The following is a 288,358-nucleotide window of genomic DNA, read 5'->3' as shown; positions in this document are numbered from 1 at the left end:
CAAAAAGGGTTGTCAGTTCACAGATAAATTTTCAAGTGCTTATGCCATGAAGCTGGCTGGCATTATTAACATCAAAGAGAACGAGAATATTATGTACAAAGTAGATGACCCAGCAGGTTAGAGCTGTGACAAAATTTAATAGCAGGAAGTAAAACTTCAGGCATTTAAAGAGGAAAAACAAGTATTCCTGTAGCAGTTACTGTTGTGGGTTCATAAACTGAAAACAGCGGGAGGAGGAGAAAGAGCAGGCTGTGGTGATAGGTTGTGGGATGGCCATGGCTTAGTGACCTCATAAAACCATGTGTGGGGTCAAGGATATATAACTGAGGATGTGGTTAGAATCTGTCTGGAGGACCAGGCAGTGTCCTGGTGACTCAATTTGAGTTGTCACTAGTCAGTACTGGTTTAGTCATGTTGTAAGAGCAGCCAGATACCTGTCAATCTACCTACACTTGGAAAAAAAACTATGTGAAAGGTCTCACATATGTCTCCTTTCTGGCCTGACTGTAGCAACTCATGCTAAAAGCCTACTATTTCAGTTTGAAATGAGCTACCCTGTCAAAGGGTTGCATGGACCCAGAGCTCCATTGCCTCTTGTGGAAGAGACAAAGGGCCTTCTGCATCAGCTCCTTGTCTCCATTCCTTGCTGATCACCTCACAGGGCCTGCCAAGGTGATGATAAGTGATGTCATCCTGGATCTTAACCAACCCATTCTCTGCTTTTTCATGGTGGTTATAGGAATTCACATGGTGTCTGTTTTTAACTTCAGTAGCTAGTAAGGAGGTGAAATTCCAAGGTTTGTATCTGACAAGTCCCCTGGAAGAAGGGACTGCCCTATAAGAGAGTGGTGCCAAATTCAAACCATTTTGGATTTAATTTTTTTTCTCTAATGATAAATTTGAAATGGGTTTCACACCACTTCCACAGGCAGGCAGGATTATTGCTGTATAGAATGTGAAAAAAGTGTGTTTGAGATCATTCAGTTCTTCTGAGCATTCTCTCTGCACAGTAAGATTGTAATCTGTTATTTCTTACACCAAATTTAATGAACAGTGTTGAAGCACTGTTCATAACTGTTATTTTTCTGCAGAAATAAACAGCCCTACGAACCCTTTATTACAACTAATAATAATTTGATTTTTTTTGCTATTAATTATAGGTTAATACATTAATAATAATATTTTATTGTACTTTTGGATGTAGTTGTATCTTAAACAGTTGCTAGAACAAATCCTCTAGATTTCCTGCCTGCAAAAGTCTTGACTGTGGGTGAAGCCTTGCTAACAGCGCTATAGATGATTATAGCACTTTCATTTTGTTTCTTTTTCAGTACTGTTAGTCCACGTCTCCAGACCTTCATAAAATTATTTTGCTTCTCAAAACCACAAAAGCTGTCTGAAGACTAAACATTTCTAAGGTCTGTGCTTTACGCTTTGAACAATTTTCATGCGTTTTTTACAAACTGCCTCTGACTGCGTTTTTTAGGCTTCTAACTGGAAGTCTCGTCCTAGCTCTATATCATCTTAACAGTTTATGATCTCATAGTTCAGTGAACTTCTGTGTTGTCTTGATTTTACTTCCAAGCCTTGAATTCTGATCTGAGGCTGTTTCCTCTGCTCTGGCTCTTCTAATTGCCCTTGTATCTAATCCCCATTATATTCTACTTGGGAACTCCACAAGCCTACCAAGACTCTACCTCTATCACTGGAAACTCAGCTTTGTTACTGTTTCACAAAGGATGTTGAGCCAGGTTCACTTGCTCAAAGATTTCTTAGCAGCATCTATAGCTGCTAACATACACTGTCTGTAATTGTGAAAGTTACTTTGGGAAAACGCCAACGGAAGGAGAGAAAGAAAGTGTGAAAAGAAAAGGCTGAGAGGCTTTCCTCTGGGCCAGCCAGGAGAAGAAGTGATGGGTGTCCCTGTACATACTCTTTGTCAGGATCTGTACAAACTGATTCTTGCTGTTCTTGCTTATGGTGCTGTTAGTACTGATGGGAGCATGCTTTGGTGAGGGGTAGCGCTAGTCTTGGTTGTAAAGCTCTGTGCATGTATATTATTGGCTCCCATGACATAAACCAATAGCTACAAGCAAGGATAGGAAAAAGAGGAGAAGGAAGGAGGAATTTGGGGGTCCTGGTGGATGACAGGTTGGCCATGAGCCAGCAGTGTGCCCTGGTGGCTAAGAGAGCCAGTGGGATCTGGGATGCATCAAAAGGAGCGTGGCCAGCAGGTCAAAAGAGGTGGTGCTACCCCTTTACTCCGCCCTGGTCAGGCCCCACCTGGAGTATTGTGTCCAGTTCTGGGCTCCCTGGTATAAAAAAGACAGGGATCTGGAGAGAGTCCAGAGGAGGGCTACAAAGACTATTAAAGGACTGGAGCATCTCCCCTATGAGGAAAGGCTGAGTGAGCTGGGACTGTTCAGTCTTGAGAAAAGAAGACTGAGAAGGGACCTTATTAATGTTTAAAAATATCTGAAGTGTGGGACACAGGGGGAAATGGGCAGCCTCTTCTCAGTGGTCTGTGGGGACAGGACAAGGGGCAATGGCCTCACGTTGGAGTACAGGAAGTTCCACACCAACAGGCTGAAGAACTTTTTCACAGTGAGGGTGACAGAGCCCTGGCACAGGCTGCCCAGGGGGGTGTGAGGTCTCCTTCTCTGGAGAGATTCAAGACCCATCTGGACGCTGCCCTGTCCTAAGGAACCTGCTTTGGCAGGGGGGTTGGACCTGATGATCTTTGGAGGTCCCTCCGAACCCCTACAATTCTGTGATTCTGTGGTTTTCATACCAGTGTAAAAAAGAGAATCTGCTGTGATGACACTAACAGGGTTTGTAGATGCAAGGCCATGAGAATGACAACATGAGAGCAATAGTATCAAAGCAACAAAGGAAAAACACAGCCCCAGTGGCTCTGGAAAATGATGCCTTGGCAATCTGAGTGAGAGGGTACAGAACTGGCAGCGAAAGGCAGGTGGGGAGTTGTGGCTACAAGGCACCCCGGCAATGTGAACGGTACTGAGCAGCGTTATGAAGTCCAAGAGTTTCCTTTATTTTTTTACTTCTTATATAAAAATATATTTCCAGTTACATATTTTACAAGATGCAGTTCAAATTTCTTTAATAGACCCTGATAATTGCCTTGCTCTTCCTCTCTTAACCGCAGAGTGCTAAACAAATCTTGAACCTCTGACAGGCAGTATTAAAGAATAGAGTCGGAAGCGGGAGGGGAAGATGGGTTGTTTTCTGTTCTTGACGTGCTCTGAAAAGTTAATTAAGAGATAAATGAAGAAAATGGCTGTGAAGGCAGGAGGAGAGCTTGTATTCCCTTCTACTAGCATCAACTAAGTCTAACAGATCCCATTCACACCAGAATGATTGATTTTCTAATAAGGAAAGCCAGAAGGTAGCCTGTTTTTATGTTTCCCATCTTTCTTTGAATATTTTGCCTGGGGCCTCAAGAGAGGAACTGGCTTTTATTTAAATGAAATCTAAGTAATCTTAGATAGCTCAAAAAGGACAAGGCAAAGTGTGGGCTCTGCATGGATTCTTGATCTCCAAGGAGAAAAAAAATAATCATCTGTATCATTTATAGGCTGGCTGTTAGGGCTCATTTCATGCCAAAACCTCTTTTTTGCAAGTAAGGGTCCTTCCCCTTCAAACCTTGCCACTCTTTATTCAGTAGCTTTGAGAATGTCCTGACACTTTTTGGCACCTGGCCTGTATATTTATCCCATGGGGGAAAGAGCTCTGGTGAGACAGTACTGACAGGCTCGTGAGAATATCCAGAAAAAATCCTGAGTCAACACACAGGATTATGGTGGTTTAGCCCTGACTGGAGGCCAGGCACCCACCAAAATCAGTCCATTACTCCCCTTCTTAGTTGGACAGGGGAGAAAATATATATTAAGAGGCTCAGGAGTCAAAATAAGGACAGGGAGAGATCACTCTGTCAGCAATGACATGGGCAAAACAGACTCAACACAAAGTGAAGAAGAGAGAAACTATCTAATTTATTACACTACACTACAAAGAACAGTGAAAACCGGAGTTGAGAGCACGACCAGATCTTAAAACAAACGCAACCAGATTTTAAAACACTTTCCCCCCACCGCTCCCTTCTTAGCAGACTTTAGTCAGAATTTTGCTCCCTTCTTCCCTCCCGTTCACAGCACAGGGAGGGCAGGGACTGGGGAAGATGGGGTTCTCAGTAGCACCTTCCCCCCACCCCTCCATTCTAAGCAGACTTCCCTTTGGCCACGATTTTGCTCCCTTCTTCCCCCTGCTCACAGTACAGAGGGGCAGGGACTGGGATAAAATGGGGTTCTTGGTTACTTCTTCATGAGCTGTTTTCCTTTTCCAGATCTTAAAAGACCTCTACCGACCCCCGACCTCCTGGCTCCCTTCTTAGCAGACTTCACTCTAGCCATGATTTCACTCCCTTCTTCCCCCTGCTCGCAGCACAGCGGGGCAGGGACTGGGAGATGGGGGCTTCGGTCAGTCCCTTGCAAGCTGGTTTTCTTCTCAGCCTGGGGGAGGGGGGAGGGCATTCATTCCACACCCTCCCCTTGCTGCACCATGGGGTCTCACCCATGGGACACAGTCCTCCACGAACTTCTCCAACGTGAGTCCTTTCCCACAGGGCTTTATCTCTTTATCACTATGTCTCTCAGTCCCAGCCCTCCATGGTGTTATATGCCTCTCCCAGCAAACCTGTTCCAATGCAAAACTCTCTCTCGCTCATCTCTGTGCCTCTGATTCTCCTCCTGGCTGCAAGAGCCGGTGGGGGCTTATCCCAATGTAGGATCACAGTATCTTCTCTATGTCTCTACCTGCTCCATCCAGCATGGAGCCCCTCCATGGGCTGCAGGTGGGGTCTTGGCCTTTTCCATGGGTTTCTCCATGGGCTGCAGGGGCACCCTTCTCTCTGGCACTTGAGGTGCCTCCTCGCCCACCCTTTCCCGGCCTTGGTGTCCACACAGCTTGTTACATCTTCTCACTCCCTTCTCTGGTGGCAAAAATGCAGCTGCTTCCAAGTTTTTTTCTCCTATATGTGATTCTCAGAGGCGCTATGAATCCATCTCTGATTGGCTCAGCCCTGGTCAGAGCGACTTTGGCCTTGAATTGCCCGATGTTTACACTTTTGGGGGCCAGCAGAGCATTCCAGCAGCCATTTTCGGCAGCCCCCGGTCTCTCTCTCAGCACCCAGCTACACAAAACTGCCACAAGGATGAAATCTGTACTCATGAACTTAAGGACATCAGAAATGATCAGGTGCGATGATCCTGTCATGCAGGCTGTATTGGTGTTTTGAGTTTGCATGGCAAGGTTTTGGGAGTGGGAGGGATACAGGGGTGGCTTCTGTGAGAAGCTGCTAGAGGCTTCCCCCAGGTCTGAGCCAATATCAGCTGGCTCCAAGACAGACCCGCCGCTGGCCAAGGCCAAGCAATCAGCAACCGTGGTTGAGCCCAGGAAGATGGGAAGGGTGAGGAAAGATGTTTCGACTTTTTTTTTGTTTCTTCATTATCTTATTCTGATTGGCTTGGTAATTAATTAGATGGATTTTTTCCAAGTTGAGTCTGTTCTGCCCACAGTGGTAATTAGTGAGTGATGTCTCCCTGTCCTTATCTTGACCCGTGACCCTTTCTTTCCCCTGTCTAGCTGATGAGGGGAGTGCTAGAGTGGTTTTGGGGGGCATCTGCCTTCCAGTCAGGGTCAACCTACCACAATTTGTAAATGCAACATCTTTCTCACCAGGAGGAGGACAGAGAGCACCCTGGGAACATCCTGATCTACTAGTTGGTTGAGCTTCCAAGGTAAATATAAATGGTAAAACAAATTAAAAGGAAAGATATCCAGGAATAAAAGGTCAGTCTAGAATCCTAAGTCATGATTTCCCTTTGAGGGTGGTACATCTGGCATTACCAGCAGGCCTTGTGTCACACACAAAGACATAGCCAACAAGACTGTGCAAAGTTAGTGTCAGAAGAGGTGACAGTATGCAAATGCACCTGGTTCTCAAATCTTCCTGGGTAAAGTTGCCTCCCTTCCCACCATTAATGCTGAATTCCATCAAAATTCAGCAGGAGGGAAGGACAGAGGTGACGTGTTTACTTGTGCTCTGCCACTTAGTATAGCTGCAGTACACTGGGCTAACAAGATCGCATTGCTAGCAAAGCAGATATGTGTTTTCATAACATTTTGTGTAGCTGGGCAGAGAGAGGAAGGTAGGCTGACCCAGGAGGCTGAAGATGACATTCCAGAACGTGAGAAGATTATATTTACCACTGCTGTGTCCCGTGTGCAATAAGCATTCATAATGTTGGCCAGTCTCCTGAGGATGTTTAAATTAGATCACTTTGGTTATATCACCCAAAACTTGTCTTAGAGAAACCTCCATCCAGACATCAGTTACGTTGATGAGCCCAGTGCTGTATCTCTCCTCCTAAATCCCACAATGATGTATGTGTGACCAATAGCCTAAATGATGGATGGCCTCCATGACAACAGAGCGCCACGGATTTACTGATGTCACAGTGATACATGTTACATGTGTGGCCTAGTGAGCATCCAAAGGTCATTGCTTTTTCTCTTGGGGCTCCAAAATAGGCAAGATATTTCTCTTAGGCCAAGGAGGGCATTGCTCTTATTGAAGGGCCCAGGAATATAGCCTTGATCAGCTTAAAAATATTGTCTGGTCTGAATGCAAAGGTAACATTGTGAAATTCAACACCCTGTGATATATATGTAACTTGAAGGGACATGATCTAGTAGTCCCTGTGGCCTGGTTATGAAAATTATGTGCCTCTCAATTGGTCCTAACAGTCATTGAAGCAGGCTCACAATTGCCTAACAGTAGGCAAGCTATGGTCACTTTAGGTGCAGCTTGGAGATTATTTGAAAATTCTATCTGGGAGACCAAAAGTACAGAAATCACCTGGCAGTGGGCAAGATTTCACAGAACCACAGAATCGTAGGGGTTGGAAAGGAGCTCCAGAGATCATCGGGTCCAACCCCCCCTTGCCAAAGTAGGTTCCCTAGGACAGGTGGCACAGGGAGGTGTCCAGACGGGTCTTGAATATCTCCAGAGAAGGAGACTCCACACCCCTCCTGGGCAGCCTGTGCCAGGGCTCTGTCACCCTCACTGGGAAAAAGTTCTTCTGCATATTGGTGTGGAACTTCCTGTGCTCCAACCTGAGGCCATTGCCCCTTGTTTTGTCTCCAGAGACCCCTGTGTCCCACACTTGAGATATTTATAAACATTAGTAAGATCCCTTCTCAGTCTTCTTTTCTCAAGGCTGAACAGCCCCAGTTCATTCAGCCTTTCCTCGTAGGGGAGATGCTCCAGGCCTTTAATCATTTATATCATTTCAGCTGATACAAGTTAACATAGTAAGGATTGGTGTTGGAGGACCCATCTTAGTACTGGATCTTAATTAGATAAGTGTGGCAGCAGGTTTTGGTTGAGCTGGTTTATGGGGCACAAAGCCATTATGCAGCTTCACATCAAGAGGAAAACTGCAGAGATGAAAAAGAAGTGCAGTAGCAGTGAATGCAATCATAACTTTTTTACAAAAGCTGAGTCATTGCCAGTATCATTTAATAAAAAATAATAATAATAAAAAAAAGACCGAGCATGACACATTTTTTTCATTAGCTCCATGGATGGATTGAAAATTCACAGAAGTGAGAGAACAGCAGCCATGTCTCCTGCTGCAAAACACTGAGGCAGATGTAGAACAGTCTAGCCTTGGCAATGCACGTGAAGGAAAGCCAACAGCACTCTCATGTTTGGTTCTGGCTCTGAGGAGTGTCTGACAGTGAGAGGATTGTGATTTTAATTTCTTGTCTAAAACTGAACTTCTACAAAGAAGCTCACATTCATCAAAAGTAGAGTGTGAAAAATTAACAGGAAGAAAATGAAGAGCTAGTGAAATCCCAGCTGCGAAGAGTTTTTGGTGTACTGTAATATTTGTCTTTTCTGCAGGATGCAGAAGGCTGCAGAGGAGCCCCATAATTCCTCCCTTTTACCACTCCATACCAATCACTCTGTTGAGGCTTGTGTATTTAAACTAGTGTAGTTATACCATCTGAAAAAAATCATGGACTCTTGTTTCGGTAGAGGTGGGTTTGGTTTTTTGTTTTGGTTTGGTTTTGGTTTTGGTTGGGTTGGTTTTTTTTTCCCCCTGGACCCGGAACACAAGCAAAAGTCAGTTTCTAGATACAGCTCTGCCAATGAAAGAAGATACAACCCCTGGATGCACATTATCCCATCCTGCTGGAGGTTACTGACTTGCTAGACCTGTTATTCCTAATTAACAGTTCTGATTTACCACTTTGGCTTCACTGGAGCCCAAACTCTATGCCTGTCAAAGCTGAGATTCATTTAATCAGGAGATCTGAGCAATCAATATCATAGTTATCTGATTTACCACTGTAGGCAGTTTCTTCGCCTTTCTCTGGTAATCAGAGATTCAGAGGTGCCTTTTTATTGTTTGTTTGTTTGGTTGGTTTTTTGGGGGTGTGAGTGTTTGTTTTTGGTTTTTATTTTGTTTTGTTGTGTGTGTTGACATTACCCTGGTTGGGTTTGAACAACTCCTAAGATTTGAGCTTATACATCTTCAGTTATAGCCCTTGTTGCATAGCTTGATGAATGAGATAGTCCTCTCTTGCTGTGGACTTGTTGATTCACACACTTAATTTTGAGGCTGTTAAATGTATGTGTGGAAACCTGAGTGAGCCACAGCTTTCCCAGTCCCTTCCACCCCCGGGAAACTCTTCCCATCCCCAATCAGGCCTGGCCATTAGCTTTCTGGATCTCACCAAAGGTTTTCAGGCTTTCTGGTGGAGGTATAAAATCCTAGCTCCCAGCTCTCTGCTGTCTGTGCCCTTCTTCTCCGCCACCCCCTGCAACCTCAAGAAACTTCTCGCCATTTAACTTGCTTCATAACTTTGCCAAGGAGCACAGCAAAAGCTGAGAATACAGAAATAAAATAAATACCATCTGTTAATGAAAAATGAGCATAAACAGCGACAATCTAAATAGGCAACTGAAATAACAGGGAACCCCCTTATTATTCACTACCTTATTTCACATTTTAACAGACAGAAGCAGATGCATCCATTTTATATATATATATATATATATATAGATCCATAGCTATTTGGCAGGCTTTACATTAAACAGCTGAGGCACGCATTTGTGTTAGTGACAACAAGGTTTGGGCCTGTGGACCTGCGAAGCAATGCATACATGTGCTTCCCTGTTTGCTATAGGTAAAATCAGTCAGGTAATCTTTGACCAAAGATTTAAAATGTCTAAGACAATCAGGCTGAGCTTGCCTGAGAAGAATTAAGGCGTTGTTCCGCTGTCAGGTTGGGCAATGGTTTCTGACAAGGAGTAGTCAACACCTCTAGAGCTAGATGTGGGAAAGGAAAACATCTGTGGCCTAAAAATGCTTGCATAATTCAGGCTGTAAGAGGTACTGTCACTTCCCAGTGGACCAGCTGATCTTCGTTCGTAGCCAAGTCTTCGGCTGTAGGAAGAGAAGGAGGTTGATGTTTAAACATGCTTGTGGGAAAAGGTATGTGGCCTATTTTTAGTGTATGTCTTGGCTTATTTGTACTTGGCTCCCTAGTAGATCTTGGATACTGAAGGGATTCAACAGGGAAACTCCTATCATTGTTAAAGATTTCCTCTGAGATCTGGTGCATGGCCTTACGGTCACCACCAGGCCTTATTGTCCTCAATGGAACTCACCTAGAACCACCCACCCAGCCCCCCAGGACCCAATTTGGCTCAGCCATGCCCCATCCCAGCTCTAGAAATGCCATGGGAGTGCCCGTGCTCAGTTCCATAGCTGTGCTTCTTCCAGGCTAGAAGAAGTTAACCCCAGCTTAACATTCCACAAAAGTGTCAGGAATTGTTGTTGGTCCCATTGTTGGCCCTATTATTGGCCCCAGTTCTGCCAACAGCACTCATCCCTGGGGTCTCCACAGTACCCTGCTCCAACACCCCAAGGAAGCAGCCAGTCAGAGTTGATTTTGGAATTTACAATGTTTATTATTTTTTGTACACAGATAAAATAACCATATTTGCCAATCTCAGATAGAAGGTCTGGAGAACTTTTTCCAAACCAAGTGTGTGTGTTGTGTGTTGCCTGTACTGACTTCTTGCCATTTCACCTGCTCTGCATCCTGAGTTTGAGTCCCATGTTTTTTCCTCTTTATGTAGGAGGGTCTTTTCCTTCAACCATTGTGTTCTGTGTCCTCTGTCACATCTCTTGGTCATGGCACTATCCTCTTCCTGCAGTTGCATTCAGTAACTGCTTCTCTGCTAGGGAGGACTGCAGGAGCTACTAAACATAAGATAGAGTGGACTTTGTTGGGGGTTAAGTGGCATCTGGGGCATGAGATTCATCCATAGTTTAGGACACCTAAATTTAGGGTTTCACTCTTAGGGATCTAGAAATGAGCTGTTTCTGAGACTCATTGGTCAATATAAGTCTCCAGTGAGAAAAAGGGGCACTGCAAAACCAGCTCCTCTTGGGTCACCAACATTTAGAAACATGCTTTCAGATACCTACTCTCTGAAGCTCAATTGCAGGCAGATAGATGGATTTGGTTGCCTGCAGATGGACAGTTTTGGAGAAGCCAAAGTCTGCCAGACATTTGTACAAGGTACAAGGCAGCCTGGTCTAGTGAAAGATGTCCCTGCTCATGTCTGAGGGTTGGACTAGATGGTATTTAAAGGTCCTTTCCAACCCAAACCATCCTGTTATTCTATCATTCTATGGGGTTAACAGACACAGTGCAGGACTTGGGGGTTGACCCACATGCTGGAAGGCCAGGCAGGGTGCCATATGGTGTCTCAAATACATTGAGTGCCTTTGCTTTGTCAGAATTTTCTCCTTAATCAGCATTGTCACTGGCTTCTAAGGAGTGATTCAGTTCACTTTTCATCAGCTGAATATCTCTCTTTGCTCCTTGGACAGGATTAACAAGATCTCCATTGATTGGAACAGGAATTCAGATGCATCTATTTGGATTCCTACATTTAATCTGTGAGTTGAATCATGCCCTTCATCTCTTCATCAGTTTAACAGTGACAGACTATAAATCTTTATCTTAGCTGGAGATCTAAAAACAAACAAGCAAGTGACTATTCAATCCAAAACACCTTAAAACAGCAAACTTTCCACTTCAAGAAGTTAAAATATCTTATGTTTTTTAAATGCAAGTCAATATTCTCATAGACTTCTGATGACTTTATACATACAAGAGGCTGAACACTTTGGAAAAAATAGTATATACATTAAAATTTTTTATGACTTTGTAAGAGCTGACACCATAGCTGTGTGCAAACGTTCCCTGGTATTTGCAAAATAAAGCCCTAATCTCATTGTCAATGTCAATTACAATGTAGGCACCTTTTAGACCCTTAATGCAAATAAGGAATGCTTCCATAAATAATGATGTGCAGTCCCTCCTTCAAGGTCCTGACAACCCTGATACTCCATCAAGGTAATACAATACAGCTGTTGTAAGAGCAACCTTAGGAATTTCATCCTTTGTCTGTCCCATACTTTGACAAGCTCTCTTGCTGTAGCAAACACATTGTTTATTTCCTTGTTAAGACATCGACAGAGATGTGTTTTTGCATTTCAGTGCCTGTAATTCCATTAATGGTAAGAGAGATTGGAATCTGCAGCAACAGAGGCTATATCCTCAGGCTTTCATCTCTCATCTCTACCAGAGAATTGCACTCTGTTTATCTCGTACAGAAATTTCATCCTGGTCTTTTTCTGTAAATTCTGTGTAAATCAGTAACTAACAAGAGGCTTTTTTCTCTGAGATATCATCAAAATACTTCTGAGAAAAAAGGCGAGAGCACCTCTCCTGTGAAGACAGGTGAAGAGAGTTGGGGTTGTTCAGCTAGGAGAAGAGAAGGCTCCGAGGAGACCTTACTGTGGCTGCTGCCTTCCTGAAAGGTGCCTGTAAGAAATCTTGGGAAGAACTGTTTATGAGGGCATGGAGCACTAGGACGAGGAGTCAGCGTTTTAAACACGAAAAAGGGAATTTTGGGTTAGATATTAGGAAAAAGTTCTTCAATATGAGGGTGGTGGGTCACTGGAACAAGTTGTCCATAGTAGTAGTGGAGGCCCCATCCGTGGAGGTATTCAAGGTCAGGCTTGATGGAGTGACCTGATCTAGTGAAGATGTCCTTGCTTATTGCAGGGGGGTTGGACTGGATGACCTCTAAAGGTCCCTTCCAACCTTACACATTCTACGATTCTATGATTCTCTGTTTACCAATTGTGGAATATCAACAGCAGGTCGTGATTACTAAATGTCTCTCCGTAGCCCTCAGAACATTTACTACATATGAGATAAAGAGAAGAAAAATATGTGATTGTCTCCTTGATAGATGTGAGCTTTGATGATCCCACTTTACCTGGGTATGCTTAAATGTGCTTTATGCTGCAAACTGTAGGAACTTATAAAGCTGTGAAGAGAAGAAACCTCTGTTAAAAAAGAAAAAACGTATTTTATCTCTGTGCATTTCCACAAAGGTTTTGAAACTTGCAACACAGCCTAAAGCCAGGCCTGTACCCAAGCATAGGCACTGACGTTTGAGTCTGCTTTTCAAAGGCAAGTTCTACATACACAGGCTTGAAGTCTGTGGCTTTTAAGTAAATGTACCCTCCTCTCTTACGAAGTTGGAGAGAGTTACAAAAGTGGGATTTTAAAAAATTGACCACAATCTCTCTTTTCAGGTCTATAATCTATGAATGAAATTTCTCAGGAAATATTGCCGGGCAACTCTTCATGTAGGTTTTATTCCACTGAGAGAGATTAGAGAAAATGAGAAACTGAAATAGGACTGCAGTTAAGCAGGGCTGGCCATTTGTCACTGCAGTGGGACTAGGAGAGCGGAGGGAATGACACTGAGCCTGAAACACTGGAGAATGTCTTCAGAGTGAAATTAGCAGCAGCGTATTTGAGGGAAACGGATTTTCTTCCTTTATTCAATGTTTTTGTGCCAGAAATTGGAAAGTGCAATGACCTAATTATTTCTTTATTGTACTGGCATGGCTTCAAGTGACTGCCATTTCATACTGATTGAAGACTATAGTTGCTAACTATGTTGCTGTAGGAATTGCACACGCTTTTTCACTTTGATTTGAAAGTGTTATATTCAACGAAAATAGTCGCTCTGTGTTATGAGTCGCAGCTCAGAAGTTTGTCCCACTGGTTTTCCATTATACCACAGCAGTGAGATCCAGGTGAAAAAAAGAAAGAACGAAACTTTGGGAGAAAACTATTTTCTAGTCCTAACTCTAAGACTCAAAAATTGGAAGATCTTTTTGAAGAGCTGTCTCTCTATGTATCTTCAAAAGGAAATAACTCTCCCATCATTTCTCAGTGAAGCCCTTTAGAGTTCACAGTGTTTTTAATTGGCAGGAATGACCTAGATGCAGTCCAGAGATTCAGTGATGGTGAATATGAGCAACAAAAGTGTTCATCCTTACAGGTCAAAGGCTGAAGTAAAACTCCTATCATAATTTCACTTTTTTAATTATGTGCTAGGAACATTACAGTCTCTGAGACTTCCTTAAAGAACTCATTCAGCTGTGAAGTAAAATGTGATAGTTTATCGACCTGTCATTTTATCAAACTGCCCACGCATTGTTAAAAAGACCGGTGGGGATGGTAGAACTTGCATTGTACATTTGTTTGCTACATAGATCCAAACCCCTCTGTTCCTCTGCTATATCAGAATTCACATATGTGTTTAATTAATGCTAGGTTTTAGTGATATTCATTATAATTTACTGTGTCATTATGGCTTATTATAGATGCTCAATCTGAAAGGAGATGACAATTTTGTGCCTGGAAGAGATGGCATTTTTTAATTTTGCAGGTGATTAAAAAGTATAGGCCAAATTCTGTCCCTGGATTTTACTGAATTCTTCAGAGACAGGGTCTAGCCTTAGTTTGCAATAGACTTGTGCAAGGCTGCAAAGAAAGCTCATTTGCACAGTGCTGAAAGGACGATGTTCTACAGGGTATATAAAACAGCTCAGTTTGTCTTTAACTGCTAGCGAGCTTGTGTAGGTTCAAGCTAATTACTTTTTGGCACAGAGAGACCTGAAGTCTCAGTTACTTGTTCTGAGCTGTCACTTATAAATTAACTGTCAGAAACCCCCCAAACTTGTGTGAGTTGAGAGGCTTGTTTCTTCAGGCAAAGGTAGCATATAAGCTTTATATATCAACTTACAAAATACATAGGTTTTGCTACTTGAACTGTTGGTAAGACCATCATTTGTCTTGATTCAAGTGAATTTTACCCACTTAGAGTTTTTTTAAAGCTGAGGCAATTAGCTGCCCTTAGCCTAGGCACCTAGTGAAAAAACTCCACAGGTATGTATCTCCCACAAGTGTTGCAAATAGCTTAACTGAGACAATATAAAATCTTGTGTTTGGAGAAACAGCTCTCCTATTGACATGAGAACGCTTACGATTAGAGCTTATGTGAGTAGTATTTGAGTTTTAAGGACTTGTAATGTTTTTCAATATGTTTCTGAACCACGTATTCTATGTTAGGAAGTGCCTGACTGCAAATGCAGAGTAGACCCACATCATGTTTTACTTGAATCTTCGTATGAAATGGTTTATGTTGTGTCCCAGGATGCCATAAATCAAAAGTATTTAATTTTGTAGTCTATTTTTGGTTTCTCTTGTTGATTTCTGCCCAAATGCTAATCTCTGAATCTGTATGTAGACTAGGAAGGAAAGTTTGAGAACTAAGTGGCTGGAACTGGTTTCAGAAGTCTGATCAGAGTCAAGTTTAGAAAAATATTGGCCTGTCATACCATGTACTTGTAAGATTTCTCCTTTAATATCTCTCTGAAACCTGTCCATGCTTTATTGCAAACAGAGGTATTGAGCTGTCTGTGGAAAATACTTTTCTTTAGCAAATTTTAATTTTATATATTCCTCTGCTTTTTGGGTTTGTTTTTTGTTTGTTTTGGGCTTTTTAGTATGTCTTCAGGGGTTTTCTGAACTGGTCAGTAACTATGAAAATATTCCTGTGTCTTATATAAAACACACAAATGTCTCATGACTCACTATTAATTGGAATACAGCCAAATGAATTATTAGTGGCAGTTGTTCATTTGATGACTAATGTCTCAAACTTCAGAAATTATGGGAGAGCGCCAGTAGTCATTAAAGCTATAAAAGGCATTTCACAGGGCTATATATGTAGCCCTACAGTACAGCATTTAGTCTTTCCTGCTTTAGTCCAGTTTCCACTTTTATCTGCAAGGAAAAAAAAAAAAGTGAAGCAATTTCTTTATTTTGTTCTTTATTTTTCCAGGGCTCTTCTACTTGACCTGCTGTCAGTATTTATGCAACTGCTAGTCAAGTTTCTCTATAAAGACAAAAACATTTTGCAGCAAACTGAAACCAAACATGAATGGAGCTTTTCTCCTTAACTTTTCTTTCTCCCCCCACTCCAGGTTCTGTGTGTGACTGCCAGCAACTACTGCAAAACTCTAATTTGTCAAAAACTTGATCCACATGAGCAGCATGTGTCACGCAGGAAAAAAGTCTAGTTATGAGATTTAGACCTTGTTTAGCTAAGGCTCATATGCTCTTCTCAGCTTTTGTGCCTCTAATCTAGACCTCAGCTTCCCATGGTTGGGATGACCATCAGTTTGGATTTTCCTAGTTCTTTCCTGTAGTTATAGGAAATGTAGACAGCTATTGTGCAACCTGCCCAAGGTGATCCTGCTCTGGCTGAGGGGTTGGACTAGATGATCTCCAGAGGTCCCTTTCAACCCTGATCATTCTGTAGGTCGGTAATGCTTAGGGAGGTAAAGCTGGGTGAGGTGAATCCCTCAGACTGGGAAAATAAGAATAACTTATTTCAGAGCTTTCTTAGTATATGGCTTATTTTTTTTTCTTGTGCAGAGAAACATCCATATTACAGTCATATTTGCTGCCAGAAATAGTTAATAGTGATACAGGTATTTTTGGGAAGGTATGACTAGCAAACATAAATAGGCTTTTCTGGAAGTAAATGAAAACAAATACTTGCTCTTTTGCATGAGCTTTGTCTCTCTCATTGTCTTTCTTGTTTCATTCACTTCTTTACTTTCATAATGTCTAGCAAATACACTGTAAGATTTTGAATAACAGTGTTGTCTTCAGGTAAGAATATCCAGGTAGAGACCATCCTGAGTAGAGACCTCAGTGTCTGAACCATCCTTTCCTTATGCTTTTCGTGAGGGATAGAAAAAGAGTAAGTTTCTTTTCTAAGGGGAATTGATGAAGTTGGTGGTAAAATCTAGTCTGCCTAACTTAGAGATCAACCTGGTTCTTAAAATCTAGGCAAGTGGTGGGGCAGTGCCTTTGAAGTAAATGCCTTAGGTTGTCACGTAATCAATGACACCTTATTTAGGTGGGTGACATTCTCCTCTCCAATTCTTTGAAGGCATTTCCCATTTTCCACTACTTATACAGAAGAGGTTGGAATTAGTTTTAAGAGACTAGGAAGGAATTCACTATGCCAAATGAATATCTAAGATAGTCATCCTAAAACCCTTTATTATCCATGGACAGCGATATGTTGAGGGTGCAATTCTCAGCTTCACTGAGACATCTAAAAAGGGTCAGATGAACAGGGCCCTGAATGCCTTCATTATTCTACATGAAAAAAGGAGTCACAGGGATTAGTTCAGGTGCAGACATACATACTGTAAGGCTATAGCATCTGAGGCTAAGCTATACTCTCACCTTGGTTATCAAAGAATTACATTCATGACAGAGGCCCCATTTAGGGGACAAGTTGTGTCTGCCCACTTGAGACTTTCAGCAGATCACATCACGTGGCTTCTCTGATGTCTGCAAATGGAGAAGCTTCCGATGTAGCCTTTCCCTTAGTTTGTATAGTTACAGGATCTGGCCTATTTGCTAAGATGCCTGACTTCACAGAAATTGTAACCAATTTTAAGACAGACCTGTGTTTAGGAATACCTAGAGGTAAACAACTGCAGGTATCTCAAGTTAGGTAAGTAGAATCCCATACAGACTGGTCATGCAAGACTGCTTCCCCAGAAAACCAGATTGAAATGGGTCAGGAATTGAAAATAATTGTTTCTCCTTACATTAGTCCAAATGAGCACTTAAAAATATTGGACTTAACTCTACAGCAACACAAAGTGCATTTACTGTGTGAGGGGAATACACATTTGGAAACTTCAATTAGACTTCGTTGAAGGGTATCAAGGGTGCAGTGTGAATTTAAGCCCTAATATTGCAACTGGGCTTTCATCTCCACTTCAGCAGCACAGAATTAAGTCAGTAGTGAAAGGGAGGTTATCAATTAGCATGTATAATAAATGACTCTTGGACTTAATTACCTGCAGCGTTATCCTTGTTCTAAGAGATGTGTTAGCAGTGCACTTACAGTACATGCTCGTGTCCAAAACAGACTATTCAACTTCTCCAAAATACATTGAATCTGAGGATAAAATACCTTTGTGACACTTTTTCACAGCTCAGAAAACATAGTATAAAAAAATACACTTAGCTTTCACCAATATGGGCTTTTCACTTAGATTTCACCAGTCTGAGTGATGCCACATGACCAGCAATGTCAAGGCACCTCTTTGAACAGAAATGGAACATGCTGCATTTGTCATGCTCCTGACTAGGCACGACCAAATTTAGCTGTGACTAACAAACCCCCATGGTTGTTAAAAACACTTTGTAATTAAAAAGGCAGGTTCTCCTTTGTTAATTTCTTCCAGCATAGTTATTAATACTCATCCATTTTTCAATTCCTTCCTGGGAATAAAAGAGCAGTTTAAACAAAACTAGCTCCTTTATATTTCTCCATTCCTTTGTCTTTATTCTGATCTGGCAACAAGTTCACTTGGAGGTTAAAGCAGTCTAATCACTTTAACTATAAGTTTTAACAGGAAGGAGGGGTTGGATGCTATGATTTTTTTGGTGATAAAGCTGACTAAAGAAGTTCCTACCTCCTCTCAGACACAGTTACACATGCTTACCTTCTGCAGGCAAGACAGTTTCCCTTTCTGAATCTCTTCCAGCTAGCTCATATATATGTGTGTGTGTGTGTCTGTGTCTGAAGAGGATGAAGAAAGTGAGAAAATTATTCAAAAATGTGGTTTTTTTTAAAAAACCCTCACTAATTGTATGTTAATAAGGAATGTGTATGTTTAGATCAACAAGAGCACCAGGCAATTAAAAATCACATATATTCAATGAAACAAAAACCAAAATAAGAACCAAACCTATACTACCCATAAAGCCCATAAAACCTGTAAAAGCTTGGTATACTTCTGCTTTTTATTAGCTAGGTGAGCCCTGGGTTTTATTCATTTTGTTTTTAAAGAAGGCATCAAAGATTTTTCCCAGTATAAAAAGCTATCATTCCTTCCATGTACTCACGACAGCTGTGGAAGATGTGAGTTACATCTCTTCAGTGCCTCTGTATCTTCCTGTTTGATACTGAGATTCAGATGCTCTTTAGATAGATGCTTGCAGAGAATTTGCTGGGATTAGCAACCCAGTAGGGCTGAGTTACATTTATTAGTTAATTAAAAAAAAAGTGTGTGGTCTTTTGGGAACAGTTAGTTTCATTTGTGCTGCTGGATATGCAACACATCAGTGAGGGTCACATACAACTTGCTGGCATTTGATTGCAAGGCTTTTCTTAATGTACATCCATCTTCTCTGACTGAAGGTCCCCTCTGGTTTCGTTGGCTGTCTAGTTGATGTACTTGACCATAAAGTTTGCTATAAAGAATCCAAGAATCACAGAAGGGTAGAGGTTGGTAGGGACTTCTGGGAATGATCCAGTCCAAGCCTCTGCCAGAGCAGGATCACCTTGAGCTGGCTGCACAGGACAGCATCCAGGTGGGTTTTGAATATCTCCAGAGAGCGAGATCTCTCCTGTGTCTGTGCTCTGTCACCCTTACAGTAAAGAAGTTCTTCCTCATGCTTAGGTGGAACTTCCTATGTTCAAGTCTGTGCCCATTGCTTCTTGTCCTGTCACTGGGCATCACTCAAAAAAGACTGATTCCATCCTCCTGGCATCCACCCCTCAAGTATCTGTAAGCACTGATAAGATCCACCCTCAGTCTTCTCTTCTCTAGGCTAAAAAGTTCAAGTTTCTCTTCATAAAAGAGATCTTCTAGTCCCCTAATCATCTTCTTAGACCTTTTTTTGGTACCTTATCCAGTGGCTCCCTGTCCTTCTTGAACTGTGGAGGCCAGAATTGCATGCAGTATTCCAGATGAGGCCTTACCAGGGCAGAGCAGAGAGGGAAGAGAACCCCCCTTGACCTGCTGGCAACACTTTTCTTGATAAACCCCAGGATGCCATTGGCTTTCTTGGACAAAAGAACACACTTTTTACCTCACAATGCCTAATTTTCAGCTTCAATGTTCCTCAGCACCTTCAAAGTAACTTCAGTAGTAGTAGAGTTCAGCTTGCTTTTAGTTTAGCAAGGATGTTGCAGTGGGTGGGCAGTCCTTTGAACTGGGCCTGGACAGCAGGACACATGCAATAGCTTTTCTGCACACAGACATTTGCTTTGTCTATGGTTGGATGTTCCCGATCATTTCCATTCTTGAGACAGCTTTTCAGGAAGCTTCTGTTATGAACAAAATGCCAGCATTTATTTCTTCTAGATGAGGTGTTTGATTAGAAAAATCTCGTGTAATGGGAAGAACAGTTTCTTTCTCTAGGAGAGCGGTGTCCTTACTGCCTTTCCCCTCCCCTTCCCCCCCCTAGTGTGAATAGAATTACAATGCTCAATTGTTTTTATTCAAGCTACGTACCTGGCCCAACAGGTTAAATTAATTTGAATTATGCAGCAAGAAAGATATAGAGACAATGGTTCAGATCTGCAGCCACTGTAGACCATGGTGGCACCAAGGCTTCGTGGCTGCAAGACTTGGCTTAACCAGAATCCTCTCACTTTGGTGGAGGCACACTTTGAGTTTCATCTTCCATCCGTGGTACTGTGCTACATGAGCTTCCCAAACTCATATAGACCTTCTGAAGAAAGATAAAACTTATCAGTTCATCTTTCTTTGTTTACAATGCAGGAAATTTATGTTCCCTGCCTTCTTTTAATAAATTTTGAGAATCCATCTTTGTCAATGGTCACTAGAAAAGCCTATACAACATATAACTTCCTTCACTGCCTGCCGTTGTTCAGCTCCCAGCCAAACTGAGAATATCAGATTGTATTTCAATTTAGTTTTAAATAAAAAAGTGGAAAATTAAAGTGCTTTGGTTAATACATAAATTAGCTAACTGGGTCTACAGTCACAGGAACCTGAAGCAGGACATGATTCCATAAACTTCCTGCCCTTGTTTTGTTGATAAATTTTAATCATAGCCCAAAAGGGCTGTGTCCAGTAATGAAGAGAAATGCCAACTCCAGTCTTATTCAGCTCCTGTAATGTCTTTTAAGCTAACAAGAGGCCGTACACATCCCTCTGAGTCTTAAATTCTTGCCATCATAGAGGAATATTTTTCAGTAGAAATCAGCCTTAATACAAGTATTTTGCATTCTAATCAGCATGATCAGTGTTCCTCCCCACCTAGCTGTGTAGCAGAATATCTGCTTGGTAGGAAAAAGCTATTAAGTGGTTAAGAATAGCTTAGTTCTTGTGCTGTTATGACTCACATGTTTTTCATGTGCTCTCTAACTTTCCTGGAGTCAGTAGATTGATTTGCCGAAGTGCTGCATTTGGCAAATTTCATTTAAGCAATTTCAGGTTGAAGTGGCTGGAAGTTTTACTCAAATCAAGACTGCTCTCCCTGACTTACTGTTCTGACTTAAAAATAGTGAGCACCCACCATGCTTAGTTATGGCATGGATAAGGTCTGGGCACAGGCAGTGCTGTCTCTATCTGTCTATAGTATTGCTCTTTGACAAAGAATTAGAGAAAACCAGTTTGGTATGTAATTTCATATTTTTGCCAATCAAATTAATTCAGTATCACAACATAAATGAGTCTAATTTTCTTGTCTCTACAACGCACCTATATTTTGACCAAATTAAACTTGTAGTATCAAGAACTAGAGCTATAGGCCAGTGGTGCATAATAGTGGCTGAATCACACGAGGTATGTAGTTGTCTATTACAAAGGGTGCATTGATTTGTCTTCGTTAAGGAATAGAAACCAACCACAACAGACTACACTCAAGCATTTACTTGTCTATCTTCCAATTAACATCTCTGGGTCCTTTCATCAATTAAGAGAGAGTTGTTAACTTCTTCCGTTAAAATTGCTGAAGTCTTTTAATTTTGTCCTCTTTTTTTGTTAGTGGTAATTTTCAGAAGCTTCCATGTCTAGAAACTCCCTTTGAGGAGCCAGCGGAGCATTCCTATGGGCTTATGCAAGTGTTGTTCTACAGAATCAGACAGGTGAGAAGTGAATATGAGTCAAATATATCTTTGCTGCCTTAAGGATGTGAGGGGAGAGGGACAAGCAAAAGTGATCAGGCATTTTTGAGTTCGGGAACATTTTAAAAGGGCCCATGTTTTAAGCAGCTGTATATGAAATGATACTAGATGAGTGAAAAGGCTTGGGGCTGCAAGTGGAATTTGGCAGGCAAGCAGCAATTGCTGAAAAGAAGCATCTATGCTTGTTGTGCGGGGAATTGGTTTCATTTGACCAAGCTATAAGCCTTGTCAAATTATGAACTGTAGCTGTAAAATACGCAGCTTTTAAAATGTACACCACACACATATGCATGGCAAAGTAAGTTAGCTACATAATGATAAATCTAGTCAGGTAAATTGCTGCAATTCAGGGAAGGCTTCTTGAAAAAGGTGTCTAGCAAGCCTCATCAGGCGCTAAATGACTGCTTGTGCAAAAAAGGGTTCCTGCTGACTTAGTAAGAGACATTATGCTGCACTTATACCTCCCAGGGATGCATTACTGGCTGGCCATTGTCAGGGACAAGACGATGGACAAAGGAGGACTTTGGTCCGGTTCTGTGTAGCAATTCCTATATTTCTAAGAACCTAAATTTTATGTGAAACTGCCAAGCCAGTACTCTAACCTGGGGTTGCCTAGGCAAAGCTCACTGCAGTAGGAAATGCAGATCACACTTGGTGTGTCTGCTTTCGTTAGATTAGGCTGCCAGCATTGTGCCACGCCGTACGGAAGCCAGCGGACCAAGACCACTGCTAATTTTCATACACCAGTCAGTACAAAGGGACTTTCTGCTTTGCAGGTCAAATTCCCAGCTGAAGGTTCAAGGATGCTCTTTTATGTCTCTCTATTCTGAGTCTGTGGAAGGAGCTGCCCTTACAGCTAGTCAGTATTGCTGCTGCCTACCACTGTGCATCAGCTTCCACATCAATTTTGTAGCCATTTTGATATAATTTTGCAAATTTCATCAGGAGCAACAGGCTGGGCTATATTCATAAAGCACGATCAACTTTTGTTTGAAAAGGATAATGGTCTAGGTCAGATGAAAGAAACAAAAGTCTGTAGGAACATGGTCTTGTCATCAAAGGTATTTCAGAGGTCAGTTCCAATTTAAATTATATCTTAATATCACAAATTCCTATAAATTTAATCTGGGAAAAGCAAGCTTGCATTAATTATTTTTGTGGCACTCAGCTCCTTCTGCTATTGTTTCTTACTTAAAATAACTCCTTAAGTGCAGCCTGCTCTGTCTTACATACGCTTTTTCTTCAACATCCTTTACTTGCCATCATACCGGGTTCAAGTTCTAGCCAAAACATCTGCAGAAAGTTCATACCCCTGAGAGCAGTAACCTCAATATTTACTTAGTTATGCACTCATACTAAACATCCCCAGCTAATACAAAAGACAATTAGTTTGCTGATTCACGGACTCTTTCTTAGGTTTCAGCTAGCAGCAATAAAAAATAAGGTTAAATGTGCCTCTGAAAAGGCAGTCTAGGTTACAATAAAGCTCCGAGCTGAATTATAGATGGCTATTGATGATTAGCTGCTTGGTTCAGCGCTGGTGCAAGCTTCTTATCTGGGGAGCTGTTGAGTTTATTACAGAGAGTTCTCAAAGCCCATTAAGGAGAGCTGCCCCAGGGAGCCCCGCAGGCACCCTGCACCTGTGGTGTTACGCAGAGTTTTGCCTGAACTCAAATGTCTACCACAAAAAAAAAGAGAAAATAACAGCACAGGAAAGATGGTTGTGGGTGGAAGGTACCTAAAAGCTCTTCAGGTAAGAATGGGCAGCAAGGCTCCTACCCTGTTTAGAAAGCTGCCCATTAAAAAAACCCCAAAACTTTGAAGAATTAGTCATTGGAGCCACTCTGTATTTCAGATCTGCAAAGCAAGCGGGGGCACCATGCCATATTTCCCTCTCCCTGGGAACTTGTTTCAGGAGGCTGATTCCCAAAGAGCTGTCAGCCAGCCGTGCTTCTTAGAAGTGATGCTGAAGTGTTCACTCGGGAAAGGAGGTAGGAGGCATTCAAATCACTGTCTCAGGCTGCCAAGACCGCAGCCAAAGCTGCACATTTTTAAAAGTGTAATGTGGCAGAACATATAATAGCTGTAGTGCAGCAGTGCAGATGGTGTTAGGAATGCAACACATTAGTGGACTTTGCCTGGGACATGGTTGGTGATACCAGCAGGAGCTGCCTCCTGCAGTGGGAGAGCAAAAAGGGGAGAGCTCCAGAGCCTTCTTTCAGGGGGACGGAGCAGGAAAACAAGACTGGCCCTGAGCATGGGAAAGTAAGTCAAAGAAAGAGAAGATAAGCTTCCCCAGGTACCTTGGGTTCTGGAGAAGGAGCAGGTGACTCTTGCTTTTGACTTTTCACAGCGCTATTAGCTATTTAAGGACCCATGCCCAGAAACTCTGAGCCATCAGAGGGCAAAAGAAGAGACTTGGTATGGTGCCCACTCTTAACTCTGTCATTACAAAATTCAACTGATTGGAACCACTGCTGACACAAAGAAGAAAACAGGGTGATTAGGCAGCCATGTCACTACTCTTTTTTGAAATTTGTATTAACAAAGCAGCTAGAGACAAGAGGCATTTCAGTGACATTGCATGGTACACCTATACAGAACAAAGATGTGATTCCTCTCCTCACATCCTGCAATCTTAATATCCCCAGACAAAAGACCTTAAAGAAACAACAAAAATGTTAAGATGTGTTAGAAGTAGCTGGCTGAGCATCTCCCCAGGACCTGCTTGTGGCGAGGGAGTGTTGTGGTTTGTACAGTGGGGTACTGGTGGAGGACGGGGGCTGCAGGGGTGGCTGCTGCAAGAAGCAGCCAGAAGCTCTCTGCAGGCCCCAGAGAGCAAACACCAGCCGGCTCAAGGCCGGAGTCATTGCTGATCAAAGCCAAGCCCATCAGCAACAGTTACAGCACCTCTGGGAATCACATTTGGGAGAAAAAAAACACCAGCAGCTGCTTTTTGCCCCCAGAGAAGGAAGTGAGAAGATGTGAGAAAATGTGCACGCACCAAGGTCAGTGAAGAGGTGGAGGGAGGAGGTGCTCCAGATGCCAGAGAGAGAGATGTCCCTGCAGCCTGTGGAGAAACCCGTGGTGGAGCAGGTTGTCCCCTTGCAGCCCATGGAAGAAGACGGGGAGTGGAGATTCCATCTGCAACTCATGGAGGGGCCCCATGCTGGAGTAGATGGAGACATATGGAAAATGCTGTGACCTGCATTGGAGCAAGCTCCTAGCAGGATCTGCAGCCTGAGAAGAGAGAGGCCCACACTGGGGCAGCATTCCTGGGAGGACTTGTGACTCTGTGTGGGATCAGGCTGGAGCAGTCAGGGCCTGAGAGACTGAGAAGCATTCTATGATTCTATGACTCCACCCCAATAAAGTGACTCACGCTGGGGCAGCTGGTGAAGAGCTGAAGCCCCATGGGAAAGGACTCATGTTGGAGAAGTTTGGGGAGGACTGTGTCCTGTGGATGGGATCCCACCGTGCAGCAGGGGAAGGGTGTGAGGAACGCCCTCCCACCCCGCCTGGCTAAGAAGGAAAACAACTTGCGAGGAACTGACCGAAACCCCCGTCCCCATCTCCCCTTGTGACACCTGGGTGGGGAGGAAGGGAGAGAAATCATAATAAAGTTGAGTCCACAAAGAAGAGAGGGGTGAGGGGAGGTGTTTTCTGGTTTGGTTTCACTTCTCATTATTCTACTGTTTTCATGTATGTGTGTAGTGTAATGTAATAAATTAGATGGTTTTTTAACTCCATGTTGAGTCTGTTTTGCCCGTGACACTGATTGCGGGATGATCTCTCCTTGTCCTTATCTCGACTCCTAAGCCTCTCAGTATACATTTTCTCCCCTGTCCAGCTGAAAAGGGGACCGATAGAGCAACTTTGGTGGCCATCTGGATCCCAGCCAGGATCAAACCAGTACAGGGAGGGAGGAGGAAGAGGGAGCCGCAGAGGAGGAAGGCACACATGGACTTTTCCTGACACAGCAGCCTTGTTGAACTGATATGTGGATGGGGTGAGGCAGCGAAGTCACAAGTTTAGGAAGAAAATCCTTGTGGTGATGTTCTGGCTGGATGTCAACAGCATAAGGTGACACTTGTCATTCCTGGAGCAAAAGCTGTTGCACTGTCTGAGACATGGGATTGTAACGCTGGGAGCAAGTTGGCAGAACAGCCAGGACATGTACAAGGGCATCCTAGGTAGTCTGTGTCAACTCTGAGGAGCAGAAAGCCAGGTTACAAATAATGACAACACACTGTCGCTGGGGCTGGGCAGTCAATTGTAGCCATAAGTGTTTGTTTAAAAAAAAAAGAAGGAAAAAAAAAAAAAAGACAATTCCCTGCACTGCCCTAGGATTTAGAGCTTGTCAAAGGTGTCAGTCTGACAGTCCTGGAGCCTGAAGTCCTCTCATTATCCCCAGAGCAGGTGCAGCACGGGAGGCAGCTGGACAGGTTTTTCAGCACGGATCTGACAAGCCTGCCTTTAGCAGTAAGATGCCAGTTTTCTGTGACAGATAAATTGTTGATCTCCTGATAGAGTCTGCAATTTCTGGTGGTAGGAGCAGTGGGGTTCAGAGAGCTATTGTGCTCTCATTGAGAGCTGAGCTGATGCAAACCATCCGCTTTTGGATAACTTGAGTGAGAAGTCAGTCGGGAGTAGGACATTACAGTCAAAACCCATTACAGTGTAATTTAAACCAGGACCTCATGGACAAAAATTAGAGCCCCACTTCAGCATTTTCTGTCCAAAGTTCCGTGTCTTAGATTTCAGACCCTGGAATCATTCAGTATCTTACAAATTTCTCTCTTGCATCCTGTTATCCTCCTTGACCTGGCTCAGTAATTAGAGGTGTGAAGATTTTAGGAAAAAATGGTGAGAGAGGTATGAGCCAGTTTTGATGTAAAATTGGCAAATTATACATCAGACAGATGCTTCAGCCAACCATACATACTTCCAGTTGGAAGCTGTTTTTCACTGGATGTTCATCATGTGCTCAATGTGCAAGCACCTCAACCTCTTGGGACCTGCTGTTCCTGATAGCCTAGAAGGCAGGCTGGAGGTAGGCTGGATGAACAATCCTGCAAACTCAGAAGGAATCAGATCTTCCATTTTCTGGTTCCTGAAGAAGTGTCCTAACCACTTGGCAATCATGGAAGAGGCAAGGACAACTGCTGCTGTATGTTCTGAGCTGTTTTAGGTAGATAAAGACAGCTTCCATACTTGGCAAGAGCCTCTTCTTTCTGACTCAGGTCTGAGGATGCCTAGTCTTGATGTCATAATTTTCTCTATCTCTAATCTCTATCCTTAGACTCTCTATCCCCGTGGATGGAGCAGGTTTTATAGGTTATTAAACCACAGGTTTCTTCTAAACTAAGGGTTAGTTTAACCAAAACTGCAGCAGACAACTTGGAGAGCTCTGGTCAAGAAACGAACCCTCATGACTTAGACATGTGTGATAGGTAGGCACCTAAAGTTTTTCTTAATTTTTATTCATGTCTTGAATAATTTTTTCCATCTCCCCCTCAGCCTTTAAGTCCTTGTTAGCAGAGTCCAGGATTAGCTATTGTTTAGCGTGGAGCTTTATTTCCTTTGTTATTCTTATCAGGCAAACCGGCTTGTAAACCCTTTGGGCTCCTTTAATGCTTGGAATCATGCTGGTTGTGTTCAGGAGCTTCACTGGTTTGTATCCAGTTCTTGAAGTGCTATCAATATTTTTGAGGGTAGTGGTGTACCTTTCAGACTTGCATTTCGGTGTTCTGCACTGCCACTGCAAGATGTCACCATTTTCCAGTGTCTGTTAAAAATGAAACAGATGGTTTCAGAAAGCTCCTCACCTGCTTCTTTTTCAGACACAGGTTATCTCTCCTTATCCAACAGCAAGTGTGAACTTTGTCACCCTTTTTTGATGTCTGTAGTAACATTCTCCATCAGCATCAAATACGGTGGATACATCTTGCCTGATTTAAAATATAGAATGAATATATATACTGGATATTTTTATAATGTTACTTTCCACTTTGCCATCTGCATCTACTTTACCTGAAGAGAGGCTTGTTTTCTTCAGAGTGTATTTGGAGTAGCTTTTAATGTCTTTCTAAGTATTGATTGTTTGCTGTCTTTATGCATACTTTTCAGCATTCTTGTTCCTCCACTCTTTAAGCATGCAATATTTATACATTGATTTGTTTCAAATTTGTATTCAGTGGCAATGCTTAATCCTTTTTTTAAAGGAATGGACTTTTTGTCCATAAGATTTATGCAAACTTTTAGAGCATTCTAGAAACACATTTGAAACTAGTCAGCTGTGCAAACAGTTGGTTAATTTTTTAGAAATGGTGTTTTTAAAGGCATAAGTGTACACATCATCTATGGGTGCCATGTCTGTTTGTACAACACAAATGTAATCAGATCATGCTACCTAGGCAACAGTTAATTTTTAGGTCATCTTGTACTGGTGATTGGCTTGTAGAGTACTGCATCCCCTGGAAACAGGAGTTCATTGTTTTCTAGGAGAAAAAGCTCTCTGCTTTGAACAGCAGCTATTTACTGTCAAATGTGCACATGTCTTTTTTGAGCAATTGCTGTAAAGTCATTTAAAAATGTGGAATGCCTTTAAGCAATAGTGCTTAAAATTTGATGACATGGACCATTCAATTACCTGAACAAGTTACTCATCCAAGAAGGGGTCATAACTTCAGAAGCAGATGATCAGCCCTCCAGAGTGGGAAGACAGGTAATATATCAGTTCAGAATTGCTTGTTTTGTGAGACAATCAGTCCATTTGATCTATATACACCCGAAGGGAGACCCGTGGCTTCAGGAACAAGTCTGTCATGCTTGGACTGGCAACTTCAAGGCACGTGCTTCTCTTCCCTCCTCTGTGAAATTGCAGCATTGCCAGGTGTGACTAGGAGATGAGCTCAAGACTCTGGAATGATTTGGCTGGAAATCATAGCTTGGATTTAATGGACAATCAGTCTGGTCCTGCCTGGAAATTCTTCTATTGCTAAGGAGGGAGGAAATAGATGAGCAGTACAGCTTCACGTTCTGCAAACCTCGGACATTACAGCTTGGAGGCTCCTGGCCAGCTGCTAATACCTTTCTTGCTCTCTTCAGTCTGAGTTAACATCTACCCAAACTGCTGGTGTAGTCACAGAGACTGTGTCAAGCCCGTAGAGGAACATTAGTATTGTCCAGGGTGGTGTAGTCCCCTTCTGATGTTCTGCACACAGTGACTGGGAAAATCACCCTCCACCTCCCTCTGGTCAGAAGGGAGGCATTAGTTCAGATTTCATTGCCATTTATTCGTCTTTGAGAGAGGAAGGTGCCGCTTTGCATATTAATGGGTTGAAATTATACATCCATTTTCAGCATTAAACAGGGCAAACAGGCAGGAGATATTTATAGTAAGTTCCCAACCTTACAGTAAGTTTTTATATTTGAAACACTTGGGTAACATAACCACTCAGCTTTTTAAGTGGTTGCCATAGGAGGAAAGAGAAACATTTACATGCAGCGAAGGAGAGCTAAAGCAAGCCCTGCTAGGTACTGTTCTGCATTATCTCAGGCATTTGTGTCAATGGGGAATTGGGCATGGCAGGCATCCAAGTGCTCAGCTTTTTACTACCAGTGATGTTCCCTCTAATGTTTTTCTCTTTGAGTGAAATTCATCAGATGTAAAGCCCAAAGACATCTTACACTGCTCTGATCATCCTCCATTAGTGTTGATCCACACGTGTTTTAATACAGGTGACCCCAAATGATCAAAATTCACACATCACACTCCCATAAGTGATATTGAGTTAGAGGCCAGAACTTTTAAAGGGGGGGGAGGGGGAAGTAAATAATAAAAAGCTTTTTTATTTCCTCCTCTTTTATGAGCTGTTATTCTAGATGAGTCACTATCATAAGGATTCCTTTGTGGAAGTTAGCTCAGACATTTTACATTGTCTTTCAACTTCCCTTCCCTTCCCACATTCCCATCCCTCTACCCTCTTTTTATCTTCCTCTCTTCCCCTTTTCTGTTTATAATCTTCTGTCCTCTCTTGTGTTTTTAAATTATTTTAATCAATGCTGAAAGTCCCAGAAATAATATGATCCTGGACTTGAACTAAAAATCTGTATCACAAGTGTGCTAGTAAAAGCCAAAGTGATAGCAATGCTGGACAGGGTGTGCAGGCTGCTCTTTAGTTGACTCATGGAACATGTTTTTGGAGGAATGATGCTTCTTTTTCTCTCTTTCTGGGCAAGGGAAGCTCTGGCTAAGTGTCCTGCTCCATTTTATCTGTCTCAGCCTTCTACATATTGAATAGAAAGATTCTGAATTATCCTTGTATCTGGCTTCAGCTCTTTAAAGGAGAAAGGATAATTTTTTTTGCATGTGTGTAAGGCATGGCATGTATGCAAGACAATTTTCTGGCTTTCTGTGGGCCATGGCTTGAAAATATGATTAAATCTGATCTATACATATATTATCAATAATCACAAAAGATCTTTGAATATTTAACACGACCTGTGAAAAAGTTGTTTTACTTCTTCTGGAGGACAAGTGAAGAAGAGTTCTGGAGGAACTGACTTGTCTAAGCTTAGGGCTATAGAGTCACCTTATGCCACTCAGTCTCTAGAGTCTGTTTCAGAAAAAAAACAGTCTTCAGTAAGCTTGTATCATGCCTGTTTACTCTGTCTAGGTGCCTGGGATGTTCTTGGGCATCCCTGAGTAGCACCAGACCTTTACGGGGCCCCCCTGCCTGGCCACCTGAAATTGCTCAGCTGATGTGTGTCTGGTCTGGAGGAAATTAATCCCTCTTCACACACAGCATAAGGAGATGTCTATGGAGTCATTCTAAGCACAGGCATCTCATGCATCTCTGATGCCCTAAAGTATCTGAGACATCTGCACTGGGCTGACAGAACTGATGTGAGGCTCATGCCTTGAGGTCATGGTGTGGACTTGTGGCTGGATGTAGGGTGGGATGCCTATGGACCAGAGCATGGGCAAATTAACTGATTTCTGACATATTGTTTAGATTTCCACGGCGTATACTGGGAATTAAGACACCCTGCTCACAAGTTTGCACCTTGAACTATTTTACTCTGTGAACAGAGTCCTCCTTCGGTTGTTATAAGGTGCAACATGTACAATTCAAAAGGCATACTGATATTTCATCCAGTGGTATTTGTACTACCAGGTGTTACTCATCTGCACAAACAAAGGTGAGATGTTCTCCTTCATGTAAGAAAAAATCAAAGGCAATGATTGCATATACAATAGGATGTTTTTGGCTCAGTTCCCAGATTATTACTTTTTTGTCTTTGTATGTCTCAGCTTTTTTTTTTTTTTTGGTTCAGTGATGTATTTCAGAATTTGTACTGCACTTCCTAAATTCCCAAATGTATTATTAGAAAAGCACACCAAATTATGGGTTTTCAATGGCAAGATACATATCTGCCTCTTTGCATATGCATTTTATGTAAAAGGTTGAGCATGCTTCTAATTTGCTCACTACTGTGTGACCTTTGTATTACGGTTTTGCTACGAGAGATTCGGAAATTGTTTCAGACCACTGGATCATGTCTGAAGGAACAAAACAGCAAGTATATTGTTGCCTTTTATTAAGGCTAATACATGCTAATAAATGCTAATGCCATTTGCTGAAGTACCAAATAGTGTTATCAGACTCCAGTATAAGAATCAGTGGATTAGTCTCAGGTAGGCGAGAGATGGATAAACCACTAAGCACGAAGATCACAGATGAAATGGGAAAATGGAAAAACTCAGGGCAGAAAGGGTGCATTTTAAACCACTGAAGTCAGATTGCTTTTTGTTGCTGTGGGTCTCTGTACAGATCTCCCCTTTTCCTCCACAGGGTTCATGTTTCCATAGGTCCTGGGCTTCTGCCAGCCCCATGGGGGTACATTTGGCACCCACTGGTATCTGAAATAATGGTAGATGTTGTGTGTGGACAACTGACCTGAGCAGGTGAAAGTTTGAGGTTTTGCTGTTTGCTGAGATCATTAGAGCATGTTTGGCCTGGCTCTGCTGCTTTTCCTCAGCAGATAGAGGTCTGGTGTCTTTCCCACACTGCCTGAACACCCCCTCATGCTATAGCAGGATTCCTGTGCTCCAGGGACTCCTAAGATACCACATTTAGGCAAATTTAAGTTCTTCTAGTATCGCAGAAGGCAGAGATACTGTGTGACTCCAAGTGTGGCTCTGAAGGTCACTATATTTCATGTAAGAAACATCCACCAGTCTTCCCAGCGTACATACAGGGAGATTTTACTCCGCTTTGTAATGATAAACTAGGCACCTCCCTTGACTCAAGTGGGATCCCAGAAGTTGAGCATACCTGTGGAAAAAAAAGCAAAAGAGTGAAGGGATGCTCACAGCTTGAAGTCAGTCAGCCACGAAAAAATATTGCAAAGGGTAGGAAAAAATTAATGCCAAGGATAGACTTGTTACAGATCCTCGTTAGCTGAGGAATTTCTCTGGGGGCTAGCAGCAATTTCTACCATATTTTTAGATGAACAGCAGAACTGCGAGGTTGTTTTTGCATGTTCTTCTTGTTGAGGCAGACAACCGGTTATCACGAGGACGCACATTTGTTATGCCCCAGGTGAGATGTGAGTGATGCAGAAACGTCATTCTTTCTTTCCACTACAATTCGGGGACCTGCCCCAGCGGGCTGCGATAGCAGCTCCCCATCCACAAACAGAGAGCCACGAGATGAGGCTGTTGTGAGAAAGATTGGTTAATTGGATTAATTGTACAGTAGCACAGACTCTCAGGAATAGAGGCGGGGAACCAGAAATCCCCGAACAGGCAAGAATTATTCTTAAAATTGTCACTCCAGCAGAGAAGAGAGCTCAATTACCACTGCAAGGTTTGGTTTTTTCTACACCCAGAAATTAAGTTTTTCTAGAGACTTGATGTCTTGGATGAACCATTTTAAATCTGAGCCCTGCCCACGCCACGCAGCTCTTGAAAGCATCTTTCTGGTGTCCAAGGCTGCCACCGCGACTGCAGAGAGCTCTTACAGGGCAACCACCACAAACGCGGCAAACGCTGGACGTGAGGACCTTTAAACTCTAAACAAAGGAGCTACCACTGCCTTTATTCCTCCCTTTCTTATTTGTAAAGCATTTGGAAGAAGACAGTTGCTGTAAGCATTTTTTTGCCCAGCCCTTTCTCAGTCTTGTTGCTACTTTTCTGTCCACTTTTAACCAGAGTACGGTAACAGCACAATTGACAAGCGATAGGATATTTTCTGCTCCTTAAAATCAGAGGCTTGCTGTGCCCTGCTAGTTTTGCTACCCATTAGCCAGAGGGAAATCTGATGTTTTCGCTTGTCTGGTACATTGAAAAACGCCCCATCCAAGGAATTAGAGAAAGAAAATAGTGACTGAACATACAAAATAGACAGTGAGATGACAGCTGGATGATGGCAATAATATGTAATCTCGAGAATGAATTTTGTTCATTAAGCCTGCAGGGATCCCACACTCAGCTTCTGTAAAACAAGGTCTTTAAAAATTGCACATAAAGACTAAAATGGCCGTAATACTTCCTTTTGTAAGTGATGAAGCAATCACTTAAAAACATGAACCACAGCTCTGCAACGTGACTTGGGTCTGTGTGTGGTGGACCCAAAGATACAAAATCCTTTCAAAAATGATTGTCATTGCGAAGATCTGGAGTAAAGCTAGGAGAGTGAGAGAAGTTGTATCTTTCTTTAAATAACATAAAGAAGCAGCTGCATTTTGGCATCTGTTGCTATTAGCTGCATTTTGCATGCCATCCTTATTTTAAAATCCTGCTTTTTTTTTTTTTTTTTTTTTTTTTTTTTTTTTCTTTTAATGAGTTTCCATTCCTGAAGTGAAACTCTGGACCCACTGAAATCTGCAGAGGTCTTGTCTTTATTTGTCTGTTGGCCAGTAGTCACATTTGGGTCACCTCAGCCAACCCCAAAAAACTCCTGTGCTTTTTTCGTACACCCAAGCCAATTTCTTACCACATAAACCTTCCTCCTTCCTCTGTCTTGATGAAAAAACAGCCTTCTCAATCTTCCATCTTTGTCACCAGTGGCACGGCAATAGGTGTAAGCAGATGCTCAGGAAGCACAATAACATTGGTAACAGATATTAGCTCTATTATTGGCACTGCTAGCAGTTGTGTATTGTGGGTTTATGTGTCCTTTGGAGTATGCTGGAACTAAATAACCATGTTTGCAAGCAGAGACAAATGACTTGATCAACCCATACATTCACTTCCTCTTTCATATTTAAATGACTTTTGCAGATTTTTCAATAAATAATAGAAAAGCACTGAGTAAAACAGTCACTTTCGAGGTTGCTGGGGCATCATTTTATTCCTATAGGGCTTTTTTTTTTTTTTTTGTACAAATCAACAAGAGCTAGTTACAAAACAACCCCAGTTATTTTTTTCATCCATGCCTGCAGAAGTTAGGATCTTTTTTTTGTAAATGTGTGTAGTAAGGAAAGCCAGGCTTCAAAGACAATGGGTAGCTGTATTTACTACATAGAGCCCTGTTAGTAAATAGACTGGGAGAAGGAAAAACAAGTTAAATGGTATGGGCAAAAATCAGTTGAGCCTGTGTAAACTCATCAATTAAACCTTGGAGAGTCTGGGGCAGTCTGCATGGGAGCTGTGACCTCTGCTGATACTGACTGAGCCCGGGCTTTTCTAATTAATGCAACTCTCCAGGGACCACTGAATTGATGATGAGCTTTGTGCAGGTACCTGATCGCCATTGTAAATAGAAGCCCAGAAATTCAGATCGCAGGTGCTTCACTATGTGCTGCTGAGATGTATTCTCTCTCTGCATGCAAGACGTGGAGTCCTACAGAAGAGTTGCCCCGGCACTGCTCTGAAAATTCAGCCCACACAAGTCAGCTTCTTTTTCATTCTCATCATTCAGCCTTACCACGGCTGAGTGTGACCTTCCATATCTATGATTTGCTTTAAGCGATAAATTGAATGCTCCATGAGAGTATATTTTCTCATAATTTCCAATAGTATTTAAATACACCAGAGGTTTTTTGCCTTGTGTGCTTTTTTGCAGGAGGTTGTTGCATATTGACGCTTTTGCCTCAACAGAGGAGAGGAATGTCTTATTAAAATTGATGGTTTCTACTACATGACCTTTTCAAAAAGCACTTTACATTTTACTTAAGATTCCTAAGCAGTTGAAAGTCGACGATTCACATTACATTTCTGTCCCGTTTAATTTCCTCACTCTTCTTCTGTCTTGAAACAATTAGAGACCAGACAGGATTTACTCTAGCTTTGAGACTACTCCTTAATGGAATGCAAACAGGACCTTCTCGGGAACACCATTATATCCTTGGAGATGGAGATACAACTGATCAGTAACTAAATAATAAATCTAGGCTGCCTCTCCACTGAGAAGGTTAGAAACAGCAGGGCATGAGCCTAGGCACTGGGATGTGCCTGTGATACTGGGGAGTTGTTACAACAGAACGGATACTGTTCAGACAGACCTTGACAGGCTTGAGAGGTGTGCCCAAGCAAACAGCATGAAGTTTAACAACTTGCCAAGTGCAAGGTCCTGGATGTGGACAGGGGCATTCTCAAGCACAACTACAGGTGGGCAGAGAATGGATTCAAACCAGCCCTGAGGGGAAGGACTTGGGGAGGTTGGTGAACAAGCAGCTCAATGTGATCTGGCAATGCTTGTTTGCAGCCCAGAAAGACAGCCATAGCCTGGGATGCATCAAAAGAAGCACCACCAGCAAGTCGAGGGATGTGATTCTGCCCCTCAATTCTGCTCTCATGAGGCCACATCTGGAGTACCATGTCCAGCTCTGGTGCCCCAACATAAGGAGGACATGGACAGGGCAACAAAGCTGGTGAAGGGTCTGGAGCACAAATCCTATCAGGAATGGAGGTTTTTAGTCTTAAGAAAAGGAGGCTGAGGGGAGACCTTAACACTCTCCACAACTACCTGCAAGGAGGGTGTAGAGAGGCGGGGGTTGATCTCCTCTCTCAGGTAACAAGCAGTAGAACAAGAGGAAATGGTTTCAAATTGCATCAGGGGAGATTTAGGTTAGATATCAGGAAGAATTTCTTTACTCAAAGGGTATTCAAATACTGGAACAGGCTGCCCAGGGAACCAGTGGAGTCACCATCCCTGGAAGTATTTAAAAGGCGTGTAGATGTTGTGCTTGAGGACATGGTCTAGAGGCCGACTAGGCAGGGTTAGGCTGTGGTTGGACTTGATGATCTTGAAGGTCTCTTCCAACCCAAGTGATTCTATGATTCTATGACTTGTTGGAGCAGGTTCAGAGAAGGACCACAAAGATGAAAGGCCTGGGGCACCTCTCCTATAAGGACAGGCTGAGTTGCACTCATTCAGCATAGAGAAGGCTCTGAGAAGACCTTAGAGCAGCCTTCCAGTACCTGAAGGGTCCTACAGGAAAGCTGGAGAGGGGCTGTTTACAAGGGCATGGCGAGGCAGGACAAGTGGTAATGGTCTTAACTTGAAGGAGGGGAGGTTTAGATAAGATATTAGGAAGAATGTTTTTACTGTGAGGATGGTGAGGCCCTGGCACAGGTTGCCCAGAGAAGCTGTGTCTGTCCCCTCCCTGGCAGTGTTGAAGGGCAGTTTGGATGGGGCCTTGGGCACCCTGGGCTAGTGGCAGGGAGGTGGAACTACATGATTGTTGATGCCCCCTCCAGCTCAAACCATTCTGTGATTCTATTATCTCAGCATTTAAAATAAGTTTTCTGCCAGTGGAAAGGATGATGGCAGAGCACTTCAGAACCACTTTTGAATATATTGACCTTGACCTAGATATCTCTTGATGGCAGCATAAGACTGGTGGTTACTGTCATATCTCAATTAGGGCTGGTTGACTGAGAGCTTCTAAGCATGAAGGTGAGCAATTGTGGGCTACAAGACAGGTGCACGTGCATTTACAAGGCTGGCCCCCTGTTTGTGTATAAATCAAGAAATATGTAGTTGGATGTCCTGAGAATTTGTATAAGCTACTTGTGTCCATCTGATACTGAAAGCAACTAGCAACTGGTCCCTACAAAAACCCCTGAAAAAAACAAGGAAGAAATATTTGTATCGACCTCTCCAGTTAGAAGAATAATTATGTATCCTTTTCCACACTCTATAATGCATAGTTGTATACCAACCATGCAAGCAAGGGAAATGGCTTTTTAATAAAATAACTGATTTTGAAATTGAAGAGCAGGTGAATACACTTTAGTTTTTCAAAATAAATTAGTCATTTAAGTGTTCTTCTCAATAAAAAGGGACTGATATTTATTTAATAGGATTTTATTTCTAGTGTTGCTAAATCTTTTACTGCTACATTACAGTAAGAGGAAGCCAAGTGATTATTGATGTATGCTCTGATTAATCATTTTCCTCTTTTTCCGGGTCTGTGTCAGCTCCTATTTTAATTACAGAAGGTGGAAAAATAAGTATAATTTAAACTGTTACTTAGTATAACATAAGTGGAGGGTGTAGAAAACCATACAAAATCAGGCAAACAAGCAGAGACAAAATGATCAATGATTTCTTCAAAAATGGCCATTGATTTAATAATTTGGGGCTGAATTAGGTGTATTTTGGAAAGACCAATTAGCTGATGGCTAGGAGGAGATAACTGTGCATGGAGTGTCCTTGCTGAGTGCATAAAGACAGTGGTATCTAAAGGTTAAAAACGGATGTATGAGAACCTGCCAGGACACAATTCAGGACTGAACATGCATGAGGTCAAGTGTGAAAACTGTTCCCTGCTTATTCTGGTTTTTATCTCCAAGCAGAGAGGAAATCAATAATCCCACATAGTGCACACTTCTGAATAAGAACTAAGCACCCCATTCTGGTGCTTCTGCCCATTCACAGAAGCTCCATGCATTACTAACAACAACCCCCCCCAACAACAACAACAACAACAACAAAAAAACCCACCAAAAAAACAACAACAAAAAGGAAGGATCTTTTGTCTGCGTTGCTACAAATTAGGAACAGTATTTTACTTCTTTCCCTTGGTGCTGCTTTAAATACAGGTTAGTTCGTGGGCACTGCACACCTGAGACGACAGAGACGGTAACATTGAGCTATTTAGGTATAAAATGAAAATACATCCCATGAACTGCCTTGACTTCTGCAGACTCTGCAAGCAAAGCTGAAACATCCAAAAATGGAAGTATTTGCCCTAATTCACAGAGCAGCATCTTACCATTCTCCCCTCTTTCCTTCTCTCTCTAAACAGAGGTGATTGCCTATGGGAGCTGAGGCAGGGACTCACAGACCCCATTCCATCAGTCAGTTCCTTTCAGTGCAGATGATTTTCTTTTCTCCGTTAGCAAACATTGATTTTCTTAGTTTTGTTTCTTTGGAGCTTTACTCTCCAAGGCTCCACTTGCTCTCATTGTGCTGCTGCACATCATCAATAACAGGAATAAAAACTCTGACAATAATTTGGGCTACTTACCTGCTGCTTTTGAGCCAGCAGAGAAAACACAAAAGCACAAAAGGAAGCAGAAGGAAGATGGTCTGCTGGTTAATCCCTTCATAAAACCCTCCTCGACTGCAATGCCAGCAGCAAAACCTGACAGTGGTAAGACTGCAGCTGAGCAGAGACCTCTGCCTAATGCTGGGACCAGCAGCATCACTTCGGTTCGCTGGTCTCTCATGTGTCTCCATCTGATTTATCCATCCCTTGCAAAGTCTTCTAGGTAGGGACCATCATTTCAACTGCTGTGTCACAGGGAAACACCGCACTGTTCATGCTGTTTGACCCTGACCTGGATCAAAGAGGATTATTTACTTATTTCTGATATGTAAGTAACGAGTGACCGCTGAAGCATAGGCTCAGGGCAAATGCAACAGGTAAACCTCTGCTCTAGACATTGAAAAAGTGTTAATGAATACCCACAGATTTCTGGGGAGCCTTTGTTAATGAAAGCCAGGATGTTTTAATCCTACATTGTTACGTGGTCTCCTGGGCAGCAGGGATCACAGAATCACAGAACTTTAGGAGTTGGAAGGGACTTTGAAAGATCACCTAGTCCAAATCCTCTGCCAGAGCAGGATCACCTAGTCTAAATCACAGAGGAATGCATCCAGGTGGGGTTTGAATGTCTCCAGAGGAGACTCCACAACCTCTCTGGGCAGCCTGTGCCAGGGCTCTGTCACCCTCACAGTGAAAAAGTTCCTCCTTACATTCCCATGGAGCTTCCTGTGCTCCAGCTTGCACCCGTTGTCCCTTGTCCTGTTGCTGGCCATCACTGAGAAAATCCCTTGGGTGCTCACCCTGCCCCACCAGTAGCCCTGCCACTCCTCCCAGCCTGCGGTACCACTTCCCGAATGAGATTTCAACCTGCAGGATTTATTTTCCAGAGACCCACCTCTGCTGCTTCCTTTTTGACAGCTTTGGCCTGACTTAACCCCTGTCCCTTACTTCAGCCACCGGGCTGCGGCCTACAGGCTTGTCACGCCTGCGTTCCTCGCAGCAGCGAGGCATAAAATGTGTGTTATTTGCAAGGGGCCCGTGGTCACCGCTGAGCGGTACAGAGATGCTGACGTGCCTGTGCTAACACTCTGGCTCAGCAACGTGGTGCCTGCAGGCAGAACATAAACTGCTTGAACTCCTTATTTTTAGTTGATGTAGCTCAGGATTTAGCTACCACTAACTGCCCTCTTCCACAGCTTAAAAATACTTGTCTAATTTCCATCCTCAGCGTATTCACGGCCACTTTCCACCCACCGGTGCTTGCAGGAGCAGTGCTCATTAGTCTGAATAGCAGCTGTTTCACAGGCTGCAGCACCGGAGGCCTGGTAGGAAGCCCCAACAGTTTGGTAGACTTGTGGGCATCCTAAATCCATTTTTCAAGGAATTCTTCAAGGATGGGGGAAACAGCGTGGTGAGAGAGCTGCATGGAAGCCAGATTCCCAGCTGGGGAGAGAGTGGGGGGTGGAATGCTAGCAACAGTAGAAAAGGTTTCTGGATGAAAACCTATAAAACCTGTAAATGCACTATTATATGGGATTTTTACATGGAGTAGGATAAGGTTAGCTGCACTTGTGAGTGGAAGCCAAATTTTCCTTGGCCATTATCCTGTCTCCCACACCTGATGCAAGGCGGCTTCCAAGGGAAGAAAGAAACTCACTAGAAGAAAGGGGAGTCTTCATATGGAGATTTATCTACACTAACTTAAATTTTATTAAACAAAAGGAAAAGAAGATGATTGCTTTAGCTTGCGTGCAAGAATGCTTAACTCAGCATGTAACACTTTGCCAGTGTCAACATCTTGTCCCAAGAGAGCCTCTGTGACAGCTCCTGGAACTGCAAGAAGTGAAGAAATGATTTGTGGCTTTGTATCTGTGAACTGGTTGTGCTCATTTATGGTGCTCTTGAGAGGCGGTGAGAGGTCGGCAGCTCTGCTACCAGCCAGCTTCTACATCAGAACACAACCTTCACCCCAGTGCTGTGCCCCCTTCTTCTGACCAGGGGCACTTGAGAAACTTAAGAACCTCAAGATGGTTAGCAACACTCCCATGGAGGCTGGTTACCAGCTCTCTTTTCTCAGGGTGCTCATCCATTCTCAGCTGATGAAAATAGCACTTTTCAGTGCGTGGCCAGAGCACAAGTTTCAGCTTCTGTCGGGGTATTTTCTTCCACTTCACATGTGGCTAAAACAAATGGGCAAAGGCTTCCCTAGCACAAACAATGTTGAAGCTAGTAGCTTTTTTAATCTGAATTGTTTGCCCCAGACTAGGGTTACTGCCTTGTCCAGGTATCTCCAAAATGTGGTGTGAGATGTCGATGTTCAGTTGCAATTTCCTATTGCCACTCCAAGAGAAGTACTGGAGCTGCTGCTGCTCCTTCCAAACTAACACAGGCATGGAGATGCCTCCACAGACATGACTTCTGCTTTCACTTCCAGTTTTTAAGTGTCCTGAATTTCTGCTTATAGAACCCAGTTTTGCCTGTGTTTGCCTGACTAGCAGGCATTGTTCAACAGTTTTTCTACCTAAGGCTAGTGAACCTGCTTGCTCTCTCTGAGGAAAAGCAGAAAATTGTTTCCATAGTTTTCATATCATGAGCTTTCCAAACCACATCAAGAAACTGTTTTGAGGATTTACATTTTTTTTTATACTATATTTGTATAAAGTGCAAACATTTGCCGTTAGTTTTGGTTTTAAAGACTGTGTTCTCAGAGTTCACTGATGACTTTCAGATAGTTGGGAACGTGTTATGCCTCTGGCAGATATCCTGGGAAATTTATGAGTGCAACAAGCCTCCAGTTCTTCAGGGGTCTTTGAACAAACTTACATGTCAGCATAACGAGAATGGAGAGCAAGCTGCTGTTGGTAGTCAGGGACCTTATAAAACTGCCCAGGGACAGGAGGTTCTGGAAATGAATAACCTCTGTTATTTAAGTTCTGCTTTTAAAATGTAGATTAAAATAGTGGCCCGTACATGTGAAACCAGATCAAAAAAAATGAGAAGAACTCTGGAAATAGATTTAGATGTATGGATCATTTATCAGCTTGAGCCAGGTAAATAAGCTGATAAATAGTTTTACTTAAGTGCATGCAGCAAAACTGGGAAGTGTTGCTGCTGAAGGCTGACTCCTGCTGTTTCAGATCCAATGCCAGGACCCAGGACTTCATCTTTGAGGAATGGGCCACTTCAACTGGAAGTCTAATCTTAAGTACAGGAAAGATTGTATGCACAGATGCAAAGCAGTTTTCTTTCTGGAGTTCAGGTGCTGATTAAGCTGTCATGTTTCACATTGCTGCATGTCACTGAAGGACACCGTACAGGATGGCTCATGTTGCTTATGAATAGTTTGCATGTGGCTGGATTTACACACTGGAGTCATACTTCCATGTTGGATCCCATGATGAAAGTCTACCCTTGGGCTGTTGCTTAATGGGTAAGGCAACATGGTAGTTGAAAGCGGGTCTTCTGTAGAAGTGGACAGGGGCAAGGTGTCTGAGGGGCTGGGAGTGTCACCACACATTTTGATAGAGCAGGAACGCTTCTGGCATTTGGGAAAAACAGACAAGCTCTCCTGCAGTATCTGAAACCTAGTTCCTGGAAGGATCCTAAGTCACAGGGTGCCGAGAGGCAGCTGCAGAAGTCCTAGTGCCTGACACAGGCAAGCAGAACGTGGGTTTCGCTGGGGATCTTGGTTAAGAGCACAGGAGATCTGCAAGGCTGCCTCACGCAGGCATCTTTGACCAAGTACCTTCCCCACTGCTTGGGTGCACAACGGCAATGTTGAGCTGGGCACGTCCCTACAACAGCATTTTCAAAAATACTCAGTTCCTGCTGGAGTTGAGGCTCTCCATGTCCACAAAGGTGTGGCCCCAGGCTTTTCTTCACAAGACTTTAAAGATTCTGGGCCTTAAAGTCCTTCAGGCAAAGATTGCCTCTTTCTACATATTTTTTGAGCATCAAGGAGACCTGAGCTTAGCTGGAGCCGTCAAACAGAAAGCATTATTTTCATGTTGCTCCCAGGTAAATATAGAAAAAAAATACAAGTCTTGGTGAGCAGGGCTTTCTCTGAAAACAAGGAGATGCTGAAATAATTATTTGGAGACTGAAAGTCTTGGCTCTGCAAAGTCAGAGTAATTTAAAAGTAAACCTACTTTAAAGTTTGCTTTCACTGGACTTTTTCATCATTTGTCCCAGAACAGGTGGTCGGGGCTTTGTTTGGTGGCTCATATTGCATCTATGTTTACATGTCCTGCAGCACCCCACATCAGTAGGAAGCAGCACTGTGAAATAATAAAATTGAAATTAAAATCTGCTTTTATGTTGTATTGGTTTTTTGTCTATTGTTGCTAACGGAGATTCCCAGGAGAAGAGTAGCAATTAAAAAACTGCTGGCGTGACTTCAGGTCATTTTTGATTATTTTTGACACTAGGAACGAAATGCTAATTGCAAGCCAGTGTGGCAAAGGCTCACCACTACTCAGGAGCTCCTGCCAGAGAAGCTTCAGACATATTATCCCCATGATCACACACTTTGCTGCTTCTGGGAAACATCGCACCCAAGAGAATGTAATCAGTGAAGGGGTGCCCCAGACAAGCAAGTGTGTCAAAGGAGAGCAGGATTTGGACACTAATGCCACAGGAAGGATTCAACCCAGAGGGAATCAACTGCATGTGCTTGGATAAGCTCTAGGACGCGCCAGGTATGAAGAGATTTGGGAAGAATGAATGAGGGTCCATTTGTGTTGGCAGCAGCCTGGAGGGAGATACTGTATCTAATGGACAGAAAACGCTTGAGACCTTCACAGCCCAACCAAATGCAAGGGGAAACTCATTGCTGCTCCTCTGCTAGGCCAACGATGAGCCATTGGCACACACAAATCACCAAACTGGCTTCATGTCAAGGCTTCTAAAACTTGCAGAGCGAGGTGAATCAAGAGAAGGAGAATCATGGTTATGAAATCGGGAGGCCACACGTTCAGCCCCTGAATAGACCCTCTCAAAGGTCCCCGGGCACTGTGCAGGGTTTTTTTTAGGCCTTTTGTTTTATTTTTAGACCAGACAGATTTCTGCTAGCTTGACCTGTTCTTTATTCCATCTCATCAAAGTAAAAAGGCAAAAAGCTTTCCCAGGATGTGCCGCACAATGTGAGAGCTATTGTTCACCACAGTATAAGTACAACTAAGAGTAGCAGAGAAGGCTTCTGCTTTATGTAATGCCTTATACTTTGTGTAATATTTCAATATATATAAATTTTACTTACATTAAACATTATTGTAATATAATGGAAAATAGAAAACAAATACTGCCAGTGGGACTGTGCTGATCAATACTGATGCATCTCCCTTGTATTGCTTAATATCCCAGCAGAAAAAAAAAAAAAAAAAAAAAAAAAAAAAAAAAAAACCAAAAAGAAAAAAGGCATGAATACTAGTAAAGGATGTATTTTTTTTCCATTCAAGAATTTTAAAGTTTTTCTTGTAGCTGTTGTTACAGACCCAGCCATAAAACCAGAAGATTGGCTGCACTGAGCCAAGCTAAGGATCCAATATCCTGTCTTTGGCAGCGAGTGCTAACAGATGCTTGGAGAAAGAATGTAAGAGCTAGCGAATTTATAAAGTGATCTTTCCCCTGGTATGCAGGCACTGCTTCCAGCAATAGCCATTTAAGGGTTTCCAGCGCCAGCCGTGGCACCCAGACCATCATGTTTAATGAGGGACTCCTCTTGCTGGGCTGTCACCGGGTTCTTGTAATTAGGTCCCCGGTAATTCTGTGCCAGCTGGAGCTGGGCAGAGTCCAGACAGCTCCCAAAAAGGGCTCTGAGGAGCAGTCTGGGGGGCAGACCTCCCGCCTGCACCCCTCCTGTGGAAGGCAGACCTGCCACACATCTGCTTCCCTGGGTGGCAGGCTGCTGTGTGTGCTGAGCGCCCAGCCACCAGCACGGCCGTCCTCAAGCACACTCTGGAACAGGTGCTCTGGTCTGTGATGTTGTTCCTCAGGATGAAGGAAGAGAAAAAAAGAAAAAGAAATACAAAATACAAGAATTTCCAGGAGCCCCCCCCCCCCCCAGTACCTTTTACTGCTGGAAAGCTGTAATTTTGCATGTGTTTCAGAAAAAAGAGAAAAAAGCCTACATACACTTCCCTATGGGTGACTAAAATAGTTTTCCAGGAACTGAGCATCCTTCTTTATGAATGTGTTAAATGACTGAATGACTGCTGATTCCCTTAAGTCTCAGATGTTACTTTCTAGAGTACATTTGATGGACCTGATTCCTTTTTCTTCCTTTCTTCCCTTTGTGCTGAGACCTGCTAATGTCCTTCCTGTATCCCCATGTGAGAGGCCTTGAGTAACCACTCAAGCATCAGGTACCTGCACGGGGCAGGTCTGGTACAAATGGGATCAGACTTCTGGCAGAGTGTGCTTGGACTGTGCACCTGCCTTGGTTCCCAGGAAACATAACAACCCCCAAAACCAGAAAAAAGAACCAAACCTGAACAATTTACAGATCTTCTTATTCTGGAGACATTGATGAGCTGTACTTCACCTAAATGGCCTGTGGTCAAACCCTTAGAAAGCACTGCTGGGCCCAGCTTCCTCCCAGGTCTCATGTCAGGGCTCCTTGAGGCTGCCTGTCACTGAGATGTCCTCCTTTATGATGAATTTTTCCTCCATTTGGGACAGGGCAGTGATGTAATTCTGCTTCGCATGGTGTGGGGTTTGTGACCTTGACTGGGGATACCACTGAAACTGTGGACAGCGCTGAAGTAAATAAGCAAAGCCAAGCTTAGCTACCAGGGAGTTAGAAGCCTTAGGGTGCTGCTTTACAGTGAAAAATACATGTGTATCCTCACGGATGGGCCCAGCCCTTACACACTGTGTTTTCGGGAATGTCTGGTCTAAGTTCAAAAACGAAACAACCTGTTTGCTTCAAGGCAGACACAGGTGTTGAGGCCTTACTGGTCCCTCACATCCCAGGCCTCAAAACAACTGGCTGGCTGTGTCAACCTAAAGAAGCCCACAGCATTCCAACAGCAACAGGGATCACTTTAGGGAAGGGCAAGGTTGGTGTCTGAGATGTCTCAGCCACCCTTGGTGAGTTGCTCTGCTGGGTGATGACTTGCCACAGAAGCCTTGAGGGTTTTCTAGCACCCAAGAGCAGAAAGTTCAGAAACCTGTTTTCACAGAATCACAGAATGATCGGGGTTGGAAGGGACCTCTGGAGATCATCTAGTCCACCCCCCCTGCCAAAGCAGGATCACTTGGAGCAGGCTGCACAGGGTAACATCCAGGCTGGTTTTGCTTATCTCCAGAGAGGGAGACTTCGCAACCTCTCTGGTCAGCATATCGCCCTCACAGTAAAGTTCCTCCTCATGTTTAGCTGGAACTTCCTATATTCAAATTTATGCCTGTTGCCTCTTGTCCTGTCACTGGGCACCACTCAAAAAAGACTATCCCCATCCTCCTGACACCCATGCCTCAAGTATTTGTAAGCATTGATAAGATCCTCCCTTAGTTTTCTCTCCTCTAGGCAAAAAAGTCCCAAATTCCAAGTCTATCTTCATAAGAGAGATGTTCTAGTCCTCTAATCATCTTCTTAGCCCTCTTTTATACCCTCCCCAGTAGCTCCCTGTCTTTCTTGAATCGGGGAGGCCAGAACTGCACACAATATTCCAGATGAAGCCTCACCAGTGCAGAGCAGAGAGGGAGGAGAACCTCCCTTGACCTACTAGCCACACTTTTCTTGATAAACCCCAGGATGCCATTGTTTTTCTTGTCCATGAGGGCACACTGCTGGCTCATGGTCAACCTGTTATCCACCAGGACTCCTAGGTCTTTTCCCACAGAGCTGCTTTGCTGCAGGTGTGCCCTTAACCTGTGCCTGGGGTTCTTCCTCCCCAAGTGCAGGACCCAACAGGATTCACCTGTGGGAACGTGCTTAGCATCATCCATGAACAGTTGCAAAAAGGCAAATTATGGAAATGTTAAGAGTTTGGAAGATCCTTCTTTTGCTCCCACTGTCAGGGCTGAGCAGGAAAAGCTTCAGTCAGGTGTTTCTGAGGGAGAGTGCTTTTACTGTTAAGGCTCACATCTGAAATGTAGCAGGGTGTCATGGTTCTGGCTCTTGGCTTCACTAATGCCCTTGGCTTTGGAGCAGCCAAGATACCATGCTACACCAAAATCTACAAAAGGAAATGTTTTTCCTTTGTGCTCTAAAGAATTCATTCTCCCTCTGACTATTAATTTTGCAATGCTACACTCGCTGGCAGGTGTTAGTAAAGATAATTTTTGTGCCAATTAAAGCTCTAACTTGGCACGGAGATCATATAGCTTTGCAAGTTGCTTTTCTCCTGCCCGGAGAACATATGTTTCCCTACTATTTCCGCGTGCCAGCTTTGAGGACAGCCCCATGCTAAACAGTGGCACAACCTGTCTTCCTGAACTCCTCTGTATCACTTTGAGCAGAAGCTACCAGAGACGCATCTGAGACAACCGTTGTCCCTGACTACCCAGCCTTGCAGTGGTGAACCCACCTCCCTCCACTGTGAGTGACAGTGTCCCCAGTGTGGTCCCATGTCCTTTGCAAATAGCACCTACCCCCCCCCACCCCTGCACCCCTTGCTACTGTAACTATCCTTGCACTGGGCACCCTCTTCACGGCTGCGCACACCATTCCCTCCATGCCCCGGCGCCTTGCGGCCTAGCCCCATGCCAGCTCACTAGCAGCCAGCGGGGACGGCAGGCCAGCCAGTGCCTGCGAAGGGCTGCCTACTCACTTCCTCAGACGCAGAACACTGACATCCGCAGGGAAGCTCGGGAAAGATTTCCTGAGAACTGATTCTGTGCACCTTACCTTCTGCCCTCCCTGCTGGCCAGTGCACAGACTTAGCAGGACTTGCAGCTGTTGCAGGGCCCTCCCAAGGCGCGATGCTCAGCAAAACACGTCATCTTTCCCTCCTTCCTCCTTCCTCCCGTGCCTTTGCTGCCCTGATCCTCTACCCACTGCACGGATCTAACTTCGCATCAGCCTGCTTGTATTTATCAACTGTGTGATCACAGAAGTTGGGAGTATTTCCTCTGCATCTGCTCCCTGCTCCCCCAGCTGTATGTTGGGGAAAAAAATGGAAAATCTTAGGATCATTGAATGGTCAGGGCTGGAAGGGACCTCAAAGATCATCTAGTTCAACCCCCCTGCCATGGTAGGGTCACCTCTCACTAGACCAGGCTGCACAAGGCCCCATTCAACCTGGCCTTCAACACCAATAGGGAGGGGGCAGCCCCAGCACTGCTCTGTGCTAGTGTCTCACCACCCTCATAGTGAAGGATTTTTTCCTAATATCTAATCTAACTCTATCCCCTTCCAATTTAAAACCGTTACCCCTTGACCTTGCCCTTCTAAAAAGTCCCAACCTCCTGTAGGCCCCTTCAGGTACTGGAAGGCACCTATAAGGTCTCCCCAGAGACTTGTCTTCTCCAGGCTGATCAACCCCAACTCTCTCAGCCTGTCTCCACAGGAGAGGTGCTCCAGCCCCTCTGATCATCTTCGTGACCCTCCTTTGGACCCATTCCAACAGTTCCGTGTCCTCCTTATGTTGGGGACTCCAGAACTGGACACAGTACTCCAGGTGGGTTCTCACCAGAGCAGAGTAGAGGGGCAGAGTCACCTCCCTCGACCTGCTGGCCACACTCCTTTTGATGCAGCCCAGGATACAATTGGCCTTCTGAGCTACGAGCCCGCATTGTCACCTCATGTTGAACTTCTCATCCACCAGCACCCAAGTCCTTCTCTGCAGGGCTGCTCTCTAGCACATCATCTCCCAGCCTGTACTGATGCTGAGGATTGCCCTGATCCAGGTGCAGGACCTTCCACTTGTTCTTGTTGACCCTCATGAAGAGTGATGGAAGGTTTTTGCTCCGATTTGGGCTCCAGAAGACATTTTCTGCCTGTAGTTATCCCACTGCACACAGGAAAAAGTATCGCTCACCCCTTTTCTTAGCACCCAGAAGCTGAGCCGTGCAGGAGGCATTTAGCTGTGATGCTATGTGCAACAGGCAGTCACAACAGCAACCAGCACAGCAGCAGCACCATGCCTGCTCACAGGTTGTGTGCCAGTTCCCAGACATCACCCAGCAGTGAACCTGCAGCATGTTTCAGGTGCAGATGTGCACTGAAGATTATAAATGAGATTCATACGTGATTCAAATCAACTAATCCCTTGGTGAGACAGCTCACCTGGCAAGTATCATAGTATGGCATAAAGTCTTGTGGTTCGCCTTTGCTGAACCCTTGAGGGGGAAGCCCAAAATAACTTGCATAACCAGCAATGTTAAGCAAAGCTGTGGGCATGTAGCTGAGCATGGGTCAACTACCACCAGAAAAATCACTGGACACATCTGGGTACGGTACAGATGTGTGCAGCCAGTCTGAAGTGGAAATAAGCCACCTTAATGTAAAGTGCCCATTAAGAAGGGACACCATCAGCTCACTGCAGAGGAAGGGAAACTTCCTGCTGCTTTCAGTGGGCGTTGTGCAGCATCCTGTGCTTTTTTCTCCTTTCTCTTACTGTAAAAATTGTTTTGAAAATATAACCCCAAGCATTCCCCACTTTTCATGCTAAAGCACAGAAAGCAAGCTGCACTTTCCAAGTATTTCTCAGTATGACTAACAGTCCACCAACAAATATCATCTGTGATGGCATTTCCCAGCTCTCTGTGGCTTGAAAGTGAACGTATGTGGATGTTTACAGTCAGGCACAGAAAACCCAGAAATGAAAAGCAGGCATCATAAAAATCAGGTGCCACAGGTCACATAATTTCTGTGGCCAGTAAATAAAGCATGCATTTATTCTGTGGCATAACGTTTCTGACATCCTTAACTATTTATTTCTTCAACTGTAGGTGCCAGATCCTGTAAATGGTGCAACTCCTGAATTTTCCTGGGAACTGCAATGCAAATATCAGCTGCACTCCAGCTGACATGCAAATACCGCTGTCATTTGAGATGGAGAAAATGAAACATTGTGGCTAATTCGATCTTCTAACACAACTTCTGTGCACATCACATCCAAGCAGGAATGCAGATGCCATTAGTTTCGCAAAATGTCACGCTTCCCCAGACAAAGTAAAGGAGGTTGGATTTTTATTTGGGTAAGTAGTACAAGGTTAATGAAAGGCCCCTTGTTATGTAACGATGCTGGAAATTTCTTGTCACTGTGGTATCTAAATAGTCTACAAAGAAAAAAAAATAGATTAAATTTCCATGGCAGAGGTGACCAAACGCACTAATCTTGTGCACAGGAAGGCAATCTGAAGTGCTGCCAGCCCTCTAGTGTTAAAAGACAGTTTAAATTTTGCTGTGGTTCTGCGTGCAACACCTCGCCAGGAGGCTCAGCGATTGGAGATGGTGGGAACAGCCTGTCTTTGGCACTTCTGACTGTCAGGCTCGGGGGGAATGTCATCTTTGATTATGGCTGTGGATGGCCGCTGTAGGTAGATTGGCTCAGAAAAACCAACCCTGTGGGTCTGACCTTTTCCTACTGAAAGCCACTGATGTACCTGAAAGGAGAAAGGCTTCGTGAAAGCAGTCCAAACCCAAGCTCGCTGTTTCTGCGTGAAAGTGAAGTAAGAGAGAGACATGGGTGCCCTCAGCTCCCAGGGCATCTCCAGAAGCTGTATGGCCACATGGCACAGGGTGAGACCCTCTGCAGGAGTACCATGGCATCTACAGGACATACCCTGAGCCCTGGGTGGTGTTTCTATGGGTCTGGTAAATAAATAATCATCATATTCTTTATGTGTTTTGTTCAGCTCAGTCACCTGGCATAAGGCAAGGGTTGTGTTGCACCACCCATAGCGTTGGCAGTAAGAGGATGTTCTGCATGCTCTGTGGCATGTTGGGGGACTTGTGGGGATACACAGGCTCCAGAGCAGCTCACACCGTCTCTGAGGGCTGCACACGGCCATATCCTGCACAGTTTCATCTGAAATGTCTCCTGGGGGGTCAATTCCTGGTGTGAATTACCCCAAACTGCTCAGCAATGTCTTGGGGCAACATGGTTGGAGTGGCAACGGCAGAGCCAGGGCTGTGCTTGCTCCAGGAAGCACCAGGTTCCTCAGGGCGGACAGTAAGAGCCATTCCTGAGGCAGCTTTTATTTAGCACCTCAGCTGCTCCCAGACATCGTAAGAAAGGCCTCCTCTATGCAAAGGAGTTACAACCATATAATTAAAAGTGCAGTTTTAAAACCAATTAAGACGGGTGATATGTAGACCCGTGGGAACACTCTTGCTATTAGAATAAAACCAAGGTTATTTGGGTTTTAACACGGATCAATAGGAAAAAATCTTTAAACTGAAATAAGTATTTCCACAGGTATTCAAACTGATTTAGAGAAATCAATTTGCAAGAACAGGTTAAATTTAAGCTGCTGCAACATCCCCATGTAGATAAGCCCTTACAGGTGCATGCTGAATTGACACGTGCATATAAAGCTGAAACACATCTATAGGCCAAGGTCAGAGAAATGTTCTTGCTGTTGCTGATCCAATTAAGATGAAGGTTTTAACACCTGGATTTTTAAACCTGGAGTATTTTACAGAGTTCAGAAAAAGACCACTGTACTTTCTGGTAGGAGAAGAGCTGGAGCCAGCTAGGCGCAACCGTGTTTGAGGCCTTCCTCGCAGCAGCTACAACAGTTCACCAGATCATGTCCTCAGGAGCATTCACAGCACAGGAGTGGATAGATTGCATGCTTAAGATCATTAATTTGAAAGTTTTGGCAGGAAAGTTAGGTGAACCTTGCTGCACCTGTCAGCTGCTCTTGCTGCCCAAGCACTGCAGGGATGGAAATGTCCCTCTCCCGGCGACGCAGCTGGAGGGGCCCTGTGTCTGTTCAGCCTCCACTGACCTCAGCAGAATTTTAAGTCCCCTCCTTAGCAGGTGCAGTGGAAAGAAGCAGGCTTTGCTATGGAGGACAGAAGCATGGGCACTGCCAGCATTTGCATCTACCAGCTTTGATGAGGAGGTGGAGTGGTTGTCTCCAACAGCAGGGCAGCTGGGGCCAGCAGTGCCTAGAGGGGCACTGCACACCTCACCACCGCGTGTCTGTTCACACCGGAGGTTTTGACAGGAAGCTGAGGAGGAACTGGAGAAAGTGATTTGTTTTTTCCCTTGGTAACCAGTTTTTTAAATATTTGAAGTGTTTGGGAGGAAGACCCGCGGTGATGTGAGCAAACCAGTGTTTTGACTGAATCAATTTCAGAAAACCAGAATACAGAGCATGGGGGAGGATGTGGAATCCAGCTTCTCTACCAACTGACTCAAGGACAAACTCTCTTTTACCTTTGGGGGAAGGCAGGGCGGGGGGTAAACACTCACAACCAACCTCACCAAAGTGTTTCCCATCATGCAGTTAGAACTTGACTGCTCAAGTCTCTTGGACCCATTGATGACTATCTGGTATTAACCAATTTCTTTTTCAACCTTAGCTAAAGTTTTTCTGAAAGCAAGCAGTGCCCATTGAGACACTGGAGGCTTGTGTCACTGGTGGCTGGTGGCTGCAGGTTGAATTCAGAAAGAAGGCTCATGTCAACAGCTCTTCAGGCTGGTGGGTAGTGTTTAGCCTTTTCTAGCTGTAATTAGACATTTTCTGCCTTTCCAGTAAGCTACCCGTTTATGAAACACACTTTTGTAGGTGCCCAAGCTGAATTTCCCAGTGCAGGTATGCAAGTCAGGTAAAAGTATGAAACCAGTAAGGACACTGATAGAGTAAGTATCTGAGACAGGAACTTGTGGAAAATAAAATGCCACTGCCTGTACTCTTTGCTCACTGATGGGTTAATAACTTGGTGCTTAGAGGTTCTTCATTGAGAACAATGGGCAACAGCTGCTAATGGGGTCTGACACTAGCCCCTTGGGATGAAGAGGAAGGTTAATTGAATTCTAGTGAGGCTCCCTTTGTGTTGCAGAGCAATTGAACAAACCAGGGCTGCCAACTTCCCAGCATCAGTCTATGCATTGTGGCAAGTTCATCTGCAGTGTGACTAAACTGCCTTCAATAGAAGGAATGCATCTAGCCTCCTAAAACTAAATTCAAGGACACTGAGATAATCCTACTGGTAATTTTGACTGACAACTCAGGCCAGTGTTTGTTTTTACTGGTGGAAATGTTGGAGGAGAAGGAGTGCACGTTTCTTGGATGGGAGGTTTAGCACACATCTTGCTTGCTGGGGCTCCAAATGTACTGTTACAGCAGTGTGAACTCTTCTCCTGCTTCAGCTATTCACAGACATCCTTAGCTGTGGGCAGGGTGTGAAACAAAGGAGAGAACAAAAAAGATTATTTTCACAAAGTCATTCACTTGCTTTTGGCATCTAACTCTTCTTTGGCTTCTCCAAAGCTGTGACAGTCATCTTGAGGTGCAGACAATACTGAACACAATGCTATTTTGAAGATGTTTGAGCCTTATTGGTCCTCAGGAGTTAAAACAACAAGATATTTTCAGCTTGCCAAATAAAAGTGTACTTTATGTTTTTAGCTCTTAATTCTGTTGGGTATCTTCTAGTAGCAAACAGTTTCAGGTTACTAACTTCTTCCTTATGGAAGTGATAGTCTGAAATCTGAGCTGACTTTGTAATGATACTGAGATACATCTTTGCTGTGTGTTCTCAGACTTCCCACGAGCTGTTTTTTATTCAAGCACTGACAACACTCACTACACTTTCTGCCCATCCAAGCCAGGAAGAATTTTACAGCTTGTTTCCCATGGAACACATCTCCTTTAGTGGATGAAAGAGATCAAAGTCTACATACTGTCTTTTTTTTCGTTTGTATAGGATAACTCTATATTTAATTCCAGGAGGCAAAAGCACTGTGGGTAGTAATATTCCCTTGGTGATTTTTTTGTTTACCTTTGTCTAGGGTCTGATCTTGTTTGAACATTTCTCTCAGGCTGTCTGGACTGACTCTGACTTCCTGATGCACTGTTTCCTCTTTGTGTCTCTCCATTGCTCCTGCAGGCTCTGTGGAATTCCATCACTCTTCAACTCTCCTCTCTGCTTCTTCACCTTCATGTGCAAATGTGCATCAGCTGCTCTGCTGCAGAGTGGGTTATCCCTTTAGTTATGTCGGGGGTGTCTTACTAAGGAGGCCTTCACCTTCATCTAGTTGCCTAGTGCTCTAATATCTATTATTTTCATACCTTTGTAACTCCATTTCACTCCCTGTGAAAAGTCCTTTCCCTGAAAATACCTCCTGCAGAAGTAAAAAGGGGGAATAAACAGATGAGGACTACTTTCTCAGAGACAGCTTGTCAGTTAAAGGAGATGGCTCAGGGATCTCCAGTGGAACATCTTGGAAGGCTCTGTAATGAAACCATTACAAAGTTTCCACCACATATTTCCTCTTGACACACCCACGTGTTCGGGCACTCATTCATGTCCAGGCTCTAAAGCAAACAAAGAAAGTGGGTTAAGCAAAAATAAATACCAAACAGTCCTATTTAGTCCTGTGTTTTTGAAAGAGACCCCTCTGTGGCAGTACTGATGAGGTCAGCTGCTGGACTTCTCACCAAAAAACCAGAAGGCCCTCCAATCAGAAGAATCTGAAAGCATCTCTTCAAAGAAGCCTGTGCAAACCCCACACGGAGCCACGGCGCAGCATCGCCACAGAGGAGCCAGGTACAGCGAACCCAGTTAGAAGGAAAACCAGAGGGAGGAATATTGCTTATAGCAACTCACTTTTATTGACAGAGTACTGTAAGGCAAGGAAAAAATGTTTGCCAGATCTTTTAAAAAGAAGGTTTGCAGCAAGAATGATTCAGAAAGACCTGCAGTTCAATATATTATTGAACTTTCAGCGATACTCTCTTTTATAAATCCAATATTTATCTTTTTGTCATATATACAAAAGCTCAACTTAAGCACAAAACAGAACACAAAGTAATGGATTTGCAGATGAAGTTCTGTTGATGGTTTATAATCTAGTAAACAAGAGAATGCCCACGTTCTGTTACTACAGAGCTACAGTTCACTAGATTTAAAATTAAATATCCCCCAAACCAGGTAAAGAAACCACGAAATACAGATGTGTTCTGTAAGACTATTTTAGAAAAAAAAATAAATCTAAGCCATATTCAACCATACACAGGGAACAAAACACTGACAGGTGCCAAGAAAACCGTCTGTTATGGCCAAAACTAATTTTGCATTTATGGTGAAGGCATCTTTGAAAACAATGCCATATTCTGACCACTCTATGTGAATATTTTGGCCAGGAAACATCACACAGCACTGGCTTTCATCTGCTTTTAAAAGAATGCATTTTTAAGTGGTGATGCACATTAAGTGTGAGCCTCTTGCAAGATCTCACATCAGGCCATGTTAGAGCAACCTAACATTTCCATAGGAAACAATGGTAACAGAAAGGTCCCAGCTATGCTTTAAAACCCAGGCAGGGGCCGGGCAACAAAATCTGCAACCTCTTACTTCCTCCTTGAGGGAAGGGCACATTTTTACCCCACAATTTTTTTGACAGCCTTCAATCCAGAAACTTAACAAACTCAGCTGCACACCGTGGCTTTTCTTTCCTACCTCCATCTCTGTATAGCATTGGCCTTTCACTGGAGAAAACGCTTATGAAAGGGATAGCTGCTTCTTCACCAGGGGTAAGGGAGCACTATTTGGTGCTTCCTAAAATAAAAGAAGGCTAACAGGTCAAAATACAATCCATCAGGGGAAAAGGGACAAAGGTACTCACCCACAGTACTGTGTCATGCCCTAGCTTTGCAGGGCTGTAGCATGAACAGTAGTGACATGGGTAAGTAAAGTTCACTTCTACTTATACAGGCAAAATTGATCTGTATTTTAAAAGCCATACAGTGCTACTCTGGAAATAGAACCCCCAACATGCTGATTTTTATCACACACACAAGAAGAAAGTTATCTTAGGACCACGGAAGGAAACGGGACCCCATTTACAGGGGAATGACAACACTACACATATATGTAACCAGTATATTCTGAAAATGAAGCTTAAACCATGTTTTCCACATGGAGGTCTTTTGCTAGATGCTTAAATGCACAGTTTTCATGTCTTTTATTTTTTTTCTTCCCTGTTTTCTCTATGAAAATCAAGCTCTTTGCATAATTAACCGAAACCCAGAGATATTTACACTTTAAAAGCCAATCCTTCACCTTCTGATTTTAAAATGAGCTATCCTGTATCTTGCATATTTTAAAAAAAGGTCCAGAAAAAGCTTAGGATTGTAATTCAGAGTCTGTACTTTGTAAAAATACTTCCCTTGAACATGAAGTCAGTGCTGACCTCTTCAGGTCATTTGTGAATAATAAAATCTTTCTAAAGAGACGTTACTAAATAGGAACTGAGGGAGAACACAAGAAGGAAGAAATACATTGCCCCTGTATTGTAAAGTGTTGCCACTTTAAAGTACGGCATAGGTTGAAGAGAAACCACACAGGAGTGTATATCAAAATACATTTTCAATAGATAGCTACAGAACATATGAAATCTCGACGCTCTGTCTGCTAAAGGCAATGCTATTGTATACAGGTTCCTTAAAGTACAGTTAGTACCTACAGGGGTGAATTCTAACATATAAGAGTGTGCTACGCTTTGTATGGCAGAAGGATAAGCATTTGAAAACATTTATGACATTGATTTTAAAGAAATAGTACGTCACACAGCGTCTTCAATTCTAACCACTGAAAATTAGATTGTACTTGAAGTGGTCGCTGCTGCAGCATGATTTAAATTTTCTCAGATATCAAGAAGGTCCTCTCCACTCTCATCACTCTCCACTGTTAATTGTCTTGTCCACCATTTCTTGACTTCTGATCCACAAGAAGCAGCATCAGACATGGGGTTCATTTTGCATACAACAGATTTCATAGTTGAACGTCCACCAAAGCGGAGGTTGACTGAAGACACTGAATGGCTTATTGGCTTGGGGGCTAGGAAATTAAACAGAAAGCTCTGTATTAGCATAGCTCTGATTCTTGAAGGTTTTTGCTTAGAATTCAGTTGTACAGAACGAGCAGGACCTGGGTAGCATTAATCTGATTTAGTTCTGAAAGAGTGAGGCTCTGTTCTAATGGCTGTTTGGGTTGTTTTCCCAGCTCCAGCTGTTCATGGAGCTCCCACTGATCTGCTGGTGGAGCAGTTTGGCAGAGCAGTGCCTCATGTCCTGCTGCTGGTACAGCTGATGCAATAAGTCTCTTCTTACCTGGCTAATGGCAACCTGAATGGTTTAGGCAGGACTTACATAAGCTGACCTGCTGGCAAAATGGTGCAAGTGGTAAGAGCCAGAAAAATGGAGGGAAAAACACATGTAGAGTTGGCAGCTACACCTAGAAAGTGATATTTAACTGTGGCCTAGGGGTGGAAGCCAGTACAAGGCGCTGGTACAGCTTGAGGAAAGCACTAAAACATATATGTAAGTGTATGAAAACCACAGTTGATCTTAACAATGCTATCCATGATCTTAAATCCATGTCTTTCCTGGACGGGGCAGAGTTGTACTGTGAGCTGTGATCTGTACTGTGCATGAAGGTGACCCTCCTTTTTAGAGACTGCCTGCCAAGGAACATTCAAGAGTGACATGGTCAAACTCAGTGCTAAGAAAGGAAACCCTGAACTTACTCTCACTAGAAAAACCTGACCTGTTGGCTACAATAGTACAGTTCCTCTTCAGCATGCTCCCTCTGCTACTCTTCCTCTCTGTTCTGACAAAGCACTGATCTTTGCTGCTCAGTGACATTAAAGTAGAAAACATGGATTGAAAGCTCCCTATTAAGCTGTTCTGTTCCTTGGACAATACTCTGGTCACAAAAGTAGGGCTAATGGTACTCATGGCATGACTATCTCTTGTACTTCCACCTAGGTATAATTAGGGTCTGAGTAGCAGCCTTTGAAGGCAGCACTCTGACTCAGAACAGGACTGCCTGATGACAGCTGAAAACAGGTTGATGTGCAGACACCTAACCTGCTTGTCAGAAGCATGGCAGGCAGCAGAGGTCAATATGCACTTTAAGAGAGCCTACTTCAGGTGGTGGAGAGTGCTCTTGAAATAAAGATTTCATAAGGCCTCAAGCTGCACTGATGCACCTCTCCCACCCTCCTATGAGACACATTCCAGCCTTCCTTTTCTAGTGGACTGCAGATACAGGAATAACTTGAGGATGTTTCCTGTTTGTGAGAAAATAAATGGGAAACTGACTGTATCCAGGACAACTCCTGGGTAAAGTGAAGATGTAACAATGTATCATTATGATGTAAAGTATAAAACATACACCTGGTATGCTTAGGTAAGACAAAGCACTCAGCAGTTATTACTGTTGTTAGGAAAAACTTTGTTCAGTTTCACTGTGGTTTATATGATAAAAGAGAACATGATGATGCACAAGAAACTATCCAAACATACAGGAGAGCACAGCCCCCAGTCCAAAAAGCCTAAGTAATTACATGGAAAAGTTAAAAAACCCAACAAACTGCACAGGGCAATGCTGGAGCCTGTCTTCCAAACTTTCAGAATTGGGAGGAAGGGAGAGATTGCTGTGTTTCAGCATGCACGGGGGTAGGGAAACCCTGACGTTGGTGCAGGCAGCAGGCAGGAGGTAGAACTGTGAATCATGAAGCCTCTCATGGCCTTGTTACTGTCTGACAGTGATGTGGCACGTGGGGACTATAATGAGACACATTTTTCACCTACCTGATGGCAAACGCCACTGTCCAAATTTCCGCTGGGGTTTCCCAGCATCTGCAGAGTCCTGTCGGTAGCCACCTCTGTCAGAAAGGGTTGGGCTAAGGAGCTGCTGCTGGCTACTCGTCTGAACAGAGGAAAAAGAATCAGTCATAGCTCCCCATTGCGTGGGGATAATCCTAAGAATGGTTGTCTTTCTGTTCCATTCTATTCTATTCTATTCTATTCTATTCTATTCTATTCTATTCTATTCTATTCTATTCTATTCTATTCTATTCTATATTCTAAATCTATTCTATTCCCAAGCTTTATAGATGGATACAAACAATTTGTTAGGGCAGCATGACAGCATGGTTTCTACTCTTTACTGCCCCAGATAAGTACTACAAATAGGTGAAAAACAATAAAGGATCATTTGGGCTCAATTCCCTTACACAGTCCCACTGAAGGGTACAAAATTGTTCTCAGCCTTCTACAGTGGAATCCTTGTGTTGTGCCATCTTCATTCCCTCCTGAGGAAGAGCCCAGGACTCCTCCTCACAGGACCCAGCATGCCCAGTATTATCACTCTCAGTGTAAAAGCTGCTTCAGAATTCTTGACCAGGGAAACTTCATGTCCTTGAGCCCGTACACGGCTCATGCTAGAGCTGAGAGTTGGTGGTGCCAGAGTTGCATGGCTAAATTTGCCCTTTACAGTGCTAGCAAAGCAGCTAACTAAGCTGGAGAATTACTGCCTTAGACCATCTTCCTTTACATCCGAAGGCAAATGCTGAAGCAAAACACGATACTGCAATCAACTTTTCCAGTTAAAAATGATGTTTAAAAAAAGAACAGAAAACACATATGGAAGTTTTCTGAATTGGTTCTGGGTAGGTGATAGTCTTCTGGTTAACATACCTCTGGCTGTGCACTGTTATCCTGATTAACAGCGTTCATATCTTCACTTGGCTGCGTGGTCTCAATGCTGGGAGGATTTAGAAAGCGGCTCAACTCCTGCTGCTGACTCTCTCTCAGGCTGTGGATAATGCTGCACGACTGCTGTTGCTTCTATCAAGGTATAATATGTCACAACATAAATGTTCTCACTGGTGTGGCACAGTGTTTGAATTTTTTTTTAAAGCCTTCTAAATATTTAACCAAGCAGTGAGCGCCAGATGTGGATACCAAATACATCTATCAGATGGTCACTACTTAAAGATAGTGACTTCCAGCATGTGGCTAACTTCTATGTAGGAAGCAGAGGATGAAAATCACAAAAATTTTTGAATTTATGAGTTGAAAGTTCTTGCAAAGAGAAAGAAACTGGGAAATTCGTAGAGATTCACTAGGAATTACATGAAGGCAATGAAAAATAATCTGATTTCTGTCATGGACTTTAGACTAGGCTTTCAAGAAGCCTGAATAAAACAGTAGTGGAAACCTTGGGACTGAGTATGGATTTACAGCACAAACGGAAAACCAAAGCCACTACCATTACAATCTTACAATCTAATTTGCTTTTAAAATTAAAAGAAATAGCCCTTAGGAAGGGTTTCGCTTTCCTGGGTAGTTTTCACATGCTCTCTCTAGAGAGACTTAGAGACTAACAAGAGAATTTGAAAATATATACTAACTTCCATAACCACATTCAGTTTATGAAAGGTTCATATAATGTGAAACGATCTGAACCATATTATTAGAGAGAAATGAATAGCATATTTACTTTAACATAGTGTAATTCAATATCATAATGAAATGAACAACAGTGTTGAACAACCCCAGAATTCAGAGCTGGGATTAAATTTACTGCCATTATTACAGAGATGAGATCAAAATGAAACTATCTATCTGAATATGCCTTGAACACTGATGTTTCAGCTGGAATGTATACTATGTTCAAACTGTCCTGCAATGTTTTTTTACAAATTTGCAAACAGAAAAAGCCAGATCCCATCATCACGGGTCTCTAGGGAAAACTTCTACACACAAGAATTAAGATTTTATAAAAATAAAAAATAAATGCAGCAGAAGGATCCAGCCCTACAGTAAATGAAAAATTAGTCATCAAGGCAACCAGGCTGCAATGTTTTATGTAAAGGAAGAGTTGTTTTGGAAGAAAAGAGGAGAATAACTGCAAAATGCAATTCAAATTTCCTGAAAATTTTTAATATAGATTTCATCTGAGACAAACTTTGATCAGCATACGCTCTTGCTATCCTGAGCAAAGGTAAAAAGGTTTCTAACGATCAGAAGCACTGTGTAAACAGAATACAGAAGCACTGGCTAAATCTGTGCTAGTAAATTAAACAGACAGGGATTTCCTGCAGTGCTGAAGCCAAGGATTCACAGGATCTGGTTAATCTCTCTACCACACAAGACAGCTTCAACCACAGCCTACTGGAAGCATTCTCCACCCTGACCCATGCCTAGATGGCAGCGATGCTCCTACAGCAGTGGTCTGGGAGAGGATGAGTATGCACGTTAGGTCTGTGCTGAGGAACAAGCTAATGAGTATGGGTTACTCCATCCCAGCCCTGAGCCAGAGCCTTGGTGCTGCTGAATTTACTAGCACAGACACGGCTGCAGTGTGCCACGGTTCACACACCCAATTCGCGAGGACGCTTTGCTCATTCGGAGTCACTCGAACGGCTCGCTCAGATCATGTATCCTGATATGGATTCCATATCTGCTGGTGACTGCTCGTGGCATCTTTTGCCAGCAGAGGCAAGGAAATGATACAAGTACATTCTGTGAGGAATGATGAAACCCACGAGGTTTCATCAAATTACATTGTTTTTTCTTTATTCTTCTGACTTTGGTCTCTGCACACACATCTTCCTGCTGTATTGAAAAGACAGATAAATTTTTGGCAAGCAGACAGGGTTTGCCTTCAAAAGATGCTTATTTTTGTAGTGCTTTCATCTAAGCTGTAACATACTTTTTTTTTTTTTATTGCTGAGCTAGCAACTGCTACATCTTCACATAAATATTATTGTGACTGCAGAGTAAATGAAGCAAAGGGGCAGCACTGTTGAGCAGTACAATTGCTGCAACCATTTAGATCCTGGTTTAGCTTGACTTACTGCTCTGATGCGCTTTAAGCACTTCTTCAGCCACATGCGTATGGTCTGCTTGGCCACCTCTTCTTCTATGGTGTATTCCAGTTGCTCCCTAGCAAGCAGCTCTTCCAGTTGAAGACTTTTTCTGATATCAACAGACCTATATGAAAGCATGCTGGGAGAAACAAAGTTTTGGCTGTGGGTTTTTTTGCTGGTGACCTTATTTTAACTTAGAAGATGAAACTTCACACTTAAGACCCTAGTGCAAAAATGTGTAATTCAGGTGTATGCAATAAATTTGCCTTTAAAGTTGAAAAATGGTGAGTTGATTTGAGAAGAGACTTGTGGTCCTCAAAACAAATGAACATCTTATCACCTACCTCTAGCTATCCAATACAGGGAAGCTGCTGAAGTGTAAGCAACTAGGGCATTTGTGGGGAGTTGGGGTGTCCCCCCTCCCTGCAAGTGCTTATGCTTGCATAATGTTCTTATTTCTATTTTATTTCTCATCAGAATCACTGTCATGTCACTGTAGGAGTGAGGACAACATTTCATTGCTTGGGATACAAGAACAACACAACTGCTGACTGTGACAACCTGTCACTGATGAAAATGTTAAAATTATTTAGACCTGATTCTCTAGGACCTGTGTTTTCCATCTCTTAATACCTTTTCAGTAAAAAAGGGAAATCTTAATTTTTATATTACATTTTAAAAGGCAGTGCCTGTGTGGCTGCAAGTCTTGCCTTTTACCCAAGCTGCATGAGTACCTGTCAGCTTGGAGAGAAATAGAAATACTCATTCTACAAATTCAGAGAAAATCTCAGAGTACCTGAGCACGTCATGGAAGGTGACATCACCACCATTATGGAGCCGTTCCATTTCGTAGCACATGTGCTTGAACAGCAGCTTGTCTTTGTCAAGATCCACCTCCAGCCTGCCCCGCAGAAGCCTCAGCAGAAATTTGACTCTGAAGGTAGGGATCACTCCCTGGGTAAAATTGCATAATAGATGGTAAATTATTACTGTGACTTAACAACCACCTCAGATATTCAAGTTGATAAGTGAGAGAAATGCTATTTCTCCAAAGGTTCTGTGTCAAATCCTGGCCTATTTAAGTCACTGTGAATACACTACTGAAGAATCTGCACCTGCAGCCAGCTCTTCAGCACATTCATGGGAGTCTCTGCTGTTATATGACTGATATATACAATGAGGATCTGTGCTGATAATTTTGGCAGAAAAGCTCAAAATTGCTTGGGGGTTTAGTTTCCCCATTTGCATTAATCTTTAATGAGAATTATATGCCCAAAGAGCTGCCTTTGAAAAACTGAAATTAAACCACAATTCAAACATTCCCAGTCAAGCCTGTACCTGGCTGTAAATCTGTCCCCCCTTTCTCTGTGCACCTTTGGGCAGGAGAACGTTGGGAGTTTTAAAAGGTCTTTTGCTCTAAGAGTCAACCTGGCACAAGCTGCACTTGTGACAACAATTTTGATCTGCTGTTAAAAAATTAGGGCTGAACGTATCTCCCTCTGAAACTGTGGTGTCCATACTCTTTAAACATTTTGTTCTGCTAAATGAACCTGACTGGAAGTATTTTTGCCGTAATGGGCTGTTCCACATCAGAGGGAGATACTGTCAGTTCTGAGCATGATGGATACAGAACAGTACAGACTGTGGCTTCCACCTCCAGCACCGTTGTGTGCCAGCTACAAGCAGCTAACTTCTTCCATCATAATGTTGTTCATATTCAAATCTCAGTAATGTCACGAGTCATTCAGATGATGATGCCAGATGTGGGCATCTGAACAGCTCAGTCTTCCAGATGCTCTTCTCATCTCAGAATCAGAGAATGGGTGAGGTTGCAAGAGACCTGTGCAGGTCACCTTATTTGAACCCCTCTGCTTAAGCAGGGCCTCCTAAAGCCAGTTACCCAGGACCATGTCCAGATGGCTTCAGAGTATCTCCAAGAATAGAGACTCCACAACCTCTGGGCAACGTGTGTCAGTGCTTGGTCACCCTCACAGTGAAAAAAATTCCTGATGTTCAGAGGGAACCTCCTGTGTGTCAGGTTGTGCCCAGTGCCTCTGGTCCTGGCACTGGGCACTGCTGAGCAGAGCCTGACCCCCTCCTCTGCACCCTCCCTTCAGGTATATCGCTAAGATCCACCCTGAGCCTCCTCTTCTTCAGGCTGAGGAGACCCAGCTCTCTCAGCCTCTCCTCACAGGAGACATGCTTCAGTCCCTTCATCATACTCTCTTCAGTATGTCTATGTCTCTGTTATACAGAGCTGGACCCAGGACTCCAGGTATGGCCCCACCAGTGCAGAGTAGAGAGAAAGGATCCTATCCCTTGGCCTGCTGGCATTACTTTGCCTAATACAGTCCAGGACACCATTAGCCCTCTTCAACCCAAGGGCACATTGCTGGCTTATGTTCAGCTTGGGTGCCCAGAAGGACCCCTGGGTCCTTTCCTGCTAAGCTGCTTTTCAGCCAATTAGCCCCCCAGCGTGTACTGGTGCCTGGGGTTGTTCTTCCCAGGTGCAGAATTTTGCACTTTCCCTTGCTGAACTACATGAGGTTCCTGTCACCCCGTTTCTCCATACTGTTAAGGTCCCTCTGGATAGCAGCAGGACCCTCTGCTCCATCAGCCACTCCTCCCTGTCTGGTGGTGTCTGCAAACTTGCTGAGGGTGTGCTCTGACCCATCATCCAGATCATTAATGAAGATGTTGAACAGGACTGGACCCAATATTGATCCTTGGGGTGCACCACTAGTTACTGATCTCATTGATCATTGACCTCTGGGCCAGACCATTCTGCCAGTGTTCAGTCCACCTCATCGTCTTCTCTTCCAGCCCATACTTCATCAGCTTCTTTACGAGGATCTTATGGGAGACAGTGCTGAAATCTCAGCAAAGCCCTTCTGAAGATCAGGTACACAAATGGATGTGAGTTTGCAGATTTCCAAGGGAACAACTCTGAGGGAGCCGGGAGGAAAGATGCTATTGCACTGATGCTATGAAGATCTACATTTTAAAAAAACCCTGGTATTATAAGTATTAAAGAATACAGGTTAGTATTTGAAGTGCCACAAAGAAGTTAGATCATGCTCACTGAACTTTCACGACCTGAACAGTAACAGCTCAGCTCGTTTTGTCACACTTCATTCTCCCCAGGTGTTTTTAAAGGAAAAATGTAAATGTACTGTATTTCTGTGTTTATTACGAAGTTTCTTACCTCTCTTTTGTCATCAACCATGTTCCATATAATTTGAAAATGCCTCAGATCGTTGTAACTTAAAAGTTGGTCTTCTTCAGTTGAATAAAACAATGAGAAATTCTCCACAATGATAGCTGAAAAACACAAAACCAAAATACACTGTGAAGAGAGTCTGTAGGTATGTTCTAACAGGTCAATCTCTATAAGCAACAATGAATTGCAGCGGAATATACCTTCTGTTGTGCAAACTTCACACTAATAAATGTGCTCAGCTGTATATTCAGACAAGGATTTTTGATAGGTAACGAACTGTCATGCTACATCAATATTCACTGTCCTCACTTTTCAAAAGCTCTATCTTAAATGCTGGTGAGATGCCTAATCTAATGTCTAAAATGAATTAGGAGAATTCCAACAATGTTAGAAAAATGTTAATAATATTACTTAGGGTAACTACATATACAACACATTGCTGTGTTCAAAGAAACCCTATCATTCCCAAGCCTCCTGAGTCTTAGCATACACCATGCCAGAGATGTATCAAAAAATCCTATGTATGTAAGGCAACAGTGAATCACAGAACCACAGAATGAGAGGGGTTGGAAGGGACCTCTGGAGATCATCTAGTCCAACCCCCAAACGAAGGTACATAGGTAACCTCATAACCTGAATATCCCAACAGAACCAAATCTAAAATATTCCTTGCCAAAACAAGCCTTTTTACTATTAAAGTCTATTTTCACTTACCAACAAGCAAATTTAGCATGATGTATGCAATGATGACATAAAATGAACAGAAATACATAAGAGCACCAGCATAGTTTCCACAGTCTGTTTTCCAGTAGGTGCTGTTATCTGGCGTACAAAATGGCGGCTGAACCTTCACAACAAAAGAAGACACAGTCAATCAATCAGGGAAAGAGATTCTTAATTTCTCAATCAATACCATACTTAGGACTATAAATTTTTAAAGCTTCACAATTTGGAAACAATGCTGTGGGCATCGTTGTGGGCGGGTTTTCCTTGTTCCTTTAGCAGTTAGAAATCAGAACTCAGAGAGGTATGATGGAAGAGGCCTAGCCAGGGATCTCATTACCACACAGGAGGCACATTGTACCTTATGCCAATGGGTTTTCAAAATGCTTCCCTACCCATTAAATAAAAAAAGGAAGGGAATAATGGCTTTCTTTGCAAAGGAACTCACAGACAGAAATTTACTTAGGTGAAATAAAATGATTTAAGGACAAATTCTGATGTCATGAAGACTACCACTCACATGGAATGAGCCAAAGGGCAGGCGCTAAGGACAAGGCTAATCTGAAAAGTCACCTTGCCACAGTCAAAGCAGAGGTAACAGGGGAAAGGTGAGTTCCTACACTTCTGGTTTTAAAACCATCTTTTAAGTTATGTAGTAGCCTACGCTGTGTGTGTGTGACAAGCTGCAATTTGTGTATCATATTCTGAGATTTAGCGAACGTTGCACCTCTTGACAAGAAAAAGGCAATCACAACATTCCTTGTACTAAGCCAAGATACTGGAAACACTCTGAGATGCAAGGGTGTCTCCTGTTTCTTGTCCACTTGATCTTTGGCAGTATAGTATTTACCATGCAGTCATGCATAATTTTGTTCCAGTCTTCTCCAGTAACTATTCTGAAGAGTACAGTAATAGCCTTGCCAGCTGATGAAAAATTTGCATGTCTGTTTTAAACAAAAAGAGAGATATCAGTTATTTCACATCCCAGAAAAAATAGCAGGAAATAATGCAACCCATTTCCATCATTTACCATTTCACTACTTTAAACTGCAAAAAGTTAGAGTATTATTTGAATGAGCTCACTGAATTATTTACTCCATGACTTAAGATAGAACAACTTATGTTTAGCTCAGACACAGGTCTGACTATTTTGGCTCACTTTATCAAAGAGCAAAAGCAGACTTGGGGACAAACCTGGTGTAGTGGAGGATGTCCCTGCCTGTGGCAGGGGGACTGAAACTAGATGGTCTTTGAGGTGCCCTCCAACCCAAACCAGTCTGTGATTCTATGACTCTATGAAATCCTACCTCCTGTCTCTCCATTTTCTTCCTGAAGGCTGATGGTGCTTATTGATTAGGAAATCTCCAGTTAACTTCCAGTTCACAGAACTGTACCCTTTCTATATCAGCCTGGTATAGGGATCCTGTTCCTGTGTGATGCTGATAAGGTGCAGCAGGTACCCTGTGTTTCAGCAGCTTGTGGCTAGCGTGGCACTGCCTTGAAGCACATTCCAGTTGGCATAATGAAGAGCAATTCTCACTCTTCTCTGGGCTGGATTGTGTGTCATTTGGTTTAATGCACAAAGGCAGGAAAGATGGCTCAGTGCCTCCAATCAGAAATTCTGTTTAGAACTCTTCAGCTAGAGCTGGGGACTTGTCTGGTTTTTACCAGGGAAAGACTTCTCTCTAGCAAAATGTGATTTTTTGTGGGCTGTTTAAGGAACATCCCCACAAGTTAGTACTTACTGTACCTGTTAATGTTCTCTCCATATTTCACCGTACCAAATAAAACCACTCCAGCAAAAGCATAACAAAGAAGCAGTAAGAACATTCCCACTATGATGAAGAAACTCTTGTACATGCTGACAACCACAGTCAGGAGTAGCATTTTGAGAGTCACCTGGAAGGACAGAGGAAAAGCAACTCATGATGCCATTCAGGAAAGCAGAGATAAAAGGGAAAAGAGAGATGCTGCACTTGCCATTTTCACAGCAAATTGAGCCCAATGAAATGGTACATTATCAATCTGATTGGAATCGAACATTTTATGTCCTCCTCTGAAATGTAGAGTGCTTGTTACCTGTTAAAAGGATGAGCATATCCACCTAATTTACAAGGCCAAGATGTTGCTCCTCAAAGAGTATATATAGGATAATACAGTGTAGGATGCAGCAATAATACTGCATAAGTTTCACTATAATATTACAGGATCAGTGTACCCAGAAGTATCAAACAGCATTGCATGAACAGTGGAGCAGTACACTATTTGGGCCCATTTGAAACTGATGCTGTGAGGTGGAAAACACAGATACTGCAGCCTACCTAAAGAAATGGGTTGATGGATAGCACCTGGTTTAGCATAGGATGGGAATAGCTGGACTTGATGATCTTCAAAGGTCTCTTCCAACCTTGTGATTCTGTGATAGGGAAGATTTCCTTAAGCTCAGCACAGCTTGCTTAAACTTTCTCATTCAAGTTGGCCAAGTTATTCTTAAGAAGAGAGAATAACTTTGGAAATTACACAGGCATTATGCCTAACTAGTAGATACTATTTTCCCATGCATGCATATTGTTCATTTTACTCTTGATAAAGTTATTACCAACAGTGCCCTAACACCCTTAACCTCTTTGGATGCTATGGAAATTTGGGATTTGGGGGTCTTGGTCAACAGCAAGTTACACATGGGCCAGCAGTGTGCCCAGGAAGCCAGTAGGTTGGTCCAGGGAGGCAATTGTCCTACTCTGCACTGCACTGGTGCAGTCTCAGCTCGAGTCCTGTGTGCAGTTTTGGGTACCACAGTACAAGAGGGACATAAAACTATTGGAGAGTGTCCAGAGGAGGGCAACAAGGATGGTGAAGGATCTGGAGAGGAAGTCTTATGAGGAGAGGCTGAAGTCTCTTGGTTTGTTCAGCCTGGAGAAGAGGAGACTGAGGGAAGACCTCATTGTGATCTATGGCTTCCTGACGAGGGGGAGTGAAGGGGCAGGCACTGATCTCCTTTTTGGTGACCATTGATAGAATCCAACGGGATGGCATGAAGCTGCGACAGGGGAGCCTTAGGCTGGATATTAGGAAGAGGTTCTTTACTGAGAGGGTGGTTGGGCATTGGAACAGGATCCCCAGGGAAAGGGTCACAGCACTGAGCTTGGCTGAGTTCAAGAAGTGTCTGGACGATGCGTTCAGTCCCATGCTTTGACTTGGCTGGCCCTGTGTGGAGCCAGGAGGTGGACCTGACGGTCCTTATGGGTCTCCCTTCCAACTCAGTATGGATGATTTTATTCTGTGATTCTATGGGACTGAGGGTATCACTTTTCTTTAGAATCATGCCAAACTAATAACTTGTGCTGACTTTTAGCCATCACATTGTATAACAACAGCTAAATTAGTGATGCAGCTTCTAACATGAAAGCACAAACAAGTGGGTTAAAATCTTGAAGAAACATTAGAATCAGTCAGAAAGCTTTGAAGGCAATCACTTGGCCTGGCTGCATAGGAGAAGCAAAGATTTTTCATTTGGCTTCCAAGGATCTACAGGTTCTGTGTAGTTTGATTGAAAGAAAACTTTTTATCTTTAAACCCCCGACTTACTGTTCTTAACCCCAGCAACCCAAAATAGCAACCTTTTTATTACATTTACTTTAATATACCAGGCTTCACAGAAAAAGTTCTACAGCAAGAGAATGTAGAGTGTCACCACTCGTTAAACAAATGTGTTTGTTCTTTGCCTCTGCTTGTTCTGCCAGCCTACTCTCAATTACACCACAGCAAATCCAAACAGAAAAGAAACGTAAACTTTGGAAGTTACTTGCTTTGTCACCACCTCAGTGCTTCCAGATGAATATCTTGACCCAATATTTTTTATTGAACATAAAGCCTTTACTGTGATAAGACATACATTGTACAGACCTGAGACACAGACCTGACTCTGGAGGAAGAAACTGTTATAAGAGAGCACTGTCATAACAAGTGCATCAACCACCACCACGTTAGTTAGAGAAATGTTAGTTAGAGAAAATGAATGGCATGCACATCATGTCACACTGAAATGGCAAGGACTGAAAGTAGCACAATGTATATTCAGAGTTTTGGAGAGCATTTTTCAAATCTCTGTGGTATTGCAGTTGCACTTTTTTTCCCCCTTCCAAAAATGCAGTTTTTCCAGTATCCATAGTACCTAAAATCCTGACATTTTAAAGACAGCATGTAAAACTGGAGAGCACTGCTTGAAGGTTCCTTTTTTTTTTGGCATATAAAATGGAGCCTTGCAGAACATGCACTAGAGATGCACAGGAACTAGTCCTTTAACCTATACACGAGTGCTGCAACAGTTGTAGTTCCAAATTTATACTTACATGCTTCCCACAAATTGAGAAAAACCTGAAGACAATTACGCATGCCCCCATCATGTATGTGTAGGCATTCTGAAACGGAAACATGGAAGACTTAATACATCATCCCCCAGGGATCTCATGGGAAGATCAGGCCAATCGGTCTTTTAATTATGTAGGGCAGTTGGCACATGAATCAAGAGCGATCATGAACCAGTAGCACCAATATTCCAGTAACAGCGGAGCAGTAAGAAACAAACCGAAGATGCTCTACCACTTCAAAACCACTTACCCAACCTCCACATACATCAACCCAAATCCCTGTAAATCCTCTAATAGCTGGGCTTTAATTATGTCCAGCAGGCCCAGGCTACTTGTCTTATGCAGCTGCTGACTTACAGAAACTCCCCAGGCTTTCCAAGCTACTCAACAGCAGGGAGTACCTGTGGATGTCAGTGCAAAATGAGTAGCCACACAAGGCAGGCTTTCCTCCAAACATAGTCTGGGGCAGACAAGAGAGAACCCCCCAGATGTTTTAGGGTGGTGACTTCCACAATTCATGATTGGTGACAAGTGTCAGCTTCCCCTTCTTCCCTCCTAAGTAAGGGAACCAGGGGTGTAGCCAACTTTTAAAAATAAACCCAGTGAGGTGGAGAGGGAGCTGATTTTCTCCTCTCTCCTCCACGCCTTTTTGGATTAAAAAAGGCCTCTTAATCAAAACCAGTGGTCCAGTGGGACAGATTGTACTGTTCAGCAATTTTGAACCTATGCCTTCTTCCACTTCTCTTTTCCTGTCTGGATTTTGTGCATTACCTCTTTCTTCCTTGCTGCTCATGAGACTGCTGTTGGCAAGAGCTCTCAGTCTTTTCAGGCTCCTTCCTTTCCTCACTCACATCCCTTCCAAAGACTTCATATTTTCATCACATCTGCAGACTCAATCTCATATCAGACAACTTTTGTAATCCATTGCTACCCAGGACACGGATTCCTTCCTAGCATCAATCTTAATATGCCTAAGCAGCATTTCAGCCTTATTAAACTCTCAGTTATTTCAGTTTAATCATTGAAGTTGTGTTTTCAAAATCTTACCAGTAAGGCAAAATGAAGTATCACCCATATAACTCCCAGAGACGTCACCAAGAGATCGTATCGATTTCTTCTGCTTTGCCAGAAGCCGGAAGGTGACATGGCAATAATCTTCATTGTGACCTATGGATAAGACCAATTTCTCAGTTGTACTGAATAATGGTCATTTCTTACTGTAAAAACCTCTAAAATGTTTGATTTGACTCATATGAATGTTTTCAAACAACCCAGGGCAGATTTCGTGTCAGCTAACCGTTCCCATGTGGACAAGTTAGGTGGCTAGAATAAATGGATCACAAAAGCTTTCCTTAGACTGAGGAAAGCTGGTGCTTGTGGAAGACCACAGATGACTGAGACGAGGGGATGAACACTTCTGGAAGTCTCCTTCAAGTATTGAAGTGCCAACTGACCACCTCAGACTGAATGTTTAATGTCTACATTGAATGTGGGCTTAAGATTTCTAACAGCTAAACAAGTTATGAAGTTAAAAATTACTGTATCAATAATATGTAGCTAAATGAGATAGGAGTACCCTATCTAGCTGTCCACAGGCAGGCTAAAATCACACAAGCACACTTGAACTCAAGAATATAATTGCATTCTGTAGATCCCTTATTTCAAATTAATTAAAAAGCATGCCTGTATTGCAAATATTTCTCGCTTTAAGGAATAATCTGTACTCAGCACCATCTGCACTCAGCAGCATACAAGAGAAGAAAGCTAAGAACAGTGCAGGCAGTTCATTTTGCATTGTTTCTGGTTAAAAAGGGCAAAGTGCTTGGCATTTCGAATACAGATACTAGAAGCGCAGGTAGGAAGCTTAAGAATAGATACTGATAAGAAACAGTCACAACAGCTAGCAGATAACAAGGTAGGGTGATGGAGAGGGAACACGGGAGAGCTTCTGGTACACAAGCCATATTAAACCTCAAAGCACGCAAAGTGTTATTATATAAAGGCTGTAACTGTCAGGCACTCGTGACAGGATTTCTTCCACCCCACCTTGCAACACTGCCATTTACTAGTACTCTCCACGTTTCTGAAACCTAAACTGTATTTAAAAGGGAGTGAGGTAAAAGTCTGATTTTCCAGTTCATTTTTTGCAATATAATGCTTTCTGAAGCCTGACTACTAAACAAAGAATATGGTCTCTGAACTTCTAATCATCACTCAAAGTACCTGTGGGTATTTTGCCTCACCTCTGCTCAGTCACCTGAGATGCCCTAGAATATTTGAGACAGATGGGGCTTGCAGGGATGACACAAGACCTGCAAACATCCCTGCCCTTCTGTAGCACCTAGTGGAGGTAAGGGGAGATCATCTAGGGTACCCAAAAAAGCTTCTGACACCTTCAATTACTTAGGCAAGTGAATCTCACCCTACATCTCCCTAGATCACAGTGACATCTTAAACACCTACCTCTCAAGCAGACTTTAAATACGCAAGTTCAGATGTCTTTCATCTTGAACTGAACACCACACTTTGCAAATAAAAAAACCCCACATCTCCCTTTATTCTGTAATCATCAGAGTGGTAACAAAAGTGAGATTTCTGAATTCTTCCTGTTCTTCCATCCCACCTCTACTGAGGTAAGCAGGAAAGGTTTAGGAGATCAGGAGTCCTTTGACCAGACATAGGGCCATTAGCTTTGGTCATCCTCATGGACTGTGTCTGCTAGTGATAGCAGACCATGTACACAGCAGACTCTGTAACCAGACTCTGCTGCATTAGGGAAGATCCTGGGCAGGAAGCTGCTTGTTCTGTCCATAAATCGTGCGTGCTCACAGTGTGATAGCTTGCCTGTTGAGACAGTCAACAAATTTTTCTTGGCTCTGACAAAGTTCCTTTGGAATTCTAGAAGTGTATTTGTTTCCCTTGGCAATATGAGAGAATAAAGTATTTCTAAAGACATAGTTACTAGGTAAATTAAAACCTGTCTGTGTATGATACAAATCAAACTTTTCTGTGTTTGCTCAGTCTCTCAAGAGATATTGATTTCTCCTGGGTAGGGAAAAAAAGAAGCCACAACACGGACATACTCCAGCTACAGCTGCTACAAGGTATTCACTTCATGTTTTATTCATTGCTGCTGGCAAAACCTATCACTGGAACATAGGAGCTGTCATATTGGATTAGAGCAGTGGGAAACGGAGCCTACTATCCTGTTTCTGATAGTGGCCAGTATCAGCTGTTCAGAAGGGATGGAAAATACTCAACCACAAACTTTATAAAAGAATTATGTACTAACCTAAACACAAAGGAGTATCTTCTTTAACCTCATAAATGTGTGCTTTGTTACACTATGGAGATATCCATATACATTAAAAAAAAAAGCACCTTTTAAAATGTGTTTAAGTCCTTATGTCAATTTTATGAAAACAAACTAATTTTACTTTGCATAGTGAATTGTGGTGATGATTTTCTCCCTTACAGAGAACCACTGCAACAAAGAATCCAGGGCTGTACAACAAAAGATAGGTAATAGTAGACTTTGACATAGCTTATCAAAAAGTATTAAAATGAAGTATGATAATAATAATAAAACCTGAAGCCAAACAAAACTGAGAGAAGATTGATGATGTCACAACTACAGAATGGTGGGGATTAATGCATCCTGTTCTCAAGAACCAGGCAAAATAGAAATGAATCAAGCAGAACTTCCGTGATACAACACAGACCTGCTGTTGTATAGAGTGAATTTAATCTGAGATGTTCTGCAAGAAAAGAGTTCATGGGGTTCAGTGGGTTCACTAAAACACAAGTTGAAATGCTCAGATTTGAATATATTTATAGAAGGACACAAAGCTGAAGGTGGTGGAGAAGTATGCCTACAACAAACTTAAAGTTTACTCCTAAAATAAATGTTAAAAGATAAGTGACATGGAGAGGCCCAAATGTACCTGGTAAGAAATAAAAACTGTCATGAAGAATGAGACATCCCTAAAACCAAACCACCACCACCCCCCGCCCAGCCCCAAAAAACCCCATACTCTTCTTAATCTTAAGAATTCATGAAATATTTTTACCTCAAGGACAAAAATGAAGGTGAAAACAACAGACATTGTTGCTAAAGGCACAGTCACTGGGTCTGCAGCATCCCACTGAAATGCAAACAAAATGTGCTCATAGAAGAGTAGCTGTTAAACAGAACTAAATGTCTACTCATTGCTTTAACTTTTCTTGCAGGTTTTGTTAATGAATAGATTTAGTTTTAAAACATATTCAGACAGGAATGCCATCTCAATGTATTCTTCACGCACAGATCTACAGCTTAACTGGAAATTTAAAATAGTGGAACAGACTGCAAAAAAAAAGGCAGAGATTGACTCAGATCCACAAACTGCAATTAATCTACAGTGATCTGTGCCAACTGAGATTGCTGTATCTAGAAATCAGGCTTCCCTACATTCATCACAGTAATGGCTCAACTGATTGTTAATTAGGGCAACACATGCTGTACTATTGTAATGAAACACTTGAAAGAAACACAATTACCTTAACTGATAACAACACAGACTGGGCCAGAACGAGTACAGCAATAGTCCTCTTAAAAAATGGATGCTGAGTGATATCATACATTTTAGCTCTAAAGCCATCGTTATCTGAAAAGAAAGAGTTGGAGAAGGAGAGTTAAAATACACAGTGGTATTTTTTCCCCCTATTTCTTGAACATATTTTCTGTGTTCATTAGTGGGAAAATAATCCTTTACCAGTTTCAAAATACATTTCTAATTTTCTGCTACAATTTTCCATATCAAATAGGGCTTCTGAACATATAATTTCAAATGCTGAACACCAGTGTTGCATGAAGGCTTTCGTACTTGTAGGGCAAGTGCATCATTCAACTGCTGTCAGGTTAATACATTCCATTCATATCATTAACGGCCAAACGCAAATATTTTTCATTTAGAAATTCGTTTTTTCATTAAGGCTTATCCTAAAATCATCGAAGCACAACCTTTTTTGGGTTGATTTTAATAGCCTTATGCAGAGATCTGTAGTTGGAGCCTGTTTCCACATTAACTTATGCACAACCTCCTAGTGGCCTCACGATTACAATTTTAATTTGAATCGCAGACTCCTGGGGAATTATGAACACTGGGGCTCAACATGAATAAAATCAAAATATCTTTGATACCCGGCCGAGGTGGGAGATGAAGAGGTTGTGCTATCTTCAGTCTGCTTTTCAGATCTTCCCATCGTCTCTGATCTACAGTCAGCAAAGCTGTCCCCTTAACAAACGAAGAGAAGCGTATAAAGCTTTTGTCATATAAAAGCTAGAACATTTAATGCTGTAAACATGAAAACAACATTCTCTTTGGTGCCTGAAATAAAGTTACATATGCAACTCCTCTTAAATAACACACTGTTTGGGTAAAAGGAGTCTGAAGTATCCGCTGTTACTCTGGAGGATTTCTGGATGCATTAGCTGTGAGTTTCTGGGACTCGACTCAGCAGGCACAGTTGTTGCTCTTTGTAGCAGCCGCCCGGTGCGGACGGCGGAACGCTGCAGGAGGCCCTTCCATTTGACTGAACATCCTTTGCCAGGAAGCACTGCTTTAAAAGAGTGGTCGATTCTGTCTGGACTTTGCTGCAGAAAATCCCTGCAGCTCGTCGGTGCCGCTGTAGTTTCTCCGGGAACGACCCCTCCAGGAGACCGCTGCTGCTCTCCACAGCCCTTCTGCTTGGGGTGTAATTGAAATAAAGTAATAGTACGCTGTGAATCTACAAGAGCTCTCCACAGAGGAAGCACAAGGAGAGGTGGAGATACACCCTCGAAGCGGGAGGTGGTACGTGGCAATGTGTGTAAGCGTTTCCATGAGACAGGAGGAAACAAGCAAACCCCAAACAGAATTCAATGTTGTTTAAAATGACCTTCAAAACAAAATGAGGTCCTCATCACTTCAGAGAACTGTAAAATCTCATGGAAGGAATCTGGAGTTACAAAAACAAGGGAGACCTTTTCAAGGTAAATGTCACAAGACTGTCTCCTAGAGACTTGGCTGCTCCCCCGGTCAGCACAGAGCCACAATGAGGGCTGGTGTCATCTTTGAGGGTCACCTCGGCATTGGCTTGTGCAGATGCTGGAACTGCAGCTGGCTGTGCGACTGATAAGGTCAGAAATCCTCCCTCTCAGTGGAGATAATCTCTTTACAGAGCTATGTCCCCTAACACACCCTGGGAGGAGGAGGTGCCTTCCAACACACTGTGGAAGAAGCGACGGTTGCCTAATACTTGTGTCAGGTCCAGAACGGTGGGAGCTAGGAGGGAAAACACTGTCTAGGAGATTAACAGCACTTAGAAAGATTGGGTTTACTGCCACAAAAGCATAGAAAAAGTCATACTGGTAGGATCCAACTCCTCTAGTACCTGTTTGTTCAATGACAAAAGTCAAAAGTAGATTCCTGTAGGTGTACCAAAGCAACCTAGAGCAGAAAGTGGCTCTTGATGATTCTCCACTGCCCACAGATCTGCCCCGGAATTCATGGCAGGCACAATAAGACCACATGCAAAACTAAAGGGGAAACACAGCACTTCCTCACTCCTCAACATCACACACACCACACTTTCAGAGAGTAAACGAAAGATGTTTCATCAGCCATGATCAACAGCCATTTAAGAGCGACATTTCTTCTCACCTACACTTGTGCCTACGAATGGGCTTTTGAGGAAAACGATCTGTGTAGAAAGTGTAAAGGGGAATGAAGAAACAATTTACATGATGGAAATCCCAGGTAACATCCCAATAGAGTTTCATAAGGTACATGACAGAAACATACATAGCTAAATAGATCATGGTTATGGAAGAAACAGGATAACAGTTTTAACATTTCAAAACATCTTTTAATTACCCATAATGTAAATAAAATGGCTTAGGGGATTTTTTTTTTCTTTTTCCCCCAAGACTTGCTGAAAAGTATTTTGTATTCATCAGTGGAAAGTTAACATATTTGAAGGGTAAGTAATATTACACAGCCGAACAGGAAGGGGCAAAAGTATCTATAAAAACTCCAGTGAAATTATCACACTAGAGAAATTTCAGCTTTGCTGATTCAGTAGTCAAAACTTATTGAATAAGAAAATAAACAAATAGCACCTTGCTACTTGTTTTTCAGAACTGATGTATTTTAACAAGAACAACTGTACTTCATTTCACCAAAATTACACCAGTGTCACACAAATATATGAATGCCTTCTGAACAGCAGAGGTTTTAGCCTATTTATTTGGCTCACAACCTCTTTGATTTTTTTCCACAATGCCTTGCTTGCCCACATTGGACACAAAGTAGCATGCTGCTCAGCTCCCTTCCAAAAGGAGTCAAGTGGTTTCTTTTAAAGGCAAACTCAAGGGCTGTGTATGCTACAGAGTTCAGGTTAAGGCCACAGTAGGGTCATGGCCAGCATCCAGTTTGTCTCCAGCTCTAGCACACCAGGTTGTCTTGTATCTCCCAGCCCCAGAGTGCACAATCATCCTTTCCCTCCTGTGCCAGGAGTGATAAAAATATCACTCTAGCTAGCTGCAACATAGATGTCTCATTATTTTTGGACTTTGAACTGAAAGATGAAAAAAAAAAATTAATAATTATGTCTTGGTGCCACGGGGGCTCCACAGGAGAAAGGAAAGTCAGATTGAGGGCTGTGCATGCAGTGTGCATGCGGCAGTCCCACCCAGAGGATGGTATCTTTAACAGCTCTACACACGAGCTGCTCTGTAACAATTCACCTGGGGACAGGTTTTCTACTTTCCAGGGTAATCTCCAAAGCTCCTGTGAGCTGCATTTTTTTTTTCTTTGAACACCAGGCACTTTTTTTTTGAGTGATAGGCAATTAATTTTAGAATGTACTGTGCTGTTTTCTAGGAAAAAGCCACACAGCTTTACTTCAGATCTGAAATACCCCAATTGTAGGGCTTTAATGAGACACCTTGGTTGTAACCAGCGCAAGTATAACAAACACATCTTTTTACCTGCCACTGCACGTACGCCTACGTGAAACTGAAACAGCAGAATGCAGAGCATCTGTATATACATTGTGATTTAGGTTCAATCTCCATCTGGCAACAAGGCTGCATTGTAAATAAACACAGTCAGCTTTGAAAGAGTGTGTGATGGGTGATTGCCATCATCCCAGGCTCGAGTTCTGTAGCTAACATGGACCGGGTGTATCTGAAGCCATACTTGCAGGCTTGCAAAATGTAAGATTGGTGAGGCAGTCTTAAAGGCAGTCTTACCAGGTAACACAGACATTGTCATATCATTGTCAGGTTTCTTACAGAGCCACTGTTACATGTAATCACCTGCTTGTTTTCATTGTTTCATTACTTGTTTCATTTGACTTCATTTCAGTACCTTGTTTTCATTGAAGTTAGCGATGACAACTCCAACGAAGAGGGTCAGCCCAATCATGCAGCCAAGGAATACAAAAACATGAATGTAGATTCCGTGGATCTGAATAGCCAAAAATCAGATTAGCAGTGAAAACAAATCAAAGTGTTTGTTGTAGAATTCAAAGACTCTGATGTGTTTCCTTACCGGCCCAACGCGATGAATAATAACATCTCTGACTTCCACCCAGCCTTTTAATGAAAGAACTTCAAATAGTGCCAGCATTGCATTCCCCACGTTGTCAAAATTAAAATTCCGAGGATTTGCCCTAAAATGCAGCACACAAACAAGTGTAACTTCAGCAATAAATTTGCTCTATTTGTTACCTTGATTCTTCATAGCCTAGCTAACATTTAAATACCTTGTAAAGTTGGTGTGAAAGCCTCTGATATATAATTCAAAGGTCTGTCTCAAGAACAGGAAAACAACAGCAACGAATTTTGATCCCTATGTATGTTTTATTTTCTTGTTCAGAATCAAATGCACAGTAATAAAGCTTGTAACTTTGCTGCATTTTCTTGCTTTTGTCAATGAAATAAGCAAAATGTGGCATTCCAGAAAAAACGGATCTGATGTCATCAGCCAGATTCTAAAATAAATTTACCTGAAGGAGACCAGCTTCAAACCCACATAAATGACACAGGTGCCAAAGTCAGTGAGATTGTTTAAAAAATGCTGTTCCTTATTTAATTATCATCAGGAACTGATAAAGTGAAACTTACTGAGAGGATATAAAATTTCTTGGCTTTCCTATACCACATCCTTTGACCTTCTGTATCAGCTGAAATTCAAGATGATGTTTCCAGCTGAAAATTAAAAGCTCCCTCTTTGGGCTACTGCTCTGTCTCTGCAGTCTGGGACAGATAATCCAAGGAGCCTGATTAATTTTCAACAATTTATAAGGCAAATAGTTGCATTCCAGAAGAATTATTAAGTGTTTGGTGCTTCTGAAAAACCCAACCATTCAGTGAAAAAGAGGGTTCTCAGATGTAGGTATTTCTTTTAAACACGGTCCTTATACTGACATTTGGCTTTTGAAAATCTGGCCTGACATAATCAACAGGTGGTAGAAATGTCCTTGAGGTAAAACATTCTTCTGCAATAGCAAAACATTCCCCAAAGTTTACAGTTATGCTGATTAAGATGGTTTTTGCTTATTTCTGGATCAAGCTGAAGAGGATTGAATTTGCTTACTTGAGGAAGAATTTATCTGAAGCATACAGAAACAAAGACTTCTGCAGATGTCAGAGTTTCACTGACTGCTCAAATCACAGCATATTATTTCATTAGTGTAAGATGGCTCTGAATCTAACCACTGCTGGTACATTTTTTATCCACGCACCCAGCCAATTAAAATAATTGTGGCTGTTAAGCTGATTTTGCAAAATGCCAACCAACTTAAAAATGTAAACAATTAAAAAGAGGATTTTTTTGCCTGTTCAGGTGTTGGAAATATTAAATGGACTTTAACAGAATACTAATCACAAACATAACATTAGCTCTTAAATATTTTTTACTGCAGTATTGCACCAGAGAGACCACAATGATTCCCTACACTGGAAACAGAAAGAAGCTGCTAGCTGGCATGGCTGATGGGCAGAAAAGAGAAAAGCTGGTTTTAGGCATGACTTGCTCATTTTTTTTGTTGGTAGCTGTAGACAGGTTGATTTCAATTTCTTCCGATCTTTTTCTATGTATTCAAAAATTCTGTTGATGTATAGCTCTTCATAACAGTACTAAAGAACAATCAAGTGATAATCTTGGTTCAAGTCAATAATTCCCACTGTAATAATAATAACAACATCTAATTCCTACCTTGGTTCAGTACCTACAGGTATTTTTTTTCCTTTCTGCTTTAAGCATAGAACAGCTGGTTAAGTTTCACATATCTGGCTTTGTAATAAACACACCAGAACCTTTACCCTTAATATCATTTGACTGACTTACAATAAAACCCCTCCATCATTTCTATCATTTTCTACATGAAAAGCCGAGGTTCTGAAGAAAGTCAGGCCAATGTGCAGCAACTCACCAGACTCGTGGCACCCAAAATCCAGGTTTTTTCTCTCCGGGTCTTAACTTCAAATTGAGATTTTTGGAAACACTTACATTTATTCTGAAGATGCCATGACAGTCTTCCTAAAGTGAAATAAACCAGAGCCTGGAGTTAAATAATGCCCTGTGAGAGATGTCAAAACGCCAGTACAGACAGCACGCTTGCTAAGAAGGGGAAGCAATGTAAATGGAAACGAAGGGTTATTGACAGGTCTGGGATTAACAGTCATGGATCTCTACGCAAATGGAAGATGCATTTTGGGAAGGATTCTAAGAACCATTCTCCATCCAGGACAGAGAGTGCTTTTCATTTTGCAACACTATCGACCATAGAATGGCTTAGGTTAGAAGAGACCTCGAAGACCATCTAGTTCCAGCCCCCCTGCTATGGGCAGGGACACCCTCCCCTAGACCAGGTTGCTCAAAGCCCCATCTAGCCTTCCACCTCTTTCCTAAAGATCATTGCTCTCTTGAGGTGATGATGATATTTCACCAAATGAAGTAAGAAACGTGTAACTTTCTCCATTTAATGTACAGAGCACTCCCAGCACCTCGGACCTCTATCAGCCTGACCTGGTTTTTAGCTGCTGACCTAGGAGTGTAAAGGTGTCATCTTCTGTGGTTAATGTCATGTGATGTCCAGTCCTTTGCAGATAATATGTCATGAATTTCACAGCTTTTTCAGTCAGTCCCCAAATACTTGGGCTTGATTTATTATTTTAAATGAAAATCAATCCATCCCCTCATTCACTCACTCCTTTACCATCTTTGTCCCTCCATCACCCTGCTTCTAAACAAAAAAGTGCCCAAGATCTCCCATCTCTCATATGATAGCTCTGATTGCCCCACTCGCTTTCCCCAGCAGGCAGAAATGGCACAGCATACTGTTATTTTGTAGCAGAAAAGCAGTTCTTACCCTAGAGATGATGTGAGGATCATTGCACTTAGCCAGTTTTCCAGCAAACAGCTGCACTCCAAAGCTTGCGAAAACAAGCATTAATGTCAGCAAAAGAATAGAAACCTGTAAAGATGAAGTTAGACTTGTCAAGCTCTCTTCCTGCAGACTTGAAAAAAGGGGTCAGATCCTTCCACCAACTGCAGGGAGGATTGTTTTGCTGCAGAAACCCGGGGATACGGCTTTCATGACAGACATCTTACTTTAGGTTCAGATCCAGTAACCAGGTGCTGATTATTATTAGTGTTATTATTACTAACATAGCACCTAAGAATTGCAGATAAGGATCAAAGCTTTCCTGCACTCAGTGCACCACCTGGATAAACCCTCTATGGATAAGAATTGCCATTTCCTTTAAAGACAACTCATCAATGACTTAAATATGTGCTGCTTCTGTTTTGCTGAATCAGGCTTTACTAATTCATCTCAGCAAGTCACTGTTAGATATTTAATTCCAGGATAGCTACAATAAAGATATGCATGAGCAAATGATGATGTAAATACCTTGAATAGAATACAGTATCTGTGAAATGCCAAGTAGCTCTATACTTCTTGTCCTTGCTCTGCTATTGTCTGCAAATATTTTGCAGGTTAACTTTTTCTAACAACCTGACCTAACGCAGCATTCTGCTGAGGAGTAAAATGTTAGTTGTTTAGGCTGGCAAATATCACAGTAGGGGCCCACGACAGTAGATCAGGTTCTGATCAAGCAATCATTGACTCCATTATTGTTGTTATTACTGTAAGTGCAAAATCATGATCATGATAATGACAACAGCGTGATAACAATGAGATCCAGATCTGTGAAGACTGTATTATCTCTCAAAAAATCTGGAGGTAGAGACCTTCAGCTCGGAAACCCAGTTCTTGCAGAGCTGCCGTTCCCCTACTTCTCGTTTTCCTTCCCCAGCTAGAACTGTGAATAACAGGTAGATTTTATTTCAGTAGCCCTCCTATGTAATTATGGCCAAGTATATGCTGAATGAGTTACATAATAATAAAAGTATTATTACAGCAGCTTTATTCAGAATAAATTTAAATGAGTTACTTATATTCCTAATTTTCAGTCTGTTCTGTGGTCATCTGCAGTGACAGCTACCATGAAAAGTTAGTACACAACGAAGGATAAAACATGAGAAAACATAAACATTATGGAAAAATGGTATCTTATCACTCTCACATCTTCTTTTTTAACAACAAAATAGCTGGCACGTACCAAAAAGATCTCCTTAAAGCCACTAAAGAGCTCTCGCACCACTTTCCTCATCTGAGGGACCAGTTTGAAAATTCGAAGAGGTCGGAGGCAGCGGAGCACCATTAGGAGCTGAGCCCCGGACTTGGCAGGGACGTTCTGTGGCATCCAGCACAGGAATATCAAGCTCACCTTGAGGAGAGAGGGCAGGAAAAGGCAAAGAAGAATTAGGCCCACAATGTCTTACTTGACACAGACACAGCACAGAAGATCAATAAAACACTTCTCTTCCTTAAAATTAAAGGGAAGATTAAGGCAAAAGAAAAATAAAAAAAGCCTAATTTAGAAAAAGGACTTGGGTCTCCTGTGCCCTGGCTGACTGTCCTAACTAATAGGCATCAGCCTCAGCTTCTGTCTTCCCCTTTGACTCAAAACCTATTTTATTCTTTCCAGCAGATGGAACAGTTCCAAACGAAGGAATCAAATTGTCTGATTCAGAGCAGGGACATGAAATACATTCCTGGAACAGGCAGCATCACGTCTCTCCCCCCTTCTCATTTCAAGCAGACATTCTACCCTGAAACAGAGATATCCACACCAGGGAAGTCCGAGAACAGTTTCTCTGCCAGGTTTTCCCACCAGTTTATTGCAGACAAAAGTAGTTTTGTCACTGTGTGGTTTTATCACATGGATATTACGCATTTTAAAGTGTTTTTAAGCAGCATAGTTGTGTCTTGTAGCCTGAACCCTCTCTGACAGATGGTTATTGATTATGAAGTCTGTTAATTACTCATTATTTTAAAAAAAGCATTTATAATAGGGGGACAGAGGTGAGAGTGTTACAAAGTGTCACTAAGCGTGCAAAAAATAGAGGATCAAGCTGATATCACCAATATGATTTAAAAGATTATACAATTTGTTAAAAACAAGTGGTAGAAGACAGCTGACCAAAACAAAAAGATTTGCCAGTGCTTCCAACTTGCTTTCATATTCTTCTAAGACCACCAAAGGCTCACTTGGCATAGCCAAGCTACACTACCTTAATTTTCTTTTGGATGAGCAGAGGGATTCAGAGAGATTACAAGAAATCTGCACACATACTGGTTATGCATACTAGGGGAGGAATTCTGTATAACTGTGCATATTTTTATTTATGCTAACAAAGGAACCTTTGATACAAATTGATCGTGACAAATTTTATGCAGCACATCTGTCTGGTGGATTAATCTCTGAAAGATTTAATCTAAATCCATCAAAGCCATTTTTCCTTAGTAATTTCTTCAGTTAGAAAGTATTTCATACTGCATTATACTGAGCACTGTTTCTGACACATTCTGTGGGGTTTATTGTCATATGTGAAGAGGAAACGGACCCCTTCTCTCATGTTTGAATGGAATAGGGGAAGTTTCTGGGGACAAAGGCAACAGTAGAACAGTTTTGGGTTTTTTTCTTTTCCCAGACAACCACTACTGATAGTTATGGAATATAGAAAGATGCTGCTTTGCTTTCTTTCTGCTATAGCAATGCCAGCAACAAGGATGTGCCCTTCTGTCAAAGGGTAGAAGCTTTTCAAATGCCTTCTGTAAAGCAGCAGAGCTGTCTGGAGGAGAGGAAGCAATGAATGGCTAAGAAATAGATAAAATAAAGATTCCCCTGCATAAAAATGTTCAACTAAGGTCAGAGATCTCAGCTTACTCTGGAACGAAATCAGATCTGATACTTCAAACATATCAGCAAATAGACAATTTAAAAGGGACACACAATAGCCCTACATTAAATTGCCAGGTGGTTATCACATGTCAGTGTAATTTTAGATGTATGAAAAGGTATTTGTACACATACCTGACAGGACTGTACATGAAAACACTGGTGTCTGTACACAAATTGCACTACTGAATTTGCAGCAGGGTGCAGAGCCAAACTTTTTAACACTGCTAAACATTTATATACCCAAAGATACCAAAATTAAGAACACTATAGAACCCTTCATGAACATAGAAACTTACAAGATATATAAATATGTCCATAACTCCTCCAAAGTCCCTAATGACAGCTGTTGGTGTAAAAAATAAGCCATCTGCCATAATCTTCAGATTAAGCTCAATGCTCATGAATATTACAAAAACATATTCAGCAATCTGAAAACCAAAGCAGAGAACAGTCACCATTTAGAAACAGGCAGTGGAGAAAACCAAGGTGTCTGTGCCTCATTAAATGACTCAGTGACAGTACCTGGAGTGTCGGAGCATGCATAACTCTTCTAAAGGGGGATTCGAACATCATGGAGATGCAGGAGCATATAGTAACAATGATCATGACCCAGTCCAGGTAAGTAACCAAGCCCAGCAAGTCACTGCAAGCAATACATAAGGATTAACCATCGTAGAAATATCAAGAGTGGTGTGTCACTTGTGCTGCGTCTACACCACAGTTAAGTCCTTTCCTATGAAAAACAAATTAAAGCTGAGGAGTGGCAGAGATTTCAGCATTTCAGAAATGCATAGTAAAACTAGGAAAGTTACATGCAAGTGAGGAAGACAAATATGATTTAAAAGAAAAAAAAATATATATCTATCCTCTTCCTATTCATCCTCCTCCCCAAACTCTATGGAAAGAAAAACCTTTTTTTTGGGGGGAAAGAAAAAGAACTGTACATGTGCATGCACACATATACCCATACATGCATGTGTGTGCTCATACACTTATGCTGCAGGCTTATGCGACCAAGCAAAGTTACTTTTGCAGTGCTTACTAAAGCTGATGGTATTTGGTATTTTTCACAGCTCCAGTAACAGGATCTGTTTTAGAACTATAAAAAGAAGAAAAGATACAGTCATTTACATTTTATTTTAGTCAGCATTATAATTATACTATGCATCCATCAACTCAAAGTAATTTATATCGAAAATCAAGGCTACATTTTATCTTGGCTTAATTTTAAATGCCTGTGTAAGTTTCACTTAATTTTAGTTTTATTATCAACAAGGCGAGTATCACTGTAATTCATGGCCTACCTGTAATTCTCTAATGATCTATCAAACTGGTACTTTTTGGGGCCTTGCTTTTGTAAATAAGGACTTAATTTTGTATTTTGCTGGGGCAGGGGGGAGGTTGGAGCAGATAACCTGAAGTCAAACTTCATGTTCCAAAGTGCTTCCTCTGGAGTTCTTTCTTTTTACTTCAAAACCTCCTGGACCATATCTTCAGTTAACACACATAAAAAATTCTTCCACAAGCCCTATTTGTTTTATTACTTCTTCAATCATTTCCTGATGAACATTTCTAGATTCTCCATACCTGAATTTTCCTATGAAATTGCTGTGCTTCACCTACCATATCCAAACACCCATTAAGCAGCCAGAGAGAGTGAGAACCACTCTGTAAGTAATATGGACATGTCTAGGTGACACAAGTTCTTGCCTGAGTGATTACTTAGGCTTTTTATGCAAAGCAGAATGGCTTCATCAGGAGAAACTAAAAGAATCCTATCCAAGAAGCCTCTCTTGCACCAGTGGTTAGAGGCACCTTTTTACCTATTTTTCAAATCCTTGTAGCAAATCACGCTGAGACAGGATCTGCACTGAGGTAGTCTATATCCCATATGAGTGCTGTAGCCACTGGGATGTGAAATTGCCATCACTTCCTCGCTGAGCTTCAAGTGAAAAATGGACTGACCTCACCTGAGGCATTACCACCAGAAGAGATTTCACGGCTGTGAATCACAAGAGCGCAAGACGCGTGCAAAGAGAACAAGAAGCGTCTTCCACAGGCCAGGTTCACCCACATACACCAGGCAGTATACAGAATACACTGTGCTTGATACGTTCCCACTTAACCCATTGACTTGTGTGTCTTCTTAAGCTCATAGCACTTCCTCACATCATATATTGTGGTATTCCTCAGCCATTTTTACCAGAATAAAATATGTACCCTATCAGCCTGAAAAAGATCTGCAGAACATGTTACGTGGTGAGCTGGGTGGGACAATGAGTAGGTAGAATTCAAATAAATGAAAAAAACAAAAAGACTGTTTAACAAAATCAGTTTACTATTCTAATTGCAAACATTTTAATTAAACTGTTGATAATATAAGTATCCTGTCACCCTTGGGCAGTCCACAATGCTAAGAGGACAGACATGCATTTGACAAGTAGATGGGAATGCATGTTTGTGTGTTTTGTTTTGCTGGTTTAATTTGTAACTGCTTCATGGACCACTGAACTGCAATCAAGTTAGCAGTTGCATAGAAAAGTAGGCACCTCACTTCTCCATAGATGGCAGAACACTTAAGTATGGGTATTTAACCTTCCTGTTCTGCATAGAAGTAATTTGTTGAAGGGCACACAACAAATCAATAGTAAAGCAGGTGCTGAAACTAGGTCTTCCAAGTGCCAGGCTCACAACCTTGAGCTGTCTTCTGTCTTACGCTGTCTGTTGGTAAAGTGACATGCATCAACCTTCTAAAATTAGGGTGCCAGCCATAGACACAGGTTTAAAAGCACAGCTGTAAGATGATTTTATATCAAGTTGCTTGTACATAGGTCTGTATCTGCCACGCTTGCATATACCTACAGTTTGGTTACTGAGTCTTACTGGTTTTTACCTGATCTCAGCTTTTCTCCTTTTGTGTCCCACAGCTGAACACCTCCCCACCTTGATCTGGGTCTCCAATTCTGGGCTAAGAAGCCATCGGGTGAGCACAATGGTGTTCATTTCTTCTCACCTGTTTCTATTCTCTGAGTAACTGTTGGTACATAAGGGCTACAAAGATGATTAAAGGACTGGAGCATCTCCCCTACGAGGAAAAGCTGAATGAACTGGGGCTGTTCAGCTTTGAGTAAAGAAGGCTGAGAGGGGATCTTATTAATGTTTATAAATATCTCATGTGTGGGGTACAGGGGGAAATGGCCAGCCTCTTTTCAGTGGTCTGTGGGGACAGGACAAGGGGCAATGGCCTCAAGTCAGAACATAGGAAGTTCCATACCAATATGCTGAAGAACTTTTTCCAAGTGAGGGTGACAGAGCCCTGGCACAGGCTACCCAGGGGGTTGTGAAGTCTCCTTCTCTGGAGATATTCAAGAACTGTAAGACCTGTCTGGATGCCTACCTGTACGATCTGTCCTAGGGAACTTGCTTTGGCAGGGGGGTTGGACCTGATGATCTCTGGAGGTCCCTTCCAACTCCTATGATTCTGTGATTCTGTGATAAAAACTTCCTACCTTCCACTGAGGAATAATAGGACAGGGATAGCAAGCTGATTCCCCAAAATCTAAAAGTGGGGGTATAGAATGTTACCCTCTCATTTCACGCTTGCAGTTTCCCCACGGTCTCGTCCCATCTCAGCACTGCAAACTGCTCAAACATGTCTGCCCTTACGCAGCAGTCTAAGGCTTGTTTTCCTCCCAGGGCGAGACTCCCATGGGCAACTGACTGAGAACAAGAGAGCATCTCATGTAGCCACGACCTTACAGGCAGTTTCCCTTTCGAAACTGAAGTGAGCCCCAGATTCCTGTGGACGTGGAGACCAATGCTTGCCTGACCCAGCTGTTGACATGGGATGAACTTACGCGTTGAAGCGAGCTCGTACCACCACTCGGCAGAAGTTCCTGAACCTGTGCTCACGGCCAACTATGAACAGCGGTTTATCGAAATAGGGGTGATTCTCTCGCAGCTCCTCCTCTTGCACTTTCCTTTCCAAACACAGAGATAATTGATTAAGCCACATGCCTTATGCCTGGAAAAAAACCCATCCCTTAAACTTCATTCTTTTTTTTTTTTTTACCATGGCTCTCAGTACCTTTTACTTCATACTGAGAGTACCTAAGACAGAAAAGTGTGCACTCGAGACTTTTGATTTGTAAATACCTCTTCATTTCGGCTTGTTCTTTTTTTTCTTGGATCATCTTTATCTCACTGTCTTCTCTCTGCGCATTTCTGTATCTCACTGTGTTGGAGTGCTAGAAGCAAAACGATTCCTTTTAAATGAGGTGTGTGGATTGCTGTTTTTTAACATGTCAGATGAAAGCAAGATATGGTGTTTTACATAGGAAGATTCAAATGAAAAATCTTTCCAAATGCACTGCACATTGACTCAGTCACGCATGCTGTACAGTATTTTCTATCTACAGCACAAGGCTGCTTATTTTCATCAAGGTTAATTTCAGTTTTAATTTCATGCACAAAGTCCCATCCAATGCAACTTTTAACTTTAAAATCAAAGGTTCTGTAAGCTCAGCCAGTCTCTCTGAGTGTGAATGAATACCATCAAAGCTCCTAAGGGCAAAGAGTGGGCAAGAAAAGGCTTTAGACAGCCTTTCACTTTCTCAAGCCTGCCTCATGTAGCAAGTTGTGCAGAACAGTTAGTGACTACGGAGGACAGGGAGAGAGGAGAGGGAGAGAGAATGGTGGCCGGAGCTCAGCCAGTAGAGGGTACAATCAGTATTACTATTGAGTTAAGTGACTCTTCAGAGCACTCCTGGAGGGGTAATGCTGGGTGTTACCCTTACTACTGGGCACAAACAAAGCTGTATTTTCTTTAAAACATTAGTAACCTACAGTTTCTTTCTACCACAGGGCAGAAAAATTCCTGAATTACTTCTTATGCAGCTGTTTTAAAGTACGAAGCACATGTAGAAAATGACTATCACAGTTTGAAAATGGAGAGACTAATATTGCCCCCTGAATTTTCAGAGTCAGAGATCAACAAAATATCACTATGGATTTGCAGACGTGGAGATGCATTTAACTGCATGAAACTACAGCACAGTGAAATCCATGATTACTCTTCTCCCTTTTAGTCTTTGTCCTTTCCTCTTGTGTTTGAAAAACACTGTTAAACTTCTGCTGGAAATTTTGAAGTGCTCTTTCACCAGCCTGGGTGATTCGTGTAATTCCAGAGTAAGGCTTTTTGTGGTGTCCTGAGTAGCAACTGTCATTTTCCTAATGTAGTATCAGTGAACTTATCTCAGCAAGTGCTGCAAAACCAGCAAGTCTATCACTGGAATAATCACGCCGATTATTTTGCGCATAGTTCTAAAGCAATTTCACTACTTGTTTTATGACTTACAGGTAGACATTAGCCTTACACAAGCATTTATTAGATAGTACATACATTTAGTTCTTATATTCTCAAATTGAAACCCTCATTTCTATGAGGACTTACATCTTGAGTCAAGGTTTCAAGAGATTTTCCTCTGCTGATTCTCTGGCTGTTGGAACCATGTCTCAGTGACCTGAAACAATCATAATCAATTTAACGATGTATCTCCAGATGAAATTTTGACCTTTATAGGATGGCCATTACAAAGCACTGCTCTCTAGCCACCCAATATCTCAAATCCTTATCATTTTTCTCTCGCTCACATCAAAAGCTTATATGTTCTTCAATTGTTTTCAATCCAGCCTAACATAAGCTAATTTCTTCCCTTCTGATCTTTAAATTGATAGCTTTGTAGTCGGTGAAGGAAATGGCATTTGAAATAAAAAGGCATTTTTTCCATTTATACAGTACAATGAATTTCATTATGGTTACAATGAAGAAAGTAGAATTCAGTTCTTTGTGCAAGTAAGTAATTCCAGTTTTTCACTTTAGGTATTGCTCAAATTTAATTCTTTCCATCACTTTTATTTTAAGAGTATTTTTAAACCATCCTTGCTGTCCATGTTTACCTGCGTTCTTGTCGTATATGATGCTGGACACTAAGTATTGACCTTTCCTTTGCAGGCTGCCCCTCAAAGGATCCACTCAGCATGCGTTGCCTGGTGCAGGCCCTACAAAGGAAGATAATGACGATGACACAGGGTTTTCAGTAAAAATGATAATTTCTGAGATAACACATTCAGAAAAGCCAGCCTGACTTTCTGGGAGGCAAGTGCGCAGCTTAACAGACAGTAACAATAAAACAAAAACGGATGTTACATGAAAACATGTTTTGAAGTCAATGGTCCCCACTCTGCAACATAACCAGTCATCTGACGAAGCTTCTCCATGCTTTAGCAAGGGCCATCTTTGAGATTTTTTCAGTTTTGTGTATAATTTATGGTCCCTCAAGTCTTCAAGAAGTGTGAAAATGGTCAAGCAATGCAGTAATCATGGGTAAAACCAGTTTGTCAGCAATGAAGAAGGGAACCACTCAAGTATAGCTGTCACTTTAGGACAACTGTCTTTCAGGGCTGTATTTTGCAAAATACTGATGCACATACTCAAGACTTACAGCATATCCTTGAGTATTCTTCTATACAGATATGTAGACCATACATGGCTTTAGACGAAAAGCTGCATGTTGCTGATATCCTGTAACATGAAATATCTGCTCTCTGGGAATGTACTGAACTTGCAGCATCTGGTTCTGTGGGGTTTTTCCACTTGTTTTCTCATTTGTTTCGTTTTGCTTTTGCTGAATTTTGGCAAATGCATTTTACACATTTTGGCAGAAATGAGTATTTGCTGGAATTTCAAGATTGGAAAAATAGTTTATCTTTCCAGGAATGCTGCAATTTTAAGTTTACACAAGGCACAACTTATTGCTCATTTTGTATTATGCAATCACTCAGAGAAATGCAAGACCCAGCTGGTAATATTTCATACTTTTTAATGAACAGAATCTCCATATTTTTTAGAACATTACTGGAGTAACCACTCCTTTCTCCTGTCTACTGTAAGGCTGAGATAAATGCTATGCTTGACAGCATGGGATGATCATGCTTCCTGACAAAAGGTGTCCCAGGTATATTCTTTCCCCACTGCGACTTCGTTTTTCACTCTTCTCCACTATTACTCCTTCTTGTTGGATCTGAAAACAGAGACAGGAGTAGGGATCCAAAGTGAGACCTGGAAATAAAATGAGAAGCTTAGAATGCTTGCCAGTGTCATCCCTGCCAATCACACCAGCGTGCTAGAAAAATGCATTGTGCTGCACTTGTTGTAGAAGGCATTAGGTTACACTACACTGAACTGAAGCATCGTGCCATTTAAGAAAAGCACTGTGTGTCTTGTAAAACACAGCTCACCTTAGCCAGACCATGAGCATTTTAATACCAAGGGATTTTCAGCATAATATTGTGCAGGACGGTACTACATAACACTGTCAGAAGAAAACAGAGATATTGCTTGAATCCCTGTGCAATTTTCTTGGTGGAAAAAATATTCTAGAAATAGATTCTCCCCCACTCCATTAAAATGACACTCTATTTTTTTCACAGCCGAGACAATGGACAGTTCTGGGGTCCAACTTCTCTATAAAGGCTTCCTGCTGTGACAAAAGGGGTAACTTATTTTATTTTTTCCCTGTAAATATAAATTATTATGCTCTGCTTGTAACAGTTAGAAATTATTTTCTTGACATCAAAAAATGACTTGCACATAAACTTTCCATGTCATTATACAGAGCTTACTTGAAAACCAAGTTCCATAAACTCTTAGTGTCCATAATAAAAGAGAACATTAAATGCTTGAACAATAAATTCTTTACCTGGCCAATGAACAAGATGGCTTATTTGATTATTAATGGAGTAATAAAATATACTTACTCATATACTATATGGAATGGGCATGCATAAAGTGTAACACCAGTGGAAAGACTGTTAGGATTATCTATGATCTCTGCCTAAGTCAGATCCCTAATTCTGTACTTGCAATTTATACCCATTGCCTCATTTTGAGTAACTCTGGCAGCCCTGCAGCTCCTACTGAAGTTAACAGGGAAATAATGAAAAGCCAGTTGTATAGCACCGAGATCAGAAATTTTTATCAAGTAAGTGCAAAGAAACCTTTTGTATTTTCAGAGCAAAAGGTGCTGTGCTAAAAAGGCTGTGGCTACTCTTGCAAGCCTCTCTCCCAGCATTCTCCACTTGATGGGAATTATTGCCTTAATCTTCCTCGTATCAACTCCTAGTAAAAGGCACACTTTGTTATTCTTTTGACTCAGGATCTGGATGTTTTTCACCTGTTTAGAGACTTAGAGTTGGGGATCTTTGGGGACATTTCAAAAAGAAGACAGGTGCCAGGAACCTTCCAGAATTGCATAGCTGTCAATTTCAAAGTCCACAATAGGGTTAGTTTTCTTATTGTAGACAGCTTCACTTAGGTGCTACTCTCACGTAATCCACATGTCCAGGCTTCCCTCACAATCAGTGGAGATGTAGAATTCAATTACATTCGTTGTACAGAGGTGGCCAGTGCCACCTGCCATGGCCTGGAGCATTTTGCCTTGCTTCCAGCTGCTGCTCCAGCAGGGTACAGGTCCCCTACAAATTTCTGTATTACCCACCATCCTCAGGCATCTCAGACATTACTAGATGTCCATTATGTGGAGAACTTCATTGAATACTTGGTCAACTAATTTAATTAATGATGTCTGGAAACTGTTCAAGTAATCTTAACGTGGGTATCTAAAGACAAAGCAGTCAGCTAAAGATCTCATTGGGCTCCATGGCCTCTGTAGACTAAACCTCTGTCAACTAGATGATAGAGGTCATCACTTAGCTTACAGGCAGATCTGGTAGTCTGGAGGTGAATCCCACACTTGGGACAATTACTGTGCCAAAGTGTTAAAATTTTAGTCCTAGGTGGTTTGGAAAATGGAGTAAAAAAAATGTTTGACTTGATACATCTTCAAGTAACTGTAGCAGGTCAGAATCTTTTGAATTTTGAATAATGCCATGAAAATTAGCTTTTTTAAAGCTAAAATTGTCCTTTCTATCTTTCTATACCTCCTCTATGAAATATTAGATGGGTTCATGTTCACTTGTGTAGGAGTGAGGAGGTATGAAACAAGAAACACATCAAGCTTCTGGACTTTGTACTGTGCAGAACTCTGAACATAGTTCAGCAGCTGAAAACTAAATGCTTCAAATTTGCCTTGATAAGCACAAATGCAATAAAATATCCTGAAAAAAGAAAATGGGATTTGCTAGGTTATCAGAAAGCCAGGCTAAGGTGAAGACCATACAGAAAAATACGATATTGGGATAGCACATAGTTTTCATTACCTGCAAACAATTACACGGTTCGAACTTTTGAAGTCCTCTAAACTATTTCACTTACTGCAATCCCTGAAAAATAAGTAGTGAACAGAGTGTTTAAGTAGCATTCTTGGATCTAATGTAAATTGTTTAATGATTTGATCAATACTTAAAAATACTATACCTGAGGTCTCTTGCAGAGGGTGTGCATGTGGCTCAAGCTTAGACTTTTTAGGGAGGCGTCCCCTTCCACAACAAGTGTTTACTCATCTTCTTCCATTCGAGTATAACACTGATTTGTTGGGTTTCTGTATTGTTTTAATGAGTGAATACTTTAGCAATAACTGCAGCAACTCCACATATTACTATGTACTTTTGTTCCTGTTCTCCCTGAAACATGCTTGCACTGAGATCTTCGCAGCGTGCTTCACCTCAGTAGAACACTCAACTATCAGCCTCATCCAGCACTGCTTTCACCATGACTCTCCATCCCTAACGAGTCTTTCTGTGCTCTCATTACACTTCCATCTAACTTGGAATATATGGTCAAATGTAACAAAATAAGATTCATGGTGACTTCTGGGCTGATGCTTGTCTAACTTCTTTTTCCATACCTGCAGTGTTTGAGACTCCACAGCCTACTAACTCTCCTTCACAATAATGCTTTACAGTGATATATAGCACGGTGGTCACTTGACACAAAACCTGTAAACCAGAGTAACTTCTTACTAACGGATATGTGCATTCCAGTATTTCTTTCTGGTTATCTTTGCAGGAGGCAGGTGAAATCCAGTAGCTTCATATGCTTGTGGAGATTTAAGAAGGTGTGGATTTTGCTCCTGATAACAACAATCATCAACTGAGCTTGACTATAATACCTGTGCTCAGAAATGCATGGTTATCAAAACCTCACATTTATGAAGAAAGAAATCAAACTCTTAGGAGAGAAAACATGAAATATATACAGAGAAACTTGTAAATTATTTAGAACTGATAGTTACTCAAAGCAGGCAAATTTCTAATAAAGGAGTACAAAGTCATGCCTTCAATTGAATTGTGGAATCAGAATCATTTAGTTTGGAAAAGACCTTTAAGATCGTCAAGTCCAACTGTTAACCTAACACTGCTGTATTCACCACTAAACCATGTCCCTAGAGCACCCCATCTACATGTCTTTTAAATACCTCCAGGGATGGTGACGAAATCACATCCCTGGGCAGCCTGTTCCAGCACTTGATAAACCTGTTGTTGAAGGAATTTTTCCTAATACCAAATCTAAGCCTTCCCTGGCACAATTTGAAACCCTTTCCTCTCATCCTATGACTTGTTACTTGGGAGAAGAGACCAACATCCACCTCACTACAACCTCTTTGGTGTCCTCTCAGCTTCCTCTTCTCCAGACTAAAGACCCTAAGTTGTCCCAGCCACTCCTCATATGACTTATTTTCTAGACTTGCCTGCTTTCTACACCAGCTTCATTACTCTTTAGACATGCTCCAGCAACTCAAGTCTTTCTTGTCAGAGGGGCCCAAAAATGTATATAGTACTTGAGATATGGCCTCACCAGCGTTGAGTACAATTACTTCCCTACTCCTGCTGGCCATACTATTCCTGATACAAGCCAGGATGCTGTTGGTTTTCCGGGTCACTTGGGCACACTGCTGGCTCATATTCAGCTGGTTGTTGACCAATTCCCCCCCAGTCCCTTTCCGAAAGGCAGCTTTCCAGCTTTCTCTTCCCCAAGCCTGTAGCAATGCATGAGGTTGCTGTGACCTGGCCTTGAGCCTTTTTGAACCTCATACCATTGGTCTCGGCTCATCAATCCAGCCTGTCCACGTCCCTCTGTAGAACCTTCCTACCCTCCGGCAGATCAACACTCCCACCCAACTCGGTGTCATCTGCAAACTTACTGAGGGTGTACTCCATCCCCTTGTCCAGAAAAGAGAACTGGGTCCAGTACTGAGCCCAGCTGCCAAATGGATTTAACTCTATTCACCACCACTCTTTGGGCCCAGACATCCAGACAGTTTTTAGCCCAGCGAATCATGTATCTGTCCCATCCATTGCTAAATTCCAGGTAGACAACGTTCACAGCCTTTCCACTAAGTAGGTCTCCTTGTCATAGGAGGAGATCAGGTTAGTCAAGCAGGACATAAGCCTTACATAAAACCATGCTGACCAGACCTCATCACCTGGTTTTCCTCTGTGTGCCATAAGATGACACTCAACGTGATCTGCTTCAAAACCTTCCCCCGCACCAAGGTCAGACTGAGAGGTCTGTAGTTCCCTGCATCCTCCTGACCTTTCCTGTAGATGAACTTGGTAACTTTCAGTTAACTGGGACTGTTCTGATTAGCCAGGACTGCTGATAAATGATGGAAAAAGGATTGCTGAGCACTTCTGCCAGCTCTGTCAGTAATCCTGGGTGGAACTCATCCAGCCTCATAGACTTTGTGTGTCCATTTCCCCTCAGATTATGTGACCTCCATTGTGTCTTTCAGTTCAAGGCAGCAGTTCTGCTGCTGCCCCTCCTTACCTCTCCAAGAATCAAAAACTGTAATTGCCTGATCACTATGCCCAAGATGGCTTCCAGCCACCACATCACCCACAAGTCCTTCTCTATTTGCAAACAACTGGTCCAGTGGGGTGCCTTCCCTAGTTGCTCACTCACCAGTGGTGTCAGGAAATTATCTTCCACACACTCCAGGAACCTCATAAGACTGTTTCCTCTCTGCTGTCATGCATTTCCAGCAGACATCCGGGAAGCTGAAGTCCTGCTTACAGAATATTTCATCTACCTCTTCATCCTAGGTGGTCTGTAGCAAACTGCCATAATGGTATCTGCCTTCTTGGCCTTTACTCCCATAAACACTGAAACCTTTCGTCACCGAGATGAAACAACTGGCTATGTGAACAAGCAAAAAAAAAAGCCAGTATGAAACATTGAACAGTACAGCATTAAACCAGAAGAACCACGATTAACTTGGGGATTGAGTCAACAGAAGCTTCAGGAAGTTGGACAAGGAAATTTGCAGCATTTCACACCTGGTGCAGAGTAGCTTCATGCATCATTGCAGGCTGTGGAATGTCTGGCTGAGGACAAAGATCTGGGAGTGGCATTGTGCACTGGGCTTGCATGGGAGGAGTTACCGGGCTGGTAACAGGATTAAAATGTTCTTGACATCAATAAGGCAAGCTGATTATTATATTAAGGAGAAAAGTAGCCAGCAGATTGAGGGAAGTTATTATCACTCCTCTACTCAGAGCTGGAGAGGCTGCACCTGGGACACACATTTGTGTACTTCAAAAGGGATGCTGAAACACCAGGAGCAGGTACAAGCAGTCAGTAGCTTCCATGTGACCTCCAGGGAGACTTGAGAGCTGTTTTTTTTACTTTGGTGAAGAGGAGGTTAAAGCATGGAGCTAAACTCTTGTTACTGTGAGATGAGAGAGCAGTGAGCAATGGCCAGAAACTGTAGCTTGAAGGGTTCATAGTGGGCATGAGGAAAACCTTTTCTCAAGGGTAGGGCAATGCCGTGCAGGTGAAAGATGCAAAAAAGCTGATTTAACCCAGGATTAGCAATAGTCCTACTTGAAGTGGGCAGCTGGACAGCATGGCTTCCAAAGTTCCTGTCTGACCAATATGCCTATGTTCCTATGATTAAAAATAAAACAACAAAAATGGTTGCTCATTCTCTTATGAGAAGTGGTTTATCAGTGTTCAGAGAGAATTTATTCAGAGATTAACTTTATAACTTTTCTAGAAGCACAGAGGAGCTCATTTCTTGCTTACTGTAATATTCAGGAAAGAAACCCCACTGTATTCTGCAGAAATACTTGTGTAAACACAGTCTGACTTCTCCTTTAGCATATTAGCAAATCAGTAAAACTGGATAGTTAATTCAAACATTTTTTTCCCCCAAGATGCATTCATGGCAGTCTCAGTTTCGAACATAAGATAAATGCACTTCAGTCAATTAGCTGTTTATGAAAGGGAAAGTTCCACTTAAGCATGAACTATATTATTCCCTCAGGACCAGTAAATGCACTAGAGAAATCTTGTCTAAACCAGTGGAAATCCTATTGCAGGCCTCTAGCATCAGGTTATGGTTTGACTATAGCAACAGCTGTAATGAAAAGCAAATAAAAAGCTGCCCATTTAAAAATGTTAGTTTCCCATACTGTCAAAATATGTATTTTATAATATAATCATTTTTGTGATTTTGGTGAGTTTGATTTATTTTTTTACCAGCAGACCGGAGCACTTATAAGTCTTTCCTTGTATGTTAAAAAATACTGGTATAAACCCTTATGTGAGGGTGACTGAGCACTTGTGCAGGTTGTCCAGAGTTGTTGTGGAGTCTCCACCCTTGAAGATACTCAAAAACTGTCTTTGGGCAACTGGCTTTGGGTGACCCTGTTTGAGCAGAGAGGCTGGACCAGGTGACCTCCAGAGTTCCCTTCCAACCTCAACTGTTCTCTGAAGAATGGTCTAATAGAAACCAGAACCATATTCTGCACTACTGATACTTCGATTATATTTTGGACTACATGAGACTACTTTTAATTTGCTCAGTCTCTCCATCATTCTGTGCTACTTACAACTTACCCTTGGCACTGGAGTGAATGGACTGGTTTATACACAACATTTTGACAGGACCTTCTCCACCCTCTCTACTTCAGAAAGCCAGGAGGACTAACAAAGGATGAGACACCCATTCTTAGAAAATGATCCCACAAGGAATGAGGGTCAGGTGAAACAGAGACATAAAATATGCTCTTAAGAAGAAAAGCAGTGCTCAAAGTGAGATAGAAAGAGAGAAAAGTGGAAAACACTGAAAATATGCAGGAGGAATTAAATTTGCTAGAAGTGGTTATAACTGCTAAAGGAAAGGCACCATCATTTTCAGAAAGAAATGGAGCTGTTTGCAATCCAGAAGCACTACTGAATGTGATTGTGTTTTGAAAAAGTTATTCTACCTATCTGTAACTCAATTTTATCTTGTTTCATTTTCCTTGGAAGGGTGAACTCCCCACCTCAGAATGGATTTATGTGAAGAGTTGAGCCTCTCTGTGCTCTGCAAATCACTGCTCAAAGTACCCAGGATAGTAGTTGCTACATCTACTTCCTTGACTCTGTTCTTAGAACCAAGTGCACCAAGACCTCAAGGGCTTGAGGTGAATGTTGGTTTCTAAGCAAGGATCTTCAGAAAACATGTAAGTTCTCCTGGAGCACAGTAAGAAAGTTGCAGGAAAGTTAAGAGACCTGAGACCTCAGTTTTGTTGCATGATGCAACATTAGATGAGCAGGTGAGACACCTAGGATTGAATGTCTGAACTGTGTCTCTGTGTGGTTGAAGGCTATTTATGCCCATCTTCCTCCTTTTGGGGAAGAAGATGTCAAGTTGCAGTTCAGTATATAAAGGGAAAAACAAGATTTGGAGAGAGGAAGATGCACAAGAGACATAAAGGTACCTGTGTGTAATGCATATTCCTTCTGTGCAGTTGGTTATGTTGAAACATTGAGAATTTGATTAGAATATAGTTTGACAGGGTTTAAAAAGTAGGGAGGAAAAGGTAAGAGGTGAACTTAAGCTAAGACAGACTTAAAATTCTCTTTTCAGTACAGCAATTTGATCAAGTTGAAGTTGCCCAGAGGCAGCTTTACTTGTCTAAGGCATTGCTTTAGATAAGTGCCCCTTAATTCAGGTAGACAAAAATTAAAAAGATGTTTAAGGAATCTTTTCAGAAGGGACATTCTGAGTTATCTCTTGTTGTTCTTGGCAGAAATGCCATTTCTTCTTTTGTCAGATACTCTGAATAGCTGAGACTCAGCTACTTCTATTAAAGAGTAGACAGCATTTACAAATAGAGTAAGAATACAAATGTCTTGCTTGAGACTCATGTCTGAGTTTGAGTTTTCCTGTGTTCCCTGGGCTGAAACCAAAGTTTCGGCTGTAAATTTCAGCCTTTCTTATCACTTCTTTCCCTGTGTGTAAAACTCCCCTGAAACACTGGCAGTGCTCAGAAACAGCAGGCTCAGCACTGGCAATGGTCTCTATCAGCATGCCCATCAATTGTACTATGAGCACAATTTTCTTATGTATTGGAGATGTCACAGTCCAGAGCTTATTTAAAAATGATGAGGCAGTAATAAGGAACAATAAACAGGATTTGTTCCTTTTTCTCAGGAGAACGGGACTGCCTCTTTGTAAAATGATGCATCCTGAGAAAGCATTAGAGGCTACATGGTATTGCATTTTTCTTACTTGACAGAAGTTCCCTTCTTTTCTCTCTGTTCCTTCAAAGTTCATCACTGATGACCCAAAAAATAGATGTAAACACACCATAAGGGTAGATTAAAACAAAGTAATAGACTAATAAATGAAAACTTTCTTCTTCCACCTTTGAAAATTTTCTTCAGAGGAATTCACAGGTGAAAAGCTGAGAAGTCCTTCAGGATACAAAACTTTGGCAGAAGCCATGCTCTGAAGGACCAAGTGGAAATCAGCAGGATTGAAATTGGAATGACTGAATTCTGATTTTGCCTGAGAATTTAGTGAAAAAACAGTATTTTGCTTGGATTCTCCTCCCACTCTGATTCAGACTTCTGAAAATGAGAAAGCTCCGAGTTAATAAAATCAATCAGAATTCTGAATTTCAATTTGCAAAACTCTTTTTTTTTTTCTTCTGTGGAAGGAAGGATGGAGCCCCTACAGATGTTACAGGTTTGTAAAATTTTTTAAATACAAACCAGTATTCTCTTTGTCTGCATGTATCCTCTGTGGCATAGCATAAGAAACATGCCCAATAAACTGACACTCACATAACCCCAGAGGTGTCAATAACATTTCACAGTTGTAATATGACAGAATTTCATCACAAATGTTTTACTGTCACTAAGCCTGTATGTCACACAATATTTTTAAAGGTTTTTTCTTAGGACAGAGAGACTTCTATGTATCTATTTATTCTGTTTATAACAGTAATGCCTGTACAATCAAGGTACATTCACATAAGTGAAAGAAATGCTTACAAATAGAGCCCTGAGTTTTGTTAGAACACTTATGGTCTTGTAGCTGTGTTTCTCAATAATATTTTGGCAAAGAGCATTCAGTTGAATTACTAATTGTTCTTGTTTTCATTACCATGGATTTAAAGACAGATAAAGTTGAGCATTAATTTCTACAGTTCTCCATGTGCTGTATTCTTATTGAGTACTAAAAAGAACAGAAGAGCTCCAATATTTCTAAAAGAGCATGTAATTACCAGGCACTTTTCAAGAAAGTTCACAATTCAGAAATCACACTGAATTTCCTGTGCACTATTCCTCACAAAACATCACTATATTTAATCCCATCCCACAACTGTACTTCTCAGATCAGTTACTCCAGCGTGCACTGCTTATTTACCTGGGACCAGTCATTCTGGAGATGCATCTGCTTTGGTAAGAATGGAAGTATAAAAATAAAGAATGATCTATAAATTGTTGGCATTGCTACTGTACCTTATTATCAATGGTAGTCATTCTAATGCAAAACAAATAATGGCATAAAAAGCTGCAGTATGGTGATACCTGTATGACAGCATTACACACGGGTCTTGGAGACTTAGGAGTGAATTATTTACTTACAGTGTTGTGTCTGTACTTGATAGGGAGTACTGACATGAGTGATCATTATTAAAACCTTCTGGAAAACCTTCTTCAGAAGTTACAGTTCTGAAATCTTGACAGTACATTTCCTTCTTGTAACATGATTACCTGCAGCCTACGCTTTCTGCTGTCCAACCCCTGTGAAAGTTTATGTGCATATACATGCAGGAGCTAGGCTGGAATTCTTCAGACAAAATCGCACCGCTTACTGAGAGACACTTCTTTCTGTTAATTTAGTAGGAAGATGTGAAAAGAGCTGAAAAATGATTTTTCTGCATGACACAGAACTCAAATACATATTGAAGAACAATCTCTCTCTTGTTGATGTTGAAGCATATCGTATATAGAGAAAAAAGAGCAATTTATCTTCGATAGTGAAGGCAACAGAGGTACTATACAAAAGGATACAGTAGGACAAGTACTGTACATACAGTAAAATCAATGATAAACAAAGTTATGAGAAATCAGATGCCAGTCAAAACAGTATCAAATCACTGCTGAGCCTTACCTTAGGATTTTATTGATTGCTGTCTCTTTTTCCAGAAGGTTTCTTGCTCTGATACTGAAAACTGATTTACGGAGCTACAAAATTAAGAAAAAGACAGTGTACCTTTTAATTGACATAAAATACAGCATGTGTATCTAACAGAGCAATGAAACATTATGATGCTGAGTGTATGTAGAATTAAACACATAATCTTCTCTTTCATAAAGCTGTTTTTTCACAGTTTGTGGCATGGGTGTCCTTTTCCAGGAAAAGGGTGGTGGAAAAGATCAAAATGGTCTCACAGAGTTAATTCCTTGAGCAGTATGAAAGATCCTGCCTTACCTTGCAGATTTCATTCTCCCTATCCCAATTCTTACCTACTTCTGGGTGCAAGACCGTTTTGTTGACTAGCACTAATATTCCCTTTATCACAGATTTCTTTTCCAGTTGACCAACTCACACCCTTGACTTGATCTTTGCTGCTCCTCCTCCACTTTGGATTTTGACTAGGCTGGATCACACTCTGAAGCTGCCTTGACTATACAGATGAGCCACCTAACAGATCTTAAGTGTCTCATTTCAGTGAGTTAGATGACATGAAGTAGGTCTCCTGTTTCTCCTGAAACCAGGCCTGTCTGCTTGTTCTTACCCTTGCCACCTTCACTATCTCTTTTTTCCTTCCTTTCCCACCTCCTTGATGTAGTGAAAAAAAAATATGGTGAGCAAAATCATAAAGTCATAGAATGGTTAGGGCTGGACTGGACATAATATTCTAGGTGCGGTCTCATCAGGGCAGAGTAGAGGGGGAGAAGGACCTCTCTTGACCTACAGAATCACAAGGTTGGAAAAGACCTTTAAGATCATTAAGTCCAACCGTTCCTGTCCTATGCTAAGCCATATCCCTAAGTACCTCATCTACCCTTCTTTTAAGCACATCCAGGGATGGTGACTCAACCACCTCCCTGGGCAGCCTGCTTCAGGCCACACTCCTTCTCCTTCAAACCAAGATGCCATTGGCCTTCCTGGCCACGAGGGCACATTGCTGGCTCATGGTCATCCTGCTCTCCACCAGGTCCCCCCAGTCCCTCTCACCTACGCTGCTCTTCAACAGGCCAGTCCCCAACCTATACTGGTACCAGGGGTTGTTCTTCCCCAGGTGCAAGACCCTCCACTTGCCCCAGTTAAATCTCATCAAACTTCTCCTCAGCTCTCCAGCCTGTCCAGTCTTGCTGAATGGCAGCACAGCCCTCTGGTGTGTCAGCCACCCCTCTCAGTTTTGTGTTGTGAGCAAACTTGCTGACTGTGCACTCTATTCCCTTATCCAGGTCATCAATTAATATATTGAATAGTACAGGTCCCAGTACCAACCCCTGAGGGACTCCACTAGATACAGGCCTCCAGCCAGACTCTGTCCCATTGATACAACTTACTGGCTTCTTCCCTTCAACCAGCTCTCAATTCACCTCACTACCAGACCACACTTCCTCAGTTTAGCCACGAGGATGCCGTGGGAAATGGTGTCAAATGCTTTCCTGAGGTCAGGGTAGACCACATTTACTGCCCTACCATCATCTATCCACCTGGTTATATCCTCATAAAAGGCTATTAGACTAGTCAGACATGACTTACCCTTGGTAAAACCATGTTGACTGCTCCTAACAGCCCTCTTAACCTTGATGTGCCTAGAGACAGCACCAAGGATAAGTTGGTGGTGAGGCTGACCGGTCTGTAGTTACCTGGGTCCTCCTTCTTGCCCCTTTTGAATACTGGAGTAACATTTGATTACCTCCAGTCCTCAGGCACCTCTCCAGTTTCCCAGGATTTAGCAAAGATGATGGATAATGGCCTAGCAATGACTTCTGCCAGTTCCTTCAGCACCCTCAGTTGCATCTCATCATCAGTACCCATAGATTTATGGATGTCCAGATGGCTTCATTCATCCCTGACCAAATCCTTATCAACCAAGGCATTTATCCTGACAGACTTGTCATTTATCCTGATGATGAGCACCTCCCTGGCAACTTTTTCCAGTGCCTCACCACCCCCGTGAACAAGATTTTTTTTCCTAATACCTAATCTAAATCTATCATCTTCCAATTTAAAAAATTGTGCTCATGTTCTGAATAGTGTTTTAGGAATATTCTTGTGAACAAGTCTTCCTGGACATTAAATGAAAGGATGGAGATATGAGAAAAAACAAGCACTTAATTCTGAAGCAAGTAGTAACAAACATCACAAATCAAGGAGTAAATCACCGCTGAAGGATTCACCTGAGGAATTACACCTGTGTCAAACAGAAATTCATCTCTGGCACTTTGTGAGACTTAATTCTGTCAACTGTTTGAAGATCATTATCTTGAAGCAAATGGTTCAGAGACTTGTGAGCTCCTAGCAATAGTTGCCCTGCATTTGATTATCAGAAATGGAATCTTTTAAGTATGTGGTTTTAAAACTATTTGTTATAAATATCAGATTTGTTCAATTGACCTGTGACTGACCTAGGCATAGAAATAATAGATTTCTAAAATGCTACCTCAAATCCAGAGTCACGACACGAAGAATTTTGGTAGAACTTCTCCCAAGACTCAGACTGCTTTTGGTTCACAGCAGTATGTCTTTGGAGGAAAACAGAAGCCTAGAGAATACCTTAAAACTCCTTAATTATACTGGCTGTCCTTAATGAAATGGTTACTGCTTTTTAAGCCACGCCTACCACAGCAAGCTACAAACTCCTTCCTAACAGCTGCTTTTTCAAGGGTGGCCTCTCCAACTTTTCTCAAGTCCTAAGCTGTCTCTGTAGATCCTGTGGAAATAAGAATATAAACAAGTTGAAAATACCACTATTTTGAGATTCAGTGGGTTCCTTAAAAAACCCTGCAACTTGAAAACTCAAATAAAGTATGCAACACTTCAGAATGTACTTTGGAAAATAAACTACTAGAATTTCAGGTAAGACTGAAAAAGGAGTAATGGAATTGTTATGTTTTTGAATATAAACCAAAAAATTGTTCCATTACATGAATATGGTTAAGGTGAAAAATAAACTGAAAGGCCCAGCATGAGACATACTATTATGTTAAATATTGTGTAGGGATAAATTCTTCATATATTGAAATATATTTGTGTAGGTTTTAACTCATTTGCAGTACCTCAATGCAGGTTTAGTGAATTTATCAGCATGGTACCTTCTTACGGATTTAGCCATGACTGGCAATGGTGAAAGCAGTGGCAACTATTTCCCTTATTCTTTCTTCTAATGTCAGTAAAATTAGTATCAGTGGAATGTGAGATAACCGATATTTTTCCCTTATCAGGATTGCAGAAAGAAACCTCCAAACCACAGGAGCATCCATCCTTTTGCAAGGTGTTAGCTAGTAATTTTTTTAGGGCTCAACTAGGAACATCAAACTTAGGGGAATAACAAAAGTGACAAAGTAGCTGTTCTGTTTCAGTTGTTTTTCCCTGTTATAAATAATTGATTTAGAAGATCAGGAAAAGATCAGGAAGATTAATCATCAGGAAAGAAAAGGTGCTGCCTACTAATGTCTCATGTCCATTTCTTTCTGATAACAGTTTTTTGCTTATTAACATCTTAGAAACTGAAAAGATTTCATCAAATGTAAGCATTGATTTCCTTCCAAATTGCCAGAAAAATATAATTCCCCCCACCCCTCTATCCCAAGCTGTCTATGTTTCTCTTCTGTTTTTCTCCAAAGCAAGACATACTGCTGTGAATCAAAAGCAATCTGAGTCTTGGGAGAAGTTTTACCAAATAGGTGTCAAAACACCTTGGCATTAAGCATGTGACCCAAGCAGGGAAATTCACCCTGATCATCAGCAGGGGAACGTGCCCTGGCAGAGCAGGAATGAGGAGTGAACTTTTCAAAGCCTTCACAGGGAGGCTGCATGCTTGTCCTGCTACACTTAGCGCTTCCCCAAGCCAAGTGTTAGACCATCTAGTGCCAGCAAGGAAGAGGAGCACCTCAAAAAAAAGCTGCTAGCAGGTCTAAGGTAAGGGTGTCTAAGCCACCTGGCACATTCCTCTACCAGGGCCTGCTGAACCCTCACTCTAGGTAGCATAGCAAGACTTAGAAAGAAGGAGGCAGCAGCACAGGTTTTGCATGAAAGCATACTGCTAAATCCCTTGCATGCCTCAGCTGGAACTATCTTCATCCCCTGTTTTAGGTGCTTTCAGTGAACGCCCTTCTTGTCTGTTGGAGATTTGCAAGGACAGCACCACACTCTGGTATTTGGCCATAGCACAGCCAGAGGTGGGACGTCCCCAGAGCCAGAGAGGTGAAGTGAAGCAGCAAGAAGGAGCCTATGTCTGGAGCCACTGAGATGGGGGAGAAAAGACTAGGTTCTAGTTCCTACTCCTGAAACTGCTCATTAATTTTATTCAGTGATGCTTAAACAAATAAACAAAGAAATCCTGGGAATGGGGAAAAGGACTAGAATACAGGGTGTTACACCAGATTATTTGTCCAAAGAGTGCATTTACAGAATCACAGAACTGTAGGGGTGGGAAGGGACCTCCAGAGATCGAGTCCAACCCCCTGCTGAAGCAGGTTCCCTAGGACAGGTTGCACAGGTACTTTTCTAGCATTTCTTTGCAGGAGGACTAGCTGTGAAACTTTTACTTGAGGCAGTACCTCTTTGGTCGCTGACCATGATCTAAGCATGGACTGGGGCTTAGGTGAAGTTCTGAAGGTTTATAACCTTCCTGTCTGCCTCTGCGAAGTGATAGAATTAAGATTGGAGCCAGGTATCCATTTCTTTAATGCAGAAATACATCAACATGCACAAGATCCTATATGTGGGTGCCTAGGGATCTCAGTGGTCCAGAATGGAACCGATAATCCAACCCAGGCACTTCCAAGGATTGCGGTTTTTGAAGTTGATGGTCCTCATTCCTCTTTAGGACTCTGGAGTCCCTGCTTCAGCAGAATCTTGGTGAATTTATCTTAAATTTGAAATATCCAGACAAAGAAATACTACTACATATTTATAGATATGCACAATTACCTGGTTCTTATATTTAAAGAAGTTAGGAATCAGTCAAATAGCAACAAGTATATGCCAAAATGCCTGTTGAAGACAATTGAACACCACTATAAACTTTTAAAATGTGTTCTTATTTCTATATTAGCTAAATAAACCAAAGTGCTTCCCATTTAATTTTTGAAATTTCATAGCACACTGGGCAAATGCAGTGGAACTGTGCAAACAGAGAATGGGGGTGATGATCAGTATTTTGTTTAATAATGTCTAGGATGCCGCATGCTGCTGTAGAAGGAGGCTGGCAATTAAAACTTGTGATACCTGCCGAGTTCTTGAATGTTGCAGAGGAAATTATTAGCAATGTTAATGCACAAAAGACATTACTTGAATAGATGATGCGGAATTAAACAAGTACAGTATACTCCACTGAGGTTATTTTAGGGTATATCTGTTTAGCCTGCTGGGTTTTTTATTACAGCTTGTGATGTACTGTGAGGACACCCTCAGTGTATCTTTATTAGCCATTATTTATTTATTTACTACTTCGTGCAGCCTAGAAGTACACTCAGTGCAGAAATAATAGTGCCATACAGCTTTCTGCTATAGAGCATCACTTTTTAGCATAAGAGCCCATCCTGAAATCACCTAACAGTATCTGATTACTCTTAAATATGTCTCCAACAACACATTTTAGACAACTCCTGCAGGTTACTTTAACCTGTAAGGAACGGCTCTTGTCAGGACAGCAAATTACTGATAACATTTCCTGGATGAAAAGGTTTCAGACAGAACGGATGTGCTCGTGCAAAACCCTGAATAAAGCTCATGTCCTGGTTCTCTCGTTCCTTTGGGTTTATAAACACAGACGTGCCCGTGGCCACGGAATTTGGGAATCCACAGGTAGTGCTTTACCCACAAGTGCTGGCACCCTTCACTGCTGCTGTTGGCAGGACAGACTTCAGGCACATGAAAGGACTCAGTCTAGTCAGTGTGAACTCATTCGGAATGCTACATCCCATGAAATCCCATTTATCCAAAATGACGAGGACAAAGCAATAAACCACTGTAACCCTCGTAAAAAGCAGCTAAATCACAGAACATTGTTGCTCTGCAAGTGCCACCCGCTGCTTTGAAAAGGTACTGCAGACTTTTTAAATGACAATACTTTTTTAGTAGTGTATTTAAAAAAATCCAAGCGTTCTACCCTGGAAAAGAATATTTTTTGGCATTAGATTAAAGGCAGAGCAACACTGGACTCTAGGTTTGGTAGACAAAAGCTAATGACTGTGGATAGGTCCTACAGCCCAGGTGTGGTGGCAAAACACTGCTGATTTCAGGGGGATCTGTGCCAGTTTCTAACAGCTACGACACGGCTCAGTGGTTTCAAGTTTTGAGAAATGCTATTTATTGTCAAGATTTTGATATGTTTTGCTAGCAACATGTTTGCAGTGCACAAACCCCAGCAAGCACTGCAAAAAGCAATTGTTTTCAACCTGAATTTGACAGAGAATTGCATGTTATCAACAGGTAAAAACTCTGGTGGTGTAGTGTATTATTTTTGAATCGCACCACTGAGGAGCTGGCAGAAGAGACAAGCGTTGGTGGGTGTTCTACAACACCAGGCAAGACAAGGTCATAAGTAAATTATGAGATATAAATGTCTGAAAAGTTTGGGTGACAATGGAAAAATAAAAGTGCATGGGATATATTTTTCTAATATAATTTCTTAAGTGTTATATGGAAACCAGGAATTTTAGCTTAGTGCTGTTGATGATAGCAATCTTTTACAGGCAACTGCAGGACCATATGGGAATAGTCTTCTGTATCATGCCAGAAATTCCAAGCAAGGAAAAAAAGAAAAATCATCCAAAGCTTCTGTTTCAGATTGGAATCTGTTGGATGCCAACTGATGGTTTATGTAGACTTGCAGAACGAACAGATTGTTAGGTATTATATTGTTACTTAAACATGTACAGCTTCTAGGGAAAATATGAAGAGTCAGTACAGTAAGCAATAGATCAGAGGGATTTTTAAGAAACAGTGTGGAAATATTTGGGCAGAATCTGTTCAAAGCTTGGGCATTCCATTAAATACCGGATATTTTTTGCCCACAGGAGTTTTCCTGTGCAGCCTCTCAAATGCAAACATTATTATTTGTTCAAGAAGGTTCTGCCTATGCAGCTTTGTCTTGAAGAGATTGAACTCTGTCAAAATGAAGGTGACAGAAGCATGAAGGGCAATGAAAAGCCAGACTGCAAGTTATGGGTAGGTACCTAACAAAACATTCAAAAGAATTTAAGCAGGTTAAGTGACTAAATCCTACAGACCTCAGTGGGGAATTTCGTAAATTCTTTTGCTTAATGCCTACAGAATCATAAAGGATGCAATTACAAGGGACCTCTAGAGATCACCTAATCCATCTCCCTCTCTCAAAGCAGAACTATTTTAATATGGAATTTGAAAATCCAGCCCTTGTTGAGGTTGTCCTGTATAAGAAACAGGCTTGCTAAACAGTCAAGCAAGTAGTCTAGCATTAGATAAGTGCCACAAGGAGTCAAAGGTTGTCCCTTTTGATCAGATATCTAGAATGAGAAGTGGGCATAATCTCCTTAACTCTTGTGAGTCACTGACCTGAAATAGCCTTAATTCCTTTTGTAGCCCTTGATTGCTGCCTGTCTCTTAAAGAAAGTCATCTTCTTCTAATTAGCTGACTACTGGCCTGAAAAAAATCTACGTGTCTTTTCATAACTGAGCTTTTTATCAATGAAGTCTGAGAATGTGGACAAGGCTAATACTAGCATACTCTTAAAACGCCCAAAGACTTAAAGAGGATGTTACTAGCCCCTCTCAGACACATGGGTGAAAAGCTCTAGAAAGGGAAAGTAGAAAGCTAATGCCAGAAAGAAGCACTGAATTAGGACACTTTTTCAAAATGGTGAAGTATCTAGTCCCCTGCCTCCTTTCTCTCAGAAGGTAACTGAAACTCCTAGGCAGAATTTTTAACATACTATGCAGAGGCAAGAGTGACAAAGTAATTTAAAATCATCAGAAGCCAGAGACAGACCTTAACAAGAACAGAATCTTGGTACTATTGCAGTTCTGTCTCCTCTGCTCTGAAGGCAAACATGGTCAGAATTGTTAAACATTACCAGCTGAAATGTGTATGTGGTACAACACTTAATGAGAAAGTGTCTTTTTCTGTAAACTGAGTATGCAAAGGGACATAGGGACATTGTTAAGGGGCATTGCTACATATCCATTTTATCTAAATATAAATAAAATATTCAGAAAATGCAAAATATGCAAAAAGGTCTCCTGATTTCATTTTCAGAAATCCTGAAACACTTCACTGTATTTGCATATATTAGCTTCATTAGAAAGATCTGATGAGAACAGACATAGGACAAAAATAATCTTGGAAAATCAAGACTAATGAGCAAGAAAATGCTGGATTCATAAACCATTGGCATTCCAGAAGGTAGATTGTTTTAATGACTTTTCTGAATGTTATAGCTACATAGATTTTGGCAATATCCTGTGAATGACATAAATAGGTGAGACTGAAGCACTTGGCTGTGCTTAATTAACAAGCAGTATATAGAAACTGAAATTGTAGAACAGAGCTCTACTCAGATACTCAGTAGCAGGAGATTAAGATCAAGCTTGAGCAATTTTTGTTGATACTTATGCACAGATTTCTGCAAGATTTACTTCAAAAAGAATGCAGTATTTATTAGTGTTTAAAAATAAATAATCTTTTCTACTTGGAATTCATGTGCAATTACACTTCATTTGCTTCTGCTGTATTCAAAATCACTGTGATAAAATTATTCTTTGAAATTACTCAAAGAAACATGAGGAACACTACAGAATGTTATTGTACTTTTTGTGCTGAGATTCTTCTTTCCACAACAGAATGCCCAAAATAAAGTTCAGAAGAGGTCGATTTACTTGGGACAGAAGTTTATTAGGATAAGAAGCAGAAATTCTGGAAATGACAATTTGTGAATAAATATTCTACCCTTGATTCTTTCCTCAGAAGGAAAAAATACAAATAAAGTTTAGTAGTACATCTTCACACCTGATGATTTTCTGAACACCTGGGGCACTAAGTCTTCAATATTAGAATCTAAGCTGAAATGCTATTTCTGCAAGGAAAAGTCCTTTCAGAATAGTCTTGGAATATACTTGGTTCTTTGTGCAAGAAACAGACTAGTTAATGAAAGGAGCTGAGCACAGATCAGAAAGAGACACACTGGAACAAACTGTGAGGTTAAACAACATCTCTCAGCAACTCACAAATGGACTATCTATGATGTTAACTAAGCTTGCATTAAAAGTTGTGGGCCATCTTGTGTATTCAGTTTCTGAGTGAAACTGTAAATAGATAAAATCTTCAACCTTCAGTGAGGTGTCAATATATAATGATTTCTACATAAAGGAAGTAATGAGGTCCTTTTAGAATGAGCCTTATAATTGGGTTGATGCCTGTGTTCCATCCCATCTTACTTTAATGGGTACCAGCAGGATTGTATCTGGAAATTAAGGCAAGTAAAAAAAGTGGGTGCAAAGCTCAGCAGCACACCTGGAAGGCAACACAGGTCATCATGAACATATCACCCTGATGCTCTCACTCCCCAAAGAACACAGAATCCAGTGTGAGGTCTGCTGCTTAGTATTGATAGTCACCCATGGTAATGGCTCTGGCTACCTCTGAGATCATCTCTCACTTTCTGACAATGATCTGCCATCATGCAGGTAGATTCTGCTTTAAGTAGGAAATCAATGGGAGAAGTGTATGGCATGGGAAGTTGAGCTTTCACAGGAGCTTGACCTTAATGATGGATATTGCTCCCACAGGAAGAAGGAATGGCTACTAATTTCACTGCTTGCAGAGCTAAAACCAAAACTCATGTGAAAGGAAACAGGATGATAAAGAGGACACAAAAGAGAAAATACTTGCTACAATCCAACTAACCTTACAAATGCAGAAATAAGGGAGGTGGCTTGTTTATATTCTTTCAGTTAAATTGTGTGTTGTGTGTGTCTCAGAAAAGCGCTCTGAGGTGCTTCTGTGCTTCTCTGATTCTAGTCTTGAAGTTATGAAGCCAGGATCAACTCAGGTACATTTTACTGGACAGTTGATTTGTCATAAATGTTACAGGTCATTCAGTTCTTTGTCCCCTGAAGCTTGCTGTGACTATCCCTCAGCTGTTGTGAGAGTCACCACAGGAAGATGTCCTTATTTTCTGTCAATTTGTTTTCTTCTCATCCACCAACTCACACACAAATTATGTTTCCACATTCCATCAGGTTCCCCTGTCCAAAAATTTACTGAAATATTGGTTAACTAAGGAAATTCCCAGCATACTGTGAATATTTTTCATACAAATGTGGGAGTGTAAAAGAACACTTCCCTCTCTGTTTCTAAAACTCCCCTTCTCCCACATCTAAAATGTTCACTAAATACCATAACTCACTCTTAATTTTTTCAACCCTTTCCTCAGATACTTTCCCCATGAATTTTATAATGCCACCATCTCCTTATACTCGCACTTCTGAGTAGTCTTACTTCTTTCACCTGAAAGTGTCTCTTTGTGGTACTTTTTACTACAACAAACATGTACTGTCCTGGTTTCTCTAATTAGACCAAAAACTCCTCAACTCATGGCCTGCAGACCACACTAGGATAGACTAGCTCAACATGCAGTAGAGGTCGTCTTTGGCAAGATGAATGGATTTGAGAAAATTTGCACAGCCAGAGGTCAATCAGAGGGCAAAATGTGATTATCCTGCAACTCCAGCAGTGTTAGTTTCAGAGAATCCCAGTTTTACACTCAAAGTTACAGACAATCGTAAACAACTCAACCAAAGCATTTGGCTAAGCTGTCTATCAAGCAGCTGCCATTGAGACAGCCTAGGTGGTGCTGGCACTGGATGTAGAAGAATGACCATGACAGTCTGTCTCCACACACTCTCTCAGACCCCACAGATTGAGAGAGAACTCTTAAGGGATGTGTGAAAGATAAAGTGCATTTAGTTATCTAGAAGTAATATGGTTAGTTAATTACTTTGATAATAGTTTAGAAATTTGGAAAAGTCAGAAAAACTTCTGGAACTCACAGACTTCACTACAAAAAAGTACAGGAGAAAAATCTGTTTACCAAAGATGTTCTTTTGATTTGTCATTGTTATGGTAATATATACAAATAAAAATTTTTTCAATTATTTTGAGAAGGTAAAATACCTTAAAAAAAGAAAGGATGTAATGAAAATTGACTCCCCTTTTACAACTTAAATGTCTTTTCAGGAAGTGGGTAATTGTAATACTGAAAATACTTAACTTGTTATATAAGAAAACAAAAGCTGATTTGCTTAATCAATAATAAAAAAATATTCTGAACATAAAACCAACACCATATTTATAGTGGCAGATTATTAGAGAAAGCAATAAAAGAATGCACTTGAAGTGGAAAGAAGGGCACGTACGTATTAAGTAATGCCTATCACTTCAGGAAATGTGGAACAACAGAAATACTGACACAAGTCCAGTAGAAACTGGAGGAACTACCCACAGTTTAGTCAGAATAAAGAAAGGACAGAGTGCAATCTGCCAGCAGATTCTCACCTTCTGATTCTACCCCATTTCTTTCATTAACTACAATGCAAAAAAGATGTGAAAAGTTTCTGAAGCCATCACACTGCTATCAGGAACAGTGGGAATCCATCCTGCTAGGTAGTGGGATTAGTAAAATATTTGGCCAGGTTTCTTTTTTTACAAAGAAAAGTAAAGTATGCATGTAAGGTTTATATTTAAGTGCAACCAGTCATTTCAGGCTTGTTTTAAGGTTAAGATATTTTAAAGATTTGTTCATACAAAAGTGAGGTTGCCTTGGCAACTGTAACTATAGAAAGCCAGAGTAATTACTTTCACCAAATCCTTCCTAGTGCTTTTCCCTTCTTAATAGGAATGTGTAAATACCTTGTTTTAAGCCACATTTATCAGAAATATTATTCACCACTGATTCTACCCTTGAGGCATAGGAATCCAAAAGTACGTGCTTAAAGTGGCCTGAACAGTGCAAAACCGATTTGCAAACACTTACTTTAATTCACACATGAAAGTCTGAGCATGTATATTTGCTCTTGGAGAAGAGTGAAATTCTGTAAAGAATGCAGCATTCTGTTTCCATATTGCAAGATCTCATTGAATAAACTGTGCCGTGTAGCCACCTGCCTTCAAGCACAGTAACGATTCACCTCTGTGAACAGCAGGCAGAAGGAATGAAGATTGCAATTTAATACACCTAAACTATGTTAATGTAAACAGATCTACTGAATCACTGCACAGCTCTTCATTGCCTACTGTGGACCTATCTGTGTGGCTGCGACAAGTTTAAGGTCTCTGTTGTTCTCTTCATTACATGGCAGGAATACACTCTGATTTCCCTGGCACAGTGTTTGGGATCACTCATTAGCGATAAGTGGCACAGTTCTGCTGACCCCTAGGCCTCTCATTTAATAACTTATCCAATTTTTGTGCTGTGCTTGTTAGAGTAGATGATGCCCATTTCAGCTTGACTCCTTCTTGTGGCCTTTCTTGTCTGATAAGTAACATTTTACCACAGACCTCCTCTCAGGCCATGCCCTTTAGCTTTGGCTTACTGATGCTGTAAAATACATTGTCCACAGGAATGGGTTCTTGCACTGAAACAGGGATGCAAATTAACAGTAGTTCGTAAATTCTTTCTTTTCCTTCGTTATCAGAAGAGTACTGTACTCCCCAGCTCTGCTTCCTGCCTGTGCAAATACTGTCCTGAGTTGTAGTTGCAAACTGCACACTAGGAAAGCCAGAGTTACTCTGTGTAACTACAGTATCTACTTTCTTTTCCTTGTCTGTGATTCTGTAGCTTAAAATGTATTTACAAACAGAATACGAGCACCCTGTAATGAATACTTAAAGGACTTCTCTTTTGTCTGTTAAAATGTCACTTATAAGCTATACAATATTACAAGTGCTCAAGAAGGGATAGGGAGGTAGATGCCTCTTGAAAGCTGTGAAACCAGTTTCTTCCATGGTGCACATGATTTTTTTTCTGCTCCTGTACTTTTGCAAGGTGCCAGAGGTGACATACATTTACTTATGCTGCTGCATCATCATCATCATCCCAAACAATCCCCATATTTTTCAAATCCAACTATGCCAGCCAGTCCAGCTGGGAGATTTGTGGCATTTAGCACAATGGATATCAAATATATGTGTTCAGCATCTGTCTTCTAGTAGTTCCCAGGCCTACGAAGAGGTTAATATCCTCTAAATAACTAGAATAATTCTTAAATTTTTACTCATCTCCAGTGATTACACAGAGACCTTGCTTCAGCGAAGAGCATTTTCAACTTTGTTACTGCATCAAGGCACTCAAATATCCAATGTGACACTAACAAACTTTAATTTTCCACTAGATTCTTAGCGATTTAACAGCAACACTACTCAAAAACCCACCTTCATATGTGTTGAATAAAATTATCTAGCAAATTTTGAATTTTTAAGTCAAAGGAGACAGGAAAATTTAAACCAAATGAGGATCTGCTGTGATGTCTGTTTTAGACTAAATTAAATGTCGCATTTTTGCCTGCGTTAAATCACCCTAGCTTGTGTTTGCTTTTATGTGCTGTGACAGACTGAGTAATTTGAAGTCTTTCCTCACAATATTCAGAGACAGACTTATACTGCCCTATATTCTTGATTTACCTTTTGATCAATGTATTTGTTTTCTTCAATTGCTGATCTTTTAGAATGGTCACATGAGGAAGAAGATGCTGAAGGAAGCCTTCGCAGCAGACAGCTGGTGTCTTGTTGCTGGCGATCAATGAACTGCTTCATAAAACTTTCCCTTAAGAACAAATAGAAGATATTGGTGGATTAGAACCCCAGGAAGAGTTAATACTTGGTTTTCTTTATGACATGTCACAACCCATTAGTGCTAAGATGGGTAAACTCCAAGAAAAAGTTGTACTGCCATACTAAAAGCAAAACATCTATGGCTGCTTCCTGAGGTTCCTGTTTTTTCCTGCCCAGCATTACTCCATTCAGCTAAGATGATACAAACAGGTCAAACCAGTTGCTTTAGCTCCCTTGTGAGTTTAACTGAAAGAAATACAACCTCAGGAGAGCCAAAACAATGACAGCCAGCTTTCACACCATCCTCTCTTGTGTGCTTGGTGGGGATACTGACATGGGCATGGCAAGAGGACCGGTTTGGCCAGCCTGTTTCCTTCTGTACATACCAGGGCAGACTGGATTTCTGTGAACTGTTTTTGGGGACCACACCAAGACTAATCAGAATGGTACATGGTAACTGATGATCTTGTGGCCAGCTGAGGGTCTGATCCTTTTTTTGAATTTGCCAGGAAAATGGTAGCTGTGCAGATACAAAGAGGGGACAAGGTCATTGCAGTACTGGACAGCCTGAGTTATCCTCTCTAATGATTTGCTGCCAGCTGACCTTATCTTTAAAAAGCCAGATCAGAATTGATTAGACCGCTAAGTGGTCTATGAAAGCCAAGAATTTAAAATCCAAATGAGAGTGGAAAACACCACCACACTTACTTGTGGGGGTTCTGATCAATCTACTTGCTTTCATGAGTACCTTATGAGGCGTGGTAGGATTTTTTTTCTTCTTTCTTCTCAAAAGTAAAAATAAGGTAAACCCAAAGTGTCCCATCCTTTCGGCACCAATGTTAATGCTGTTTTGTTTCTGATTGTCAGAACTATCTGACTAATCCTCAATCAAAACAGTTAAATACTTTGGGTCCAACGTGGCACCAGATAAGTTTACAGCACGCTAGCACAAGAAATATTTCAATACCTTATTTTTGGAACTGTGAAGTCTGAAGGAAGCTTGGAGATTTTCACCATTTGTGGCCGGTTTGGAAATTTTTCAAAGATGCGTAGGCGCAACGGAAGCTTCTCCTTGGTATCTGCATTTGCTTCACTTTGCTTTAGCTGAAAATAAGGAAATAATTAAAAAAAAAATGTCAGAAAGGAATATCCCAGGCTTTTTTTTCAGAATCTAAATAATACTGGCAATCATTTAAAGAAACAGAAGATGGCAGCAAAGAACTACAGAGGGTAAATGTGATACTCATGAGTTTATTGGTCTGCTTGTGCTAGAAGCTGACAAATAACCTAACAATACCATGCCTTTAATTGGAAGTCATAAAATGGGAGGATTGCTAATAATTTTAATTTTAAAATATGAAGCATATTGGTGTCCTATTCAGTATGCTTATTTCTATGTTTTCTTCACAGATCCCTTACACTTTATCAAGCAAATAAATATCCATGATCTTTTCTTATTAGACACATCTTTCTGTATATGCTGATGCCTCTTCCATATCCAAATAGAACCCAGCATTTTAAACCAGAGCAATTTTAAAGGAATCCAGCTCTCAGAACACAAAAGTAACAGGAAAAATACATTTGGATGCATATTATAAGTAATAACAAAGGACTCAAAAGAGTCCACCTACATCAGCAATTCTGATACTAAGCTGCCACAAACCACAGGAAAAACGTTGCATTTATAAGTATCCACAAACATGGATATTCCAGGGAATATTACATATCTAAGTAGAAAAGGCAGACACATCTATCTATGCAGACAGATGGTGGCTAAATCTAATGGTAGAAGATAGAAAAGATATGATACAGAGATATGGTTCCTGAATTCTGATAACCTTATGGAGTAATTCAATTGTGCCACTGCAACAAAATACCAGGTCAAAAAGAATAAGTGAAATAATTTTTTACTTTTTTTTAAAACAGTATGCGTTTCAGTAAGCATACATCTAACCAAGGTTATTTCAATTCTCCTTCTCCCACCTGCTTGTGAGCACAGGCTTAGAAGCTTACATTTTACAACAGATTTTCACCATCACCACCTGCAGGGAATAGATTTTTACTAGGGGCGATTGCCCAGGAAGTGGGATGGAGGTTTTCATTTCCACCGCCTAGCGAAACGCGTTGCTCCCACAGCATGCCAGAGAACAACTGCTCAGCTGCACGGTCATGCTATCAGCAACATCACTGCTTCCAGCCATAGGACAGCTTAAACTGAAAATCAGTATTTATTTGGCTGGACCTAAGTTGCCAAGTGGATCGAAAACTGTTTTTGAAGACCTGCACACAAAGACTAATGGTTAACGGTGACGCACTGAGTCAGAATAGAAGGGGGGTATATATCTGTGTCATGGATTGGATACATCTGTGTCATGGATTGGATATATCTGTGTTATGTCCAGTCCTGTTTAATTGCTCTATTAATGATCCTTAAAAGGATGAAATTATGACATTAATGAAATTCATTTGATATTGAAATCTGAAGAGTTGCAAATACCAGAGCAGAGAAAGAAAAGGACAGATTTAGAAACATGGAGCAGGAAATAACAGGCTGAAAAAATTCTAGAGCAAGAATAAGAGGAGAAGCTAAACAACAACTTGTACTTCAATACAGCATCGTAAGGCCAGTCTGGGCACCAACTACGTTATCAGCCGAAGGCTACGCTCACAAATGATTTCTGTTGGTTAGACATTACATAGCTTTAGAAAATGGCACAGAAGTCCACAGCTCCTGTCTGCACTGCTTTGAAGAGACCAAACGGGTATGAATTCACTTCTAAATACAATTTTATCAGTCTCACACTGACAAGCCACGATACTGCAGAAGAGAGCCAGGAAAACCAGGGCAGAGCTACAGAAACTGACTGGGGCAAGGGAGAAAAGGGAGAGAAAGCCAATATTTATACTACATCTACCATAAGTGATGATAACCTAAGGGGAGATGATGTAAATTTATGTAAGAAATATCTCAAAACAAATTCTTTCAAGAATATAATAGAGTACCCCAAATATAGGAATGACAGGATGAAATTAAGAAAGGGAATTCTTAAGCTGAGGATAAAGATTACTATTCTTACAGGGAAATCTCTGAGTGTTCAGAGACGTCTCCAGAGGGAAGTGCCTTATCATTTCACATTCAGACTAGACAGAACCCTTGAAACGCCAGAGTACTGCAGAAAGAAATCTCTCACTGACAGAAAATTAATTGGAAAATCTAACAGGGCTTTTCTGCAATGCTGTGCTGTTGAAAAGCTCGGGGAATGGGGAATTCTTAGAGGGGAAAAAACGTTTCCAGTTTCTGCTGGTTTGGTTTTTAACAAGAAACCTTTGCTTAAATAAGGAGATTCTGGCTTGGACAAACAATGTTTCTTACAGGTATAAACTCCTGCTTGCAGAAGTCAGTCCATACAGAACAGAGAGCATATGATGTTCATATGAACAGTCTCTACAGAACAGAGAGTGGTGTTGTCTGAAGCCTCAGTGCAGAGCAGAGCAGGGAGAGCTTGGGAACAGGAAGCTGCGTAGTTCAAAAGGTAAGCACGGGGACAGCAGTATCCCTTGTTTAAACAGGAGAATGATTCAAGATAGGCTTTAAAATAACCTAAAGGCAAAGCAGTGCTACAGAGTATCTCCAATTACTCATGCTGTGATAATATTACATATTGGGGAGCACAAGGCATTTAGCTTCACCGAGTTCTTCGCTATGCACTTAGGGTGTAATTGCTGCTCCACATGACATACATCCTAATTCATATTGTGGCTTAAAACCTTTACATTTCAACTTTCTTTATCACGTAACAAACACTTGTATTTTTAAGGGTACAAGATGTTGAAATGTAGCAATGAAAATGCACAGAGTTTTGAGTAACAGTTAAACGGCAAATAAAACATCCGAAATTTTTATCCACTATTTTTCATTTTATTTATTATTATTACTACTATTGGCAAGGAAATGCACACTACTCAGATGTGGTCTGTGTGGGCCTGAATCTTCAACTCCAAAAACCCTATGGGGAGCAGTTCACCAACATTTTGTCAGCCTGGCCTGGCTGAATTCTCCTGTGGCTGCTAGCATGGTTCCTGTAAAGCTGCAGAAACAAATTATGACTATTTGCACTACCTCCATGGTGCTTGAGTCTATGGGGCAGATTTAATGGCATGATACATATAGTACAACTGTCTGCTCTGAATGTAGATCAGGAGAACAAAAAATACATAAATGGTGAGGACTGGCAGAGGGGAAATCTTTATTTGGGATTCCAGTGGTATCTTGAATAATACATTCAGATACAGGTTCCTGAAATCAAAGCTCTCCCCGGTCTGTTCACATAATTGTTTTAGATCAATACAAAAGGCAGCTGTGAGAAAGACAGGCTTACTGGCGAAGAAAGCATATCTGTGGGTCTTTTTACCTCCTGGAAAGGCATTATGTCCACGTCTCCATCTTTTTTGGAGCAGTTTGAAGTGAATCCCACAGTCATCAGCACTTGCTGTTTGCTGCTTTGGTTTATGAGTTGTGTTGGTAAGCAAAACAGATTCTTCTCGGAGGGAAACCCCCCCACCCACCAAGTGCCACTTCGGATATACACAAATACACTCCAGACACCAAGAGTGACTTAAGGGTAAGGTCCTTAGGGTGGCTTCAAACCCATATGTGATGGAGCATGTAGCCCAGCATGAGACCAAATCTCCTCTGAACCAAACTCCTCTGAACTACACGTACTGTAAATGCGGCTGCAGCAGCAACTGCTCCATTGCACTGATTTGCATCCATGGCGCAGTGGAGGCATTAACGCGGTATGACCTCATTCATACTACTTAATACAGCTGCAGCTGTAAATTGCTTTGTGAGTTCAAGGTTCCCTTACAAAAAGGTGATTGTTAAAACCAGCTTTTGCACAGTCAAGATCTGGGCCCTTAAAACTGAAGCGAACTTCTAAGTGGTTGTCCTAAATACACACGGTAGCATGAATGGTGCTGAAATTAGACGACTGGGGTAGAGGCAGGGAGCATAAAGGAGACAGCAGGTAATGACTAGTGAGAACAAGGAGCAGGGTTAGCTTTTTAACACAGACATGCCCTGGCTGTGGTCAGACAATTGTGCTGGGAAGGTCTGAAAAGCAATCACTGACCCACTGGAGGTAACAGCCGTCCTGACAGGAAGCTGGCATCTGGCATGTAGCCCACACTGGTCCCATCAGGCGAACAGAGCCACACCACAAGACTATTGACAAACCATCCCATCTCTATCACTACTAAAGATTTCTCATCTTTGCTTCAGAAAATGCTGACATTTGAAAAATAATTTAAAAAAATAATTCTGTATTTCAATACCTGAGCCACACAGTTCCGTGTAGAACCTGAAGAGGAGAGTAAGGCAATAAATGGTGTTTCTTAATTCTTTGATCTTAAAACACTGCAGTACTATAGTTACCCAGATATTACTGCAAGTGTGATGAGGGTGAGTTCTTTTAGAGTGCATGCTGCAATTTCTTTGATAGCTGCTGAAAAAGCATTAAAGCACTGGAGTGAGACAAGCAACAGGAGCCAACTAGGAGAGCTGCAATCCCACAGCCTCTTCCTGCAGAAGAGGGACCACGTCACCAGAAGAGACATGCCATGGTCTTCAGGTGAGAGCAGGGCATTGTCGCTCCTGCCCTCCAGCCTGTCCCCCCTCCAGCTGAAGCAAGATGTGAGAAGTGTCTGCACACGCAGTGGTCTCATTATCAACTCAGGTGGGAGATGACAGCCTGGAACGTGGAAGCGTTCCGGGGTCTGGTAATATGAACAAGATCACTTGCATGGTTCAAAGGGCTAACTAAAGTGAGTATCTCTTAATATCACCGATTTGCATTTAGAGACAGAAACATCCTCGAAAGTAATGTTCTTGGCAAAGCAAACCCAAAGCTCCAATTAAACACAGTTATGGAGTTTCTAAGAGACTGGCACACCAGTGACACATGCCAAAGGAGAAGCAGAGCTAACCGAAGCCAAAGACCCTTCTGAACTCTTTGTTTTATTCCCTATTCATTTACTTCTGATCATGGAGGAAGTGTCAGTAATGTGCAAAATGTAAAGCACGTGAGATGCAGTTTCCATATGGCCTGTGAGGAAAGAGTATCTGAAATTCACATAAACACTCGAAATGTTTCAATGAAATTAAACGATAACGAAAAATTTACTGCAATGCTCTAGCACTTTTATTTTAGTTGTCACTTTTCATAACAGGCTGAGATCAATCATGTTCAAAATTAAAAGCTCTGCCACTGATGTACACACAGTTTATTTAGCAACTGGCCAGATGCCCAGAATAATTTCATGGTGACTGAAAAGTTCAAACCTTTTAAGAAAGTTCAGGGGGGTCTCACTACAGGATGGTTTTAAATTAATATTGTTTGGTACATTAATGGTGCACTGCTATATATAAACATTTTTCACTGCAAACCTCCTTTAGGGGCTGTATTTGAAGAATGAAGTGACTATACAATATCTGTGTTACACTCTTAGCAGGATCTGCTAAGTGTTCCAATACCAAACACTCTGAGCACAGAAGTGCATGAGGATGAAGGACACTACAAACTGATACTAGCACCCACTCAACCATTTTCCAGAATTTTTTACTATTCCAAATTCTCAGATTTACCCTCACCTTTGACTTGTCAAAAGGAGTGTTGAATGAAAACCAAGTAGTTAGCATTAAATTACATGAAAATGAAACAATTAAAAACCAGAAAGGCAGGTCAAATGAGTCACTTTTTTCCTTTCTGTTACTATTCTGAAATTATACAGACCTGGCAAATTTTTGAACCTAAAGAGCTATACTAAAAGAAGATATGCATATTGGTAAGTTTTCCCTGCCCACACTTAACTTTGGAATCAATTTGTACCAACATTTCTCTACCTGCATTTGGTTTAAAGTTCAACGCAATTCACCTGTTCAGTTACTATTTTTTACACTTGCAATTCCATTAATATTGAAGAAAAAGCTCGATTTCATTTGATGAAACTGAACCATGAAGAAAAGGAAGGCAAAAAGCAAACTAGAAATTAAGGTTAAAAAACCTGTCAAATTGAACCTGGGTAAAAGTAACATTTGTGGTTCTAAAAACCAGTATTTATGATGTGTAGATCTTATTAGTATGTCTGTAGAGCTATATAAAAGACTGCCAAGGGCCTAAATCCTTGCCCAAGGTCATATGTTACCCGTTGGCTTCAACCATAGTTCATAACCCTTGGCCCTTGATTCCTCTAGGGCCTGCATGGTGGCCCTAGGACATCATTATGTGTTATTTTTTGACAGTTTTTGCAATTCTTCAAGCCATCTGAAACAACTATGAGAGCTTTTATGTGCAGTTCCCCTCAGCAGCACTTCTGCAGGGTGACATTTGAGTTGTGTGTTGCCTACTTTGAGAGGGGGAAGAGCTTGTGAGTTCAGCTGAAGGTGGTACAGCGTCTCAGGCCTGTGCCCCTTGCAGTCCAACCTGGTCAGACATTGTCAGTGCCTTCTTTGAAAGTAGCCTCTCAATTAAGATATATCCTGAACTACACCAAAGTATTGTCTGGGGGAAAGTATCTAGAGGTAGAGGAGAGAGCCAGCAGCGAGCAGCATGCAGAGAGAAGGGGTTAGTGCTTCAGCTTGCTCTCTTCTCTTTTACTTAGCTGCCTAGATGTACCAGTTGTGAATTCTGCCCTTTGGGCTCACCTAAGCAAATGGGGACATTGCAAGCAATAAAAAATTCCCCCATGTAGGGACTGTAAAACAGAGTCTAAATTGATTCTGTGCTGCCTTGGGGAATTTTCAGTGAAATGTACCAAAAAATATGATTACAGTGATGCTGGCATTCATAGTAGAGACTGCACTGGTAATAATAGAAGGTTAAAATAAACTGGAAAAGTTCCTGGCAGGTGAAGGAACACAATTATACATATATTTTTCATAGTCATGAGATTTGGTTTTCTTTATAAACCACTTCTCCGTGTCACAGGGTTTTATATGCTGTGTGTACTATGATTTGGTGCCGTGACTGCTATTTCCCAATTGTTCATTTAAATAACTTTTTCTTCAATTTTGCATGACGTCTTCCAAATTAATAAGATACTGCGTAAGGTTTCACAAATGTGGGTTTTTTAATAACTTCCTTCCAGTAATTGTAGCTGCTATCAGCTCTTCAGGAACAAATGCTGCTGACAAGATGTGATTGCAATTCAAATGGTAGAAAACTCCTCTAGCAAAATTTGGCTAAGATTTAGTCCATTTATCTAATAAAGGACAGGAATCCAGCGTGTCAGAGAGTTTCCCTTTCACTAACTGAGATAAATAAGATGAATTTTTCAGAGCTATTACTTCATTCTGTCTACAGATTCAGGCAAACACTGCTACACTGATTGCACTATAGCCATATTTCCAAATCTTTTTCCACTGTGCAGTGGTAAGAATTAGACCATTTTAAAACCCATCAGATCTGAGATTCTGCAGAGTCAGTATCTGTAATCAGGGCCCTGGCAATGTGTTTACCAGACCAGATTCAACCTTCTTGCCTTAAGACTCAGGTACCTAACAGAGTTAATTAAATTATGGTTGTCTTAGTCTCTGTAGCCAAAAGTAATGAAGAGGCACTTGTAGAGATCAGCTCAGATCTTGGGCTGGCTGTATCTTTCAGACATGCTTATTGTTTTCCATTGATTAGTAGGGAACTTTAATCCAGTAGGTTTTTTAAATCAGACGTGTGATTCCCAGTGTTAGGCAGGATGAATCCAGGCCACACCATCTATGACAGTATTCATCACAGTCAGTTATAGCTGTCCAAATGTAGAATACATCGTATAATCATCTAGGCTCTTCTTATATTTAACTGAGAAAGGTATCTCTAGATAGATTGACTCATCCCATACTAACATATAAGTGAGACAAGCAAGATGGAATATCACTTTAGGGTAACAGCTTGACTAAACACAGAGACGGTACGTCTATAGTAGTAAGGTACTGGAATATGGAATCAGGTTGTCCATTGTGCCATTTTCAAACAGATAGCTTAAAATAGCTAATGGAAATGAAACATAAATCTAATGCTAGCATGTGTAACTACTCTTTTAATAGCTTTTTCACATACAAATGAAGTTTCATAGTTTACATGTTCATTATTTTTCTCTTGGGATAAGTAGCAGAAATATTTTTGTTTCCATACAAAGGTTACTGAGTCACAAAAGAATACCCAATATAATAAAAAAATGCATTACATGCTCCATTTCATCAGAGGAAACTGCTTGAGACTCCACTTAAACTAGACATCATTACTTGCTATGAATTGTGTATCTGATGAACAATAAGCAACTAAAATATTTTCAAGCGAACAAAGCCACAAGATGCATGAATTCTGCCCTTGTGCAAACACTGTCATTCAATATTGACTAGGTACAACGTGTTCACCTTCTGTCTCAGGATAAAATTCGTTACAACCTGAATGGGTGCTTCTGCACAGGAAGCAAAGGGAGTTCCATTGCAGGACTATTCAGAGGCTCGTAATGTTTGCTTACCCATTCCAGACCCTACATAAAGGATGATTCTTGGAAGTAGCTTCATTAACAGTGCTTACCTACATGTAGCTGAGACACACAACTTCATCTGCCCCACTGGGTTAGCTGAAAAACAGAGCCAGTCTGGGAAATGATAATTGTGGACAGACTTTCAAAGGTTCTCACCACAGGCAGCTCACGTTTACTCAAAAAAGAGCTGAAGACATTGAGAGAACCAGGCTGTGATTGATGGAGGAAGTCATCATCTTCCCTTCCTATCAGGATACAGACAGTGAGATGTATATAAATGCTGAAGAGCAGTGAGGTCACAGGGGATAAAGGACTCACTCAATCCATGGAGACTCTCTGTCTCCCTGGCTCTGTTTAATAAAGACATACAACTTTAACTATGTTTCTTCTAATACCAAAGTATAGGAAGACCGGAATTTGACCCATACATGCAAAGCCTTTATTCCATGGCTGCTCTGTGCATTGCCCAAGGCGTTACACAGGACAGATCACCACTAAACTGGTATGGATAGAGGGATATCTAACTTGACTTACTGCACAGTTTCACCTGTATGGTAGCAAACATACCTGTGCTATAGGAACCTAATTCCAGATTCTGAAGCCAACCTATGCTCCCTATGAATTTGTGAGTTCCGCTTGAGATGGAAGCAGTTAGGTGTATATATTTGTCACAAATCTTGATACTTGTCTCAGAGCATGATGCAGGTGCTTGTAAAGCTGGTTGCATGTTGTTTCTGTGGGTTGCATTTGTATGCTTTCATTTTAGGTGTGCTGCAGTACCTATGGACATTCTGGTAAAGGGATATACTGCGGGCACAGATCAATGTATCTTCTAACTTATAAAGGATCTTTACGAAGACAAAAAGGATAATCTACTCCTGATCACTGTACCCAGGACAAGAATACTTCATCTGCAACATGGAATGCAATTCAGCTTAGACGCCAGATAAATCTTCCTAAACCCCCCTGAGTTTCAAATGTGATAATGAATGCATTATTCTTGGTCTTACAAGTAAGGACAAGGTAAGCAAACCTCAACCCCAGTGCACAGCAATTTTTTTTTCTTTTTTTTTTTCTTGTCTGATTAGATGTATTCAGCTAAATATATATGAAGCTGTACACTTCACCTGAACTCCATGTAATTGACTTGTTTGGGATTGGAAAATTGGAGAGGGTCTGTGGAGGGGCAACAGAGATCCTCTCTATAACATAGTTCCAGAGAATATTGAGGCACATTCTTCACAAGGAGACTTGGTCACAGGACTAGAGGCACAGAGCACCACTTGCTTCATGAAAAAAAATCTGTCTAGATAGAACAAAGCAATTATTCACTATAAAGACCATAACTGGAATGAGTTCCACAGAGAAGTTGTAGAATTTTTATCACTGGAGATATTCAAGACTTGGCCTTATAGGACTCTGGGTAACCTCATCTAATGGCTTGCTTTCAATAGCAGCTTGAAACAGATGGTGTCCAGAAGTCCCTGGACTTTTCTGTGGTTGTACGATTCAGTGGAAGCTATGAACTGCAAGGTGGCAGATATCTGTGCCCTTCACTTTCACTGGTGTGTATATGCATCCATCATCTCCTGATAACTTGTACTTTTGTTCAAACCATTACTGGGCTCTGTCAGACTCTGGGAGAAGGTAATTAATATGTTAGATTTGAGTAAGTATTTGCAACCGACAGTGTTTCTACAATCGGATATCCTTTAACACTGAGAATTTCTTTTTTTTTGAGAAGAAAACTCCTGTTTGTAGCTGAGGCTGAGGCTAGAATCCAGTATGTGTCTTCGAACAGGACAGACCTTGCCTTTGCACAAAGCTGCCCCTTGCCATTCCGTGGTTGGTTTCATTGTTTGCATCCTGAGGCAGTAAATCTGATTTGATGCAGATGGCCCAAGTTTTAGATCCATTACAGTTTTACAGTATTTCTTCAGTATAGAAACTCACACAAAACATTAATTTAGTCAGACAATATGCAGAGGCTAACCTATATGAGGGGTATTGGTTTCTGGTATTAGGTACTAGGAGGACACAGAGGCTGATCCAGATTATTTCAGAAACCTTCTTGGCTGGAGTAGATGAAAAAAAAGGCAGTTTGGTGTTACTGGCTGCCCTTTCTCCCACAGAAGTTTGCTGATGAAATTTTAGCCAGGGCTAGATTTCTGGCGCTGTTGTGTCCTTTCACAAGAGATGGGGATGGTTCTCTTTGTGTTCTTGTGGGGATGGATTGCTTCTTTAAAGGGGGGAGATATGGGTAAGAATTCTCCCTTCATTCTGAAATAGTGCTCTCACTTGTTGGATATTGTGCAGGAAAACTGTGTAGGCTTCCCCATGCTCTGTCATGTTTTATAAAGAGGCCCTGATCCATTATTGAGGAACTATAAAGAGAAGTCCTCGAAGTAGAGAGTGACTTCCACTCAGGTACCTAAAAATCTCAGTAAAAACATAATCAATTCACCCTTCCAAGCAGCTAGCTGTTTGGTTTTTTTTTAAATCACTGAACAAGGAATTAGATCTCATGCAAAAGCCACAGGCTCCTATGGGCCTAAGACACAGCTCAGAAAAGGCAACACAGACCTGCGTGACACAGAAAGACCCAAAGGCAAACACAGCATGGATTTTCAAGGATCCAGTTGTCATCAAAATAATGAGTAATGCCACACAAGCCCCCTCCTTACTTCCAAAGAGCTACAGGACTATCCTTAAATTCAGAGGATGGAGCATCGAGAATCAGCGATGTGCCCTGAGAAGCACTTGCATTTTTCTTAGGTATCTACCAAATAAAACAAAAATAAAGATTAGACATGCTCCTGGTGATATAAAAGCTAGGTAAGCATTTTCTTCCCTGGTGATATAAATGAAGCAGCAGAAGCTTACATTTATATTTTTGTTACTGTTATTCACACATTCATAGCAAATCTGACTCCCATCTCCCCTCCTTGAAAAGTGTGTGCGTTGAATGTGATCTTTGACTAGAAGCTTCAAAAGTCCGTGTTTTATACAATAAAACCTTCCTCCACGAGAACCCCTCTTGAATTTAATGTGTTTTCTTGACAAATAACATCATATTGGATACACTGTGGATTGGCAACTTCTGAATTAATACTTAGGTGTTTATTTCACCATTGGGCATCGAATATATAAGACAGAATTTGTGATCCATCGATACTGTTCTTAAAAAAGATGACAGAATAGGTAAGAAGTAGGAAAAAAACAAATGTGGAGGCTACAGCTTTTGGGAGGCTTTAAAAAGTTTTATTATTTATGAAAAAAAAAAGAAAATAAGAAAATGATCCTTTAAAAAAAGGAAGAGTCTGGCACAAGCAGTTTTCCATGTGACCATATTTTCCAGTCTTGAAATGGCCACTTTTTTTTATAGTTTGCTACTTCTGAAGTAGTGGAACTTTAAATGCTCTGCATATGGCCCGGAAAGTGAGGACCAACTTGAATTTTGTGAACTTTCTACTACCTTCCCTCTATGGTGAAAAGAAGGATTTCATGCATTTTATGTAGTACTTAAAAATTCAGTTTGGAACCATTATTGCACTTTTCATTCGTTAATAAAATGTGTTTGACACTTATCTTTCCTGCCACTTGTTAAAAATCCATTTACATGGGATCAGATATAATGAAAAAAGTAATTTTTCATTTTCATTTTATTTTGTAGTTATTTCCCACTTGGAATTACCTCAAGCACTGTCCTCAGAATAAAAATACTCTGGAGGCAAGTAAATCTAACTAGGCTTTAAAAAGCTCCTTGATTTTCACACACACATTCACATATATATAAATTTTTTTATACTGAGTGTGTTTAAATTAGAGATACCAATTATAACACCTCGTTCACACAATATGTTCATGAAAAATCCCCATGCTGAAACTCCCACTTTAATGCTGAAACCTCAGCGCACAAAATTTGGCAGCGATGCTACTGCTGAAATTGTCATTGGCATCTTCTTAGCTCTGCTGAGTGCCTGGAGGTGCTGGGGGAAAGGCACAAGGCTCCAGCAATGTGTCCTGACCAAACGTGTTCAGCATCCCAGAATGGGTTGCAGCAAATCAGACAGGACCAGATGAGGCTTCAGCTTTGTAGCTCCTCACTGTGCAATACTAATTGGTATCATCATGATGAAAAAAAGAAAATGAGAATATAATCCTTTAAAAAGGAAAGAAGTATCTAGATTGTTCTCAGTACCTCTAATGAACCCTTTGATTTTTTTCACAGCTCTGCTAATGGTTTACCTGGTGCTCCTATACATATGAAAACACTTAGGTCCAACAGGTACAAAGCCTCCAAATCCTACCTTTACCTCCTCCTCTACTGATAGACAGAGTATCTGAGATATCACTCCACATAGCTTTTGGAGCCAGATACCTGAAAAAATCTATCACCAGACTCACCACTGTCCCTGGTCTCCATGAAAGGCAGCAGTGAGCTATATGCGTTGGTTCCACTTACCAAGAATCCTGGGGGGGGTGGAGGGGATGGTGGTGGGGGTGGGGCAGGGAAAGAAAAGCTGCTTCACACTGAAAAGTACAATTGGGTCCTAAAGTGTGAGTACAGTTTTGCTTCTCACTGAATAAAGGAGATGCTACCAGGTCTGCCAGAACAACATTTGCATTGCCAGGACAGTGAGACTTGTTAATATTCATGGGAGTAAGGTCAAAACTATCTCTGGAATGAGTAATGACTGTATCTGAATGGCCTGGACTTCCCCTAGAAACAGCTTGCTTTCAAGTACTATGCTGCCTCACCAGAAAAGAGCTCTGAGGAAAGCTGAAGATGAAATCCCTGAGAACAGTACCAGTAAAGCATCAGCAAGCTAGCTGCATGCAGGGAGACAGGACTTCTGATTATTTCAGACTACCTTGCTAATATTTTTCTTATTATGGACTAGATATTTTGAATTCTTGTCTTAAAGAAAAGAATTTCCAGGAAACGATGTTACAGAAATTCTAATTTAGTAATTCCACATGCTGCCTTATTTACTTAGAAAAAAACTCCTCCAACAACTGAGAGGGTTTCTAATGAATATTAAACACGACTTTTTCTAAGACATGTTAGTTGAACTGCCAAATTTTCTTGCAAATACAGATCACTTCAGATAGACTTACCCAGCAAAAAGAAACTTTGGTCAGGTTTTAAAGCTGCATGTGCAGGTGCACAAAGACAGACTACAGTGGAAGTAATAACAGGCATGGTAGGAAGGAGGGAGCACTAAAGGAAGCATTTGACATGAATGTACATCATCAGCTAGGGGACATCAAATGAAATAATCAATCAAATGGCAGATTCATAAGTAGAAAAAGAAATATAGTGCATCATTAAATTTATCTTTGTTGCCTCAAGTAGTAAATGCAAGAATATACAAAGACTTGGCAACAGAATTAACAAACCCATGCAAGAAAAAAAATCCATCAAGAACTACTAGACAAAGATACACCATATTGAAAACTGGAAGTTTCCAAATCCCTTTAGTGGGACTCAAGTATGAAATATCGCTGGAGAATGAAATACCACTATGTGCTTTTCCTTATGCTAAAGATCTTTTAATGGCCACCCTCAGAAACTAGAAATTGAACCAGGAGGACCTTTGCTTTGACCCAGTACAACTGTTATATTCCAAGCCTGCAGGTTCTTCCTCAGTACGCTTCATAATAAATTTCTAAGCACACTATTGGCATTATTTCTGTTCAGCAGAAACATGTATAGCGTAATTGTATCAGTTATCAGTCAGAAGAAACTGCTAAGTGACAGTCGGTGCCTTGGTTCTACTTTCAGGTGACTTCAATACCAATATCATTAGCGCTAGAAGGGAGATGTACGTGACCAGCAGCCATCCTTACACCAGAAATTAGGGTATCTGGGGGTAAGAGGTGAACAAGGCTTTCCTCTGATGTCAGTGACCATCATCTCACACACCAAGCAGCATAATACTTAGCACTAATTTCAGTGTAGATGTCCAAAAGGACTTACAATTGAACGCATTGTAATTGGGTCACCAAAATCTCTTGTAGGACTGTCTCTCTTAGGACAGTCCTCTGTCACTACAGACAAGAGATGCAGATACTCCACATCATTTCATTACTGGCAATGGATAAAATACTCCTGTGGAACTAAGATGTGCTCAGTGGAGGAAACCAGAAAAAGTACCAAACACAGGAAAACTCATTAGAGGCACTGATGGAGCTGTTAAGGATTTAAGGATTTTTATTTTTTTTTTTTTTAAAGAACAGTATTCTTATAAGGCATGCACAGACATTTTCAAACTTTGGGAATATATTCAGCACTTGGATAAAATTGGCTTGATTTTAAAAGGGATCTGATGTCGTTCTACAACCTGTAAAGATCAGGGCGTTTTGAAAACACTCTGCATTATTTGACAAGTAGGTTGTGTGTGGGTGTGTGTGCACACCTGCATTCACATATGGGTGTGTAACCAAGGCATGTGCAGGACCCGAGATGGAGGAAAACTTCTATGATTCTGAAATGCTTTGCACATATGTGTGTGTCTGTGTAGATTCAAAAACCACATAAGCTGCTGCTATTAGAAAGCAAAAAAATATACGTTACGTTTTTATGTTTGAGGTAGAAAGCAGACCCAAAATATACATTTAGGATACGATAATCAGATGCCTTGAACAGAAAAATATGCATCTGCAAGTACACTCAGGAGGTCTTTGCATCTTTACTCTTTTCAAGTAACATAAAAACCACTGCAAAAAGAAGAGCTTGTCCTGACATTTTGATCGGTGCTTTTTTGCCCCGAACATAATTGCTTATACTACTGCCTAGAGGGTACCTCATCTTCCCAGAACTCACATGTTATTTTTAGTGCAGAGTGGAATGTAGCACATTGCAGGCATTTTAACCACCTCAAGGCATGGGTGGTATAACCAAAAAATACCTAATTCAGAGTCTTTTGCCTTAAAAGATAAATACAAGGATTCTTTATTTTTTTGTTTTTGTCTTTTTTCAAACCTGTTATATGATAAATGTGACGGAAGTTGACACATTTCTTTTCAGAAGCCTGTGGTCGATGTAAATGAGAATTACGCCCTTTGTTCTGTTAGGAGGGGAAGCATACCTTGTCTACAAGCTCATTGCATGACTCTGTGCTCCTCCAATCCCAGTTTTAAACCTGATGTCTAGAAATCTCTGACCTCTAAGTAAAAAAGTAATTGGTATTGGCTTGCATATTCAATAGCTGCACTTCTACAGACTGACCGCTTCCATGCATAGGGGCATAATAGGAAATTAGTGTGACTTTGAATTTTTAATTACGTCTCCAGTAAAAGTTTCACCCTGACACTAAACTAATTTCTCTGTAGGCACCAAACTTAGTGAAACAGGTATCCCAGGATCCAGCCACAGGCAGGAACGAAATGCAGGGAGGAAGTGGGGGGAAGAGACAGGGATAGCTGCAGAAGACAGTTTAGCCCTCCTAAGATCTCACTCTGTCTTTGAGGAAGCCTCTTCCCGTCCAATGCTTAGAGAATTGAGGGAACTATACTGCTGAGGCCAGAAGGTAGAGGAAATGAACCCAAGCTATAAAGTCAGCTCCTGCAAGGTTCATGTTAGCGAGCGTTTGGAGATCAGGGCTTTAACATTTAAATTAATAGGTGTAAACTGCAATGTAAAATATGTATGATATTCTATGATGGCTTTTCTATTAGTTTAAGGACTGGCTCAATCATTACTAATAGATACTACCAGGAGTAGTTTAAACCAGAAACAAGTTTCTACGTGTTTCTATGAAGAAAAAGAACAACAAACACTTGAAAAGTCTCTAGAATAGCTTACAAGTCATACAGCCAATGCTAACTTACCATGAAGAGTTAGTGCCATTGCCCAACTATTGTCAGCATAAACACATTAACTGAGCTCTGTGTTTTGTTTTCTGCTCTCGAAGGATCTGTTCTCATAAATGGAAATTACTGGAAGCTGGTTATATGAGAGCAAAGTTCAGTCTGTGAATGTCATCAGTCTTTTTCTTTACGACACAATCATCACAATCTAAGCACTTTCATAAAGAAAAAGGAGAAAGCATGAGGAGCCCTCTTCTCTCATCTCCCAGCAAAAGACATCACAACCCCTATCACCTGTCACCATTCTTGTGGATCTTACAGTAGTAGTTAACGATTTCAGCAGTCTGGGATGCCATATTATCCACATATTGCATCAACACACTGTAAAGAGGCATCCTTTGTCCTCGTGGAATTAGTTTCTGAATTCACCAAGACACAGGAAGATCAGACTGAAGGATTAGTATTGTCCCTGTTCACTAAATAGGGACATTGAATTTGCTTTATGCCCTAGCATGGTAGTGAGAGTGTCCCGTCCCCCCCCCCCTCCAAAATAAGGATTGGTCCTTAGTAACCTGCCCAAATGAACAAAACCAAGTCTCAAGAAAATAAAGTCCTTTCCCCTCCACCCCCACCCCGATTTCACAGGGGCACTCAAAGCATTTTAGGAGCTCAGGAATGAAAAGATGTAGTGGGAAAAGCATCAGGCCTATGGGTCATTCTTGTTACTTGAAACCATGTAAGGGGGTCATTTTTGCTCAGCTGGGCATGATGTAGTAAGGATAGACGTGGAAGACGGAGTGATAATGACGTTACAACATCGTCCTGATGTTGTGCTTGACATAACAAGTCAGGGACTGCATAGTTGGTAACATAATTCAGAAATCTTAGCTACTACTTGGTCACTGTGATGGCAAGCACATGCCAAGTATTGCCATGGCTACATAATGTTCTTCTGGATCTTACACCTCCTCTGGTTATAGGGAGCTCCATTTGGAAGTAGGTTCATTCGGCTACCCACAGAGGATCTTAAACTAACAGTTTGATCTCTATACAAGGTGATACTAGGCGGAGATGATGATCATTATGTAGTTTTTACTGCAGTTCAACTTAGCTTTGTGGAACTTCATTCTGTTGAAGTTAATGTTGAAGCTTCTGCCAACCTCACTTCCACCAATGTCAGCCTTAGCATTCTGCAGCAGCAGATATAGCTGGTTTCTAGCTAGTGGTGGCCTTGACAGAAAACTTGACAGCAGACACGTGTGTGTGCATATGTGCACCTATGCACGTATAACAGAGTAGGTTTGAGAACAGGATTCTAAAAAGCAAGGGTACATGCTATTTCTTTTCAAGGTAATATTACAAGACAAAGAAAATATAATTGTTATACACTGGAAAATAAAAAGCAATGTCCATCTCCTTATAACTTTTTCCAGTCCCTGTTCAGTCTTAGTCCAAATTGCCAAGTTACTGTGCACTTAGGGAAGAGCCAGTGAAACGCCCACACATACGCATGAGAACGTGCATTCTCAGTGACACCTTAAGTTAAAAAAATGTATCTGTTGAGACTGTTAGCATCTCTTACAAATTACAACCTTCAAAAAGTTTCCATAAATATTCTTCTACTTTTTTTACTTATACTTAAAGGCATTACAGACTTTTGAGTCAGTTAAGACAGACACATTTTGAAGGAAAAAAAAAGGGTACGTGGTGCCAAATACATATAAATGAAGAGCACATTATTGCAGTCACGGAAAAAATCTTCAAGTAATAATTTATTACAACTCCTGAGCTCATGTATATGTTTCAGTAAATGAACTGGGCAAGTTTGATCTCCTATAACTGCACCAGAAAATAATTTTCTTATCATAATTTAAAACGTAAATATATTCTAAGAATTTTGAGAGATTCACTAAGTTTGAGCAGAAGAGAAGGAAGAAGAGGAATAGGATGAAGGATAGTCCAGAGCCATAGAGTTGAAGTACATTTTATACTATGGAGGACTGCATCCTATAAATCCCATGAAAATTTGGTGTCCCTTGCTTCTTGAATGGCCATGATATCTTTAAGCTGTATCTTTATAAGATGTGGTAAATGGGTAAGACCTGACACTGGAAAGTCTTCTTAGAACAGCGTTACTTTATGTAGATCTTTTGATATCACAATTTAAAGATTAAAAATGGCAGCCAGCTTTAACAGCTTTGGTTCCTAGAGTAGCTCTGGCAAGTCTTAAAATTACTTGCAGCTATTGTAAGCAGCTTGTTTTCTCTCAGCTCACCTAAATATTCTCATATACTAAGCATGTACTTAACAGAAGGAACATTCTAAAACAATATTGAATACAGTTACCTTGTCCAATACAACCTTTTTTTTTGCTGTTGCAGGTGTTCTGGTTTCAGAATAATGCAGGCTCTTGCACTTTAAATATCGGATCACAGATGGTCTGGGCTGCAGATTGATGTGTAGCTCTGCTTTACTCCAAAACCTGAATATTGTTTATGGTTTGGTTTTCATAACAGGAAGAAAGGGAGGATGAAGGACTTTCAATACATTATTTTCTTTTTCCTAGCACACAGCTTGCTTTCCAAGGAGTTGTTTCCGTCCCAAAAGGAAAGGACTTTGCTTTTAGTAAGTCATGCATGACAGCGTGGTGAGCAGTTCACAGACCACTGGCTATCTGCCATGTGAACATGTTCTGTGAGAAACCAGGGCTCTGCGTGGGGAAAAAAAGCCATGAAGAGCCTTAGTAGTCTATGTGATTTCATTTTAAGTGAGATAAAAATAATTACTTTTTAGAGCAATCTTATTGTTTGCAACTATATTTTCTCAATTCCCAAATCCACATTAAATGAAATATTTTATTTTTGACCTATTTCAGGCATCCCATTTCAGTTATCCTTCATACCAGACAAGGCAGGCTTCCTTCTCCTACTGGAACCAGACTTAGCTGCAACTTCTTGGCCTTACTCATGGTATTGAAGCACATGGGCTTCAGTTTTGCTGACAGCCAGATTTGGACTAATCTTCCCTCTAGGACCAGTTCTGCTGCCTAAATGACTTTGCTGGCCCTCACCTATCCAAAGGTCTATCAGGGGTTTCATTATGAAAATTTCTTAACCAAAACAAAGGTAAGGATCAATGCAGAAATACATATTCTTAGAAGTTCTCACTAAGGAATTAAAGAAAAATAAGCAGGACACTTAGCTCAGGTTGCTTTCTTCATTTGTTCTGCAGACAATAATACAGAAAGACAGCAGCAGGAGTGTCTAGCAGAAAACTATAAAAATAGCATGTATTTTCACTAGCTAGAAAACCAGTGAGCTGTTTCAGTTGTTAAAACTGTTTTACTTGGAGAGATGATGAATATCTGGAGGGCGAGAGCATATGGAACGCAAATTTCATAGCTTAGTATCTAGAAACAGTTAAAAAAGCAAAAAGAACTGTAAGGATATAAATATACAGATAGACTGGTTCAGCAAACATCATGAATCACAGAATCACTGAATGTTAGGGGTTGGAAGGGACCTCTGGAGATCATCCTGTTCAATACCCCCCTGACAGAGCAGGATCGCCTAGCATAGGTCACACAAGGACTTGTCCAGGCAGGAGAGAAGGAGACTCCACAACCTCTCTTGGCCGTCTGTCCCAGTGTTCTGCCACCCTCACAGTGAAAAAGTTTTTCCTTATGTTCACATGGAAACTCCTGTGCTCCAGCTGGTACTCACCGCCCCTTGTCCTATCATTGGACACCAGTGAGAGGAGCCTGGCTCTGTCTTCTTGATGCTCACCCTTTACAGATATATAGACATTAATTAGGTCACCCCTCAGTCTCCTCTAGGCTAAAGAGACCCAGATCCCTCAGCCTCTCCTAATAAGGAAGGTGTTCCACTCCCTTAATCATGGTGGCCCCGTGCTGGACTCTTTCAATGAATTCTATGTCCTTCTTGAACTGAAGGGCAGAGTAGAGTGGGAAGAGAACCTCTCTCAACCTGCTAACCACACCCCTTCTAATACACCCCAGGATGCCATTGGCCTTCTTGGCCATGAGGGCACATTGCTGGCTCATGGTCATCCTGCTGCCCACCTGGACTCCCAGGTCCCTTTTCCTGTATGCTGCTTTCCAACAGGTCCACCCACAATGTATACTGAAGAGGTTGATAGCAAAACCTTGGCCTTTTCTTCCTGTTCATCTGATTTCAACACAGCGACAAAAAAAATACCCCCAAACCTGAAAATGAATAATAATTTGCACCCATTCCCAGCACTGAAAGCAGAAACATGCTGTGTGAGCGAGACCAACAAACTAATGGCAGATTAAGTTGCAGACCTGAATTCTCTATTTAGTTCTATAAAAGATCAGTGTACTACTCATTGTTATCTGTTAGCCAGTGTGATTTCCATATTGGTGACTTCCCTATTGGAAATCTAGTTTGCGTGAAAGCCTACTTTCACACCACAAATTTCAGCAATAAGTATACACATTGGACACAGAAACACTGATACTCAATTATTAGAAGGACACGTTAGTCCAAAGAGATAGGTGACCATTCCCAGAGCAAGAACCAACTTTAGGAGAGACACCTTGAAACACTTCAAGGAAACCAGCATGGCATCCATGAATTTATGGAGGCTCTCTTAATAAATGGATGGTTGTTTTGAAAATTTCAAGTAATGGAAGGATGATTAAATTCCTTTGACAAAGATTATGGAGGAGTGGCTGCAGGCAGTAACAAATGTATGATCTAATGTTAACAAGAGACTGTACTAACTGTGTCTGGATATGTAAGAAAAAGCACCAGTAGTTGAGAAAAAGGGAAACATAATGGTGATGGCTGAGGGGAGAAAGGTGCCAAGCATATTGGCAAGAATACTACTGGAACACCACAGTAAAAAAACCCCAACCCAAACCAAAATGCTCAACATCTTGATATTGATGCAGCAACACTGGTTAACAGTGGAATATAGTATGAACATTATATTCTATACAGATATAATATATTCAGGGAATATAAAACCGATACACTCAACATAATTCGGACTGTATTTCCTTCTGAGCCAATCTGGTAGAAGCTGGGAACCTCTACAAAGATCTGATTGGATTCACACCACACCTTCAGCAAACTGTTGTGATATAAATCAGCCAGCAGCTAGAACAACCACAAATCTGTCTGCTCATTCATCCCAACCAGTGGCACAAGTCACAGAATTGAAAAGAAAAATACTTGTGGGTTGAGATAAACACAGTTTAATAGGACAGAAAAAGGAAGAGGAGGATGATGATGATAACGATAATACCCCAAACAAACAAGTGATGCACAGCACAATTGCTCACTACCCAGAGATTATGCTCAGCTATTTCCTAAACCACTCTATCTCCTGGGCCACCCCTTGGTTGTTCATGAGGCATGATATCATATGGTACAGACTATCCTTTTGGCCAATTTGGGTCAGCTGGCCTGGCTGTCTCCCCTTCCAGATTCTTGGGTGCCCCCCATGTTCTTGTTGTCACGGTGATTTTAGAAGCTGAAAAGTCCTTGGCTGCTTGGCCACAACTAGAAACATCAGGGTGTTATCAACGTTATTCTCATATCAAATCCAAACCACACCATTGTGCCTGTTACCAGGGAGAAAATGAATTCTATCCCAGCCAAAACCAATGCAAAACCTAACTGAAGTGCCAACGCCAGGGACCTGCTATTTTATGAATCTAAGTTCACAAATGAGGAATTTATTCTCTGCTGTGAGTGAAGAGAGATGACCAGCTTTGACTGTTGACTTTTATCCTTCTATCTTGCCATTATCATCTAAGACCCTAACCTAAATTAGAATCCCAACCTAGGAACTTCAGTAAGATGCCTAATGTTACACACTGTGATTTTGGGCTTCAGTAATGTAAAAGCTCCCATATGATTAAATGTCAATGAAACGCAGATTCCTAATTCATTAAAGTTGTCGATTCATGTCATTTAACTTTATCCATTGAAAATCAGCCAGTTTGCCTAATTAGTTGTCTAGATTCCTGCTGTAACAGAGAAAGAGAGCACCCAACTAGGATAAGATGACTCATTCCCTGGAGGGTAACTATGACTACAGGCAAGTGTGGATGACTAGCTTTGGACTGCACAACTAACTTTTTGCATGGCTAACAAGGTGACATGAATCCTATCCCTTCACAGTTTAGAAAATTCTGGCCTTCATCTGAAAAAATGAGATTTTTTTTCCTTGTTCCAAAACTTGAGGATAGTTGCTTCTAAACTTCTGAGTGTTAGATTAACTATAAAAGCATTAAAACCTTTGTTATCCTGTTACTATGTAAGCACACAGAATTCTCATGGTTTACTTATTTCAGTGTATGTCAGAAGATATTCTTCCTTGTTTCTTAAAAATAACTGCGTTTTTTAAGTGCACAAAGTTTTTTATTCTTGGAGATCCCTTTTACAGGCATTAAAATGTGAATCAGGTTGCTCTGAGTTAGTTATGAAAAGCTCAGGCACTGGAACTATTTTTTAACTGCATCAAAATAATTGCATAATCAACAACTGATTGCACAGGAATTTAAGATCAAATCTACAAATTGCACTGCTGCTCTCCAGCTTGCAGACAAACACAATACTATAGGCATCACACGAAGGAAACTTTATGTTGGCCCTGGGATGTTAAGTGTGCATTGTTTGTCAATTCTACAGATAACTGAGTATTTATGACCCTCCTAAAATCAACAGGATGCTATGGTGATCAAAGTCCTGCAACACTGAGAAAATGTTTTATTTTACTTAATATAAATGTCTGATTTTAATATTTTATTCAAATTCTTTTTATTTCAGAAAAAAATGTAGAATAACTCAGCACAATCTCTTTAGAGACTAACTTGCTTTGTCTTGCCTGACACTAACCAAAACGTCACTTATGCAGTCTTGCATGAAGGGGAGCAGTGCCAAACTCATATTTAGAATATTTGTGTCACAATTATCTTGAACAACGTTCAGAAAATATCAGATACTCTCCATTTAGATGGTAGGAGGGCAAAACTTTCATTAGAAACCAGGGATTTTCTACGTTAAATACCAAGTAATGAAGAAGCAAAAGCAATTGCTTAGCGAGAAAAAGAGTGTCAATTGCTGTTTCCCTGACAACAAAACAAGAAAAAAAATACTATGTACATTTTAAGACCAGAGGGATTAACACCTAAAAAGTCATACTTTTTTTTTTTTAAATTATTCTTTTCAAAGACCTCTGTACCCTGCTGCTGTAGTTCTGGATAGTGGATCCCAGTATAAACCTCCCCAAGCTCCTGTCACCACCATCAACACTAAAATAACCCAATCAATCCAGTAGTATGGAACTAGATTCCATGATAGTTTTTCCATTTTCAATGGCACCCAACTCCCAGTTAACTTTCTTCTGCTGCAATTACTCCTTCTTATCAGACAGATTCCCTAATGGTTTCCTTCTATGCTATTGCTGTGACAGTCCTGTCAAGACAGGTAACGTTTGTTGAATTGTCTCTTTTTTACAAAGCTTGCAAGCATTTCAAAACCTGACCCTGCACCACTGACATCAAGTGGAGTTTTCAGAAGTGGAGCTTTTTAGCCACTGTCAAAAACAAGAATCTATCACAAAAGACAAAACCAGCAAAGAAGATATTATCTCCGAGCTTCTTTGTTCATGAAAGTTTCTGGTTTCAACACCGAATAGTTAAAAGTGAGATTTAAAAAAGAAAAAAAAGAATATGGTAAATAACTGTTACTTTTAAAAGCACATACGTAAAACAATATAATTGTAAAGGCAGAACTTTAAAAGAATACTATAAGTAGATACATATGTATCTGCTGCCGCCTGCATTTGCTGCTTTGACATGGATTCAGGCAGAAAAAAAAATCTTCTGTATATTTCACAGTGTGGATGTCCTGGTTTTGGTCAGGATAGAGTTAAATTCATTTGTAACAGTGGATGGAATGCTGTGTTTGGGAGTTAAAATGGGAGTAGTGCTGATAACACCCTGATGTTTCTAGTTGCTGTCAGACAGTCAAGGACTTTCTCAGCTCTTCATGAGAAAGGAGGGGCGAAGCCAGGACAGGTGACCCAACTGACCACAGAGAGTATTCCACGCCAGTTACGTCCTGCCCAGGATATCGGGGGGCGGCTCCGGGACGCGCGGTTCTTGGGGAACGGTTGGGTTCTGGGACGGCTCTGGTGGCACGGCCTGAGTTGTGGGTTTGGTGAGAAACTGCATTGGGTATCAACAGCTTCATATATTTTTGCTTTGAAGTCCTGTTAGCATTGTTACATTGTATCTTTCTGTTATCTTAGTAAACTATCCTTATCCCAACCCACGGGCCTCTTATTTCTTGGTTTGGGGTTATTTGCCCCTTCCTCTTCCTTTTCCCTTCCCTTACCTCTTACCCCCCCCCCCCCCCCCCCCCTTCCCTTTTCCCTGCTCTTTTCCTTTAAGGAGCAGGCAGCTGCGTGGATCTCGGCTCTCAGCCGGGGTGAAACCACGACAGTGGAGCAGAACTGGAGGGAAAAGAGCACATACATCTGACAAATACCTTCACTGGTGACAGTGAGAATTTCATTAAATTAGAAGAAAAATGTCCCCACTGCATACTCTTGTTTATTCCTCCAAGAGTTTCTGTTGCTAGGTAGTAAGGTATGTATTGGGAAAATATTTTTAGCAACAAATGCCATCTGTACTCATGTTGTGAGTGTGCAGCAGTGAGCACAGGCAGCAGGTGTGGGATAGGACAGAAATCTGATCTTCCTGAAGGGAATATCCCTTATGTGATATTTCAGCAGTGTAAAGCGTATGGATGTTCCTGGCTGACTTGAGGGGCCCGAGCATTAGAACAGACTTTGTTCAGTTCCTCACTGTACCCGGGATTTATGTATGAACCCAGAGATGTCACTTCTTCAGCTTTGATCCTCCAGTAGTAAAACAGGGACACAATAATCTTGTCTGATCTAAGCTGTAAAATAAGCCCTCAAAAGTTAGTGAGGTAAGCTGGGGTTGTTATCATAGACATAAGGCAAATCAAAAACATTTTATATTTTACTACTGTTAAAATTATACAGGCTTACAGAAGCATGATTACATGGCCAAGGAAGTTAGGGCCACTGCTTACACTGAGAGATGTCTGAGAAGCTTGCTCTTTCCCTTGTGGAAATACAACTCAGTAAAGTGGCAGCACGTATGGCTTCAGCCACCCGCGGGCTACATGAATTTAGTTCATCCTTATGCTATTTGCAAATTGCTTCTGAAATATCATTCAGATTATGGAACATTAGGGGTGTAAGAATGAGTACACTGCATTAGACTAAAGGTCCATCCCACCACCACCCTGTCTCTGACAAAGACCAATTTGTTTTAAAACCAAACCAACTGGATTTGATTGAGGGTTCTGTCACTTTCTTATTGTGAAAGAAGTAAAATAGTCTTCTCCTAAGCAACTTCTCACACACTTTGCAACTTCATGTAACTGTCCTAACCTTCTCCTCAACCACCTCAATTTACAAGCTAAAGATCTTCCTTATTATCCTTTTCCAGGCTTATTATATCTTTACTTTTAAAAAGACAGTGTGATCTTACCTGCATGCAGAATTCAAGACATGGAAGCATCCTGGATGTATATGACAGAACAGCAATGTTTTCACTTCTGTTTAACAGTTTTCTCTAATAATTTTTAAAAATGTATTTGCCTTCTCTTTTGGTAAGCACTGAACTGACATGATAGAGAGCAGGTACAATGACTCAAAAAAATCTTTCTGGACTGGTGATGGCTTAATTAAAGCCTACATTCATGTTACCTATTACGCTGCTTCTTTGTGTATTTACTGACATTAAGTTTCATCTGATATTTTATTTCTCAGGCACAAAAGATAAATACTTTAGTCTGATTTACCTTTTCATGCCTTTACTTTGCACCACTAGCAAACTCTGCCACCTCATTATTCACCCTATTTTCTAGATAAGTTAAATACTAAGCAGCACAGGTCCTAGCCAAGATCATCAAGGAATTTTACTGGTATCTTTCCTCTATTAGGAAAAAAAGTCATTTACCCCTACCCTTTGTTTTCTTTTACTCATTATTCCACAGGAAAATCTTTCTTCTTAAACTGTGTAAGCTTAGAAGGGATCCACTTTGTATGGTACAAGGGGGGATATACACTTGAGTAGTGTCATACCGGTGTTATTGCCATAAGCCCTAAACTATGCTGCAGATGAAGAAAAGATAATTCATACAGCTTGGGCAGCTTGAATATAACCTCATGGTTGGCTTCAAATTCCTAGAGAGGGAAACCTGCATGAATATTTCAAACTGCATCTACAACATTGTAATGTATTAGGGAAGTGTGATGAATTCTACCCAGGTGTTTAAAACTCCACGACATTTTAAATTAACTTCATTGGCTATGAAAGCTATTTCAGGGAGCAGGTATTAAAACAGCAGAGTAAGCCCAAAATGCAGTAATAAACAAGGTAAAGTGAGTTTCTCTATACGGGATGAGACTATGGGAATACTAATCATTTACAAACTTTGAGAAGCTGAAGGGAAGGGATACCATGCAGAGGGACTTTGTCGGGCTGGAGAGATGGCCCTGTAAGAACCTCAGTAAGATCAACAAGGCGAAATGCAAGGTCTTAGGTCTTGCACATGGGTCAGGAGAATCCCAGGAGCAACTACAGGTTGAGTGGATAATGGATTGAGAGCAGCCCAGAGAAGGACTGGGGGATGTTGGTGAATGAAAAGCTCAATATGAGCCAGCAATGCACACGTGCAGCCCAGAAAGCCAACTGTATCCTGGAATGCATCAAAAACAGAAGGCTGAGGGAGGTGATTTTGCCCCTCTGCTCTTGTGAGGCCCCACCTTGAGTCCTGTGTCCAGCTCTGGGGTCCTCAACATAAGGAAGACATGGACCTATCACAGCATGTCCAGAGGAGGGCCACAAAGATGATCAGAGGGCTGGAGCATCTCTCCCGTGAAGACAGACTTAGAGAGTTGGGGTTGTTCAGCATGGAGAAGGCTCCATGGAGACCTTAGAGCAGCCTTCCAGTACCTGGAGGGGCCTACAGGAAAGCTGGGGAGAGGCTGTTTACAAGGGCATGGATTCATAGGACAATGGAGTATGGCTTTAAACTGAGGAAGGCTAGATTTTTATTACATATTAGGAAGCAATTTTTTACAATGAGGGTGGTGAGGCCCTGACACAGGGTGCACAGAGAAGCTGTGGCTGCCCCCTCCCTGGCAGTGTTGAAGGCCAGACTGGGTGGGTCTTTGGGCAACCTGGTCTAGTGGAGGGTGTCCCTGCCCATTGCAGGGGCGTTGGAACTAGGCAATCTTTGAGGTCCCTTCCAATTCAAACTATTGTATTATTCTATGTTAAGAAGTGAATATAAAAACTAGACAAGAACAACACATATAGAGGCTTTTATACTGATAGTAGAACCCTAACAAATTAACATTATTAAATTCCTGTTATAAAAACCACACAACGTTGAGACAAAAGCCATCTCAGAAACTTGGTAGAAGTAGCAGGCGGTAGGATCCTACAGAATGAGAATATGCAGAACCAGGCAACGTATTATACAGACTGACAGTACACTATACCAGTGAAAGATTCATGCTGAATAGCAGAAAACCTCTGTCAATAAAGTGAATAAAGTAAGTGCATATGCAAACAGCATAGGATCCCTCTGCATTGAAACTGCATGCCTAACTGGAAGAAATATTCTGCATACCTGTAGATGAAGATTAGAAAGTAACTTCAATATGAAATGTAGTACTAGAGGCCTGTAAACAAACAGGAATAGTGGGAAGCCTTTGTTTACCCTCATGTATGTTTAGGAAAGGGTAGAAGAAAAGAGGATAGGTTTTTAGTCGTAAGTGGCTCCTGACTCACTTATACAGTGAGAGAACACCTAAGTGAAAGTAGAAGCACCTCATGGTTTAGTACTGAGCAAGATCTAGTTCAGGACATAAATATCAAAAAGCTGTTCTGTAACGGTAATAAAAATACTTTTAAATTCAGATTTCTTTTTCACAAGTAGAAGGTCAAAACCATCTACTACGATGAATTTGAATTAAAAAATAATTACACAAAATCATAAAGCTTTTCAAAAGAAATTTGTAAGAATGGCCAAATGACAGTGACTGGGAGGGGAGTGTTGTACGGAGGAACTTTAAATATTCTGTTTTAGATGCACAGAATACATCTGCTGCCTACAGAAAAACTTCAAGAAGGTCAAAAAGTCAGTGTTAACTGGTCTGTGAAGAAGGCTTTTAAAAGTAAACAGATATGTTTTATAACGGGAAGCCATATGCTAAGCAGTAAACAGAGAAAAAAGCATAAATTCTGTGAGGGATTTTTTTTTGTAAAACAAGAATCATGAAAAATTTTGAGGGACTACTTTTTCAATTAAATAAATCTAATAACAAAGCTTTTAAGAACAGACAGAAAGGAGAAAGAACCACAGAATCTAAAAGATCAGCAGACTATGAATTGAGACCAGTGGAAGAAAGCAAAGGAGGTCAAAGACGACCCTAAACCATGCTGAAGACCAATCTCCAACAAAAATGTCAGCAGAATAGCTTTTGGAAGATAACCAACATGAGGTTAATTTGTTACTCTTGAAGACCTGATAACACTCACACAAGACTTCTGAAGGATCTCAGATATAACAACAGTGACGTACTAGCGGTGAATAACTTGTCACCTAAATAAACTTGGTAGTTAGAGATAGGAAAGTGGCAAATGTGTCTGACTTTAAAAAGTGGGCTTCAGGATACAGCATTGAAAACTAGAAAATAATCAGTCTATCTTCAGGTCGAGGCTGATTGACATAAATGTAGTAACAATAGTGTTGTGATTTTGTGTGGCGGGGTTCTTTCTGGTGGAGAAGGGGGGTGCTGCAGGAGTGGCTGCTGCAAGAAGCTGCCAGAAGCTCTTTGCAGTACCAAGAGAGCTGGGCTCAAGCCGGACCCGCTGCTGACCAAGGCCAAGCCCATCAGCGACGGTCATAACACCTCTATGAATCACATTTAGGAGAACAGAAAGACGCCAGCAGCCACTTTTTGCCACCAGAGAAGGAAGTGAGAAGATGCAAGAAGCTCTGCAGACACCAATTAGTAAGTATATGGAAATATAATGAGAAAAGTTAGCACATTTGCTGTAAAATCATGCTTCACAATTGTTAAGTGCTGAATTTCTAAAAAGAAAGTCTAAAGTTTACCACAAAGCAAAAGAAATCAAAGAAATCCTTTCAATTTCTTTTTAACTTTGAGGCAACATTTTATGGAGAGGGTGGAGAAGACAAGAATAAAAGAGAAGAAAGTTAAGATTGTAGCCAATAGATTTCCTAAGATCTACATTATCTGTATAACCAAACACCACAGAAAGGGGCCTCGTGGGAAGATGAGCAGGGTCAATCTCCTACCTGGAGAGAACTAAAGAATGTTAGGGTCAGCCTGGATGGCTGCAGAGGATCAAGTTTATTGCACAGATAGATAGTGACTATAAGCTATAGTACAACCCCTTTTCACTTGACTTGAGCCATCATGGCAGACACAGATGAGAGGATGAGACATGTGGCAGAGGATGGGAGATGCATTGCAAATGAACAGAGTTGTAAGAATACGAAGAATGATTCTGTTCTTAAAAAAGCTGAATGGTGTCTTGGAAAAAGAGATTCTATCCCTACATGTGCCTGTGGTGCTAAGTAAATCATTTAAATTGGTCTTTTACAAGTTCTATGTTTGTTCCGGATACTTATGGGGAGTACCATAAAAAAGTCAGGTAGGAGATTAATTATTTTGTCTTTGTAGCAAAGCTTGAATACTGTGGGATAAATAATGCACAGAGATCACACACTGTACAATAAAGAGAAAAAATATCGACTAGTGGCTTATTAAAATGAGCTCTATCTACTCTTTGCACTAAATGAGGCCATGCTTTTGGAAAGAATATTATATAATGATGTAATTAAAAACTGAAACATGATGTATATCCTTAACTAAATTTGCAATGGCAAATTTAACTCTGAAAGTTTACCACCTTTTAAACGCATTATTTCACAATCTTACTTATAATCTCCTAGTAATTTATTTTTGCTTTGATTTATTCATATTTAAAAACATTTACTGCACCAACGTGAATACCAAGTGTTTACATATCATTTTACATTTAGAGTACATTACAAATATTACCTAATTAGTCCTTCGCCATGTTGTAGCTTTGCGTGGCGGGGTTCTGGTGGAGGAGGGGGGCTGCAGCGGTGGCTGCTGCAAGAAGTAGCCAGAAACTCTCTGCAGGCCCCAGAGAGCAAACACCAGCCAGCTCAAGGCCAGAGTCATTGCTGACCAAGGCCAAGCCCATCAGTGACGGTCACAGCGCCTCTGGGAATCACATTTAGGAGAAATAACCACCAGCAGCTGCTTTTTGCCCCCAGAGAAGGGAGTGAGAAGGTGTAACATACTGTGCAGGCACCAAGGGGGGGGGAGGAGGCACCCGAGGTGCTGGAGAGAAAGATGCCCCTACAGCCCCTGGAGGAACCCATGGTGGAGCGGGTGTCCCCCTGCAGCCCATGGAAAAAGTCCGAGACCTCACCCGCAGCCTGTGGAGAGGCCCCACGCTGGACCAGGTGGAGACATATGGAAGATGCTGTGACCAACGTTAGAGCAAGCCTCTGCCAGCACTTGCAGCCCGTGGAGAGAGACAGAGACACAGAGATGAGAGAGAAAGAGAGAGAGTGAGCCACGCTAGAGCAGGTTTGCTGGGGCGAGGCTTGTGACCCAACGGAGGAGCAGGCTGGAGCAGTCTGAGCTTGAAAGACAGAAACATTCTTTGATTTCTGACTGCACCCCATAGAAGTGACCCACACTGAGGCAGCTGGTGAAGAGGTGAAGCCCTGTGGGAAAGGACTGATGCTGGTGAAGTTCATGGAGAACTGTCTCTCATGGGTGGCACCCCATCCTGGAAGGTGTGAGGAATGCCCCCAAACATCCTGTGAGGACCTGAAACCCCCATTCCCCCATTTCCTGCCCCTCCCCATGCCACAATGTGGGGGTGGGGGGGGAAGAAGGGAGAGAAATCATGACTAAAGTGAAGTCTGCTAAGAAGGGAAGGGTGGGGGGAGGTGCTTCAACATCTGGTTTTACTTCTCATTACCCTAATCTGGTGTCACTGGGTGTGCAGTGCAGTGTAATAGAGTTTTCTTTCTTTTATTCTGTGCTGAGTCTGTTTTGCCCATGACGCTGATTGTGGAATGATCTCTCCCTGTCCTAACCTTGACTCCTAAGCCTCTTAATAGATATTTTCTGCCCTGTCCAGCTGAAAAGCTGAGTGATAGAGTGGCTTTGGTGGGCATCTGGCCTCCAGCCAGGGCCAAACCACCACAACCCAGTAGTCTGAAAGATAAGTAATATTAGTTTTCTTATCAAGAAAAGCTATTAGGTCAGAAGAACACATTCCAAAAGGTATTATTAGGTAGGTGTGATTTCTGGCCTAAATATATTCACCTTCCTTCCTTGAAAATCATTCACTATTTTATCATCTGAAAATGCCTCAGGCCTCAAACTTTACAGCCATTAAAGGCTGGGACAAAATGCAAACATGAGGATGGAAATACTTTTGAGAGCATTACAGTTTTGCTGTTTTCAACCATCCAATGTCTTTTACATAAGTTTGAATTACTTGATTCCTCCCTTAGAACACCACTCAGCTTTTAATTATAAATATCAAAGTTTTTCCTGTAAAGCATTACAGATCTATTTCTTTATAGAAATGGTCTTGATTAAAACACCGCAATTACCTCACAATCCTCCTTCTTCTTACAGTTCATATTTTTTAGATGATAATTCAAAATATCATTTAACTAAGAACTCTTTCTGCTTTTTCTTTGGAGATAAGGCAACCAATATTTCAGTATAATAGCACACAGTCACTATCACCACTGAGACTGTGATACCATCACATTTACACCACAGGAAACCTTTTCTGTTCCAGACACTTAATCAGTTGTACAATCATTCCAGTGATTCCACATGATTCCGCTCCAAGAACCGACCTCTTACCTCCTTTCACCTTAGGCATTTTTGAAACATGCAACACTTTGTATAACATTCATTTGTTTGGATAAAGTACCAGAATGGAATACATTCAGTAGTACTGAGTAATAGTCTTTGAAAAGAGACTCCTGTTAAAAGCAACATTTCAAAAGCATATATACAAGTGAACCAGCATTAGCCACCTTGGGCATCTTTGGATGTCACAATGATGTACAATGCATATAACATTACGCCAGTCAACCAAACTGGTATGTCCAATGGCAAAGTGGTGTCCTCTGGTTAAATACTTACTGATGTCATGGAAACAGACTATCAGTGTCATCGTGGTGCCATACTGCATGGTAGTCAGAAAGGTCTGGTGACTTAGGCAGTAGTTTTACTTTGGCCTAGCTACACACTCATGTAGTTATGCTTCTGCTAGTCTCTAGGCTAGTTTAATTCTGTCTTTTATTTGAGTGGTGTCTACTGCTATTATGAAGACAGGATTCCTACCAGGCAGACAAGGTTCCAGGCTGACACTGTGGCAAGCATTGCAAGTGGTGGCCTCTCGTTGCTGTCTGCTCATCAGTTCCTGAATGGATTACTAAAACATAAAGCCATGCTGCTGCCATTTTATAAGCAAAGGTGTAGACTTTTAAAGTGCTTTATGAATCAAAGATGCTAATTTTCACAGAAAAGCCACAAGATTTCACATCTTAAACTCTTCACTTCAGAAAGTTGATTTGTGCACCTATCTCACACAGACATTATGAAAATTTTCCTGTAAACTTATCAGTATGATATGACATTGCTTACCATACATCTGAGCCATTTTCATTTCAGATCATTTTACCTCTTGAGACGGGTAAAGGAGAAAAATGAATAAACTTGATTTGGTCTACGCAGTTTGCATACTTGAGACTGTCTGGCCACCCGAAAATCATCCATAAGATCTCTCATTTCACTTATGTGAGCTGATTAAATGAAATACAGTATTTATGTTTCTCCATGGCAGAAAATACCCATCCTTTTAACCTATTTCAAGTCTGCAATATAGAATGATATGTAACACTGCAGCAGCAAAAGCAATATTGATTTCTGTATTGAACTCTATAAAGACAAAATTAAAGTAACGATATAATGTTCTCATTTGTCAGTGCCTTGAAGAAACAGAAGACTGGGAAGCAATATTAGCTTGACACATTCTGCGTACTCAGTGAGGATAGATGAAACATATAATCTCTAAATTCACTAATGATAAGTGTGCAGAAAATAAACTTAATGAATACCAAGAAAATAAATGAACAAACATAGCATTTTAGTTTTAAAACTAAAAGAAACATAATATACAAGGAAAAATGAGAGAGCGATTCTTTGGCACGTTAGTTTCAATGTAACGGTTCAATGTAAAAGAACTAAATTGTCTGGGTGATTATTTTTCAAGAATAGAACATAATTCTACAACAATTACTGATGCACCTGAAAAATGAACAAGATTAACAAATGATGGGTGAAAGAAAGCTATAACCCAAATATCACAGAAGAGGTTCCCATGTATTAAGCTCTCAATTTGCTCATTCATGCATGAAATAGGCAAAAGTTGATGATTTTCCTCCTCTTTATGCAGACTAAAGCACAGCTCTGTATTTATGTAAAAACTACAGATACCTCTCTGAATGGCCAACATGAACTCTCTAGCTACATTAGTTTCATGTGACTGTCATTTGGGTTTCGAGCAAGAGAAAATGGCTTCTTGGTAACCTTGGTCCCCAAATCCGGAGAATCAATTGATCAAGTTAACTTTTCTGGATGTCCCCAGCACTTGCCACATCCCTTCTACTGCTTCCTGTCTTGTCAACCCTTGCCAGTGCTCTCCCCAGCAGTGGCGCTACAGTGTGCTCATAATGTACCATACAGAATCACAGAATTTGGGTAGGAAGGGACCTTAAAGGTCATCTACTCCAACCCCCTTGCCTTGGGCAGGGACACCTCTCACTATGTGAGCAAATGTATATAAGCAAAAAGATGAACTACCTGTGAATTCAAAATTATTTTAGTTAACGTGGTTATCTGAATGGACTTTAATCAGGTATTTAAAACAATTTCTAAATGTCTTTTACAATCTCTTCTATCTCATATTATGTGATGGGCAACTCTCTAACAAAATACTGCTATTCTCTTCAACACTTACTGTTTTGTTCATTTTAATGAAGATGCTTCCCAACATTTATCATAAAAAAATCCAACAGTAAAGCAATGCTTTATTGAAACTACTTGCAGGCACTATATAAAAAAAAAAAATCTTACTTGTTTAAGTTTCTTCAGGTCTTCATCAAGTTCCAAGTTGTCCAAAATAACAGCAACAAACAAGCTGAGTAGAATCTACGAAACAATTGCAAATTATTTGTTAAAGCTTGTCTTATTTTTCTCAAAGTACTATGAAATGACATGGAAAAATGAGGGCCCCACTGATGCAAATGGGACTCTTGCCTTTAACATCAGTTGAACTAGTATCATGTGCTACCCTATGTCTGCTAGCCATTTTACAAGCACGTTTTTTAGCTTATCATTCAATTATGTGAATTTAAAAATTCTGAATTCTACCTTTTGTGACCAATGCATTAACATACATAGTAGCAATGTACCAGCACAACCTGTTCCGCATGAGAAGAAAATTAATTTAATCAGAAATAATTAAAAAAAGAGAAACACAAAGCTGAATGCTAAACCAGCTCATGAAGCCAAGGTGCTCTCCAGTTAAGGTGTGATTTTTTGCACAGAAGCCACCTAGAGCTCACTCACTTTAAGAACTTGTTTAATGCTCAGGGTGCCTCTGTGCTGAGTAGCTAAATCCTCTTTGAAGGAAAAATTAGCTGTCTTGTTATTTGCATGCATCTGGAGCCACAGTAGAGGCAACTCATGCACTTTCATTTAATATACATTAAATATTGTGTAGATATGCCTCTAGGAGGAAGAATCCCATGGTTTTAGTCTCTGAGGTTCAAGGCAAATATACTCAAACATATAGAGCATCAATTTCTTAGAGACACAAGAAGGAATCTAAGCTCTTTTAAAGGAGTTACAGGCCTAAAATACTTCTGTGGTCTTGGACCACTGAGTGACTACCCCAGTAGACATATCTGCCCACCACTGCTGTAAATGAACTGTAATTTTACCTGTCATTCAATCACATTGCAAAATTATTCCCCACCTATACAGAAGATGAAATCTCAGTGTCTTAGTACACCTGACAAGAAGTTTGGAACTCAAACTGCACCTGAGCTGGGTGTCTGGACCTTGTTCCAGAGCAGGATTCCTTTACTCTTCATGAACTACAAAAGGTGCAGAAGACACAGGAAGGACTTTCACTCATAAATTTCTAAAATGTTAAGTGTTCAGGAAAAGAAATGCTCTTTTAATGGGAAACTGGCTTTAGCAATATGTAGAATTTCCTACAGCTGAGAAGACGTATTATGCATCATCAAATCACAGAACATACTGGGCTGGAAGGGACCCATAAGGATCACCAAATCAAACTCCTTAAACAGTATTTAAACAGTTTGCAATGATCTGGCTACTACAAACAGTGGAAGTTAATATGGCCTTCAGAATGGCAAAGCAAGACAGAATTTGGATAAAACACATAATCCCTGGCACAAACTACTTCAATCCCTAATTGGTGATGAACAGTTTTGCTCTAATTCTGACAAAAATTTCCAGTATGGTGATTCGTTTCTTCAGATACTTCATACATTCTATGATGCTCCACTGATGTAGCTGAGGACCTGCAGCTCAGAGCATACAAAGTGGAGTTCCAGAGTAAAAAGAAGTATAGTACTCATTAAATATATTGCCACTTACAGTCTTGCTGCTTCGTGCACAGACACCTTTGAAGGCATCAAGACTTTCATTAAGTCCTTTTTCACTTTTTTTTTCAACAAGAACCCACAATTATGTACCACAAAAGAAAAGTTAAACGCAAACTTGCTATTTGTTTAACTTCCTCCTCTGCCATCTCAACTAATGACAGTCCTGGCTTCTAAGTGAGGTTTTGTTTTTTTGAGCTTCAACTTTTCTTTGCCTTCTAATGTGAAACCTATTCATTTCTTTCCAAGGCTCTACAGTCTGTATTGCCAAATGCCTGCAATTATCACTTCTCAATTCTAATCCTCCCCCCTCTTCTGGCTAGAGAAAGTAATTTCTTCATTTGACTCCAATCTTGTTATTCACTGATGGCTGTTTATTCTTAGAACTCTTCTTTTTGGTTTTATTAGCAGCCCAAGCATTTTAGTGTTCCTTTACCAATTCCACATTATTTTCTTCCTTAAAGCTTCTTTTGCCTCTAGAAAACTCTGTCCCACTCTTCCAGGGTCTGAGGAAGATCTCAAACCTGAAACTATCTACTTGGTAAGGCCAGGTAATTCTGTGAAGTTGTCTTAGCAGACTTTCTTCCTTGTAAAATTTGGGTGAACAAGAAAAACAGGTGAATGAGAAGAAAGGCACTTTATACAATACAATACTTTATACACTGAGGATGGTGTACAGAAAAGTGACTTCAGTCCTAGCAAAATGAGTGTTTTGAGTAAACAAATGGAGAGGTTTCAGGGGACAGTTTCAAAACATGAAACATAAGTAGGAACACTAAAATTGATCTTACAGCTAAGGTGCTTTTCAATGAAGATGTGAATTTTTAGCACAGAGGCTACCTGACAAAAATTTACTTTTTGGACTTCCTTAATGCTCAGCCAAGAGATAAGAATGGATTCCACTTCAGAAAAAAACAGCAGTAAGATTTTCTAACCAGTAATTGCTTTCAAATCTACGGCCAAACACCACTTCCTTTTTGCTTCCCAAGGAGATTTAGAGATTGCTTCAGCATGAAAAGTTGCTTTCCAGACCCCAAGGACTCCTCTGACCCTTGTGACCCAATTCATGTCCTGTGTATCTGCTGCTACCTACATTTGTTTGGCTTGTACTTCACTGCCACTCACAGAGCAGTCGAGATGTCCATCCATGCAAAGGAACCCACTGCACCCATGACTACAGTTAAAGCATTCAGACTTTAGAAGTGAAACAGGACATGCTGTACAGTAAAAGAAGTAGATGGAAACTGATGGAGATTGTGTGAATACAGTAAGCAGACAACTGAGCAAAGAAAGAAAAAGGAATGAAGAAAGTGAAAATGGGAACAAGTACATCAAAAACTGCAGTGAATGCAGAATGCAAAATGAGCAAAAATGGGAGTGAATTAAGGGTTCATAAAAGGGTTATTCCCTTGATTGTGGTATTTTCTCTGTGTTGGTATTCAAAATACAGTACTAAGCCTTTTTTTTTTATATAGGATACCTAAAAAAGCTGCTTTCCTTACCATTTTCTCTATTTAAAAAAAAAATGCGACCATCCCATTTGAAATGCACACAGAAAAAATGCTTTTTTTCATACAATCCCAATTTCCATTCACATGCAGGAACTGTTGTATTAGTTCTCATCCTTTCACTGTTTGATATACTATATAATATAATTTCCACACATTGATTTTGCATCAGGCAACAGGAAAGTAGTGATTTCTAGTTAAGACTTTATATCCTGAGGCTTTACACTTCTCACTTTAATTACTGCTGCAAAGGGAAAGCAATGGAAGCTGAGGAGACCATTTCTACATGACAAATAAAAGCACTTGCTTAACTCTGCAATCATTAGAACTGTGAAGGTACAAGACAGTTAACAATTATATTGTTAGTCTAGCAGCCTGACTTGGATCTTCCAAAGAACAACACCTCACACCAGAACAAAGGCCTCATGCCACCAGGCTGAAGGGTAAATTCTACCACATCAAAGAACTAAACCTAAAGCCTTCTATGCTGGAAATGAGCACCCCTTGTTTTAACTAGCTGAGAAAACTAAGCAATAGGAGAGCTAGAAGAATAATTCAAAACAGAAAAGCACAGCACATTTGCAAGTGAACACTTACCAGAGTAGCAAAAAGATGGTACAGTATAAAATAAATAGCAACTACTGGTGCCCACATATGTCCTACAGCATTCAGTGTTTGATCCATGACATCCACCCATCCTTCCTGTGTAAGAATCTGAAACATTGACATGAATGCCTGCAAGAAAAAGAATCATATATTATCAATTCACAAATTATATTAATGTGGCTTTACTGAGACATTCCACAAATTGATTTATCAGAGCAGAACATCTGGTTTCGGTTTTTAAATTTTAATAAGAGAATGTTTTAGGTTGGAAGAGACCTCAAAGATCATCTAGTTCCAAGCCCCTGCTGTGGGCAGGGACACCTTCAGTAGACCAGGTTGCCCAAAAGCACCATCCAGCCTGGCCTTCAACACTGCCAGGGAGGGGGCAGCCACAGCTTCTCTGGGCAGCCTGTGCCAGGCCCTCACCACCCTCACAGGGAAGAATTTCTTCCTAACATCTCATCTAAACCTGCCCTCTTTCAGCTTGAAACCATTACAAATGAACTGCAATTCTTAGGTGAAATACTATTTCAGAGCTGAAGGAGAAATAAATAGCTTAACCTTTGACTGAACTGTAATCTGCAATAGTCCTAGCTCCGTTAGCCTACATGATCAGCCTTTTGGTTTCCTCCAGGGCTGATAAAATAGGAGGAATCAGGTATCATTGTTTTGAATGTTATACTGCATTGTGGTATTTTGATTTTTCTCATTCTTGTTGCCCCTTCATACCTATAATGATGTGCTGTAACTAAAATGTGACCGTACATTTTTATCTTAATAGTAGAAGCATTCTAGGTACTAGCAAGTACAAGGCAGGGTCCCAGAACTTCCACTTGTTTCAGTCAGTCAGATTGTTCCTCTCTACATTTTGGAAATTGCATTCTTTGTGGAACTGTTCCCATAACATTTCTAAATCCCTTCAGACCAGGATACATGTCAAAAATAGAGGGAATACTGGAAATATTTCAACCACCTGTTTTTGGTGATAGGACTACATGAATCCAGATAAGCCTAGAACCCAGATGTCCTAGACTTTCTTGTCCTGGTTCTGGCCAGGCCAACGGTAAACTCCCTAAGCAGCCAGCCCAGATGAGCTGAGGTAGCCCAGGCTGTTTCCACACCACCTGACATCACTCCCCCATAAAAAGGGCTGGTCGGGGAGAAGTGCTCCTGGGTGTTGGACAAGGTTCTTTTGCTTTTCCCTGACATCAAAAATATTCTTTTTCCAGCCAGTATGGATCCAAGCTTGTGTCATACTGAAGTTTAACATATAACAAAGGAGCTAAGGTGTCCATGGAACAGATTGAGGCATCTGAGTGAGCAGTCTCACACACTGGGAGATGAAGTCCAACTTAAGACTTCAATTTCCAATATCAGCAACATATTGACCAAATGTGATGTCCCAGCCTTTCATTTGGACACACAGACTCCACAGGGAACAAAGGCTAACATAAACTAGAAGCATCAGAGAAAACTGCTTGCAACTACTTTTCTGTAACGTTCTTTATGTCAGCTAAAATCTTTGCTATGTCTTGTGTTAGGTGAGCCCAAATACAGGGCCTGGAATTTGCACAGTTTGGTCTTCATGAGCCAACCCATAGCCAGATCTTCCTGTAACCAAAGCATGAGAAATTAGCTTGTTTGGTGTGTACTTTTGTAGCCAAGGTAGCTGAGATAATGGGTGGTGAAGCCAACTGACCATGCTGCTGCACTTCTTGTACAGTCCTACCCCATCTTGACAAAGGCCCAAGGAATGTTAATCATGCAGGTGGTTTGGACAGGTGAATTACATAAGATTGGTGACATTGTGCATGCCCACAAAGAAAGGGTCTAGTAAACACAGGTGTGCAACCACTGATGACCACCATGGATCCTCGAGGACCACTGACTCAAGTCACTGAGCATGCGTGACAGGGAGGAGAAAATGCAGAGAGCTTCCAAGAAACCATTATCATAAGACAGCCTTTTCAAGAAGTATGACAGTGTAGATCTTTATATAACCTGTTTGCTTTTGATTGTGCGGCATGCACATTAGGTGGAGCTATCCCCTGTGCATCCAGTGCCACAATGAAGAACGCCTGCCTTCTAACACTACACTGGTGTTACAAGGTTTATTCCTGGTTTTCAGTAACATTCCCTTTGAGTCAGTGACCCCTTGCAGCCACACACACTGACTCCTTACAGTGCACAAAATTAGAAACACTTATTAGTCGTTCATTTCCTTACCACGAACTGTGATGGGGGTCCAGCAAAAAAAACAACCCAACAAACCCTAACGTGCATTATCTAGCTCTGCAAAATACCTCCCCATGCTAAACAGGCAGAGAAGGAAACACTTGGGATCTTTAGCTAGGAGAGGCTTTTTGTAGCTGGAGGACCATGCATGACACGCCAGGAAACTCAGCCTCCTTTATAGCTGCCAGCAGCATGTGAGGGTGAAGCCAGACCCCATCAGTGCTCAGCACAGATTCTTGGCTTCCCTTAGTGAGCGGGAAGTGAAGCTAAACCAGGCAGCTGCTGTTTCCCTGTGCCCAGAGTGTCTCTGGAACCTGGTCATGTCTGACCGGTGTGACACCACTTGCTGAAATATGAGGTGGGCACTATGTTAAGTAAAACACCCTACTTCTGGCTCTAAAACACCTTGAGGAACTGAATAGTTGAACCAGTGCAGTATCCCTTCTTCTGAATTGCACAAAGTAACTATAATGTATTGCTTTTTAAAAAGATATATTTTAATTAATTCTTCAGGGAATAAAGATACCTCCAATACTATGTATTAATATGCACCCTTCATTAATACAAGTACTAGATTAATTTGGAAAAGACAGTCTTTTAACATCATAAAAGCCTAATCTTCCATCTAAACATTTTTTCCATAAAGCACATAGTTATATATGGCCTTTCAATTTAATGTAAACATTTTATGATAACATTAAAGTCCAGTGTATGACAAAACATTAGTTTTTAGAAAACAAGGCAGTGCACAATGAGCATGTGCTTCACACCCAGCAACCTCCTTCGGAGCCAGTTATTTTTAGCTGAAAGGTATACTTCCCACTGTTTATTTTAAAATTAATTTGAAATGCAACTAGCTGACAGAATCAACATCTGTGAAGATGAGACAGAGATTTATGCAAATGGTGATTTTCTGAATTAATTTGTGTTATAGAAAGACTGTCAATTTCTTTGAGTATTTATGCCTTATTACTTAATTAGCTGTTTTGATGATGGAAGTCAAACTACCTTTTTATTTATAGTGGAAGATTAGCAAAGGTTTGGTGGAACATATGAGCCCAAGTGCCAGTTCTAGTATCTTGCCCAACTGTTACAGGGGTGGTGCCACACAAATTACTACCAGCTTACAGTTATCATGTACCTGACTTGTAACTGCTGCTCCTCCATAAAATATTACGGGCCAAATCCCAATGTCCTTCCTCATGGGAGCAGGCCTTCAGTCAGTGGGACTATTTTTGAAAATGAAGCTAACAGGATTTAGGCCAGTGGTGTGAAATGCTTGCAATCTGTTCTGCCTGTGTAAACTTACCCTCTTCTCCTCACATTGTCATGACCACTCAATAACACCCTGAGAGAGGAGCAGGCGTCCTATAAAACTGTGGCAGTGGCACTGAGGTTGTAACTGCACCTGACAATTAAGACTACACAGCTCAAGGCTAGGAGCGAAGCCCTGTTTCTTGCTGAAGACTGGGGCATTTTTGCTGCTGAGAGCAGTTGGGACTGGCTTTCATCTTGTGATGACCCATTTAAAAGAAAAGCAGTATTCCCAGCCTTGTACCTTGCACGACCTAGTAGTCAGCACATTGCCCTAAGAGAAACCAAAAACATGGAAGTGAGAGACACTAACAGCATCTTTTGTTTTCTATACAGTCATTTTTTAACATTTCTTAGTGGCCACCTTACACCGATGCCTTTGATCACACACCCCCTCCATTCCTTCTGTGGGGGCCCCAGCTGCCCCCCATCCTTCTCATGGCTCAGTATCTGCAGCACAAGAAGATGTGCAAAAAACAGAGATGGTGGATGCATTGAAAACAGTATTGCAAGCATCTTTATTTTAATAGTTAGCATTAGAGAGAAAGCCAGTCCATTTGGGAAGTTGCAATGGCCAAAAGAAGGGTGAAATTTGTAGCCATGGTAACACTGAGCTTGTGCCTATTGACTGTTGTCAGGAAACCATGTGAAAACATGCAATTTGGAGGCATTAGCGAAAGGAGGAGGTCTACTTGTTCCAAAACCCATACTGTGCTTTCTTATAAAGCACTTATGGTTTCAAAATGATTTTAGGTTTTGTCTGTTTCTGTGCAGAAAGCACTTTAATGTACAAACTCAAAATTTAGCCTCTAGTGTCACCATTTTCGATCATGTGCTTGTACTCCCTGTATTTAGAACAGAAAAAGTCCACAGCAACAGTCCTGGAAATTCTAGGGTTGTTCTAAAGCCACCAAAAATTCACTGCAGCAAATTCTGCTGCTGCAGACATCACAGTGTTTCTTACATTTCATAATTTTGTAATTGTTTTATTGTAAACTAATTAATTAGTCTTTACTCAGAGCAGAGAAAATCAGCAGGAATCTCCTAGCCTCCTTTGGACAGACACCATCACTCACACCATCACTCATGATTTCTGAGTACCAAATTTTCACTGACTCTATTACCCTTCTAAAGAGATGTTTCATTAGAAAAGTACAAAAGAAACCATGGGCTATGACACATACTTCTGAACCATTCATAATGAGGTGAATATTGAAGGAATATTTGTACACAAATACACAGTAACGAAAAAATAAGGAGGAGATACTCTTGTTTCTGACTCTCATATAAAAGTATTAAAAAGACTTCAATTAAGTACTGCTGGAACACTCCTTTGTTACTGGCAGCAGGTCTTCTGTGTTTCCAAAACTTAAGTCAGAAAATTGAAAACAAGTTTGGGTATTCTCTGTAAAATTTGTATTATTTAATGGAGTAAATATTTTCTCACTCTTCAAACGGTATATATATGTATCTGTTAAAATTCAACATGATCCCTCTTCCTGAGGCCTAAATGGCCTCAGATGGAAATATACAAAATTACTGAAAACTTTGCTAACATCTTGATCTATTTTGGCAATGTTTTCCTGGAAGAGAATCTTTCTCAGGTACTTATACAAATTTATCTAGTTAAAATGTGCAGGTGGTTGTAAATCTGTCTTAATTATACTACAATAACAGGAATGTCATTGCCACTTTGCATAAATGTTAAAAACAATTCTAGAAACAAATTCCACAATGATTTCAAATCTGTTGGAAGTTGGAAGGTCTTTTTCAGAAGTTATACATAGGCTGGGCATACAGTAAGATGTTACTATAACTATTTAGAAACAGAGCCCTGTCAGAAATAGAAAAGTTGAAGTTTTAGTTTTTAATTAGAAAATTTTTATTATATCCTTTTTGCTTTCTTCAGCATTGAAAAAAATGAATTATACCGAATTCTTAATGAACTTTTCTAAGCACATTTCTGAAATTGAAAGCTTGGTGTTACATTCTTCCCTGTAACAAATTTTCAGTCTTACATTTGATGGTCAGCTTCCCATACATCAAGTCCAGGTTGATAATTACAAATTGTTGCCTAGCCATTTTGTTTGCTAAATGCATGATCCTTGAGGCTGCTTTATTCATTGTTATTTAATTGTACCAACCAAGGCACTTTCACTAAAATAGATACATTGGATAACCAAGCTGGAATGACAGAAACAAATAAATTATCACTGGAACCAATCCACTCAGTCTAATCCATTATTAAAGAAATGGCAGTATCTTCATTCAGAACAGTGTGCTTCAATAAATACATTATCTCCAATTTCCACTGATTTTCAATGTTCTGTTCCGAATTAACACAATGCCCATAAATATCCATTACTTATACCCAAAAGGCAAACTCTTATTTTGTCAATGCCCACAAGTTTTATAACTCTGTGTAAAAAACCCGTTCCTGTACAAATCAAGAGCATCCACTTTCATAATATGAAAATATCCATCATGGGTAGACATGCTTTGTATAAATTTTGTGGCTAATGTTCACAGTTGTGCATGAATCCTGTTTCTGTAGCATGCAAGAGTACTGTTAAGCCATGTATTTTGCTGTGTCATCATCAGGGTGCATACCTAAAATTTCTTTACATTCCCCAAGAATCACAGAATCACAAGTTTGAAAAAGACCTTTAAGATCATCAGGTCCAACTGTTCCTGTCCTATGCTAAACCATATCCCTATGTACCTCATCTACCCATCTTTTAAACACATCCAGAGATGGTGCCTGGGCAGCCTGTTGCCTCAACAACAGAAATAGAATACCTAACCCAAAGAAAGACCAAACTGACTACTGAAGGATTCCAGGATGACTGTTAAACCCAGAAAGCACAACTCTCTTATCCATACATGTAGGTAAGCTGGTTTTCAGAAGTAAAGGAAGACCCCTAATATAACAACCAACAGGATATATCAAGGATAAGAAAACAGTAACAAGCAACAAGTCATCAATGCTTTTTATACTTGCCCGTGGGAAGGTTGTAAATCTATCCAGTTCTTCCACAAAGCAAAACATCTGTAAGCTGATTGCTGACATTACTATTAAAAGGCTGGCAGTAAATACCACCAAACTCCCAAGTTTTTTTCCTGGTCCAAATATCTTGTATACAAAGTCCTCTAAAGCAGGAGAAATCTTTATAAGCCGAACTACTCTAAGAACCTGCAAAGGAAGAGAAAATACATCAGTATTAATTATCCTATCAATCAACAACTTTTCACAGGACTTGCAGCCTTGTAGCCTAGTAAGTTATTATGCGTCCACGACCTGTTACAGACCACAAGTTGTATGTTAGGTTAAGAACACAAGCCCTGGAATCTGTTAGGCTTTGTCTGTACTTACTGTGGCCTGCCTGGAAATTTCTTTCAGCTATTTACAGCAGTTATCTAGTGATCAGGTAACTGTTAACCTACTTTGTCTTTTGCTCAGCTTTTGACAATTGTGTAGTGTAATGCTTATTGCCATGTACCTCCTTTTTCTGAACATGTAGCAATGACAAGCTGTAATTTTGCATAGAATGAGCTATCTGTGACTTTTTCATGCAGCATTGGGGCGTACAGGCATGGGATGGCAGCTGAGGTCCTGAGAGTACCCGCACGGGAGGACACTTCAGGGCCCCAGGAGGCTATAATCAATTCACTGATCACAACAGTCATGACAGAAATACCAATGGGTAAGTCTGGTTTTGGGGTAACAAAGGGAAAAAAAGACAGGCAAAACACACCACAGATAGTCCAGCTGAATGTAATGTGGAATTACAGACCAATGAAGGTTTATAGTGTGTTACCAAACATTAGAATGGCTTCAGGCAAAGGTCAAAATATATAAATCTGATTTTAGCAACTAAGAATCTATCACAGTGTTAGGGAAATTGCTCCAGTTTGATTTTCATGATTGTTAAAAATTCATACTTATACTAAATGGACAGGCCCCAAAACAATCTTTAAAGAACAGGCTCTGCTTGATCAGCAGGCTAGAGGATATGACTTTGAGGGGCCACCTCCAACCTAGATTTTTTATGATTCTGTTTTTTGTTACACCAGATTACATATTTGCATAAAGAACTGTCGACTTGTCTTCCAAAAGTCATCTTTCTGTTTCAGTGACCCAAGGCATAATTGCTTGGCTTTGTGTATCACACGATCTAGGAAGTTTGGTAACCAACATATTTTGCTATTTCAATATTTTGGGTGGCATTTCTCAATATCAGAGGAAATGGCATTGTGTGCCACAGACATATTTGATGTAGTCGACACCTCTCTGTATTATAGTGGAGGCAGAACTGTGATTGTATGTGGAACTCCTGACCCATGCACTGCTGACTCTACCTTCGAAAAGCTGCTGACAGCTCTGATCCTCCTATTTCTGCCACTCATGGTGGCACAAACAGTGACATAACATTGGTATCAGTGAGAGGCAGTGGCAGCCACAGCAGTTGCTGCAGACAACTGACAGCAACGTATGAGGCAAATGAGATTCTGCAGTTCTTAGCAAAGAAGAATAAGAATCTGTAGCTCAAGGTATTGCCAGAATTTCAACAAGAGTCATATTGAAACCGAAAGGTAGGAATTACAGTGCAATTACAGGCTGACCTGATATACAAGTCAAATACAATTACCGTGCTGCTTTTGCAGAGAAAATAAATTTGACAGAAGGATATGGTAGTTGTTTGCAGAAAGGCTTCACTGTACCTTGTAGTTTGCTAATAATGTACACCTTTGCATTCTGCATGAAATTCATCTCCCTAACTATCCATCAGGATGCAGAATATGCCAGTCATCTAGGCTCTACTGTCAAAGGAGGGAGAGAGAGAAAGTCAGCTCAGGAGAGCAACTTAAGACAAACACACACCAGACCCACTGTGTGAGATGGGATGAACCTTCACTGTCTTTAGTAGTTTAGAAAGATCCTAGATGGAGAGGTTACACTAGGCAACTTAACTTTCACAACATTAGAGTAAGGTGAGACAAGGTCCTTTCTTTCACATTGGTACCATGATCACATTACATATTATCTGGTTTCCAAGAGAGTGACAGACAGATTTCCAAGTACTATCAACATATAAACACGGTGCCTTCTCAGTCAGTCACAAATCTGCTTGCACTGTAAATGCTACCTCTGGTTCCATTAATACTGGTTTTCACATTGACCCCAGTAGGGTGAAGGCTTCACACTAGTCGATATTCTCAGTTGTGTTGTAGATAACTTGTATTATGTGCCTTACATTTTTTCCTCTACCTTCAGGGAACTTTCATTGACCTTTAAGCAGCAAACTAATCTTATTGATACAATTTAGGACTTTTTTTTTCATTTATTTTCATTAGGTGACAAATTGAATCCAGCAGAAGTACACTCTAATGAACATTTATGCATTCTATGTAATTGGATCGCAAATTGTATTAAATTTAAGAGCTGCAAAAGGTGCACTATTTGGATTAAATATAAACAATTGTTAAAAACCAAATAAAAAAGAAAAATGCAAAAGAGAAACAAAGAATGGCTGCATCTCCTAAAAGGGACGATATTTATTTAGAAAATGACTCAGCAATATTTTTCCCAAGCACAAACACAATACCATCTCTTCAGCCAAGTATAGGTCAAATTCTGTTTAAACCTCTCCCTTTTATGCTCGCTGATTACAGATCTCTGCAATAATAAGCAAATTCTGCCACTTCTCCACTGATTTTGTGTTCTATGGATGACAGCCATGGAATGGTGCTTTGCTGTGGTGTTTCACAAAGGGCTTTGCAAAGTCTTTTGAATGGATGTACAATAAACACAAGAAAGGGAAGTGGGAGGGTGGACAGTAGCCAATGTGGTTAAAAGTGAATGATGTGTTGGCAAAAGGTAATCATAAAGACCAGTGACTAATGCAGACTGAAATATATGCTAAGGAAAACTAGATAAGCCAAATGGTATTTCTGCTTTCTACCTTGGAATGTGTCAAATAAAACTTCTGTTTTCAGTAATCTGTTTTGTTGACTGACAAGGAACACATTTAACCTGTCATCATTAATACCTAAAGGCCTGGAAATCTGCCTAATGTCAAAACGTATCCATGTGAAAAAGACTTTTTGACCTTGGTTGATTTGAAAATGTGTTATCTAGCTTGCCCAGAAGCTTAATTGCAGGGGAACACGGTGCGTACCTTCCTTAAACACTGACATCAAAGGTAAAGTATTTTCCAACCTTACTGTCATTTGCCTCTTAGGGGATTTGGATTGCGAAATACAACCCGAATCTTTCAGTGTGGCAGGTGTTTCTGCTTGTGAAATAGATGTCTCTCATGCATTTTGGGAAAAAAAAAATCACATCCTGACATTTTCTGTCATAAAAGCTGGCACTTAAAAAAAACCCCAAAAAAACCAAACCACACTATCACCACCTTTGCCCCACAAAACTAATTAATCCATTAAAAAGACATATTATAATATTATCAATACCTGGCTACATTTTAATTACACTTTCAATCCTGTGACTCGGGGATGATGTTACCCATTTAATCCAACATGTTCGTAATTTATACTTAAAATTCCTAGAAAGAAATCACCAGATGTAAGTTGACTCTGCCCTAACAAATATGGATCAACTATTAACTAAGTTGGTACCTGCTTAAACTGAGATCTCCCAGCTAGATTCCCTGTGTGCTTTTGAACAAAGAGTGCAATGACCCTCCTGATAGATCATCCTTTCTTGCAGGTTAGAAATATCATGCCACATTGAGTAACAATATTTTACATATTTGGACAGCAAAATCAAAGCTGTAATCATCTAAAAGCCTTCAAATGATACCAGGTGAAAGCAAAATAGAATCTGTCATCCTGAAAGGTTTCTTGAGCAGGTTTGTACAACCATTTAGAAACAATAACAGATGGCATTTGCAAAAGCCTGAAAAGGCCATCACATTTCAACCCACACTTGGGGACACTGCTCCCCCCGTACTGTACTCACTTGATTACAGTATATGTCACCGTATCTAATCACATTTATTGACAGGAATCTGTCTGAAGATAAATTATTTGCCTTTATTGATTATTCATTATTCAACATGCCAATCTATTGCTGAGTAATGGACAGATATGAATCCTTTAATAATTTTTTTTTAAATCCCTTTCTTTAGCACTGTGGAATATGACACATTATATTGAATCTCAATGCTTTCTCCCACAACTGGAGCAACCCTAAGTACTTCAGGGAGGATGAATGGCAGGCTGACAGAGGAAGAATCAGAAGTCTGAATTAATAATCAGTCTTTCATTGTCTCTCCTTCCTGCTATTCCCCAAAGTGAAAATGTAGGAAGAGCGTCAATAAACATACTTTCCCTCTAGATAAGAAATGGTTGGAGAGCTATAAAAACAAACACTGTGATAATTCTGGAGGAATTACCTCAGAAGACCTCCAATAACTGGAGCAGAGACTCTTGGGCATGTGACTGCCACAGAGATGAAGATTTGAAGAAGCAACAGCATGAGTACCTTAGGCACAGAAGCCAGGAAGGCAGTGGTGGACACTACGGGAAGGCGATGCTCTAAAAAGGTCAAGGCTCAATGATGGAGAGTGTGTAAACTCATCCAGAACCTACTGAACAGTGTAGTTCAGGTAAGAAATGAGAGTTACTGAAAACAGAAGGGACTTCTCAGCAAAGTTAGAAAGAAGCCTATTTCGGTAAATCCACTCAATAAGCATAGTTAAAAATAGACATATGTGATAAAGTAAAGTTATTCTCAAAATGAGCAAATATTGCTGATGTTGATACATAATGTGTTTAATTGGTATATAGAATAAAATGCAAAAGTAGCTGATCATACCTGAAAATATGTAAACTGAGAGTGATAGAGGTCTGGGTAAATATGTAGAGTGGTTCCAATTACAAGCAGCAACTCAAACTTGTGAAGAGATGAGCTGATGTATCCTGTGAAACCCAAACACCAGATCTTCAGGAGAGCTTCTAAGTCAAATAGAACTGTAAAAGCAACCTAGGAAAATAGGTTTAAAAGAGAGATGTTCAAAACTCTAGGTTAAATTAACAAGTTTGTAAGTCATGATGTCTATCAAGGTTTTGTGTGGAAAAAAGATTTCCCTAATATCTAACAAAACCTCTCATACTCTAAACAGAGCAAACAATAAACAATAATTTCCTCATGTTGGCTCATACTCTTCCTTAAAATGCATATTTTATAAAATTTTCTGAAGTTTCAACACAGACATGTATATTCCACAATCTGGAAGGCATAAAATACTAAAACTATCAGTTGGCATTTTCCCTTTTCAGATGAAAAGAAGAAAAAACCATGAGAATTTTTTTCAAAATATGAAGGCACACATGCGAACTCTCTGAAGAATTTTAAGAGATCTAAGGAACAACCCAAAATTTAAAGATATCTTGTGTGAAAATTGCTACTTCTATTTTCTAAAACATCCATAGTACAACAGCTGAAAACGGCAAAATTGGGTGATAGACATTAAGCATTTAAATAAATTAACAAAAACCCAAAATTAAAACTCAATCCAGAATTGGTAAATTTTCACAATTTTCAAAAGAGATGGTGTTAGAGAAGTTGAACAAAGAGAGTAGGTCAAAATCTAATTTTAGGTATTGGATGAACATGGGATTCTTCCTCCTGAAATATTTATGCATTAAAATGCATAATGTTCAGCTCGAAAAAAGGAAGACAATTTTGCATAGATTTACATCTTCAAAATTTATTTTCTCTTTCCTCTCTCACTATGGAAAATCCTTCCTTGCTTATCTTCTTAATTTACCTCGGTATATATAGTTTTTCCCTCAGCTGGGAAACCCAATGGAAAAGATTTTTTCCTTGACTCAGCAACTTTCCCCTCTTACCCTTTACACACTTCGGGGCTTAAAAGGGGACACTGAAACAACATTAGGTGCCATCTATGTACAACTAATATTTTCAAAGTGCTGTGCAAACATTAACAAAATACAGGTCAGACCTCCTCTGAGTGAAAACATTATTTGCCTTTTAAGAGGGAGAGATTAATTGACTGTGGGCCATAAGGTTTACTGGATTTGGCAGGGGATAACAGGGATAGCAAAGTTATAGAATAAGATTTTAATCCTGAATCTGACTGTGACAACCATTTGGACGGTGGCTTAAACACTTTCATTATTCAAAATTTTCAACTCTCCATCAAAAATACATTTATCAACATAGAAGAGGGGTTTGTGTGGTAGCTAAATGAAATTTCTCATATTTTATGTGCACAGGGCTATGACAAGCAGTAGTGGAGATGGAAATTAAATATTGAAGTTTATGTCCTATGTTTATTCCACTGGTTCACATACGTGTTTATGAGTCACCAGCTACATTATATGGCTTCCTCAAGGCATGCAAAATAGTTATCAGGCTTTAAATGTCCTCTCAATGACTAAATCAGGATGAAATGCTTCAGAGCCCTCACTAGGAAAGGAGTACCACTAGGAAATATTTGTGTGGTTTCAGGCATACAAGGAACCAAGGCACACAAGTGAAAGGACACTTTCATGCTCACATTCCTGCATGGATCTGGCTAGATTGTCATCCCTTCTTCTGGTAGCTTAAAGAGTTCAGGGAGAACAATGAGCCAAGTTTGAAGAAACCAACCCTTTACATGAACCACAAGGATAAGGTTTGAGAAAAAATTTTGAAATGAAAGCTCACTTTTGAAGGAAAAAATCTTCTAATTGAGTCCTGAAATAATAATGGGGACAAATTACAAAAACTGGAACAGCGGGTAGAAAGCAGCTGGAATTCAGCTTCAGAGCAGGTAGTGTAACAATGCCATTTAAATACACACACATTTCACAGCACACAGGCTTCCTATTAGGACAAGACTAACAAATATGATGTTAAGTGTATTTTAATTTATTCTAAAAATGTGTGGGCGGGATCATTTGCATTTTACATGCTTGTCAAATGAATTCAAACCACTAGTACTCAAAAATGTATCAAATGGTTTGCATAACATCTGATTACATTTATACACCTGTCTTCCTGCTGACAGAGCTTGCATTTTTTTCCCCTTCCTTGTAATTAATTACAGAAGAAGATTCAAAATATCTGACTAGAACTTTTTGTTTGGTGTGAAATGTAATACAATTTTTATAGACTTTTTTAAAAACTGAAATCACTCCTTTCACTGCTGTAGAGACAGGGGGAAGGAAAATTCTGGTAAGAAACCAGAACAGACCCACACAGAAAAAGCAGGTGTAACACATGAGAGACACCTGCCATCAGGTTGCAAATATTCCTTTGGGGAGGCCAAAGAGGAGCTGCCAGGAATGGTCTACCTCCCATTCAGTCACCTGGATGTTTTATGGTATTAATGCCACCTTCAGCAACATTAAATTTATCAGTAGCCTCTCAATGTTTTTCTGCAAAGACAGAGGTCACTGTTGGCCGAGACCCAACAGTGACAGACCCAGTTACTTTTCTTTTTAACTGTGGCCCAGTTACACCTCAAATTTTGGAAAGAGCCCAGAGGAGGGCCAGACTGATGATCAGAGTGCTGGAGCAACTCTCCTATGAAGACAGGCTGAGGGAGTTAGGCTTGTTCAGCCTGGAGAAGAGACGGCTTCATGGAGATCTTATTCTAGCCTTCCAGGAAGGACAGAGAAGGACTGTTTACACAGGTTTGCGATGATAGAATAAGGAGGAATGGGTTTAAACTGAAGGAGGGGAGGTTTAGATTAGATATAAGGAATACATTTTTTACAATGAGGGCAGTGAGGCCCTGACACAGGCTGCCCAGAGAAGCTGTGGCTGCCCCCTCCCTGGCAGTGTTCAAAGCCAGGTTGGATGGGGCTTTGAGCAACCTGGTCTAGTGGAGGGTGTCCCTGCCCATGGCAGGGGGTTGGAACTAGGTGATCTTTGAGGTCTATTCCAACCCAGTCCATTCTGTGATTCTATAAGCTTCCTTTCCTTCAGCCAGGACAGGGGAAAGTCCACACAAAGGCAACAGTGTATAGGAGCATCTGGTTTTAAACTCTGGTTTTCAGACGCCTTAAAGCTGCGCTTGTAGTAATTTCACATGTGTCCAATGAGACTTTTAGTCTGTAACCCCTTTGGATTGAAGACAATGTGGCAGTTGCATATAGAAACAAACATGCGTAACTCTTCTGTCTAGGTAGTGAGCAGGCAAAACGAACATCCACAATAACAACTACTAAAAAGACTCTACTCTTTCCAGGTTCTCAGATACTGCATCGGGGTTTTGAGTCATCCTGCTAGAAGTCTGGTTTTGCTTAATCTCTGGGGCTGACATATTCAAGTTGAGATGCTCATCAGGACCTCTTACTACTGGGCATACGAAGTTATACGCCACCAGTGAGATCTGGTTTTAGAATTAATGTTTATCTTTTAAGTCTAACCTATGTCTCAAGCCTCACATCTCTTTCCAACAAAAGAAAGCAGTGAGTTTTTTCTTGGTACTGGGTATCTAAATAACTTCATTTTGTCTCCTAAATTTACGTGTATGTATTTCTACAGTTCTAGGCCACCACAACATGTGGTCCATAGAATGGACTGAGTGAGATATTTTATTAGACTATGTCTGCTCCTAAGGCCAGCAGCAGCCAAGATGACTTCTGGAAATATATCAGTAAGCCAGATGTGTTTGCTGCAATGTGTCTATTTCCTTCAGCAATGGGAATCCACAATACTGTGGATGCTCAAGTTAAGTTCCCTTGAAAGGAAAGCTTTCTGCAGCCCAGTCTAATGGAAAATATGGAGCAACAGTGGTGTACCCTGCTCCAACCAGTCTCTCTCACCAAGGAAACAAACCAGCTACTGCGGAATAATCGGCATTGTTTGAGCATCCAGCCTCTTCAAGGCTCCTAAAAACCAATTTCTTTGACACCCTGTGTTGCAAAGAACAAGTTTTGCAATAACTGAGTAGAAAATTACTCCAATTTATCAATTTCTCCTCTCTCCTAGGATTCCTTTTTTACTGTTCTGCTCTTCTGACACTGTATTTTCTGTTTCCCCAATAAGACATTAGGGGTTTATTCTCATTTGATTTCTTTATGGTGTCTCTAGTAAAAGTATCATGGGTCAAAAAAAAAAGTAAAGAAAAACAAACAAATGGACATCAAAAGACTATACCTTAAAAATAATTAAAACACCCAAACAAACCAATTTGCCTACTCCAGATCAGTTTACCTTAGAAATATAAACATGTAGAATGTAAATAAATGCATTTTTCTGACAACCTCTCTACTAATAAATCAATAATCTGGGCTATGCAGAGACAGAAAAATGTATCTTTAAAGAAAACAAGACGTTGACTGTAAGGCAGAATTATAACACACTAATTTACATGACACAGACATCTTGAATTACCGAACGCTATTTCCATTGGAAGAAAACCCACACCCTACACTTGAAATAGATGTTGAAAAGAGTGTTTCTAGCACTGATAAATAAAAGCATAATTATACTATATGTTCAGTGACAAAATAGAAATAGCACATGCAGCGTTTCCTATTTTGAATATAAATAGGATTAGTATTATTTTGTTTGGAATCCAGGATCCACTTGCTGTATCCTGCGCATAAAGCAAAAATTCCTACCATCATAAGTTCATGGTCTCAGGCTTTAATGATGGCTTCATTATTTGTTTCTGGACTAGGATATTATACTGGTTTTGGCTGGGATAGGGTTAATTTTCATCATCATAGTTTGTATGATGCTCTTTTGGATTTCTGCTGAAAACACTGTTGCTAACACAGGCATGTTTTTATTACTGCTGAGCAGTCCTCAACCCAAGCCAAGGTCTTTTCTGCTTCTCACCCCACCCCACCAGCAAGCAGGCTGGGGGTGCACAAGGACCTGGGAGAGAACACAGCTGAGACAGTTGTCCCCAACTAAAAGGATATTCCACATAAAGCAGGGGGAAGGAGGAATAAGGGGAGAAATTTGAGGTGATGGTGTCTGTCTTCCCAAGTCACTGTTATATGTGATGGAGCCCTGCTTTCCTGGGGATGGCTGAACACCTGCCTGCTCATGTGAAGTAGGAAATTAATTCCTTGTCTTGCTTTGCTCGTGTGTGTGGCTTTTGCTTTTCCTATTAAACTGTCTCTATCTCAACCAATGAGTTCTCTCCATTTTACTCCTGCAATTCTTTCCCCCATCCCACTGGGGGAGAGTGAGAGAGCGGCTCTGTGGGACTAAGCTGCATGCCAGGGGTAAACCATCTACTCACTTCTATCCTCAAATCTATGGGGGGTGTCATAAGAGAATCCAGGATTTTTGGGTTTTATTCTTATGTCTTATTCCCAGCATCAGTATTTTTCAGGATCATGTTGTTTTTTCAAATATGCTCAGAAGCTGAGATAAAATAAAGATGATACATTTCACAATTACTCTTGTAATTGCTGGCTTGGCCAACATTTACTCAATGCTCATACAAAGTACAGTTATCTCCAGCAGCATGAGAGACCACAGAGCATGACACAGCATTGATGTCTCTACCATCTGCACTTTTTTGAGGGTTTGGACTCCAGTGCTACCTTTAACTTTTCTTTTTTTTCATTTTTGTCCTGGAACTGGTGAAGTTTCGGCTTCATAATATTTAAGAGACCAGATACAAATTCTAAAGCTAAGATAATTTAAAAAAAAGTGGGTATCAACTGAAACCTTCCTTTAAAAAATGGAGATTAATAAAGTCCATGATTAAAGGGTTTAAGGTTGGGCATTTGAACCTGACTCTCAAATGTACTTAGAAATTTAGAACTCCAAGAGTACAAATCATCAAACTTTTTTGACTTGTGATTCCTCTGCCACTGGTATTGCCAACACCAACTGCAACACTAATGGCAGAGGAATTGCAGGGAATGTACTGCTGTTATGTGCTCCAGTCTAAGAATATCCTCTCTGGCTCCAAAGGACTGTGTAATTGCTGAAGCCAGAGAAACCACACTCCAGAAGGCCAGGCATGTGCCCAATCCAAGCAACCATGATCAACCCTTTCAGAGAAATGATCTCGCTCAACTCCAGCACTGGCAGCTTTATAATCAGCTAAAGTGACAGTTCACAGTGCCCATGGAAATAAGTACGTTTAATAAGGAATGTTACAATATTGATTTTACTCTTGATTCAGGAAAAACAAATATCTATTTGATGCTATGACTGTACATTAGTACCAAGGACTTCAAGTATTTTTTTTTAACAGATTTAAATAGTACTAAAAAGACACATGGGCAAGGTTCTAGGATCTCTAGTGCATGCTCTACAGTAAAATCCTAGAGCAGCTAATGACTTTAGTACTTTCCCTGTCAGAGTGTCACATCTAAAGAAACTTTTTACCTCCACTTCACTGGTTCAGGAGCACAATATCCTCCTCCACCAAATTTATGACTGATTTATTTTTTTTTCATTTTTTTTCCAGTGTGCTCTTGAGGTTGCAACACTATTTTATCTATGCTTAAGGACTTTCTTGCAGCTAGGTATATGCTGAGTAAAGATGATTTAGGAAGAAGCACCACATTCTTTAAAAACAGTGTTTTGTCATTTTTTTTAAAGTTAAATTCTTCTGGATCTTACCTCCTGCTGGAGGAAGATAGCAACTCAGCAGCCATGCATTGCCTGCAGATGTTACACTTAAGCCTCAGCTCATTACCACTGACATTTTGTTTGAGGAAATTACCTTTCAAAAGGTTGTAAGATAGGGCTGTCAGCCATCCTCAGACAGAGGAACTTGAACAAGTTAGCAAAGAATTCTTGGAACGCTTAAGGGAATAAAGAAATTACGTACTAAAATGTGCTTGACATTCACATTTTCTACTTTAGCTTATCTTGAAAAACATCCAGATAGTAATTTCAACATACTCACCTCAGCTAAGTAAAATTCATCGTATTGTCTCTTAAAATTTTCTCCTTTGTAGTAATTACTAGCAGCAACAATCACATCTACAGCCACCATGCTTAGTATGAACATATGAAACACGGATGACCTCATCATTTTCTGCAAAAGAAAATGTTATCATCAGAATTAGTCAAACCATATACACTTTAATTTTTATTACACTGTCAAAACATAATCAGTTATAATAATATGGTTTTATAAAACTTCTTTACATGATTGTAATTTACTGCTCTTTAAAACATTCTAAAATATTATTTCAACTGGTTGTTTTTAAATTTTCAGTTCTTTATTTGCCAGTTGACTACTTACTCAAATTCTGTCATTTATAGAATCACAGTATCATTTAGGCTAGAAAAGACCTTTAAGATCATCAAATCCAACTATTAACCTAACAGTAATGAGTCCACCACTGACTCAACCACTTCCCTGCACAGCCTGTTCTAGTACTTGATAACTCTGTTGGTGAAGAAATTTTTCCTAATATCCAGTCTAAACCTCCTCTGGCACAAATTGAGGCCACTTCCTCATGTCTTATTACTTGTTATCCTGGAGAAGAGACCAACACCCACCTCACACCTCCTTTCAGGTAGTTGTAGAGACCACTAAGGCCTCCCTTCAGCCTCCTCTCCTCCAGCTGTTACTCATAAGCCTTGCTCTCCAGACCCTTCACCAGCTTTGTTGCTCTTCTTTAGATGTGCTCCAGCACCTCAGTGTCCTTTTTGTAGTGAGGGGCCCAAAACTGAACACAGCACTCAAGATGGAGCATCACCAATGTTGAGTACTGGGGTGCAATCACCTCCCTACTCCTGCTGACAACACTATTCCTGACAGAAGACAGGATGCTGTTGGCCTTCCTGGTCACCTGGTCACACTGCTGGCTCATATTTAAGCAGTTATCAACCAATGCCCCCAGGTCCCTTTCATGTAACCACTGAAACAACTAATACAGTTTAGTATGATATTCATTGCTTTAGTGTTTTTTTAAAACATAAACTGTACTTGTAACTACTCAGTTGCTCTTGGCTAATACACCTTCATTATGATTTATTCATGCAGATCTTAATGACTTATTGCTCTGGAACAAGCAACTTCCATTCTATGTTTTGCATTGCTTTTGCTCAAGAAAGACTAGTAAAATGGGATGCATCTGATTTCAAACTATTGCCTTATAAGTATAAAACATATCTACATTTAGTAGATATACACATCTGGGTCAATGAACTGTGAAGTAATTCAGAGATAATTCATGTATCTGTGCACATAATGCTTTGTGTCACTGCTGCTGCAGTCTCACATGAGAGAAGAAAAATGGAGTCACGCAGCACTGGCTCAGAGTTTAACTCTGTGAGTTGCCAAAACAGTAGTGATAAGAGGTATGCCAGAAGTTCAAAGAATGAATTTCTAGAGCCCCACAACAAAGAGCATGGACCTATGACTTACCCTGTAAATTTAACCACTACCCTCACTGGGCCAGCCACAGCTGTTCCAGTAGAAGCTAGAGTCAAACAGGCAGAAGACAATACTACTTTATATTAACCATCTTGGAATGAATGGTCACTAATATCTGTATTTTTTACAATTTTTCACAAGTAATACAGTTTATGTCTTTAATGCTTATTTGCAAACACAACATAAGTTATGCACCATTATGGTCCAGTCCAGCATGTCCACATCTTTCTTGTACTGAGGAGCTCAAAGCTGGACACAACAGTCCGGATGGCCTCACCAGCCCTGAGTAGAGAGGAATCATCTCCCCCAGTCTATTGGAAATGTTCTTCCTATTTCTCTCCAGAGAGCTGTTGGCCTTCTTTGTCTCAAGACCATATGGCTGGCTCATGTTCAACTTGTTGTCTACCAGGATCCCCAGGGCCTTTCCTGATAAACTGCAGCTGCTTGGAGCCAAGCCTGTACTGGTGCATGCAACTATTCCTTCTTTCATAGGATTTTGCTTTTCCCTTTGCTGAAAATCATTAAGATGCTGTGGGGTCAGTTCCCTTGACTACCAAGATCCCTCTGAATCGTAGCACAAGCAATGTATCAGCCATTCCTATCAGTTTTCTATCGTTTGCAAACTTGTTGAAGGTACATTCTATGCCATCATCCAGATCATTAAAGGTGGTATTGATGAATCAAGAGTGACCTTGCAATAACAATAGTCAGCCCCCTTAGCCATCATTGGTGCCTTCCATCAGATTCAACAGGCATCTTTATGTCCAGTTTGTTTAAATGTTTCTTAACCCAATCCTTGTTCACAGAGAAGTCACTCTGGCTCTAGACTCACAGGATTCTTCTAAGCAGATACCCAAACATGAAAAAGTCTGCTCTCCTGAACACCACAGGGTTGTGGTCCTGTCTTTTGGCTCTGTTGGAGTTCAGGATCCTGTAAGGATCTCATGGTCATTGCAACCAAGACTGCCCTGAGCCTCACAATGTAACCAGTTCCTCCTTGCTTGTAAGTATGGGGTCCAACCAGAGTACCTGCCCTCATCAGCTCACATGTGTTAAAAAGTTAGTATCATTGCACTCAAGAAATCTGGATTTTTTTTCCTGCTGTGTTGCCCTTCTAGCAGATATCAGAGTGGTTAAATTGCCCCAGGAGAACTGGGGCCTGTGAACGTGAATGTATTGCAGAAGTATGCAAAAATTAAGTAACACACATTCTTACATTCACAAAAATATATTAACATGTTAGAAGATTCATATGTACAGTTGTAAAATACTCTCTCAAGTCTTCAATGAGCTGAGGTTGTTGTCTTGATAAAAAATTGTCTGCGTTTACATTTTACATATAGCCCTGTCCCTGCAGCTCAGGGTCTTGCCCAAGCTACTCTCCATACTGTTGGTTACTTCTGTGATCAAATTAGAGCACAATACAGTATGTATGGGAGCCTGCAAGGACTTGTTCAGGCTTTTAGCAAAGACTTCTGCCTGCCTACAGAATTCATGCCCTGTTTAATTCTGCTGGTGTTTTAAGGTTGTCTGCTGACACTGAAGCTGAGCGAAGACAAGACTGCTCAACTCCCCTCCTGCAAGCTGGCTTCCTTTTGATGCTAGGGCCATAAAATGGCTGTATATTCCCATCTAGAAAGAGTGGTTTAGGAGATAAAGCCTCACAGAAATTTACAGAACAATCCTGGGCTAATAATAACGGCTGAAGTGCAGCAAAGTCATCAGAACAGAGTGGCTAAAAGAGGTCTTGCTTTTATTTTTAATCCATAAGGCCAGCTATAAGAATACAGTAATAATTAAAGATACGGCTACTGGCATCAATCATGCATTTTTGTCACTGGTGTGACTCAAAACAGGTAGCATTGTATCTGTTACATTTCTATTTCACACAAGTTCTAAACAGATAGCTAGTCTCTCTGCATATTTTACACTGTATTTTTAATAGTGTCAAAATTCCTTTCATCATAACCAAGTATTCTGCCTCAATTGCAAAAGGACTTGCTAAAAGGAACTAGTAAGCAAGGCTGTAAAATGAACTCTCTTCCATCACAGAAAGACCCCACTGAGGAAACAAAATGGTAGCACAGCAAGAATAAAATGTATAAACCCTCTTGGTATATATGTACATATATGCATACTTTCTCATACAGTCCATACCTTTGGACACTGATAACAAGATTTTCCAGCGGTATATTTCGTGCTGGAAAATAAATCACAATAACATAAATCATGTCTTAACTGCAGTATGATTCAGTAAAATTCAATAAAGCTTCTTGTCAATTACTAAAGGTCACCTTCCCACCTCAACTGAACTGAAAGCTTATGATTTATCTAACAGAGAGCATTAGGCTGGCATAACACAATTCAACACCAAGGCAGTAAGGGAGGAGGTTCAGACAAGGTAGAAGCGAGGCACAAACTGCGTAGGGGCAGGAACAGCTGGCTGAGGCAGCCAACTGGGAGGTGGCTGTGGCAGGCAACGTGAAGAGCAGCTTGCTGCTGGCATGAAGACAGAGAGCCTGTGGGGCCAGCAAGGTGGAGGTATCTGAGTGTATTCACATGCACAGCAAAAAAACATGATGCTGAGGAGACCCAAAAAAGAAATTAATTACTTTTAAACCCCATCACTGGCCTGCTCACAGAGGCCAGATTGGCCTCTGTGTTTCTTAATTTTTTCCTTGCTGCTCACTTGTCAGGAACACTACACATGATAAGCAGCTTTCCTATCGACCTCTCAGGGACAGACTGCAATATCCTTAGGAGACCATTCACCGTGCTTCAGCCCACACACCTACTGTGCCCAGCTTCCCCCCAACTTTAATCTGTCTTAAATTTGTTCTTTCTGCATCACAGAATTTTAATTTGGATTTGCACCCATGAAATGGTTTAAGTGCACCTCTGCTGTAATGTATGACCATGAGAGTTCACTGTCTCTTTAGACATTTTTGTGTTTGGAACAAGGTCTAAGAGAAAGCTGAAATTAGCCCACAGCACTTGCCCAAGCCTTAAAAAACATTTTGGATCACCGGATCAGCAGCGTGTCATTTGGATTACAGCCCTTTTCAGAGCACACAGCCATGGAAAATTCTCTGTGCAAACTTGAAAGAAGAGACATAATGCCAGTTTCTGTTCTTGTTTAATTTCCTGACCTTTTTCAGCCCTTGGATGTGTGCTTCTTAAACTGTGCAGGAATAAGATGAAAGAAATGTTCTCTGTTGCTGTCAGCTAGCTGCATGATGGGAAAATCGTGCCTAATATTAAATTGGACTTAACATTAGCTGTGTTGAACCAGTCCCAAGTGAAATCTCCCGTTGCTGCCATCAATCAACTACAACAGTGAAGAATTTCTTACGTTTACTCTGAATCACTTCTAATACGGGCATCTGGCTTCATGTAGGATGACGATTCTCAGTGTTCAGGACACTGTGAAGAACATGGGTGGCACAGTGCATTAAAGATGCAATGGCCATAAAAACCAAACCGTTAATGATCCAAATTCTTTCAGTATTTGGAAATGCATAATGGAGCTGATGATTTGCTTTGTGCTTAGATGGGAATTTCCTGAAAGCAGAAAAGACTTCTAAAATACCACTAATTTATTTAACATTAGGAATGTGCTTGTTACAGCTGAGAAGTAACAAGTGAAGAATTGTATGGAATATCCTGGATTCACCCAAAAGCTCAAGTAAGCAATGACACTGGAATTGCTGACAGGAGGAGCCTTCGTGGGTCACTTAGCCTTATGGAGCATTACCATGCATGACCTAAGGCAGTCTTCTGTGTACCCTATTCTGAGTATCAGAATGGGGTACACAGTTTTAATACTTCCTCCACCTTCCTGCATGGTAGAGGGAGGATGAATGACACAAATTGGCCTTTGCCAGCTCACTGCCATGGAGAAAATCCACAGCAGCTGCCACCTTACACAGCTAGAGTCACACAGATACCAGCTCAGGAAAGCAGTCACTAAGCAAATGGAACTGTATTTTCCTAAGACTAATCCCCTTTCTGGGGCTTGATATGTACATCACGTCATTCCTTGTACAACCATCATTTACACTGGATTTTTGTTTCAAGGCTACAATAAATCCTGTTTACTAAGCAAGCAGGTAAGCATTGCAAATTTCTAGGGAATGACTGACTCATTAATAATAAATGAGCACACAGATCATGTTACCCTGACATTACTAGCTCAAAACTGCCCAAGCTAGTAATCTTCAGTATTACTATGTGAAATCTTGAAGACGTGTCTTCAAAAGGCTCAGTGTTTTTAGTTCAGACCTACAGAAATTCAGACAGCATTTTAACACGTTTGGTGATGGTCTAAGATAACAAAAAAAAAAACGAAGAGAAGAAATTGGCTTGAACAATAAAAAAATTACAAAAAGAGTCCTCGAGCTTATTAGTTCTGATCAAGGCATGGCGAGGATTTGATATGCAGAAAAGCTCTGCTTATTCTGGTCATTTAGTGTATGAAAAGCTTAGAGTGCCTAATTGTCAAACTGGCAGGGTAGCTCTCTAAAGTACCAAACCAATTAATGAACAGTGTAAACATCATTTAACTAAAAGACTTTGATAGTTGCTATATGGGTAAGCAGCTTTTCTCCCAATTTTGATACTCCTGAATTGTGTATTCAACACACAACTGTAGGAAAAATACAGTTGTATCCATATCTCTTTATATTTCAGATAAACTTCAATGCTTCATAAAACAATAGTGTCTCCTCCTCCATGTTTTAACAGGATGGCTCAGCCAAGCTGCTTAGTCCCCTTTCATCTTCACTTGCTTTTGAGATTTGCCCAATGCAGCTAGGTTTTGCTAAAAGATTCCCACTGAGCTTCCAGCTATGGCTGCTGAAAGACATACATGGCTATTGTAGTTAATTTTGCACCTATAGCTATAATGATAGTGTAGGTTATTTGTACTCATGCCTACTAATGTCTACAAGAAGACCATCCCATCTGGTAGCTAGAAGAGATTTTGATTTTTTTTAAGTAGTTGCTTAGATGTGTCCAGAAGAGTTGGGGGACATTTTCAAATAGTTATCATGTCTGAGAACGTTACCTTAGTGCTAACCCAGTCTTTTATACTCACGGACCTGCTGCAGCCTAGATCATACCACTGCAGTGGCACGAAGGCAAACAAGACTCCCAGCTGATTTCAGCAGACAGGACCACCATGACTTGTGGTGGTACCTTCTGTAACTTCACTGCAACTCTTATGGTACCTGATAATTTCTTAAAGCCCAATTAGCTGGAGTCATACAAGTATCAGAACCTTTGTTCAGAAAAGCTAACAAAGCACAACTCAGTTACTGCAGCGTAGAATGCAGTAAGTAAAATAAAAGATCAAAATGTATTGTAAGTATCTTTTTGTTTTGGCACTTGCTTCAGAGCTTGTGCTTTTATGTGCTTGTAGAGGGATCACAGGTTTTATACCAAAGGGCCAGTATCAGCTGTACAGATAGAATTCAAGCCACTAAGAAAGTAACAAGGCACTAGCCAATCCTGATTTAATGTTGAAAGCAGGAGACATCACATCCCTCAGAAATGATGATAAGGTACTGCTCCTGGAATGACACTTGAAAGAGCAAAGAAAACTTGACTATTCAGATTCTATGTGACATGATTCCTAAGAGTCACCAAGCACAGATTCAATCTTGGCCTCAAGAAAAGGGCAGTTTTTTCATCCTATACAGGTTTAGTATACTTGGGGTGTTTATTTTGTCCCTTTTTTTTGTTTTTTTCTTAAGTGCTTGAAGATACCTTGACTATGAAAGGAGCTTTAGAAAATCACATTCTATACACTGCTAATCATAGATAATTCATGGCATGAATAGGATAAATTTGATTTTCATCTTGTTGGTTAATGGCCATCTGAGCAAGTGCAAAATTGTGAAATTGCAGGAAATTTTCCCTTTTGTTTACAGAACATTGTAGAGCATTTTACAAGCTGTGTAACTAATTTTCTATAAACCATTTTGCTTTCAACTTACTTTATGACTGCCTGACAAAGATATGCTTGTAAAGAGAATTTAGCAGATTATTCTTACACTCTGCAATCTGAACATTTCTGAAAATTATTAAGCATTAACCGCAAGGGAACAGGCTTTTAAATATCTTACATTGATGCTGTTATATATTAGTGTGGGACATTAAAAAGCATTGTAAATCTGAGATATCATCTACTGTATTTGAGAGGAATTTCCAGATGAAGACAAATTCAAGCAATGCAGCTTCATGGGGGAAACAAGATGAAGGGTGAGTTTTTAATTAAAGACACAGAAAGACGTGGCATTTAGACACTGCAAAGAAAACAAGTGATATCTTTGGTGATGGCACACGGTCTCGGCTTTCCAGTACAAGCTGCCTGTCTCAGTGCAATGAGAACCGTGTGATTCTTCACTAATTTAGGCTATAGAGACTTGCTTTAACGTTTTCTTGTGACAGGAGAGGAACTTGGGGGAGTGATGTAGTAGAGATGAACGTAAAAGACTCTAAGATCCATAGTCCAATATGAAACCTCCTTGGAAGCTCTAATTACTTTACCTTAGCACAGATAACCACTGTTATGAGGTGCAGGAGATAATGCAGAAGGTACAGTGATATTCAAGGTAACACCCATCCCCCCAGAAAACCCCCTACCCAAACACAAAACATCATAACTCTTGCAAGTTTGAGAATATGCAGTTGGAAAACTTTCTATAAATGTTACCTGGCTGCAGCAGTGGTGACACCCGCCCAGGAGAAAGAGCAGCATAGACAGTAAACAGTCCTGCCTTGAAAAATACTCTACACATTTCACTTTACTGTGCTTCTGTTTCCACCTTCTACCTCATCTGATTACTATGAACTGTGTTTTTACAGGGCTTCCTATTACAAAGCCTCAAGATAGGATGGAAATGGGACTATTACTGAATACTGGCAACATTTCAGGACATGCAAACAGGGGTTCTGATCACAGAATCACAGAATGTAGGGGTTGGAAGGGACCTCCAGAGATCATCGGGTCCAACCCCCCTGCCAAAGCAGGTTCCCTAGGTCAGATTGCACAGGTAGGAGTCCAGATGAATATCTCCAGAGAAGGAGACTCCACCACCTCCCTGGGCAGCCTGTGCCAGGGCTCTGTCACCCTTACTGTGACATGTAAGCAAAGCCCTGCTTTCATGCCATCAGAATAAATTTTTTAAAGCAAATGTCATTTTCAGATTATAGATGTCATTTTCAGATTATAGAAATCAGCAATTGCCAAGGACTATCTTCCAATGTTCTAAATGTCTCTTTAGTATTTGAAAAATACAAGCAATTCATGAGACTGTCATATTGTACAAGATTCCCCTACCTTTCTGCATAGCAAGTGTGGATTTAAAAAAAGTACTGCTTACAAAAAGGCAAACCTAGTTCTGGCTGAAGGAACTAAGTCAAGTCAGTAACACAGGAAGAATGAGAAAATGCACACTTAGGAAGTAAATGAGTGGAAATAATGACAGAAAGCTTACTGAAGAGAAATGAACACCTGTAAGATAATTTTTCCAGGCAAACAAACTTTAAAGGCAAAAAAGGTTCTTTCAGAAAATAGGTATTTTTTTCTTACATCCTGGATTTTACAGCCAAAGACCTACTTCTGCTATAGGGCTAAAGTGCTGCATATGTCTCCTTTGGACTAGCTGCACCCTCTTAAATCATACATTGCAATAACAGTATCAGTATGCTCCTGTACACCTGTTACTAACAGTAGCCACTCTTCTCCTCCCACAAACTTCTAAGAGAACAGACAAAAAGAGAAATAGTGACTCTTCTGCCCTGAAAATCCATGAAATAATGTTTTCTTTGAAACTAAATGAACCTCCTCCTTGCCACTTTGTAAACCAGCTAGCATGGATACGTCATTTTCTTTGCAAAAAGATAGAGAGGAAGTAAGCATCCTTTCAGTGACTGCAATCTGACTTAGAGAAATGGAGAGCAGCAGCTGCAACATAAAAGGAACCTAAAAATACTACTTAAATTGTTCATGGTAACAATAATGCATAGAGATCTTTACCTTCCCCTCAGATTTTAGAAATGTAAGTATATCATCACCTCAGAAGTCATTTTCTTAAAGTTACCAACTATGTACCGCAAAATAGAACCCAAATAGTACTAATACAGATTTAACTCTTTTCCTAAACCTTGCAACTGAGTTCAATTCAGAAACTACAAGACACTATAATTATTGTATAAAAACCTGAAATGAAATAGGACAATTTCAATTATGGTTTATTTTTTTCATCTAAGCTGTAGGGTTGAAGTGGACTTCTAACTTTTAAGGTGTCCCGTGTGGATTAGTGTGCTCCCTCACACCACAGTACTTTGAAAAAAAGAAAGTCTACAAGTTCTCCTTGTAGATTTATCACTGATCTCTTAGCAGCAACCCAGGTCTCTGGTTTCTGCCTGCTTTGGCAAGGTGGTTGGACCCGATGATCTCTCGAGGTTCCTTCCAACCCCTATGATTCTGTGATTCTGTGATTCAAAGCACGGTGACAAATACATTTAACCTCAGGCATAGGAAGAAGTATTAGACCAAATTTAACGTTTCTACCTGGTCCTACTCTACACTGTGTATATACATAAATATATAAAGACTCCACAGAATCAACGAATCACAGAATGGTTTGGGTTAGAAGGGACCTCAAAGACCATCTAGTTCCAACCCCTCTGCCATGGGCAGCAACACCCTCCACTAGACTAGGCTGCCCAAAGCCCCATCCAACCTGGCCTTCAACACTTCCAAAATATATACATATATATATATATGTGTATGCGTACATATACGCATATGTGTATGCGTATGTATATGTATGTACACACTTACAGGGTAGGCTGAATTTATAGGTAATTTATGATGCTGTACTCTGTCAGCCACATTATAATGGATCTATTTGACATTATAAATCCACATTTTCTAATTCTTTTTCTGAAAATTCAAGTTGTTTCCTTATCTGCAGTATCACTTTACCTGTATTTACATATCATTTCTGAAAACTCTAAAAAGAATCTTCTATTTTATATTTTAACAACATTGATATTTCCTATGTTTGTATATTTTTATTTTGAAAACCACGAAAGGAAAGAGACATCATAATGTCATGCTTACTGTGCAGCAGGACAGCCCCATCTCTCATACTTAATCTATTTGCTATTCTTCAAAAACTCTACCATGTGTGAGCTATGGTAAGTAATATATTGCTCACTCTTTTAGAAACACATTAAATACAGTTTTGTCAAGTAACTGATTATTACATGTGCTTCAACTTTCTCCCAAATTGCAGAGAAGGTGAGTGAGGAAGAAAAGGAATTTGGAATCTTCCTGCATTGTAATTTTTTTCCATGCCTTCAAAATTTCTGTATCTTTTACATTTTAGAACTCAAGGATCCTCACTGCCAGCAATTTCCCATTAATACTGGTTCCTTGAGTTATAAGTCTTTGAAGGCCTGGAATGCCTCCCTAAAATTACTTCAATAGGCTCTTACTCTTTTACTTGCATCTCAATTCAAGATCCATGTCTTTGAAATATCATTTATTAACCAGATGTGAATCAGCCATTCTCACCATCTCTGTTGTACTCCTTTTCTTTAGCCTTTTATTTCTCAATTCATTAGAAATTTGCTCTTTTTATTTTCGTGTTATTGCAGTAGCATCCAAAATTTACTAGCTGCTTTATAAATATGAAGGGAAAAATTGCTCTTATTATAATGAGCAGCTCACAAGCTGAAAAGGCACTAGACATTAAGTATTGCACCACATTCTTCAATTGCTCCTTACTCAAGATCATCATGAAATCCTTCAGCATTCATGTTATTATTTACAGGATATGGCATTGCCCAAGTACCAAGACAGGTACAGCTGAGTTAGGATTTACATACACTGCCTGCCCTTCCCTTTTTGGTCCCCTTCTCAAGTATTCAGCCTGGATTCAGTTTCAGTGTGACCGTGTTGCTATGTCAACTCCAATGAGCCCGTTGCTCTTATCAAAGTTGGTATCTACTAGTTCTGGGCAGACTCTCTGGAAGAAAGGGCTCTTCAGGGGGAACCCAAGCTCAGGGCTGTACCCATGTGTTTTAACCCACCCCTCCTCACCACCTACCAGGAGCAACTAAAGTGATGGAGGGCAGAGGAGAGCTGACACTACTTGGGATGAGTTCGAAGACTGGCAACATAAATTCTGCTGTTTGGAAGACTTTAGGGCATATCCTCTAGTTCCTTTAAGCTCATGAGAAAACAACATACAGAGCAACTCACAATATTGCTGGCTTATTTGCCAGCAACACCTTGTACATGCATGAAGGACCATTTTGCATCTCAAACTTAGATCCTGAGAAAGCACTAACAGGGCCCTGTGTTTTAACAGAAAAAAACAACAAAAGGAAAAAAATAAAAAGATGGGAGAAATTTTCATAATTTTGAAGAAATGATAGCGAAAAAACCCAAAGTTGAAATATAATGCTTCAAGGGTTGTCTCACATGGAAACCATGAAAAATATGGCCCTCCAACCAATTTATTTTCTAACAACAAAACATAGGCGTGGAAGCATTCAATCCTCTATTCAGAGATCTTGTTTGTCACTATTTCCAAAGGGCATGGAAACTTGGAAAATGAGACTCTAAGAAATCAATTCCTCAAGGAAGGAAATACTATCTTTAGTGGGGTTCCTTTTTACTATTGTTGTATTTCCAAGCCAAAGACAGTAAGAAAAGAACCCTCTTTTCTAGAAAAAGTTTTACACTCAACTGGAGTTCCTTATTTTCTCTTACTGCAGCTTATCTCAGTACAATGATTATTATACTATGCATGCTTTGAAACTCTTTAGAAGGCTGAATTTCAGTGCTTTTTCACAGGATTTTTTTTATTGTTGAGCTATTTAAAACTTACAGAAGTACTTGATAAGCATTAGAAGAAGAAGAATACTTCAGTTCTTTGATAACTTCCCTTCCAAACTAAAAACTGCCGAATGTGTGCTTTAGGCAATTAAGACAATTCTATCTAGAATTAATGAAAACCTTTCCCTGGGTCAGACTGGCCATTTATATTGATTATTGGTTTCTGACTGAAATGCCTTGCTTAACAGAGTGCATCAATCTTCTTGATTACCACATGTACTGTACTTGTCATGGGAACAGGGCGTACAATACAGTTCAGACCAGCAAGAGTAACCTCACTTGAAGTGCTTTTGCTTCTGGTCTTTGTAAGTTTTACACTTTTCTGTGCCTGAATGAGGCAACAAAAACTTCACTTCATACTAAAAGGTTTAGACCATGCAGAAATAGTGAGTCAGGCGTGCGATGGGCAACATAAGGAACATATCCATAGTGGTTCACTATGGAAAAATCTCATTAAATGTTTTTCTAAAATGAGTTACTTGGCTATATAAATAAATATCAAACATTTTAATGGAATTTCCACCTTTTGATTAGAAAAGTTATTCCTTGCATTTTCCTTAATTTAATTACCATAACTGTGATTAACATATAAAAGCAGAGCTTACTTTGAAATAAATCAAATGTTCCATTAAAGAAGCAATCAGATTAGATGAATAATTAGAAGGAAAAAAGAAGATTTTTTTACATTTAAGACTCAAAACCTACTTTCTAGTAAAGCAGTTTCCATTCAAACAATATGTAACACACATAGAAGAGAAGCATTTTGTCCTAAATGAAACAGCACTGGAAATACGTGAAAACTTAGAAGCTCTGTTGCCTTGAGCAGGGGGATAGCAGAGCTAATCAAAGACTGTGATTGCTGTTAATTTGGAGGGCAAGGGACAGTGATTGCCTCTGTACTTCCCCTTTGTCTTACAAAGCATCTGTTCTGCAACTTCACCAGCTGGACTACTTTTACGGCAGTCAAGCAGTGATATGCCTCTTCCCTCCATTAAGGTAGAACCAGAGGTGTAGACCTGTCTAGCCAAAGGGATATGGAAAGACTACTCAAACTACCATGGTTTGGATGAAATACAGCAGCATTTCAGAATGAAAAGATGTTGATTCTAAGGTCAAAGATTTTTAATTGCTTCCCTCTCACAGGTAGTAGCATAAAAAAATACTTCCCCACTTTTTAAAAAGGGCATGATGCTAAGGTTGGATTTGAACTGGACCACAAGGGAATCTTGTTCTCTTAATCTCTTGGAGAAGCTGGAGCCATAGCACACAGAAGACTGCAGCCCTCTGGTTAATTTGAAGCTCACTTTTCCAAATTTAGTTGAGTATCTAGCCCAGATGTTGCTGGGGAACTGAATGAGCAACACAGCAACTCTTCAGTTTCACAACCGCACTTCTTCAGAAACATCCTTTTGACTGTTTTTCTATATAAGAAGAGTTAAAAAGGCAGATTCCATATAAAAAGATATAAGCATAATGTGTAGTGTGTCATAATTAGGGCATAATTATGACATTGATTTGCTTGCTTGGATTTATGCCCTAATTATGACCACTGTTACGTGGTCATAATTAGGGCATAAATCCAAGCAAGCAAATCAACAGGTCCTAGTAAGTCTTCTCTTGGAGGCTGGCATATTGTCTTTAAGGGGGTACATTTCCATTTTTTGGACTCCTTTCACCATCACAGGTTGCCAGAGCTGTGTCAGCCTCTGCCTGTCTGCTTCAGCAGTTTACCTGAAGGTAGAGCTGATTTGCAACACTGGCAACTTCAACACCACCTAATTAAGACCTGCTTCACTGAATGCTGCTAGAGGTGGATGAGATTACAGCAAAATAAATGGGATTGAGCAAGCAGTAAAGACACACAAGTTAACGTGTGATTTTCAAAGAAAATTATAAACTTCGGGGCATGGCCTCAATACTGAGAAGTGAGATGGATAGAAAGAAGTTGATTAAGTAAGGGAGAGGAAAGAAAATACATAATTTTCCCTTCCCACAAAATCCTTAAGCCTGATGACACTCTTCCTCCTATAACCCATTCTTTTGAAAATTATTCCCCTATGTCCTTTATGCATTTTCACTTCAGAAACACTTAACTGATGTGAAAGCACATGGGGTGGGAATTAAGAAATCTTATCCTCAGAGCAGGGAAACGGCAGAAAAGCAGAACAGACCTAATGGAGAACAAAGGGTTTAGTACCACAGTGAGCTCGTAAGAGTAGTTGACAGATGCGTGGGTGGCAATGACTGGGGAACTGCCACTCATGGGCTGTGAAACTCATTCTAGGGTAAGGATTTAGATGAACCTCACTTCAGGTTTCCGCTCTTCAACTGGTGAGTGCAGTATTTGCCTAAAAACACAGAACATGAAATGAAGTTGGGAATTAAGAGGAAAGAAAATAAAAAAAAGGCAGGTTAAAAGTTTGCCATCAGCACATACACAGCTGGTTTTAAAAGTTTAATTAATAAAACCCCCTTTAATTGTGAATTGATTTTGCTATATACTAAATCAAAATGAAGTAGCTAATTAGTAAACTAAATCTCTTCTGGTCTGTATGGTAAGAGTTTCTATTGAAGTGAACTTCAAAGGATTCCTTTAAAAATGTGAGCATCAAACATTATTTTTTTTTTTAACAACAAAGAAATTTCCTTTCATAGGAAAATGGTGTTGTCCTAAATTTGTCATATATAATTTTTATTTGATAATTCTCAATGGAATTATAAGGTATCTCATAAAACTGGAGGAAAGAAGAAGGATGCTGTAATTAAATGATAAAACAAACTAATAACATAAGTCTGACTATATTGGTGCAAGTCTTGCAAATTTAATTTTTTCTCATTTAAAAATCATCGAGCTGCTTTTATTTTTCCAAGGAAGATCTACAGCACTTAAAAATGGTCACATTGATAAGTATCATGAAGTAATACTTTTTTACTGAAAAGCATCTCTTTATTTATTGCCACTGAAATACATCTAAAATGGAATTATTTGTAAAACATCATGAGATACCCACTCCCGGTGTATTTTTGTCCTGTACAAATTCTTTGAAGGGAACCTTTGCCACTGCTGTACTGCAGTGTACTGAACTAATGTGCTATTCTAAAGACCAAGGAGACAGAAACTCTTTACATCTCTATGTCCAAGTTTCAGTTTTGCCTAACTAGAGATCTATTTTTAGCAGATGAAATTCAGTGTGTCTATAAACTAGAATGTGCCCCCCGAATGCTTCTCATTATTATCATGATGGGTTTTACAACCACTTGAAGAGTAAGGTCTACTGAAGATGTGATTGAGCATTTGCATTGTGAATTCAGTTAGAGTCCTGGATGTTTAAATGACCCAGTATTTGTGGTATCATCAATGACTGTCTTAAAATTATACGAATCACCTCCTGTTGATGTCTTTCTTCTGATTATAAAGCGCCTAAGGTGATCAACTCCTATCAGCACATTTAATTGCCAGACAGCCAAATGAATTCCATTCCTTCTATGTCTATGTCTACGTCTGCACAACCGCACCTATGCATGTGTCTACCATTGCCCTCATTCCCTCCCTTAAGGCTTCTAAGTAATTTAAAAATTAATTTCTAGTTAATGTTGCTATCCCATCAGTGCAAAAGAACAAAACCATTTAAATTAAAATTGCATCCATCACTGCCACACATCCCGTTCGAAGCCACAGTTATATTCCATTATTCACCCTCTGTATATCATATCCTATTCTTCTTACACAATCTTTAAGATTAACCTAACAAGTTCTACATTCATGATTACTGCTGAACTGAAATGGTGTGTACAGTATAAACTCTACATTGATTTACAGTGTGGGAGTGTTTTATGTGAAAAAAAATAACTTCAGTGTTAGCATTGCTACAGTTTTCCAATGATCTGCAAATAACTACACTGCTTCATACGTACCCACTGGTATTACTGTCCTTTCATTTAAATGGTGATGCCAATTCCTAATAGTTTTAGTTGAGTACATTTGCATAATCACAATCCACGAAAATTAGTAAGTTTCTAGCACCCACTACATGTTTTGTACATACCTTTACCTGTCTCAGTACAAGCTCCTTATTGGTTTATGAAAGCACAACACATTCACATGTGAAACAGACACCTTAAACATCAAGATTTTCAAAGTAATCAGGTGGATTAAGACATTAAAGTTCTTCATTCATGAAGGAATGAAATGGAAGCAAAACAATTCTTGGAACTGCTGAGGCACAGCACATCCCTAATGCCAAGAACTAGGCAGTGTTCTAGAAATGTGATCAATGTTAAACACAAGCAGTAAATTCCTTACAGCTAGAGGAACTGTTAGGAGCTCCATTTTATTTCATTGTATTTATAGCTGAGAGAAATAAATAGCTATTTTCTCCCCCATACATCTAAATCTTCATGTTTTTATGGACGAACACTTTTATGGAGGAACACATGCAAGTGTATGTCCCTACTGTCTCGTGGGTTTATAGTGTTTTTATTTGTAGTAAGACTGTATGATTTTTAGATTTTTTCAGTCTGCCATCTTTAAGGACTGCAAAAGCAAAGTCCTACATCCAAGATAGTAAAGATTAAGTCCTTCTCCAGTGCAGCCAGTGGCAAAACTCTTAGAGTGTGATGGTGCCAGTGTTTTCCCTCCTGCACTTCCCCAAAACACAAAGAATCTGGAGGAATAGAGGGTTAAAAAACTCTGCTTTTCACATGCCCTCTCCTTCTTACTTCTTCTCCAGGGACAGGTAGAAGAAGGTCTTTAAGCAACAGCACTTGGTTCTAAGCTCTGCAGAACACTGAGAATCCCCCATTCATTTTCTCTCAGAAACCCAGTCTGAGAGCTGTGAATCATCATCTGCAGCCAAATCAGTGAATAACAACCTGCCCCAGGCTTGGCAAGACAAAGTGTTTCTGTATCACACACAGCTCTTTCTGTGCCCAAGTATCCTTACAGGCAGATCATTCCTCCAGGTTTGTTTAGTTAAGACCGTTCTCAGCTGGAATATACTCTGCTCAGTTTGCTCTATCCCCCAGGGAAGGTACTCCTATCACCTCTTGAAGGATGCCTACTCTCTGCCACCTCAAAATCTCCTCACATAAGCTGTAAGATCCTCACGCTGTAACAGCTACACTTTGCTTGACTTCATCCACATCCTTGGCAACCATCTCCACATGAATCGTGCTCAGTTGGAGAAGGAATATGCTGCTGGTTTGGTTTATTTCTTACTTTTTTTCTTTTAGCTTTTTTTTTTTAACTTTTATTCAGTGCTACTGGCATTTCAAACTTGTATTGAACAAGATCACTTTAAAGGAAGTGTGCAATGTACAGAAAAATGGGAACTTCCCTGAAAAGAATTGCTGCACAAATATGAGAAAAATGGCTTGGTTTGCAGAGTATACGGTTACTAAAATTTTGCCTCTCAAACAAGCTTATCTTTGAATATGCTTAGTAGAATGATTACTATGAGAGTGTGATGGAACAATACCAACCAAACCACCATACCCTGATCTCAGCAAAACACTGATATTATGGGCAGGTATGGCTAAAGACTACCTAATAGCTGGCAGTGCAAAAACTCTGATTGCTTTAACAGGAAAAGACTTAACCTACACAAAAAGAACAGAACAGGGGCTATCCTGGATCCTCAAAGCATACAACAAGCATGCACTCAGCAGAAAATCAAGACCAACCCCCCCCACCAGAAGAAATGGTTCAGAGTATCTGTACCGGTTGCTAAGCTATGCAATACTGAACAATTTTACTTTGGGCAAGGGGTGAAATGGAATGACTCAGGGTAAAAACAGTAAGACTTCTCTTGCAAACAACCATGAATGATTAAGAAGATACTGAAGAAAACCGAGACGATACTCAAGTCGATAGTTCTGAGCCAACAGTGTAACAGACTGGATGGCAAAAGTGTAGGCAGATAAAGAGAGCATGATGGAGGGAATTGACTCTACAGTCACCTTTCACTAATTAGTGCTCCAGTTCCTCCTCTGAGTTATCTAGGATCCTACAGAGGGAAATAGAGGCCAGAAAAAAAGGGGCACAGCACATATACTGCCAACTCTGCTATATTAGCAATATCTGTAGTAAAACACCTTCTAAAATCCAGCCCACTAGTGTATATATCTGCTTTCCTTGGCTGAACATTTCTGAAAAGTTTATGATAGAGGAAATTACTTATATACACCCTGGGTACTGTGCAATTAATAAAATGTCACCACACAGACTATATACACCCAGTGGCATTATAGGTAAAATAATATATAGTACTTAAAGTACAATGTCTCAAACTACTATTCAAAGGATGAGGTGAAGATTAAATGAAAATGACTGGCTGTGGGAAGCAATTATGAAAAATCCTGAAACACTGAAATTTAAGTAAGAAATAGCATGTTGTATGTCTAGGTCTATAACTAAATTAAAAAAAACACGTCACAACTAGAAAATAAAGTATCTGCCCAAGGTGCTTGCTTCTCTCCATGAAGTGTAACCCTCTGTGCCTTAGTTGGATAACTACATTTTAAATACCTACAGTAAGTTAAACACCCCTTCCTGCCCATAGGAGCAACTTGTTACTGTGTGCTAGGAAATGATACGGTGGTGTTTTGCCAACTGTCCTGAGAAAAAAGAAACCCATGGAACAGTTCTACACTGAGCTGAGGTGGAAAGGTCAACGCTCCTTGTGTAGAGAAAAAGCAAGAACTCAACATAGCTGAGTGCCAGTTCTTCAGTTGTGATTCATTTTTGTCTCTCTCATCTTAGAAGGGAGTAAAGGATTATCTACTGCAGCACACTCTTAGCCCTACCAACACAGAATTATTTTCTAGGCTCTCATCCAGCCTGGCCTGAAAATTGCTGCAGCAATTGGAGGGCCACCACACTATTTCCCCGCCAGCACAGAGACTCTTCCACAGGATCTATAACACTCATGGTTGGCCATGAATTCTCTCTTTCTTAGTGTTATCCCACTAGTCTCAGTCATACTTGCCTGTACCATAAAATGGACACCCTGCTCTACCCCCCCCTAGTTTTCTGTCCTCCACTCACCCCGTTAAAATATTTAGCATTAACAACAAGACATGTTTGTTTTCTGTATCTAAGTATTGTGCTGTATCCTTTTTGCCCCCGTGCTATGAAAGAATTGGTTGAAAAATTTTCACCTGAGGAAAGCTCATTCTCTGGTACTTTCTGGTGCTTCTAGTCTGTTAAAGGAATGAAGGCCAAGAAGCAGCTACAAAAACTAATGGCCATATACAGTCTTCTTAATTGCTAGCTGGCTGCATAAGCTCTGGTTTGGACCTGTTTAGTTAGTTCTCCTTAAAACAACACCCAAGCATGGCTCCCTCCACTCTGTACATTCCCCTAACATCACAAAAGTCATTGCACCCTTGAACAACCTCACCTTCCCCACCTAGAGGAATCAACTTTTTAAAAGGGTAGACAATAGCAAGACAAGGGGGAATGGATTAAAGCTAAATGAAGGAAGGTTTAAATTAGGTATTAGGGGGAAGTTCTTTACAGAGAGTGGTGAGGTGCTGGAACAGGCTGCCCAGAGAGGTGGTGGATGTCCCATCCCTGGAGGTGTTCGAGGCCAGGTTGGATGGGGCCCTGGGCAACCTTGTGTAGATCCAGGCCTGGAGGTTGGTGGCCCTGCCTGTGGCAGGGGGGTTGGAACTCTATGGTTCTTGGGGTCCCTTCCAGCCCAGGACATTCTGTGATTCTATGATTCCCCGGTATCAAATCTGAGAGCACCATGCGATGAGTCGTCTCAGCGCCAGACCAAAAAGCTACCATACTGCTGAGCCACACCACCAGCCTTGTGTTATTCTGGATGCTCAGAAATGAAGAAAACACAGAGAAATAATTGTGCCTGAAGCACAGAGAGATGCCGCTGGGTCTCAGAAGAGGCAAAGTGCCTGTGCAAAGTGGTCATGATCAGTCTGTTCTGGAGAAGGAATTGTGCAAGGCCACAGTCCATTATCAGATGGCCTTAGGGCCGGATATCTATCCTGGCCCTCTTTAGCTGGAAATGAGAGTCTATGAAAGGGAAGGAACACTCTTACTGTGACAGTTCACTTTTGTATTTTGTCTGAAAGCTCCAAGACAAGAACATATTTTTTTTTTTTTGATGGAAGAACTAAAATAACAGACAGAAAAAAAGATCTTGAACTGCAAAATACTCACTGTGAGTATCAGACAAAATCTCAGGCTAGAAATCAAAGTACATCTATGACAAAGAAGAGTTGCAAATGTGCTATATCAGTTCACATGCATTAAACACAAAGTAAATCAGTTTCCTTCCTCCATATGCCACATCACTGGCTTTCCTCTTTGCTCCTGTCAGATCTCAAAGACCCTCTTTTCAAAGGTCTGAGGCAAGCATAAGAGAGAGAGGGAATCCTAAGAAGGGGAAAGAAAATTGTGAAGGAAGAAGCTTGAAGATCTGAATTTACTGAACTGCACTGCAGCCTTCAACTTACTGAAATGCAGAGGTCAGCTGAAGATGTTTCTCTCTAGCTGTCACTTCAAGAATTCAGACAGCATAAAGGATATAGACTGTGACATGACTGTGCAAATACTTCTCTAGCAACTGCATTTATGTCAATGAAATCAGCCACAGAAAAACATGATTCTCAAAACTCTAGGTACTTTCTACTGATTTCAGTAGGATTTAATAAATGCAAAATACTTATAAAAATTCAGAATGCACCTTTGCTAAAGTGGGACTTAATATGGCTTTAAATCTGCAGATCAGAAATATAGATTATAGATTATTATGGCCTACTGGTGAAAGAGGAGGTACAGAGTTTGGGATTAGAGATTCACTCCAGAAGAACTGGGACACCTGAAACAGGAAAGGAAACACTCTGCTGCACTCTCTAGCATGATGGGCATGACCAGATTCAGGTTTTCAGATGCCTTCTGGCAATGTCTATCTCTTCCCATTGCCTCTGTGTCACTATGAGCCTACCACTGGCATCTGCTAAGGGTCTAAAGACATGTGAGATAAATCAGGACCAGAGTGACCCTCAAAAGAGCTAGAATCAGTGTTCAGAATACCAAGTACACGATAAGATAAGGCAGAGACTTTTTTCATAGATTTTTTTTACGTGAGATATATTAATGAATAATTGAAAGTAAAAATTTTAATTCAAGTAGGAAACAGGCACTTAAAAATCTCAGGATTTAGTAAGAGCTGCTTGTTTAAACCTACTGGTTTAGACTCATCCCATTCACTCTTAGGTACTTCACTGAGGTTCTGAGAAGGTCACATAATTTATGTCACCTCCCCATGACAATGAAGAAATGCAGACAATGCGAAAGGCAGTTCAGGATCCCCAACATGTGACTTATCTTCAGATTCATGATGGGAAACACTGTCTTCACTGACTTCTGAAGAACCCAAAGGATTAGAGACCCCAAGAGTAATAAACAGATATCAAAAGTAATTTTTTTTTAAAGTTTCAAAAATCTAAAAAGAACATCTTAAAAAAACACCATCTAATACCCTACAGAGCTGTAGTACATTATGTTCTTTGGAGTCCTAGTGGGAAGAGACCTTTATTTGTGAAATATTAGAAATATGGAAAATATTGGAGGGAAAACAACTCACATGATAGAAAAAAAAAAAAAAATCCCTGCTAGTTTTATTCTAAAACTCTGCAGTCTTCCACTTTGCTCAGATTTGTCAGCCGAGTTACAGCGCCAAAGGAAGTCATGCTGCTGCTGCTTCCAACACTTTGATTGCTGTAATTGTGCTAAACACAAAAAAGCTACATGACAATTTAAATACCTGTTTTCAGCTCAATGGGATTTGAAACACTGGACATATTTAACCCCAGACATAAAAGTTTTCTAAAGGAAACTCAACTGAATTCAATTTTTGTGGCATGGCTAACCAGCTTCTATAATCCACTGACACTGATGTGCCCAACAATTTCTAAGTGCCAATTACAAGCGGTACTTAAGTCCACTGCTGAAGGGAATGCTAGAAATATGGTCCATTCTGTCTGTTCACATCACACCAAAAAGGCTGAAATTAAAAAACTCAACCACATAGCTCAAGCAGTGTGCAAAAAAAATTACAACTACTTGCATATTTTTATTGTGGGAGACCTTTAGCTTATTAATTTGACCAAGATGTTGTAAGAACTGAATGTCACTACTTAGTGCCGCTTTATGGGTGACCTGTACAGGCCAATGCAAAAGAAGGTCAAGATTTATAAAAAATCCTTACATGAAATTTATTACTTGTGGAGCAGAAAGTTTCTCTGGGGCCCTATTTGAAAAGCAGGGCTTACACAAAAGGTTCTCCTTTCAACTTGTCCAAAAATAAGGGGAAGTTCAAAAATCTTGACTGACTGCAAATGTCAGGCAAGGCTTCCATATAATTCTGACATACAAAGACTTTTGAAAATGTATTGCCGCAGAGAAATTCAGAACACTCCATCCTGAATCGCCCAAGGAGATGGCAAGGGCCAAATGTGACCATGTTTACTGCTGCAGCAGGCCCTCCTTTAATAATGAACATGGCCAAGGAAAGCCACTACGCTTTTGTAAGCTTAATCATAGTTTAACACCTTTGCAAGGGGGTTCTGATACTTTAAATCTGCAGGAAAATTACATGTTCAAGCTGAGGAAGTCATGTTCATGAAATCAATTTGTTCAAATGCAAATCAGTGAAATCAATAACATCTTTTGTTATGTTGAGTTTCTGTGGTTAGATTGATACAAAGTGTGGCTAGTAATTTACTTCCTAATGAACAAGAACAGACAGTTCAGCAAGTAAATTGAAAACTATGGAGAAGAAACTATGAATGTAAAAGAACTATGCCTCTAACTCATTGTTAATGTATATGCTGTGGTGTAATGGCTGTAAAGGAAAAGAAGACAGGCAAGAGGGAGGGAGGGGGGGAAGGAGGGAGAGGGGGAGGGATAAAGGATTTGTTGTATGCCTTGCAAGCTGGATATACATGTGCAGTTCTGTACCCCCTTGAAACTACTTTTCTTTTAGATGCACGTATACAATAGCAGAGGAATAGAAGCACAGTCAAAATTCCCATAAGAATCTAATAATTCAGTTAATATTTGTTAGTGCCAGAGTGTTACCTACGGGAGATTCAAAAGTTGTCTTACAAATGACAGCCTTGTCACCAAACACACTAATGCCTTTTTTTAACAGTCCTTCCTGATATTCCATGTCCATTTCCCTTTCTGAAGCTTCCTTACCACTGGCAATTCTATTTGTACACAGAAGCACAAACATAAACCAACCATCTCCCAGACCTGGTGCCCATAGTCCTCAGACGCTTATCTCTGCCCTCCTCTTCCTACTGATTGTGCATCACAACAGCCTGTAATCCTGACTGGCACATTTTGCTGTGACAAATTCTTTCTTTTATTAAAAATTAGCATCTATCTCAAAATGGCAACTGATCATCTTTGCACAAAGCTTCCAGTTATTTCGAGTAATCTCAGAAAAATCAGCGAATAGCAAATAAATTCTGCAACTGTAATCAGTTAAAATGCTTCGTAGTGACTTTATGTAATTTGTTCCTGCAAGATGTTCTGGAGACCAAAACGATAAATGGGTTCAAAAAAAAGGCTAGATAAATTGATAGGTGATAAATTAATCAATGGATACTAAATATAATGACCTAAATTTAACATCCACTTCAGAAAGTCATGAATGATTGCTGGAGTCCAAGACAGAGAACGAGGGCATCAATGGGTATTCAGGAGCTCAGAGAAGGATGATCGCTATGTCCTTATTTCTGGCACATGGCAAATGCACTGTTTGTCTGCTAGTTTCATGAGCACTCCAATACCTACATTATGAAGCTCACAGGTTTTCAGGGCCCTTTCAGTAAAAAAAATGGCAAATTTATGTATGCAAAAAATGTATATGGGCAAAATATGTTTGGTTCCCCAGTTTAATGGGAATTAAATTAATGAATTTTTAATTTGTAACAGAAAATGATAGTGGTTCTCACCGTTTAGATTTACATTATAGTAAATGTAAATGTCCCTGTTCCCTCCTTCCTCCAGACAAACGAACTGCAATTCCAGCTGTCTGAATTCATAACTTCTTTTAATAACATAAACTGAAGTGAATGCCAGTTTACTTTGCCAGATGAGACAGGGAACTGCGGTGTACCCACGAGTAACCTCGCTGCCCTTTGTTTTAAAGCACGCTGAAAAAAGGGGGTGAGCAGACAGCCGAGGGTGGTAACAGCTTTACACTCCTCATCTGAAACAGCATAAAGCTGAAACTGAGCACATCTTTAATGAAAGCTCATTTTGTGAATCCCTAATCAGAGTTAGCCAGAGGTTGGAGTTTCTACCCCTTTACTCCATTCACCACTTTCACAATTTCTTCCCGAACTCTGTGCACAAGTGGAAAATACTAGAAGTCTCTTCTTTCTTTTTTTCTCTTCAAAATACCAAGATTTACTATCTTCCCACATACAACTGAGGATAGGATGGTTGGATGGGGCTGAACTTTATTTGTGCATGTTCTTCTATTGCCAACATATTTAGTTCCCCTGCAGAGTCTTCCATTCCGCCTCATTTTTTTCACCATTTCACTTCACTGAATCTAACAGCTTGCTTTTACATTTGGACTTTGCATATTCTGCTCCTCAGTCTCCTCAGTTAAACTAATATGGTTGGGTTTTAGCCCTGTTTCGGTGCCAAATACATCACTGAACTATCCAAGCTTCTGTTAACTGATGCAATTTCTAGGCTTTCTAAATGAGAACAGGGCATAGAAAAAAAAAGATTTTTTTTTTTTTTAATGAGAGTCTCAGAATTTTAGGATTTGGGATCAATTTAATCTGCTTCTGAATAAACTCACATAACATACTCAAATAATAAACTCAGTCAAATCAAAAGTTAATTTTAGACAAGTGAAAGAGAAGATTTTTCTTTCACCGTAAGACAGGATTAAAATTAATTGGAAGAAATGTATTTTATATGTATTTAATTTAGTGAAAGCCACTGTAGGTAAGAAGAGAATAGGACTGAGTAGGCATACCTTCTGCTTGATTCTGAAGTCACACTAAAGGCCAAATTAGTATATAAATAGACTACCGCACTCTTCTGGTTCACCAATTACTTCCCAGGAAAGAGAAGAGGTGAAAACCCTTCTTCTCTCTTCTGCTACTCCTGCAGTGAAAATCCTTAAGTACTGTTCTGTGTAATTTCTCTTTCTCTCTGTCAATGAATATATCCATTATGAAACTGCTAAAACACTCAATTCCTGCTTCTCTGGCCATGTCTCCTCCACCTTCCATATGTTTTCTGTCTTTTGAAACGACTTTTGATCTTTCTGTCTCTCCAAGGTTCTCTCAAATTCTGTAACTGTATGCATTCAGATACTAACATGTAAATATTTTTTGAGGCAAAAGGATACGATTAAATTTCTACCATCAATCATATGTTCAAATGCACTGTAATCATAATAACGTCACTTGCTTGCTCAGATCATAGCTTTGTCACCTATTTCTTCCATGGGCTGTGAGGGGACTCCCGCTCCACCATGGGTTTCTCCATGGGCTGCAGCAGCATCTCTCTCTCTGGTACCTGGGGTGCCTCCTCCCCCCACTTCACTGGCCTTGATGCCTGCACAGTTCCTTACACCTTCTCACTCCCTTCTCTGGGGGTAAAAAGCAGCTGCTGGTGGTTTTTTCTCCTAAATATGGTTCCCAGAGGTGCTGTGACTGTCACTGATGGGCTTGGCCTTGGTCAGCAACGACTCTGGCCTTGAGCTGGCTGGTGTTGGCTCTGTGGGGCCTGCAGAGAGCATCTGGCTGCTGCAAGCTCTCTGCAGGCCCCACAGAGCCAACACCAGCCGCCCTTCACCAGAACCTAGCCACACAAAACCACAACAGTGGAGCACATATGATTCAAAGTGAATACAGCATTCTTCATCTGTTGAAAATTTTTCAATCATCAGAGTATGAGTACACATACAGCTTGTGAGTAGGTGACCACTTCCACTTATGCTGACACTTCACACACAGTGTTCCCAAATGTTTTTCTAACCATCACTCCATCTCCAGCTGTGTGTTTCATTTCTGCTGGACAGATGACTCCAAAATATTCACATGAACAGGGAATTGCTGTCTGGCTCGTTGTTCCCCACAGAAGCTACAGTTCCAGACCTTCTCTGTTCCTTACACAACTGAATATTGTAAAGACTGAAGATGTCATTATTTGCTGTTATCAATACCAACCACAGATTCATGGAAGACATGCATGTTAGAACTTTCCAGCTCAGCTTTAAATCAGCATGTGTACTTTAGAAGTCTTTGCAGACAGGAAGGCAAAGAGAAGGAAGGAGTGACAAAAACATCAACAAGCTCTAAAATTAACAGGAAAGGAATGATAAGAAACACAGTGTGCCTTTAACTTGAGATTGAAGTGGTAAATACATGCTCCAAGAGTTTTCTTAAGGATTTTCTTCTGGAACCTGGTGCTCAGTTTTTCTTTATTTGTGAACTGAGAGCTTCCTACTGTGCTCGTAGGAGTAAATCATGGTAGGCAGGAAGTTCTAACACACTACAATGTGTTAAAGTAATATCAACAACAGCAAAATAATGTGGCAATGTGGGAGCCTCAGCATGCATTCATGCCAAATGGTTCATGTTGAAATGGAAAAAACAAAGATTATTTTTCAGTGACAAAAGAAAATCAATAGTTAAAATCAATGCCAGTCATGGGGAACAGAGAATAAGTAACAAAAGACCACAAAGCACCTTTGGGAACAACTCAAACCCGCAATAAATATAAACCCATTATACTGAAATAAAAGCCTCTTTGCCCAACATTAGGATAGATTTGCAAGTCAAAGATCAGAAACCATACTGATACTAATTTTTTCATGTTACCATTTCCAGCAACTTAAAAAACCTAAAGAAAACTTATTTAGGCACGTGAGTTAAAGTTCTTCAAAACCATGAGATTAATGCCCACCTTTCTTGCCCACCTCTCAAGGTTTAGCCTTATTCCTACTCGCTTATAACCACTATGTTGCTGTGTACAAGAGCCCCTTGCAGATCCCAGATCCGTGTGCACATCTGTTTTGCTGGTATGCTGTGTGCCCTCTGGAAGAGCAGGTGGGCTCTCAGGAGAGACAAGAGTGGGTACCCTGCCAAAGGCAGTGGTGCTTACCTGCCCAGCAGTTTAGACATACGGAGGCACAGTACTCACTGGATGGGACTCTGAAACTTCTTTCTAATCCCCTCTTTGTACAAATCACAATATCCTTTCCTCCATCACTCCCTGCATTAGAGAGCTGGATGTACCTATTTGCCAACTGACATAGCACAATTCTATCTATCTTATTGGGGTAGCTGTAAAGTAGTTAGTAGGCTTTAACACCACAGTACCCATACCTGGGATGGATACACTTTTCCAACAAAAGGAATGTGAACTAAGGCAAAGATACCTATTAAGTAGTTTTCTCATGGTCTACAGGAAATTTGTGTTTGGCCAATAAATTGAACACAGATCTCCAGAGTTCCTCTCCATTCCCTTAGCCACTAGGATATTTCCTCTCCCTTATGCACAGGTATAGTTTGTTGAGGAAGTAAATTCTAAATAACTCAATACACTGGGTAAGTGCAGTTTCACTAAAGCACAGAGCCAGACCCACATTGAAACAGAACTTTTAATAATGTTCCCTTTCGTATTTGGAGCAGTAATATTTACAGAGCCCTAAGAGGAATTAATAAAACCAAACTTACTGCAAAATTTAATTAAAATGATACAGGGCAATAGAGAGTCTTCACTACCTTTTTCTAAGAACTCCATCCTACACAGGATATTGAATGACAATATACTTAGCTAATAAAGGTCAAAAGAATGCATATTAATTGAATGTGTCCTAAAGGCAGGATATATACTCTCCAGTCAGATTAACTCTTTCCTAGATTCAGATTTATGCACCATGTTCCTATTAAGGAACAAAACCCACCCAAACCCTTAGAAAATAACTACCACATCTCTCACTAGGGACTTAATGCACAAATAATGCCTTTCATATATTGTAAAGGCTTTAAATACATTATTTTTTAAGGAAGTCTATTTTCTTTTTACTTTGAATTGATAGAACTGAAGCAATAATTCATGGTGAGATAAATGAAGGGGAGTGTGTCCAGAATCTTTGTCCAGACTGAGACTGTACTTTCTTTGGACTGTATTCTAGGGCACTATCCTAATAAAATAATCTTTTCCTTTGGATTGCTCTCCTTGGATTAACATTCAGCAAGGTCATAGATTACTGGAACCCTACAGATAAGCACAAAGGTATAAAGAACAAGAAGAAAACTCCTGGTTGAGTTGCAATTATAGCAAGTTGCAGCACCCACTGATGCAAGAGGTCTTTGTTCCCTGGAACACAATTTACTGTGTATTCACATGATTCCTAAAACGGGCAAGAATGTAATACTATTGACAAAGCCAGACCAGGTAAGTCAGTTAGTATCTTAACTTTCATCTGGAGGAGTTTTCATTGTGAGTTCAGTTACATTTTATACACAAACTGTCACTTGAGACCACCAGAAGTGATGTTCCTGTTGCTATCAAAGTCAATAACTAAATATGAGAAGAGTAGTTACCAGTTAAGACATATGTTGTAATTAAATATATGGCAGTGGTTTGAAAAAGCAGAGATACTTGAGAATGAACAGCTTGTGGAGGGGCTGAAAGGTGCTTGCCAGCTTAGTGTTCAGCAGTGTACGTGCTGCCAAAAAGTATGTGTATTTCAGTTTACACATCAAACCAAACAGAACCAAAACTGCCAGCAAACATCATGCTATCAGATTGTATAGCAGATTTGGCTTTCTACTTGGAAGCAAGTTTGTTTCATCCAGAAGTGACATTATTAAACCTGCAAATGAAAATTTGAGCTCCTGGACACTACGCTGTAATAAAAAGGGATTTATAAAAATATAACTTATCTTAGCCTGGATTTATTTAAACAATGAGGATAGAGTTTTACAAACTCACCTATATCCAAGTGAGAATATTAAATCTGCCAGTTTCAAACACTGTATGGCTTACTACCTACCTGCCTCTTCCCCCTTCTTCCAGGAGCCTATTTTCAAGACAGAATAAGACAACTGAGGTACTTCTGTGTTTATTATGATTAGCCATGCCTCTTGGCATATACTACTGTATTTTGCTGTTGATAAACAAGCATTTCTGTTGTGAATAACCTAGGAGGGGAATCAGTTTGTATATAAGGTCTGAGAGATAAAGGATGATTATTTATGTTATCTGATATTTTTTTAAAAAATGAAACCTTTCTCTCAGGAGCACACAGCTTTTCTAAGGAATAATACATTTTTCTCATCCTCCCCCTCTGGGTATTGTACATCTTTGTTGTTGATCTCTGATTTTCATGAACAAGCCTACACTACAGAAAGCGATGGCCTAAAAGAAAGTTATGACTAAAACTATTGTAGCTGTTTCTCACCAGTCTCCTTATGCCAACATTTGAGTGGTGCTGGTTACACATACTGATTTATTAAAAGGCAATGTCATACCTGTAGACATGCAGGAGCTCTGCCCTGGGGTTTATTCACATCAACAGCCACAAGCTGCCAACCTCCAGCAGCATCTTCATGAAACATCTTGAAAGGGAAAATTGTTGTCAGAAATGTTTTATGAGCCAGTAAATACATGTGAAATCTAATACATTCCCCTTAAGGACCTGCATACATTTTGATGATAGCTAGTTTAAAGTTCTTACTGCTGCAGAAAAAAGCAACATGCTCTTTTTCCAGTATGAATAGGTTCTGAATTTTACTGAGATAACATCAAACCCAATGTGTCTCTATTAGTCCTAATGTAGAAATGGATTCAATTAACCTCTGACCAGTGTCATGAGATGGTGGTACCTGTTCAGAATAAATTGCTTACTAAGATAAGCTTATTCTTAGACAACACTAACACACTGTGACCAAAAAAAAAAAAAAAAAAAAGTTTAATGGTGCATTTGAAATTAATAATAGACAACCTCTTCTTTTTGCTGGCAAAATCATTTTACTCTGAGGATCAGACTTTACTTTTATTGCAGTGGTGGATGTGGTGAGCAGCTGTACAGTCTGTACAGTCTTTCTGTACTATTACACAGACCTTGTAATTCCTCCAAAGATACCCCAGCTTTAATGCCATCAGTGGAAAAGGCTGTCTTGACCACAGTGGTATTTACATTTTACAAATAACCTCTGGAAGTGTAAGGGTAAGAATTCTGGCATATTGTTTTGGTAGTTTTTTTTTCCCCTTCAGAAATAAGGACATAAAAAGGTACAGACTGCTGGACATAAGGAGCAGTGAGAAACCACGTCTGGAAGTGATTAACACTGTCCTTGAAAATGCCCTTGAAAGAAAATGAATGGCTCTAGCATTTTGAATTGCCACCTGAGAGTCTGCATATACTATGCAATGAAGTGTGGCCAACTTCCCACCTCACTCCCACCTTTTCCTTGACACAGCACCCAAACAAGTCATCTCAAGAACTCAGCCACAGCAGCGTGGTTGAAACTTAAAAGCCACCCTGAGAGAAGCTCTCCTTAGACTGGAGACAGTCACACAAAGACACTGTGATGCTGCTGAGTCCTTATGTAGCATCTCTGCACCAGGAAGAGTTGCCAGCTCCCATCAGTGCTGAGTTGCTCCTCTTTGTACCATGCTTAAATGTGCAGTGCTCAAGTGCTTTACAAGAACCTTCTTTTATCCTTCCCTAGAGACCCCTGCCTTGACTTTGCCTCTTGGACACTCGTTTTCTTTTTTATAGGACTAACTTTGGGGACCAATTTAATGATTTATGAAGTGGGGAAATGAAGGAAGATGTTGTTGCTTTTTCTCAAGGTTATTTCATGCACAAAACAAGCAAGATTTTTAACTTTTGTCTGGTGCCTTGAACAAGAAGCCCTGTGAGAAATTTTATGCCCTTAATACAGAAAAAGATAAATCGCTTTTGTAGTTGGGTAAGCTGGACTCCCTTTATGTCCCAGTGACTCAAAGAACAAAGTAACCATTTGCTTGTCTGCAGCCAACATGCTGTTTTTATTTTACATGATGCAATTTATACTCAACACGTTCATATTCTTTGACCTGATGATATTATTTCAGGAATTATTTTATCCTTGAAATTCCTTAATGTTGGCTGCTTCTTGAGTTTCCCTATACTGATCTCTCTGTTCCAGCTTCTAGTAGCTTCTAGGATACGTCAGTTAAGCCCATATGGCTCAGGAAGCCCTCCCATCAGAGATGAAAAATATTACATTCCTCGGGCTAGGTACGTGTCATGTGGAAAAGTCCTTTTTATTTGTTAATTTAATTTGATATCATCAGGTCTCCTTTGACAAAGACGTATGTAGAGTAAAAATTATTGCCACAAAGTCTATTTGAGGTGAAAAATGTAGCAGCAAGCAGAAAAGGACAAGATTTACGTATGGATTACAGGAATATCCAAAGGAATATCAGAAAACATTTAATAAATGATTTTGAAACACTTAAGTCCTCTGACTTAAGAAAGTAAATAATCTTTAGCTACAGAGGTTAGAAAAGCTTTCCTCATGGGCACGTTTCCTATATCTGTCTTCCTAAGGGCTTTTTGCAGACAGTCGGTACTGGTGCCTCTTCTAGATGGCAAACTGAAGTAGCCTGGAGCAGCCTGACACACAATAGGATTGTAATGATAATGAGTGGGAGAACTTACATCTCAACCTCTCAGCACTCAGTTTTCATTCTGGGTCTTCTACACTACCCAGCCCACGTGCAGCACCCTTTCCATCATGGCTTCTTCCCACCCACTATGCCACATCTATGGCCTCTCTTTCTGCAGTTACCTCAAACACTAACATGGCTCTTTCACTGCCTCAGCACCTCATTCATCCTTGAACCCCATGTGCCCTTCTCAGTTCCGGGACCAGCTTCCCAAAACACTTCAGCTACCCTCTGACCTATCCTCTTTCAGCTACAGCTTGCAAGTTCAGCTCTTCTTCCTTAGCACAGAAAGTGACATTCAAGAGCCACCTTAATGCCAAAACCACCAACGCCATGATAAAAAAGCATTATTGTCCTTCATTAAATGAAAATAAGAACATAACGATAACATACCCAAACATATAGAATTTTATCTCAGTCTTTTCTAGTATTTTTTTAAGAAAGCCTAGCTGGGTAAGATACCCTAGAATTTCATTATATATGAAAATTTATATGTCAGTTATAAAATATATGTAGTAACATGTTAAGTGAAATAAACCAGACAAAATAGTAATTAACATTGATTTTTGGCTTATTATTAATTTATAAACTTAACCAAATCAAGTCCCCAAACAATCTCAGCATCTCAGGCGCTTCACCTGGGTGGTGGCAGTTGAAGTTGTACTGCTCCTGGACCCCCACATCTGCTGGAACTGCACTCTGATTTCTGCAAACGTTTCAATGATGACTGCGATAAAAACATTCTGAAAAAAAGAACAAGAAGGAATGGCTGACACAAAGCTCAGCAAGCAGAAAACAGAAGAAACTCATTCTAATACGATCTACACTTCAGGCAGGTTTAAAGCACACATTTTTCAGTACCTTAACAAGCCAGGCCAGGAAGAAAATTAAGGTGATGAAGTAGAAGTATGAGCGCCATCGGGGAAAACTGTCGATCGCTCGGTACATAAGGAACACCCAGCCTTCCTGAGAAGCCGCTTCATAAACTGTAAATATGCTCGTGCCTGTCAGAGGAAAAATGAAAACGTTTGGCATCAAGCCTCCCTGAAAGTTTTCAGTATCAGAAAACAATAATCATTTATCTATCCTATTTTCCTTTTCTCTAAAGGGAATCAACTCTCCTCCTTCAAAGAGAAGGTTTTTTTCAGATGCATTTCCGTGTTTCTTGTCTTTTGCAACTGAATGGGAATTGGTTTCCTCTCAGACCAGACTGGACACAGACTCATAACCCCTTCGATGGGTTCACTGGCAGCTTGCAAATCTCTCCAGAGGCATAATCTGTCCCAGCAGGTGACTTCAGCAGCACCCGTGAGAAATGGCAGATTTAATTAAGACTATCGGGATAAACATTCAGTCGGTGAAAGGAACCACTGTTAGTGTCAGTGACACCGAGTGCACAGCACTACACAGACCAGGTCCCCGACACTGGCAAGTGCAGTTAAGCACCCACAACAAGCCACTGAGGGGTGTAAAAGTTTGGGCAGGGACCCAGGCTTGCTGTGTTAACATACATCTGGTGCCTTAAGAAATGCTGAAGCATTTTTAAGTTGAACTTCCTATATTGCTCTGGGGAGGGGGGAAGGAGCTGAAAGAAAAGTTTAGGGGTGCTTATGTGTGCAGAAACCTTTTTTGAATGCTATGAAGCTATGAAGTTACTAATTTTAAACTTAAGATCCAAACTCGTCCTAATGTCTGAGTGGGAATAAGCTCCCTCTGCCTCTTTATCTCCACAATGGGAGCTTCAACATGCAGACTGGGGTGAGGGCTTGTATGGCACTCTTGTTTGAAGTATTTTTTTTTTTTGTTCCCAGAAGGAACATAATTAAACTGTGAAATTAAACTGTGAAATCTCACAAACTGCTGTGAAATCTTGGAATTGTCCTACAGCCACCTGCTAGTTCTGCTCCACGACTGCTTCCTTTCACAAAACATCTTGGATAGATGAGAGGGAGCATGAGGAGAAACCTGCCCTTAGCAAAACACAGCAGATACTAGCAAGATACAGACAGGAAACATGAACCAGCTGGCTATCTGATCCTGTTTTCAGAGAAAGGAGGGGTTCTAATAAGAAATTCTGAGTCCAGGAGTTTCCCAAAAAATCACACCAGTCTACAAGGAGCTTTGGGCTGTGATTCCTCTGTTGGATTTACAGCATCTACATCCTTTTGTCTGCTAACACAGGTGGGATGAACCTGGAAGTGTTTTTTGCCTCAGGCAGTCTCTTTTGAAGATAGCTCTTCACTGATACGGGGAGACAGGGATGAAAGGAATTTTTCCTGTATAAACTCATTCCTTCGATAGGGAGATGTTGAATGGTTAACATGGTCATGGAGGGTAGGCAAAAATGTTAATCCTTTTTAGTTATTGGATTCCTTCCTATTTGTTGCATATGGTTCTTAGGACCAAGAGGCAGAAATGATTTTTAGAAAAAGGGAAAGAAAAAGCATTCAAGCATAGATAGCAACCCCCTTTCTGTTTCTTCAGAAAAATAAGAGTGGTCTCTATCAATACTGAAATATTCATCAGTGATTACTTCATGGGTATTTTGCATTTCAAAAATTCATAAAGTAATGGTTCAATTATCTAATATACTGTTGCTGAACTGATTAAATTATTGAACAAAATGGTGCTGTTGAAGACAGGCAGAGATTAAGGGGAAAAAAAAAAAGGAATCTATTAAAAGTTGCTGGCTAGGAAACTGTAATTAGTCATTACCAATGGGAAAGTCACAGTGAAGATTAGTAAAATAGAGGGGATGTCATGCAAAGTATTTATAACACATACGCTGGGCCATCTGCCACAGTAAAGCAATGCTGTGAATGGACAAAAATGCACAATTAACCCAATTAAAACAATAAGTGCTCATCTGTGACACTGAAGCAAAAATATGGCTTGTATATAACTGGTACAGGTGTTCTTAAGGCTATTAGAAAGCAATCATCACTTACAATATACATTCTTACTTAACATATGCGAGTACAAAGTAATAAGGCTTTCGATACCGACGCCAGGAGCCGTGCTGTTAACTACCTCTGTAAATACTGTTTCAACTGGATAGAGAATAAAGGCATGACAGCAAGGGATCCAACGCCATGAAATGTTTTGCTTTCAAAAAGAAAGAGTAATTCTTAGTTAACATCTGCCTTACCACATGGTTTTGCTCTTTTAGAAGTTACATTTAAAGACAATCAGCTATTTTTTTCTGAGTATTTCTTTAATACCCAACTACATCTTCCTAGAGCCAATGCTCTAGCTGTTAAACAGACTCTCCTTTCGTGGCAGCATGCTCTGTTTTTCTCACCATGTTCAAAGCCATATGGAAGGAGAGAAAGTATCAAAATTTTAAGTGATGGTGTGTCCTCATCACAAAAACCCAGACATGTCGATGCTGCCATGTACACATCCTAGCCCCTTAGGTCTAATGGCAAAATGTCAGTGTTCTGTGACATAGTGTCCTCTTCTACTAGCTCAGAGGGTTTAAGTCCTGACCTCAGAGCTAGGAGTCCTGTGGTCAGGGCATGTGAGAGCACAGGAACTAGTGTAAATCAAACAGGAATATGGCTGGGGGCAGGAATGAGGGCTTGAAAACCCGCGGAGCCTGGACATCCAGATACATAACAGGCCTCATTTACTTCGGAATGTAGTCATCTCTTGTCATTGTCCTGAACGTTCAGATCAAGGTTCATGCAATCTAACCACAGGCATCAGTGAGACATTTCAGTCATAAAAAGGCTCTGAACCATGATGATGGCCAAACACATGACTGTAAAGACATTACTCATCAGTTTAGGCATGTTGGCATGGGTAACTTGCTGAATTTGGAACTAGGATTTCAACATCTGTATGTAGAAAATTTTTAAAAGTTGATAATAAGAATATATGGAAAATATTAATTATAGTATTTCTTTTTTTTTTCAGTAGATGGCTAAACCTTGGTGGCAAGGAAGATTAAAATCATTTGGGAGACATTTCCTGATGACAACAGAAGTAAAATAAAATAATATAATCCTACATTTTTTATTTTGGTGCTTTTGTTTGAATGTGACTAATAAATCCCATATTTTGATGCTACAATAAAACAATTCCTTTAACCAAGCTGATGGTTAATCAAAACAAGGAAGGAAAACATTTCTCAATACACAGATTGAAACTAAATAAATCAATATCACAATATGCATCAGTCTCGAAAGACTGCTTTTAGGCAACCAGTAAACACTTCTACCTTTGGAAATGTTTTATACTTGCACATGGTCATTATAAAAAGAATATCATATTATATGGAAAAAAAAGTCCAGAAAATGAAAGATTTAGTGAAGTATGGGGAAAGACATTGAGCCATGCTCAACATTTTCACTTGCTTCATACTTTATGGAAAAAAGATCTAAATCAAGGTCCTCCTACTGGGTCGGGACAATCCTCGTTGTCAGTACAGATTAGGAGATGATATGCGAGAAAACAGCCCTGAGGAAAAGGATTTGGGGGTACTTGTGGATGAGAAGCTGGACATGAGCCACCAATGTGCATCTGCAGCCCAGAAGGCCAACCACATCCTGGGCTGCATCAAAAAAAGTGTGGCCAGCAAAACAAGAGTGGTGATTCTGCCCCTCTACTCTGCTCTGGTGAGACTGAGGTGAGTCCTCCAGGTGAGTCCTCTGGTGAGACTGAGGTGAGTCCTCCAGGTGAGTCCGCTACTCACCTGGAGGACTGTGCCAAGGTTTGGAGTCCTCAACACAAGAAGGACACAGACCTGTTGGGGCGCGTCCAGAGGAGGACGACAACAATGATCAGAGAGCTGGACTACCTCTCCTCTGAAGACAGGCTGACAGAGTTGGGCTTTCTCAGCCTGGAGAAGAGAAGGCTCCAAGGAGAACTTACAGCAGCCTTTCAGTACCTGAAAGGTGCCTATGAGAAAGCTGGCGAAGAACTGTTCACGAGGATGTGGAGCACTAGGACAAGGAGTAATGGTTTTAAACTCAAAAATGGGACATTTAGGTTGGATATTAGGAAAAAGTTCTTCAGTCTGAGGGTGGTACATCACTGGAACAGGTTGCTGAGAGAGGTACTGGAGGCCCCATCCCTGGAGATATTCAAGGTCAGGCTTGATGGGGCTCTGAGCAACCTGGTGTAGTAAAGATGTCCCTGCTTACTAAAGGGGAGTTGGACTAGATGACCTCTAAAGGTCCCTTCTAACTCAATACATTCTATGATTCTATGATCAGAGGCAAACTCCATCGCTACTAATAATGATTGTTTAGATATATGGATAATCACCATAGAAATGCAGGGGCCTTATGCCTTCTTCAATGTGTCTGTTTCAGATCTGCCAGCTACAACAAATACCCTGAAGGGGCACAGAGGAAGAAGTTGCTCTAACACCTAAATGGTTGTCCTGAAAGAAAATTCTACAGGTTTCTATGCTATTCCAGGGGACAGGGTCACCTGGATCTTCCATGATAGATGAATGAATAGAGTAGTGGGGAGACAAGGATTTTAAGAGCACATAGGTGTTGATTTTCCATAGGGAAGTGAAGGAATGTATGCTGTCTAAACCCTATCTTCTAAATACCTAAAGAACATAGAATTTATTTTTAAAAAGGACTCAGAGTTGACAGAATAGTGTTGTTATGCAAGGATGTTATTTTATATAATGTTTTATGCCTGTTTGGTAAATACACAGGATTTTCTGTGGTGGTTTGACCCTGGCTGGAGGCCAGATGCCTGCCAAAGTTGCTTTATCACTCGCCTTTTCAGGTGGACAGGGGAGGAAATACATATTGAGAGTCCTAAGAGTCAAGATAAGGACAGGGAGACATCATTCTGCAATCAGTGTCATGAGCAAAACAGACTCAGAACAGAATAAAGGAAAGAAAACTCTCTAATGTATTACCCTGCACTGCACACCCAGTGACACCAGAGTCAGCTACTGAGAAGTGTAGCCAGATCTTAAAACACCTCCCGCCAGCCCCCGCTTCTTAGCAGACTTCACTTCAGTCATGATTTCGCTCCCTTCTTCCACCCCATTGTGGCACAGGGAGGAGCCAGGGCTGAGGGAATGGGGGGTTTCAGTCAGTTCCTCCAGGGTTGTTTTCCTTCTTAGCCGGGCAGATGGCATTCCTTACACTCTTCCCCTGCTGCACCGTGGGGTCCCACCCATGTGAGACTGTCTTCCTCAAACTTCTCCAACGTTGAGTCCTTTCCCACAGGGCTCTTCACCAGCTGCCCCAGTGTGGGTCACTTCTATGGGGTGCAGTCAGAAATCAAAGAATGTCTCTCAGTCTCTCAGGCTCAGACTGTTCCAGCCTGGTCCGCCCTAGAGTCACAAGTCCCCTCATCAAACCTGTTTGGGCGTGGGTCTTTCTTGCCCATCTCTGTGTCTGTGTCTCTCTCCATGGGCTGCAAGTGCTGGCAGGGGCTTGCTCCAATGCGGGTCACAGCATCTTCCATATGTCCCCAGCTGCTCCAGCGTGGGGCCTCTCCACGGGCTGCAGGTGAGGTCTCGGCCTTTTCCATGGGCTGCGGGGGGACACCCGCTCCACCATGGGTTCCTCCAGGGGCTGCAGGGGCATCTTTCTCTCCAGCACCTGGAGCGCCTCCTTCCCCCTCCTTCACTGACCTTGGTGCCTGCACAGTTCCTTACACCGTCTCACTCCCTTCTCTGGGGGCAAAAATTAGCTGCTGGTGTTTTTTTTCTCCTAAATGTGATTCCCAGAGGTGCTGTGACCATCACTGATGGGCTTGGCCTTGGTCAGCAAAGACTCTGGCCTTGAGCTGGCTGGTGTTTGCTGTGTAAGGCCTGCTGATGCCTTGGAAAGCTGGAATCAAGACTCAGTACCTGCCTTGGTGACTATGAAGCAGGGATTCTTTATTGCAGTGCTGGGCACACAGGGGATCGCTCCTCTGAATGTGTGCACCGATTAAAGCTAAATTTCTCATATTTATACAGATTAACTATACATATTCATTATAAATTCTAAGAAAAGGCAGGGTATGCAAATTATTTCCAGGAAGTAATTTACATTAACTCCTCATAGGTAGACACTCAGGGGGTCTTCCGGTGGTCTTGAGGGATGAAGGCTGGACGTCTTCCTCTCTCTCAGCACATGCTCTTTGCGGTTTTCTCCATAGTTACCAAAACTCATTCCTGAGCTCAAAAACACATTCCTGCACAAACTAGTTAGGAACCGCTTTTAACTGAAAACAAGATATACTCTGTCTCTTAATTGGTTGTTGATCTCATTACTTATGACTCCCCTATCTTCTCTAGATTCAAGGCTGTTGCACTGTTTTGGTTAAGTTTTGTAGCTGTGTTCATGAAACAGCTCACACGGTTACGGCCATATTCTAAAATCCAAACCAAATATATTCTTAAAATATGCAAATTAAAGTTATATTAACTGTCCCAAGCTACATCTACATCAATTTATTCAGCATTATTACATTTCACTGAATCACTGCAGAGAGCTTCTGGCTGCTTCTCTGCAGCAGCCACCCCTGCAGCCCCCTGCCTCCACTAGAACCCTGCCACACAAAACTACAATAGCCTGTTTGGCAAACACACAGGATTTTCTGCTTGTTTCCATGCCTCAGTCACACCACCATGCTCTATGACAACAGCTTCTACCATAATCAGCTCATTCTGCAAATGGACATCATAAAAAATGGAGAGCACTGAATAACTCTGTAATTTTCTAACTGCAGAATGAAAGAAGCAGAGCTAAAAGGTCACACAGAAAATTCAGTAAATCTGGAAACAGAACCCTTTCCTCCTAAGTCTGCATTGCATTCTTGCTTCTAGATTCAAAATCCCACGTTATTAAGGGATGCATGATGTCGAAGTGCTGTTTTTAATTAATATCCTTGTGCTACATGATTTGTAGCTACTCCAAGTGACAAACACAAAAATGAAAACTGAGCTCAGGTATGCCACTAACTCCAGAATTTTCTGCACGTGTAATCTATCTTTATTGACTACCTGGATTTACCATATCAGAGTTCTCTTGGTTTTCTTGTTCCAACTTTGTGATTCTGTGATTCTCTGCCCACTGGGAAGTTGCTGAGAAAGAAAATATACAGGAGGGAAACTTTATGTAAGAAGAAAAAAATGAAATGAAATGAAATGATGGGAAGGGAAGGGAAGGGAAGGGAAGGGAAGGGAAGGGAAGGGAAGGGAAGGGAAGGGAAGGGAAGGGAAGGGAAGGGAAGGGAAGGGAAGGGAAGGGAAGGGAAGGGAAGGGAAGGAAAGGAAAGGAAAGGAAAGGAAAGGAAAGGAAAGGAAAGGAAAGGAAAGGAAAGGAAAGGAAAGGAAAGGAAAGGAAAGGAAAGGAAAGGAAAGGAAAACTTGAAAGAAAAGAAGGGGAAGAGGAAAGGAAAGAGGAAAGGAAAGAAAAAAGGGGGGAAGAAAAAAAATCTTTTCGATCAGGAATTATCCAGGCACGTAAAATCCCCGCGTTGTCATTAAAAGGTTAAACCACGACTCGTCAGGCAGAAAAAGGCCTCCGACGCCCGAACAGGCGCCTGTCCGTGCTCCACGGGAGCCGCTAGATGGCGACCGTGCACCTCGGGCACACCGGGACCGCCCGGCGGGGAGGCCGCGCCGCCGCGGGGAGCTCAGGCCGGTGGCCTCCCACCGCGGTGGCGAAAGCACCCACCTTCCAACTTCCCGGCGCCGCTGAGCACCTGCTAGCAGGGGCTCCTCTCAAATTTAACTCTACCCGATGTGCAGGGTACGGGAAATCCCTCCAGGTGGTTTTGTGAGCGTAAATGGCTCCATGTTGGGGCGCGTCCAGAGCAGCGCCACAGCAATGATCAGAGGGCTGGAGCACCTCTCCCATGAGGACAGGCTGAGAGAGTTGGGCTTGTTCAGCCTGGAGAAGAGAAGGCTCTGGGGGACCTTATAGTCGCCTTCCAGTACCTGAAAGGTGCCTATAAGAAAGCTGGGGAAGAACTGTTCACAAGGGCTTGGAGCACTAGGATGAGGGGTAATGGTTTTAAACTCAAAAATGGGACATTTAGGTTGGATATTAGGAAAAAGTTCTTCAGTATGAGGGTGGTACATCACTGGAACAGGTTGCCCAGAGAGGTACTGGAGGCCCCACCCCTGGAGATACTCAAGGTCAGGCTTGATGGGGCTCTGAGCAACCTGATCTAGTGAAGATGTCCCTGCTTACTAAAGGGGGATTGGACTAGATGACCTTTAAAGGTCCCTTCCAAATTTATAGATTCTTCAAAATTACTTTAGGTGAGAACGTTTATGGATATTTAGCCAGACTAGCACTTATATTTTCTTTTCTTTGATACTTTTTTTTAAAATTAAAATGCTCCCTAGCTATATGTTCAGAAATAACTGAGCAAAACAGGCCCCAAAGTGCCAGCAATGCTCCTAAGTTGGCTTAAAGTGCATATATACTGCCTTATTTTTCTTCTCTGCAATTACATAGCTGCAGTGCTAATATACACTCATAGGCACTGCAACTTTTCTCAGATCCCTAGGCTACCATCCTCAGGAGAACAGGCAGAGCATCAGGCTGGAGCCTGGAAGTAGGACGCTGCCATAGCTGTTCTTGGCTTTCCCTATCAGGGAATCAAACTGTAGTAATACTCACTTCCCAGATCTAGAAACCAAGAACACAGAGATCCCTAGGGCTTGGTTTTAAGGCTTTAAGGTTTCACGAATTCTGTGAAGATGGGCCTGCTACCACCTCAGTCTTCCTACTGGAACATCTTTGATTTAAAGTACAATTATAGTAAATGACTGCCACAGTAAATGTTATGACAAAACCATGTAACATAAAAAATGTTAAACAGAAGAAACTCTGTAATTTATATTAACTTGCTCTTTTTTTTAAACGAGCCATCATTTTACAGGACTGTTTCTTCTTCTTTTAAAATAATTCTCTACGAGGATGCCTTTCAAACCACACCGCAAAAGTGACACTCCAGAAAACAAACCTTCAGAAGTTCACACATATTTCTACATTTAAAATGTAATGAACATTTTAAAAGTTATCCTATTAAACAGAGAAATTTAAGGCATGTTCTTAGTGCAGACATTATGTATTTGGATTGTCATTCAGCCACATATTAAACATTGGGAATGACTATTAAAATCAAGGGAGTGATGAATCCCTTTGTTAGAGAGAAAACAGTGCGCAAATCTTCCTTGACACAAGGCATGTAAATTCAGTACAGACTTTCATACACTGTCAGTCATCACTTAATCACTTGTTGCATCAACTTTTTTTTGCCCCAATAGTTAAAGACAGAGCACTCTAATTCATTTTGAGTCTAGTCATGAAACAGCAAAGCTAGCATGCCTCATGGCATCAACTAATTTGCTTAATTAATAAAAGACACATTTGCTTTGCAAGAAGAAAGAAGTATCAAAGAATGAAACCACAAAACATAGCCACATTTTCACATCTAGAGTGACCATGATCTACAGAGTTAAGTAAGAAACATGACTGTAAGCTTTACCATGAGAGTGTTTCAGCAAGTCTTAAGTCTGGTCAGCCAGCAGCAACTGTCTTGAAAGCACGAAAATGGGTGGAGGCAGAAAAAACTGCACTAAAAGAGATGATGTAGGAGCTACAGAGAACATGCATGAGTGATTCAGCTGAAGAGAAGAATAGCTGTGGGTGTGGGGCGTCAGGGGCCAGGGGGGAGCTGGGGATGCACAGAGCCCCTTGAAATTGTGTGCTTATTTAGGAAATATGGATTACGAGAGATTGCCTGGCCTAAACAGAGCATTTCCAGTGTGTTATTTATATTACCAAGAACTGAACAGTCAGAGAAGTTCAAGACAAAATGCCTTACAGGAAAAAATAGGCTGGCACAGGCCATAAAGGAAAAAAAGATCACATCCAGAGAGTGCCAGCCCAAACCACCCTGATTTTCAAGCCTGCTGATGCATATTTTATTTGAGCTCCATGACAACTGATTCCTTTTTTCCAGTTGCAGAGCAACACCTTCATCCTAAAGTTTCAAACAGTCCAATCAATCAGCAATTAAAAAAAAAAAAAACCAACAGCACAAATATTAACAAAGGAAACAACCTCCTTGCTCCCAGAAGAGATGTAAGTGGCAGAAGATGACCAAAGAGAGCCTGAAATTCACTCTACAAGAACCCACGCTGGTGACCATGTCTGGGGAGCAGTTGGCCTGTCTGATGATGAGTTACAGGAGGTTAGGTACCAGTAACACAGGAAGATACTGAAGGAGGAAATTCCAGGGGTATCAACTAAAGCTCCACTTTGGGTGCCTCAGGAACATTTTTCAGTTCCTCTGGGCATCACTTGTGACTTGTATGCAGTTCTCTGAGGATGTACTCTCTCCCTTAAATCAAAGAGATCAGCCCCTTCCTCTTGCACAAATAAAGTTTCAAAAGCAGTTGTATGAAATTTTACCCCTCCCACAAGCAGTGGTAAAGCTGCTGTCATCTCAAATAATGTGTTTTTAAAAATCCCTCTCTAAAGAAGTCTAATTTAATTTACCCCAGCTATAATGTATGTCTGAACAAGCCTTTATTCTTTTTTTGCATGGAAGTTTCAGCTAAGACAACAGTAGAAAACCCCAACTAGCAAGACCTGCTGAGTATTCAGTGGCCAGAAATATGACAGTGGCAGCACTCAGCTCAAAGCATTTATATAAGTAAAAAAGACAACAGTAGAGCTTGCAAAGAAACCTGAAAGCCAAGGAGATGTATAAACCAGAGAGACGTTAGTTAGAAAGAAATCTCATTAACCTCCCCACATCTGAGTAAGAGGAGCAAATATACAGTGCCAAATGCATATTAAGAGACTAACTGAAGAAACAAAACCTTCCTTTTCTAAATGGGAGAAAGAAGCTCTGTGATTGACTGTTACAAGGCAACCCAAACGATGTTCCCTCAGTAACCTGTTTAGCTATTAATAATTTAAGTACTTCCCTGTATCTGTAAGGTGACCCTAGAAATAAAATAATTTGCCTACTCTGTTGATGTGAGAGGTTTGCCCACCAGCCTAATATGTGCAGTAAGGGAGCAGGTGGAGATGGGGACGACCGGTTCAGTGTGCTGATAGCTCACTAAACCCCACTGAACCTTTGTGAGATCAGTATACCATTAACTCCATTTCAGACACGGCTGTATTAAGTTAGAGACTCTGAGACTTTCCTCAAACAGGAGCAGAATCAATGTCTAAGGTGGGGACTATCTTACAGAGTTCTGATTTTAAAAGAGGGATTACAGTATCCAAAATTTTTGTTCTCTAGCTGGATGTCAAAAGAGAAAGAACCTGATTTTTTTCTTAAATGAAAAAACATATATGGATGTCAGCAAGAACAGGAAACTTTTATTTCCCTCTCCTTCAGAAAATGAAAGGTTGAGTTGAAAAGAAAACCATTTCTTGTAACATCTGACTTCTTTTATTCTTCTCTGTCTTAAAGAAAGTGTTCGCATGAGCGGAGATCTACTGGTTATCAAAAGAATTCTTGGAAGACCAGCACTAATAGTCTAAGCAGCTGCCAGGTTTATTTGGAGACGAAAATCAAAACTTTTGGCAAGAAAAGCTGCATAAACTGCCAGATATTTTTTTTTTTTGGGACAGAGAACAACATTTAAAGTTTTAATACATTCTGTTTAAACCTTGTTTTCGATATTATCTCCTTCTGCAGAAATCCTTTCTGATCTTTATGCACTATTGAAAATAGTCCCACACACCTGTAACAGAAATTTCCTGGACTTCTCACTGTCAAATCAATGTGGGTTTTGTTGGTTACTTTTTTTCTCACATGTGCCCTTTCTTTTTTCTCAGCATCAAGTTTACCTGCAAAGATGTTTATTCTTTGTGTAGGTGTGTGTCAACTCCGTGCTTTGACTCAAAGCTGCTTTAATTTCTTACAGACCTATGATACTTAATGTATTTTTTCTTCAAAGCTTTATTTCTGAAGTAGAAAATGTGGCATTATGGACTGAGCCACACAGACACATGGTTTGAAGGGAAAGAGCTGCATATGAAAAAAAGTTTTGGCATTGCTCAGTGAAGTAGTTTCCCAAGAAATACAGATCAGATCTACTCCTGGAAATATTTTCATCAATGGATGAGTTAAACATACCTCACTGCCCTTATGAAAATAATTTTCAGGAAGTGAAATGAAACCAAGGCTTTTAAATCTGAAGGCACAAACAAGTGGCATGCATAAATTTGGGGACAACTTTCTGCCTACGATTAACTTCACAGTCACTACCTCTTTGCCTACTCTCTACCTTAAAAAACACCTTTGGAAGTCTGTCCACTCCCTTCTCTGCAGTCAAAGGCACCTCTAATCATTTAGGCATAAAACCATACATAAGGACAGTTACTGCTGGACATTGTAAACACATCTTGTAACCCTCAGTAACGTGCCTGCAGGTCCTACCATGGCTTGGGTAGAATTTTAGATAGTTACATTATGTCCTCATGTTTTCCAGAACAGGAAACAAATCCTGATCCTAACTTGGAAGCTCTGCCAGCACATTTTTGTAATATCTTTGAAAAGAAAACTATGTTCACAATTTTAAAATCGCACTGCCTAAAGTCAGGCATGTGATCTGATGTTCAGCTAGCCAGATAGAGTCTGATTCTCTGAGATGCTGAAGGAGACAAGTTCAGACTCTTCAATCCTGGCCAGAATGCTAGTGCTTGAATCCAAAGGGAGTTTTATCATTCCTTTAGTAGAAACAGATTTAGATTTATGGTTCTGAGATTCTGCCACATAAGCCCCTGCAAAACATAAAACATGTTGGGAAAAAAAAAACAATTTCATCAATATGTTGTTTTCAAAACACTTATTAAACTGGCTGCCACATTAAAAATGAAGTGAGAGATTGGTACTGTAAGATGTAGTGCAGAGAAGAAAGCACAACTCTTCCTAGACCCAGCACCTGGGAGATCAGCTTCCTGAATGAAGATGAAAGCACCAGAGAATTTAAAAAAATGTCTGCTTCCAAAATTGATGGTGAAGCAAATCTGTGGTGCCCTAGCATTGAAATTCTTTCCAGTGGCTTTCCTAGGGAACTTCTAAACATACCAACTAAATGCTTCTATCTGGATCGCTGTGCTCAGTAACTGAAATAGAGGGGAAGCAGTCGCTAGCACTGGAGTAACTGAGGGGACAGTAGACTTTGTCTCCTTGGAACACTTTATGAATACATCAGAGAAGCATCTGTAAGGAATGACCTTGCGAGAGGTGACTCATTCGTGGAGAGGCCAGGCAATGACCTTGACCTCCCAAGAGGCATCCTTGTGAGACTCATACTGGTTTTCTCCAATTTCGGAGCATTAAGGAGCTGTATGAACATGCACAAAGTGATCTGTGTTTGTTTAGGCTGCACACAGACACCACCTTTTCCAAGGGCTTCACGTGGACACTACAAGGAAACAAGGGTTCAAAGTGCAAAAAGCACCTTGCATTAGGGTTTTCCTGGAAAACTGCTGTAGGAGTGATGGTGCAGAGCCAAGGTATACTGCTTCTGAAGTGGCTAAATCATGTTCTTCAGCAAAAAGCCCTTTTTTCTTTTTCTTCTATAAAAGAAGCATTTGTGAGTCAGATGTAGATCTAACTTCTGTGAAGTAAGAGATGGAAAGTAACACTGAATAAATAAAATGTCATTCAGGACATGATTTGATGACAAATTAACTCTGTCTGTAAGGCTCTGGATGCTATGTTAAAAGCATCACAGACACATGACACGAAGTACTGATTTGCTAGAAGCCCACTCTGCCCCTTAAAAAATGCCTTTATTTCCAGGGCTTCACTTTGTAACCAAAGGTCGTGCAGTGCAACTTGCATTGTCTGCCTGCACCCTAACTTGTGCCACAGTAGGCATTGTCTGCTCTCCTACCTCCAGCATCAATTTGGCCCCAAGGCATTGAGCTGGTATAAAATCAGTATCGTGTGCCTCCCTCGGTGACTCTGACAGTAATGCATTCACATAACCTGCCTCATCCTGAGCCATCCTTACTGCAGGTCTTAACACATGTCAAACCACAGCCTGAGTCTGCTGCAAAGCAGTGCTTCTGTGAGCACTTACATAGTCAAATATCCCGTTCCCTGATGTTACCCTCCCATGCCTGTACCAAACACAGCTTCCTCCAACCCATACACACCTTCAGTACTACTCTAAACAGACTGACATGCCCTCATGTCGTGCACACCTTCAACCCCTGGGTTATAAATTCACATCCCTGGTGGGCTGTGACACCAGAAACGTGACACAGAAACTTTGGACAGAAAAACACCACATTTCTGAGTTATGTTTTGGTGCCACAGCAGTGACTCATGGGGTCATCAAAACCAAACACTGTATGTATGGATACACAACCATTATGCTCTGGAAGGGACCAAGCTTCAGCAGTGTGCATATGAGTCAACCTATATCACACTGGCTGTAGACCAAAGATCAATGCCAAGCAGAGGATTTTATTAATACAAGTCCCATCTCTGATTCACCAGCACTATCTGGTTCACCCATGTTTTCACAGTATTAGGCTCAGAGGCACCATGCATCAGAAAGATATGGCCAAACATCTAAGTGCAAATACAACCTCTGGTTCCTAAGTTCAGGTTCCCAAAAACCCAGAAAATTCAGAGGGCAAATATCACTAAGCATTTGCCTCTGACTATAAAGAAAGAAAAAGGTAATACTGGTACTGAAACAAGTGGCAAGGAACATGAGATAGGCTGATTTTACATGTTTCCTAACCATTAGAAAATCAAGCCCTGAAAGAGTTTTTCATCTTGTTTTGCCTCTTTTGTTCCTAAGTTTTTGAAGTTGGGATTTCAGGCTTTTATGAGCAATGTATATGGCACAGTTCCCTATGGTCACAAGGATCAGACAAGAGCATCACTGAGTTTCCTTCCAGCTGAAAAAACTAGATTTCCTAAGTAAACTTGATGATATATGTCCTAAACCAACCCCTACTAAGTCAAATGGAGTCCAGTTGTTTTAAATATTAGGCTTAATCATAGCTGGGGAAGGTCCTTCTTTGGTACAGAGTCTGGTTTTGTTACAAAGTATTTGCTGAGTCTGAACTGCACTGAAATTCTCCAGCGAAAGCTCTTCCTTCCTAAGTCGCACCTTCCCCGTTCTTCCCGTGACCGCTGTGGGCACCGCTGCAATCCCGCAGCAGTGAATCGCACACAGAACTAACAATGTCCCCATGCTGCCTTCACAAACATTCACCACAGCAGCCCTAAGTTTTCAATAAATACCCTAAAAAACTGCTGTCACCATAGTGGGTCCGATCTCCTGTGACCCTAATATTGAACTGAAACAAAGGAATGATTAAGGACCAGAAGGAAGTAACACACATTTAGAAGAAGGGGAAAAAAAAACCCAAAGCCATAGCTCCTGGAGATACCAAGAGTCTGCAGATACTTGAGAGCATGTGTGTTACAGATTTCATAGCACTTCTAAGGAATGAACGAAATCAAAAGCATCTGGAGAAAGACAAGCTGATTGGAGACTGGCTGGTTTGGTACGATAACATGAAGCACCATATCTGACAACTTTGGCAAAATATTTGAGAGGAGAACAGACAGAAAACAGAGAGGTGTGAAGCAACTAACACAGTCTACTTTGATGAGGTTTAAAACACTTGTGAAATTATTGTATTGCAGGTTAACGATGGTTTGTGTAACTGCCCAGGAGAAGCAGCATTCTTCACTGGATAAAATGACCAGGCAGAAGACTGAAAAACCTCATCTGACTGTGTAATAACCGCAGAGGTCTCTATTCAATCAATCCTACGAGCTTCCCACAGCAACTATTCACAAGCTCTGTTCTCCCCTCATTGTCCAACCTCTCCTTCAGAGTTTCTCTTACTACCCCAATGTCCACAGTCAATATCCTCACCTATTTCCAGGGCATTTACCATCTTGGCAGGTGAATGTCAGCAAAACCTGCCTCTGTGGCTACGATATAATGGTAGAAAGCTGACTTTTAAAATGGCTTTTACTGGATGCAGCTTCCATTCACTGCCCCTGCCCCTCTGTGAATCACCAGTATTGCTCCATAATTCTGTATCATGCTGAGGACAAAAAGAAAATAAGAAAACAAAAATTCTACATTTTATGTAGAACACTGTTTCTACATAAAATGCAAAATATCAAAATAGGAAAAAAGAAGACACATACAGGGTTTGTTCTAGGGAAGATGAAATACTAATACAGAGAAAGCTTTTTTGTTTGAAAGGTGATGATAGACATATTTAATTAATTGTCGCTTAACCTCAGAATTCTAAGTAAAATGCCTAAAAACAGGAGATGGAAAACAATGTAAGAAAAACACTCGTGTAATATAGCAAAGCTAGCTAATACAGAAGAACAGATGGTTGGACTTGATGATCTTGAAGGTCTTTTCCAACTGAAACCATTCTGTGATTCTTTATGCAACTAGTACATGTACCACCATAAAAAAAAAAAAAAAGTGCAAAACCTGCCACAGGCAGGTAATCAGAAGAAAATAATACCACAGTTTATCAGAATAGACATACAGGAGTCCTGTTGTGACTAATCTATATTATTTGAAATTGTCAGCCTCTGGGTAACTTCTGTCAAGATGAATCACCTATGCATTGAGTCAGCTCCTTGAGAAACAGAACAGGTTTCTAAAGTTCTCATCTTGTACATATTACCACAGCGCAGCAATGTTTTGTGAACGGTCAGATGTCCCTGTCCTGCTGGCAACTGACAAGGCCCACCGACAGAAAATCTGGTAACTTCTCAATTTTAGTCAATAAAATTAAATTCTAACTCTGAGAATCATGAATTTAAAAAGTGTACAGCTTAGCTGGAAACAGGGGCTTAATGTCATCCTATCTGTTAAGTGCCAAAACTGGGAGTTTAGTTACTGCAAACCTCTACAAGTGGGAAGGAAAAGGTGGTACTGTTGTGTGGTTTACACCTTTTCAGATGTGAACTGAACTCTTAAACTGAGGGTCCATGTTAATTTCCTAATCTTAGGAGGCCTAAACTGTGGTCAAAATCTCTTACTGAAATGAGGCAAAGTACTGATCACTATGGCACTCTCTACTGCAAGATGACTGTAGTACAGATTTGTTGGAAAATCAGAGGATAACCTTCTAAAGGAGTTTTTGGATGACAGTGGAGAATGCTGACTGCTGTATGGGAGAAGATGTATTTTGACACTGCCCAGGATGACCAGTCACATCTTCCCTGGAGATAGAATAGCACATCTTCAGAAAGAAATTCTGCTGATGATTAAGGGGAATCTCCAAAGTGGCTTCTATCATTAGAGAGCCTGTCCACTGAAAGTATCTGTAGTGATTTTAGGGAAAGTAGCCATTATTTGCATATTGAAATAGTTCACAGAACAAGAAATATCCCTTGTTATGATTAGAGTAAAGAATACGTTAGGTTTTGAAGGTTCTTAGATAACACTCTTAGTCTCTTGATTAATTTATATTCTTTCTCAGTTGCTATGATAAAGGAAATACCTAGAAGTGAATAATGTCAGCATTATTTTGAAGAAGTATTTCAGTAGTTCACAAGGAATCCAAAACACTGTTCTTTTAGCTTGTAACCCAGGTCTTTTCCAATACTACTCAGTGTGCACTAGATACTGTGTAAGAATTTCTTCACATGACAATGCCATGATGCTGACCCTACAGCAGAATACAGTAATTACAGAAAAGTCCCTGGGAACAGTAGGGAAAAGGTGCTTAGGAAAAGAAGACCTGTTACTAGCTGTGTTCCCCAGGGGTTGGTGTTGGGTCTGGTCTTGTTTAACATCTTCATGAACGACCTTGATGAGGGAATAGCACCCACCCTCAGCAAGGACACCAATGATACAAAGCTGGGAGGAGTGGCTGACACGCAGGGACACTGCGCTGCCATCCAGAGAGACCTGGACAGGCTGGAGAGCTGGGCAGGGAGAAACCAGATGAGATTCAACAAAAGCAAGTGTAAAGTCTTGCACCTGGGAAGGAATAACCTCTTGTACCAGTACAGACTGGAGGATGACCTACTGGAGAGGAGCTCTGTGGAGAAGGACCTGGGGGTCTTGGTGGATGACAGGTTGGCCATGAGCCAGCAGTGTGCCCTGGTGGCCAAGAGAGCCAATGGGATCCTGGGGTGCATTAAAAGGAGCGTGACCATCAGGACAGAGGAGGTGATCCTCCCCCTCTACTCTGCCCTGGTCAGGCCCCACCTGGAGTACTGTATCCAGTTCTGGGCTCCCCAGTACAAAAAAGATAGGGATCTCCTGGAGAGAGTCCAGCAGAGGGCAACGAAAATGATCAAGGCCTGAAGCATCTCCCCTATGAGGAAAGGCTGAGTGAGCTGGAGCTGTTCAGCTTTGAGAAAAGAACACTGAGAGGGGAATCTGATCAACGTTTATAAGTATCTGAAGTGTGGGACACAGGGGGAAATGGCCACACCCTTTTCAGTGGTCTATGGGGACAGGACAAGGGCCAGTGGCCTCAAGTTGGAGCACAGGAAGTTCCGCACCAACAAGCGGAAGAACTTTTTCCCAGTGAGGGTGACAGAGCCCTGGCACAGGCTGCCCAGGGGGGATGTGGAGTCTCCTTCTCTGGAGATATTCAAGACCTGTCTGGATGCCTGTCTGTGTCCTAGGGAACCTGCTTTGGCAGTGGGGTTGGACCCAATGATCTCTCAGTGTCCCTTCCAATCCCTACAACTCTCTGATTTTGTGAAACATTCAATATTTAAATCCTTGAGTAACAGAGTAATAAACTGAGACTGTGAATTATTTAATGAAGGAGTCCGCCATTACACATTTGCCACAGGATACTGCAAGGGTAGCAGCATGTATGAAGTCAGTCAGCACAGATGAGCCGAAGTGCTGGAGAGACACATTTAAATTTCTGCTCTGTGTGTGCTACCCCCCTCTAGAGTGGCCATCTGTGGTCTAGATTTTCTGGAATAGTATTACTTCCCCTTATTCCCCAGCAGAAATGAGAAAGCCAAGCTGCAGGCTGGCCCTGTGGTATCAAATCAAAAGTCTTAAATCAAAGATGATTTGGTAAGCTGTTCTAATTACAGTAACAGAGGGCATGTTGCATGACTATTGTAGATTGTATTTGTAGCGGGTGGTTTTGCTCATTTCCACCAACTTTACGAAAATGCTGTTTAGGATAAAATAAACAAATCTCAGGAGGCAAGGTAAAAACAACACCCCCCATGCATTTTGCAAGTGTTGAAGGTCAAAGCCTGTAAACTGGTCACATACTGAAGCTCTTGCCTGAAAGTGAAAATCTTCCACTGCGAAAACAATTACCTCTATTACCCAGTAACTGCAGCTTTCATTATGCAGAGCTATATTGTCTTAATGGCACTGACTGATAATTAAACCGATAGGATCTAATTTTCTTGGTATGGAATGACAGGTTTCTAATTGCCTAACTTCATGCTTTGCCTATTGGCTAAGAGCTTCCTGCTCCTTAGTGGCTAAAATTAGTCACACCTTTTGTTCCAGGGCTGCTCACACTACCATCACACCTTTAACTCCTCTTTCTGTTTTTTTCACATTCTTCTCTGTTCCTTGTCAGGCTGGGAGTTGCTGGGTAGCTATCCACACAAACAGTTATTGCCTTTGACATAAGCCTTTCCTCAGTTCTCACGCAGAGTGCGAACTGGGAGGCTGGGAGGTTGGTTGTGGTTGAAACAGCTCTTTATTTTCTTAGTAAATCCTCATTAAAGAGATGGTCTTAATGTGCATTTATTTCCCTTTGACCATGGCATTCCTAGCACATATGCATGTCCCCTGACAGTTTTACCGAGCCTCTCAAAGTTTATCTGACCCATTGGTTAGCATTCCACGCCAGGGGAAAAAGAAACATCACAATAGATATTAGACCTCAGCGGTTTAACTCACACTTCCCACAGGAATCATAAGCAAATAGTAGCAGCAGTGCAAGAGCAGAGTTCTTCCCTTGCCTTTACAGAGTGCCTATCATCTCAAAATCATGCTGGGAGGCCTTGCTATGCTGGAGCAGGTGCAGCAGAAAGTGAGTGTAAGAAGGTCATCTGTGGAAACAGTCCTTACACTACATTTAACTCACAGTCTGCAGGAACGGGCACTGACAGCCTGTTGACTCTTCGGGGGAATGGAAAGCTCTCCCTTCTAGGGGCATCCTCCAGGAGCCTGGGTTATTAAAGTCAGTCACAAGGTCCCCAGCAAACTCCATTCCAGGACTCCTTAAACCCCTATGTTGGAGCAAACCACCCCTCTTGAGACACAAAGCAGGAAGCAAGGGGAGGGGATATCGAAGTGGTTGATAAAGAAGCCAACAGCTGTGCCGATGCCAGTGAGCTCTACTGGATTTTCCCTTTTTTTTCCTTGTGATGTACTAAACACAGGGGAAAACTTAGAAATAATTTAAGACTGTGCTACTTGAGATAAATTAAGAAATAGTACATGCAGTTATGTCATTAAGGGATCGATATGTCTGAGGTGATACAGCTTGTGGTAGAAAGCATAAAAAGATGCAATTAAAGCTTGCATTTGACCTGCCTCAACTTTCATTTTCTTATAGCCTTCAATTAAGACAGCCTTTCTGCAACACTCTGCTCTTCCATCTCTTCAGCTGATGATCAAAGGTAAAATATGGGCCTTTTACTTAACATCAACATCATTTTATTTTAACACTGCCATCCCTATCACACAAATACTTACCAGAAAGTGTATGAGAAGGAAAACATCAAAATACATGCTTTTAAAATGAAACCCAACCAAAACATACTGGTTCAACGTACAAACCGTTCTTTCTGTGGCACAGACGGGAACAAAAGAGAGAGAGGAGGAAGTGCACAGCGTGGACATCAGTCACTACATTCTGTGCAGCACACTATAATGACACAAGTGATACATCAAACTATACATAACAGAAAAGGATGGCCACCAGAAAAGATCCAGTGAAAAAAAAACAACCCTGAAAGCAGAAGGAAAAAGTAAAGCTTTCAGGAAAGTTGTTTTATTTGGTTATCACAGAGTCACAGAATCATAGGGGTTGAAAGAGATCTCCAGGGATCATCGAATCCAACCCCCCTGCCAAAGCAGGTTCCCTATGACAGGTCGCACAGGTAGATGTCCAGATGGGTCTTGAATTCATCTCCAGAGAAGGAGACTCCACAAGCCCCCTGGGCAGCCTGTGCCAGGGCTCTGTCACCCTCACTGTGAAAAAGTTCTTCGCCATGTTGGTGTGGAACAGGGAAGACAGCAGGCCTGCCGGCGGCCTAGCTCTCTTCACCCAAAAAATATCCTCCTGTTCCCATAAGATGGAAAAAGTTACTCATGCTGAGAGGATCTTAATAATCACATTCTCAAAACACAGTGGCCTTGATGACAGGGGTACAGGCTAGCCTAAACCAAGAAGTAGTTATGGGAAGGTACTTGGGAGTAACAGAACATGTTAAGAACCAACCATAATAAGATGGTCAAAACAGCAGGTGTGCAGATGCTTTTAGCTATCAAAGGAAAACTAACAATATTTAGCTATAAGATATGTTTATCCGAACTTGTTATAATTACTAACCAATCAGTGTGGTGTGAACAGTGTGTGTAACCAATTGGTGGTTTTTTAGCTTGCCATGTCTGCAGTAACAAAGGTATATAATCTGTGTGATTTCACCCAATAGATGGCTTCACCTAAAACTCCTATCAAATTGTGTGTTGCTTGTTGCCTGCTGCCACAAACATTGATCAGATTCCCCCTCAGTCTTCTTTTCTCATGGCTGAACAGCCCCAGCTCACTCAGCCTTTCCTCATAGGCGAGATGCTTCAGGCCTTGATCATCTTCATAGCCTCCCCCCAGACTCTCTCCAGGAGATCCCTGTCTTTTTGATACCAGGGAGCCCAGAACTGGACTCAATACTCCAGGTGGGGCCTGACCAGAGCAGAGTAGAGGGAGGATCACCTCCTTTGACCTGCTGGCCATGCTCCTTTTAATGTACCCCAGCATTATAGATTCAACTATTTAGCTGCTGAAGGAGCTAATGCAAAGAGCACCCTGAAATGGCAGGGGAAGGTATGTTCCACTGAATTCTCTTAGCAGCAGTAAAGCTTTCCTTGACTGTCACTATAAGACAACTGTACTAATCTATTCACATTAGCTTCACCTGATTGCCTGGTTTAATGCAAGACTCAATTACTTTGGGATTAAGACAGCAATAAATTAAAATTCTGAAGGGCTGCTGAAATTACTCTTAATTTCCCAAAATACTACAACTTCCACATACCATTTGTTGGTGTAACAGGGCTAGTTCAATGGACATTATTTGAGCAATTTTTGTGTGTCTCTAAACCCCTGCTTTAAAAAGAATATCTTAATTACCTAGGCTTCTAAAATGGCTTCACTGAGAAAAAGTGGCAAGCACACAGAAACATCTAATATTTATGGCATTAACTGGAGCATTCTCTATATTTTGTAATTATTATTATTATGATTATTTTAAAATTCAGGCCACTTAGTTGTTTAAAATCAGAAGCAGTCTTGGCATCCTTTTTTGAAATTCTGTAGGTTAAGGTATCTCTGTGTCTCTTCCAACACAGAAACACAAGGAGCTCACTGTCACCACCAGTAACAGTCAATCTTCACATTCCAGTCATGCCCTGGGACCCACGTAGTGCAGCCAGTTTAAGCAGTTGGCGTGTGCTGTGGAGTGCCAGGACAATGATGCCTCAGCCAGCCCTTGGAAAAGGAGACTGGAGCTTCCTTCTGGTCTATATATCAGGGTTCCTTCTCCCATAGAAATCAATCAGGAGTAAACAAAGAGCAATAAAGCATCTCCCTGGCATAAGGTCATGACACAGGGTATACAAAACCAGGACCTCAGACATGCAGGTCCACCAGGTGAGGTACAGCCTTTAGATAAAACCCATTGGCTTTCCACTGAAAATTCAGAGCCTCACAGAATGTATTTAAGACAGAGTTATTTCTAACCTGTTGAATCCTTCTCATGAAAGGCTCTTTGCTAATACATTCTCCAGTAAAACTTAATCTCCATCACCCACACAACAATGTCACAGCAGGTGTGACTCCCTTCAACAACAGTAAGAATTCAGAGAGCTGGAAGATACTGACAGGTTTCAGGAAACATGCTCCCTGCTGGAGTCTGATCATTTTGGCTCTGTGTTCCAAAGAAATGACCTGTGTTCTCCTTTCCACATACATCCACAGCCTGTGAAAACTCACTAACACTGCCTTGCGTTAGAGAACCTCTGTTTAAAAATGATTCTGCTCCTTTAGACAGAATTGTCATACTAAATAACAAATCTGAAATAATCTGAAGATGTCTGGCAAGCTACACCCCTTCACTGGAAGACTAATCAAGACCTCAGGTTTGAAAGGCATGTTCAGTCCTTCTGTAGCAGTAATAATTTTGCTATTTGCCTCAGAACTTTTCTTAAATTGAGCTAACTGTCACTCATCCTAAAAACACTATCACTCCAAAATGGTTTGGGAACAGTCGTATCTCAGGTTTATCAGGAAGAAATGGTGAATCACAGGTATCTCTCTGCTTTTTATAAACCTTGCTGTATAACTTTGAAGAAAAAAAATGTATTTTCAAAGTACAATGTACAGGGACATTGACTTTCTTATATATTTAATAGAGGGTTATAAACCCTGTCCCATCAGGCTACAGGAAGGAGTGAATTACAAAGGATAAACTGTATATTTATGATCAAAGGAAGTCAGGAAGTAGGGACCAACCACTCAGTGCCTGCTCAGAAGAAAACTCCATACTGACTATATCAGCAGTTCTAAAACCAGTCAGCTGCTTCCCAGTCAACCTGGGAAATGGCTTAGAAATTGGTGATTAAGGTTTATGAATCCTCCAATAAACTTAAATCTAAGAGGAGAACACAGCTATAACAAGGAAAATACTGTCTTCAAATGAAGAAATAACTGCAGAGGCAACAATCTTGTATGAACGTCTTCAAGCCACACAAAGCAGCAGCACAATGGTTCTGAGAGCATTGCTCCTGAGCAAAACAGAGGTGTCTCCATTCGGGGCTGAACTAAAGTACACGTGGCAGTAAACCATAAGCTTGGCAGTACTGGCAGTAATTTATGGTGTTTATAAGTTTATGCTAATTGGCAGTAAAACAAACAAGTGAAATTCCCTGTGGGGAGACTCTTTTGCCCATGACAGTGCCTCAGCTGGGACCAGGGCCCCGTTGCTCGAGGTCTGCGAGGAAGGAAGGAATTCCAACAAGAAAACCTAAAATCTATCACCATCTTTGAAATAACGATTTTCACTGGTTTCTCAATCACTGGACTAATGAGGCATGCTTTTAGTCATTTTGGCCCACATTTAGAAGATATGAGTTTTATCGCCAGGCAGTCTGAATGGTTTCCCTAATTACATTCTGCCACCTCCACACATTAACATCATTATCACTTGTCATGTTACCGCATGATAACTCCACAGGCCGCAGTCATGGATGAGGGCCTCCTTATTAGGCACTTTACATGCAAGTGCCTGAATCCAAGAGCTGCATAAGTGAAATAAGATCAGACCTATTTATCAAGGTATTTAATACTATGATGCACTTGCTAGGATAAACAGAGTATTACGACTTGATACGTGTATCAAGTGTGTATATCGTGTAGAATTACAGTCTGACCACAAATTTTGTTGAAATCATTACTGAGCCAATGCTTCCTTTGAAAGAGCTCAATTTCTCAGCTTTCAATGGGCACAATTAAATGGAGGCTCTGACTTAACTACTACATCCTCTCATTGCTTTCTATTATCCCAGATACCAACTAACTCGGAGCCAAGGCAATCAGGCTGTGGTGCTGATGCCAATCTGAATTTCTGGCCATCTATGCCTGTGCAAAAGGGCACTGGCTTCATTTATGTGGAGATGATTGTCTGAAAGGGCAGTGGAGGGAGGAAGGAGGCACACAGGGGGCTGAGAACACTCTTACAATCTCTTTCACTATGAGTTGTATCTCCTACCTTGAACAAGTAACCCATAAATATAATTTTTATTCTGTTCCTCAACTCCTAATTCAATGTTCCTCATGGACCTGGAAATCTCACAGCTGGGAAAGTGGGCAGTTGCCTAGGACAACTAATCAGTAATAATTCACCTGCTTCTTGTGCCCATGCCAGGGACCTGGAAAGACCAACTGGCTGCTAATGCTGCCCCCAAGAAAAAAGTGTGCCAGGTGAGTGTGGAGTAATGAACAAATGGAAAAGTCATTCTCTGCCATCAGTGACAGGCTCTTTTCTTCATCCAGTGGCAGCATAAAGAGCAAGTTGCATTTTAAAGTGTTTTCTTTTTGGTTGGTAAGTGTTGCTATCATTCAGCTTCCTAAACATCAAAGGTGGTTTTATAATTTCTTTTGTGTTAGGCAGCCCATGGAGAAGAACTGGAAATAACTTAATGGAAGAACGACAAACAGGTCTTTATAGTACTCTTGCTAGTCACCAGTCTTGTGTTGCTCACTCTTCTCTGGGGCCAGGAATCCACACAGTCCAGTAAACCTAGCTGTCCCTTTCCTCCACCTGACTGGAGGCAGGGCCTCTCTAGCCCTAGTCATTGTATTTGTTACTGGCAAATGGATTTGTGTGGTGCATGTGGGTTGGGAATCTCATCCTTCTTACTCACTTCTTGTAAATATGAATGAGAAGCTCCCTCCGTAAGATTGGAAGTAAGATGAGTCTTCCTATTCTGTCTTGGGAACTGCCCACTGGTGACAGGACCAGCAAACTTCCTGGAAGAACCCCTACATCTGTGTCTGTAGAGTCGAGGTAGATTTTTGTTCCAATTCTTCATGTCCTCTCCGTGGTCATCTAGATGAAACCAGAGAGTCCTTTGTGGTGTGTACCCTCTAGATCCCTTTGTTGTAGTTTTGCATGGCTGGGTTCGGTGAAGGAGGGGGGATGCAGGGATGGCTGCTGCAAGAAGCAGCCAGAAACTCTCTGCAGGACCCACAGAGCCAACACCAGCCAGCTCAAGGCCAGACCTGCTGCTGACTGAGGCCAGGCCCATCAGCAATGGTCACAGCACCTCTGGGAATCATGTTTAGGAGAAAAAAAACCACCAGCAGCTGCTCTTTGCCCCCAGAGAAGGGAGTGAGAAGGTGTAAAAAAACTGTGCGGGCACCAAGGTCAGTGAAAGGCAGGGAGGAGGCATCCCAGGTACCAGAGAGAAAGATGCTTCTGCAGCCCACGGAGAAACCCATGGTGGAGTGGATGGAGACTCACGGGAGACGCTGTGAGCCCCGCTGGAGCAAGCCCCTGCCAGTGCTTGCAGACCATGGAGAGAGAGAGAGAGCAAGAGCGATGAGTCAGAGAGAGTGATCCACACCAGAGCAGGTTTGCTGGGGGTTCTTGTGACTCCGTGGGGGACCAGGCTGGAACAGTCTGTGCCTGAGAGACACTCTGTGACTTATGACTGCACCCTATAGAAGTGACCCACACAGGGGCAGCTGGTGAAGAGCTGAAGCCCTGTGGGAAAGGACTTATGGTGGAGAAGCTTGTGGAGGACTGTCTCCCTTGGGTGGGACCCCACAGTGCTGCAGGGGAAGGGTGTGAGGAATGCCCCCTCAACAACCCCCCTCCCAGCTAAGAAGGAAAACTCTTGAGGAACTGACTGAAATCCCCTATTCCCTGATTGGGGGTGGGGGGAAGAATGGAGCAAAACCATGACTAAAGGGAAGTCTGCTAGGAAGGGAGGGGTGGGGGGAGGTGCTTTAAGATCTGGTGCCACTTCTCATTACCCAACTCTGGTGTCACTGGGTGTGCAGTGCAGGGTAATAAATTAGAATTTCTTTCCTTTATTCTGTGCTGAGTCTGTTTTGCCCGTGACGCTGATTGTGGTATGATCTCTCCCTGTCCTTATCTCGACTACTAATCCTCCCCATATATATTTTCTCCCTTGTCCAGCTGCAAAGGGGAGTGATAGAGCAGCTTTGGTGGGCATCTGGCCTCCAGCCACGGTCAAACCACCATACCCCTCTTTTGAGCAGGGGGAGCACTTATTCCTAAAAGCTGAGATACTAGTCCATATAAACAGGGAATAGGACACTTTCTGTTGCTGGACTTCCCAGGTCAGTTTCTCGAACAAGTTTTGGGATTTTTTAGACAGTCTTTCAACAGCTGAGACAGAGACCCATAGAGGGGAAGAGAGATTTTCTTTGTATTGCTGGAGTTGGCCAGCCACTCCATTCACTCTTAGTGCCTCTTGGTGTTGCCAGGCCAAATGATTTGGCATATGCTGGTGGTATGCTCTCTGTAAACCTCTACCACATGGGTCAGATACACCAGACTTCACCTGGATCTGTGGGTAACTGCACATTTTCTGGATCACTAGAAAAGCATCTGCCACAGAGCTAAACCCCCCAGGTACTAGATACCTCTCTCCATGGTGGTCCACTTGCCTGGGTGGCATAAAACATCTTCTTTGAAGGGAAACCTTTCCCCATGAGTCACCTCCAGAGCCTGGCCTTCACTAGACAGGGATCCCAGCTGCTAGGCTTCCCTATCTTCTAATTCCAGGCTACTGACTCTGTTATTCCAGCATCAGAGCAGCCAGGTGACAAGCTGCTCACCTAATCAATGACTTCTCACTCATGGCCAGGGATGGAGCAGTTATCTTTGCCTCAGTCTCTTCCTCCTGTTCTTGTGATGACACTTTTTCATCATCCTTTACTAAGCAAGTAGACTTTAATGTCCATTTCTTCTTGTGTATGGGGGCAGTTGATACCAGTATGGTTTGGTTCTCTGGCTCAGATGCAGTGCTTACTGAGTACCCACAGTGCCAGTTTGCCGGGGTTGGAGTAGCTGCAGTGCCTGTCACAGGGGTTACCTCCGGGTGGCATTCTTAAATAGTTGTTTAACCTGAAACAAGACCCGAACCACACTGAGGAGACCTAGCAATAGAAACATGCTGGTCCAAGCATCCCAAGGGTATTCAACATTCTCAAGAGCTGTTGTAATTAGCCTGAAGAAGAAGGGAAAGGTGAAGGAAGGTGTCTCCCCCCACAGGAAAAGTTAAAAGTATAATTATTAGTAATTTATGATAGATGGTTCCCCAAGCACAGACATGAAGCTGTCTCTTTGACACTGCTGAATACAGATTCAGCCACCGCTGAATACAAATACAGAACTTGTCTGACTATCAATGATTTTAAAATACCATAAGCCAGTACTACACTGAACAGCAAAGCAATAACCTTAATTCAACATCCAGAAGTGACAAACTACACACAGGGACTGGTAACCCGTATATACAAGCATGTAAGGTGTTACATAACACAACCCTGAGAACAACTCTGTGGACAAATAAAACAACTTTGTGCCCAGTGGTAATTAAACTGACATAATAAATGCTCATAAAAAATATGTTTTAGCACGCTGATGTTAAATCTGTTGTTATCTCAACCCCTCAAGCCCCATGTTGGACACCTAAAAGGACTGTCATGGTATAACCCCAGCCAGCAGCTAGGCACCACACAGCTGCTCACTCATTCTCCCAGCAAGGAGATGGGGAGGAGAATGAAATAACAACCTCATGGGTTGAGTTTAATAGGATAACAAAGGAAGAATATAATAGTAATAACAGTAATACAAGTGATGCACAAATGCTACTGCTCATCACATGCAGGAAAAAAAAACCCACCCTGATGCCCGTTCTATTTCCAAGCAGGGATCTCACCTCCCAGCTAGCTTCCCCACTTATATGTGGAGCATGGCACTGTATGGCAGGGAATATCCCTCTGGCCAGTCTAGCTGTCCTGGTCGTGCTCTCCCAGCTCCTTTTGCACCTGGTAGGGCGTGAGAAGCTGAAAAGTCCTTGTCTTAGTGTAGGCACTATAACAACTGAAAACATCAACGTGTTATCAACATGATTCTAAATCCAAAACACTGTAGTGTCTACTAAAAGAAAATCTCAGTTGAAACCAGGCCACTGTTGCTGCATACTCAGGAGGGAGGGAGGTGGAAGGGGCATGATCTACTCCAGGACCTGCACGGGGGCATGGAGGGAAGTAGGGCATCCTTCCAGAATGCAAGTCTCTCACCGAGACCACTGCACTACTGTATAAAAATGTGTGTCATATGTAGTTTCTCTTTAAGAATGCATGTCAGCCCCCTGCAGCCAAATTCATTATACAGGTGTCCCCATAAACAAATGGACTTGTAGGTCTGAATGCCTGCTTTTTCTAGCAGTAACTAATTGGGGATCACATTTAGGCTGACTTCAGCTTTTATTCCGACTAATGTAAGCATCCCTCCACCCTTTCCAGCTGTTTGGCTTTCATGTGTCCACCACACCTCTCCCTACTCGGGCACTATGAATTCTAATCCTATCAACAGGTACCCTACCTCTAGGCAACATGAAATCTCTCATGGAAAACGTGCTTAATGGATTGTAGCAAAATCCAGATTTAAAGCATACTTCCTTAACCTTCATTCCTTCCTTCTGAACAATGGACCTAATGCCACCCCAATCTTCTAGTCTAAGTCAACCTTTGCAATTCAAACCTGTTGCACACTCAAAGATCTTTCCCCCATCATAAAATAACTCCTACAAGAACCAATGAAGCTCCTGTATTTGGTAGATAAAGTTTCAATTTATGGGTAAACAAAGGGACTATTTTGATTCTTGTACAAGCCTTTTATTAAAACATTACCTGTAAGTGAATTGAGGAAGTTGACTTGGGCCCCACAGTGATGTTTCTTTTAACAAACATTAAGTTCCCTTATAATCTAATCATGGCAGACATATAACATCTTTTATTCTAATTATCAACTTTAAAAAAGGCTCTCAGTTGTAGGCATGCTAAGACTATTTAAATTCTGGGTCACATATTATAAAGGGAAAGGCCTTATTATAAAAGTTGGAAATGCTGAGACCTACAGCCCTGTTGCTGTTTTACAGCCCATGAAATGAGATGCTTTTGCTGGGTCATCGTGCCATTGAATAGCACTCCCTTCTACTGTAGAGCAGTGAGATTTATACAGATGTAGTTTTTGTATCTCTACTCTGAAGCACTCCTTGCCACTGCAATGTCAGTATTTGCCTCCAAATTACAACATGTGTGTTTGTCTCCTACACATAAAGTGGGCATTAGTATGGTAGCCTTTGTCAAGTACTCTCTGCAGGTACAAGATATAATTAGTGTCATTTAATAGGGTACTGGCCCTAGAAAATGACAGATGGGTTGATGATACAGCATCGAATAACATCTTATCCTTTCAGAACGATCTTTCATGGCATGAAACTTCTTTCCCTTAGTTTGTAGAATATTTTTTCAACTTTTAGGTATCTTTCCTTCTGAACTTCCTTTTGAGAATATCTGAAGCAATATGTAGCCCTGTAAATGAAGAAGAAAACCTTCTCTAGGATTACATGAAGAGTGAAATCAGTAACGTAGCTGCAAGTGTACATCTGTAGATGATTACAGATGATTGCACCCATGAGGCATGAGGAATGATTACTAGCCAGATGTTACAAAAATCTGAATGCAAAAGGATCTGTACTCTGTGAGAAGTACAGGTAAGGAAAAAACCAGCCCAAGATCCAGCAGCAGGGGGTTGTGGCACATTTGGGTGTCTCTGTAGCACCCACTCCAGCAACACCCCCAGAGATGCTCTACCAACATCCTTAGTGTGGCCTTGATGGCAATTACTGCCACGTTATTGATGAAAGGTAGGTGCACACTCAGATGAACAGTGACACAGAAGGCAGAAGTTCTTGTCATAGTTCTCCAGTTGCCAAGTCTTGCATGCTGTTATTAATTCAACAATTATATTCATGCTTTTTAGATATATCAGATGAAAACACTTATGCAAATACAATCACATGCCTAATGAGTTGTACAATTACTGGGGTTTATTTACAAAACAAAGGTCATTTTTCTCAATAGTTAGCACAGTATTCTTCACACGCTTTGTGCTACTGTCATCCCATCAGCTATACCCTATGGATTAAACACAGCTAGGAAAAACAGAGAGAGGGGAATAAAATCAGAAGGAAGAAACAGGCCAACTGTGAATGTACCTGATGCTCTCAGTAGGAGACAAGGCTGAAGGCTGTTCTAGTACGAAGGAAACATCAACCTTTTTATAGGAGCCTGAATTAAAACCAGCTAAGAAGTCTGAGAAACAGAAGTGCTTGACAGTGCCATACAGGTATAGTCAATAGTACGGAGCTTTGCCACCCACATCCACAGAGTCAGCCAAGCCTCTCATTCATATCCTTTCTCTTACTCCCACTCAGCCCCACAGGTAGTATTCAAAAAATCTTTCAAGCATCCTGACGGATAAAAGACTTCATTTAATATGAAGGCTCCCACTGTATAAGAACAATACCTATTTAAGAAGTCAAGTTCCATGTCAAACTGTTGGAAAGAGTAGTCAGGTTTCTAGTCAGTTCACGAACAGCTTGCTAGAAGAAAGCAGTAACTTCTTGTAGCCTCCCATCAGCTGAAAGCTGAACTTCACAAAGAAAGTGATTTGGGGTACTGAGACCTTAGTTCATGGGTTCTCTACTTAACATTTCACAAACTGTTCTAAGATAGACCCCTATAACTGTTGCTTAGAACTCTCTTAGAGGTATAGCCAGGCACTACTACCCAGGCTGTTATTAATTTCATCTTCATTAGAGGTTATGCTCATAAAGTAGGCAAAACTGATTCATGTTAAATTTCATTCTACACCCAATCTAGAAAAGGTATGTTGAATAACAGAGTTGTTAGCTGTGGAGAGAAGTTGACAGGGCCCACGTCCAAAAAATTACTTTCAACAACATCAGATGAAAGTATTATTTTATTAGTGCATATTGAAAGGATGCAGGAACTGGAGAACCTATGGCATATATCTTATTGTATTATTGCTGTACAAATGCAGAATGAAGAAGGTTTTTGTGAAGAGAAGCACTTGATGGTCTACATCTTGATTTTAAAAGGCTTTTAACACTGTCTCACCATGACAACATACAGAAATATGGCTGCGTGAAGCTACTCTGTGATGGGTAGTGATGGCCATTCGTTAAGTGTCCTTATGAGCAGCTGTTAATGTAACATTCTCAGAAAGGAAGACTGAGAAACAAGGTTCCAACAGAGTCTGATCTTTGTCTGGTTCTATTTATTATTTTGCTCCTGACCAGGTTAATAGAAAATAAATTATACTCATCAAATTTCAGACAAAAGTAAACTAAGAGGCACTGCAAGTACTCAGGAGAAAAGAATTAAAATTCCAGAAATAGTCTGAAAAAAAGTTATGCTATTCAAAGGAGACAAAGGCAAGGGTATACATTTAAAGAGAAGTAATCAAGTAAACAAATAAAGGATGGGAAACAGTGATGGCAGTTTTTTCAAAAGGACACAAGGGCTGCAACAAATCAGACAAACACATGAATCACCCACAACATGCTGTTCTGAAAATGGAAAACATCTCACTAGGATGTAGAAACTCTAATAAAGCTTAAAAACACATAAAGTAATGGCTCTACTGGGGTACTCTGCCAGTACTGCACTTCAACAAAGAGGTGAATCAGATGGAGAAAAATCTACAGGACATTAAGAATAATTTAAGGTAGAAAATATAAGTCTTATAGCAAAAGAATGTAACATTTGGAGGTATATGGCCCAGCAGGGCCATAGAGGGTAGAAGAAGTATAATAATAATCCTGAAAGATTCAGAAAAGCTTTTTTTAAAAAAGTTTTCTCTATGTTAATAGTGAATAAGGTAAGTAACTACAATCTTGAATTGCAAAAAAGAGAGATTGAGGTTGTAATTTAGGAAAATCTTCCTGAGCATACAGACAATGAAGCAGTGCAACAGATTTCCCAGAAAGATTGTTAAGTCTTCACATTGGAAGGGGATGGCCTAGATTACCTTGACAAGATGACTTCAAGTCATATTTTTCAGTAGCCTATAACTATATGCTTCCTTAAACAAAGCTTGCATATGTATACTTGCATAGAGGTATATATAAAGCAGATAAACAGAACCCACCTCAACACTAAAAAATGAAAACATAGGAAATAAATATATTTCCAAGCACCAAACTTACATCATCGTCTTTCCAATCTGCATCCCTTTAAAGGCAAAGCCATTTATAAAAGTAGGAGCAGGGTATGATCAAAATCAAGGGACTTTCCAAATATGAAACTACCTACTTGGCATAGCCCTCACTGTATAAAAAACCCTCTATTTTTTAACTGATTAGGACAGTTTGGTCTTCACCCAATAACAAAACTGTAAAATCCTCTCGCTTTTTCTTTAAGGAGAAAAAAATAACATAAATCATCAAATTCAAATATGCATAGCTTGTATTTATATTCTGCAAATTAAATGGTACTAATTAGACAGTAGCTGCCAAACTGCTATGCTCTTGTGATTTTTGTAATGATAGATTTCAGGAACCAATAGGACAGGCTGAATAATAATATCTGCAAGTAAAATATCAATGAATGTATACAATAAAACAGTATAATTACACAGAAAAGATCTACTGCATTACTTACCTGTTAACTACATACAAAGGTGAATGACAAAATAGAGATTTTAAAATATCGATAAACCTGATGATTGTAACTGTTTATAACATTCCCAATTTGAGGAAGCTTATTTAACATCTTGTGACAAAGTTGCTGTATCTTACCCAGCATTTTGATGTTTATTAATCAGCTTTCAATTGATATTCAACTTAACTTCTGGCTGCTGTACCAAGAGGTTTTATGTCCTGGTTAACTATCTTTAAACAAAACCAGCGTACCAACGAGCAGCCTCCTAAGTCCAGTAGCAATATTTGATCTTTCAGATGCAAGACTCTGAGTAACATTTTAATAAAGTATAGGACAGCAACTTGGGAGTTGTGAGTTGGAGCCCTGTTATTTCAACCAGCTTTACAGGCACCCTCAGATAAAACTCCTTCACCTGTCTTTGCCAATCTGCCCCCATCATTAAAAGCATACTGGCCTCCTTTATTAAGCACTCTGAGCCTCGTTCAAATCATCTACCCACTTATGCTTGTCTAAGGCATTGCAGCTACTTTTCCCCGGCGACCAGGTAGGCAGCTAGAATAACAGCCTTCAATGCCACAAATAATTTCACATGTCAAGATAAGAAGGGTGATTTCAATCTGAGGCATAACTCTGGTGACACACCTATCCCACGCTCCCCTGCCAAACCATCTCCAACTAGAGAACTTGGCATGTGAATGTTTTTAGCTTCTAGTGTGAACTCAGCTCGTGTTCACCCAGGCATGGCAGCATGCCACTAACTTAGGAATCTGAAGGTTGTCGGAGAGATCAGCCAGGGTTATCCTTTAAGGTAAAGGAAAAGTGGATATGAAAGCTAGGTACTATCAATAGTGCTATTCAGCTAGCAGTATTGGCACAACTGGTACACTCTCGACTCCCAGAGGTCCCAGAACGGAGTTTGGCTGAAATCAGTGTTTTTCACAAGAAAAAAAGAAACGACACAAATAGCTGGTTTTGTTCAGAAATTATTTGGTATCGTGGATTACTTGTTGTAACAGGATTCCAAGACTATTTCTTGTAACTCTCTGGCTAATGGTGTATATGCAGAACCATGGGAACTAAATGAAGTGATTTCAGCTGCAAAGGCTTTCAATATTCAAAAAAACTTTTTGGATTGTAGTCATTCAGTCATTAAACCTTTTTATTATCTTCAAGTTCAGCTGGGGCCAGGGTAACAGTCTGGAGCTCAAGCCAGGAAAAATGGAAAAAGAAAAAAAATGCAGCTTATCAGAGTTAGAGAGATGCATCATAAAGACCTGGGCCTGCAGGTATGCTTTATCATTTGAAGGGACTTCCCTACCTGTGCTGAAATGAAAATGTACAGCTGCAGGCTCCCGTTGGACCTTTGTCTGTTAAATAAATGTGAGATAACCACAATGTTCTGTCAGGGTAGCTGCCTATTTTCCATTTGGATGTGGGTCTTGCCACAACTGCCCATGGTCTTGCCACCTTTCCTGAATTACTGTTCTCTGCTCCTTTTCCTACGGGGATGGCAGGAGACATTGCAGCCAGCAGAGAATGTATTCTCCTGGTGACCCCACAGCGGTTTTCACTGAACACAAATAGCACCTGTATTGTAAAATCTGCCTGACTCTCAATCACTTTTCTGGGTGATGGTCTAACTCACACAGTTTGGATTGAGATTTCCACAGATACACATTGTCTATTTTTCTCTCCCCCTTCTCGTTAGTACCAAGATGATTATCCAAGTAATTCCGGGTGGGTTTGGTTGGTCTTTTGGTTGTTTTTTCATTTTTGCATGGGAATTACTACTAAAATTAGACAAATAGGCTAAATTATATACTCTAAAATGAAAAATAAAACACAGAAATTAGTCATCACATTTGCATACTGGTGATAATCAACGGTTGACTCTTCTTAAATAAAGACATTGTTTTAAAGTTATTTAAATCCTGGGATCCCAGGCGGTGTAAAAATAGATGATAACTTCATCATTGCAAAGCAAATAGCACAGCTTCTCCTTCTGGCATGTGCTCTACTTGAACAGAATACTGATTGCACTCAATATCTTTTTAGCACAGATATAAGCTATCTATTCTATTCATTTCATAAACATTTTCAAATGGATACTGAAATGGATGTTACCAGTAGGACAGACCTATCTCATTAAAGCCACTGTAGCCCAGCTCTTGCCTGCTTAGTCCCAGATCTTCAAGGTCCATGCATTTAAATCCAGGTGGGCACTGGTAACCTTCTTCTAGTTCTCTGGAACAATGGGTGTCTGGGATAGCTAAATTATTCCAGGTTACATTTCTGTGAAAAAGACAAAATGAAGGTGTTACATAAACTCAACCTATAGCAAAAATAAATACTTGAAAGCAAGAGGACTAAAGTGAAAAGTACATCAGCTATTATTTTTTCCATCTGATGTTCTTTGGTATACATTATTTTCATTACATAAGCACTTCCTGTAAAGGGCAAGCTAACTGTCTCCTAAGGCTTCAGTCTCATGAAATCACAGTACAAATACTAACAGCAGAAGTTTCATGCTAATGCCTATAGCCCCCATCAAAAATGGAGACTCTCCAAGACACCACACAGAGGAGTGAACATACAGCTGCACCCACTGCTCTTTATTGAAGTTTGTACTCTTCCTGCTTCAGGCTTCTTTCCAAATCCTGAGAGTGTGTTCAACTGCCGTGAATACTGTGACTTTGACTTCCACAGACATTACCTGAGCTAGCTTTGACACTCTTTAAAAGGATCACTGTGAATGACCTGTAAGCCACCTGTAATATATATTCGGGCCAGGTTTCCACCACAGCCAGCTACAGCCACAGCCACAGCGTCCAATCATTACATGGTTAGTGCAATTCGTATGCAGGTAATTCTGTGAGTGAAGCATCTGATTCACTTTTAGGTCAGTCCAGTAACGATTAGGTAGAACTGGAGAAGAAGCCACTGAACTGGTTTGAACTGGTTCAGACTGATTTATATTGGTAAATTAAATACTGAAAAATGGAAAGATCATGAGCCAAAGGGCAGTGCTCCAACACAGCGTGTTGGCCATTTTTTTCACTGTTGCCAGAGGCTGAGCATCTTCCCAGCTCCTCTGGCACCTGGGGCTGAGCTGCTGAAGAGGCTTCTATCACGCCACACCGCAACAGGAATTCAGGTAGGTCCAGTGATAAGGGACACAGAAGCTAATAGGGGAGGGAGGACAAGTCTGTAGTGCCCTGTCCTGTTAAATATGTGCCTGTGGCATGTACATGTAAAGACAGGTACCCAAGTACTCCCAAACTTCAGTAAGGGGAAGCTCAGGCTGTTGATTTCCCCATATCATTTACAGCACTCAGTTAATAATCACAATGCAGAGTCTTTTGCCAATACCAAACACGGGTCATCCCATTACTCAAGAAGTAGTTTATTTCAGAGGTAACATCAGCAAACTCTCCCCCTCCATCCCGAGCAGGTGCCTGTTAGGGTCCTACACGCAACACGGCTCAGTATGTCAGCGCAGAAGTGAGGGTACATGTTACTCATGCTGTGAGTCAGCGGGGCAAACCACAGAGAAGAAAGGTTATAACATGACATAGCTCCAACAGGCTGAGCAGGCACACAGCTAAGCAACAGCTGATTTTCTTCTTGCTTGTATTCTCTCAACCAGCAAATGAAAGTCCTGATTTTTGGTTCAGTCCTCGGGCAATTTCAAATCAGACTTGAAAAGCTAATCACGGCGAGTTCTGGACTGAGAAAAAAACAGTTGATAGCATTCTTCCATTCATGTTCAGGTTGATTCTGACTTCCTGGTCACAGCACCGACTTTTGATATAGGAACACCCAAACCAAACTGCTGAAAGTTACAAAGAAAATCTTGCAATATTCACCCTGTTATCCTGAGGCTTCAGATCAGTGCCTTAAAATTCATCATTTTAATTAATCTTGCTTGTCCAGAGAAAAGGTGAAACTTTTCAGCCTGCCCTTTAGTGTAATTAGTATCTTATTGTTCTTCTCAAAGTCCTCTTCTTTTCGTCTAAGTCACCGATGCATTTTGACAACTAAATTGGGTGAACAGAAGCTTTAATTGCTTTATTTTTCTTTCTTCTATGCACTACATTCAGTAGCAATAGATTAGTCTAAATCTGTCAGTGTGAAACCAAAGCTTCCTACACAGTTTTTCCTAGGCAATTATAAATGCAGAGAAGTAACTGCAGATGCACCCATCATGTCGTCATTTCTCCATGATACCAGAGAGCTTTACATATCTGCATGGATGCTCACAGAGGTATCAACACCCTGATATTTAGCTATGTGTGTAACTAGACAGACAGATACACAAGCACAGGTGTACTCACTGCGCTTTTTATAAACAGGCTCAGCTCATCTCCCTCAAGGATTTAAAAAATCATCCAGGCATCTTAATTCCTTTATACTAGAATATGTTAAATCACACCCAGTTGTATGCTTTCAGTACCTTAGATTTATAATACTGCCATCTAAAAGCAATTATAATATATAGGATCATTATGAGGCAACATTTTATGAATATTTTCAGAAATGAAAATTAATTCATTGGCTCAAGCAGATTCAGAACCCTAGCTACTGGTAGCTAATGAATTTTACATTATGGTTTGCATTAGAATATCCCTCAGATCCAAGAGGCTAGCAGCGTGAAGGCATATTATTAAAAGCATTGCTAGCTCAATCACTACAATGCAAAGCACTCACTTCAAGTGCTTCATTTATACCTAGGTCATTTTTGTATTACATCAAACCTCCTTGTGAAGAAGAAAAGCTGCCACCACGCACTGAGTTTGATTTAGGCTGAAAGGGAACAATCTCTGCTTATAGTGCCTGTGTCTGTACAGATACAGGCTTGCTTTGGACCAACGTCACTAAGCAATCTGCGTTCTGGCTCAAGACAGTAAGTAAGCAGAGACTAGTCTACATGGCCTAGACAATATAAGATAGTTAGTCTAGAAGCGTCTAGAATATCACCTGATGATTTCAATAAGAGATTGTTTTATTCCTTGCTAGGAAGGAACATCATCAACATCAACTAAGTACCAAGATGCTGATTCAGCACATAACTTATTTTAAGCATCTCAAAAGTTTGATGAGGCAATGTGCCTAGGTATCTTGCTGAATAGGGTGCTTTCATAAAATTATGAATTCTTGCAACATCATCACAGAAATAATTAACCACTATCAACAAACTGAGTATTTCTATGCAGAGTATTCAATGTGTACGGAGCACAGCATCAACCTAGCAAGCAAGCTGAGAAATTAATTCTGCACAGGACTGCAAAGGTTGCAGAAGGTGATGACTGACCCCACATCACTTGATAAGAATCCTTCAATAATGACTGCCGCAAAAGACATAGGAGTGCTACTCTGACATGTTTTAACTGCCTGAAGAACATTTTGACTACATATATGTATACATATGTACACCACAAAAAGAAACAGAATTGGTGTCTTGGTAGTACATGTGCCTGTTTTCCATGGCTTCTGTAGCAAAACTAGTCTTTCAACCACTATGTGCTCATGTGTCGTGGTTCTAGTCCAATCAGCACCTAAGCACCACACAGACACTTGCTTACTTCGTCCCTCCAGCAGGATGGGGAATTGAACTGGATGGTAAAAGTAAGAATTGAGGTTGGAGATAAGAATAATTTACTTTTTTTAAAAAATCACAGAATCACAGAATCATAGGGGTTGGAAGGGACCTCCAGAGATCATCGGGTCCAACCCCCCTGCCAAAGCAGGTTCCCTAGGACAGGTCACACAGGGAGGCGTCCAGACGGATCTTGAATATCTCCAGAGATGGAGAATCTACAACCTCCCTGGGCAGCCTGTGCCAGGGCTCTGTCACCCTCACTGTGTAAAAATTATTATTATAATAATCATTAATCATTATTATTATTACTAATAATTATTATTAATAATAATGAAAAAATAACAAAGAAAAATAAATAAACCCCATAAAAGACAAGTGATGCAAGCAGAAACAATTGCTCACCACCAACTGACCAATGCCCAGCCAGTCCCTGAGCAGCAGCCCTCCCCTATATATACTGCTGATCATGATGTCATAGGGTATGGAATACCCCTTTGGTCAGTTGGGGTCAGCTGTCCCAGCTGTGTCCCAACTCCTTGTGCACCCCCAGCCTACTAACTGGTGGGGTGGGGTGAGGAGCAGCAAAAGCCTTGGCTCTGTGTAAGCGCTGCTCAGCAATAGCTAGAACATCCCTGTCTTATCAACACACTGTTTACAGCACAAATCCACACCATAGCTGCATACTAGGTACTGTGAAGAAAATCAACTCTGCCTCAGCCAAAACCAGCACATCATGTGAGCACAATCTCTCTTTGAGCACCGTCAGTTTATTAGGGCCATTCTTCAGAGGTTTTAACAACTAAAAGAGTCAAATTACCCAAGGTAGCTCCTAACTCCCCATTTTCTGTTAGCCTGACCTTCTCTGCTGAAAATAGAAATGGAGAAAAAAAATGGGATTTCTTTTTATTCTAGTATTGTATTAATTTTCTAAGATATCACCAGAAAGCTGTTCAAAATTACCAATTTACTCATGTACTTTCTAGATCCAGAAAATTACAGAAAAAATGAAGACGACTACTTATTGATAAGGTATTTAAGAAAACAACTCCAAGTGGTCAGTTAGGCAAAGTCAGTAACTAGAAATCAACTAGTTGAAGCTGAAGGATTTTCTGTGTTAGTTGAAAGGAACCCTATGTTTGCCTCTGCACCAAACCCATGTACTGCACAGCTGCTGCCTAAAGAACTACTGCACTGGTAAAAACACCACAGGAGACATAAAAAATGTCTGGGGAATCATGAAGCAAGTAAGTAGCAACTGTACAGCTTCCAAACAGGCAACAATACATAAACTTGGGTCCCAGAGGAACTGGCACTGGGTTCTGCGCTATCCATTTTTATTAGGGACCTGTGGGACTGTGTGAGCCCCACCTCATCAAAATCACACTGAAGGATGACAGAAACCTTTGAGAATTGAGAGATCCCATAGTTCTGAAGAGCTTAAAGGTTACTCTCAATAACCATGATTTAATGTCAAGTAATGAAATCAGAAAGTGATAGAACCTAAATACAAGAGACGCTGCTGTACAGGAAGTACTAATATAGAATTAAGCTTGAATCAGATGATTGTTGAGATAGATTTCTCCTTTAAGATATCAAGAATTCAGAGTTTCCTCTTCTGCTATATGAATTTGGATGTCTAACTCCAGAAAAAAAAAAACCATTCCTATAGACTTTTCTAAGACACTTCTGTTTTGCCATATTGCCAGAGCACAAGGCAAAAGCACCGACCTAGTGAGAATACAGCAATAAACCTAAAATAAATCTGGAAGAGCGCACAGAGCTCCATGCTGCAGAGAAGAATTTCCTGAAGCCGAAATTAAATTGATTACGGGCCAGGATCACTTAATAAACATTTTCTGATGAAGTAATACTGTGGTTCTACATTGACTTTAGACAAGTTATCTCATGAGCATTATTAATACTGCTCTCTTACATTATACAGGTGGATATTTAATTATTTTTTCTTTATTCTGAAAACCAGGGTGATCTAATTCCATGAAACACCTTCACTGCACCATTCTAGATAATTATAATAGCCCAAGACATTTTTTTAAGCTTTAAATTCTGCATTTTATCAGAACTTTATGAAATGAGATGTAATTTACAAGCTGGATTCATAATGGAAAAATAAGGTCAGCTGTGTCACGGGCATCCCAATTTTAACAATGTTTTTGGAGCTTTCTTTGAAACACCAAAATGCAAATGCAAAATCTGTATAGACTGGCAGGCTGATCAGTGGAACCTCTCAGGTCACAGATCTGATAACAGCAAGTACTAATTTCTAGGGTAGAAAATACTAACTTATTTCTTACTAATACATTCAGTCATACAAAAGACCAGATTTTTCACATCAAATGCAGAAAAAGTTCTATTTAGTCACAAACACTTTGCATTGTAGATTTAAAGCTCCCTCCTGCAACTGAGTCCATGCAAATACCCAAGACTTATAACTCAATTTGACTTTCCTCGCTCAGATTACTAGTGCCATTTGGGATGCCTGATGGTAACCCTCCTGACCTTTAGACGCTGATCTAGGAGGTCACAGGTCTTTGTCGGTCCTGTGCCACACCTGAGAGCCCCTGTCATATCTGAGTATCTTGGACACATTCGTTGTAGCACTAAATGTCTACACAAGGATGACTGCCTCAGGCCCTTCAAATTAAAAAAAAAAAGCAGCATATTTTATTCTGAAATCTGTATCTTAATTCTTACTGTGCTAACCCGATCAAGTCCACTTTCTCCAGTGGAAAACTCTGAACAGACAAGTGATATTAACAGACGGTTCCTAAATGACTTCCTTACACTACTGCTCTTTTTACAAAAAGACCTAAAAATAACAACAGCCTCTCCAGCACAATTCTTAGAATAATATTGTATTGCAAGAATTATATTTATAAAGAACTTTGTTACTATCATCATGTTTTCTAATGCTCATTTTCCTAATTATTATCACACTACGATCTCAGTTTAACAAGGAAGATACTACTGTATAAGTGAATTACATTGACACTACTTTGCAGTACACTGACATAATTTGCAGTAGTAGTTTACTATTATTTTAGGCTTTTTTTTTTCCAAAGTGTACTTATTGACAGCTATCTCTCCTGTCACTGAAGTCAGGCACATACATAGCCATCGACTGCAGTAAAAGGGAGTCATTCCGTAATTGAGTTCCATTGACAGATCTTCTACTTCGTGCAGAAAGAGATTGGAGCTTAGGGCAATGCTGCTGCTGGAGCCACTGCAGGTTCTAGGTAATCCAATAACAGCACCATCCAAAATCACTGATGACAGTTAAAGAAATTTCAGAGACTGCCTCTCTGGCTTAAGGGTTACAGATCTGTCTAGGCACAGTTCTTCCTCTGATATTTTATAATCTTAGCATAGCTGAGGGTAGTTTTTAAGCATTATGTTTTGCTTCAAGACAAACTTAGGTCTAAAGTCATCATGTACCATACTTTACTTGCAGAACCAGATTCCTAGTTTAAAACTGAGAACAGAATCTGCTTTATCTTTTAAACTGTGTGAAAACTTAATCCATATTTAATGTTTCTCATAATTATATCTGTAATTATAACTATAAAGCTTTCAGCTCTTCCTGGTAACAGATTGTCTCTGATATCTGTTTATTATTTGTATAATTAAAAGCTAATATAGGGCATGCTTAATGGACTCATGACTTTAGGAACACTACAAACACAAAGCTTAAGCTATGGCAACGTTCCATATTTTACATTTCGACTTGGCAAACACAGATTTCACTACTCAAGAATTAGTAACTGAGAATATCAGACAGCATCTGCTGAGGGTAATTAGATTCAAAACAACAGGCCCAAATAACTGGGGGCATCTCTCATCTCTTCTATTAATTTTTAATAAATCTTGAAATAGCAGGGAAATTCCGGAAGAATGCTAATGTGCCATTAATTTTTAAAGAATAAGCAGCATGACTGGTTAGACTGACTTCAGCCAAGACAAAAGAAAAGAGAGCTGATACAAAGTTGAAATGATAAGACCAAAGAACATGAATGTAATTAATTGGCAGGCAGTATGGATTTGGAGAAAAATAATTCTCATTATACTAACATGATTTTGATAAGATTACAGATTTGTACAATAAAATTGACTAGATTAGACTTTGTAAAGTAACTCATTCAATGACACATGACTGGTTAAGAAGTTGGCACTACATATCAATAAAACACATGCTAAATGGGCTGAAACCTGATTAACTGCCATATCAGAAAAAATACTTGCCAGTGAAAAGATCATCATGATCTACTGTAATCAGTGAGGGAGAAACAGGTATAAAATCAAGAATACGGAAAGAAACATAAATAACAATGGGGACATGGCAGCCTGACAAGCTATGGGGATTTGGTTACCTGGATCCAACAAAGCAAAAAGGGCTTTAATACAGCCAAATGCACAGCTATTGAAATAGGATCGCTGAAAGCAAAAATTATGTCCCATGGAATAAAAGGGATAAAAGAAGATGGAAATACTCTATTATAGAATATAGATGCTATGTGAGAGTTTGAGATGAGGGGATATAATAGGGCATCCTCTCATATTTGTCCCAATAACATCATGGCAAAAAGAAGACAGTGTTTTCCCAGACTGTACAAACAGAACAATAATGAATTAGTATCAGTCTATGTATGACACTCATTAAAATTATGAATAACATTACAAAGAGGTTTTTTCTATTTTTAAAAATATTTTTAAAAATTGAGAAATCGTACAAAATCATGAAAACACTGGAGAATGTTTTGCAGTAAGAGACTTAAATGGAATGTTAGTTTATAAAAGAATATTGAAAGGTTCCTCAATTGTTGTGTGTAAATGGATTCACACAGAGAAAATACTGGGAATTAAAGTTCTGTGTAATCTAGCATAAAAATGTACAACAAGAACACAAAGCTAACAGTTGAAATCAGATAAACTGAGATTATGAATTAGGAACTTTTTTTTTAAGAGTGAAAAAGGTTTTGGTATAAATAAAAAGTTCCATTGCTTATGAATGATCTGCTAACTAATCGGGAATAGATTAATGTCCAGGAGACACACCGGAGTCAGACACAAGCTATCAGATTTCATACAGGGGAAACAAGATGAAGTCTGACTAGATGATCTGATTATTTCCTTTGACTCTAAATTCAATAGATAGACACTGTAAGATTTTATTACAGCTAATATATTGTCTTTCAGTATATTTGCCCCAAGGTACATAGATTTGTATATCTTATCATTAAGTTGAGATCTTACTATGTTTGGTTTCAGGTTTCAGTATCTGACACTTCACAGTCCTGTAATGTCTAAGCTTGAGCCCTGCTGGACAGAATTTAGGGATTCTTCCTTTTATGGTCAATTTTTCAAGCAGAAAATTGTTTACATGTTTATTCAATAAATTAAGTACTAGTCTTGTTCCCTTTCTCCTCTCACCCATATTCAGTAATAACCATTATTAATTCAGACTGCCTATCACGAGGCAGGTAAAGTTTAATTTGGTTTTGACTGTGGCTTTGTTTCAATTCATACATGACCTAAGTTAGGGTCTAGAAAATGTGCCTTTGATGTTCCATCTATTCCTATTCCCTGCACTGTGCAAGAATTTGGAAGAGATTCAAATCAAATCACCGACCTCATCTCACACTACAGGATGTGAAAATTCACTCTTAGCCGAACTATGGGAAGGAGCTGCACAATAAAAAGCTGCAGCTCTGCAACCCTGACTTCTTCCATGTCAGGATTCCATGAGAAAAACACATCTCCAGAGCTTGAAAGGTGGATGGGTTCAGCCACACTCCAGAGGTATCCCTCTCTCTGTGAGCCAGAGAGTGAATTCAAGGCATTTAGGTTCCTAAGTCAGGTGCTACTACTGGGACCAGATACCTGTACTTAAGGTTTTATCAAATGCCACATGGCATAAGGACTCTATGACAGCCCATTTTTGTGACCACTACAACCAGCCACAAAGAATCTGAATTCCTATGGCAACTGTAAGAGATGTATGCTAATGCAAGACTTGCTTCCCAGGAATGGAAACAACAGGAATTAATGGCATTCATGCAGTAAGGAGGCTGTTGCTGTAAGTGCTAATACATATCAAATAATTTAGCTAGCTGGCATGAATCTGTATTTCACTGAGGTGCTTCAGATTAGACTTATTTACAAGTTCAAGTGGTCTCATACCTATAGTACTTACTACAACCCAATGAATTTATTTCCTTACAGGATGTAAATAAAAGAGTGATAAATGCCTCAGTTGCCTTTTAAATTGCAGAGACATGAACTTAAATACATGAAACAATCTGAGATGAAGACTGTATCCCTTTTGATTTTCAAGTATGTTCAGGATACCTTCAAAAACCTAAGTTTGCATATCAGACATACCTGGATTGAATATAGGAAAATACCTTCTCAGTAGCTGTCTGTCTACTGTAAGGAAAACACAAAGTCACTAAAGTGCACTGTAGGTTTTGAAAATCCTAAGCCTGAAGTTCATCTGGGATTCACTTCCATCAAAGCTCACAAGCAGTTTTGGACCTGTCATGTACAACAGCATAGCTACAGCTAGTGAGCAGCCGAGGTTCCCCAGCTCTCTCTTTGAACCACTGCACTATGCAGTTTTATCTCTACAAACTCTGCTTAAATACAAGACAGGGTAATCCTCAAGATAATAAAAAAATACTGAGCTGGATCCAAATCTGAAGTAGATGAAAAACAATTCTTTCCTAAAGCTTGTGTTACCAAGTGACAAGACCATCCAGCACGCCTTCATCAAATGCATTTGCACAGACCAGTCACTAACTGGCAGGAGATGTGACTTTTTTCACAGCAAAAGGAAGGGCACCTAAAAACAAATTTTCAACATCATCCAGCTACCTCAAAATGGAAGCTATTTAGCATTTGATGACTGGCCATTTGACCAAAGTTCCATTTGGTGGAACCGGCTGTTACACCGGTTTTCACTTTGCCTAGGAGAAAGCAGATTGATCTCTCTATTGTATAGCATGACTGGTACACATGGTGGGCAGGAAGACTCACTGCCAAAACTGGGTCACTATATATCTGGTGAAAGTGCTTCATTGACAGGGCATTACAGAGAACAGTATCATTAAAATATGCAGCTGCAGACCTCCATTAAGGTCAAGTAATTTTGTCAGGAAGAGATCTGAAGTGTTGCTAGGGCTTCAAGAAATCCAAATGTAAAATCCCAAATTGGTCTAGCCGTCAATCCTAGAGCCTACATCCAGCTCAAGAGAAGAAATTAAATGAGCCACTGACAGTCCATAACTAAAGCTTTTTCTACAAATACCAGCTGAAAGGGCCCTTCTTGTTAACCTGCCTGGTAAAAGGTGTACTAAAAGTTTGTTGGTATTATAGTTTGTCATGATTCAGCCACAGAGAGCAACTAAGCACCACATGGCTGCTTGCACACCCCTCCCTCCCCACTGTGTGATGGGGAGGAGAATTGGAAGGAAAAGGTAAAACTTGTGGCTTGAGATAAGGACACTTTACTAGGACAGCAAAGGAAGAGGAAAATAACAACGATACTTAGAATACACAAAGCGGGTCATACACAACGCAATTTGTTAATCATCCAGAGGCCAATGTCCAGCCCATCTGCAAGTGGTGATCCCTCCTCTCTGGCCAGTTTCCCCTGAAGGGAGGTTGTAGAGAGGTGGGTGATGGTCTCTTCAGCCAGGTGACAGGAGACAGGACAAGGGGAAATGGCACAAAGCTGTGCCAGGGCAGGGTCAGATTAGATGTTTGAAAAAATTCTTCACTGAAAGAGGTGTCAGGGCCTGGAACAGGCTGCCCAGGGAGGGGGTTGAGTCACCATCCCTGGATGTGTCTAAAAGACAGGTAGATGAGGTACTTAAGGATATATTTTCGCTTAGGACGGGAATGGTTGGACTTGATGATCTTAAAAGGTCTTTTCTAACCTTGTAATTCTGTGATAATGAGCAGGATGACATCATATGGTATGCAGTATCCCTTTGGCTTGTTTGTTGTCCTGGCTATATCCCTTCCCAGCTTCTTGAAAAAATTAACCCTATCTTAGCCAAAAGAATAAGACAATTTTTAATACTGCCCATAAGCAATGACTGTGTTGATCAAGTAAAGAGACAGGCAACACAGAAACCAAGCTGTTCCTGCTGCCTTGGCAGGTGCCCCACATAAGGAGAGAGAGTGAGGAGACATAGCCTTTGAGATGAGCTAGGAGGGCAGGGATGAAGACAAGGAGGTTGAAGGGAGAAGACGGGCAATAAACTATCCATCTATGAAGGAAGCTAGGAAAATCAGGCATCAGTGAGCTCAGGAGAGACTGTTACAGCAGGGACAGAAGGTCGGTCAGTATTTTAGACACTGGAAAAAGAGGGAATGGGGTGTGTCTGAGTTGAATAAAGCGTGGTTCACTGACAATTAAGGCAACTGATGAGCCCGTTCTGTGCTAAGGAGATAGGAAGTGATAGCAATGCTGGAATTGGGGGATTTTATGGAAATTTATTTAAAATTCTTCTGTCTTATATGAGATGGAGAGGCCAGTTAGTGGACTGAGGGGCTTAATAGGTAAAAGGCTGGAAAAGCAGTGGTAGAGGAAGAGTTGCATATAGAGATTGAGTAGAAATATGTTTTACATTACTGTAAAACAAAATCAAATAGTAACATCTCTAATAGTAAGAAATACATTTTGGTGAGAGAACTGGATATGCCATGTGGATGAAAAATGAAGTTGGAACATTCAAGAACATGCTCCCAAAGTTTAGTTGTACACAAAAAAAAAGAGAAAATAAAAAGATGCAGCAAGGCATGCTCTCAACTCTGTCCTAACACCCTGGAGTTCCATTCTTGTACCAAATCCTCCCCACTTTCAGTACAGCCCCTTTAAAAGAGATGTAGCAAACAGCTCTTTGCATGCTGAAGGTAATTATACATTACTTCTGTTATATCAAGAAGGAAAACATAGAATCACAGAAAAATAAGGCTGCGTATGAAGCCTCAACAGGACATCAAATATAGTTCCTTGCCCCAGACTACCTCTACCTTTTCCAAGAGAAGTTCCCACAGACTGTTTTAAAGATCCCCATTCAGAACCTCTCCAGAGAATGGACTCCAGTGTGGCCTCATCCCTATCACTACAAGCTTTATCCTGATATCCTACCTAACCTGAAATTTAATACAAGTACTTCTTATCCTAGTAGTGGACCAGAATAATTTTCTCTGTGCAAGTTTTTAACCACTCAAAAACTGGTATGTGTCTACTACTTCCTTTCAGCAAAGGTAAAAACCTGCTGAATGCTCCTTACCAGCTCAACTCTATAGATCTAAGCTTTTGCCCATTTCACCTCCTGTAGGCTCTCTCCAAATGATGCTGACATGTTTCACACTCCAAATTATACACCTTTACCAAAGCAAAACTCTATTGATCTCTGTTCCTCCATTATGGTCCCTAATATGAAGAACTACCTTCTAAGCAGTCTTTCACAATGCTGTATGCATGCAGCTCCCTTTTTCTAAGTGCAGAGTATTGTCCCTGCCGAGTTTCAATTTTTTCATTGTGTCTTCAATTTGTCCAGATCATTTTCGTTCTCATCTTGCCTTCCAAAATGTCTGCAGTCCCTCCCAACCTCATGTCATCATCCTCAGTGCAGTAAGTACATTCTGTCTGACATCGTCAAGGATGTTAATGAGAACTCCAAATAGCACAAGACAGACCTCTGTGGATCCCCACTCGTTCTGTTCTGACAATGAGCCATTAATACCAACTCACTGAGCATGTTCTCCAAGCAGTTTTGCACCTATTCTATGATTATTTTCACCCTAACCATGTTTCTTCTTCCAGCTTACAAAAATGTCCTGTGAGAATGTTACAAAACCTTCCTAAAATAAAGATTTATGACCTCCACTCTTCTCTCCAATTCACATGGTTGTTACCCTGCCATGGCTAATCATATTAGTTTGACATGGTTTACTCTTGACAAATCTGTATTAGCTGCTACTCACTCACTTGTTATCCATCAGCTGCTTAAAATTTTGTTTATTCACTAAAGAATTCTTCCAGGGATAGAAGTTAAGCTTACCTGGCTTTTCCTTTACTATCTCTAATCCCTTCCTCCTGTTTGAACTTCTGCTGGTTTTGTCCCTTTCAGTTCCTCACCCACCCTCCACAAGCTCTTGGAAATAATAAAATAGCCAAGATGATAGCTTCAATCTGCTCATAAGGATCTCAGGATGAACACTCCAGCATTTCCCAGACCTTTTCAAATTACAGTAATCCAAGGGACTGGGACAGGAACCAAATTCAGACATCACATTCGGCTTCCAGAACACAGTACAAAACTGAAAACACTCACCTGGTTTTCAAAGCAGCATATGAGATAGAACACTCATGCAGTCAGAGCTGAAGCCTCTCTTAGGACTTCTCTCTTAGTACTTCCTGTAACTGCTTGCATATCCAGAAGTGACTCTTCCTCACAGCGTTTCCAGGCTAAGGGAGATGTACTGTTTAGCAATAGCTGCTGTCTAACCTGTGAATGTCAGGACATCCTCACATTTCTCCACTGGCTGTCTGGCCTCCTCTTGCAATACAAAGATAACTTTCCCAGCTCTCCTCTAGCACTCTTACAATCCTGTTTTTCTAGTGATGTCTGTCATTTCCCTCAGTTTTATGATATACTGGAGGATGTCCCACCTGGCGACATCCTGGCCTCCTGCAGGTTTCCTATGGAAAGTTCAATACCTCCCAGGCCCTAATTCTGTACAGCAATTCTAAGGTAAAAATCTCCTGAATAAATATAGAAATTTCTGGACTTATGGAGTTGTAGAGATGTGGTGGTTACGTTATTCAAATTCTTGGACTTATAGACACCAATTTCACCATAGTCCATAAAATTCACTCCAGCTTACTCAAAAGGAATATTTACTAGCTGGAGGACAGGAATTCCCTAAAGGTTGACAGAGTGAGTAGAAGTTTAATAAACTTTGATGCTTGCACTGGGAGAAAGAGCTGTGTAAACCTGAATGGCTCCAAATCTTAACACAGGTAAGCATGTGTCATTCCCAGACACAAAGTGCTGAGGTTCATTAAAATGAACATCTCAAAATGGAGCTGGGCAAACAAAACACCTGTAAAGCCTGGGTGAAATGAATCAACAGCCCAACTGCTTTGGATGACCATCTATGTTCTGGACAAAGTCAGCATTTCTGCTCAGAAATCACATGCCCTCTGAAAGTGAGGGAAATCCATTCCTGAAGACTGCTTCCCCTGGGCACCAGTACTGGCCATCACCTCAGAAATCTCTTCCATCCTTTTCATCCTTTTTGGCTGGGGTCTAAAAAAACATCAGGCCTGAAAAAGTAAGATTTCTTCTATTTCTGTTCTCTCTGAGGAGTTTATACTAGAGGCATATCACCATTAACAGAGGCTGTGAATAAATCCCAAAGGCAGTATTAAAGCAGTACTGGTTGTTCAACTAGCATCAACAAGCTAATGTGCCCTGTTAAAGAAGTCCTGTTACGTTGATTTTTCAAGGTTGGTCTTTGATTTCTTCCCTTTCTCAGAAATCCAATTACTCATTCATATCTTCCCACTGCTGATGTAAGACAGTATCTCAAATCCCTTTTGTTCTTTTTAATCATATTTATTTTCTCTATTAGATATTGTGGTGAACTTTCAGATCCAGAGACTTTGAAGCTGTTTTCTGACATTTTCAAGGCCTATCCATAGACAGATGGAAAGATGACCAAGAACCTCTTAGATCTTTCTGTTACTCAGTAATTATTTTTCTTATCTTTTTTCCTGGGCAGTATCTACTTTAAACAAGAAACCTTGCAAGAAAGGATTTTAAATTGACTGCCAGGGTGAGAAGGCAGACAGGCCTACAGACAAGTTTAATCTGTACCTTATTGGAAGCGTTAAAAAAAGCCCCTTAAAGAATGACTTTGGGAGAATAAATAGATAAATACTACAATTTACGGCAGCTAGCTCCATCAGTCTTCTTTGTTTTGATGAAGGTGTGTTTCTTTTTCCCTGAGAATTCCAAAAGGAAAATGTAGTGGTGTGAATTATTACAATCTATTTATGTAGCATGAAAGTATGCTTGTGTTGTTAGTAGTCTACAATACAGAATACAGTCAATACAGAACACTCTAACAGACCCAAAACAATGCTTGGGAAATAATTTCTCTCTCCTGTCTTTGTGGAAGTATGTTTTGTATATTGGGGATGCCTGAGAGTAAATTACAGTAGATTCAGGAACACAACATGTTTTCCCCATCTTTGTTCATTTCTTTCAAATTAACCTCACATACAACCTGTCAAACTGCTTATAATTTATGAACTCATCTAGATAATTGGATTATATATACAGTACATTTCCATAGAATCATAGAATAATCTGAGTTGGAAGTGAGACCCATAAGGATCATCAAGTCCAACTCCTGCCTCCACACAGGGCCAGCCAAGTCAGAGCACAGGACTGAATTAATCATCCAGATGCTTCTTGAACTCAGTCAAGCTCGGTGCTGTGCCCACTTCCCTGGGGAGCCTGTTCCAGTGCCCGACCACCCTCTCAGTAAAGAACCTCTTCCTAATAGTCAACCTAAATCTCCCCTGTCACAGCTTCATGCTGTTCCCTCGGGTTCTATCCCTGGTCACCAAAGAGAGGAGATCAGCGCCTGCCCCTTCGCTGCTCCTCATCAGGAAGCCATAGACTGCGATGAGGTCTCACTCAGCCTCTTCTTTTCCAGGCCATACAAACCAAGGGACTTCAGCCTCTCCTTGTAAGACTTCCCCTCCAGACCCTTCACCATCCTCGCTGTCCTCCTCTGGACACTCTCCAATATTTTTATGTCCCTCTTGTACTGTTTTGCCCATAGTATGTGTCTTTCAACCATAGTGTGTGTCTTTCAAGCAACTAAAGAACATCCTGTTGCTTACTGGCAGAAAGAAAACCAAACGACATTTGGAGAAAAGCTGAGACAGCCTGATTGTAAAAAGATAAGTAACAATCACAAGGGAATACCGAGTGAGACAACTGTCTAGGAAAAAGAAAGTGTTTCCTGTAGGGGAAAAAACTCTGGCAAAATAAAGAAGATCGCAAGAATGAGGGGAAAAAAAAGGATTTATCATCAAATCACCAAAAAACCCCCAATTTTTCAGCCTTTGGAAGGAAGTCAGATTTTTCTGATTTCACAGATGGAATGAAAAACTCAGACCGCAGTTAGCTCACTGCAGTATTTCTGTTTGTCAGAGTTAACATTAGAAAATGACTGAGGAGGTGGAGAGACAGGAGGTCAGGCAGCGCGGGCGTCAAGAAGGATGCGAAGATAAAAGAACTTGCAGCAGTCAAAGAGGCAATGAGTGTCTGATGAGGCTGCACGTCCTTTCAAATACAAAAAGGATAGCAAGATTTTAAGATGCCTTTTTCAAAGGACACTTGCCTCCCTTATAATCATGGTAGACTTAAAAAGAGTGATTTCTAAAATTTCTGAAATGGATGAAGCCCTGACCTCAATAATAAGACTCTGCCCTTGGCTCTTCCCATAGAATTCTGCATAATACCTGAGAAATCACCTAAAATTCATGTTCTCTCAGGTGGCCACAAATTGGATGGTTTTCACTTTCTGATCTTGACTTGGGAGCCTGGGACCTGGCTTACAGATGCACTATGTACTTACAACTGGGCCTCATTAAACACTTTGAAGTTACTGAAGGCCAAGTAAAACCAACTTTGGCCACTTTCCATTGCCCAGAACAGAACCACATGAGAACGAACAACCAACCAGACTTAACTTCTCAGAGGCATGTTTAATACTCTTCATAAAGTTGAGAAATTGAACCTCAAAGACAAATGTAAAATTTGTCTAGGGAATTTTTGTGCTTTTCTGCTCTATGACATCTCAGCTAACAAACTCTCATGGATTCAGAAGTGGCATGTTGCCTCCTTTCTAACTACATTTTAGACCAATGTCTGCCTCTAAATTGTCCTCTTTTGGCACCAGAACTGTTATTTTTTTTCTCTATATTTAATTTCCCAGCCCAGGCTGGTTATTACAAATTCTGCAGCCAGCTCTGGGAAGGTCAGAGCCTTCCCTGACCTACACAAGGCACAACCTAACTTCACCCAGAGCTTCTGCACTGCATTCCTCAAAAATTAAAAAGGATCAGTGTGCTCACAAGGTATAAGGATAAATGTTACAGGCAAGAATAAACACTTTCAGAGAACAAATAAGCAGTAAGTCCACATGCCAAGCAACAAAGAAAAAAAAATATTGTCCTTTGTGTGAGAGCAATTCCTTAGTCAGAATAAATGAGGCAGCACCTCTAGGGAAAAAGTTGCTTTCAATCTAACTGTAGTAGTGGAAGCCATATGAAGTTACAATTCTGGTTTGGAGATGGCAAAAATGATTACTGTCCGAAGGTGCCAATCCGAGGTACTTAAAAAATAAGTTAAATAAGATTTCTAATTTTTAAACAGCTAAATATATATATACTTTGAGTTACTTGAAAGAAGAATTTAAGGCTAGATGTTCAACCTCAAGTCTAAAACTTCCTTAATTCTGCATGCTTGACTTCCGACTTAAATTAAAAATAAAAACCTGTCTAAAATGGGTTAACCTACGGAGTATTTTACCCTTTTAGCTTATTTATGTAACAACCAAAGATTGAGGTGTTTCCATACAGTTTCTACTTATATTTTTTAAAATAATGCAGTATTCAGAGAACAACCCATGCAGAGGAAATTAAGACAAAATTTTGATGGACAGCCTTAAAGTTAAAAACTTAACTTTCCATATTGCAAACATCATTATGTCCCACTTCATCTTCTTCTGCTGATTTCAGAGAAAAGCTGTATTCAGTGACAAGCAATTATATGATGCCAAATTTTCCCTGCGCTGTCAATTCCACTTCTTTTTCTTCCAAACAACATAGGTAAATCACAGAATCATGGATCTTCTCATTACCACAAAAAATTTTCACAAAGTTAGGTTTTTTTCCCCCATACCTATGGGGAACTGTAAAAAAATCTGATATAAAGCTTTTCTCTTTATAAAAAGTCAGAATGAAGCAACTCATTTCCAGTCTAGGTGAAGATCAGCTCCACATTTTACTACAGTATTGATTAAATAAGTAAGAAAATATCCAAAAGTCAATTTTTTTCATTTTACAAAATAACACATAATGTCTAACATATTCTCAAATAATACGGTAACCTATTGTGTATCTGACACTTTCAATAACCTCATTTTATACCCAGTAGCATATAGGCCCTAGGTTAGAAACAAAATATTTTAAAACAGTCTTGCAACAATCAGACTTTTTATTCAACACAGTGGCAGATTAAGGGGTGTTTTGCTCTCTTAAACTGTCTATTTATTGTACATTCTGATAAAATTCAATACAGCAATAGAAGGATCCAATTTTGACTAAAGCAAAGGCTACAATTCCAGAGCTAACATTTCCCCATCCAAAGAAACAAGGACAAAACAAAGAAGTAGGTGTAACAGAAGTTCACACTGTAATGGTGCTTGAGCATACAGCCAAGTCCTCAATTTCACAGCACACGTAAGCATATACTTATCTGTGATTTCATAAGCTGTCCCAGTGACAAGAGACCATGCTGTACGTCAAGTTAATCTTGTGTATGTGCTGAATCAAAAACATGATGTTTACTTGATCACCAGTGTAAAACATTAATCATAAGTATTTTACAAAGGCCGATGAATCATCAGTGACCCGAATAAGCCACAAGTGGCAATGCACCTCTTGAAGCCTCCTCTGCCCTTCTGCTCTCTCCCCGCTACAAGGTCACTCACCACCTTAATCAGACTGCAGCCCAATGCCATAATTTGTAATCTGTCACAGTTAAAATTTGTATTTTTCATAATTCCTACCATTTTTGCTTCCTCAATTTAGTGTATTTTGATTAATCACTTCTAAATCCATTTTACACTCACTGATGCAAACTACAATTATACATATGCAATGGAAAAGCAGCCCCACATCAAGCCTGTGCAGGGTAACTCACCCTGGCTGAGTGTCATCTGTCACGCAATGGTATGTAAAAGTTCCAAACATCTGTACTCCCAGGATCCCATACAGGAGGAGAAAGAACAGAAGGAAAATCGAAACACTCCAGATTTGCTCTCCAGAACGCCTGGCAAAAAGATAAATATGGTAGTGAATGCACGTGCAATGTGAAGCCTCCTCTGAAAGTCTTCAGAATAGAAAATGTGCTCAAATAGAAAATATTTCCTCTGGCAGAAAATTTGTCTTTAAAACTGGTCTCTCACTCTGTGCAGAGATGGAAAAAGGAGATGTGATTTTTTTCTAAACCCGTAAGTTCGGGTAATTAAACACACTGCAAACTACAAAGGGTGAAACAAAAACAATTAACAAAAAATATAAAAATCCAGCTTTTTAAAAACAGTATCTAATGATTTCTACAGACAAGATACAAAGATAAAGTAACGTCGATACCAAATAGACAAAAAATCCCTTTCACATTACCACACCATGGCTTTTGCTATTACATGCTGTACCAAACACACTTACGTGTGCTTGCATGTAAGCATCTCTGTACATGTATCAATACATATACATTTGTAACTGTAACGATTACAGCATGTGCTTGTGTATTTGCATTTGTACTTGCTAATATTACCCTACTAAAGAGTATTCAGCTTAATTTTTAAGTGCCCATATTGATGGAATAAAATTTACTGCCAATGGTTGAAAATTGCTGGCTACAGTTATCATCAAAATGCTTTAAGATTTCTTTAAATATCTGATAGTTTTGATCATTTTCTAGGAAACCTGATGATCCCTTAAAGATAGAAAACAGCAAGGACTTTTGGCCGGAACTAAAGCTCGGGGAAAAAATTGTTCATTAAACATGAAGGCTCATTCTCTGAGTTGGGTAGTCAGTCTTTGTGGTTAAAACAGTTGTCTTTCAGAAAACAGCCTTACTTACTTCAAAATGTTTGTTATCCTAGTTCTTGGCAGCTCAAAACGAAAATATATTCGGAATGCTCGAATCATAATGAGTGGTCGTGGAATCCGTAACATGCCCCACGGTGACATCTGGTCAACTATTTCAGCAATTTCAAACACCTACAAACAGAAGAATTGTGATTTTTTTTCCTTGGTGATCCTGCTCTGTTCCTGTATTCATGTACAGAACTATGAATACTACATATGATTTTACTATTCAGTTTTCTCTTGGTTTATTTTATGGTTCATTTTAACCGTGTTTTTTAAAATAAAAGTCCTAGTAAATCCTTTAATCCATATCTAAGTTATCCAAATGAAATTCCAAAAATATACTCTACTACTGTTATGTTCATAATACTTCTATCTCAGCAAGACTGTGCAAGCTTACCTCAGCTTCCTACCCCACAAGTTTCCCACAACTTTCGCTAAACTGATTTAACTTCCAAATATGAAAATCAGTATCTGCTAATGTTGCAAACTAATATGTTGTAGAAGTACATATAAACAGATCGTCTTCTGAGTTGCAACATGCTTATAAACTCTCCATTTAATTCAAAGTGCATGAGAAAACCATACATAATTCTCTTCCTAGACTCTACTTAACAACACAACGTTCAGCCAAGCCGCAGAACAAGGAACCATTTCCTTAATACCCACCGTGACAGGTTAGGCACTCCATAAAGACTATTTAGTGTAATGATTGGGTGAAAATGCTTTGGTTTAATCCTTGTCTCTCGCTCTCAGAGAGTGACTGCTTAATTTAATATTCACTCAAAGTACTAAGGAAATGGAGGGGGAGCCTGGCAGTGCATAAACCGGGTAATCTGCGGTGCTTATCTCTAACGATCAGCCTTCACTCTCAATGTGTACATGATGTACCAAAGTTTCCCATGTGTATAAAGCAGAAAATTACAATGTCTCTTAAATTTGTCAGAAGTGGATTAGTTAGGCCTAACAGCAATCACTACACAACTTCTGCAATCCTCCTACAATCACAGGCCCTGTCTCACAGTCTTCAGTCTGTTCAAACCCAAAAAAACTGGCTATGGGTAAAGAGTGACTGATTTGAAGGTGTTTTGGGTTTGTGTGGCAAGGTTTTGGGGGCGGGGCAGGGGGGCTGTGTGTGTGTGGCGCTGCAGGGGTGGCTTCTGCAAGAACCTACTAAAAGCTTCCCCTAGGCCTGACAGAGCCAATACCAGCTGGACTCAAGGCCGGACCCACCACTGACCAAGGCCAAGCTAGTCAGCGACAGTGGTAGCGCTTCTGGGGTAACACAGTTAAGAAGGAAAAAAACCCAAAATTTAGGGACAGTTTTTGCAGACAGAGGAGTGAGAAGATATGAGAAACAACTCTGCAGACACCGGGGTCAGTGACGAAGGAGGGGCAGGAGGTGCTCAAGGTGCTAGAGCGCAGATTCCCCTGCAGCCCATGGAGAAGACCATGGTGGAGCAGGTTGTCCCTCCTGCAGTCCATGAAGGATGATGGGGAGTAGAGATTTCATCTGCAGCCCATGAAAGACCCCATGCTGGAGCAAGGGGAGGCACCTGAAGGAGGCTATGACCCTGTGGGAAGCCCATGCTGGAGCAAGGTCCTGGTAGGATCTGCAGCCCATGGAGAGAGGAGCCCATGCCGGAGCAGGTTTTCTGTCATAACTTGTGACCTCCTGGGGGACCACACTACAGCTGTCTGGTCCTAAGGTCTGCACTCTGTTGAAGGGACCCACACTGTGGCAGTTACTGAAGAACTGCAGACCATGGGAAGGACTCATGATGGACAAGTTGATGGATGACTGTCTCCCACGAGAGAGACCCCCCAAACTGGAGCCAGGGAAGAGTGTGAGGAGTCCTCTCCCTGAAGAGGAAGGAATGGCAGAGACAACATGCGATGAACTGACTGTAACCACCATTTCCAGTCCCCCTGTGATGCTCAGGGGAAGGAGGTAAAGAAATCAGAAGTTAAGCCTGAGAAGAAGGGATAAGTGGGGGGAGGTTCTTTAAGATTTGGGTTTTTTTTCTCGTTGCTCTATTCTGTTTTGGTTGGCTAATAAATTAATTTTTTCTAAGCTGAATCTTTTTTGCCTGTGATGGTAATTAGCAAATGATCTTTCCTTGTTCTGATCTTAACTCACATGCCTTTCATATATCTTTCCTTCCCTGTGCAGCTGAGGAGGGGAGTGACAGAGCAGCTTTGGTGGGTACCTGGCATCCAGCCAGGGTCAACCCACCACAGCAGAACACAATTTAACCTTAACAATCTATGCTTTTCTGCAACATGTCCAAGTTCTCTTGTTTATTAAAATTTATGAAATTGTTTCCAGATGTATCCATTATTATTTTTTCCATTGTGCTTTAACTTCAATTTTGGAAAAGGTTTTGTAAGGTGTGGGCTGTATTACATGAAACTCCTCTATCAATAAGTCTATCACGTGGCAAATGTCTACCACTGGAATAACTTCCTCTTTAGTTGCCTAAGCTAGTCACCATGGCACCCTGCTAGACCGAATGGATGGAGATGAGCACAACTCTCATATGCAGTAAGAGATAAATGGCTGCCTGAAGATCCATCCCTCTCCTTACCACTATGCAGACTGTTTATTGCAACAAGCCTCAGATTTATGCATAACTTCTTGATAAGAAAAAAATAAACAAGATAAATTCAACTACTAATGCACATAGGCTGTAATGTGCAATTATGGAGCTATTGAATTCAGCGGTGATTTTTTAAAACAATCTGACCCATGTTCATCTATACTTCCACAAGTTGTAATTACTTGGTTGTGCCATATGGTTTTTACAATTTAGAAACTATTCATTGAAAAAGGTAAGGGAAATAATTACCTGCAAAACCAGTGACACCCAAAGACAAAAGACCATGAATCCATCAAACACACACCAACGATCCTTTACATAGGAGCTATCACCCTACAAGAGAGATAAAAGTGAAGAGGTTAATTGTTGCTCTTTTACTGTCAGGATTTACAAATATCATAAACAAAAGTTCTTGGAAGAAGGAAAAGTATTCGCTGTGCTGTTTTTAAAATGCCACTTTTTAAAGACTCCAAAAGCCGAGTATCTAGGCTAGAATATGCTGGAAACTATATAAACACATCTTCTGGGTTTATAAATGGTAGCTTCATTCTTATGTGGTACTTCTCATCTTGTGTTAAAAAGGACTTAGAAAGAGACCTATTACTTACACTTTGATGTACATCAATAAACACACAAATAATTAACATCAGAATTGCTTTTCCACTGTATCGCCCATTACAAAATACCCGCGCAGGAAGGTAAGTGTAAAATGCTAACAACCTAGTATTATGCTGTTCAATTACTTCAACAGCTTCAGTTAAATCAGTATCATTTTACATTAATTTTCATAAGTTTTCAATCATTTTTCACAGACTACAAAAGTCTTGCCATTTCTAAAACACTACAGACAGTAACCACCATCTCACCACAGTGCAGGCTTTCAAGTCTCTTTGAACATTTCCTAAGCAGCTCTTTACCACCTCAAAATGAGAATTCATTCTTTACACTTCATTAATAATAGGTATGGTGAACTTTTCAACATTGACATTACTGGCACTCAATTAATTGCCTGGCAGAAGGACTCAGAGCCTGCTTCTGCACTACTGACTAAAAGAAATTCAGGGAAGAAAACCTAGCACTGGATCCTTGATAATACTCGTACCTTCTCACCTGTTTTCTGGCTCTGCTCTAGACTTCCTCTTGCTCTATGGGATAGAATCCGATCATGGTTTTGGTGACAGCCCAGTCACCAAAAGGTGCCTCCTAAAAGGCAGCATGGAGAAGACTGTATCCAAGCTCAGTTTCTTCCATACACTATTCCCAAGATTGCTCCAGCTTGCATGCTTAGATATTCCCATGTCTCTCAATGACTTGCAACACAAACCCTCCACTGTGGGCTCCAAAAACATTTTTTGGTTGGCAGATCATGCCTCACACTTTAACCACTGAACTGAAAAAAATTTACATTTATTAGGCAGATTGTGGCTGAGTTTTGTGTACTAGATGAAGTGTAGATGAAGTTGGGCACCAAATGCAAATAGATGCAGAGACATGGGCAGTGTATCTCAGAGCATATGAACACCCCTTTCAAAATGAGATTACCCCCAACAGATGGAATGCACCTGCCTTACTCATTATCTGGTTCCTTTTCTCCCTTCAGTGTCCTTCCAGATACAAACTGTAGTGCCTGGCACATGTTTTTCACAGGTATAATTGGGGAAAAATTTATTGTTAGCTCTCAAGAATCTTGAAGCCATTACTGGATGCTGGCCTGTTATTTGATTCCTGTCCTGATGCACATTGTTTCTTATCTCATTGATAGTTATTTCAGTCAACCTGTACTTGTTTTTAAATGTCTCAGCATTTTCATTAATTCTAAAAAGCGCAGACGAGATGTTTTGTTTTAATCTGGTATTTCCAATGACATAAGCTGTCCTAAAAATGATTTATCATTCCTTGCAGTAGGTGACAGCAAGATATATTGTGTAAATGGAGGCAAAATATGTTTTTCTAAAAAAAGTTTTATTTCAGTTGCAAAAAAATTCTTCGGGCCAGAAGTGAACAAAGTGAGGATATACCAAAAATACAGGAAATGATTTTCAAGTCAGAAATAAAGGACAGAGAACTTCAATGTGGCTTTCAGAGGGAAGATTTTTCTAATCCATAAGGTTGTTAAAGTTCTCCTCAATTCAAGACAAGGAGGAAGATGGCAGTTCAGGAAAGCAACAGAACAGGAACTTCTGCATCATAATTTTAACCTGTCCTTCCTAAAGAAAGTAGACTTAGTTTCCTATGCAAAGTCTCAGCTAATTACAGAATCACAAAGAATCACAGAACAGGGGTTGGAAGGGACCTCTGGTGATCATCTAGTCCAACTTCCCCTGCTACAGCTGGTTGCACAAGATTGTGTCCATGTGGGTTTGAGTATCTCTAGACAAGGAGACTCCACAGCCTCTCTGGGCAGCCTGTGCCAGGGATCTGTCACCCTCACAGTAAATAAGTTTTTTTTTCTCATATTCAGGTGGAACTTCAAGTGTCCCAAGTTTGTGCCCATTGGCCCTTGTCCTCTCACTGGGCACCACTGAAAAGAGTCCAGCCCCTTCCTCTTGACACCCACTCTTTAGGTATTTATAAGCATTAATCAGATCCCCTCTTGGTCTTCTCCAGGCTAAACATACCCAGCTCACTCAGCCTTTCCTCATACGACCGATGCTCCAGTCCTTTCGTCACCCTCACTGGACTCTCTCCAGTAGTTCCCAGTCTTTCTTGAACTGGGGAGCCCAGAACTGGACACAGTGCTCTATATGTGTCCTCCCCAGAGCAGAGCAGAGGGGAGGACACCTCCTTCGACCTGCTGGCTACACTCCCCTTAATACACTCCAGGATCTCAGTAGTCTTCTTGGCCATGAGGGCACACTGCTGGCTCATGGAGAGATTGTTGCCTACTGGGACTCCCAGATTCTTCTCTGCAGAGCCAGCAGGTCAACCCTTCACCTGTAGTAGTGCCTGGGGCTGTTCCTCCCGAGGTGCAAGACCCTATACCTGCCCTTCAGAAACTCTTCACATGGCTGAACAAACTCAGCCCTTTCAGTGGATATATTCAGTAACTGTGAAGCAGATACATGTTATTTCTCTGCAGAGATCAGCTACCAACACCCTAAATCTCTTACTTCTCTCTCCTCCCCTCCATTCCCTCTTGGTGAACAAATCACTGGTGAGATTTGTATCAACATGAAACTTGAGTCCATCAGTTGTGGCTCTGAACAAAGATGCTGATTGGTCTTGCTCCTGCTGAAGAACTTGGAAACTTCATTGGTTTCTCTTCAGCACCCTTTGTCTAAAGCAGAAAGTTTTCCCATTGTGCCATACAGCTCTGAGCACAAACTCCTGCAGGAGTTCCTGTATTCAAACTTCTCTGAATAACCCATCAAGTACTCAGGAAAAGCCAAATCTTTTTTTAGTAACTGCTTTTTCTCTCCGTGATACGTGTGGTGTGATTGAAGCAGCTCTGCTGTTTTCTTCTTGCAAAGGGAAGATGTCATGACCCTTCCCAGTCTCTTCACCGGCGTGGCTGCTCCACCACCTCTCTTCTCTCACAGTCAGGTCATGAGAGCTTCCTCTGACACATCCTCCGTGGCAGGGAGGCTTTCGGTGGAGCACCCACAGAAGCTTAGGGCAACTGAATTATCTCTCTAGAAACTAGTTATTTTGGGGGAGGTTCTGGCCCTTCCTGCTTTGCATGTAGGGAGGCTTTGGCTAAATCTTTTTAATGTTTGTCATTTTGCTGGCAGTGGACGTGGTGGGGGATCTTTAATGCATTTATATGGTGTATGGGCATATGGGATGTTATTTGGTGTTTTCTAAGGCAGGACCCATCCTGCCTAGGGTGAAAATCAAAATATACTCTTTAGTATGAATCTTGATACTGACTTCTCATGCTACTTCCATGAAAAATCTAATTCTCACTAAACACAGGCCAGTGCTTGTGTATTCATAGCAATGAACAGTGAGCTGCACTCGCATTTGAAGAAAGCCTTGGGCTTAAGTCCACACTCAAAATCAATGGCAGCCTGTTCTTAGACTTGGAAAGGAATAGAGAGACATGAAATTTAAATACATCTTCCCTAAAATAGCTGAAGTATCACAATGTCCCAATCCCTCACCCCTTTTTTCATCACGTCTGCTGAAATTTGAGCATTACTGACAAGGTTTGGTTTACATTTTTTTTTTGTGTGAATGCACTACCCCAGACCATTCACATTGTCATTTTTCTGTCTTTGTAAACGTGTTCTACACATTTGCAACAGATGAAGGATTAGTACTGTAGTCTCATGCTGAAGACTAATCCGAGTATCTTAATGTCATTAAAGTTGCTGACTCCCTCTTGCCTACAGTGGACAGTGGATTCCTTAATGTCCACAGAATCACAGAATCATTAGGTTGGAAAAGACCTTTGAGATCATTGAGTCCAACCATACCCATTCTCTGCTAAACCATACACCTGAGCATCTCATCTACCCGTCTTTTAAATACATCCAGGGTCGGTGCCCCTCCCTGGGCAGCCTGTTCCAAAGCCCGATAACCCTTTCAGTGAGGAAATTTTTCCAAACATCTAATCTGAACCTGCCCCAGCTTGAGGCCATTCCCCCTCGTCCTATCACCTGTCGCTTTGGTGAAGAGATCAACACCCACCTCTCTACAGCCTCATTTCATGTAGTTGTAGGCAGTGATAAGGTCCCCCCTCCTCAGCCTCCTCTTCTCCAGGCCAAACAACCCCAGTTCCTTCAGCCACTCCTTGTAAGGTTTGCTCTCCAGACCCTTCACCAGCCTGGTTGCCCTTCTCTGGACACAGTCCAGGACCTAAATGTCTTTCTTATAGTGAGGGGCCCAAAACTGAACTCAGTATTCTAGGTGTAGCTTCACCAATGCCAAGTACAGGACATCCCTGGACCTGCTGGCCATGCTGTATGTGATACATGCCAAGACACCATTGGCTTTCCTGGCCACCTGGGCACACTGCTGGCTCATATTCAGCCTGCTGTCAACCAACACCCCCAGGTCCTTCTCTGCCAGGCAGCTTTCTAGCCACTGTTCTGCAGGCCTATAGCACTGCACGGGGTTGTTATGTCCCAAGTGCAGTGCTCTGCACTTGGCCTTGTTGGACCTCATCCCATTGATCTCAGCCCAGCCAGCCAACCTGTCCAGATCCCTCTGAAGAGCCTCCCTACCCTCAGGCAGATCAACACTTTCTCCCAGTTTCGTGTCATCTGCAAACGTAATGAGGGAGCATTCAAACCCTTCATCTAGGTCATTGATAAAGATATTGAATAAGACTGGATCCAGGACTGAGCTCTGGGGAACAAAGTCTGGTAAATCTTCTCCAGCAATGTGACTTTCAGTCCATCTACACAACAAAATGCCCTGGATGTCAGTCCCCTTATGCAGTCCATGACTGCAGACCTGGGACAGCCTTTGTGAGGCTTCTGCACAATGAAAACCAGTATTTATCTACAACAGGTCAGCATCATTTTTGGGTTAGTACACAACCACAGAAATGGCTTTTTCTTGGTAAACCACACACATGGAATGGACAGAAAGTCTGCCTCTCTTCTAGAGATACTAATCTAAATGAATCTGAATTTTGACATCCCAAAATAACAGACAAGCTTGACATATAGGTCTGGAATTAAAATGTCCTCTGACCTATAAGAACTTAATTTTCTAAGTCAGCACTGCCACAGATAAGGAAGAATACTTCAAATTGAACATTAAGATACTCTGTTTTCTTTACCTATTTGAAAATAGAACCAACAAATAAATCTCCTTCCTTCTCCCTACATTCTCTTTATTTCCCCAGTTTTTGCCTAATTTTAGCAACAGTATATTAACAGAGCACAATCTATTATACCTCATTTCTTCATTTTTTCTTTTCATGTGCAATAACCCAGTGACAGCACTGAGATGCTGGAAGATACATGTTCTCAATTGTAACCAGCACATTAAAGACAAAGCACTGATTGCCAGTATCCGGTGCCTTAAATAGTCGTTACACAAGTTCACAGAAAAAAAAACCCCATTCATTTTGTAAGACCTACCTCATTGGAACTGTGAGCCAATACAAAATCCAGACAAAACCACAGGGAGAAGCTATAAAACCTGAGGTAGCCATTCCATAAGACGATTACAGTTTAACTTACTCCAGAAGGGAAGACCAGCCAGACAGCAATTTTTTTAATAAATGTTTATTCCATTATCAACCTTGCTGAAAACACAATACACTATAAAACCAACATCTGAATTACAAGAAGCAATCTGGTAGAAGATTGATTATGTCTGCTAAATTTGTTAGGTCATTGGTAAGGTAGACATCTTAGATGACGATAGTACTAGATGATAGTACTGTCACCTCCTAGGTCGTTTCTGTCCTGCTTGTCTCGTAACATCTCAGGAACAACTCAGGATGAACAACAAATTCCTGCAAGTGAAAAGCCTCCTCTGCCTTCCTGCTTGCCTTCAGGAATTTCTTTTTCTCTCTCATCCCTGATTACAACCTGCTGTCTGAATCCTTCCCTCTCGGCAATTTTGGCATCTGTGGGAAGACTCAACAAAAGAAGTGAGATGACATTTGCTCTGATGGTAATCAAATTTATCATCATCTGCTATGGAAAGGAGTCCTGTAGTCTTGGGTCTGTCATTAGTTGAACCTTAGTCTCCCACTTTTCCTCACAGTCTCTGATAAACAGGATAGCTGAAAGATGGTATGAAAATGAGGAGACCAGCAAGCTCATTAACAACCAGCTTCATTTGCTATTTTATCATGGTCACTGGATCCTGTATGGGGTGGCTGTAAATAAAGCACATCAACAACTCCAGCAAGTGCTTCAGGTCACCCTGTGGGCTACTTTCTGTAGTGCTACAAATAAGCATTAAGGGGAGGCTGACATTTGCTGGCATTTTAGGAGCAGCATAAACACACAGAAGGAAACAGAGGGTCTAGAGGGATCTCAATTCCTGAGTATCATTTTTGCCCCTCTGCTGTGCTCACTGCTTGTAAGAGCAAGCCGGAAGAGAGGGCACAGCAGAGTTAGGGAAACAAGACTCCCCCTCCCTCCCCCTTTCCCTTACTGCACACCAACACCGCTGGATGCAGTGGTGGAGTGGGACAGGAAAATGAAATCAGAGCTCAAGGGAGCACCTTGCCTCACCTCTCTCCCTCCCAGAAGAAGCACATGCAGATACACATACACACTGGGTACCTATCATCCTGTCACGCGTACACACGCATCACCTGTGTTGCTGGCTCAACATCAAACTTTTCCTCTTTCCTTAAAAACCTGCAGTTTACAGGTCTGTTTCGTAGCAGAATGGTGGCGACAATCAGGCCCAGGCCCTAACCTGTCAAATACTTTCAACACTTTCCTCACATAGAAAAGCGAATGAAGAGGTAGGACCTAATCAAGAAGAAAAGCTGCCTCTGACTTCCGTTCTCAATTTTCTTCTTCTGTCCTCCCCAAAATAAATCTATTTCTCAAATCTGCTCACATGTCAAACATTAGCCCCCTTCAGTGGTTTGCAAGTCTTTCCTCAGCTGTCCTGAGGACGGACTGAAGCGGGACCTCTGACCTCTCAGCCCCACTACCTACTTAGAGTCCATCTTCTACTCTCTATGACATAAAAACATCCAACCTGAAGCATTTTATTATGCAACAGCCAGCAGATTATATACCAGCCATTTTTTAATGCAAAAGATGTAACTCTAAAGTGATGATCCATGCAGGAATTGAAGGAAATTGTGAATTGCTTACCTAAGACTGTGTTTATAACGAAAGAAAGACTGACATATTTTAAAACTGGTGCTCACTTCCAAGTTAGCCCTCAGAAACAGTAGTAGCATCTTCTTTTTCCCATAAATTGTCTTCCTTCACAGTGAAGGAGCTTATTTAAAATATATTCACATAACAGCAATTGATTTGTAACAGCCAGTGGAATTAGAACTGCTGTGTGAAGCTTAACTCTAAACGGTTACAGTGGGTGTGCTATCACTTTATCATCACTGAGTCAAACAAGTTCAATTTGTAACTACTCATGTATTGTGCTGAACTGCTCCGTCATCTGATGCTTCCAAGTAACACATTACGTAGTGCATAATTTATCTTTGTCATAATATGTAATGTAGTATTTACAGTAATCTTGTAGTCTATGCTAGAAAACTGTTGGGAAAAAAAATTACTTGATGTGATTCCAAATACAAGCTAGGGAGCCTGCTCTGGCAGGGGGGTTGGACCCGATGATCTCTCGAGGTCCCTTCCAACCCCTACGATTCTGTGATTCTGTGATTCTACAGCACACAAAACAAAATTACTGTATTTATAATTTGAAAAATGAACCACAGCTTTTCAAGTTCTTTGGATTAGAGGGTGATTCCACGCATGTTACAGACACATAATGTACAGAGTTCCAATCTATCATTATGAAAAAGCTATAATCACTACAGAGTCACTATCTCATCATTTATAATAATTAAAACATTTTAGGTTAAGTGAATTGGTTGAGATTTTCAAATTGTTTTAGGAATTACCAATGAAGAAGTAAGGCTATTTCGTTCAAAGAACAGTCTCAAATGTATTTTTAAAGCACTCTAGATTTTTGTTAATGTATTTAATTAACTTCACCAAACATAGCATTTTGTGTTTTATACTGTATTGGGAGGTTTTTAAACTATAATATTCACCATCTCATTTGCTTTTCTAATAGATCAGGGAAAAAAAAAAAAGCCAAAACTCAAAAAAGCTCACACCAAAAAGCCTGTAAGTAAAGACACAATTCCAGCTGTGAAGCGAGAATAAAGACTTTCAAACAAACAATAACCACTGTACTTGCTAAAAATCCTGTAACACTGTTTACTGTAAAATAAGGGACAAATTGGGAGGAGCTAAAAATGGGGCTTTAAACAAAAAATTGTCATCAAAAATTTAAAAGCAAAACAGATACAAACATGAAAGCATTACACAACACTCCTTTCTGCAAGTACAGGAAGTCTGAAGGGCAGTAAATAACCGTCTCCACAAAAGGACCGAAAGGAGTTCCTCAGAACACCTCCCATATCAGCTTCATGGTTCAGCTGAGTGACGAGTAAATCCAACTGCCCACTATTCACAGCTGTCAGACACCACAGCCTTCATATGTCATCAATAGAGGACAGATGCTGACACCTTCTTATCAATACCCACCAGCAGGTATGGCTACAGAACGTGTGGGGAAGGCAGCTTGGCTGGTGTATGACATTCCTGCTTTCTTGACACACTGTTGTACTGCTGCAGTTGAGTGCCAACATGGCCTGCAGAGAGATTTTATGGGTTACCACACCAAATGCCTGAGTTTCATTTCCCTCTCCATCTGTTCATGAGCTAACCTCTGTATGTATTGCCTTACTAGCTGACTTAGCTCCCTTGGATGTCTTCAAGGTTCAGCAAACCTAAAAATGGCTTATAAGGAGGAGGACTACCAGGATCCCCCTACCTGGAACAGCACTCACTTCTTCCAGGAAGTGCACAGGAAAAAAGTCTTCACTGTGAAAACAATTAAAGATTGGAACATGTTGCCCAGAGAAATGCTGGCACCTCCCTTACGGGAAATATTCAAGACTCAGCTTGACAGGACCCTGGATAACCAAATTAAGTCCCTGCTTTAAGTAAAAGGTTGGTACAGACCACCTCCATCAGTCCCTTACAACCCAGACTTTTCTCTGGCTGTGTGCATCTAAAACTATCTCAAACTGTCAGTTCCTTGGGGGGAGACTCCAGTTCTACACCTGGTTCCATATGCACAGACCTCTACTCGTGCTTGGAAGCACTCCGCAGTCTTGAGAAGGTGACATGTCTTAAACGCTGCTGTGCTTCACCCAGCAGTATTCTGCCTTCTCCCAGCTCCAATGTTTACACAGGATGCAATGGGCGGATTTGGATCCAAATGTTTCAAGGTGAAAGCTTTCACTCCAGAGCATCAGATATTGCCTGGAGACTGAATAGGGAGATTGATAGGCAAACAGCCTCATCTAACATGAAAAAACTCAGGTTTATCATCATCATTCATAGCTCTTCTTCAACAGAAAAAAAGCCACAATGATGAAAGGAGGCGGCACTTTTCAGAAAGAGGATTTTGTTATGTGGAAATTAGCATTATTAAAAGCTGAAGAATCCATTTTATACTACAGAGGCCAGGCAAAGTTTAATGAAATAACCATCTTAGTATAGCTGTAATAAAGCACTATTTGTATCCGTGGGGAAGAACACAATACTCTGAAATGAGATTTTACATTCAGCTTACTGCCTTCAAAACTTAACAGTTTCAACACAGAAAAGCACATTATGGATGAAGCTCCCTCTCTTCCTACCTGAACACATAACATGTTAAGCAATATGTTGATTTTGCAGCTGGCCCAGTATATGTGCAATTTTATCCTGACATGAAGCAATACATTAAAAATATCCCTCGACAATAGCTGCTTTTGTCAAGAAAAACAGTACAGCAATTCTTGAAAGCACTATTGGAAAGGGAGAAAATTGACATTACCAAGAAGTAAAGTTTTATTCTTCTAACTGGTCTGTATCTTGCAAGAGCAATTTCTAAACCACAATCTGAAAACCAGTATGTTGTATACTTTTTCTTAGCAACTTTAAGGTTTAATTTTGATCACCACAGTAAGTCACTTAGTATTATATGGACACATACTTCAAACCATGCTCAAAAATAATTCCTCACTAAAAACTTCTACAACCCATTGACTGTTTAGAAAAAGCACCAATTCTATTTTAGAAATACTGCCTATGCAAATTCACAAAGTTATTTAAATGCTTTTGATTTTCTAATAGTCTAACGCAAAAACTGGTGCAAAAAGCCCCACTGTGTAATATGAGTCACTTTCCTGTAATAAACACTCCAACTGAACCAGGCACAAGTCACCATAGAAACGGGTGCGTACATTCCAGTGCCAGGGTCTCTAACCTTCCCTGGCCCACGGGCAGTAGCACCCAACTAGCAGCACGCTGCAGGCAACTTCAGATTCGTTTTCCTCATGATAATCAGCTCTAATTTTTTTTTTAATTTCCTGTGACTGGAAAAAACATCAGAGCATTTCACCATCAACATGATCCCGGTAGGCTGGGAACAGATATCCTTGCGGTGGACATCCATGCTCAGCGAAACAGCAACAACACAGGGAAAGGGTGAGAGAGAAGGATCAACTTTTTTCAGTCTGAATGTCCTACTGAAATAATGGGTATCAATACCGTTTGCTATGAAATAATATTTGAAACTCTCAATCAATCAATCACAGCTCCCAACACCAAAATACTCCAGTACTTCTGAAATTGAAGACAATTTGAAATACTATACTTTTTCCCAGCACAGAACAGCGTATCCAGGTTTCCAGTAGCATTATGCACAGTACAGAATTCTATTTTGTTAATACAGGTATGTAAAATAATTATTCATATGGACAATTAATTTTCATCTTAGAATCTCAAGAAGCAAGGTCAAAGGGGAAACTCAAATCTTAAGTTAACTGGGTCTTTTTCCTGTTTGCTCTGTGAGCTTTTTACTACCACAGGTAAAAAGTTTTTCTGTGTTTTTCCCCTCTGCATAATGACACTCTGTTTAATCAGAGCATCCCGTCATTTTCTCATCCTTGCCACTGATTCCACTGGTTATGGCCCTGCCCTCCCCACCCCCAGGTCAAAGTTCTTACTCCCACTGGTGACTTGCACATCCTGAGTCTGAGCTTTCACCAGCGGGCATCATGAGCATGTCAGAGCATGCTGGGACAGGATGACAGGAACCACATACTCTGTTTTACTACATGACCTTTGAAAACAACACAGCTTCCTCATCCTTAACTCATTTATATGCCATGAGGTAACTAAAGTCACAGAGCACAGTCATTTCAGAATTCCCATCTTCTGTTCACAGTCTGTAATGCAGCAGAAACTCCCTTGACAAAGCTACTAAAAGCTGGTGAGCCAGCTGACAGTGTTTCACCACAATTCAATCAATATGTCCATCTTTTATCAGAAGGATTAAACTAATTTTGTAATTTCTCCTTTCCTGTTAGCTGAAGGTGGAATGTTTAAAAGTACTGAAAAAAAGGCAGAACGTAACAAGGCACAATAAACAACAGTTTTGTAATTTATAGCTCAAGACAAACTTCTGAATTAGGATGATTATGGAAGAAACTCATTTAAGCATAAATGAGTTAATGCCCTAAGCGTTAAAGAAGCTGGCATACAGGGTGTCTGCAGACTGTCCATACTTCCCAGCATCTGCTGACAATGAGACAGAGCGATCACTTGCTGTGAGACACCTAAAGGCTGTGTCACCATCCGCCCTAGGTGGATGCTTCCTTTGTAGTCAACGGAGAAAAAAAGGCCAAAAAATTACCTTTTGGAAGAGCCTACTTTAGAAAGAACTCATTAGAGACAATTGCAGACCCTTAAATTAGTGCTGATGAATCCCTACTAGAAGCATTTCAATTTTAAGCCAAAAAAATCTAAATCAAAAATCAAAAATCAAACAGCACCAGAATACACAAACAGACATCAGCTGCCACCAGAAGCAGCTGCAGACCCCAATTCAGACCATGACAACCAGGGTATGTCACTACAGCACAAACATCCCGGCCCCCCCTCACACTACATGTGCTACAGGTGGAACACTCCTTCTCTCCACAAAGAGCTCGGGTACAGACCCGAGTCCACACGGCCCAGGTGATGCTCCAGCCTGTTCCCCCTCTCGGTTCTCCCCTCCAGAGTGGACAGATGGCAGCTGTAGCAAGCACAACACCTATCAGAAAAAGGTGAGGACAGTGTGCTGTCTGTGCATGGCTAACCCTGCCAGGGAACAGCCGACACGCTGAAAGCCGACGATTTCATCCACCTGGCCTTTGGCCCTGGACAGAAGCGAAGGAAACGGTTCCCATCTCTCTGTGGCTGCCTTGGCTGATGATTAAGCTTTGTTCCAGTCCCTGCATGAATTCATGGGAAAGAGTGCCGAGTGCTAAGGCTGCAGCCATTCACTGCAGCCTCTTGCAGGAGGAGCACTGAAGTCACTGAGCAGCGCTGCTCCGCGCTACTGAGATAAAGTCTGACAAATCCACTCACAACTACTTCAGGTAGTACAAAAGTTTTGCTGTGAACATAATTGATTTAACAATGGTGGAAATGTCAAGGACCATTACTTCTGACTTTCTATAATCTCCTTTGTTGGCTGACATGTGTCACAACTGCACAGTGAAAAGAAAGACATTTCTATTAAATTCAGTGCTATATATTTGTGCAATATAAAAAAAAATTCAAATTTTCAACATGATGATACTAAAATAAGTGTCAGCTAGGCTTTTTTAACAGACAGGAGAGACAACTCTCACATTTTTTATTTTACAGTGCTGTTTTTAACAGAGGAACAGGAAAAAACATGCCTCCTTTTCACAATGTGATTTCAGTGTAGGTTTTATAATGCCAACATGACTGCAATTAGAAGTTGCAGTGAGGATTCAGTATAACGAAGATAACTTCACATATCCTCCCAGTGTCCGTGGAGTGAAATGGTATCTATTCACCTCTCATTCCCTAAAGCCTGAATTTTCACCCAAGACATTTGTTACCTGGTTCCTTTTTTTATCACTGTGGCTGTGAATTCTTTCTTATCACCAACAATTTTGTGAAAGTTTCTCCGACTTCAGTACACTGTTCTCTGATTATTTTATTATATACAATACTACCTCTGCAATTGTGTCTAATACAACTTCTAACATAGGGGTTGGAAGGGACCTTGAGAGATCATCGGGTCCAACCCCCCTGCCAAAGCAGGTTCCCTAGCTCATATTGCACAGGTAGGCATCCAGACATGTCTCTATCTCATGGCATCTCCTAATACAAAGGTGAAATTAAAATCTCCTAATAAAGGTAAGATACCTTTAAAGTAAGATATCCTTAACTTCCTCATACCCATTTGACACGAGCTTACTAGAGAGCAAAAGATAATTTTTGCATCACACTGATTAAAAGAAACAAAAACTCCTCCCAGCACGGGTTGGGCTCCCTGCTTTCTTTCAAAAGTCTGATGCTCCTCTAATCTCACATCTGTTTTAGGCTTGAGAGGTACCTTTCATTCCCCTATTTCCACCCCACCTCCTTTTCTCAATGACAAGATCATTTCGGAAACTTTCCTTGAATCAATGAGCAGGCCTGTGTCAAGCACATACAGTCATGTTCAGTATGAGTGGGCACGTAAATGTGAGACACAAACATGAGTGAATTCATGGAGCTCTCAGAAGACTGCCAATCAATCGGTAAGTTATGCAGTAGACATAAACTGCATGTAACTGGGAGACCATTTAAATCTTACTCAAGATACAGTGAAGGAGATTGATCTGCTTTCATTTAAACAGACCCAATACTTTCTTGATGCAGCTGATTATAGCAGAGCTCTTTCTGACCAAGGAGCCTGAGACATGACAGATATCAGGGTCAAAGAGTCACTGAACTCTATTCACCTTCTGGGAAATAAAGATCATGCAAACAAATCTATGATCGAATGAAAAAAGTGGAATTCTGGACTGAAGAGACCATAAAAATACCAATATCAAATTCATGAACTTTCACTTGTTTTACTAAATGTATTACATGTTGTGGTACTGTAGTGGCCAAAACTGTGTCTCTTAGAAGGCTATAATGTATGACAGTTGCACTCAATGTTAAACTTTTAGACCACTTGCACAATTATAAACCACCAGCAGAAGGCAGTAAAATGAAGATAATTTCAGCTAAATGTAGAAGTTCCAGTTTTATGACCCAAGTGATTCAGACTAGTCACCCACCTAGACTTTGCCTATGCCTGCAAATCTTCATACTCCAGGTATTCTGGCAATGAACTTAATATTTCCTGATAAACACCAAGAAACAGAGAGTATTTCTGACTAATAAAATATTACTTAGAGCATTAAAAACTGGTTGCCAAAGAAGTAAATGTATTCTATGAGAGGCTAGTAGGTAACACCACTGTACACTATACTGACAGATCCCTGCGTTCTTCGAAATCACTCATGCTACATTGCATCATTCAGCCACCTTGATACCAGTTGAGCTTTGTGTTTCAGGGTACTATGATTCAACCTCTATCTGCTGAACAGACATACCTAAGGGCAGATGGGAAAAATTTTATAGCATGAAGATGATAAAAGTTAATGCCTTTCCATATTCCACGAGAGAATAAAAAATAAAATTATATTAAGTAACTCTTTAAACACCCCTGAATCATTGTTGGACATCACATTAGGACTGGGAGACTTTTAAGTCTGTGACAGTGATGGCTATTGTTTGTGCTGTATTGTCAATAATAATTAAAAAAAATGAAAGTTTGATTTCCTTCAATTAAAATACTTCTATTCATAAACTCCACACTATTCTGGTGTCACTAAATCTCATGTAAAATTTGTATCATCACAAAACCTGTCCCCACACACCATGTTTTGGTGTTCTAACAAGTCAAAGTCAAGAGGTCTCCTTGCACTTATTCTTACCTTCAACCGTCCCTGAAGTAGAGCTCTATTTTGTATATAATGTTTCTAGTTCTGCGATGGAAAGTGGCCTTTTTTATTTTACACACTCCACAGCTTTTTTAAAGTGTAGGAAGTCTGTGGTATTTACCATTACTATTTTTTTCCATTACATTTAAAGAGATAATTTTTTAAAATGTTTAAAACATTAGGTCTTTTTAAGATGTTTCTGTAACAAAATATAGTAGACATCTGCTAACATGTTTCATAAGCTATTCCCACAAAAATATTGATGTGGCCAAGTCACATCACCCATGTGCTGCTCTGAGAACAGAATCTGCAATACTTTGAAATCATTAAAACGTGTGATCTACATGGAAAGGTTGTAGAAAAAATATGTAACTATGAAAAATCATATATCTAGGAATGCAACATCTCTGAAAAATACTAAAGCATTGCTGTACTTATCTTTATGATTGGAACCCATATTCAAACTTATTTGCTCATAAAAACCTAATAGATTAAATGTGAATGAAAATAGTAAGCCACGGCAGTTTCTAACTACTTGAATAACCTGCTTGATGAAATAATTAACACCTGACTTTTACTGTCATCAAAATATTCAGTTGGAGTCCAGGTAATATTCATGAAAGTTATTCCCTAGCCAGCGATGTTGTGTATTTACCAACTTCATCTATTTGAAATAGATTTAATACTGTGTACACAGTATTTTCCTGAGCTTCTCTATCATTCCACAGTGAGCTCTAGCACAAGGCATCATTCTTCAATTTAGAATGTAATTTAGAATACAAGCATAAAGATACTTTGCAAGACACAAAATGACTCAGTCTAATTCTCTGTCTCATACAAAACCCAAAACATTACAAGTTGTCTTACCATGTTTGTACATACATTTCATATAATGCAGCCAGCCAACGTTAGACAGACTGTCCTAGAATGTTGTATTTAAACAGACCTCAATCAGTCATAAATTATACCCATATTTTATTTTTCAGAAATGACTTTCAAGGTAAAGACTGACATTCTTAGCACTAGTTCACTTGTTCATGCCAAGTAACAATAGGCTGCTATTATACACCACATACTATGATGTGGTATCACAAGTTCAGTACTTTTTTCCCAGTTAATGCCTACATATCGAATATAATCCATCAGACTGTACATTTATATCCTTTCCAAGTCTTCCAGATGACTCAATCTATCATTAACACCTATTGGAAGCAAACAGTGCTATAGCAGAAACAAGGAACATCAATATGCTATTTTGAAAACAAAAGGAACTCAGACCCTGTAGTATATATATATATATACCCTGTACAGTCACCTGGTTTCTTTCATTTTTGTATCTTGTGCCCCTCGTCTAAAGACATGATAGCATCTATTTTCTTTGTAGGTGTTGAATATCAATACAAACAGTTCCCCTGTAATTCTGGGGCTTCTGTATTGATCGTCTTTGGAAATGACAGAAATATAGACTGGTTTGGGTTAGAATTGACCTCAAAGGCCATCTAGTTCCAACCCCCTGCGATGGGCAGGGACACCCTACACCAGACCAGGTTGCTCTAAGTCCCATCCAACCTGGCCTTGAACACTGCCAGGGAAGGGCCAGCCACAGCTTCTCTGGGCAATGTGTATCACCGTCTCTCCACCCTCACAGTGAGGAATTTCTTCCTGGTATCTAATCTACACCCACCCTTCTGCAGTTTAAATCCACAACTCCTTGCCCTATGACTGCATGGCCTTGTAAATAGCCCCTCTCCAGCTTTTGGAACAAGCAATGATCAACATTTAGAAGGCACAGGCAGCTCAAATTCTGCATACATTTTACTAGCATAGCAACAATTATGCAGAAGGAAAAATGAGTAATAAAGATCACAATGGCACAGCAATGTTTCAGTTTAACTTACTTTCTGCTGTAACAAAATACTTGGGTGGTGTATCACTTTTATTTTGTCAGAGTTTATACAGGGAAAAGGGAATGTTACTACAGGCAAAAGGCTAGGATTTTCAGAAACTACTTTCCTTTTCTAAGAACCCCTGGGAACCAAAGGAGTAAATGTCTCGTTTGTCCTCAGAAGGTTTTAATTAGACATAACTTAACATTTTCAAATTCTTCTTAGCTCAGATATATTGTTATTAATTGGGACTTAAGTGGATGGTGCCTACCTTCTTCTCTAAATTACATTTCTCTCTGGACTGCAATTTTGCATTAATCATGGTTCAAAAATGTATTAGCATGAAAATCCCTAAGGCCTTTACATAAATACTGATTTATGATAAAGTTCAGGAGAACCATATGGCAAGACATTCATTAATCCTACATTCACTAAAAGCTCTGAATGTACTTAAAGCAGGACTAAAGTTCATAAACAAATCTCCTTATACAAAGATGTTTCATATACAAACATCTTTAAAAAACGCCAGTAGGTTTCTGAAAAGTGCCTTATTTTACTTTGATTGCTGCTATCTTGGGAAGTCCATGGATCATTATGTTAACAGAGTTATAACATTTAAGCAACATTTTCCCTAGAATCAATAATCCAAAGAGTAAGATAAAAAAAAGATTATTCATTGATTAACATTCAAAGAAATAATTTTATAACATTCAAGAAGCTCTGATGTAACAGCAGAAAAAGGCTAATCCAGATCTAATACTGTTTAATGGAAGTTGCTACGTATGACACAAGTCCGTACCCTTTTCCTACAGTTCTCTTATTCACATCAATAGTGTGTAGGCACCCACTTCAGTGAAGCCATCCTTCCCCTTTATTCAACAACCCTAAGACCACACCCACAAGCCTAATTTTGAGCCAAGTTGGAACAGGGAAAATTCTGATTACATATTAGTAGAAAAAGTTTTTGCAGGAGGTTGGTCAAGCACTGGAACAGGCTGTTGAGAGAGCTAATGAAATCCTTGGAGGTGTCTGAGATTCATCTGGACAACCTGAGCCATGGGCAATTTCATATAACTGGCCCTGCTTTGAGGAGCTGGTCAGACTAGATGATCTCTGGAGGTTACCTCCAATCTAAATTATTCCTTGACTCTGCGAATAGCGCCAATGAAAGCACTTTATTTCACTGCAAATATATTCACTGATGAATGCTTTAAGACATTAAGGTGTAAGTAAATGTTAAAATAGCAATAAATGAACAAATGCCACCATTTTCTTTTAATAAGCTATCTTTGCATAACAATGGTTATGTCTCATCTAGTCTACAGTGTTTTTTATCTAATAAATTAAGAGTAAATGGTTAGTGTGTAAATGAAATTATCTGTGTTGTCATCTATACATATATAACATGAATTAAGACAATGGAACCAACTCCAGACAGTTATTCATTCTGTGCAGACAGACTCAGATGCTTCAAAGATAAGCTCATCACATCATGGTCATCCTATGGAGAGTGGCTAAGGACTCTGGGCTTGTCTAGTTTGGAGAAAAGGAGGCTGCAGGGTGACGTCATTGCTCTGAACCTCTTCCTGCAGAAAGGATGTGGAGAGGGAGGTGCTGAGCTCGTATCCCTGGGAGTCAGTGATATGACACATGGGAATGGTTCAAAGCTGCGCCAGGGGAGGTCCACACTGGATATCAGAAAGTATTTCTTTGTGGAGAGGGTGATTAAACAGTGTAACAGGCTTCCCAGAGTGGTGGTCAATGCCCCGAATCTGTCAGTGTTTAGAGATGTTTGGGTAATGCTCTTAACAACAGGCTTTAACTTCTGGACACCCCTGAATTGGTCAGGCAGTTGGACTAGGTGATCACTGTAGGTCCCTTCCAATTGTCCCTTCCAACTAAACCTATTCTATTCTACTCCTATTCTATTCTATTCTATTCTATTCTATTCTATTCTATTCTATTCTATTCTATTCTATTCTATTCTATTCTATTCTATTCTATTCTATTCTATTCTATTCTATTCACTCCTATTCCCAATCCCATATGCCCAAACAAACACATTTAAATAGTACAGCGAAAGATATTTAAAATTAGCAGGAACATGTCAGTCATAACCCCTAGGTATCAACTGTGAGTGAAGTTGGTATTTCCATGAACAAAGGCTGAGAAATCAAGCTTTGTACACAAGTCACACTGTTGGCCACCTCTCTCTGCTTTAACATCTATGTATTTCTTTGAAAAGTCTGTACTGGTTGTAATAGGAACCTGTTACTCTCACACTGTTCAGATGTGCACACTGGCCATTAATTCCCCATTCATGATCCCGTACCCTCATCATCACATGCTAAATGGACATCTCTGATAAGACAGCACAGATAGTAGCTAGAAATAGGACTTAACAAAGGATTACTTTGGCCTTATGCAATATATAAAGACCTTCTCAGAACCACTTTATTTCAGAAATTTTCTAAATATTAATATGAGATTTTAACTTTTTCTGTTAATGTTCATTAAGTATGATGGCATAATAGGATAGTTTGGAAGCAAACAAAAAATGCTACCTCCAAACTCAAAAGAAACTGAAGAGGGAAGTACAACTTCAGATGTCTCTGGAGCCACCAGACTTTTCAGGAGTGAAAGGGAAGGATAACACATTGATATGGCAATTGGACTAGGTGATCTTAAAAGGTTCCTTCCAACCTAACGCATTCTATGACTTTATTCTGTGCCATAATGACATAGCTGTATTGTCAGCAAGGTCTGAAGATGGATTTTCTGTATCTAAGCTGAATTTGTATCTATTTGTAGAAGAATGTAAGCAATCAGTAAAATAATGCTACAAAATAATGATCACTGCAAAACTCTGCAGCTTTACATTCTCCTTTCAACATATATAGATTAGTCCAGAAACAACAGGAAACATTGCAACAAAAGTATTTGTTTACCAACATGCATTATATTAAGGGAAAAAATCAGTAAAGCAAGATAACATTCTCATTTAGTTCACAGTAAGACATATGTTCTTATTTAAATAATCACACAACAACGCATCCAGCCCTTTGAAATGAAAATTCAAGTTTTAAATCCATATATGGATCTCTGACATTTACAAAATATTGCTGCTAATGTATATGTAGCTTATTTTTCCTTTCATTCTTTATGTTAATGCAATTAAACCATCTATATCTTAGCAGGAAACCATAGTTATGAATGTTGGCATTATATTTTGGGGGGATTAAATACGCAGTAAATCTGCACCTTTGTCAATCTGTCTTTTCAGTTTATACGCCACGGTGTTGCCCGCAGTTAAAAACGATCACATAAAAAAGAGCTGAGAAGTGAAAAAAACAAAGATCAAGAATCACCAGCACATCTTCAGATACTTTTCTTAAGCACATGCAGAATGCTGCTTAAACACTTACCTTAACTATCCCACGGATATGCATTTTTGCTATCATCTCCGCGGTGTAAAGAAACATCAACAGAGTATCAAGAGCAAACGTCACATACTGGAGAGGAGGGTAATGCTCAAAGGTCTTTGGAGTGTTCATACAAACAGAAATAACACTGATGATAGCACAGATTCGTAGCAAAGAGTGTACCCACTGGAAAAAAAAACAACAGACCAAGACAATGGAAGATTATCTTGATGTTCAAAAGAGCTCAACTATTTACCCTCCATAACATGTACTGGCACGTTTTGTAAAGTGGCATTTGTGGTTTGCTTTCACATTAAGATTCATATATTAAAGGTCTACATCCAAAAGCAAGCACTCTTGCCTTAATTTTTATACATATATATAAATAAAAAACCATATACACACACATATCTATGTATATACATATGCATACATAATTTTAGTAGTTGATTTGGAAGGTTGTATAATTCATAATCCAAGAATTAAGAGCCAGGAAATCAAGATTTATGCTTCTATCATTTCTGCTTTGTGGTTTTTGTAATCCTATTTCTTTGCAAATGACAACTTCTCACATTTTTGCGCTGATAATACGTGGAATTAGTTGATGTTATAAATTGGGTGAATACATTAAATTAAAATATCTGTGCAAAATTTTAATTTTGCAGTTAGATGAACAGATTTTTAAATCCGTTTACAATTCCAAAAATTGAGCAGCATGGGGATTAAAAACATCCTTCCATTTATGAAGAGAATGTCACAGAAAACTACTTAACATCAGGATTCACTTTTGTTCCAAACAAGTTTTGTTGCTGTAAAAGAACAGTTCATTTTTATGACTACTTAGGTCTCAGTCTCACTATTAATAAGGCTGATACTCAGTGCCAATCACAGCTGCAGGTCTGTAAAAAGATTGTATCAATAACAGGTTTAAGGTTGGATTTTTTTTCTTTTAAATCAAAACAATACTGAAACATCTTGAAGCCAGACAAGTGTAATGAATCAGTTGGTAATGTCATGTCTAACAAAACAAGAAGGAAAAAGAAAGAGATTTCAGCAAGAAAAAAAAATCTCCCTAACAAAAATCACTGGCCTAAAGGGATTTATAGAAATTTTTCATCTGAGGAAAAATTCTCCACTCATTTACACCACCTCAGATCTTTTGGTATCAAGAAGATTTAAGAACTCTTGCCTAATTTAATACTCACTATGAGCTCACCTGAATGTAATGACATTTTACCTGAATTGAATAGCTCTATCATTTATATACTCTGAGTCCAAATTAGTAATCTGGAAGTGGAAGGAACCTGATGAATGACGTTTTATGTTCTCTTAATATCCACTTTGTTTCAAGTAAAAACAATAACATAAGTATTGAAGAGTGGCTGATATAAAAAATGTCTGCCACAGTAAAATGTTGATTAATAGATATACTTAAGCAATATATAACTAGTTCATCAGCTGAACAAGAAAAGAAATATTCTATCAAAAAACTGTTTAGTGCTTCCTGAGAAAGAAAGGTAAATAACCCAGCATGTATTTCTGCAATGACCTTTTGAGCTTATTACAGCAGTCAATATGAATACTCTATTTAAGATCACTTAGCATGAATTAATATAGGAGTGTTGTCTTGTAAATGATTTAGGTGTTAAAACTCAGCAGCAAAGCCGAGAGGACCTAGCATCCGTACTGCAAATGAGATGACAGTTCCATTAAATGAATATAACGCTAACAACATGTCTTATTTCAGAATATTTGTCTTTCTGACTTTACAAAGTAAGAATTTACACACCGCTTTAAGAGAAACGTGAACATGTCTTCTCTGCAAAACTATGAATCATCCAAAATACAGGAATCCCAGATGCACACTGACTGATGAATAATTTAATCGTAAGAACCATATTTACACGGTAAAGGCATTTCCTTAATACTGCACATTCTATTAAAAACTCCACTCCCAAAGAAGGTTCTCCCCAGTTTCGAGTTGCCAGACACTTTTACTACTGCTCAGGGCAGACTGTAGGTTAAATAATACTGGAAAAATAAGAGCTGTACTTCAAAGCAACGAGCCCAAATACATTTTTACATTAATAAGTCATGCAAAAGGAGAGATTTGAAAGTCAAAAGTGCCAACTGCTGGCCACCACTTTAGTAATTAAATGCTCCTTTTGACACCCTTTTCAAAATCTCATTTTACAAGCTTCTAATTTCAATAAACATGTTAGGAACCAGAGACACTGGAAAGCTGGCAGTTTAAAAAACCAGTTAGTAGGTGAACTGGTTGGGAAACGCTGCTTCATCATCCCTATCAGTCTGCAACAGCCAAAGGAAACCTTCTCATTTAGTTTTGGACTCTGCAAAAAATGAACTGGTAGATTAGCAATTGTAGCTCCGTATTTGTACCTGACAAATATCTATTTCAGAATCTTTTGTGGAAGTCCTATTTCAACAATACAAGTTACACTTAAAATTAGTAACTATGGAAAAAGGTACCTACTGGTTTGTTAATCCACAGAATATCTGCATTGTCTGACAAAGATTCATCGGGACCAAAATCTGTAACTGGCTGGGCTTCCACCCTTGAACTTTGTTTCCTTTTTAGCATCCTGAAGTTAACTTTGGTTATTTATAATCATGAAACCTCCTTGGGGAGAAAAAAAAAAAAAAAGAGAGGACATTAATTCATTAAAAATGTTTTATGATGCATTTTTAACAATATTATAAATAACCTAAAGCATTTCATTTTCATGCAAACTGCTTTTGTACTTACCGATTAACAGGATCTTAATTTTATTGAAAAGCTCTGCCCACATAAATCACTGACATAGCTCATTATTTACAAAAATTTACATAAAGGTAGGCAATGCAAACAATTACCAGGAACAGAGCAATGCTGGCAGAAATTTAGCACCAATACACAAAGAATGCTATTGCTGTGAACGCAAACCCAGAGTAATCACTGGATGGATTTGACCTGGAGCCATTTAATTTAATGGTGACATTTCCATTTATTACACTAGGCTAAGATAAAGCCCAACAAGCCAAAGGCAAACAGGCGATGTTAAGCAGCCAACAGATGTTAACGTACTTCGCTGAGAGCCGAAGAGCCTTTTTGCTCTATACTACGATGAACATGTATTTTTCTAACACTTCTTTTTATGTTA

At 40.7% G+C, this 288,358-nt stretch overlaps 1 protein-coding gene across 2 annotated transcripts; it reads right to left on the bottom strand.

Annotated features, from left to right (window-relative positions):
- Positions 1-55,794: 55,794 nt before the first annotated feature.
- NALCN (sodium leak channel, non-selective) lies at positions 55,795-287,799 on the bottom strand (the record flags this gene model as incomplete). Of its 2 annotated transcripts, XM_084271507.1 has the most annotated exons (43): positions 55,795-55,988; positions 57,746-57,863; positions 58,634-58,783; positions 60,799-60,949; positions 61,607-61,764; positions 64,016-64,131; positions 64,745-64,877; positions 65,604-65,697; positions 66,504-66,652; positions 69,106-69,174; positions 70,171-70,290; positions 73,194-73,268; positions 73,663-73,769; positions 74,306-74,399; positions 77,517-77,615; positions 77,700-77,820; positions 79,585-79,691; positions 80,524-80,628; positions 81,779-81,946; positions 83,761-83,892; positions 83,987-84,107; positions 84,507-84,563; positions 87,322-87,444; positions 87,620-87,711; positions 88,917-88,986; positions 89,423-89,524; positions 100,879-100,952; positions 114,611-114,752; positions 115,728-115,864; positions 150,464-150,538; positions 154,128-154,265; positions 160,687-160,878; positions 165,526-165,693; positions 172,553-172,684; positions 202,503-202,589; positions 205,329-205,433; positions 205,552-205,694; positions 241,315-241,469; positions 260,817-260,945; positions 261,762-261,901; positions 264,619-264,702; positions 285,201-285,383; positions 287,692-287,799. In XM_084271507.1, the coding sequence occupies 43 exons, from the start codon at positions 287,797-287,799 to the stop codon at positions 55,795-55,797; spliced, it is 5,217 nt and encodes a 1,738-aa protein (XP_084127633.1). The 2 variants fall into 2 exon arrangements, with proteins under 2 accessions (XP_084127633.1, XP_084127634.1); XM_084271508.1 differs by lacking the exon at positions 202,503-202,589.
- Positions 287,800-288,358: the final 559 nt, after the last annotated feature.

This window comes from Gallinula chloropus (assembly GCF_964237585.1).
Source record: "Gallinula chloropus genome assembly, chromosome: 1".
In the NCBI taxonomy this organism is placed as follows: Eukaryota; Metazoa; Chordata; class Aves; order Gruiformes; family Rallidae; genus Gallinula; species Gallinula chloropus.
Note: the sequence above shows the minus strand (reverse complement) of the source record. Positions and strands in the feature narration are given on the sequence as shown.